At 51.7% G+C, this 281,754-nt stretch overlaps 8 protein-coding genes and 2 pseudogenes across 8 annotated transcripts; 5 read left to right on the forward strand and 5 right to left on the reverse strand.

Annotated features, from left to right (window-relative positions):
- Window positions 1-2,016: 2,016 nt before the first annotated feature.
- LOC137458434 (zinc finger protein 850-like) lies at window positions 2,017-121,597 on the forward strand (the record flags this gene model as incomplete). Its single annotated transcript, XM_068169908.1, has 5 exons — window positions 2,017-2,106; window positions 3,252-3,679; window positions 72,960-72,964; window positions 98,668-99,542; window positions 120,805-121,597. Coding segments are annotated over 5 exons (2,191 nt in total), but the record flags the coding sequence as incomplete, so codon positions are not given.
- LOC137458433 (olfactory receptor 14A16-like) lies at window positions 11,742-12,644 on the forward strand (the record flags this gene model as incomplete). Its single annotated transcript, XM_068169907.1, has 1 exon — window positions 11,742-12,644. A coding segment is annotated over exon 1 (903 nt), but the record flags the coding sequence as incomplete, so codon positions are not given.
- On the reverse strand, window positions 64,339-65,271 carry LOC137458431 (olfactory receptor 14A16-like). Its single transcript, XM_068169905.1, has one exon. It carries the CDS (start codon window positions 65,269-65,271, stop codon window positions 64,339-64,341), a length of 933 nt encoding a protein of 310 aa, XP_068026006.1.
- LOC137458442 (oocyte zinc finger protein XlCOF6-like) lies at window positions 76,336-77,250 on the reverse strand (annotated as a pseudogene).
- Window positions 121,598-140,875: 19,278 nt separating the features above from the next.
- LOC137458435 (zinc finger protein 135-like) lies at window positions 140,876-154,209 on the reverse strand (annotated as a pseudogene).
- Window positions 154,210-178,928: 24,719 nt separating this feature from the next.
- Window positions 178,929-180,970, forward strand: LOC137458437 (zinc finger protein 345-like). Its single transcript, XM_068169909.1, has one exon. It carries the CDS (start codon window positions 178,929-178,931, stop codon window positions 179,898-179,900), a length of 972 nt encoding a protein of 323 aa, XP_068026010.1. The 3' UTR covers window positions 179,901-180,970.
- Window positions 180,971-195,734: 14,764 nt separating this feature from the next.
- LOC137458438 (olfactory receptor 14A16-like) lies at window positions 195,735-229,702 on the forward strand. The gene is made up of 5 exons (XM_068169910.1): window positions 195,735-196,625; window positions 221,634-221,813; window positions 223,184-223,240; window positions 228,342-228,511; window positions 229,585-229,702. Exons 1-5 carry the CDS (start codon window positions 195,735-195,737, stop codon window positions 229,700-229,702), a joined length of 1,416 nt encoding a protein of 471 aa, XP_068026011.1.
- A 9,802-nt stretch (window positions 229,703-239,504) lies between these two features.
- On the reverse strand, window positions 239,505-240,407 carry LOC137458432 (olfactory receptor 14J1-like; the record flags this gene model as incomplete). The annotated part of the gene is made up of 1 exon (XM_068169906.1): window positions 239,505-240,407. A coding segment is annotated over exon 1 (903 nt), but the record flags the coding sequence as incomplete, so codon positions are not given.
- An 11,405-nt stretch (window positions 240,408-251,812) lies between these two features.
- On the reverse strand, window positions 251,813-253,584 carry LOC137458430 (gastrula zinc finger protein XlCGF26.1-like). Its single transcript, XM_068169904.1, has 2 exons — window positions 253,440-253,584; window positions 251,813-253,021 (listed from the first exon to the last, which is right to left on the reverse strand). The coding sequence occupies exons 1-2, from the start codon at window positions 253,459-253,461 to the stop codon at window positions 251,886-251,888; spliced, it is 1,158 nt and encodes a 385-aa protein (XP_068026005.1). The 5' UTR covers window positions 253,462-253,584; the 3' UTR covers window positions 251,813-251,885.
- A 25,452-nt stretch (window positions 253,585-279,036) lies between these two features.
- Window positions 279,037-280,404, forward strand: LOC137458439 (gastrula zinc finger protein XlCGF57.1-like). The gene is made up of 3 exons (XM_068169911.1): window positions 279,037-279,238; window positions 279,335-280,150; window positions 280,316-280,404. Exons 1-3 carry the CDS (start codon window positions 279,037-279,039, stop codon window positions 280,381-280,383), a joined length of 1,086 nt encoding a protein of 361 aa, XP_068026012.1. The 3' UTR covers window positions 280,384-280,404.
- The last annotated feature ends 1,350 nt before the right edge of the window (window positions 280,405-281,754 follow it).

A 281,754-nucleotide genomic window follows, 5' to 3' on the forward strand; every position in this document is an offset into this window, starting at 1 on the left:
TCCACCAAAGCAGGCCAGAACCCCAGGCCCCAAATTCCTTCCCCCTCCCGCATGCCTCTCTGCCCCTCCTCCCCCCATACCCAAGAGCTGCAGTTACAGATTCTGGTAGGCAGCTCCCAGGTGAGCCAGGCTGCTGCAGGCCGCAGTTGGCAGCATTGCCAAGGCCTCAAAGCTCCTCTGCAGAGAGAGATCCCAGAAGATGTTGCTGGGAGCAGAGAGGAAGGGCAAAGGAGGTTGGAGATCCTGTGCTGTTCCTTTATAGAGAGTGAGTGCAGGCCTTGTGGGAATGAACTAAGCTAGATGACACTTTGTGGTGTCCCTCTGGACTCTGCTGTCCCTTCTGAAGGTCTCTACTCTCTGGTGTAAGACATCCGAGTGCCTTCCACCCACCACAGGGATTCTCTTCCATGCTCTCATCCAGGGGCTTCTGTTGGGCCCTGATGGCTGTGTAGATCAGCCCTGGTGATGTTGTAGGACCCTGGGGACTCTGAGAGGGCAGCAAGTGAGTGGAGCTGGAGCAATGGATGGAGAGATGGAGGGTGAAGGCTGCAGGGGGTGGGAGGGCTTAGTTCAGCAGCTGTGAGGCTCTGCCTGGCTCCTACCTCCAATGGTGCTGGCAGCAGCTGACCCCAGAAGCTCAAAGTCCCAAATCCTGCCTGGCTCAGGACAGTCCCCTGTCCCCTCCTGACATCCAGCACAGCCCAAGCAGGCACTCAGGGCTCCTGCCCACACAGGCCTGCCATCCCCCATGGCAGGAGTCACCTGAGGTCTCACTTCCTCTCTGTCCCCCTTCCTCTCCTCACATCCTGCCTGAGGTGTCTGCAGGGTCCCTCCCCAGCCCTCATCTGTAAGCCCCCCTTGGCTTGGTGCTGTTCTTTCAGCCCTCCAGCTGATCCCAGCCTTTAGTCTCAGGCCCCTTCCATTCTTGTGCTGCTGCTTTCAGCCCAGTTCCTTAGATGCTTCCTCAGCCACAGCATTTTCCACTCCACCCTTCCAGCTGCAGTGGCAGTGGAGGTGGGGGACACAGGGCCATGGGACAGCCAAGGTAGTAGGGACATGGATGAGCTGGGAATGAGGGAAAGGCCTGGGGATGGTCAGGCAGGAATTAGGCCTTGTCCCCCCAAAAAGGGGAGAGGATGCAGGGCCCAGGTGGCAAATGTGTGTGCAGGGAATGGCAGAATCTGGCAGCATTTTAGGAGGTGAAAGGAGTGAATTGTGCCGCAGCTCTGCCTGTGTCAGCTGGGAGATGAACAACAGCCCATGGGCACTGTGCCCTCCCATCCAACCTCATTTTCTCTTGGGGATGTGGAGTGGCAGCTCCAGGGAACTGCAAAGAGCAAGCTGAGAGAAATGGTCAGGGAGAGAAGGAAGCCAAACCCTTTCCAGTGAGTCCCTTTGGGCTGCAGGTGTGTGAAGGGTGCTGGAGGTGTGAGGTTTGGGCAGGAGCCAGAGACTCCTCCAGCATCTCAATGAGGGCTGAAGAGGTTTAGCAAGAAGCTGAGCAAGTCCCTTCCCCCTTTGATGCACCTCCAGAAAGCATGAAGCTCCCTTTGTGTGTGTCCTGAGGGATGCTGTGGTCTTCTCTTGGGGAGTAAGCAGCAGAGAGGTGTGTTCAGGGCAAAGGTGAGCACAGAGTGAGTGTGATAGGGCTAGGGCTAGGGAGGAGATCTGTGGCCAGAGCAAGATGTGCTGTCAAATGCAGCTGCAGGCAGCAGAGGCCTGGGCAGGCAGTGGGAGGAAGCTTTAGGGAAGGCCTGGGAGAGGCTGTGTGGAGGCAGCTGTGTTGTGGTGCTGGCCTGCAGCTGTGTGCTGGGGGCTGTGTGCTGGGCAAGGAGCTGAGTGTGCACTTGTTGAGGCCTCCCATCTTGATCAGCCCTGGCTGTGTGCTGTGGCTGTGCTGCTGGGCTTGGGAGCTGCCCCCAGCAAGGCTGAGCTGTGCTGCCTGGTCCTGGGCAGTGCTGAGCCATCCCTTGCAGGTCAGTGCTCTCCTCTGAGCCCTTTGTTTCTTTGTGGCAGGAGTTGTATCCCTCTCTCTCCATCATCCCTGCCCCTGTGTGCTGTGGACAAGCAGAGTTTGCAGATCTGCCCCTTGGAGCAGGCCAGCAGGTAAAAAATCCAGAATGGGGCAACAGCAGGACCCCAGCCCCCAGCATCCCAGATTCCCAGGGTAACTCCCATACTCCTCCATCTCCTCCTACCCACCTCATTTCACCCCTCCAGGGGCTCTGAGGCACATCAGGCATTGGAGTTTGGAAACTCCCTAGGCTTGTGGGGTTAGTTGTGTGTCAGGAGGTGGTGTTTGGGATTGGGATTTGGAGGGTGGTGGGAGATTGATGGTGGTTTGGTCTTCCTTGTTCAGTGCTGCTGCCTCCATTGTCTGAGCCAGGGGAGATCAAAGGACAGGGCCTGGGCCGGGAACCACCCTGCCAATGCCACCAGGCTCGAGGAGAGTGGGACAAGACCACTTGTAAGCCCCAGGGTACCTCAGGGCACTGATCATAGGAACCTGGGGTCTCAGCACAGGTATCGGAGGTCTGTGCCCACACTGTGGCAGAAACTGAAGGTTTGAGGTCCCCTCTGCATTCTCTTCTCCAGCTGGGAGTTGGGAGTCAGGGAGTGTCATGACCCAGGCAGGATCTGAGGGTTTGAGGTCCTGGGCTCAGGTGCACCCATCTTCCCTATTGCACAGCTGTGACCCCTCCCTCCCGCAGTATGGCCTCACAGAAGGACCCAGAGAAAAGCTGGGAGGAGAAGCAGCACCCAGAGATCAAGTTGGAGAAGCACATTTGCATTCCCAAGGTAGAGGAGGATGAGAAGGTAGAGGACAAGATGGAGGATGGTGATACTGAGCAGAATGATGACTATGATGATGATGAGTATGGAGAAGAGGATAGCCATGAGGATGAAGGTGATGAGGAAGAGGAGGAAAAGGAATTTGCAGAGGAGGATGAAGCCAGAGCAGGTCCCTCTGTGCCACCCAAGCAGCTGAATCAGTGCCCTGAGTGTGGGCAGAACTTCCCACCTGGCTCAGAGCAGGTGAAGCACCACTGCCCTGACCCTGGCCCCCGGCCCTTCGTCTGTGGTGACTGTGGCAAGAGGTTCAGCAAGAGCTCTCAGCATCTCCAGCATTGCTGCACCCACACCGGTGAGAGGCCATACAGCTGTGCTGAGTGTGGCAAGACCTTCACTCACAGGTCATCTCTCACCCAGCACTACTATGTGCACAGCACTGAGAAGGCCTTCATCTGCAGGGACTGTGGCAAGAAATTCAAACGTCGCTCCAGGCTCACCATCCATCGCCGCATCCACACTGGAGAGCATCTGTTCCCCTGTGCTGAGTGCGGCAAGAGCTTCACCACGAGCACGGATTTCATCCAGCATCAACTCATCCACAGCGGTGAGAGGCCGTATAGCTGTGCCGACTGCGGCAAGAGCTTCAGCCGGAAGGGAAACCTCACACATCACCGTCGTGTGCACACTGGCGAGAAGTCTTTCAGCTGTGATGAGTGCGGCAAGGCCTTCAGACGCAGGAGCACGCTCACTCAGCACCACCGCACCCACACCGGTGAGAAACCTTTCATTTGTGCTGACTGTGGCAGACGCTTTAGCCGGAGCCAATTTCTCATTTGCCACCGCCGCACCCACACCGGTGAGAAGCCATTCACTTGTGCTGATTGCGGTAGGAGCTTCACCAAGAAGCGATCCCTCAGCAATCACCGCTGCACCCACAACTGAGAGCAGCCTGCACTAGAGGGGAGGCATAAATCCGCCTAGAATCTCTTGGGTAATCGTGACCCCTCTGAGAGGGCCTTTCCAGAACCACAATCATCCCTTTTTCCTTTGCCCTTCTCAGGGACTGGGGACACCAGCAGCAACAAACACCTCCTGCCCTTCTGAACACCAATTATTGCTAATGAGAACAATTACAGTGCTGAGTCGGCACAGCTGGAGCTCCCAGTGGAGCTGGGCAGGGCTTTGCCAGGGTCTGTCTGGTTCTTCCCCAATGCTTTGTGTCTCCCTGGGGTAAGAACCTCTCTGTACATTCACCAATCATGTCAATAAAACCCAAAAGTTACCCAAATCCTGTCTGTTTGCTTTTATTTCTGACATTCCTGCCTCAATGCCCAAATTTTGGGGGCATTTGCTCCCAAGGGATGGGGTGGAGCTGTGTGCCCAGTTCAGGGAGGGGAAAATGAGGTTCTCAGAAGAGTCTTGAGGGTCATCTCAGAGGCATTCTTCAGGGGCTTTCAGGTGATCTTAGGTGTTTGGGATTTGGATGGTCCTAGGACTGACTTTTGGCATCTTTGGAGGGTGTAGGGGGAAGCTGATGGAGATCTTTGGAAGAACTCAGAAAGCTTCTGTTGGCTTTCCGCTTGGGCTGGAACAGGAGGAAGAGCTGAGAAGAGGTTAAGCTGCCTGTTCCACCCCAAAACAGAAGTGAGAGAAAAGTAAAACACAGAGGAACCAAAAAACTCTCTGGGTTGAGATAAGGACTTGAGATAAAATCAAAAGAGTTGAATCCAAAGGAGATCCCATAATGCACACTGACCTGAGGCTGTTTGCAGAAAGAAGCACAGCAGTCAGCAGCAGCAGTCAGGAGTTCAACCCCTGCAGCCCTCCCCCTCAGCAAAGAGCCAGCACCTGAGAGCCAGAACCCAACAGCAGCAACCAGAACAGGAAGCCTCCTCTTCTCCAGGCTAAGCAACCTTAGTTTCCCTCAGCTTCTCCTCATAGGGCTTGTACTCCAAACCCCTCCCCAGCTTTGTTGCCCTTCTCTGGACACCTTCCAGAAAAAAAGAAGTGCAGAGGGAAAAAGGGTTGGTGGCTGAGCAAAAAGAAACAGAAAGAATAAAAACAATGGGTGCCTGAGAAACAAGAAGTGCAGGGAATAAAGAGGTTGGTGTCAGAGAAAAAGGAGGCACAGAGAAAAAAGGGTTGCTGCCTGAGGAAAAAAAAAATAGTAGAGGAAAAAATGTTTGGTGTGTGAGAAAAAAGAAGCACAGAGGAAAACAGAGTTGGTGCCCAAGAGAACAGAAGCACAGGGAATAAAAGGGTTGGTGAACGAGAAAAAGGGAGCACAGAGAATAAAAGGGTTGGTGCTCGAGAGAAAAGAAGAGCAGAGGGAAAAATGGCTGGTGCTCAAGAAAAAAGAAGTACACAGAAAAATGTGTTGGTGCTGAAAGAAAACAAGAGCAGAGAATAAAAGGGTTGGTGCCTGAGGAAAAAGACTTGCAGGGAAAAAAAATGGTTGATGCCTGAGAGAAAAAAATCACAGAAAAAATGTGTTGGTGCCCAAGAAAAAAGAAGTGCAGGGGGAAAAAGGGTTGGTTGTGGGAAGAGGGATGTTTTCAGATAGCTTGAGAAGACTATAGGGAAGATTTGCCTTTGCTCAAATTAGAGAGAGCTGTGTTTTGTCTTTGACTCTGAGAGAAGCTGGGCAGCATTTGGTGGGATGTGTTAAAACATTGTTTTGTTGTTTTGACCTATTGTCAGCCTGTGGTGGGCTATGCCCATCCTGGAAAAAAAGAGGGGAGGAGGGCTCCTGAGAGTTTTTTTGCCCTCCCTGGGGGGGTGTGTTTCCTCCCCTGGGAAACTGACTTGGTCTGTTCCACTTCCCCCTCCTTGTCCAGCAGGGGTATAAGATGGAGGAGAATTGCAGGCATTGCTCTCTTTCCTGCTGCTTCCACACTCTGCAAAGGACTGGTTCTGTATCTCATAATTGTTTTTCCTTTTCCTCTCCTTCTCCCATCCATCCTTGTTCCTTACCCTTCTGAACCCTGCCTGCCATTGTTACATAAATATATATATATATATACTGTTTAAAGAAAAATCCTTTGCCTCTTTACTTCCAAGCTGAACCCAAATTATTTCTTGGTGGATTTGCTCTCTCTGTTGGGGAAGGGGATTCTCAGCCTTGCCCCCATCTGAGCTTTTAAGCCCCAGTTAAGGCTCAAACCACCACAACACCTTAATGACAGGCATGCCAGTAGAGAATGACCAATTGAGATGTGACACCTGTGCCTGCTGATAGACCAGAGAACCTTGCTGTGCAACGTAATAAATGTCTTTGCCTGCTTACATCCTGTCCTGGAAACATTGCTCGAGGTAATTAAAACATCTAAACTATTACAAATGGTGACCCCGAACGTTTGCCTTGACCAACTATTCATTATGACTCTCACTTGCACCACCAAGAAGACATTTTGCTTTTAAGGACTGTGGAGATGCTCCTGTTTGTCAGTGCCACTAATGGTGGCTATTGGATTAGTCTCTGTGAGATTAATCTGTCTGCCTTTATGCCGGTGACGTTCCCTGATTCGCCAGACGTTATGGATGTGCTATACGTCTAAGGCAAGGCGAGGTACACCTGATAACGAGTAGTTAATTATATTGGAGATTATAGATGTGCTATATGTCTAAGATAAGGCGAGGTACATCTGATAGAATAGAATAGACTAGACTAGAATAGACCAGGTTGGAAGAGACCTTCAAGATCATCGCGTCCAACCTATCATCCAACGCCACCTAACAAACTAAACCATGCAACCAAGCACCCTGTCAAGTCGCCTCCTGAACACCTCCAATGATGGTGACTCCACCACCTCCTCGGGCAGCCCATTCCAATGGGCAATCACTCTCTCTGTGTAGAACTTCCTCCTAACCTCCAGCCTAAACCTCCCCTGGTGCAGCCTAAGACTGTGTCCTCTTGTTCTGGTGCTGGCTGCCTGGGAGAAGAGACCAACCTCTGCCTGTCTACAACCTGCCTTAAGGTAGTTGTAGACAGCAATAAGATCACCCCTGAGTCTCCTCTTCTCCAGGCTAAGCAACCCCAGCTCCCTCAGTCTTCTCATAGGGCTGTGCTCCAAACCCCTCACCAACTTTGTTGCTCTTCTCTGGACATGTTCCAGCAAGTCAACATCCTTCCTAAACTGAAGGGCCCAGAACTGGACACAGGACTCAAGGTGTGGCCTAACCAGTACAGTGTACAGGGGCAGAATGACCTCCCTGCTCCTGCTGGCCACACTGTTCCTGATGCAGGCCAGGATGCCATTGGCCTTCTTGGCCACCAGGGCACACTGCTGGCTCATGTTCAGCCCATGCTAAGGGAAGAAAACAAAAGAATTAGTTTCATATCTCATTAGCTGAAGGTCAGCCAAGCACAGAGAGAGAAGCAGTTGTCCAGGCAGATGGAGTCAGCATCCCTGGATGTGTTCAAGAGGGGATTGGATGTGGCACTCGGTGCCATGGTCTAGTCATGAGGTCTTGGGTGATAGGTTGGACTTGATGATCTCTGAGGTCTCTTCCAACCTTGCTGATACTGTGATTCTGTGACTGAAACAGACAGACTGACTGAGAAAAGCAGACTGAGACTCAAACTAAACTAAAACTAAAATTTAAAGTTGCATTCTCACTGACCTACCGATCTGTGTAGCCTAAACCGGTCACATATTGGCTGTTAGGCATTGCCTGACACCCCTCTGTCATCCTGGTTTAAAACATCCTTGCTGGATAGTAGTCTAAGGCTGCTTTGCCTCACTGTGTTAGTGACTGCAGTGACTTCTTCTCCAGTGACCTCTCAGCCACCGTCCCAGTCCAGGCAGACTTGGAGCTCTCTCTGCTTTCCTCCTCTCCCTGAGATCCTCTGGCAGTGTCCTCAGTCCTGCTGTGCTGTGCAGAGGAGCTGCTCCTGGCCAGAGCTGTCTCCTGCAGCGCTGCCTGCTTGCCAGCAGCTCCCTCCAGCCCAGGAGCCTGGCCTGGCTCAGCAACAGAGGACCAGCCCAAGGCATTTAAAGGAGCCCTCTGGTGGCCTTGTTGGCAAGTTCATGAACCTCAGAGACTGAGAAGCAGTACCCGAGTACCCCCTGGTCCCTCTCTGCCTGGCCGCTCTCCAGCCACTCTGACCCCAGCCTGTAGCACTGCATGGGGTTGCTGTGGCCAATGTGCAGATATATATTGGATGTAAGGTATTGCCTGATACCCCTGTGTCATCCTGGTTTCAAACATCCTTGCTGGGTAGTAGTCTAAGGCTGTGACTGGAATCTCAGGAGTAATGTGATCTACTGTATTCTGATTGTCCCTTGGTACTCCGCTCTGGTGAGGCCACAGCTCAAGTGTGGTGTCCAGTTTTGGGCACCTCAATCCAAGAGAGATGTGGAGATGCTGGAGCCAGTGCAGAGGAGGGCAGGGAAGCTGGGGAACGGCCTGGAGAATAAATTCTGATGAAGAGTGACTGATGGAGGCTGAGGGAAGACCTCGTGGCTCTCTACAGGTGCCTGAAAGGACATTGTGGAGAGGCACTGATGTTGGTCTCTTCTCACAGGTAATTAGCAGTAGAACAAGGGGGAACAGCCTCAAGCTGCAACAGGGGAGGCTTGGAGTGGACAGTATGAAATATTTTTTGTCACTGAAAGAGTGATCAGGGAATGGAATGTGCTACCCAGGGAGGTGATGGAGTCCCCAGTCCTGGATGTATTTAAAGGTGGTTTGGATGTGGTGCTTGGAGATTCGATTCATGAGTGACCCTTGCAGAGTAGGGTTCTGGATGGGACTTGGTGATCCTGAGAGTCTTTTGCAACCTGAATGTTTCTGTGAGTCTGTGACACTTCTACCAATTTCTAAGACTGTTAGTGATTCTATTTGCTGTTTTTAGCCAGTAGTTTATTGTCCCTGTGCTGGTAGATGGCATCTTACATATGCCTCACTTGCTGAAACTTCATCTTCTGTTCACTCTGCTAGGGCTGTTCTTGGAGGGGTTTGCACTTCAGAGGCTGTGTAGACTTAATTTGTCTTCTGAAATCTGTTTGTGCATTCATCCCAGCTATTGAAGGAAAGAGTTGAAGGCATGGGACAGTGTAGGAGAGGCTGCAGTAAGGATGGCCAAGGGCTCTGGCAAGGCTGAGAGGCCCAACAGGACCAAGACCTTTGTCCCCTTGGCTCTGGCAGTTGCCTCTGCCACCAAGGCCTGTGAGGAGAAACTTTGCTTTGAGGCTTTGAGGTTTTTCTAGTCCAAGGGCACAGGTCAGGGCTTGGCCTTTCTGCTTCCTAGAACAAAGGCAATTTTTCCTCCCCTGTACTTTGCCTTTGTCTCCCTGCAATCCTGGCCTCTAACAAGCTGCTCTAACGAGTCCCTGGGTAGCCTTTGTCAGTAAAATGCCTCAGTGAGGCCAATCAGTGCTTCAAGGTACTTTGGAGTTTTCTTCTGCCTTGGACTTCTTGAGAGGCTTCTTGGCAGTACCTTGGCAGAGTCTCCTGGCAGTACCTGAGGATGATGTAATCAGCCCCAAATACTCCATGGGGCTCATTAAATACTGCTGAACCTCTAATTATTGCCATGGTTTCTGCAGCTGATTGGAGAGGTTTTTATTGCACAAAGCATCTGATAAAAATTATTTTTAAAGGTGCATTTCATTCCTTTTTCAGCAGGAGTTGTCTCTTTGCAAGCAAACCACTGCAAAACCTGACAAGGTCCTACCCTGGTTGCTGCTCATCCTCACTCCCCACTGCACCCAGCAGAGCCCAGAGCCATAGGTGAGGGACAGGATCTGACTTGCCAGGGGCTGGGGGTCAGGGCTTGGCCCTTTGGATCAATGAAACCCCTCCAGGTTTCCTCAGCAGCAGAGCCACCTTGAGCTGCTTGTCCTGGCCTGTTAACACTGCCTCAGTTCTCTGCTCTCACCACAGCCTGGAGATGCTTCAGTGCCTCCAGTGATGCTTCCCTTGCATCCACTGTCTTCTTCTGCTCTAACCAGACCCTGGGGACCCTTTCCAAGTATGCTTCACTGGGACCCATTAAGAGTAGAAGAAACTTCAGAGTTTGAATCTGACTTTGACTTGTGGAGAGGTTTCATCAGCTTCCTCTCAGTCCCTGAGGTTCATGGACTTGGCACCAAAGCCAGCAGAGGGCTCCTTTAAATGCCTTGGGCTGGTCCTGAGCTGCTGAGCCAGGGCAGGCTCCTGGGCTGGAAGGTGCTGCTGGGAAGCAGGCATCACTGCAGAGAGACAGCTCTGGCCAGGAGCATCTCCTCTGCACAGCACAGCAGGGCTGAGGACACTGCCAGAGGATCTCAGGGAGATGAAGATGGCAGAGAGTGATTCAAGGTGGTCAGGACTGGGAGGATGCTGAGAGCTCACTGGAGGAGAAGTCACTGCAGTCACTGACATGGTGAGGCTGTGGGTGCAGGGCGGTTCAGGTGCAGTTCCAGGCAGCATCTCCTAAATCTGGCACAGCCACAGCTGTTGCTGGCTGTGGGGAGAAGCTGTGTGTGGCAGGAGCCACTCCTGGCAGTGCAGAGCAGGGCAGGGTGGGGCAGGGTCCTTCTGCTCTGGAGAGGCTGCTGTGTGGGTCAGGGCTGCTCACAGCTGCAGCTCAGCACCAGGGAACTTCCAAAGAGATGTTTCAAGGACAAGGTCCAAGTAGAGTGTGCTCTAAAGAGAGAAGAGTTCCTGAGTCTGTGTTTGCAGTTTCCTTTTCTGAGGACAAGGGAAAGTGGGGAAAGAAAGAGAAGTAACAAAGGACCATTCAAGTTGGAAAAAGTCCATGAAAGTGGGGAAGTGCTTCTTGGAGTGGTCAGGAGGTCTGCTGGGAGCCTCTTAAAGAGCCCTCAGCCTCTGCCTGTGGACAACAGCAGCAGCACCCTGGCTGCACTCATCAGGATGCTCCCAGCCAGTGCCCTGTAAACAAGCAGGTTTCTGCAGGTGAGTGCACAGGGGCTGGGATGGGCTCTGTGACCAGGGCAAGTCCATCACCCAGCACACTCCTGCCAGGGTGAGAACCTCCAGGCAGCAGGGATCTGATCAGGGAAGGAAACTGAACCCAGCAATGTTGTGGGAGGGAGCATTCAGACATCTCCATCTGATCCCCTCCAGGCCAGACCCTTCCTCAGAGCACAGACCTTGGCCTCTTCTTCCCCCCAGAAAAGCCTCTGCCCTCAGGGTCGTGGGCTCCAAGGTGTGAAGCACCTCCTCTGCAGCCAGAGCTCCAGCAGAGGCAGAGCTGCAACAGGAGAGGAAATGCCATTGGGTGTTGCAATGAGCCCTGAGTGTGCTGGGCTGGAAGTGTGGTGCTGAGACCTTGAGAGAGGCTGAGACACTGAGTGGTCTGTGGGGGAATTCGTCTTCTCTCAGCAGGGTCTGGTGGCTTTTCAGGGGGACATGGGAGTGTGATCTCCTCCAGCTCAGCAGGGCACAAGCCCAGAGAAGTGGGGAAGTGGCAGCATGGCCAGAGCAGCTCCCCTCACTCTGCTCTGAGCCACAGGCAGCCGCTTGTCTTGCAGGGCTCTGCTCTCTCTGTTCCCCCTGAGGGCAGCAGAAATGCTGTGTGTGAGAACTTGTGACAGCCATGACCACTCTGGGGGTGAGATGTGGACAGCTGGAGTACAAAAGCCTAAAACATTCAGGAACTGCCTTTTTCTACCCTCTCTCCTTAGCACTGGGAGATGCTGAGAAGCCTTTCTGCTTTGGGACTCTTTCCTCTGAAAGTGGACACCAGACCTTGCTGCTGCCTCCACCACTCCCCTGCTGCAGAGCAGGACTGACTCAGCAGCAGGAAGCAGGCAGAGTCTCTGCTCTTCCTTGCATGCTCAGTCAGCACAAATGAGTCCAGCAACAGAGCTGGAGGGAGGTGTCCTCCAAAAGAAAACTTAAGTCTCTGGATCAGGGGCTGAGAAATGGCTTTGGTTGTGCTCCATTGACTTGTGACTGCCTTTGCCTTTTGGCTACTGCACTGAGCACAAAGGGCACAAATGCCCAACAGCAGCTCCATCACCCACTTCCTCCTCCTGCCATTCCCAGGCACAAGGCAGATGCAGCTCCTGCACTTCTGCCTCTTCCTGGCCATCTACCTGGCTGCCCTGCTGGGCAATGGCCTCATCACCACCACCATAGCCTGGCACCACCACCTCCACACCCCCATGTACTTCTTCCTCCTCAACCTCGCCCTCACTGACCTGGGCTGCATCTCCACCACTGTGCCCAAGTCCATGGCCAATTCCCTGAGGGACACCAGGGACATCTCCTATGCAGGATGTGCTGCTCAGCTATTTATGTTTTTCTTTTTCATTTCAGCAGAGTATTTTCTCCTCACCACCATGTCCTATGATCGCTACGTTGCCATCTGCAGACCCCTGCACTATGAGACCCTCCTGGGCAGCAGAGTTTGTGTCTGCCTCACAGCAGCTGCCTGGGCCTGTGGGTCTCTCAATGCTCTGCTTCACACAGCCAATACATTTTCCCTGCCCCTCTGCCAGGGAAATGCTGTGGACCAGTTCTTCTGTGAAATCCCCCAGATCCTCAAGCTCTCCTGTTCCACATCCTACCTCAGGGAACTTTGGCTTCTTCTAGCCAGTGCCTATTTATTCTTTGTCTGTTTTGTGTTGATTGTGGTGTCCTATGTGCAGATCTTCAGGGCAGTGCTGAGGATCCCCTCTCAGCAGGGACGCCACAAAGCCTTTGCCACCTGCCTCCCTCACCTAGCTGTGGTCTCACTTTTTCTTGGCCCTGGCACCTTTGCCTACTTGAAGCCCTCTTCCATCTCTTCCCCATCCTTGGATCTGGTGGTGTCAGTTTTGTACTCAGTGGTGCCTCCAGCAGTCAACCCTCTCATCTACAGCCTGAGGAACCAGGAGCTTAAGGCTGCCCTGAGCAAACTGATCCCTGGATGCTTTCAGAAGCAATAAACTCTTTGTCTTCTCCTGCAGAGCAGTTCTGATGCCACTCAGTGCAGGCCCAGCCTGGCTGCTTGAGCTCTGGCTGCTGCTGGTATTTCCCTTGTAAGAATGTGGTTCCCTTGTGTCATGGTTTGGAGCTGGCACTTTAGCCTAGTTTCTAATTGCAAAGCCAGAGCAGAAACTTTCTGGAGATCTTTGAGTGACAGGTAAATGTAGTTGGGGATTTGCCACAGCAGAATACTAACAGCTGTGTCTCTGTTCATTCCATTGGTTGCTGCACAGACTCTTCACTCTGACGTTCACTTCTTTGCTCTGTGTCTCTGCTGTGCACTGCTGCCTTGTCTCTTTCCTGACCTTCTGCTGGTTCATTTTGTCTGCAAAGATATAGGGAAGGGAAAGGGGTGAAGGAGTTTGTGAGCAGCCCCTCTGGGCCACGCAGGGGGGTTTGGAACAATTCAAGGGGGTACTTGTATTGCTTTGAATTGTAAATCTCTGTCAAAAGATTTTGTACATCTTCATGGCATTTTATACTTCTGGAGTTTTGCTCACCCTTTGTAAATAGAACTTTCATTTTGCTTCCAACTTCTGAGGTTGTTGGGTTTGGGTTGTTGGTTTTTTTCGGTAATTTACCCCAGTTAGCTGAGGGTAATCTCAGCCAACCACACCACAGAAATATCATCATTCAAGACCATATCTGATTCAGTCTTGGCCTGTCTGCTGTGACCCAGAGGCTGCAGACATGAGGAGCTGTGCTCCCTGTGTGTTCAACACAATAAAGGACCCTGCAGGAAGTTGTTTCTCTGAGTTCCCTCCTCTAAGGCTTCTGTGGAGCTTCAGGGCAGTGCCTGTGTGCAGAGGTGGAGGGGCAGAGTCCCAGCACAGCAGCAGCGACAGGGAGCCCCAGAGCTTCGGCTGTCCTCAGCTGCTCTTTCTTCCCTTCCACCCTCTCTCACTGAGCCTCTGTGCTGGGGCAAGACCTGAGTGCTCTGGCAGCTTGGGCACCTTGGGATCCTGACCCCCTTCCTGTAGAGAGTCAGCCCTTTAACCCCTCAAAGTACACACATGTCCTCATCCCAGTAAAAGCTGGACTATATTGACCTCTTCCTCTGCAGTCAAGGTCCCATCCCAGTACAGAATGTGTGCCCTGGCTCCCTTCTGTAAGGAAAAAATTCTCTTGATTTAGAAGTTCCTGTTCACAATGGAGACAGAGTTTAGTAAAGCTTTATTTGAATAAAGGGGGAGTGCACAGGACAATCCCTGGTGGGGTCTCTCAAGTTGCTGGGAGTCGCAGCTCCCCTTTTATCCTGAATCCCTGGATGCAAATTACCTCTCCCTTTCCCCACTGGCTCAGGTGCTCAGGCTTTACAGTCTTTCGTGAACTGCCTACTGCATGCCCCCCCTCACATGCAACCCCCCTGTTACATACATCCTATGTTCATTTAAATTAGGTTCTTCGTGGCTCTGGGTGGAGAAGTAAATTGTTAGCAGTCTGTTAAGTTTGTGCTCTGGTCTGAAAGTTGAAGAGTTTAGGCTGTGTTCAGTGTCCTGTCAGCCTCTGACAGCCTCCTACTGATTCATCATGATGAGTAAGACAAGGGTGTCTTGCAGATGCTCCTTTGTTTTTTGTGCACATAGATAAGGGGAACTGTCTGGTTCCCCCCTTCCTCTTCCTACCTTCTTCAGACAACTATTCCTTTGTAAAGACACGGATTACTTTTAATCCCATCATTTCCCTGTGACAGCTACATCTATTCCAGTACAAACTGCACACCTTCATGTCCTCTCAGTACAGTCTAGGCCCTGTCCCAGTCCAAACAGGGTCACTTCAATCCCTCCAAGTACACATTAGGCCTTGTCCCAATACAAATTGGAAGCCCTTATCCCATCCCAGTGCAGACTGGAGTCCATTCCCTTGCATCCCTTGGGCCCCTTCCCAGTCCCAGCTGCACCCATCCCAGCACAAACTGGATATGCTGATCCCAGTGCAGTGCTGGAGTGCTCCTAGTACAAATGAGATCCCATTGCTGTCTCCCAGTACAGTCTGAGTCCCATCCCAGTACAAAGTCTATCCCCTGGAAGCCCTGATTCCATCCCAGTAAAGACCAGAACACATCTCTGTGTGCACTGATACCCTGATGCCATCCCACTTCAGACTGGGGCCCCCTCCAGGTACAAACTGAATGTCTTTGATGTCTCCCAGTACAGATTTGGCCTCATTCCAGTACAAGCTGAACCCCCTGGTCCCCTCCCAGGACAGACATGGCCTCCTTCCAGCACAAACTGGATCATCTGATTCCATCCCAGTACACACTGGGTCCCATTCCAGTGCAAAGTGAATTCCCTGATCCCCTCCCAGTATCTACTGCATCCCTCCCTGTGTTAACTGTATCCTGACTCCAACCCAGTAGAGACTACTCCCCCTGCCCATTATAAACTGCATCCCTGATCCCACCCCATTATAACTGAAGACCTGTCCCAGGAACTGGATCCAATGTCATCCCCCACTGCAGACTGGAGACCATCCCAGTGCACAGTGGATCTCCAGATTTCCTCCCAGCACAGACATGGGCTCATCCTGGAGCATAGTGGAATCCCTTCCCCCTTCCCAGTACGAAACAGAGAACAACCTCAAACTTCTTTCCTAAGCTCTGACCTCCCTGCTCTGCACTCCCCCACCCCTGACTGATTCTGCTTGGCCCCTGGCACAGGACAGGGATGGGAGCTCCCAGAGCAGCCTGGAAGAGAAGCAGGAGGTGAACTGTGTCCAAGCAGCTCACAGACACCAGGTGGAGATGGTTGGCAATGCTGTGAGCAGCTCAGCTGTGCCTCAGGATCTCCTGCACAGCAGCAGCCACAACGCTGGGCAGGGGCTGGGAGGTCACTGCTGGCTCAGCAGCTGATAGGGCAGCAGCAGGAAGAGGGCAGCAAAGGGTCTGGGAGGTCACTTCTTGCTGCAGCACCTGAGAGGGCAGCCCCTGGCTCCTGCCTGGCCTCTGTGCTTTTGGCCTCCCAGCTGCCAGAGGCTTCAAGGCTGTCTTCCCTTTTCTTGCAGCCTCTGGTACTGCTATCCCGGGCCGGCCGTCTTCTTGCCTCCCGGCTTACTGCGAATCTCCCACGTCCCGAAGAACTTCTTAAACCCTAACGTTTGTCTTCATTAGGGTCCCGTGTTCGAGCGCCACTTACTGCAAGAAGGGGGCCGCTTTAACGACCAATTTGATCAGCGGATTCCACTTTATTGAGCATCAGACACATCTTATATACAGTTTGCTATAATTATGCCCACTTGGCAACATACTATTGGTTGCTCTCTAAAAGGTTACATCATTGTTTTCACAACTCTGTGGAATTCTTCTAGCCGGCCTAATTGCTCTCTTTCCCAGATCTCGCCTCCTCCTTATCTTGCTTGCCTCCCATCTCAGGGGCAGCTGGACTTCAGCATACCAAGCAATCAGCACTTTCTCACATCTCCTACTCTGCCACTATATTATCAACAGAGAATTCTTCAAGGCCTGAAATGCACAGGTGTTCCTGGGACCCATGTCCCCTCTTGCTCAAAACAAACCCCAACAACATATCAAATAAGTTTTTATCCTTCTAAAGCCTATGTGTTGCTGAGTCCTAGATGAGGACCATGGTTAACCTTTTCAGCACAGGTTCATTTTGGAGTCATCATTCCATGTCCATGCAGGTTAGTGAAGGATACTGCTGAATGGCTATGGGGGGCACTGAGTTTGATTTCCTCACTTCAGTTTCAAGACCTCCCAGGACCCTTCAAGGACACCTCCCTGAAGTGGGCACATGGCTTCATCCCTGGCCCTGGGAAGAAATGCCCCCAAAAGTGGCCTTTTGGGAAAGAAATGTCAAAGAAAAAGCATGAAGAGACAATACTTTATTAGGGTTGGGGTTTCCATTCCAATTAGACATTATCCTTGGGATGAGGTTTTTGTTTTACTTCTAGGAAACCCAAAGTGTTGAGGAACAAACAGCCAAATCCCAGCCCAGCTGCAGTGGTGGCATTGGCTGTGCTGACTCAGCACTGTCATTACTCCCCTCAGCACTGGCTGGTGCTGAGAAGGGCAGGGGCACATTTGCTTCTGAGGAAAGAAGGCGTAAAAGAGGAGATTTCAGTTCAAGCTGCTGGAAAAGGCTCCCCCAGGGGGATCACGTTTGGCCTGGCAGTGCCGGGGTCGGTGTATTGCTGTGTCCCCTGGTGCACACTGGTCACCTGCATGGGGGTGAATATGCCAGGTGAGGGAGGAGCTGCGGCTGAAGCCTGTGCAGGTGAAGGGCTGGCACCGGTGTGGGTGCAGCGGTGCTGGCTGAGGGCGGCCATCTGGGTGGAGCTCTTGCCTCAGGCAGCTCAGAGGTCCAGCTGCTTCTGGCTGTGGATGCAGCAGTGCCAGATGAGGTTTGAGCTGAGGGTGAAGCTCTTGCCAGAGTCATCACAGACAGAGGGCTGGGCACTGGGCTGGGGGCAGTGGGGCTTCACCATCTCCATGACGGGTGGGAAGATTTTTCCCCCACTCAGGGCACTGATGTGGCTGCTTGGGTGGCACAGTGGGGCTGATATGGGTTTGCCCTCTTTCTCCTCTTCATTTTCCTCCTCGTTCTCATCATACTTCTCCTGTTCCATATCATCCTCCACTTCTCCCACATCATCCCCTTTGTCCTCCTCACAATTATTTTCGTCCTTCTCCTCTTAATTCTCATATACTTCATCCTTGCTGTCCTTATCACCCTGTGCTCTTGGGCAAATTATTGGGGACCAAGTGACTGAAAAGTAAGGACACTGTGTGCAACATATTGTGCTGAGCAGATGGTTCCAGAGGGCTTGGATTGCTGAGGGAACATTCCCAGGCTTGGCTTTGCTTTGCTTCCAAACAGCAACAATTCTGTGGCTGTGTGCAGGCAGTTCTCTAAGGAGAGCAGGGGGCAGCTGGTGCCATGGAGCTGTGAGCTCCAGCTGTAGAGAGCAGTGGAGAAGTGTGATGCAAGGAGCAGGGATGTAAGGCCCAGGTGGGCAGGGACAGCAATGGGGAGGTTGGGGAGGGTGGGGAGCAAAGTTGCCCACTCAGTGTCAGCCCTCAAAGGACAGCTTCTCCTCCCAGTCCAGACCCCTTGAGCAGACAGCCTGCATCATTCTGACTTGGTGGATGCTGCTGTCACCTCTGCCCTCATCTGAGAAAGAATCAAATAGCTTACCATCAAAATCTGAGCTTTGTGAGGTGCACTTTGAACTCTTGAAGTAAACAATGAAGACACAAAGAGATCCTTAGGGCACTTGGGGATCATTCCATGAACCTCAGGTACTGAGAGAAGAGTGAAGAAACTCGGCAAGAAGCAAGAAGCAAAACACAAAGTACCTTGAAGCACTGATTGGCCCCACTGAGGCTTGTTACTGCCAAAGCCTCCCCAGGGACTCGTTAGAGCAGCTCAGGAGAGGCTGTGATTGCAGCAGACAAAGGCAAAGTGCAGGAGAGCAAACTCTGGCTCTGGTTTCTGCAGCACAAAGGCCAAGGCCTGAGCACAGCCCCTGGGCAGGCAGATCCTGCCCCACAGGCACAGCCTGTCCCACATGTGTGGGTCAAGGCTCTTCAGGTGCAGTGGGGGTGGGGTGTGGGTTTCATAGCAGCATAGCATGGCCTAGGTTGGAAGGGACCTCAGAGCTCATCTGCTCCAACCTCCCTGCCATAGGCAGGGATGCCTCTCCAATAGACTCAGCTGCTCAAGGCCTCATCCAGCCTGGCCTTCAACACACTCAGGAGAGGGCATCCTACCTGGGCAGCCTATCCCAGAGTCCCACAACCCTCATACTGAAGAACTTCTTCCTAAGACCCAGTCTAAACCTCCTTTTCCTCACCTTCAAACCTTTCCCTCCTCTCCTGTCACCAGACACCCTCATGAAAAGTTCCTCTCCAGCCTTCCTTTAGGATCCCTGTAGGGTTAGTGATGCTGAGTGGAGGACAAGGGTCTGATAGTCCCCAGCCTTCCTGGGGCTGTGCAAAGAGGCAGTGAGGCCCTCCCAGTGCCTTAGGACAACATCTCCTCACAGGCCTCGGGGACAGAGAATTGCAGAGTCAAGAGGGCACAGCCTTGGCTTCTCTTCATCACTCCCACCACTGCCATTGCCCTTTGCCAGCTCTCCCACAGCTTTGTCCTGCACTGTCTCACAGCTGCTTCTCCTGCCCTGCAGGCTGCAGACACTCATCTCACTTCCCCACCTTGGCCTTTCCATGCCTTCACTGACACCTGCCCACACTCACACTCTGCTACCTGGGACACAAAGAGAAGGGCTGATCCCATACTCCTTCTGGAGAACTTCTCAGGTCACAGCACTACCCTTTGAGAGAGGTTTCTTGCTCCTCATGGCCAGTCTCCACCTGCCAGGCTGCACTATCTGGCAGTGTTCCTCTCTCCTGCTCTTTCCTGCCTCACCAGGTGCTCCCAAGGCTGCTGGCCTTGCAGTTTCTTGCAGAGACAGCACCAAGCCCTGTGCCTGTTGCTGTCCCATCAGGTACTCAGGCAGCAGAGACACAGCCACCAAACCATCAGCCCCTTCCTGCAGCCACCCCAGGCCCTTTGACAGAGGGCATCTCCCAGATCACTGTGCCCATCTGCCAGCCATGAGCCCAGGGCTGCCCTATCAGCTCCTGCAGACACAGCTGACCTCACAGTCCCTTTCCCAGCTGTGTTCCTGCTGTTGGCAAATCCTCTCAGGAGGCAGAAGTGGCCTCCCCTCCCACTTCACAGTCCTTGGCTTCCTACTGAATGGTGAGTTCCTGAGACACAACTGAGCACAGGATTGCACACTCAGCCATCAGCCTCCTTGTGGCCAGAGCCTGAGCAGATCAAAGTTTCACCAGATCCATCTGGGAGATTTCCTACCAAGGGTTTGAGTGGAGAAGCTGCTGGCTCTGTCCTGTTGCAGTTGGGCAGCAGACTCCTGCACATCCTCTTCTCCAATGATCCTGCTCAGGGCAGGGTTAAGCAGATGAGGTCCCTCAAGGCCTCTGCCCAGATTGGCTTCATCTCCAGAGGAGCTGCAAAGGCCCTGGGTCAGATGGTGCAGGGAGTTCATGAAGACATTCCACAGTGCTGGCCCAAGGGCTTGCCCTGAGGGATGCCACTGGGAAGTGTCTGCCAGGAGGACTCTCCACTGGTGACATTTGGGCTTGATCCACCCCCCAGCCATCACCTCACCCATTTCTGCACTCCAGCTCTCAGCAGTCTGCCTCTAAAGAGACTATGGGGGACCATGGCAAAGTCCTGGCTATGGTCCAGGGAGAAAACATCCCCTCTTTGCCCCTAGCCATATGGCTTTAGCAATACCTCTCTTGTCCTGCAAGGGCCTGCAAATGGCTGCAGAGGGGTTTGAGCCTTCACCTTCCCAGGCACTGTGCTGAGGGTGACCAGCCTGCAATGTTCCCCACCCTCCTTTTTGGTGTTCTTGCACAGGCCTTTTCCAAGGAGCCCAGAACCTCTGGGATGGCTCTGTGCACATCTCAGGGCACAATACGGAAAGGGTGATGTGAGTAGACAGGAGCCTGCCCAAGACATCTGAGATGAATCTCCCTGGGCCAGTAGGGTCTGTTCTGGAGTGACACACAGCAATGTCCCAGCTCTCTCAGGTGTCCACATCTGAGCTGGCCTCCTCGACCCCTAATGGAGTGTGGGATGTTCAGAGACAGAATCTTTCCCCTTTATTCACACAGGCCCTGCCTGGCAGCTGTCTGAGAGTCTCCCTGGCCTCCTGCTGCCCCTGCCAGAGGCTGGGAGGGGCTCCTCACACCTCCAGTGCCCTGGTACCCCCAGCAATAGTTGATGGTGTTTGCTCACTCAGATTCACCTCAGCTCATCTGCTGACATCTCATCTGCACAATGCAAACAGGCACTGCTGACCTCCTGAGGCCATGTCCTCCTGTGGAGGGACAAAGAGTCTATCCAAGCTGAGGTGTGAGGCTGCTGCTGGAAACAGTGATTGTGAAGTCTAGTGTAGGATGACTGCCCTGGGACAGCTTCCCCAGGGTGTCCAGTGAACACAGACACAGTCCAGAGCCTTCTCTGCTCAGTCTTCAAGTCACTTGCAGGAGGCCTGGCTGTGTGAGGACACTGCTGTGTGCCCCAGCCCTGCACACTCACACACTTTAGCTGTTCCCTGCTGTTTGCATCTGTTGGACAATTTCTTGGCCATGCTCTTGAAGGAAACTTTGGAAGAAGACCTAAGCCTTCAGACCCTGCCCTAAGCAGATCACCTGTCTGGGTGGAACTGCTCTTGTGGAGGCCATCTGAGCCAAAGAAGTTCCCATGGCCTGTGTCTGCCTGTGGTCATGGAACTGCCACACAGCAGGATGGTGCCCAAGCTGCCAGAGCACTCAGGCCTTGCCCCAACACAGGGGCTCAGCAGGAGAGTGTGGAGGTGGAAAGAGAACAGCCCTGGACAAACAAGTGCTGATGCTCCCTGGAGCTGCTGCTGCTCTGGGATGCTGTTCTTCTCCAACTCTGCACACAGGAGCTGCCCCTAAAACTCCAGAAAAGTCTTGGAGGAAGGCTCTCAGGAAAAAAGACATTACTGCAAGGCCCTTTATTGTGTTGAAACATACACGGAGCAGAGGTCCACTTACACAAACTTCTGGTCAGAAAAAAGAGAATGAATTAGAAAGTGTAGGATGAAGATATAAATAGTAAAAAACTAGACTCCCCCACCAGGAAGTAGAGAAGCCAGACTGGGCCTGCACTGAGTGACATCAGAACTGCTCTGCAGGAGAAGACAAAGGGTTTATTGCTTCTGAAAGCATCCAGTGGTCAGTTGGCTCAGGGCACCCTTCAGCTCCCGGTTCCTCAGGCTGTAGATGAGAGGGTTCACTGCTGGAGGCACCACTGAGTACAGAACTGACACCACCAGGTCCAAGGGTGGAAGCATGATGGAGAAGGGCTTCAGGTAGGCAAAGCAGGCAGTGCTGAGAAAGAGGGAGACCACAGCCAGGTGAGGGAGGCAAGTGGCAAAGGCTTTGTGGCATCCCTGTTGAGAGGGGATCCTCAGCACTGCCCTGAAGATCTGCACATAGGACACCACAAGGAACACAAAACAGACAAAACTGAGCAGACACGAACTTGCTTAAGGCCCAGGGGAAAGCTCCTAGGAGCAAGCTCCTTTTAGCTGTTGTCTCTGCCATGCTATCTGCCACTGCAGAAGAGCTTGGCTCCACAACCTCTCTAGGCAGGTGCTGTCTGCCTTGAGACTGCCCTGTGCCTTCCCTTCACCAGGCCAGAGTGGCCCAGCTGCCTCCAGCTTGCCACACATCTCCTGTACTGCGGGGCTCTAAGCCCTTCATGAGAGAATTTCTCTGCACTTCTCCACTTTCTCCACCCTCTTTTAGAAATGGGAACCTCACCACCTGATGTGGCTTCCATCATGACTCCCATGCCCCCCTCCCAGGGACACTGCCCAGCTGGTCACATCACAGCCTGTCCAGAGGCATGAGTTTGTTCTGCCCCAGTGCAGACCTTGCCTGCCTTGGCCTTGTCAAATTTCAGGAGGCCTTTGATGGCCAAATCCACTCACGTGTCGAAGTCCCTGTGGACTGGAATCCCAGCATGACAGCATTTAAGGTTGAGGGCCAGTGCCTCAAACAAGTCAACAGTGTGTGGCATTGCAGGACACTACGGGCAGAGAATGAAAACTGTTCCATGGAGTTGCCACCCAAGAGGGTAAATACCACAGGAACCTCAGCAATACCATCAGAAGGTACAACCCCAGAAGTGCAAGGCCAGGAGGGTCTGAGGTTCTTTGTGGAGTGTATTACAAGAGTAAGAGAGAAGATCTTGAGTGAAGCAAAGGATGTGGTCAGTGCTGGCTGGGATACCCTGTGAGAAAGCTCTGCACTTGCTGGGAATGAGTGCTGTGATCAGGGAGTGTCCAAGAGCTTTCCCTAATTGGAAGCTATGAAGTGCAAGGGAGGACAGCAGCAGTCAGGCTGGAAGGGACTTCAGGAGGTGTCTCAACCAACCTGCAGCTCCAACCAGCATCACAGCAGATTCCTCAGGTTTTGAGCCAAACATGTAGTGGTCACTTCCTGGGGCAGAGCTCCTGAACACCCTGATGGCAGTGCTGCTCTGGAGCACAGCTCTGTCCCACAAGCAGCCCTGGCCTATCCCTGCCTGCAGTCCCAGCACTGCCACACAGCAGCACAGTGCCCAAGCTGCCAGAGCACTCAGATCTTGCCCCAGCACAGCAGCTCAGCAGGAGAGGGCGGAAGGGCAGAAAGAGCAACTGAGGACAGCCCAAGCTCTGGGGCTCCCTGGCACTGCTGCTGTGCTGGGACTCTGCCCCTCCACCTCTGCACACAGGCACTGCCCTGCAGCTCCACAGAAGCCTTGGAGGAAGGAACTCAGAGAAACAACTCCCTGCAGGGTCCTTTATTGTGTTGAACACACAGGGAGCAGAGCTCCTCATGTCTGCAGCCTCTGGGTCACACCAGACAGGACAACACTGAACCAGAAATGCTCTGAAGAAAGACATTTGTGTGGGAACAACATTCTCACAAGGGGAACAGCACCAGCAGCAGCCAGAACTTGAGCAGCCAGGCTGGGCCTGCACTCAGAGATATCAGAACTGCTCTACAGGAGAAGACAAAGAGTTTATTGCTTCTGAAAGCATCCAGGCATCAGATTGCTGACGGCAACCTTGAGGTCCTGGTTTCTCAGGCTGTAGATGAGAGGGTTCACTGCTGGAGGCACCACTGAGTACAGAACTGACACTACCAGGTCCAGAGATGGGGAGGAAATAGAGGAGGGTTTCAGGTAGGCAAAGAAGCCAGTGCTGAGAAACAGAGAGACCACAGCCAGGTGAGGGAGGCAGGTGGCAAAGGCTTTGTGGTGTCCCTGCTGAGAGGGGATCCTCAGCACTGCCCTGAAGATCTGCACATAGGACACCACAATGAACACAAAACAGACAAAGACTAAACAGACACTGAACACAAGAAGCCAAAGTTCCCTGAGGTAGGATGTGGAGCAGGAGAGCTTGAGGATCTGGGGGATTTCACAGAAGAACTGGTGTAGAGCATTGCCCTGGCAGAGGGGCAGGGAAAATGTATTGGCTGTGTGCAGCAGAGCATTGAGAGACCCACAGGCCCAGGCAGCTGCTGCCAGGTGGAGAGAAACTCTGGTGCCCAGGAGGGTCTCATAGTGCAGGGGTCTGCAGATGGCAACGTAGCGATCGTAGCACATGGTGGTGAGGAGAAAATACTCTGCTGAAATCAGGAATACTAAAAAGAAGACCTGAGCAACACATCCTGCATAGGATACTGGAAAGCCACAATTAGGTCACCTCAGAGCCTTCTCTTCTGCAGACTAAACAGCCCCAACTCCTTCAGTCTGTCCTCATAGGAGAGGTGTTCCAGCCTTCTGATCATCCTTGTGACCCTTCTCTGGACACGTTCCAGCACCTCCACATCCCTCCTATAATAGGGGCTCCAGAACTGCAGAAGAGAAGGCTCTGAGGTGACCTAATTGTCGCCTTCCAGTATCTGAAGGGGGCCTACAGGAAGGCTGGGGAAGGACTTCTCAGGATCTCAGGTAGTGATAGGACTAGGGGGAATGGAATGAAGCTGGAGGTGGGGAGATTCAGGCTAGATGTGAGGAGGAGGTTCTTCACCATGAGAGTGGTGAAACCCTGGAATGCGTTGTCCAGGGAGGTGGTCGAGGCCCCGTCCCTGGGGGTGTTTAAGAGCAGGCTGGATGAGGCTCTGGCCAGGCTGATCTAGTGTAGGGTGTCCCTGCCCATGGCAGGGGGTTTGGAACTAGATGATCCCTGTGGTCCCTTCCAACCCTGAATGAAACTATGAAACGATGAAACTGGAGGCAGTACTCCAGGTGGGGTCTCACCAGGGCTGAGTAGAGGGGGAGGATCACCTCCCTCGACCTGCTGGCCACACTTCTCCTGATGTAGCCCAGGATCTGATTGGCTTTGTGGGCTGCAAGTGCACATTGAGAGCTCATGTTGAGCTTTTTGTCCACCAGCACCCCGAAGGCTCTCTCCTCAGGGCTACTTTCCAGCCACTCACTGCCCAGCCTGGATTTGTGCCTGGGATTGCCTCGACACAGATACAGGACCCTGCACTTGCTCTTATTGAACTTCATGAGGTTGGCTTGTGCCCACCTCTCCAGCCTGTCAAGGTCCCTCTGGATGGCCTCCCTTCCCTCCAGCGTGTCTGCTGCACCACACAGCTTGGTGTCATCAGCAAACTTGCTGAGGGTGCACTCAATGCCACTGCCCATGGCACCCGCAAAGATGTTGAACAAGACAGGTCCCAGGACTGATCCCTGAGGGACTCCGCTTGTCCCTGGCCTCCACTGGGACATGGAGCCATGGACAGCCACTCTTTGGGTGCGGCCATCAAGCCAGTTCCTTATCCATCTAGTGGTCCACCAATCAAACCCATGTGTCACCGGTTTGGAGACCAGGATGTGGTGCGGGACACTGTCGAAGGCTTTGCTCAGGTCCAGGGAAATGACATCAGTTGCTCGCCCCTCATCTATTAATTTTGTCACCTGCTCGTAGAAGGCAACCAGGTTGGTCAGGCAGGATTTGCCCTTGGCAAAGCCATGCTGACTGTTCCCAATCACCTCTTCAGTATTCTTCTGAGCCAGTAGTGCCTCCAGGAGGATCTGCTCCATGATCTTTCCAGGCACAGAGGTGGGACTGACTGGCCTGGAGTTCCCTGGTTCCTCTATCTTACCCTTTTTGAAGATGGGGGCGATGTTTCCCCTTTTCCAGTCTGTGGGGACTGCCCCAGACTGCCATGACTTTTGAAATAGAATAGAGAGGGGTTTAGCAACCTCCTCTGCCAGTTCTCTCAGTACCCGTGGGTGTATCCCGTCAGGTCCCATGGATTTGAACACTTTCAGGTTCTTCAGGTGATCACCAACCTGATCTGCACTTACCATGGGCAGTTCTTCCTCCCCGTCCCTGGCATTGTCTTCCATAACATCAGGAGTGTGGCTAGAGGCCCTTGCAGTGAAGACTGAGGTAAAGAAGTTATTAAGTACCTCAGCCTTTTCCTCATCACTTGTGACCATGTCACCATTTTCCTTTCTGAGGGGGCCCACACCTTCCCTAGTCTTCTTCTTCCCATCAATATACCTGTAGAAATTCTTAGTATTCCCTTTAATCTCCCTGGCTAGATTCAATTCAAACTCTGCTTTGGCTTTCCTAACCAGGACTCTTGCTGCTCAGGCAGCTTCCTTATATACCCCCTGTTCTACCTGTCCTTCTCTCCACTTCCTGTAGAGTTTCCTTTTAAGTAATAGTGTGTCCAGTAGCTCCTTGCTCATCCAGGCAGGCCTCCTAGCATTCTTACCTGCTTTTCTCTTTGTTGGTACACAGAGCTCCTGGACACAGAGGAGGTGGTTCTTGAATACTGACCAGCTGCCCTGAGTCCCTCTTCCCTCCAGGGCTTTGTCCCACGACACTTTGGCTATCAGATCCCTGAAGCGATCAAAATCTGCACACCTGAAGTGTAGGGTCGTAAGCTTGGAATACTTCCTCCTGATTGCCCTGAGGAGATTAAATTCAACTGCTTCATGGTCACTGCAACAAAGGCTGTCTCTGAGTCTCACATTGCTTACCAGCCCTTCCCTGTTGGTGAGAACAAGGTCCAGCATAGCACCATTTCTTGTTGGTTCCTCTACCATTTGGAGGAGGAAGTTGTCTTCTATGCAGTCCAGGAACATCCTGGATTGCTGGTGCCTTGCTGTGTTGTCCCTCCAGCAGATGTCCGGGTGGTTGAAATCACCCATGAGGACCAGGGCTTGTGACCTGGAAGCTGCTTCTATTTGCCTGTGGAGGGCCTCATCTGCTTGGATCTGCTGGTCAGGTGGCCTGTAGGAGACCCCCACAGTAATATCTCCTTCCCCTGTCCTGCCTTTAATTTTAACCCATACGCTCTCAACCAGCTCATCATCCCTCCCCAGGTGGAGCTCCACTGATTCCAACTGGCTATTGACATAGAGGGCAATATCATATCATATCATATCATATCATATCATATCATATCATATCATATCATATCATATCATATCATATCATATCATATCATATCATTTGGCAGGAGCGCTGTAATGGGGCGACGGAGATTGGGAACCAATACGGCTGACCAATGTGATCGAGTATTGTTCCTTTATTGTCCCAGTGTTGCAGGCCGATGGTGCAGGCCTGAGGTGCAGGCCTATGGAGCAGGCCTGTAGTGCAAGTATAGCACTGTAAAGTGTAGAAGAACAGGAGACAGGAAAGGCAGAAGAAGAAGTGCGTAGCAAGGCAACTGCTACGACTTATATAAGCTCGGAGTGCCTTGTTGGCACAGCTCCATTGGTTCCCTCTGAGTGACCACACATTGCACTATTACAGATTATTGGTCCAACTACTAATGACACAACAAGGTTGTTGATGCAGGTGCATGTCCTGTTGTCCCAAGATAACTGTCCATGTTTATAGCTACCAGTGTCTTGTTTTAGTTACATGCTGCAGGCACAGCACTGTTTTGCTACACTGCTAGCTAACTCTGCATTTATGGCCTACCACCATGTCAGGCTCTAGGCCTGCACTGCCAGATTGCTCACACTGCTCGTTGCTTGCATTGCCACAAATCCCCCTTTTTGTTTTTGTGAGCAATCTGGTCATGGGAGTTCTTCTCATCCCATACAAGATGCTACTGCAAACACAGAAGCAAACAAGGTAAAGCTAAGCTGTGTAGCAAGAGCAAGAGTTCTGTAGTGCAGCATGTCTAACAGACTGATGTAACCCACACAAAGCACAAAGCTTAAGTTGCAGTAGTTACAATGCTCTACAGAGTTGGCATAATACATGGTCAAAGGTAACAAACATTGTAAAGAAGAACTTAGATCTTAACAGTTCCGATCTTTACATTTCACTCCTCTTATTGACAGAGAAGAATTGATTATGCCTGAATGCATTGCACACAGAGATTGAGGCACAAATGCAATCCTTAGCACTGTCTTTTGCCATCTGCTTTAGGATTATGTTGCATCTTTATTTTCTCTAGGATGGTCAAAAATCATGAATTGTTTAATGGGAGCAAGATTTCTTTAATCTGTAAAGGTAGATCTGGCCAGGCTCTAGCTTCACAGACAGAAAACTTGCGGGCAAACAACAAGAGCAAAAAGAGCTTCATTGCTTTGCCCAATATAAAATTACACAGAATAATGTGTTTTTGCTCATCCTAGTAATGCTGATCTCTTAATGTTCACACAACAGTTAAGCAGTCACGACACTCAGTTATAAGTTAGATGCTTTCTGTTGACATCTTGGTTTATCGTGACTATCGTTGAGGTCAGTGCTAAGCAGGTTGCTGATTGTCATTTTCATGACAGTTGTGCCATGTTCGTGCTTGTCTTGTGGTGAGAGGGTTACAGCACTTTGCAAAGTTGATGTTTCTAGGGTTACAGCACTTTCTAGGGTTCATGTTTCTAGGGTTACAGCACTTTCTAGGGTTGATGTTCCTAGGGTTACAGCATTTCTAGGGTTGCCATGAGCTAATTTTTTGCTATGGGGTATTGTCGTAGTTTGGGCTGGGTGCCCTTCTGCTACAGGGGTGTTTCCTGTGTCCAGAAGTCCAGCCCAGTGGGTGGACACAGGAAATTAGGTTATTTCCTACCATGATCCCTTGCACCACTATAAGTCTTACGGCGGGGTCTGGCACTTGCTCTTTCCTTCCTCCTCGCCACCTGGTAACTGGGGAAGAGATCTCCCGGCCATGGGCCTGGTTAGGCCCAAGGCCACGGGGGGATGGGCAGTCTCAGATCTGGCCAGCTGAGACTAGCCTAGCAGTGGGGGGGGGAAGGAGGAGCCCTGGAGGTTTGGGTGCACCCCCAGGTGGGGATGGGATTTCTCTGGGTCTGTTTTTGGGTCTCTCTCTCTCTTGTCACTGTGTTTCTAGTTTTTTTTCTCTGCACGCACTCACTGTTCTATTTAAACTTTTCATCACTTTTGCAATCTGTTTGTCTGAGTCGTTATTTCTGCGCGTGGTGGGGAGGGGGTCTGCCCCAACCCATTACAGGTATTCTCTCTTTTCCCCCTTTTTTATTGTTTTTTGTTGTTTTTGTTTTTTGTTAATAATCTCTACTAATCAAAATGTAAAGACGAAACTGTATCCTCCAGGATGTCTACATTCAGAGGCACACTTAGTTAACAAGAGAGAATACAAAGTTATCAAGCAACCACAATATTCAGTCCTAATTCACATGATGCTGTGGTACATTCTTCTGAGTGATGCTGTTTGATCCCAGATGATCATAGCAGTTGTTGTGATCGATGTTCGACTGCATGGGAAATGCTGTGTCCTCGTGGTCTTGATTCTTCCGCCGTTGTTTGTTGCGATGATTGCAGTTAGCAGAAAAGAAGGCTCGAGGTGACCTGATCGTGGCCATCCAGTATCTGAAGAGAGCCTACAAGAATGCTGGGGAGGGACATCCTAGCATGTCAGGAAATGACAGGACTAGGGAGAATGGAACAAGGCTGGGGATGGGAAGATTCAGGCTGGATGTGAAGAAGAAATTCTTCACTGTGAAAGTGATGAAGCCCTGGAATGGGTTGTCCAAGGAGATGGCCGAGGCCCCATGCCTGGAGGTGTTTAAGACCAGGCTGGACGAGGCTCTAGCCTGCCTGATCCAGTGTGAGATGTCCCTGCCCATGGCAGTGGTTGGAACTAAATGATCCTTGTGGTCCTTTCCAACCAGGAGTGGTGGTCCTTTCATTCCACAAGTCTATGATTCCACAGATTTTCTAACTAATTTTGAGTGGTTTTTGTTTGTTTTTAATGTGAGCTATTTTTAAATTTGTAATTAATTTTTTGCTTCATTTCTTTACTATTTTGAAATCTACTTTCAATAAATCTATTTCATTTTTGTTTGATTTCATTATATGGATTTATGGGTTTTTTTATTATTTTTTACATGTTTGCAATTGTTTTTATTTAATTTTTTAATTTATTTTCATTTCAATTTTGATTTTGTAAATTATTTTTATAGTTTTTTCTTTTTAATTCTAACTTGAGTTGTTTCAAGCTTTATGTTGAATGTATTTCTTTTATTATTTATGTTGGTTTTTTTGTTATTTTATTTAATTTTTACTTATTATTTTCTATTGTGAATTTATTATTTTGATATGTTTAATATTTTGACTTTTAATCTAGTTCTTTTGTCTAATATTTAATTAATTTCAATTTTTGTTTTTAAATTTATTTCTATACTGTTTTAATGTGGTTTTTTCTTCATTGCATTTTATTATATTTTTTTATCTGCACTTTTTAATTATTTTATGTTAACTTTTTTGTTTGTTAATTTTAATCTAATTTTGATATAATTTTATTCAATTAATTTTTGTTATATTTGTATTTTAATTTTTCTTTGTTCTTTAAATTTTTATTATTATTATTTTTAACTTACTTTTTGTCATTTTTAATTTATTTATTTTTTACCTTCTTTATTATAATTTTTATTTTGTTATTGTAATTTTTTAATCTGTATTTTAATTTGTTATTATAATCAATTTTTTCTTTTAATTTCTTTTATTTTTGTAGTGTTTTTAATCTAGTGTTTAATATTTCATTTTTTATCTTATATTCTTTATTGTAATTATGTTTTATTTTGCATGTTTGTTTTATTTAATCTATTTTCTATTTTAATTTTAATTTTTTATTATATTTTTTAACCTTTTCTATTAATTTTTTTTTATTATAATTTTTCATTTTAATTTCTCGATTTTTTCTTTGTATAATTTTTTGTTTGTTTTAATCTAGTAGTCTTGATAATCCTTATTTTCATTTTTTTGCTAACAATTCTTATGTCTTTTTTTGTTAATAGCTATTCTGTGTTAGTAATCCTTATGATTTTTCAATGTGTCATATTTGTTTTTTAATATTTTGGTTTTATTGTTGCTCTTCTTTTTTATTACTATTCTGTTACTTAGTACTCTATGTTTTGTATCCAGAGTTTTTGTGCTTTTGTTATATATTTCTATGTTGGTTTTTTTGTTTACTTTTTTGTTTACTTTTTTTTTTTATTTTTTTCTAGTCTATGTCTAAGAAGGAAATATAAAGACATTACCTTAGCTAAGGAATACTTTTTAAAATGAATACCTATTTACTACAAGTCTTAACTATATTACATGGAGCTCCTTTGAAATGCCATGGCACACAACTAAGAAGGTTCGAACCAAAAGAAATCTTACAATGTGAACTCATTACTAAGTACTTACACCTTACTACAATTACTATGTACTAGGTATCTGTAAAAACCAAATGCTTACCATTCATTATGCTTACCAGGAAAACTTAGCAAATATCTAAATAACAAATCTCTTAAGGACATTGCAATCAGAAATGAAGAAATTATCACTGTAACTTTAAATCAAAGCAGAGCTTTGGTTGGCAAGAGTAGTACTAGAAAATCCTCCCTTTTCTGGGGGTGGGGGTAGGGGTGGGTGGCTAGCAAGGAGTGCTCTGGTTGCTATTGTTTCTGTATTAGGGTCTTCATGACTTAATGCCTAAATGACTATCGTGTCTGAACGACCATTGTTCCACCCATACTGGATTATGTGTTTTCCTTTTTAATTTGAGGGTTGGTTGCTGATTAGTAGCCACTACAAAGAAGGAACGGTAACAAGTTTTGCTCCTAGTTGACTTAAGGCATATCAGCCCAATAGAGCAACTGGAAGGGTTAACATGTACGGTCTCACAGTGATTGATTGGCTGTAGTTAAAAGCTAATTGCACTGGCTCTTTGCTAACCCAGGTTGTTTGGATACCTTTTAAACACGACTTCAACATTTGCCATGAGCAATGGCTAATGACCATTCCATTTATTACTAGGTATAATGATGACATCGTCTCCAGTATCCATAATAATTGAAAATTGTATAATTTGTCCACAAGGGTGTCTGACAGATAAAATCTGTTCCAGTTTTCTCTTTTGGATTTTTAGGGCTAATGAGGTATTAGGCATATCAGTGGAACCTGAGCCTTCTTGCCCTTGGATTCTGCTATAAGTTTTAGGCACTTGGGACTGCAATGGTATTAGCTAAGCAATTTCTGTCCCAACAAGAGTGCTAACAGGAGAGGCAATGGTATAGAGCATAATTTTCATAGCCCAGTCATAATCAGAATGTATTGAACCAGGAATTATAAGGATGCCCTGTCTAAAGATGGACTGTCATCTGCCAATTAACAGAGCACAGGGTCTGTGACCCAAAGGACCATGCCAATTAAACTCGACAATGCTTTGTGGATTCAAAAGGAGATATGCGGCTGCTGTCAGATCCGCTGTGTGCTTCCAGAGGGGGCTGGGGGGGGGGGGGGGGGAAGGGAGGGGGCGTGGTCCAAGGACCCTGGTTTGGTGTCGTCGTGCGGGGTATATTCACGCTTCTGCAGCTTCTGCGACGATCTCGAGTAAAATGATTAGATCCGTGACCCTTTTGAGTCTGTCCGACAATCAGACACTTTAAGGTACCTAGGTTTCTCAGAGGCACGATGATTTCAAGACTGCTTCTATGGCCATAGCTAGATACATTGCTGCTTGTCGATGCCTTCATTCGTTGTGGTCCTGCAGTCATGAGGCAGTGGCACCTGTTGATAAAATGCTGAGAACCTGTTTAGTTTCTTCATTAGCATTGTCAAATGCCAAAATATCCAGCATTTCTACCTTCATATCATGAGTCAGGTCTGAATTAGTATTGAATGCCGTATGTAAGGGATGGTATTGACAAAGGAACCAAGTGTCCCTGTTAGACCCTGCTCAGTAATAAGAAACACAGGATCAGAGTTATTGTCCTGGATGGTGGACCACCTTTTGATCACTAAATCCTGACTTAATTGCAAAGCCTTCTCAGGAAGCTGCATTTGCTGATAAGATCTAACAACGATCTCGCCCCAACGAGATGGCTAATGGTGACACCTCGTAGAGTCTGCTGGCTGCCGGGGCATGGCTTCTCAGGCATTTGCAAGTGAATTGTCAGTTAATTGAGAAGTTGCAAGGTCTAAGGCGGTGTGACTTTCAAGTCTGCTTGCTGCTGAAACTCAGACAGCACTGTCTTAGATGTAACTTTTTTGTTGCAATCAGAATATCATCTATAGACTTACAGATGTCACAAGTCTATGTCACAATGAGTCTGTTTAAGTGGGAAGAGAGTGCCTTCGGGCTACCCGTTGATATCGGTGGGTGGAGTCTGCCTTAATCGATGACTCAGTAGATGCAGACTTTGTTAAGTCCTCCGAGTGTGAGCAAATTGTAAAGAAAACGATCCTTCAAATGAATAATAATCAGGTCCCAATTTGTGGGGACTGGGAGTTGGGAGGCCAGGTTGTAAGGCACCCATCTCCTCCATGATCGCTCTCAGACCTTGTAATAAACACCATTTGCTGACATACCTGTGTCAAAAGGGATTAACAAATGTGTTGGAAAACAACTGATTGATTACAGCAGTTGTGTATCCTGACTGTAGCCCATAGGTAGCTATGGCTTGTCTAGCTTCTGTTAAAGAACATTAGTCAGTTCAGATTACCATAGTCATTGTTAACCTTCTCCATCTGTGACTACATTTCCCACAATACCTTTCCACCAGCTCAGCGGGACAGTTCCGTGTCCCTCCCACCTCCCGATCACCCCATCGGGACTCAATTGAAATCTCCGTCCGAGTGCTGTTAATGTGTGGAATGTAGGAGGCAGGGGGGTGTAGCGTAGCTGAAACCGCTGGGGGGGAGGGGCCGCTGGGGCCGTTCCTGCCGCTACCGTGGGGGTGGCTGTTGCCGGCGCCGCTGTTGTCGGCGGTGCATCGGTCGATGCCGCTTGATTGGAGCCTCTGGTACTCGTGGGGACCATGGGGGGGTCGCGGGAGGCGTCGCCAGGAGAACTGCTGGAGGGTGTGGCGCCATTGGGATGGGCGCCGCTGGGCTGAGGGCTGCCGAGGTGAGCGCTGCTGGGCTGAGTGCTGCCGGGGTGGTGGGGGCCACCATCGGGGCGGCCAGGGCTCGCGGCGGGGCGGGGGGGCAAAAATGCCGTGATCGCAAGCCTGCAAGTGCTCCAGGAGTTCTAGGGCAGAGTTCGCACTGTCCGGCCTCCCAGTGTTGGTCCTCTCGGCTTCCAAGTCCAAGCCGTCGCTGGTGGTATTAGAGGAAGATGTTGATGAAGGGGATCGAAAATGCCGAGCCACAGGTTTCGCTGCTTTTTTATGGGTTTTTCTCTGCTTGGGGTGAACAGCAGTGGTAGTGTCTAATAAACATGGTGTGCTTGCCAATATGGCGGAGGTGGCGTCTTCTTTGTGCAATTCTTAATGCGTAGCGACCTCCATTTTGATTTTGCGCGCCTTATCAGTTCGATCAGGATTCGCTTCTGCCGCTATTGACGTGGCAGGAGCAGATTTTTCCGCGCAAAAGGACGGTAACAGCCGCGATTCGTGTAGAAGGAGTAGCGGGCAATTGAAATTGAGGAGGATGCTGACGGAGCGGCAGACGATATGCAGTGGGGGGGGGGGGGGAGGACGGGGGGTGCCTTCCGAGTCTCTCTTTCTCATCTCGGTTAGAACCAAACGCCGCAGCAGCTGAATCGGGAGTAGCCTGCTCTGCTTTTTTCGACTGCAATGTCCGTGACGATCCGTCACACGGTGCTAGAGCGAAAAGCTGCTTTTTTAAGCATTTAGCACCTCATCCCACAGCTGGGCTGCAATTTCGTCCCGTGCTTCGGAAGTAAAAGCTTAATTGCTGTGGGGATGACTCTGGGCACAGGCTAATAGCCCTTTTACGATCCCAGAATTGCCAGTAATACCTCTCACGGAGATGATAGGTGGGAGGCATTTAGCACAGCCTCTTCTGTGGTGGCATGCTTCCCCTTGCCTCTCCCCGGTCGCTCACCAGGCCAGGGTGAGATTCACTTCCTTTTTGAGCGCGCGCTGCTAATTTTTCCAGCACTGGGGCAGTGCTGTCCGACCGGCTTTCCGTATCGCTCGGACGTACCTCTCTTTGCTGAGTCGATCAGTATGGTACTCCGAGGATCCCTTGTCCATGAGTTCAGGTTTATTCGGGCGCCAGATATCGGACGACGGAGATAGGAATCAATACGGCTGACCAATGTGATCGAGTATTGTTCCTTTATTGTTCCAGTGTTGCAGGCCGATGGTGCAGGCCTGAGGTGCAGGCCTATGGAGCAGGCCTGTAGTGCAAGTATAGCACGGTAAAGTGTAGAAGAAACAGGAGACAGGAAAGGCAGAAGAAGAAGTGCGTAGCAAGGCAACTGCTACAACTTATATAAGCTCGGAGAGCCTCGTTGGCATAGCTCCATTGGTTCCCTCTGAGTGACCACACATTGCACTATTACAGATTATTGGTCCAACTACTAATGACACAACGAGGTTGTTGATGCAGGTGCATGTCCTGTTGTCCCAAGATAACTGTCCATGTTTATAGCTACTAGTGTCTTGTTTTAGTTACATGCTGCAGGCACAGCACTGTTTTGCTACACTGCTAGCTGATTCTGCATTTATGGCCTACCACCATGTCAGGCTCTAGGCCTGCACTGCCAGATTGCTCACACTGCTCGTCCCTGGCATTGCCACACCAGAGCAGCACTGTCATCAGCACAGGAGGTCTCCTCATGCCTTCATACCCCAACCCCCTCCCATCACAGACTGCACCTACTCAGATTCCATGCTGGGTACCCTGACCCCCTTTCAGTATAGACTCAGCCCAAACATTGTTCCTTTAACCCCGCCCAGTACAGATGTGGCCTCATCCCAGTACAAACTGGATCCTACTGTCCTCTATCACTGCACCCTGGGTCCCATCCCAGCACAGAATGTATCCCCTGGGTGTCTTCCCAGTACCATCTTCATCCATCCCAGTGCAAACTGCACACCCTGATGCCCTCCCAGTACAGTCTGGGCCCTGTCCCACTCCAAACAGGATCCCTTTCATCCCTCCTGGTACACATTATGGCTTATCTCAATAAAAAGTGAATCCCCTTATCCCCTTCCAGTGCAGCCTGGACCCTGTTCCAGTACAAGCTGCGTTCCCTGGGCACATTCCAGTACAGTCTGGTCCCCACATAGTACAATTGGGAACCATTTATCCCCTCCCAGTACAGACTTGGTCACATCTCAGTACAAACTGCATTTCCTCAACACCTCCCAGCTCAGATGTGCTCTTATCCCAGGACAAACTGTATCACTTTGCCATCTCCCATACAGTTTCCTGTGCTACTACAAAGTGCATCCCTTGGACCCCTTCCCAGTTCCTAGTACATCCCTCCACATGTCAGCTGTGTACTCTGGATCCAGACTGGGTCCACTCCCAGTACAAACTGCATCTCCTGACTCCTTCCCAGTACAGACTAGGCCCTGCCCAAGACAAACTGGTGCCCTGATCCCATCCCAGTAAAGTGCAGGTCCTGTCTTGGAGGAAATGGATCCAATGGCATCACCCAGTACAAACTGGGAACCTTCCCAGTGCAAACTGCATCTCCTGATCTTCTCCCAGTACAGACAGGGTCTCATCCCACAGCAAAGTTGAAGCTCTGACCCCCTCCAAGTACCAAGTGCTTTGCTCCCACTGCAAACCAGAGAACAGGACTCCTTCCCAGGACAGACTGTGCCTGCTTCCAGGAAAAGCTGCACCACCTGAACCCCTCCCAGGACAAGACTGGAACCACTCCCAGTACAAGCTGCATTCCTTAACCACGCCCCAGGCAGACTGGGACCCATCCCAGTACAACCTGAGCCCCCTGGACATATCCCAATACAGTCTGGGACTCATCCCAGTGCATATTGGGGTCCTTAATACCCTCCCACCACAGGCTGGGCCCTGTCACAGTCACAACTCCATACCCTAATCACACCAGAGTCCAGTCTGGGCCATCTCCCATTTCAAAGTGGGTCCCATTAACATCTCCAAGTACAGCCCAGGCCTTGTCCCAGGAAAAACTGATTCCACTCATCCCATCCTGTGCTGGTTGATATTTTTATCAGTGCTATAGACAGAGGGATGAAGACACCACCAGCAAGTGTGCAGATGGCACCAAGCTGAGTGGTACTGTTGATATGCCAGAGGGCCAGGATGGTATCCAGAGGGCCCTGGACAAGCTGGAGAGGTGGTGCCCAGGTGACCCTCATGAAGTTCACCAAGCGCAAGAGCAGGGTCCTGCAGCTGGGCTGGAACAATCCTCACTTTCAATACAGGCTGGGGGAGGAGGTGATAGAAAACAGCCCTGAGGAGAAGGTCTTGGGGGTGCTGGTGGGGGAGAAGCTGGACAGGAGCAGGCAGTGTGAGCTTGCATCCCAGAAGGCCAATGGGCCTGGGCTGTATTCTAAGCAGCATGGCCTGAGATGGAGAGAGAGGATCCTGCCACTTTGCTCTGGTAAGACCTCCCCTGAAGCCTTCAACACAGGAAAGACATGGAGCTGATGGAGCACATCCACAGGAGGGCCACAGAAATGATCACGGGCTTGCAGCAGCTCTGCTATGATGACAGGCTGAGGGAACTGGGGGTGTTCAGCCTGGAGAAGAGGAGGCTCTGGGGAGACCTAATAGCAGCCTTCTAGTACCTGAATAGGGATACAAGAAGGATGGAGAGGGACTGTTTGCAGAGGCCTGCAGGGACAGGATGAGAGGCAATGGCATCAAGCTAGAAAAAAGTAGATTCAAATTGGATATGAGGAAGAACTCCTTCATTATGAGGGTGGTGGAACACAAACAGGTGGCCCAAGGAGGTGATTGAGGCCTCTTCTTGGAGATATTCAAGGTGAGGCTCCCACTTCAGACTTCCTGTGTTCTGACCCTCACCTGCATCCCCTCCCACCCCTGAATGACCCTGATTGGCACCTGGCACAGGGCAGGAGCTGGGAGCTGCCAGAGGAAGAGGAGCAGGAGGTGGCCTATGGCTTAGAAGCTCATGGACACCAGGAACAGATGGGTGGCAATGCCATGGGCAGCTCAGCTCTGCCTCAGGATCTCCTGCACAGCAGCAGGCACAAGGCTGGGCTGGGGCTGGGAGGTCACCGCTGGCTCAGCAGCTGAGAGGGCAGCAGCAGGGAGAGGGCAGGAAAGGGACTGGGAGGTCACTTCTTGCTGCAGCAGCTGAGAGGGCAGCCCCTGGCTCCTGTCTGGCCTATGTGCTTTTGGCCTCCCAGCTGCCAGAGTCCCCAGCAGGGCATCAGAAGGCATGTGGTGGACAAGGGACTTGTGTGACTCCCTGTCCCTAAGCACCTGGTTGCCCCTGCAGGAAGAGCCTTGGAGCTGGGTTGTCACCTCCTTGACACCTGATGGCCTGAGGCAACAGCAGCAGGGACAGGGCTTGGTTGTGGCTGCTGGAGAAGCTGAGAGGCAGCAGCAGGGACCTGCCCTGGAAGGCCCTGGAGAGGTTTCTTGTGGCTGTTCAGCTGCCAGGCCACAAGCAGGCTGAGGCCCTGGGCCAGCATTGGGACATCAGGGATGGCTGAGAAGCTCCTAGGGCAGGAGGAGCCACATGGCCCTGAGGTGAGTGTGAGGTCACTGCAAACCCCAATCCCTTTATGCCATTGGCCAGCAGCAGGCCGAGGGCTGGGCTGGGGACTGTGCCATCCCTTGTGCATGCCAAACTGAGCGGCAGCATCAGGGAGGTGCTGGTTTAGAGCTGGAGGTTTTGCTCTGTGCCCAGGCAGAAAGGCCTCTGGCAGGGACCATTGCCACTGCCCTAGGATGGAGCAGAGCCTGAGCAGAGTGCAGAAGGCCAAGTGCAGCTGGACTGTGGTAGGAGGAGTGTGGCCACCCAGACAGAGGAGTTGTCCTCCCCATGCACTCAGCACTGCTGTGACCACATCTGCAATATTGGTGTCTGGCTGGGGAGTTCCTTAGTCTGGAGGAATGGAGAGGTAATGGAGAAGCTCTGTCGGAGATCTGCCTGGAAGGAGTTTGGAGTCTCTATCTAGAAACTGAAGCTGCTGAGCTTCGTTAGCCTGGTGAAGTGAAGGCTCAGGGGTGATGTGCACCTGCTTGAAGGGGGGGTGTCAGGTGATGGAGCTTTTCTTGCTTGTGGACACAGAAGGAAGCCTTCAGAAGGTGCAACTTAAAGGCTCAGACTGGAGGCCAGGAGAAAGAAATGTCACTCAAAGTGGAGAGCTGTGGTGCAAGAGGTGATCCAGAAGGAGTCTGGACAGCCCATGTCTGCCTTTGTGTGTCAAGGAACAAGCAGCAAGAGTGGAGAGCCCTGAGTGAAGGTGTGGAAATGTCAGGGGGAGAGATGGCTGGGGAAGCCAGATGGATGTCAACAGCCTGAAGGGAAAGAGCTGCAGGCATGGGACAGGGTAGCGCAGCCTGCAGGAGGGATGGCCAAGGGCTCTGGCAGGGCTGAAAGGCTCAACAGGGACAAGGTCTTGATCCTCTTCCTTCTGGCAGCAGCTTCTGCCACCATGGCTGCTGAGACGAAGTTGTAGTTGGAGGCTCTCAGGATCTGCCTTTCCAAGGCCTGAGGGTCAGAGCTTGGCCTTTCTCTTTCAGAAACCAAGGCCAGGGTTTGTTCAGCTGCACTTTGCCTTTGTCTGCCTTCAATCATGACCTTCATTGAGCTTCTCTAACCACCCCTGGGAGGCTTTGTTGCTAATGGCCCTCAGTGAGGCCAATTAATACTTCAAGGCACTCTTTGTTTTTCTTCTGACTTCTTGAGCAGATTCCTTCAGTCTCCTCTCAGTGTGTGAGGCTCAGGCAATGATCCCCAAGTGCCCTAAGAGCTATTTGTGTCTTTGTGGTTTTCTTCAGGATTTCAAAGTGCTCATCACAAAGCTCCTTTATTATTTACTTCATATCAGAGGTAGAATATTCTGTTAGCTTTCAGTTCAGAGCAGAGATGATAATTCACCAAATGACAATGACCCAGGCTGCCTCACCAGGACATCTGCACTTGCAGGGAAATCTGTCCTTCAGGTCTGACATTGAATGGACAACTTTGCTCCTCACCCTCCCCAGCCTCCCCATTGCTGTCCCTGCCCAATCCCAATCCCATCCAAGGCTTCCCAGGCATAGAAGCCTCTGGGTTTTGCCAATATCATGGGCACAATGCCAAAGGACAGAAGCTTCACTGGTACAGGTTGTGCTAGCGATTTACTCCTCTGTCCATCAGGTCCATGGGCAGTAGCCATGGGACTAAATGATTGAATTTTGGGGCTTCCATATATTCCTCATCAGCTGCTGACAGTAAAAACTGCTTCTGCCAACTGTGTGTCCCAGCTGTGCCTTGAGCTATCAGCATGTCTTGTAATAAGACCATTGGTCTGTTCAGCTACACCATTAGCCTGAGGATAATATGGGGTAGGGAACACTCCTTTAATTCATTCTCCTTGCACTCAGTCTTGCATTGTGCTCACTGTGAAGTGTGATCCATTGGCACTTTGGACACACTCAGACATAGGTAGAATGCTGAACCATTTCTCCAGAGCTTCAATCCTTTGAGCTCCTGTGGCAGTACTGAGAGCTGTGGCCATGGTTCCTCCTGAAACCACTTCTGCTCCTACCAGGATATAAATTTTCCCAGGAGAGGTCTTCAAAGGGCCAACATAATCAATTTGCCAGGGGCTCCACAGAGTTTTCTGGTGTCTGGAGTGTTGAGTAGAGACTTGGTTTGGGTGGTTGGCCTTAAGCCTTACCCAACATTGTGGATAAGATATAAGAATTGTTTCAAACTGACTATCCTTGAGGCTGACACTCAGAATAGAGGTTGGCCTTCCCTGGGTGGCCTCTTCTGATATGCAGCCACTCAGCCAATCTTGCTCAATCTTTCCCTTCATTGTTCACCACAGGAATTTTTGCTGGGTGAGCTGCCTGCTGGTTCCAATTTGCAGCAGCTCTTCCCTTCTGTGCATGGCCATTGACCAATCCTACCTTTGAGGGGCTTGACTGACCTATTTCTCAGAATCATGGCCAGTCTCCAGCTCTCCAGATTGATTAGATTCCCCCTGACACATCCATTCAGTGGCACCCTTGTAGGCTGCACAGGAATCAGTGTGAATAGCAGTGGCACCATTCTCTGCTGCCAACATGAGTGCAGGGCAATTCTTCTACCTGTGCACCACCTTCCTCTGTCACAGTCTTCCCAGTGCCAACCTCCAGCACTGCAGCTTGCTGTTGCCATTTGCATCCCATACAGTAGGTGAATGCAGCTGTGAACCACACTCCTCCTGCATTTGAGTCTGTGGTCAGCTCAGTTGCTGCCTTAGTTGCAGACAGTTCATAGGGCAGACCTAACAGCACTGTGTCTGCAGTCCCAGGCTGTGGTAGGTTGGAAACTTCTGCTGGAGGCTTTTTCATTTTCCAGTGACTGTCCAGTGAGCAGCACTCAAACCAAGAAAGACAAGGCAAAAAGAAGACATCAGGAATCTATTCAAGATCCATTCTTGGCCAGCCCTGCAGCTTGCTTCTCATCAGGGGATCGTTGTCTTCCTTCACCAGGCATGGGTGCGGGGCTCCTTGGCAGGAAAGTGTATCCCTCCCTCCCCACCCAGCCCTCCTCCACTGTGTGGGGGACTCCTCAGGGTCTGAATTGAAGCTGACACACCTCCCATTACAGACTGAATGCTTTTATCCCCTCCCAGTGCATGCTGGATCCTAGGATGCACTCCCAGTACAGCCTGGGCCCCTCCCATCCTCTCTACTCAGTCCTATACTCCAATGCAGTGGAGCAGAGCCAATTCCTCACCTCCCCCCTTACAGTTCAGCACTTCCCAAACCCACTCCTAATAAACAGCACAAGGACCCCCCCAGCCAAGGACCAGGGGAAGCTACTGGCTTCTCCCTCCCTGGCTCCCCCTTATCCCCCTGCACAAAAGGGACAAGAGAAAGGAGCAGATAAGTTAGGCTTAGCCAAGGTCAGCCAGAGCACATTATCTCTCCTGAGTGAAGCAAAACAGCCAAGAGAAGAGGTGGTGGAGTCACCATCATTGGAGGTGTTCAGGAGGAGACTTGATGGGGTGCTTGGTGCCATGGTTTAGTTGTTTAGGTGGGTTGGACTGGTTGATGGGTTGGACACGATGATCTTGATAGTCTCTTCCAATCTGGTTTATTCTATTAAATTCTATTAAGAGAGAAGAGAGAAGAAAGAGAGAAGAGAGAAGGGAGAAGGTAGAAGAGAGAGGAGAGGAGAGGAGAGGAGAGGAGAGGAGAGGAGAGGAGAGGAGAGGAGAGGAGAGGAGAGGAGAGGAGAGGAGAGGAGAGGAGAGGAGAGGAGAGGAGAGGAGAGGAGAGGAGAGGAGAGGGGAGGGGAGGGGAGGGGAGGGGAGGGGAGGGGAGGGGAGGGGAGGGGAGGGGAGGGGAGGGGAGGGGAGGGGAGGGGAGGGGAGGGGAGAGGAGAGGAGAGGAGAGGAGAGGAGAGGAGAGGAGAGGAGAGGAGAGGAGAGGAGAGGAGAGGAGAGGAGAGGAGAGGAGAGGAGAGGAGAGGAGAGGAGAGGAGAGGAGAGGAGAGGAGAGGAGAGGAGAGGAGAGGAGAGGAGAGGAGAGGAGAGGAGAGGAGAGGAGAGGAGGGGAGAGAATTTTTATGATACAATGAATTTGTTTAGAATAATCTTTTGTTCTCCTTTTAACACCCAATAGTGATTTATTTCTATTTTTCTACTTTTCTGCTCAAAATCTGTAACTAAATTTTAAAGGCATAAAACCACCACACATGCGTGCCAAGAACAACATCCTGTTGCAGTTTGAGCTGGGTGCCCTCTGCTGTGTTTACTTCCTGTGTCCAGAAGTCCAGCCCAGAGGGGTGGACACAGGAAATTAGGTATTTCCTACCATGATTCTTTGCACCACTATAAGATCCGGTGCGGGGTCTAGCACTTCCTCTTTCTTCCTCCTCTATTAGCAGGTAACTGGGGGAGATGTCTCCTCGCTTTGGGCCTGGCTAGGCCCAAGGCCACAGGGGGATAGGCAGTCTCAGACCTGGCCAGCTGAGACTAGCTTAGCGGGGGGGGGGGCACGAAGAAGGAGCTCTGGGGGTTTTGGGTGTACCCCCAGGTGGGGATGGGATCTCTCTGGGTCTATTTTTGGGATCTTTCTTTGTCACTGTGCTTTTCTGGTTTTCTGTAAACATTCACTGCTTTTCTATTTAAACTTTCCATCACTTTTGCAATCCGTTTTGTCTGAGTTATTATTTCTGCCCATCGTGGGGGCTGCCTCAACCCAGCACACATCCTTACATCCTTTGATTGGAACAGGCTGCAGAAGACACCTCCTTGACGCACTGGCACCTCTTATTGGGAAATGCTTTTTAGCTTATACATGTGGTTAGGTTTTATTGGTTAAGTTATTGATAAGAAAGAGAACTGAAGCAGCTACTCAGAGCAATACTGGAGATTGGGGGTTAGGGATATACTGCTAGGGAATATTTGGGACTTCTGCTTTGCTTAGCTACTTTGTTAAGGGCTTCTGGGACTTCATCTGATAAAGACATTCTGAAACTCTAATGCTGGGGATTCTACAACACAGTAATAAAGAACTTCTGGGAGGACTTCTAAGATTCTCTGCATTTCTGGAATTCTGCTTGAAGCAGCAGCAGGGTTCATGCCCCTGTATTCATCACCCTAAGAGACCTCGTTATAAGGGGCTACTACTACTACTATGGAAACAGGGGGAGCAATAACCACACCTCCCAATACAGACTGAATATCTTGAGCACCTCCCAGATCCTATGACGCCCTCCAACTGCAACCTGAGCCCTTCCCATCCTCTCTACTCTGCCCCCTGTTCTAACAGTGAAACTGAGCCCATGTCTCAGCTAACCCCTTACAGTTCAGCTCCTCTCAAATCCACCACTGATCCTGACTCTGCCCCCATTGCTCAGCCTGGCTCCAGCCTTTACCCTTGGCATTGACCCTTGGGTGTTAACCCCAGGCCTCAACCCAGCCACAACCCAACCTCTCAGAACTGACCTTCACCTCAGCCCTTCCCAGAACACTCAGCAGGACATCTGAGGGAAGGAAACTTCTTAACTTTCTCACTAACTGGTAGAAACTCTCCCACTGGTTCAGAGCTTAGCTTTCTGACATCAAGAAAGTAAACCTGGAGCTTGGGAGAACAAATGGAGATAGAGCAGCAGATGGCAGCTCTAGACAGAGAGAGAAATAAGGCTGAGTCTGGAAAGCAGGCTGGGTTCTCATACCCCTGGGCCTCACTAACAAGAGAAGGACAGTTCTGTGGGATTGGCAGAGGACCAACAGGAACAATACAAGACAGAAGCCATGGGGACTGCAATGTTGTTAAAAGGACAGGAGGTGGTAGCAAAGACCAAGACATGGAAGGACATTATCAAATAAGATTTTATCCTTCGAATACCTGTGTGTTACTGAGTCCTAGATGAGGACCATGGTTAACCTTTTCAGCACAGGTACATTTTGGAGCCATCATTCCATGTCAATGCAGGTTAGTGAAGGATACTGCTGTATGGCTATGGGAGGCACTGAGTTTGAGTTCCTCACTTCACATTCAAGATCCTCCCAGGACCCCTCAAGGACAGCTCCCTGCAGTGAGCACATGGCTTCATCCCTGGCCCTGGGGAAGAAATATCCCCAAAAGTGGCCTTTTGGGACAGAAATATCAAAGAAAAACCAACCAAAGACAATACTTTATTAGGGTTGGGGTTTCCATTCTAATTAGGCATTATCCTTGGGATGAGTTTTTTCTTTTCCCTCTAGGAAACCCAAAGTGTTGGGGGGAAAGCAGCAAATCCCAGTCCAGCTGCAGAGGTGGCAGTGGCTGTGCTGACTCAGCACTGTTATTACTCTCCTCAGCACTGGCTGGTGCTGAGAAGGGCAGGAGCACATTTGCTTCTGAGGAAAGAAGGTGTAAAAGAGGAGATTTCAGTTCAATCTGCTGGAAAAAGCTCCCCAGGGGGGTCACATTTGGCCTGGCAGAGCCAGAGTCAGTGTATTGCTGTGTCCCCTGGGGCATGCTGGTCACTGGTGTGGGGGTGAATATGCCAGGTGAGGGAGGAGCTGTGGCTGAAGCCCTTGCTGAAGCCTGTGCAGATGAAGGGCTGGCACCCTTGTGGGTGCAGCAGTATTGTCTGAGAGAGGCCATCTGAGTGAAGCTCTTGGCTCAGGCAGCTCAGAGGAGCAGCTGCTTCTGGCTTTGGACGCAGCAGTGCCGGGTGAGGTTGGAGCTGAGGGTGAAGCTCACGGCACAGTCACCACAGACAGAGGGCTGGGCACTGGGCTGGGGGCAGTGGGGCTTCACCAGCTCCAGTAGCTGGGTGGGAAGCTTTGCCCACCCTCAGGACACTAATGTGGCTGCATGTGTGGCACAGAGGGGCTGATATGGGTTTCCCATCTTCCTCCTCTTCATATTCCTCCTCCTTCTCTTCTTTGTCCTATTCCATATCATCCTCCTCTTATTCCACATCATCCCCTTTGTCCTCATAATTATTGTCATCCTCCTCCTAATCCTCATATACTTCATCCTTGCTATCCTCATCCATCTCTTCATCAACCACTTCTCCTCTTCCTCAAGGCCAAGATTTGCCTCCTTCAAATTATTCTCCAGGAAATTCTTCTTCTCCAAGATCTTGTCCAGATCCTTCTGGGAGTCCATGCTGATAAGAGGAATGGTCACCCCTGGGCTCTTGGGCAAATACTTGGGGACCAAGTGACTGAGAAGTAAGGACACTGTGTGTGACTTCTTGCAATGGAGGGATCAGAGCCCTAACTCCTGTGCTGAGTCCCCTGGTTGTAGTGCTGATGGGGCTGACACCCCCAGGATGTAGTCATCCCAATCATCCCCCTCTGGCCATGCAACTTATACCTGACCACCTGGGGTTCAGGGAGATGAAATCCTCAATTCTCATCACAACCAATGACCCTCAAAGCTCTACAAGTGGTGAAGTGTGGTTTGGGAGGAGGGTCTGGAGAGGGTAGGGAGGTGCTTAGCAGTCATCAGGAGCCTGGGACCTTGTTGCTGCTCCAAAGTTGGGTTCTTTACCTTCTGCCCTGTTCCAAGGAGCAGATCTGCAAACTTTCCTCCTGCCCAGCACAAAGGAGCAGGGCTGATGGAGAGAAGAGAAGGATATGACCCCAGGCAGAGAGAAGCAAAGGCTTCAGAGGAGAGGACTGATCTGCAAGGAATGGCTCAGTGCTGACCAGGGCTCTCCCAGCCTTGCTTTTCTCTCCCTGTGGCTTGGGGGTTTGTCACCTCCTGCCAGCTCAGTGCATCTGTGCTTGGATCATAGCCAACAGGGAGCTGATAGAAAACTCTGAAAGTCAAAAACTTCAGGGTCTGTGCAAGTGGCAGAAGATCCCAGGATGATTCAGCAGCCAAGGTTCCCCAGATCAGAGAAACACCTGATGAAAGTCAAGGATCTCCACCTCTAAATACAGTGACCCTAGAGTCAGAGCCTTGGAGCTCTCCTGGATCACAGCAGCTGTGTCCAGCATCTCCCCCAGTCAGACATCTCCCAGGCACAACCTGCACCAAGGGCCAGCACCAAGTCAGACTTCTCCAGGCTCAGTTCTCATCCTCTGAGAATGTTGAAGCTTTGTGAGTGTTTGCCCTGATCTCCAGCAGAAGGAAACTGAACTCCAGGGCAGCCTCTCTGCCAGCCACCTCTCCACCTCTCTGTGTCTTTGGACAGACACCTTTGCTGTCACCATGTTGGGGGGGCTCTGTGTGGTGCACAGCCATAGAAAGAGATTTGAATTCAGGATTGGTTCATGAGGAAGGGCGACTTGGATCCAAACTTTTCATCTGCTCACTCTCAAGAACTCTTGACTGGCTGAGAAATCACAGCTATGTCAGAACTTGTTGGCTTTGCCTCATCCTTGTGGACAGGCAAGCTGCTGAGAGACAGCTTGTGCTGAGCAGATGGTCCCAGAGGGCTTGGATTGCTGAGGGAATTTTCTCAGCCATGGCTTTGCTTAGCATTGAAAGAGCAACAATTCTTCTGTGGCTGTGTGCAGGCAGCTCTCTAAGGAAAGCAGGGGGCAGGTGTGCCATGGAGCTGTGAGCTCCAGCTGCAGAGAGCAGTGGAGAAGTCTGATGCAAAGAGCAGGGATGTAAGGCCCAGGTGGGCAGTGACAACAACAGGGAGGTTGGGGAAAGTGAGGAGCAAAGATGTCCACTCCATGTCAGCCCTCAAAGGACAGCTTCTCCTCCCAGTCCAGACCTCCTGAGCAGACAGCCTGCATCATTCTGGCTTGGTGGATGCTGCTGTCACCTCTGCCCTCATCTGAGAAAGAATCAAATAGCTTACCATCAAAATCTGAGCTTTGTGAGGTGCACTTGGAAAGCTTGAAGTCAACAACAAAGACACAAAGAGCTCCTCAGGGCACTTGGGAATCATTCCGTGAACCTCAGGTACTGAGAGAAGAGTGAAGAAACTCTGCAAGAAGCAAGAAGCAAAACACAAAGTACCTTGAAGCATTGATTGGCCCCACTGAGGCTTGTTACTGCCAAAGCCTCCCCAGGGACTCGTTAGAGCAGCTCAGGAGAGGCTGTGATTGCAGCAGACAAAGGCAAAGTGCAGGAGAGCAAACTCTGGCTCTGGTTTCTGCAGCACAAAGGCCAAGGCCTGAGCACAGCCCCTGGGCAGGCAGATCCTGTCCCACATGTGTGGGTCAAGGCTCTTCAGGTGCAGTGGGGGTGGGGTGTGGGTTTCATAGCAGCATAGCATGGCCTAGGTTGGAAGGGACCTCAGAGCTCCTCTGCTCCAACCTCCCTGCCATAGGCAGGGATGCCTCTCCAATAGACTCAGCTGCTCAAGGCTTCATCCAGCCTGGCCTTCAACATCCTCAGGAGAGGGCATCCTACTTGGGTAGCCTATTCCAGAGTCCCACAACCCTCATACTGAAGAACAGGCAGTGAGTTCCTCCCAGTACCTTAGGACAACATCTCCTCACAGACCTCAGGGGCAGAGTATTGCCATAGTCAAGAGGGCACAGCCTTGGCTTCTCTTCATCACTCCCACCACTGCCATTGCCCTTTGCCAGCTCTCCCACAGCTTTGTCCTGCACTGTCTCACAGCTGCTTCTCCTGCCCTGCAGGCTGCAGACACTCATCTCACTTCCCCACCTTGGCCTTTCCATGCCTTCACTGACACCTGCCCACACTCACACTCTGCTACCTGGGACACAAAGAGAAGGGCTGATCCCAGACTCCTGCTGAAGAACTTCCCAGGCCACAGCACTACCCTTTGAGAGAGGTTTCTTGCTCCTCATGGCCAGGCTGCACCATCTGGCAGTGTTCCTCTCTCCTGCTCTTTCCTACCTCACCAGGAGCTCGCAAGGCTGCTGGCCTTGCAGTTTCTTGCAGAGACAGCACCAAGCCCTGTGCCTGTTGCTGTCCCATCAGGTACTCAGGCAGCAGAGACACAGCAACCAACCCATCAGCCCCTTCCTGCAGTCAGCCCAGACCCTTTGGCAGAGGGCATCTCCCAGATCACTGTGCCCATCTGCCAGCCATGAGCCCAGGGCTGCCCTATCAGCTCCTGCAGACACAGCTGACCTCACAGTCCCTTTCCCAGCTGTGTTCCTGCTGTTGGCCAATCCTCTCAGGAGGCAGAAGTGGCCTCCCCTCCCCCTTCACAGTCCTTGGCTTCCTACTGAATGATGAGTTCCTGAGACACAACTGAGCACAGGATTGCACACTCAGCCCTCAGCCTTCTTGTGGCCAGAGCCTGAGCAGATCAAAGTTTCACCAGATGCATCTGGGAGATTTCCTACCAAGGCTTTGAATGGAGAAGCTGCTGGCTCTGTCCTGCTGCATTTGTGGAGGAGCCTCCTGCACATCCTCTTCTCCAATGATCCTGCTCAGGGCAGGGTTAAGCAGATGAGGTCCCTCAAGGGCTCTGCCCAGTTTGGCTTCATCTCCAGAGGATCTGCAAAGGCCCTGGGTCAGATGGTGCGGGGAGTTCATGAAGACATTCCACAGTGCTGGCCCAAGGGCTTGCCCTGAGGGATGCCACTGGGAAGTGTCTGACAGGAGGACTCCCCACTGATGATATTTGGGCTTCCTCCACCACCCAGCCACCACCTCACCCATTTCTGCTCTCCAGCTCTCAGCAGTCTGGCTCTAAGGAGGCTATGGGGGGCCATGGCAAAGCTCTGGCTAAGGTCCAGGGACAAAACCTTCCCTTTTTGCCCCTACCCATATGGCTTCAGCAATACCTCTCTTGTCCTGCAAGGGCCTGCAAATGGCTGCAGAGGGGTTTGAGCCTTCATCTTCCCAGGCACTGTGATGAGGGTGACCAGCCTGCAATGTTCCCCACCCTCCTTTTTGGTGTTCTTGAAGGAGGCCTTTTCCAAGGAGCCCAGAACCTCTGGGATGGCTCTGTGCACATCTCAGGGCACAGTCCAGAAAGGATGATGTGAGCAGACAGCAGCCTGCCCAAGACATCTGAGATGAATCTCCCTGGGCCAGTAGGATTTGTTCTGGAGTGACACACAGCAATGTCCCAGCTCTGTCAGGTGTCCACAACTGAGCTGGCCTCACAGACCCCTAATGGAGTGTGGGATGTTCAGAGACAGAGTTTTTCCCCATCACTCACACAGACCCTGCCCTGCAGCAGTCAGACAGTCTCCCTGGCCTCCTGCTGCCCCTGCCAGAGGCTGGGAGGCTTCTCACACCTCCAGTGCCCTGGTACCTCCAGCAATAGCTGATGATGTATGCTCACTCAGATTCACCTCACCTAATCTGCTGACATCTCATCTGCACAATGCAAACAGGCACTGCTGACCTCCTGAGGCCATGTCCTCCTGTGGAAGGACACAGAGTCTATCCAAGCTGAGGTGTGAGGCTGCTGCTGGAAACAGTGGTTGTGAAGCCCAGTCTAGGATGACTGCCCTGGGACAGCTTCCCAGGGTGTCCAGTGAACACAGACACAGTCCAGACCCTTCTCTGCTGATCCTTCAGGTCACTTGCAGGAGGCCTGGCTGTGTGAGGACACTGCTGTGTGCCCCAGCCCTGCACACTCACACACTTTAGCTGTTCCCTGCTGTTTGCATCTGGTGGACAATTTCTTGGGCATGTTCTTGAAGGAAACTTTGGAAGAAGGCCTAAGCCTTCAGGCACTGCCCCAAGCAGATCACCTGTCTGTGTGGAACTGCTCTTATGGAGGCCATCTGAGCCAAAGAATTTCCCATGGTTTGTGTCTGCCTGTGGTCATGGGACTGCCACACAGCAGGATGGTGCCCAAGCTGCCAGAGCATTCAGGCCTTGCCCCAACACAGGGGCTCAGCAGGAGAGTGTGGAAGTGGAAGGAGAAGAGCCCTGGCAAAACAAGTGGCCAATGGGCACTGTCGTAAACAACCGGCTGCAGCCTATGGGAGGTGTGAAGCTGGAATTATGCCATGCTTGGCATCAGCACCAGCATCCAATGCCATGGGTGTGTGCAGGGGTCTGTACCACCTGGTTCACACCTTGGCCTTTGCTCTCCTCATGAAAGGAGGGGGAACTTGTCCATGTGCAGGGACAAGTTTCAGTATCTGGGCATAATTCTGGGCATAATGTGCCTTCCCCACATGGGGTCAGGAAGGCCAAGCTATGGCTGGAGCTGAACCTTCCTAGGCATGCAAAGAACAAGAAGCAGATTCTCCAGGCCTGCCAGCCAGAGAAGGAAAGTCAAAGGAAGGATGTCCTTTGTGATGAGCCAGACTGGACAGCTGGTAGCAGCACATGAGGAGAAGGCTGAGCTACACAAACACATTTTGCTTCAGTCTTCCCTGGCAGATTCTCTCCTCACATCTCCTCAGCTGTTGGACCTCAAGTCGGACTGTGGGTCAAAGCCTGTGGAATCCTGATCTAAATCCCTGCATTGATTGTAACCAGCTGTTGGGGTTTGACTTGTGAAGTGCTGCTATGAAATCCCACAGCCTGAGCTCATGATTCACCAGAACTGTTGAAGGGATTTCAAACTGCTGCTGCTGCTACCTTCAAGTTCTACAGGAGCCACAGTGCCTTGGGAAAGCACTGCCCCTGAAATCCCTGCACCCAAACTCTGAGTCATAAACCAGGGACTAGGAATGGATTTAACCTCAGACAGGCTTCTCTCTCAAGTTGTTTAGAGAGTGAGGGAGTCCATTAAAAACCTTGTGAGTCAACAGAAGGGCTTCCTTGAGGCCTTTATTCTCAGGCTCCATGTAAAATCCTTCCAGCCCCAGGAGATTTTCCTTTCACAGTCTTTCTAATCCTCCCCCAAACTGATTTTCCTCTGCAGGATTCTCCCATGGTGAAGGTGAGAGAGTGAAAACTTGACACCAAACTGAACCTGTTGACATCTCTGTTCCCTTTGCTGAATTCCATCCAATTCATTCCAATGTCTCAGATGCTCCTCCTGCCTCAGCAGAACTCATTGCTGCTTTCCTCTTCTAAGGGAGGTGCCTTTGAGATTGGATTGGATTTGCCCAAGCCATTGCCATTCATGGCCAGGAATGGCAACAATTTCCTTTGTATGGGGATGCAGGGGCCTAGGGGAGATGCAAACACCCCCATGGTGTAGGGGGGTAGCTGCAGCCCTGTGGAGAAGGGGTTGGGGATATTGGAATAAAAGAATCCTGGAATGGTTTGGATTGGCAGAGATGGAACAGAGCATTGAGTCCAACACCCTGACCATGGCCAGGGACATCTCCCACTAGGTTGGGCTGCTGAAACTCCTGACTTTGGAGACTTCCAGGGATGGACATCCCCTTCTCTGGGCACCCTGTTCCAGTGTCCTGCCACCCTCCTTGCAAAATGTTTCTTCCTTCTATCCAATCTCAGTCTCCTCTTTCAGTTCAAAACCACTTCCCCTTGTCCACCCACTACAGCACTTGGTCAAAAGTCTCTTTGTTGTCCTATGAGCACCACATCTCCATCTGCAAAGACCTTGGAGAGTGCCCAGAGATCTCCCAAGATGTGCTTGGGAGGCCTCAGGCACATGACCAGTAGATAGAGGCTGAAGGCCATGGGCTCAATGGTGTGAAGAGTGAGGACAGGAGCAGAGTAGCCTGAGAGTGCTTGGGGAGTGGTTTGAGACACGGAGAAACTTTTCCGCACAGTGACAAAGTGCAAGAGAAAGAAACAAAGCCACAAAGTGCAGCTGGGGAGGTCCAGACTGGGCATGAGGAGAAAGAAATGTCACTGCAAGACATCCCCCAGCTGCAGCCTGGAGCACTCCAAGGCTTGGAGTCTCAAGGAACAGCCAGGGAGGATGGAGAGAGAGCAGCAAAGGAAGGTGCCAGCAAGGTGGGGCAGCTGGCTGGGTGACTACAGCCTGCAGGGAAAGAGGCTCAGCTGATGCAGCAGCAGAGGACAGCCTGAGGGGCAGATGACAGAGGGCTGTGGGAGAGCTGAAAGGCTCATGGCAGAACCAAGCTCTTCATGCCTTTGGTTCTGGCTGTGGTCTGTGTCACTGATGCCTCTGAGGAGACAACTCCTCCTTCCAGCCTTGGGGCCTCATTGCCTCCTTTTCCATCCTCAGGAGCCTGGGAGGGGTTGTGCCATAATCCTGCCCTTGATATCGGTCCTCTTCACATCTCACTGCTCCAGGAGTCACCCTGAGGGACAGGATCTGCTAGTGGAGGAGCCAGGGGTCAGGGCTTGACCCTTTGCATTAATGAAACACCTCCAGGTTTGCTCAGCATCAGAGACATCTTCCTCTGCTTCTCCTGACCTCTCAGCACTGCCTCCACTTCTCTGCTCCAACCACAGCCTGGAGACACTTTCCCAGCAGTGTCCTCACTGGGACCCATCAACAAGAGAAGAAACTTTAGAGTTTGAAAGTGACTTCAACTTCTGGAGAGGTTTCATCATCTCCCTCTCAGTCTCTGATGTTTACATGGCACCAAAGCCACCAGAGGGTCACTAAAATGCCCTTGGGTTGGTCCTCCGCTGCTCAGCTGGGCTGAGCTCCCTGGCTGGAGGGAGCTGCTGGAAAGTAGGCAGCAATGAAAAGTGTCAGCTGTGCCCAGGAGCAGCTCCTCTGCACAGCACAGCAGGGCTGAGGGCGCTGCCAGTGGATCTAAGCGAGATGAGGAAGGCAGAGAGAGCTTGGAGGTGTCCAGGAGGGTGACTGAGAGCTGACAGGAGGAGAAGTCACTGCAGGCACTGACACGGTGAGTGTGTGGGGGCAGGGCAGTGCAGGTGCAGCTCCTGGAGGCATCTCCTAAAGCTGGCACAGCCACAGCTGGTGGGGGCTGGAAGGAAATCTTCCTGTGCAGAGGCTCTTTTCAGGCTTTTCTGAAGAGCTGTGGAGCCCTGGGGTGCAGGCAGGGGTGGTCAGGGCTGTCCTTCAGAGCAGGGTCCCTGCAGCCCAGGGGCTGTGTGCTGGGGCAGGGACTCTGCTGCCTGCCAGGCTCAGGTCTCAGCCTGCCCAGAGAGCTCCACACAGTGCTGTGGGGAGAAGCTGTGAGTGGCAGGAGACAGCCCTGGCATAGCAGGGCAGGGCAGGGCAGGGCAGGGCAGGGTCCTTGTGCTGTGGGGAGGGAGCTATGTAGGCCAGAGCTGCTCACAGTTCTAGCTCCCCCCTGGGCATTTCTGAGGAGGCTTTGCAGAAGAGCATCAAGGCAGCATTTTGCTGGAAGGGAAGGAGTCTTGGCTTTGAATGTTGACCTCCTTGGTGTGCTGGGTGGGCTGTGTGAGACTAGAGCTTGTTTCTCCACTCTGGAGAAGACTTTCATTAGCCTTTGAGCTGCTTCTGAGCCCCTGCACACTCAGAGCTGGCCCTGGGCAGTGTCCTGCTGCTGGGAGGGGTCTGAAGGGCAGAGCTGAGCACACAGCAGGTGGGATGAGCTCTGTCAGCAGGGACAGGGAGGAGAGCTGGGCACAGAGATGCAGCTTCTGGCAGGGACAGCTGCAGGCAGCAGGGACTAGGGCAGCGGGAGGAGAGGGATCTTGTGGCAGAGATGCCCTGGCAAGGGGGATCAGGCACCTCTGTGCCATTCTCTGCACTGCAGACACATTTCCCAATGCAACCTTTTGCTCTCCTCTCCTACCCAGCAGAGGCAGTGCCCTCAAAGCTATGGGCTCCAGGTCAGGAGTCACAACCTTGGCAGCTGACATTCGTCTGAAGGCTCCTGGAGTGTGCACCCAAAAGGAGGACAAAAGCTCTGCAGTTCCATCCTGTGTGCAGCAGTGAGCAGAGCTTGGTAAGGAGAAGGCTTCACCCCCAGCCCCTCTGCCTTTCTCTCTTCCCTTCATTGTCTCTGCAGCACTGCAGAGCTGTTCCCTGTTTCTCCACCTCTCCATGGGACTCTCATCCCTGGGATTGGGCTGTTGGTCATTTTCTGTTCAGACACCAGAGGAATCTTCATGGCAATTCTGGGTCCCTGCTGTGTTTGAAGTGGTGATGAACCATCACTGGTTGGGAGTGATGGGGAATAAGCTGATCCATTCCTCATGCAGCTCAGGGAGGGAGGTTACAATGATGCTGAGAGAAGTGTGCCCTAACTTGTCACTGCCTTTCCATCCTTGGACAGGTCTCCATGGCCAGAGGCAGCAGATGGCCAACAGCAGCTCCATCACCCACTTCCTCCTCCTGCCATTCTCAGGCACAAGGCAGCTCCTGCACTTCTGCCTCTTCCTGGCCATCTACCTGGCTGCCCTGCTGGGCAATGGCCTCATCATCACCACCATAGCCTGGCACCACCACCTCCACACCCCCATGTACTTCTTCCTCCTCAGCCTCGCCCTCCTTGACCTGGGTACCATCTCCACCACTGTGCCAAAATCCATGGTAAATTCCCTGATGGACACCAGGGACATCTCTTACACAGGATGTGTTGTCCAGGTGGCCTTTTTCATATTCCTAATTCAGGCAGAGTATTTTCTCCTCACCACCATGTCCTACGATCGCTACATTGCTATCTGCAGACCCCTGCACTATGAGACCCTCCTGAGCAGCAGAGTTTGTGTCCACCTGGCAGCAGCTGCCTGGGGCTGTGGGGTTCTCTATGCTCTGCTGCACACAGCCAATACATTTTCCCTGCCCCTCTGCCAGGGCAATGCTGTGGACCAGTTCTTCTGTGAAATCCCCAGATCCTCAAACTCTCCTGCTCCACATCCTACCTCAGGGAACTTTGGCTTCTTATGTTCAATATCTGTTTAGTCTTTGTCTGTTTTGTGTTCATTGTGGTGTCCTATGTGCAGATCTTCAGGGCAGTGCTGAGGATCCCCTCTCAGCAGGGATGCCACAAAGCCTTTGCCACCTGCCTCCCTCACCTGGCTGTGGTCTCCCTGTTTATCACCACTGCCATCTTTGCCTACCTGAAGCCCTCCTCCATCTCCTCCCCATCCCTGGACCTGGTGGTGTCTGTTCTGTACTCAGTGGTGCCTCCAGCAGTGAATCCTCTCATCTACAGCTTGAGGAACCAGGAGCTGAAGGCTGCCTTGAGCAAACTGATCACTGGATGCTATCAGAAGCAATAAACTCTTTGTCTTCTCCTGCAGAGCAGTTCTGATGTCACTCAGTGCAGGCCCAGCCTGGCTGCTGGAGTTCTGGCTGCTGCTGGGGCTGTTCCCCTTGGGAGAATGTTGTTCCCACACAAATATCTTTCTTCAGGCCAGTTCTGGTTCAGTGTTGTCCTGTCTGGTGTGACCCAGAGGCTGCAGACATCAGGAGCTGTGCCCCCTGTGTGGTCAGTAATAAAGGACCTTGCAGGGAGTTGTTTCTCTGAGTGCCTTCCTCCTAGGCTTCTGTGGAGCTGCAGGGCAGTGCCTGTGTGCAGAAGTGGAGGGGCAGAGTCCCAGCACAGCAGCAGTGCCAGCAAGACCCAGAGCTTGGGCTGTTCTCAGCTGCTCTTTCTTCCCTTCCACTCTCTCCTGCTGAGCCTCTCTGCTGGGGCAAGGCCTGAGTGCTCTGGCAGCTTGGGCACTGTGCTGCTGTGTGGCAGTGCTGGGACTGCAGGTAGGGACAGTCCAGGGCTGCTTCTGGTACAGAGCTGTGCTCCAGAGCAGCACTGCCATCAGAACAGGAGGTCTCCTCATGCCTTCATACCCCAACCCCCTCCCATTACAGACTGCACCTACTCAGTCAATATTGGATGCCCTGACCCCCTTCCAGTATAGACTCAGTCTAAACATGGTTCCTTTAACCCCTCCCAGTACGGATGTGGCCTCATTCTAGTTCAAACTGGATCCTACTGTCCTCTAGCACTGCAGCCTGGTTCCCATCCCAGCACAGAATATATCCCCTGGCTCCCTTCCCAGTACCATCTGGATCCATCCCATTAGAAACTGCACACTCTCATGCCCTCCTGGTACAGTCTGGGCCCTGTCCCACTCCTTTTAATTCTTCCAGGTACACATTAGGCTTTGTCCCAATAAAAACTGAATCCCCTTGTGCCCTCCCAATGCAGATTGGAACTCTTTCCAGTACAAGCTGCATTTCCTGGGCCCATTCCAGTGCACAGTGGACTATTGATGTCTGAATGAGGTGACACCACCACTGAGTGCTGCTGTGCCAGACATGCTGGAGCTCCAGGAGGAGCTGGAGTCAAAGGCAGCCAAGAGGTTCTCTGCAATCAACATTGCCAATGCTGCCTTGTCAATTCCATTGTCAGAAGAGTGCAGGCCACAATTTGCTGTCACCTGGAGGGCTGTGCAATACACCTGGAATTGACTGCCCCAGGGGAGGAAGCAGAGCTCCACCATTTGTCGTGGACTAATCCAGACTGCACTGGGAAGGCTGATGCCCCTGAACATCTCCAGTACATCCATGACATCATTGTGTGGGGCCACAAGGCAGAAGAAGTGTTGGAGAAGGGAGAAAAAATTATTCAGATAGTTCTGAAGGCTGAATTTGCCATAAAGAAAAGCAAGGTCAAAGAACCTGCACAGGAAATTCAGTTCTTGGCAAGAAAATGGCAGGCTGGATGCTGTCATGTACCTATGGACATGGTCAACAGGATAGCAACCATGTCTCCACCATCCAACAAGAAGCAGACACAGTGTGTCCTAGGCCTTGTGGGGCTCTGCAGAATGCATGCCCCAGGCTGTGGTCAGCTTGTGAGCCCTCTCTATCGAGTAACCTTAAAAAAGAATCATTGTGAGTGGGGCAGTGAGCAACAAGGCTTTGAGCAGATCAAAGAGGCGGGAGCTGTGCAGTGGCACTTGGGCCTATCTGAATAGCACCATTGGTGCAGAATATCCTCTACAGTGCAGCTAGGGAGTGTGGAGCACTTGGAATCACTGGCACAAGGCATCAGGTGAAACCTGAGGTCAGCCACTGGGGTTTTGGAGTAGGAATATGTGGTGATGCCAGCAACGAGCAGTGTGAGCAATCTGGCAGTGTAGGCCTAGAGCCTGACATGGTGGTAGGCCATTCTCAACATAAGTGCAGAAGTGGCTAGCAGTGTAGCAGAACAGTGCTGTGCCTGCAGCATTTAACTAAAGCAGGGCTATAAACACAGAGCGTTATCTGGGAATAATAGGATGCACACCTGCATCAACAACCTTGCGTGTCATTAGTAGTTTGACCAATAATCTATAATAGTGCGATGTGTGGTCACTCGTGGGGAACCAATGAAGCTATGCCAATGATGCTCTCTGAGTCTATATAAACTGTAGAAGTTCCATTAATAAAGGACTAATACTAGATCACATTGGTCGTTCATATTGACTCCGTCCTCTGTGGCCGACATCTGACACCTGAACTCATGATGGGATCCTCAGACTACGATGCTGCTCAATTCAGCATAAGAGCTACGCTCCAAGAGATATGGAAAGCCGCTCGAACCAGCACTGCCCCAGTGCTGAGAAAATAAGCAGCACGCGCTCAGAAAAGGAAGCGAATCTCATCAGGATCCGGTGAAGCAGCCAGGGAGGGTACGGGGACGCACTCCGCAAACAAGAAGAGGCTGTGCTAAAAGCCCTCCAAGGTATCCTCTCCATGAGAGGTATTCCTTACGATTCTGGAATTTTAAAGGGGCTGTTAGCCTGGGCCCGGGATCATGATTTTATCCCCACAGCAACTGAAGCTTTCACTTACGAAGCATGGGACAAAATTGCAGCCCAGCTGTGGGATGAGGTGCCTAAAGGCTCAAAAAGAAGCTTTTCACTATAGCACCGTGTGGCACATTGTCACATACACTGCAATCTATAAAAGCAGAGCAGTCTACTCTCGATTCAGCTCCTGTGGTGTAGGTTCTAACCCAGATGAAAAAGGGAGATTCAGAAGGCTCTGCACCCTCCGGCCCCCCTCCCTCCCTGCAGCGTCTGCTGCTTCATCAGCATCCTTGTCACCATTCCTATTTCAATCACCTGCTATCCCTCCTCCTACGTGAATCACAGCTCCCTATTACCATCCTCTTCCAAGAAAAAATCTCTTGCCACTGCATCAGTAGCGACAGAGGCAAATTCTGACCTGCCTGAGGAGATGTCAACAGAAAAAATGGAGGCCACAACGCATGAAAATTCAACGCAAGAAGATGCCAGGCCCGCCATCTTGGCAAACACACTGCGTTCCCCAGACATCACGGCTGCTGTTTGTCCCAAGCAGAAGAAAAGCGATAAAAAGGCAGTGAAACCTGTGGTTCAGTGTCTTCAATCCCCTTCTTCCTCTAATACTGTCGAGGGTTGGGGGGAAGGCCAGGCCTTCTCCCCACCCTGTAAAGTGAAGGGAAGAAAATTGAAAGGAAAAAAAACCCACAGCCGGATTAGCAAAGGGCTTGTGTGCTGTATTTACAAAGCAGTTTAGGGAATGCAGGTTTATATACAGAATTTACAATATTTACAATATATACACAGAAATATACAACAAAGTAACACAGAATGAGATTCCCTTCCCCCATCTGGAGGAAGGGTTTCCCCCTGTACCCCCTTCTCTCCCCTTTTTCCCCAAAGAGGGTTAGAAAGAGAGAAAAAAGAGCAAATGTTAATTAAAAGCAGTTACGTGTCAGAAGAGGCCTTATCTGCTCCAAGGTCAGCCTGGCCGAAAGCCCAGAAGCTGTGAGCTGCAGGAAGGAGGGGGAAAAGTGCAAGACTGAACTGAGGGCAGTGCTTCTGCTTCTCCACCAATGAAATTAGTTTAGACCTGTCTTGTTTATAAAACATTCAGCCATGGTGTCCCCTTGTTAAAGGCACTGCCTCAAACGGTCACAAATACCAACAGTGATGGCTCGGATTCAGAAGACGAAAACAACTACCCTAAGAAATCTAACAGTACCGACTCTGTTTCACACCTCCTCTTAGGAAAAATGGAGCGCTTGGAGGCTCATGATTATGGCATCTTTATGCCCAGACCCCTCTTGCTAGCCCCGGCAGCCCCAGTGGCCCCGACCAGGGCGGCCTGGACGAACACACCACTGACACCGGCAGCACAAACCACGGCAGCGGTCCCCCCAGTGCTGGCCCCCACAGTGGTGGCCCCCACAGCAGTGCCCCCCCCAGCGGCTCCAGCTGCACTACCCTCCTTGCCCCTTAGATCCCAGGCATTATCAGCAGACGATATCACTGTGATGGAGGCTACAGTCGAATTATGAAGGGACAATAGTGTAAGGGATCGAGAGGTGGGAGGGAGAGGAACTGCACCGCTGCAACAGTGGAAAGGCATTGTGAGAAATGCAGTAATGGATGGAGAATCTGTAGATTTCCTGTGGTATTAGAAGGTCAACAAAGAATATGGCAATCTCTGGACTGGAAAATGTTAAAAGAAGCTAAACAAGCCATAACTACCTATGGGTCAAAGTCAGGATACACAACTGCTATAACTGATCATTTGTTTTCAGCACACACTTGCTAACATCTGGAGGATTCAGAAAAGTTTGCATTTACTGGGCCATCAATTAACAAGGGAGAACCTGCCCAATGATATCAATGGGTAACCTTGCCTCAAGGCCTGCAGAATTCTCCCACCCTGTGCCACATGTATGTGGCTTGGGCTTTGTCCCTATTTAGACAGACTCGTAGTGACTTTCTCACCTATCATTATGGAATAGAATGGAATAAACCAGGTTGGAAAAGACCTTTGAGATCATCAAGTCCAACCCATCATCCAACACCATCTAATCAACTAAACCATTGCACCAAGCACCCCATCCAGTCTCTTCCTAAACATCTCCAGTGATGGTAACTCCACCACCTCCCTGGGCAGCACATTCCAATGGCCAATCTCTCTCTCTGGGAAGAACTTGCTCCTCACCTCCAGCCTAAACCTCCCCTGGCACAGCTTGAGACTGTGATGGATGATATGGATGATATTCTAATTGCAAAAAAAGTTAGATCTTAAGACAATTCTCTCTGAGCTTCAACCCATGTTGGAAAGCAGAGGGTTGAAAATAGCACCACAGCAGAGCTTGCAATTTCTAGTCTGCAAATGGTTAAGACCCTAGTGCAGAAACAATTGCAATTAGGGCACAACTAGCCATCCTCCCCCCTCAGCCCCCCGCCCCTCTTCCCTTTTATGGTACGACTCTAGTCTACCAAAGCTCTGTTCTGATTTAAAGCAACAGTGCTAATTTAGTAATTTCTGATTGTAATGTCTTTCAGAGATTTGTTACTTAGAGTTTTGCTAAGTCTTCCTGGTAAGCATAATGAATAGTAAGCATTTGGTATTTACAGGTGCTTAGTATGCAATAATTGCAGTAAGGTGTAAGTACTTAGCAATGAGTTCACACTGTAAGATTTTCTTTTGGTTCCAACCTGCTTAGTTGTGTGCCATGGCATTTCAAAGGAGCTCCATGTCATATAGTTAAGGTTTGTAATAAATAGGTATTCATTTTTAAAACTATTCCTTAGCTAATGAAATGTCTTTCTATTTCCTTCTTAGACATTGACGAGAAAAAATAAAAAATACAAAAAGAAAAAAGTAAAATTAAAAAACAAAAACCAAACAAAAAAAATTACAAATTAGATAAAAAAATACCATAAAAAATAAAAAAATGACCAAAAAAATTAGATACAAAAAATAAAGTACAAAACAACAAAATAATAACAATAATAATAATAAAAAAACAAAATTAAAATAGGAATATAATAAAAACAATAAATAATAAATAATCAAACAGAATAATAATTAAAAAAAGCAAAAAAACCAACAAAATAAGGATTACTAACAAAAAATAACTATAAACAAAACCCGTAAGGATTATTAGCAAAAAAAATTATAAGGATTATTAAGATAGGGATTACTAGATTAAAACAAAACACATAAATATATAAAAAAATTTAAAAATTTAAATGAAAAATAAGGACAAAAAATTAAATGCAAAAAGGGTTTTAAAAAATATTAAAAAGGGGAAAAACTAAAACAAAAAACAATTAAAAATATTTTTAAATTAAATTTAAAAAAATTAAAAAGTTAGATTACAAAACAAAATAACATAAAAATAATTAATAAAAATTCAATCATATTAAATAAAAATCAAGGCATAAATAAACAGATAAATAATAGATTAAAAAAATTAAATTTAAAAAAAAAAATTAAAAATTATAGACCAAAAAATACATATAATGACAAAAGGAAAATATTTAAAAGGCATATTAAAAATTAGTTGAATTAAAAATTAGATTTAAAAATTAAATGAAAAAATAATTAAAATAAATTGTTTTTAAAAATAAAAATAACAATAAAAATAAAAATTATAAAAATGTAAAATTAAAATTAGTTTTAAAAAATAAAATAAAATAACAAAAACAAAACAAAATTTAAAAATAAATTGATTAAATAAAAAGATAAAAAAATTTAGAAATTCGTTAATTTTTTTTGTTAAATTGCAATAAAAATATTACAATTTTTTAAAAAAATAGATTAAACAAACATACAAAAAATTAAAATAATATTTAAAAATATAAGATAAAAATATTTGTTAAAATATTAAAATTAAGAAGAAATACTAAAAGACATTTAAAAAATAAATTAAATTAAAAAATTTAAAATAATAAAATTCAAAAAGAAAAAAATAGTTAAAAATATGTCAAGGAAAAAAAATAACAAAAAAAAGAAGAGGATACATGTTGTATAGCTAAGGGGGTTTAGTGATAGCAGCCAGAGATAACTAACTGCATGTCAGCTGCAATCATCGCAATAAACAAGGGCAGAAGAATCAAGAATACGAAGGAACAGCATTTCCCATGCAGCCGAACATCCATCACAATAACTGTTAGGATAATCTGAGGTCAAAAGCATCAGTCAGAAAAATGTACCAAAAAAAACAGACATCTGAATTAGGACTGAACATTATGGTGGTTTGATTGTTGTGTGATTAGAGGAAATGTTCACATGGATTTATTTGTCACCTCACCGGTTTGCCATAATCTTAGATAGTTATAGGGAAAGTCAAAATTAATTGTAACACAACATACATTTTCATCTTAGGTAAAAAACAACAATGGTGCTGGAGATGCTCTGCTCCATGCCCTGCCCTGCTACCCAGCTCACACTGCCAGTTCTATAGTTTCCTGGATCCTCCTTTCTTCCTTTCTTGGAGCTGGGTGTCACATTTGCTCCTCTCTAATGCCCTGGGACCTCTCCAGTGAGCCAGGACTCCAGGTCAATAATGGATAGTGGATTGGCCACAGAGATGTTCAAGTCCCTTCCTCATCCTCCTACCCTCTGTTGGACTCTCTCCAGCAGATCTCTGTCTCTCTTGACCTGGGGAGCCCCAAACTGCAGGGATCCAGTTTGGACAGGAAGGGCCCAGTCTGTGCTGGGAGAGGATTAGGGTTTCAGAGTGTCCTGGTATAAGGCCCAGTGTTACTGGGAGAGGCCATGGGGTCAGCTTTTACAGGGAAGTGTCCAAGACTTTACTAGGGGCTCCTGTTAGTACTGGGAGGGAGCCCAGTCTGTACTGGGAGTGGGACAGGGGTGCAAGTTAGTAGTGGGAGAGAGCCAAGTCTGAACTGGGAGGGGCAAAAGCAAAGCAGTTTGTGTTGGCACATGGCCCAGTCTAGACTGAGAGGGGACCATGAGATCTGATTTCTACAAGAAGAGGTTGCAGAGTGAACTGGGATGGGTCCAGTTTGTGCTGGGAGAGAGCACAGTGTGTGCTGAGAGGAGGTCTGTGGATGCATTCTGCACTGGGAGGGAGTTCAGTCTGTCCTGCACCCATTTGGCACTGGGAGAGATCCAGGTGGTGCTGAGAGGGGGTGAGGGGATCCAGTTGTACTTCATTGAGGCCCAATCTGTACTGGGATCATAGAATCGTAGAATGGTTTGGGTTGAAAGGGACCTCCAAAAGTCATCCAGTACAACCTCCTGCAGTCAGCAAAGGACATCCTCAACTAGATCAGGTTGCCCATAGTCCTGTCCAGCCTGACTTTGAATATCTGCAGAGAAAGAGCTGCAACCACCTCCTTGGGCAACCTGTTGCAGTGTTCCACCACCCTCATGATAAAAAACTTCTCCACATCCAATCTAAATCTGCTCTGCTTTATTTTGATGCCATTGCCTCTGTCTCTGTCCCTCTCCCTGCAGACATTTGCTGCAGGACTCTGCTCTTGCTCTTGTGGAACCTCATGAGGGTCACCTGGGCACCACCTCTCCAGCTTGTCCAGGGCCCTCTGGATGCCATCCTGTCCCTCTGGTGTCTCAACAGCACCACTCAGCTTGGTGCCATCTGCACACTTGCTGATGGTGTCTCCATCCCTCTGTCTATAGCACTGATAAAAATATGAAACAGCACAGGATGGGATGAGTGGAATCAGTTTGTACTGGGACAGGGCTGGGGCTGATCTTGGAGATGTTAATGGGAGCCAGTTTGAACTGGGAGATGGCCCAGCCTGGACTCTGGTGTGATTAGGGTATGGAGTTGTGATTGTGACAGGGCCCAGTCTGCACTAGGAGTGCATAAAGGGACTTAGGTTTTGCTGAGAAAAAGCCCAATGTACATTTGGAGGGATGAAAGGGATCCTGTTTGGACTGGGACAGGGTGCAGGCTGTAATGGGAGGGCATGAGGGTGTGAAGTTTGTACTAGGATGGATGCAGATGGTACTGGGAAGGGAGCCAGGGGATACATTCTGTGCTGGGATGGGACACAGACTGTAGAGGAAGAAGAAAATATGAGCTAGCTTGTCCTGGCCACATCTGTACTGGGAGGGGATAAAGGAACCATGTTTCAACTGAGTCTATACTGGAAGGGGGTCAGGGTATCCAGTTTTGACTCTGAGTAGGTGCAGTCTGTAATGGGAGGAGGTTGGGGTATGAAGGCGTGAGGAGACCTCCTGTTCTGATGGCAGTGCTGCTCTAGAGCACAGCTCTCTCCCACAAGCAGCCCTGGCCTGTCCCTGACTGCAATCCCAGCACTGCCACACAGCAGCACAGTGCCCAAGCTGCCAGAGCACTCAGGCCTTGCCCCAGCACAGAGGCTCAGCAGGAGAGGGTGGAAGGGAAGAAAGAGCAGCTGAGGACAGACCAAGCTCTGGGGCTCCCTGGCACTGCTGCTGTGCTGGGACTCTGCCCCTCCACCTCTGCACACAGGCACTACCTGGCAGCTCCACAGAAGCCTGGAGGAAGGAGCTTAAAAAAACAACTCCCTGCAGGGTCCTTTATTATGTTGAACACAAAGAGAGCACAGCTCCTCATGTCTGCAATCTCTGGGTCGCACCACACAGGACAACACTGAACCAGAAATGGTCTGAGGAAAGATATTTGTGTGGGAACAACATTCTCACAAGGGGAACAGCACCAGCAGCAGCCAGAACTTGAGCAGCCAGGCTGGGCCTGCACTGAGTACACCAGAACTGCTCTGTGGGAGAAGACAAAGAGTTTATTGCTTCTGAAACCATCCAGGGATCAGTTGGCTCAGGGCAGCCTTGAGCTCCTGGTTCCTCAGGCTGTAGATGAGAGGGTTCACTGCTGGAGGCACCACTGAGTACAAAACTGACATCCCCAGATCCAGGGATGGGGAGGAGATGGAGGAAGGCTTCAAGTAGGCAAAGAAGGCAGTGGTGAGAAAGAGGGAGACCACAGTCAGGTGAGGGAGGCAGGTGGCAAAGGCTTTGTGGCGCCCCTGCTGAGAGGGGATCCTCAGCACTGCCCTGAAGATCTGCACATAGGACACCACAATGAACACAAAACAGACAAATAATGAACAGGCACTGGCTACAAGAAACCAAAGTTCCCTGAGGCAGGATGTGGAGCAGGAGAGCTTGAGGATCTGGGGCACTTCACAGAAGAACTGCTCTACAACATTGCCCTGGCAGAGGGGCAGGGAAAATGTATTGGCTGTGTGCAGCAGAGCATAGAGAAAGCCACAGGCCCAGACAGCTGCTGCCATGTGGAGACAAATTCTGCTGCCCAGGAGGGTCTCATAGTGCAGGGGTCTGCAGATGGCAACATAGCGATCGTAGGACATGGTGGTGAGGACAAAATACTCTGCTGACATGAAACAGAGAAAGACAAAGACCTGAGCAACACATCCTGCATAGGAGATGTCCCTGGTGTCCCTCAGGGAATTGGCCATGGATTTTGGCACAGTGGTGGAGATGGCACCCAGGTCAAGGAGGGCGAGGTTGAGGAGGAAGAAGTACATGGGGGTGTGGAGGTGGTGGTCCCAGGCTATGGTGGTGATGATGAGGCCATTGCCCAGCAGGGCAGCCAGGTAGATGGCCAGGAAGAGGCAGAAGTGCAGGAGCTGCAGCTGCCTTGTGCCTGGGAATGGCAGGAGGAGGAAGTGGGTGATGGAGCTGCTGTTGGCCATTTGTGCCCTTGGTGCACAGTGCAGTAGCCAAAAGGCAAAGGCAGTCACAAGTCAATGGAGCACAACCAAAGCCATTTCTCAGCCTCTGATACAGAGACTTAAGCTTTCTTTTTGAGGAGACCTCCCTCCAGCTCTGTTGCTGGACTCTTTTGTGCTGACTGAGCATGCAAGGAAGAGTAGAGACTCTTCCTGCTTCCTGCAGCTGAGTCAGTCCTGCTCTGCAGCAGGGGAGTGCTGGAGGCAGCAGCAAGCTCTGGTGTCCACTTCCAGAAGAAAGAGTCCCAAAGCAGAAAGGCTTCTCAGCATCTCCCAGTGCTAAGGAGAGAGGGTAGAAAAAGGCAGTTCCTGAATGTTTTAGGCTTTTTCACTGCAGCTGCCCACATCTCACCCCCAGAGTGTTCATGGCTGTCACAAGTTCTCACACACAGCATTTCTGATGCCCTCAGGGGGAACAGAGAGAGCAGAACCCTGCAAGGCAAGAGGCTGCCTGTGGCTCAGAGCAGAGTGAGGGGAGCTGCTCTGGCCCTGCTGCCACTTCCCCACTTCTCTGGGCTTGTGCCCTGCTGAGCTGGAGGTGATCACACTCCCATATCCCCCTGAAAAGCCACCAGACATTGCTGAGAGCAGAGGGATCCCCCACAGACCACTCAGTGTCTCAGCCTCTCTCAAGGTCTCAGCACCACACTTCCAGCCCAGCACACTCAGGGCTCATTGCAACACCCAATGGCATTTCCTCTGCCTCTGCTGGAGCTCTGGCTGCAGAGGAGGTGCTTCACACCTTGGAGCCCACGACCCTGAGGGCAGAGGCTTTTCTGGGGGGAAGAGGAGGCTAAGGGCCTTGCTCAGAGAAAGGGTCTGGCCTGGAGGGGATCAGATGGAGATGTCTGAATGCTCCCTCCCACAACATTGTTGGGTTCAGTTTCCTCCCGTGATCAGATCCCTGCTGCCTGGAGGTTCTCACCCTGGCAGGAGTGTGCTGGGTGATGGATTTGCCCTGCTCACAGAGCACAGCCCAGCCCCTCTGCACTCACCTACAGAAACCTGCCTGTTTGCAGGGCACTGGCTGGAGGCATCCTGATGAGTGCAGCCAGGGTGCTGCTGCTGCTGTCCACAGGCAGAGGCTGAAGGCTCTTTAGGAGCCTCCCAGCAGACCTCCTGACCACTCCAAGATACACCTCCCCAGTTTCAAGGACTTGTTCCAACTTGAATGGTCTTTTGCTACTTCTCTTTCACTCCCCACTTTCTCTTGTCCTCAGAATAGGAAACTGCAAACACAGACTCAGGAACTCTTCTCCCTTTTGAGCAGACCCTGCTTGGACCTTGTCCTTGAAAGATCCCTTTGGAAGTTCCCTGGTGCTGAGCTGCAGCTGTGAGCAGCCCTGACCCACACAGCAGCCTCTCCAGAGCAGAAGGACCCTGCCCCACCCTGCTCTGCACTGCCAGGGGTGGCTCCTTCCACCCACACCTTCTCCCCACAGCAAGCATCAGCTGTGGCTGTGCCAGCTTTAGGAGATGCCTCCCAGAACTGCACCTGCACTGCCCTGCACTCACAGCCTCACAGTGTCAGTGACTGCAGTGACTTCTCCAGTAAGCTCTCAGCATCCTCCCAGTCCTGGCCACCTCTAATCTCTATCTGCCTTCCTCATCTCTCTGAGATCCTCTGGCAGAGTCTTCAGCCCTGCTGTGCTGTGCAGAGGAGCTGATCCTGGCCAGAGCTGTCTCTCTGCCGTGCTGCCTGCTTGCCAGCAGCACCTTCCAGCCCAGGAGCCTGGCCTGGCTCAGCACAACAGAACCAGCCCAAGGCATTTAAAGGAGCCCTCTGGCGGATTTGGTGCTGAGTCCATGAACCTCAGAGACTAAGAAGCTGATGAAACCTCTCCAGAAGTCAAAGTCAGATACAAACTCTGAAGTTTCTTCTACTCTTAATGGGTCCCAGGGAAGCCTATTGGGAGCGGATCCCCAGGGTCTGGTTAGAGCAGGAGAGAGTGGATGCAAGGGAAGCTTCACTGGAGGCACTGAAGCATCTCCTGGTGCTGGTGAGGGCAGAGAACTGAGGCAGAGCTGACAGGTCAGGACAAGCAGCTAAAGGTGGCTCTGCTGCTGAGGAAACCTGGAGGGGTTTCATTGATCCAAAGGGCCAAGCCATGACCCCCAGCCCCTGGCAAGTCAGATCCTGTGCCTCACCTATGGCTCTGGGCTCTGCTGGGTGCAGTGGGGAGTGAGGATGAGCAGTGACCATGGTAGGACCTTGTCAGGTTTTGCTGTGGTTTGTTTCCAAAGAGACAACTCCTCCTGAAAAGGAATGAAATGTACCTTTAAAAATCATTTCTATCAGATACTTTGTGCAATAAAAACCTCGCCAATTAGCTGCAGAAACCTTGGCAATAATGAGAGGTTCAGCAGCATTTAATGAGCCCCATGGAGTATTTGGGGCTGATTACATCATCCTCAGGTACTGCCAGGAGACTCTGCCAAGGTATTGCCAAGAAGCTGCTCAAGAAGTTCAAGTCAGAAGAAAACTCCAAAGTACCTTGAAGCACTGATTGGCCTCACTGAGGCTTGTTACTGACAAAGGCTCCCCAGGGACTCGTTAGAGCAGCTTGTTAGAGGCCAGGATTGCAGGGAGACAAAGGCAAAGTACAGGGCAGAAAAGTATGCCTTTGTTCTATGAAGCATAAAGCCAAGCCCTGACCACTGCCCTTGCAATAGAAGAACCTCAAAGCCTCAAAGCAAAGTTTCTCCTCACAGGCCTTGATGGCAGAAGCAACTGCCAGATCCAAGGGCACAAAGATCTTGGTCCTGTTGGGCCTCTCAGCCTTGCCAGAGCCCTTGGCCATCCCTACTGCAGGCTGTCCTACACTGTCCCCTGCCTGCAGCTCTTTCCCTTCAGGCTGCTGACACCATTCTTGCTTCCCCACCCAGCTCTCTCCCTGCCATTTCCATCCCTTCCCTGAGCTGTCTCAGCTCTCCCTGCCATTTCCTGACACCTCTGGATGGCCTCATGCATAGCAGCTCTGCCCTTTGAGGGGTATTTCTTTGGTCTCATCTCCACAATGAACCTTCCAAGATGCTCTGTGTAGCAGTTTTGTTCTCTCCCCACTCCCCAGAAGAGCTCCATCCTCTCTGAAACCACCCTTCAGCCATGTGCACCCTGCTCTGGCAGTGCCCTGAGCCTCCATTCCACAGGCTGAAGCAGCCCAGGTCCCTCAGCCTCCCCACAGAGATGTCAGCTCCCATCCTGGCAGATCTCCTCTGCAGTCTCTGCAGTTCCCCTCCATTCTTTCAGACTGGACATTCCCACACCCAGAACAGAAAGAAGGGAAAAGAACCTCAGGAAAGTCTTGCTCAGTATTGCTCTATGAACTGCAGACAGGCCTTAGGCCTGGTCCTTGAAATGGGAGTTTAGGAGAAGACAGAGGCTTAGGGCCTGCTCTTGAAGGTGACATTTGCCCCAGCTCTTCCCAGAGAGGTCCTTGCTGTTCCCTGTTCTGCTCCCTCAAGCAGACCAGCACTCACACATGCCCTGCACTCTAACAGCCATGCAAACAAAGGGGAACAAGCTCAGGGTTATTGCTCCAACCAACTTCTTGAGACTGAAGCCCAAGGCAGGAATCCACAACCATAGCCAGGCCCAGAGCTCTGAGAAGCCCCAGGTGGTGTCTTCCTTTTGCACTTCATGCAGAATCTGCTTGGTTCCCATATCTCACTGATCATAGAATGGGCTGGGCTGGAAGAGACCTCCAAAGGTTATCTTGTCCAACCTTCCCAGGGACAGCCTCAACTAGATCAGGTTGCCCAGAGCCCTGTCAAGCTTCACCTTGAATATCTCCAGGGATGGAATCACAATCCCCTCCCTGGGCAACCTGTTCCAGTGTTCCACCACCCTCATGGTGCAGAACTTGTGCTGGCTCCTCCTTCCTGCACAATCCTGCTTTGTTCCCATCTCTCACCCATATCTATAGATGTCCTTCCTCTCTGATCCATGGAAACAAAACAGCTTGTGTTCAGTCCCGTGCCCATTCCTCCTTCTGAGGCAAAGACCATGCCTGGAGCCATTCCCTCCTGAGCAGCTATTTCTGCAACCTGTTTCCCTCCTCCCTGGGAAGCTGATCCTGCACCTGCAGTCCTATTCCAGAGGACTGGAAGAGCAGAGATCTTCACCATGGCCTTTTCTGCTTCACTTTCTCCTGAGCAAGGCAGAAACCATCAGGCCAAGCTGTGCCAAGCAGAGGCCCTTTCCTTTGCAGCATTGTTTCATTTGTGCCATTTCACATCTCCTTGGACCCAACTTGGAGTCTCTCACTGATCAGCCACAGTTGTATTTGGGAGCACTGCCCCAGGGGCACAGATTCCTGACCAGCTGAGGGTTAATCTTTTCCTGCCTTTACTGCCACATCTCCAAGACTTTCCCTTTCCTCCTGGTGCTGCCCACCCTGTGTGTTTGTTCCTTATTATGGGATGGTGACAATCTGGATGGATGCACACCCTGAGTGTTCTTCCCACAGAGGTGCCTTGACTTCAGGCAGTCAATGTTTGCTAATCAGTTAGGTTGCATCTCTGGACACATTTGGAATATCTCTTCTTTGGATCAGGAGCCTCTTCCATCCCCATCCTGTGCTTCTAATTCTGGATTATCCTTAAGGGAAGTGTTCATCCACAAGCTCAACAGGAGCCACCAGTGTGCACTTGCAGCCCAGAGAGCCAATTGCATCCTGGGCTGCATCAAGAGAAATGTGGCCATCAGGGCCAGGGAGGTGATTCTCCCACTCCCCACCTGGAGCTCTGTGTCCAGTTCTGGACATCTATTACAAGAAGGATCTGGAAGTGCTGGAAGGTGTTCAGAGAAGGGCCATGAGGATAAGCATAGGGCTGGAGCTGCTCTGCTATGAGGACAGACTGAGAGAGTTGGGGCTGTTCAGTCTGGAGAAGCGAAGGCTCCAAGGAGTCCTTCTTGTGGCCTTCCAGTATCTGAAGGAGGCTACAAGAAAGCTGGGGAGGGACTTCTTAGGGTGTTGGGTAGGGATAGGACTGGGGGGAAATGGAGCAAAACTAGAAGTGGGGAGATTCAGATTGGATGTTAGGAAGAAATTCTTCCCCATGAGGGTGGAGAGACACTGGCACAGGTTGTCCAGGGAGCTGGTGAAAGTCTCATTCCTGGAGGTTTTAAGGCCAGGCTGGATGTGACTCTGAGCAACCTGCTCTGGTGTGAGGTGTCCCTGGACATGGAAGGGGGCTTGGAACTGGATGATCCTTGAGGTCCCTTCCAACCCTGACAATTCTGTGATTCTCAATATGTCCAAGAGGTATTATCAGGTATTGGAATTCCAGTGAATGCCCTCCCCCCTCCAGCCCTTCCTTAGGGCTCTCAGGGCAGTTGGTGCACCCCCAGCAGTTGCTCTCATCAGCTCTCTGTGTTGTGTTCTGTGTCCATCCAGAATGGACATTTGCTACCAAGGGCTTTCTTTCTAGATTCAGGTGATGAGATTTTCAGTTCCCTTTCTCCTTCTCTTCAGTCTGCTGTTCCTTCTCCTGCACTAGTGCCTGCTGGGACAGGATCTATGTGATTAAGAGGAACCCACTAGCAATTTCTGGGGAGCCTCAGATTCACTAGAGGTGATGTGCACCATGCAATGTCCAGAGCAATGTGAACCCTACCGCGCTCAAGGGAACAAATAGTTAGAGAGCAGCCCCATGGAGGGCCTGGGAGTTCTGGTGGACAGCAAGTTCTGCATGGGACAGCAATGTGCCCTAGTGGCCAAGGCAGCCAATGGGATGCTGGGGTGCATTTGGAAGAGTGTGGCCAGCAGATCCAGAGAGGTTCTCCTCCCCCTCTACTCTGCCCTGGGGAGGCCCCACCTGGAATATTGCATCCAGTTCTGGTCTCCCCAGTTCAAGAGGGACAGGAATCACAGCTGCAGAGGCTGTGAGGATGCTAAAGGGACTGCAGTGCTGCCTGATGAGGAGAGGCTGAGAGGCCTTGGGCTGTTTAGTCTGGAGAGGAGAAGACTGAGAGGGCATCTGATCAATGTCAATAAATATCCATGGGCTGGAGTGTCAGAAAGGAAGGGATAGGGACAGCCTCTGATCACTTGTACCCTGGGATAGGACAAGGGGCAATGGATGGAAACTGCAGCACAGGAAGTTCCACTTCAACAGCAGGAAGAACTTCTTTACTGTAAGGGTCACAGAGCCCTGGAGCAGGCTGCCCAGAGAGGTTGTGGAGTCTCCTTCTCTGGAGACTTGCCAGCCCTGTCTGGATGTGTTCCTGTGAGACCTGCACTGGATTCTATGGTTCTGTTCTAGCAGGGGGACTCACAGATCTCCAGAGGTCCCTCCCAACCCCTAACATCCTGTCACCTGTGACCCTGTGAATTGTCACAGGGCTCTGAATCCAAAGGAGATCCCAGTAGGAAATACCAAGGCTCCAGCTACAAATCATGAAGTCTGTTTGAGCTTCATCTTCAAGGATCCTTCTGAAGTCACCTTCCACTGCCCCCTTGGGCTCTTCTGGGCTATCAGCTAATGCATCCATGTGGCAAGTCCAGCTGCCTTCAAAGCAGTGTAAGTTGTTCACAGAAGCTGAGAAGCTCTTTCCATTTCACTTGGAGGAGTTCCTGATTGTCATGGGTTGAGTTGACTCTGCTGCTGTTATCCAGACCATGCTGCAGCCATGCCAGCCTCAGAAATGAAAGTGCTGGCTGGAGCAAAGGATTGTGGGGCTTGAAGTTCAGATTGCAGCATGGGAGGCTCCCTGTTCCGGTTGCTGCTTCTGGGTTCTGGGATTTTTTGGGTGTTGGCTGCTCTGCTGGGATGGCAGTGGGACAGGGAGGGATAGGGGAGCAGTTCCCTAGTTTGGGCATTTGCCTTGCTTGCTGCAGCTTGCTGCTGCTTTCCACTGTGCCTTTTCTGCACACAGGCTGAGGTCACTGTACTTTTGTATTCTGATGATCTGATTTGCTCAGGAAACTCTTCTCTCATTTGTTTCTGTGTCAACAGAATGAGGTTTTGTGTGTTCTTCTTTTCCCCTCAGTTCTGTGTTGGGGGAGGCAGAGAGGTTAAGATGCTGGTTCAGCTGTACCCAGTACATTCCTTTTCTGGAGCCCAATGTGGGGCAGGAAAGCAGCTGCCTTAATGAGGACAGATTTTGCCAGGAGAGAAAAGGATTGAGCTAACAAAGAGATAAGAGGATTGAATTAAGGTTTGAGGCTTGTCAACAGAGTTTGACAGAAGTTTTCTTTCCTGTGGTGTGTTCACTATGTTGATGGATTTGCTTTCAGGGGGCTGATGAGCTTCAGCCCTGTTTGTGCTGCTGATGGTGCTGAGTGTTAGCTTAGGGCAATGGTTCAGAGCTGTGCTGTCCACTGCTGGGCAGCTTGCTCTGGTTTCATCCAGAGCAATACAGGACACTCCAAAGGAAACCACTGTGAGATCTGCCCTGATGCTGGATACTGAGGAGTGGCAGGGGGTGGGGGAGGGAAGTGGTAAATTCTTAGGCTAGTGGTCACCTCTGGTGCTTTGGAATTTCAGCCCTGAGCAAGTGCAAAATCCTCCCCAGCTGGGGAAAGGATTGGGGAAAGTCTGTTGTCAGCCTGGGAGTTCCTGAGAGACAGAAATCACTAGAATGTGTTCAGGCCTGGCCCATGCCTCTCAAGCCCTTCTCATTTCTGTGCAGAGGGCTCAGGGGCAAGAGAAGGTCTCTGGACCTACAGACAGTGCCACAGGCATGGCAGCTGTGTCAGAGAAGCACCTGTGCCAGGATCAGCTGCCCCTTGTAGTGAATGTTGCTTATGACCAGGATTGTGCCCTAAATATTACCAGAACATGCTTCTGTGTGTGTGACTCAAACCCCCTTTGTCCCCCCTCCCTTCTGGAGTTGGGTGGGGGGACCTTGGCACCACTGGGTCCAGGTCAACAATCTGTCTGGGCATGTTCTCACCCCTGTGGCAAACAAGGTCCAGGCTACATGTTTGTTTACCCTCTTTACGGCGTGTGCTTCTGCTCATTTGGCAAAGTATCAGTTGATTGGTTAATTATTGTGTTAGCAGTGGGTGCTGACTGGAGCAGTATTCTTTGGGGCAAATGGTAAATAGGAGTTGTTTGGTAAACAAGTGCCCCCCACGCTGGTGTCCGTGCCTATGCCTGCGTGCGTCTCTGTGCCGCTACGGTCCGCCTCGCCCGGGACTTGAAGCAGCTCCAGAAGGCCTCGCTGCACATTGCCACTGTTGCCCGGCTGGGGGCAGTGCCGTGGAGCGTGGGGTCAACTGCCGCATGAACCATCGCCACGGGAGGAAACCATGGCAGCCCCTGTGCACCACCGGTCCTGAAGCGCTACAGCCCCCAGAGCGGGGAACCTTTGCCAGGTGCTGCGCTTCGTGGAGCCAGCGGCAAAAGCCTCTGAAGCTTCCCCTGGGAGGCTCCAGGACCTTTGTGCTCTGGGAGAAGCAGCAACCCTGCGGCACAGCCACGCGGTCGGCGCCGTTCTCTAGTTCCTCATGAGGGCACAGCCGTGCCGCGCTGTCAGGACTCTAAACACATCACCAAGGAAAGATTTCATGAGGTTCTCAGCTCGTGAGGAAGCCAAACCTTTGCTTTATAGAATTTGGGTTCAGGTAGTGCTGAAACTGTCCTGGGTTGAGGGTTTGCCGGTCACCGACCAACCCCTCCCCCACTGCTTCTCCAATCAGTTTCAACTCTAAATTCTATAACTCATTTGGTTCCTCTGAAGTGCCCAGGCACAAACGTTCTGCAGAGGTGGTTCCACCAACCCAATAATGCTGCCTGTGAATAGAAACTAAATCCCCTGCTGCATAGTTTGTATATCAATAGACTACCAATATATCTATTCATTGATATCCTTGCTGCTCATTCCCCAGGGCACATCTGCAACACTCCTGTAGGGAAAAAGAAGCTTACAAGGAAAGCAGCTGACCCTGCAAAGGACCAGGAGGGATCAGGGTCCCCATGGGAACAAGAGAAAGAACCAGGGCTGCTGGCTTGGTTCTTATCTCTGGCTTTGGAAGATGACCAAGGACAAACAGTGGATGAAACAAGCAGCAGGCCCCAGCAAGGCAAAGGACATCTCTCCTCCTCTGTCCAGGCCTGTGTTTCAGCTGTGAAGGAACTGTCCCAGGAGTTCCATCAGCTCCAGAAGAAGTTTTTGTTCCCCACCTGTACAGTCCTGTGTTTCAGCCAGGAGGAGCAGCTGCTCCCCTGTCCAAGGGAGAGAATGTGGGAGGCACACAGCACAGCACACCCTCTGCTTTACTTGTGTGACCATGGGGAGGATGTGAGGAAGTGGAAAGGAAAACCCAATCCAGTCCTGGCTGCAGGAGTCTGTGACTTACAAGGGAATTGTCCCCGCAGAGATGCTGCCTCAGTTTCCAGTGGGAAATGGCCTAAGAAGAGCAGGGAAGCTGAAACTGCTTCTGGTCCTCCTGAAGGGACTCCCAAAGCATCTTCACAAGATACAAGGGACCCAAGGCAGAATTAGAGGGGCTCTGCCTCCAAGCAGATGGAAGGGAGAGACAAATTGGTTTGTTGGACTGTACAGAACCAATGGCCTGGCAAGTTGAAGCCATGAGAGGATAAAGCTTTAGTAGATACAGGTGCCCAGAGTGCTCTGACACCACCATACCATGAGGGGTGGAACCCATCTGTGTTTCTGATGTGACAGGAGAATCCCCACACCTGGATGTGTTGGAAGCTGAGTACTGGGATGCAAGCCACAGTTTGCTTTCACTTGGAGGCATGGAAGGAGTCACTGGGCTCGATTGTCCCAGAGCTGGAAACACAGCTCCAACATTTGCAGCATTTGGACTGGGCATGGACTGATCCAGACTGTGCTGGAACAGAGTGGAGCTGCAGAGCACCTGCAGTGAGCAGCCCTCTGGGTACTGCAAAGTGACCTCCTGTGGAGTGAGAATGGACAGTGCCTGAGGTGTGCTGTTTATTGCTGCTGGGCATGGTGCAGGTGGCACAGAATGAGGGCTTGGCAATATCAAAGGTTAAGTTGAAAATTTGCTGCCATTACTCCATCCTGCCTCATGTCACCTTCACAGGGACAGTGCTGGCTGGAGCAAAGGACTACAGGGCTTGAAGTTCAGATGGCAACATGAGAGGCTTCCTGTTCTGGTTGCTGCTGTTGGGTTCTGGCTCTCAGGTGCTGATTCTTTGCTGAGGGGCAGGGCTGCAGGGGTTTAACTCCTGGCTGCTGCTGCTGACTGCTGTGCTTCTTTCTGCAAACAGCCTCAGGTCAGTGTGTATTATGGGATCTCCTTTGGATTCAACTCTTTTGATCTTATCTCAAGTCCTTATCCCAGCCCAGAGGGTTTTTTGATTCATGTGTGTTATTTTTCCCTTCCTTCTGTTTTGGGGGGAACAGGCAGCTTAACCTCTTCTCAGCTCTTCAACCTGTTCCAGCCCGAGTGGAAAGCCAACAGAAGCTTTCTGAGTTCTTCCAAAGATCTCCATGAGCTTCCCCCTACACCCTCCAAAGATCCCTAGAGTCAGTCCTAGGACCATCCAAATCCCAAACACCTAAGATCACCTGAAAGCCCCTGAAGAATGCCTCTGAGATGCCCCTCAAGACTTCTCTGAGAGCTTCATTGTCCCCTCCCTGAACAGGGCACACAGCTCCACCCCATCCCTTGGGAGGAAATGCCCCCAAAATTCAGGCATTGAGGCAGGGATATCTGAAATAAAAGCAAACAGACAGGATTTGGGTAACTTTTGGGTTTTATTGACATGATTGGTGAACATACAGAGAGGATTTCTTACCCCAGGGAGACACAAAGCATTGGGGAAGAACCAGACAGACCCTGGCAAAGCCCTTCCCAGCTTCACTGGGAGCTCCAGCTGAGCCAACTGAGCACTGTAATTGTTCTCATTAGCAATAATTGGTGTTAAGAAGGGCAGGAGGTGTTTGTTGCTGCTGGTGTCCCCAGCCCCTGAGAACTGCAAAGGAAAAAGAGATGATTTTGATGCTGGAAAGGCCCTCAAAGATGGGTCACGATTACCCAACAGATTTTAGGTGGATTTATGCCTCCCCTCCAGTGCAGGCTGCTCTCAGTTGTGGGTGCAGCGGTGATTGCTGAGGGATCGCTTCTGGGTGAAACTCTGACCGCAAGCGCCACACGTGAAGGGCATCTCACCAGTGTGGGTGCGGCGGTGCCGAGTGAGACTTTGGCTCCATCTGAAGCTCTTCCCACAGTCAGCACAGGTGAAAGGTTTATCACCGGTGTGGGTGCGGTGGTGCTCAGTGAGAGTGCTCCTGTGTCTGAAGGCCTGGCCACACTCAGCACAGCTGAAAGACTTATCACCAGTGTGCACGCGACGATGATCGATGAAGCCTGCAGCCTGGGTGAAGCTCTTGCCGCAGTCAGCACAGCTGTATGGCTACTCACCATTATGGATGAGTTGGTGCCGGATGTATCGATTACTCGTGGTGAAGCTCTTGCCACACTCAGCACAGGGGAACAGGTGCTCTCCAGTGTGGATGCGGCGATGGATGGTGAGAGTGGACCTGTGTTTGAAGCTCTTGCCGCAGTCCCTGCAGGTGAAGGCCTTCTCACTGCTGTGGGTGAGGTGGTGTTGCCTAAGATGAGAGAGCTGTCTGAAGCGCTTGCCACAGCTGTCACAAGAGAAGGGCTTCTCTCCAGTGTGAGTGAGGCAGTGCTGGGTGAGCTCGCCGCGCAGGGTAAAGCGCTGACCGCAGTCAGCACAGGTGAAAGGTTTCTCTCCAGTGTGGGTGCGGCGGTGCTGGGTGAGATGACCGCGCTGGGTGAAGCTCTGACCACAGTCCAGACAGAAGAAGGGCTTCTCTCCAGTGTGGGTGCGGCGGTGCCGAGTGAGAGTGCCGCGCCGGGTGAAGCTCTGGCCGCAGTCAGCACATGTGAAAGGTTTCTCTCCAGTGTGGGTGCGGCGGTGCTGGATGAGCTCAGAGTTCCAGCGGAACCTCTTGCCACAGTCACCACAAACGAAGGGCCGGGTGCCAGGCTGCGGGCAGTGGTGCTTCACTAGCTCTGACCTACCTGGGAAGCTCTGCCCACACTCAGGGCACTGATTCAGCTCTTTGGGTGACACTGAGGGACCTGCTCTGGCTTCATCCTCCTCCATACATTCCTCCCCCTCATCCTGGTCACCTTCATCATCATTATCCTCCTCTTCATAGTTGTCATTCTCAGCATCATCCTCCATCTTCTCCTCTTTTTCCTCCTCATCCTCCTCTACCTTGGGACTGCACATTGGCTTCTCCAACTTGATCTCTGGGTGCTGCTTCTCCTCCCAGCTCTTGTCTGGGTCCTTCTGTGAGGCCATGCTGTGGCAGGAAGGGGTCACAGCTCTGCAATAGGGAAGATGGAAGCACCTGAGCCCAGGACCTCAAACCCTCAGATCCTGCCTGGGTCATGACACTCCCTGACTCCCAACACCCAGCTAGAGGAGAGAATGCAGAGGGGACCTCAAACCCTCAGTTTCTGCCACAGTGTGGGTTCAGACCTTTAATACCTGTACTGAGACCCCAGGTTCCTGTGATCAGTGCCCTGAGGTTCCCTGGGGCTTACCAGTGGTCCCATTCTCCTCGAGCCTGGTGGCATTGGCAGGGGGGATCCTGGCCCAATCTCTCCTGGCTCAGGCAATGGAGGCAGCAGCATTGACCAAGGAAGAACAAACCACCTTCAACCTTCTCCCACCACCCACCACATCCGAACCCCAGTCACCTCCTGCCACACAACTGACCCCCACAAGCCTGGGGAGTTCCTAAACTCCAACACCTGATGTGCCTCAGGACCCCTGGAGGGATGTAATGTGGTGGGCAGGAGGAGGTGGAAGAGGCTGGGAGGTGCCCTGGGACTCTGGGATTCTGGGGGCTGGGGTCCTGCTGTTGCCCCACTCTGGGATTCTTATCTGCAGGGCTGCTCCAAGGGACAGATCTGCAAACTCTGCTTTTCCACAGCACACAGGGGCAGGGATGATGGAGAGAGAGGGACACAACTCCTGCCACAGAGAAGCAAAGGTCTCAGAGAGGACTGACCTGCAATGGATGGCTCAGCACTGCCCAGGACCAGGCAGCACAGCTCAGCCTTGCTGGGGGCAGCTCCCAAGCCCAGCAGCACAGCCACAGCACACAGACAGGGCTGCTCAAGATGGGAGGCCTCAACAAGTGCAGACTCAGCTCCTTGCCCAGCACACAGCCCCCAGCACACAGCTGCAGGCCAGCACCACAACACAGCTGCCTCCACACAGCCTCTCCCAGCCCTTGCCTAAAGCTTCCTCCCACTGCCTACCCAGGCACCCACCACACCCACTCTGTGCTCAGCTCTGCACTGCACACACCTCTCTGCTGCCCACTCCCCAAGAGAAGATAACAGCAGCCCTCAGGACACACACAAAGGGAGCTTCATGCTTTCTGAAGGTGCATCAAAGGGGGAAGGGACTTGGGCAGCTTCTTGCTAAACCTCTTCAGCCCTCACTGGAATGCTGGAGGAGTCTCTGGTTCCTGTCCAAACCTCACACCTCCAGCACCCTTCACACACCTGCAGTCCAAAGAGACTCACTGGAAAGAGTTTTGCTTCCTTCTGTCCCTGACCATTTCTCTCAGCTTGCTCTTTGCAGTTCCCTGGAGCTGCCACTCCACATCCCCAAGAGAAAATGAGGTTGGATGGGAGGGCACAGTGCCCATGGGCTGCTGTTCATCTCCCAGCTGACACAGGCAGAGCTGCAGCACAATTCACTCCTTTCACCTCCTCAAATGCTACCAGATTCTGCCATTCCCTGCACACACATTTGCCACCTGGGCCCTGGATCCTCTCCCCTTTTTGGGGGCACAAGGCCTAATTCCTGCCTGACCACTCCCAGGCCCTTCCCTCTGTCCCAGCCTATCCATGTCCCTGCTGCCTTGGCTCTCCCATGGCCCTGTGTCCCTCACCTCCACTGCCACTGCAGCTGGAAGGGTGGAGTGGGAAATGCTGTGGCTGAGGAAGCATCTAAGCAACTGGGCTGGAAGCAGCAGCACAAGAATGGAAGGGGCCTGAGACTAAAGGCTGGGATCAGCTGGAGGGCTGAAAGAACAGCACCAAGCCAAGGGGGGGTTACAGATGAGGGCTGGGGAGGGACCCTGCAGACACCTCAGGCAGCAACTGATGAGAGCAAGGGGGACAGAGAGGGAGTGAGACCTCAGATGACTCCTGCCATGGGGGATGGCTGGGCTGTGTGGGCAGGAGCCCTGAGTGCATGCTTGGGCTGTGCCGGATGTCAGGAGGGGTCAGGGGACTGTCCTGAGCCAGGCAGGGTTTGGGGCTTTGAGCTTCTGGGGTCAGCTGCTGCCAGCACCATTGGAGGTAGGAGCCAGGCAGAGTCACACAGCTGCTGAACTAAGCCCTCCCACCCCCTGAAGCCTTCACCCTCCATCTCTCCATCCAGTGCTCCAGCTCCACTCACTTGCTGCCCTCTCAGAGTCACCAGGGCTACACCAAGTCTCCAATGCTGATCTACACATCCATCAGGGCCCAACAGAAGCCCCTGGAGAAGAACATGGATGAGGATCCTTGTTGTGGGTGTAAGGCACTGGGATGTCTTACACCAGAGATCAGAGACTGCCAGCAGGGACAGCAGAGTCCAGAGGGACACCACAAAGTGTCATCTAGCTTAGTTCATTCCCACAAGGCCTGCACCCACTCTCTACAAAGGAACAGCACAGGATCTCCAACCTCCTTTGCCCTTCCTCTCTGCTCCCAGCAACATCTTCTGAGATCTCTCTCTGCAGAAGAGCTTTGAGGCCTTGGCAATGCTGCCAACTGCAGCCTGGAGCGGCCTGGCTCACCTGGGAGCTGCCTACCAGAATCTGTAACTGCAGCTCTTGGGTATGGGGGGAGGAGGGGCAGAGAGGCATGGAGGAGGGGGAAGGCATTTGGGGCCTGGGGTTCTGGCCTGCTTTGGTGGAGCTCTGGAGGAAGCTTTGGCCTAGGGAGGTTGCTTGGCTCCCGTGGCCCAGGCACACTATGGATTGTTGTGGATTGGATGCTTTGCACTGTAGGATGCAGCTCTGAACAGCACAGCCATGGAAACTGCCCAATTCCATCCAACCCTCTGGCAACTGCTTAGCATCAACTCCTTTCACAAGGCTCAGAGAGCCTCTCTGCCTCCTGAAACCTAAGACAATACCCTGCAGAACAAGGTGGAGGAGCTCAAGGGGACAAGCTGCAGAGGGGGCCCAGGGCAACCTCCTGAGCTTCAACAAGAGCAAGGGCAGGGTCCTGCCCCTGGCCTGGCACAATCCTCACAATCAGGACAGGCTGGGGGAGGAGGGGATAGGAAGCAGCCCTGCAGAAAACCACTGGGGGGTGCTGCTGGACAAGAAGCTGGACAGGAACAGACAGGGGGAGCCTGCAGCCCACAAGGCCAAGGGCAGCCTGGGCTGCACCAAAAGCAGCATGGCCACAGATGGACAGAGGCCATCCTGGCACTTGGCTCTGCTGAGACTTCACCTGCAGCACTGCAGCCAGCTCTGGAGCCCTCAACACAGGAAGGACATGGATCTGATGGAGAGGGCCCAGAGGAGGGACACAAAAATGATCAGGGGCTTGGAGCAGCTCTGCTACCAGGACAGGCTGAGGGAGCTGGGGGTGATCAGCCTGGAGAGGAGAATACTCTATGGAGACCTAAGAGTGACCTTCTGGTACCTCAAGGGGGCTACAAGAAGGCTGCAGAGGGACTCTTTGAAGCCATTGCCTCTGGTCCTGTCTCTGCAGGCTTTGCAAACTAGAGCAGAGCAGATTGAGATTGGAGGTGAGGAACAAGTTCTGCACCAGGAGCCTGATGGAACACTGCAACAGGTTGCCCAGGGAGGGAGTTGAGATCCCAGCCCTGCAGAGGTTCAAGGTCAGGCTGGACAGGGCTCTGGGCAACCTGAGCTAGTGCAGGATGTCCCTGATGACTGCAGAGGGGCTTGGACTGCAGCACCTTTGCAGCTCCCTGCCAAACCAAACCACTCTAGGACTCTAGGAGTCTAAGTGCAGCCTCCAGGGAGAGCAGGAAGAAGATGAGGCAGAGGAGGACAAGGAAGAGGACAAGGAGGAGGAGAACCAAAATCCCTTCCTAACTCCTCCAAACCTCTGCCAAATTCCTGGAAAGCTCTTCCAGCTCTGCAGAGTTCATTCTGAAGAGAGCTGAGGGAGTTGCTAGGCTCAGGGATGTCTTGCACACTCTGCACAAATGCTCCAGAAGCTTTCCAAGTGCCCTCAAAACCAGCAGCACAGCTCTGCTGCCACACAATGCCAGGCTGCAAGGGACCCCAAGGCTCAGCTGCTCCAACCTTGCCAGCTGACACTGGCCTGGAAAGGAGCTGGCCCAGCCCCCTGCCAAGCTGAGCCTTCCAACTCTGCCCTGCAGGGGAATCCACCACTGCCCTGGGGAGATGATTCCAATGGCTGACTGGCAGGGAAAAGCTTTTGCCTCTGCAGGGCACTGTGCCACTTCAGCTCAACTCTTGCAGCAGCTCTTTGAGATCTGCCTTTGGAGCACCACAAACTCTGAAGCACTGCAGTGCAAAGCAGCTCAGCTTCAACTCCCAACTGCCTGAACTCTCTCATTTTAAATTCAAGGCAGGGGCCAAGCTCACACCCAGCCCCCAAGCTCAAGAACCAGCAACTAAGGTCAGAGTCAGCTTCCAAGCCCAAGAATCCAGATCAGAAATGCAGAGCCAGCCCCCAGGCTCAGAGCCAGCTCCTAAGTTTACATCCAGGCCCCAAGCTCAAGAACCAGCAGCTAAGATCAGAACCACTTCCCAAGCTCAGAGCCAGCCCCTGAGCTCAAGAACCAGCAATTAAGGTCAGAACACTTCCCAAGCTGAGAGCCACCTCCAGAGCTCACACCCAGGCCCCAAGCTCACAAGCCAGCAAATAAGGTCAGAACCACATTCCAAGCTCAAGAGTCAGCCACTAAGGTCCAGGACCTAGATCAAAAGTGCAGACTCAGCTCCCAAGCCAGCAACTAAGGTCAGAATCACTTCCCAAGCTCAAGAACCAGCCCCTGACCTCACAGACAGGCCCTGAGATCAAGAACCACACCCCAAGCCCAGAGCCAGCAACTAAGCTCAAAATACCTTTCCAAGCTCACATCCAGCCCCCAAGCTCAAGAGCCAGAAAATAAAATCAGAACCACTTCCCAAGCTCAAGAACCAGCAGCTAAGCTCAGAACCACTTCCAAGCTCAGAGCCAGCCCCCAAGCTCAGAACCACTTCCAAGCTCAGAGCCAGCCCCCAATTTCAAGAGCCAGCCCCTAAGCTCCAGAACCAGCAACTAAGGTCAGAACCACTTCCTAAGCTCAAGAACCAGCACCCAAGCTTCAGAACCTAGATCAAAAGTGCAGACTCAGCTCCCAAGCTCAGAACCAGGAACTAAGATCACAACTACTTCCCAAGCTCACACCCAGACCCCAAGCTCAAGAAACAGCTCCCAAGCTCCCAAGCCAGCAACTAAGGTCAGAACCCTTTCCAAGCTCAGGAATCAGCCCCCAGGCTCCAGTACCAGCAACAAAGGTCAGAACCAAGCTCCAGAGCCAGCCCCCACAAGCTCAAGAGCCACCAAGTAAGGTCAGAACCACTTTCCAAGCTCAGAGCCAGCCCCTAAGCTCACAACCAGCCCCCAAGCTCAAGAACCAGTCCCTGACCTCAGAGACATGCCCTGAGGTCAAGAACCACACCCCAAGCCCAGAGCCAGCAACTAAGCTCAAAACCCCTTTCCAAGCTCAAGAAGCAGCAACTAAGGTCAGAACACTTCCCAAGCTCACACCCAGCCCCCAAGCTCCAGAACCAGCCCCCAAGCAACCTAAACCAAAAGTGCAGACTCAGCTCCCAAGCTCAGAGCCAGCAACTAAGGTCAGAACCACTTCCCAATCTCAGGAACCAGCCTCCAAGCTCCACTGCCAGAACAAAGGTCAGAACCAAGCTCCTGAGCCAGCCCCCACAAGCTCAAGAGCCAGCAGCTAAGATCAGAACCACTTCCCAAGCTCAAGAGCCAGAAAGTAAGGTCAGAACAATTCCCAAGCTCACAGCCAGCCCCCAAGTTCAAGATCCAGCCCCTATGCTCCAGAACCAGCAAAAAAGGCCAGAACCAAGCTCCAGAGCCAGCAACCAAGGTCAGAGCCACTTTACAAGCTCAGGAACCAGGCCCTGACCTCAGAGACAGACCCTGAGGTCAAGAACCACACCCCAAGCCCAGAGCCAGCAACTAAGCTCAGAACCCTTTCCAAGCCCACACCCAGCCCCCAGGCTCAGAGCCAGTTTCACAACTTTCCTTATTTCAAGTTCCCTTCATTGCACTTCTGCTAAGTGTCCAAATTGGAGCACTCAGAGAATGCTTTGGCCTGGACGGGACCCCAAAGAGCAGACAGCTCCAACCCCCTGCCATGGCCACAGACACCTTCCACCACACCAAAGGGAGTCTGCAGCTGCTCCGAGCAGGGGGATTCAGCAGCACAAGGAACCCCACCGAGCCCCCATCTCAACCCCACCCGGGGCCCCACAACCACACACACCCCTCCCAGAACAGCACAGACGACGCTCACCGACCCTGCACACCTCTGCCCTACCCCACAGCCCCCCCCCCACGATTTACCCCCAACACCGCAGACCCCCACAGCCGCACAGAGGTCCCCACAATCACAGCGACACCCCCCCAAACCGCACAGGCCCCAAGCGCCAAGCTTGCAGAGCTCCCCCAGACCCCACAGCCCCCCGCCCCGTGCCCCACCCCCAAACCCCACCGGTTCCCCCTAGATCCCCGCAGAGAATCCCCGCCCCAGCCCCACCGACGCCTACCTCACAAACCCTTCCCCAACTCAAGTGACCCTCCCCACCCCTCGCAGCCCCCCAGAGACCATTCCCTGATCCCCACCCCACGACCCCCAACTCAGCCCCAGAGACGCCTTCATCCCACCTGGACCCCGGGACAAGAGCGAAGCAGTGCAGCAGAAGGAGAAGGAGGAAGAGCTCAGCGCACAGGGAGCCGCCGGCCCCGGCAGGCTGCTGGCGAGCAGAGAGCGCTGCGAGGGAGACCCCGGCCCGGCCCCTCCGGCTGCTGCGGCCACGTGGGACCGGGAGCGGAAGCAGGGAGCAGTCTGGAACAGAAGCTCCGCCCACGGCCGGGCAGCCTTAGCCAATGAGAGGCGGCGGGAGCGCGGCAGCTCCTCCCCCTGGGCGCTGCCGAGGCCCAGCCAGGAGCTGCCCCTGCCGGCCGCGGCCGCCATTGTTGCTGCCCACGGCCGGGCAGCCGCAGCCAATCAGAGCCGCCGCAACAGCCCAGGCCATGTGAGTGGCGTTGGCCATGGGGGTGCAGTTTTTCATTCTTTGTGTATGCCTTTTGCAAACTGACAATGGTTGCCCTAGGCTGAACTGAAGCTCTAAGAGCTACAGGACAGACAGTGCTGCTCCTATTGCAGTGGAGGACACTGCCCTTGAAACCTTGCCAGACACTAAGACAGCTCCTATCAAAGACACCTTGGTAGTCACAGTCAAAGCTGTGGCATCAATGAAGCCATTCAGCAGTGGCCTGATGGAGGCACAAGTAGGTTACAAAGCAAAGCAGCTAAGACCTCTGCTCTCTTGGACCCCTTGTAGCTGCAGGATTAAGGGAGAGAGGTTTGAGTTCAGGCTCAGAACCACACAGAAGATCCTTTCTGGCTGCAAACAGAGCAGTGGCACTTTCAAGGGAAGAGTCAACTTCTTGGGGGACAACTGCCTGTTAGGTTTGTGCTCAGGTCTCTGTAATATGGACAGAAGGAACATGGGGTGATGGCACACACATCAGGAGGCTGTTTAGGTCACCCTCATGCAGCTGCTGGGGATACCCAATCAGTCAACCAGGACAGTCTAAAATGGTTTACAGACCAAAACAAAGAGCTAAGTCACTGAGAGAGACTGCTGGGATGATAAAAAGCAGCTTTAGAGAAGAAGAACACAGGACAGGGAGCAAATCTTCCATAATCAAGAGGTGGAGCTGGATGGAGAGAGAAACCTTAGCTGCTGGCTCCCAAAGACTACAAAAGGCACATTTGATGCTGCACAAGAAGAAACCCAGAGAAGCTGGGGAGGACTTGACAGCTGGTGCTCCACAGTCATGGAAATGCAACTGCAATGCATTGGGGTTTCAAACAACATCACCTCCCTGCCCCACAACATCTGGCCCCCAACTGAAGTGCTGTGGATCACTGCTGTCAAGAGTGAAGGAACAGAAGCAAGCTTGCCCAGACCTGAGCTGCTATTTGAATCAGGTTCATGGACCAATGGCTGGAGTTACCTATTAGCAGAGACTGAGACACTGAAACAGGGGAGCAGTGGAAAACCAAATTGCTGCAAACACAACACATGCTGCATGAAAATCCAGCACACAGGGGCAGAGCTGTTAGCCTGAAACCAAACTTCATACAGGAACAAAACCAAATCCATTGGCACAGGTAACAAGAACTAACAGCCCCAAGGGAAAGACAGTAAGTGGAGATGGGAAGTCAATGTTGCTGCAAGAGGCCAGCTCCAGCAAGACATCAAAATGATTGCTAGGCAGCAACAGACTCAATCAGCACTGGTAACAAGCCCAACCCCGGGGACACTGCAAATGGAGCCAGGAAATAGCTCTGCAGAGGTGGAGTCACAGCAATTGCTAGATCCAGACCCTGGACAAAAGGCACAGGAAATGACCTTGCTGCTGCTGCCAAACACCCAACAACCCAACCCAGACTCCTCACCCTCTGGCGCATCAGAACTGAAACCAGAGACTCCCTTCGGATGCGAGGTGCTGGAGGGCGAGCGGCAGCTGCCGGCTGCTGAGCTGCGGCGGGGCGGGAGGGGCTGCGGGGCCGGGGAGCGCTGGGGGCGGCTATGGCTCAGGGACCTATTTGTGTCTCTGCCCTGCACAAGCGCTCTGGAGTCCTCCAAACCCCTCCTCAAACTTCCTCCTGCGGCCCCAAGTCCTCTCTCTCCAGCCTGCAATCAGAACTTTCTTCCTGAGCTGCGTTCAGCTCACAGCCTAAGGGAAAAAGCTCAAAGCCAACCTCAGACCAAACCAATCTGAGTGCAACCCGAGAGAGGCTGCTGCGAGGGCTGGAGGCAGCCCCAAGATGTTCCGCAGCAGGCAGTGGGAACCTGGGGACTCCAAGACAAAGGCAGGAAGGAAAACCTCAAGGCTGAGCTCCGCACGCCCCGCGCAGCGCCGGGGCCCAGCAGCTCAACGCTCCCCGGCTCTCAGCATGCCCCGGGGCCCGCCCAGAGCCTTCCCCGCTCCGCTGCCGCCGCCCGCAGCGCTCCGGCACCGCTGCCGCTCCCTTGGGCACTGCTGTTGGCTCTCTCGGCTCTGGGGGGAGTTGTACAGCTCAGAGAGAGGTGAAGCTGATCCACAGCCATCGATATCCCCACGGAGCCCTTTGCATCGCCCCAGCACACTCCCACCCCCAGTGCCAGTGCCAGCCCCGCCTGGTGCTGAGTGCGGGCAGCAGGGCTGGGATGAGAGTTGCACTCTGGACCCCGTCCCTCCCGGCCGCTCTCTGACACCTCACCGCCCCCCCCCCATTGCTGTCCCAATGCACATCCTGCACAGCACAGACTGCAAACAGCCAAGAGCTTCAGGAGCCAACCCCGCGGCCCCCAGCCCCGCCGGCACCCCCCTGCCCCTGGCCAAAGCCAAACAGAACAATTCCTCACCCTCCCCAAGCCTGCCCCAGCCCCACGGAGCCCCCTGCCCCCCGCGCCCCTCCCGACCCCCAACTCCGCACACGCCCCCGGCAGCCCCACGCAGCCAGAGCCTTCCCCGCTGCGCTGCCGCCGCCCTCAGCGCTCCCCGGCCCCCTCAGCCCCTCCCGCCCCGCCGCAGCTCACCAGCCGGCAGCTGCCGCTCGCCCGCCAGCACCTCCGGCACTTCTCCCGCGCTCCGGCCCCGCTGCCGCTCCCCACGGGGCAGCACCAATGGCGGCCGCGGCCGGCAGGGGCAGCTCCTGGCTGGGCCTCGGCAGCGCCCAGGGGGAGGAGCTGCCGCGCTCCCGCCGCCTCTCATTGGCTGCGGCTGCCCGGGCGTGGGCGGGGCTTCGTCTGCGGCCCCAGCCCCCGCCTGGGCTGGGCTGCAACGTGGGCGGTTCGGGGCCTCCATTGCATCGCTCTCTGCTCGCCCAGGCTGCCAGGAGGCTGCAGGGGACGGCAGTCGGCAGCTGCCTCTGCTCCGAGCTCTTCGTCCTTCCTCTTCCTGCTGCTGTGCGCCCCTTTGGCCTGGGCTGTGGGGTAGGTGTGGGCAGGCGCGGGGCAGAGTGGGGGCTGCTGGGGTGGGGATCCCTTGGGGCTTGGGGGAGCGGCTGGTGGGGTTGGCATTGGGCTGCGGTGGGGCTGAGGGCTGTGTCCTGGAGCTGGGCTTGAGGAGGGCTCGGTGAGGTGTGGGGCTGGTGTGGGTGGGGCTGTGGGGGGTGGTTGTTGGGGGCTGTGGAGTTGTGGGGGCGTGTGTGAGGTTGGGTGGGGGCTTGGGGTCGGAGAGGGGCGTGTGAGGGGCTGGTGAGGAGCCCGTGGGGCTGTGTGGGTTTGGGGGTAGGAGTTGGTGGTGGTGGGGGAGGCTGTGTGTGGGTGTGGTGTGGGTCGGGGTGGTGAGGCTGGGAGTGGGGAGTGGTGGGGTGGTGCGAGGGGGTGGGTGCGGTTGTGGGGAGCTGTGTGTGGGTCTGGGTCGGGGTGGGTGTGTTTGGGGGTTCGTTGTGGTGCTGTGCTGCTGCCTCCCCCTGGTGGGAGTGTGCCCAGTGTGCCCAGCTTGCCCCTTTGGCTACTTGCAGCTGGCAGTGGTGCCCTGCCCCCAGCCAAGCCCAGTGGGTGCCCAGCAGCACCTTGGCAGCCTGGCTGGGAGCCTGGGGTGGTGCTGAGCTCTCTGCTGGTCATTCTCTGCCCTCTCTTTGCCTTCTCCCCTCTCTCCTCAGCTGCTCTCATCCCTGCACAAGCTGCAGGACACCTCCTTGAGCGCTGCCCTTGCTGGGGGGGTCCAAGGAAGAGTCCAGGGGGGTCCAGCAGTGGCTTGGTGCTGGACTCAGATTGGTTTGGCCATAGAGCACCTCAGAGCCTGGCCTGGCCTGGTCTGTGAGCCCAGGGCTTGGGGCTGGGGTGGCCTCCTGGGCAGGAGCCCCCATTTGGAGATAAAGACTGCTGGTGAGAGGAGGCCAGGAGGTGGGGGGGGTACCCCCAGGGCAATGGGGTCCCCAACTTGGGTGGCACTGGAGGAGTGCCCAGCTGGAGTGGGGAGGGAAGAACAGGAGGGTCCCCAAATGTTGCTGCCCCCCAAGTCTTCTTTGCCCCCAGGTCAGGCAGGGTCCCAAATGGCACTGCCATGGGCCCAGCCCCCCAGAATCCCTCTACAGCCCCCCCCAGTGCTGGGTCCCATGGGGGTGGGGGAGTCCTTTCCTGCTGCCTGGGTGTTGGGGACCATTGTTGGTTCCTTTGGGATAGCTTTGGGGTGCAGGGAGGTAACTGAGGGTCCCAGGGAGGCATTTTGAGCTCTCAGGCTGCTGTTGTGGTTTCCCTGGGGGCATTTTGGGCTCCTCCTGCTTGTGGCAGGGTGCAGCATGGGCTGCCTGGGGTGGCACAGGGAGCTGGGGGAGGCTGTTTGGGGGTTCAGGGCTTTAAACCCCCCCAGACTGCCAATGCCTGCAGCTGGCTGTGCTGGGCCAGCTGCCAGGGGTGCTCCTGCCTCAGCCCTTGGGCTGGCAGCACAGTGCCTGCCCCTGGTGCTGGGCCTTCTGCAGAGCTGGGCAGAGAGGTTAAGGAGGTGTCAGGACCACCCCAAACCCACAGCCCCCCTGCCCAGAACACCCCTCCCAGGCCTCTGTGCTCTGCAATCTCCTGAGGCACAAAGATTCCCTGGGGGGTTGCAGAGTGCTTCTCAGTTTCTCTGCAGGCCTCCTGAGCACAGAAAGGCTCAGGGCAGGAGGAGCTTTTGCTGTGTGGCTGCAGGCTGAGAGCTGTGCAGAGCTTTTGTCAGCTGTGCTGGCAGGAAGCATGGTCAGAAGCAGACTGCTGTGCTGCAGCTGCTCTGCCCCTGGGGAAATGCTTGCTGGCAGGCAGCCAAATGAGGCTGAGCTGTTGAGTGTCTGCTTGTGGCTGAGGAACTGCATTGACTTGGACTGAAAGGTTTGGCTTGGGCTGGGGGCAGCCTGTTGTTGATGGTTTTGGTGGTGAGAAGTCCTGCAGCTTCCTTGGAGGAGCTTCAGCAGAAGCCAAAGCAATTCCCTTGCTGCTCTTTGCTGTGCAATGAGCTGGGAAGGGAAGGAAATGATTGCTGCAAGTGAGCAAAGCAATTGCAGTGCTCTGCAAGTCTCAGCAGTGCTGTGTCCAGCAGGGCCAGGGCAGGGATTGTCCTCCTGTGCTGCACCCTGGGGAGGCCACCCCTGGAATGCTGGGGTGAGTTTTGGGCCCCAGACTCCAAGAAGGACTTTGAGGTTCTGGAGCAGGTCCAGGGAAGGGCAAGAAAGGTGTGGAAGGGTCTGGAGAGCAGGGCTGAGAGGAGCAGGTGAGGGAGCTGTGGGTGTTTAGTGTGGAGAAGAGGAGGCTGAGGGGAGACCTCTTGGCCTCTGGAGCTCCCTCCAGGAGGCTGCAGTGAGGTGGGGGTTGGGCTCTTGTGCCTAGTCTCAGGTGGTAGAAGGAGAGGAAGTGTCCTGAAATTGTGTCAGGGGAGGCTTAGGTTGGAGAGGAGGAGGAATGAGTTTGGTGGCAGAGTGGTCAGGGCCTGGCAGAGGCTGCCCAGGGAGGCAGTGGAGTGGCCATGGCTGGAGGTGTTGCAGCAAGGTGTGGCCATGGGGCCATGGTTTGGTGTCCCTGGTGGTGTTGGGGCTGGCAGTTGGCCTCAGTGCTGAGAGAGGTCTTTTGCAGGCCAGGCAATTGTGTGGCTGTGTGAGGAAGCTGCCCCAGAGCAAATGCATCTTAGGTGCTGGAGGTGCTGGGAAGAATGGGAAATGGGAGAGAGTCCTGTGGGGAGGGGAAAGGTTTGGGTTTTGCCTCTGGGCTCATAGTCTTCCCTTGGAAGTGCCTGGGATTCTTGCAAGCAGTGCTGTCAGCTGGAGCCTTCTGGGGTCAGTTGGTGGTGTGCTGAGAGGGCCCAAGGGAGGTGAGGCTTGGGAAGAGAAGTGGTGAGCAGGAAGCTTGTTGGGTTGTGGGTGGCCAAGGGGTGTGGGTGTGGCTGAGAGGTGTGGAGTGCAGGAGAGCCTTCAAGGCCTTGTGGTGTTGCTGGAGCTGTGGGCTGAGGAAGTGCTGCTGCCAGGCAAGGGCTTGAAGGAGGTTGAAAGTCAAGTGGTGTGGATGGCTTGGTGTGGGGCAGTGTTTGGCTTCTTGTGGGCAAGTGAAGCTTTCCTTGTGCAGGAGGAGAGTGAGAGCCTGGGCTTTGCAATCCCTGGGGCCCTGGAGCCCTTCTGGAGTGGTTTTCTTCTGCAGAGCTTTGCAGCCCAGCTGCAGGTCTGCTGTTGCTGGAAGCTGTTGCTGGTTGTTTTGTGCAGCCTTGGGTGTTGGATCAGTGTCTTGGCTGAGTTTGGTCCTTCCTCTTGTGGCTAAGTTCAGCTCCCCTTGGTTTTGGCAGCTGAGCACAGGTTGAGGCTTTTGCTGCAATGGTTTTTGTGCTGGCAGCATTGTGTGCTGCCAGCTGGAGTGCTGTGTGCAGCTGTGGTGCCCCCAAGAGGGGCAGGAGGTTGAGCTGTTGGAGGGGGTGCAGAGGAGGCCCTGGGGGTGGTGGGAGGGCTGTGGCAGTTCCCCTGTGGGGGTTGGCTGTAAGAGTTGTGCCTGTTGAGGCTGGAGAGGAGAAGGCTGTGGGGAGAGGTTGGAGCAGCCTTGTGGTAGCTGCTGGGGGCTGCAGGAGAGCTGGGGAGGGACTTTTGTGAGGGGCTGGGAGTGATGGGCTGAGGGGGAGTGGATTGAAGGTTGAAGAGGGCAGATTTGGAGTGGAGCTTGGGAGGCAATAGTTTGGAGTGGGGGTGGTGAGAGCCTGGAGCAGGTTGGGCAGGGAGGTGCTGGCTGCCCCCTGCCTGGAGGTGCTGTGGGTGAGGTTGGATGAGGGCTTGAGCAGCCTGGTGTGGTGGAAGGTGTCTGTGGGCATGGCAGGGGGTTGGAGCTGTCTGCTCTTTGGGGTCCCTTCCAGGGCAAAGCATTCTCTGGCTGCTTGAATTTGGACACTTAGCAGAAGTGCAATGAAGGGAACTTGAAATAAGCAAAGTTGTGAAACTGGCTCTGAGCCTGGGGGCTGGGGGTGAGCTTGTTTGCTGGTCCTTAGCTTGGGAGCTGCATCTGAGCTTGGGATCTGGGTCTGCACTTTTGATCTGGGCCTGACCTTGAGGACCTGTTCTGAACTTTGGTGCTGCTGGAGTGCTGTGTGCAGCTCTGGTGCCCCCAAGAGCTTGGGAGCTGGGTCTTGAGCTTGGGTGTGGGTCTGAGCCTGGGGGCTGGGTGTGTTGTTGGCTGATGATTCCTGAGCTTGGGAGCTGATTCTGAGCTTGGGAGCTGAGTCTGCACTTTTTATTTGAGTGTGAGCTCGGGGTCTGGTTGTTAAGCTCGAGAAGTGGTTCTGACCTTAGTTGCTGGTTCTTGGGCTTGGGGGCTGGCTCTGGGCTAGGGAAGTGGTTCTGGGCTCAGCTGCTGCTTTTTGAGCTTGGGGGCAGGCTCTGACCTTGGGAATGACTTCTGACCTTAGTTGCTGGTTCTCAGGCTCAGGGCCTGCGGCTGGGCTCGGGATGTCGTTCTTTAGCTCTGGGCTCGGGGGCTGGCTCTGGGCTTGGGATGTGGTTCTGACCTTAGTTGCTGGCACTGAGCTGGGGGCTGGTGTTTGCACACAGGGACTGGCTGTGACCTTGGGAAGTGGTTCTGGCCTTAGTGGCAGGCGCTCGGGCTCGGGGGCTGGGTCTGAGCTTGGTGGCTTATTCTTGAGCTAGGGGGCAGCTTCTGAGCATGGGAGCTGGTTCTTGAGCTTGGGAAGTGGTTCTGACCTTAGTTCCTGGCTCTAGAGCTCACAGGCTGGTTCTGGACTTGAGGGCTGGCTCTGGGCTTGGGAAGTGGTTCTTGAGCTAAGGAAATTGGTTCTGAACTTGGGGGTTGGTTCTGACCTTAGTTGCTGGCTCTTGAGCTTGGGGGTCAGGCGCTGGGCTTGGGGACTGCATCTGAGCTCAGGAAGTGGTTCTGGGCTTGGGGGTTGGTTCTTGAGCTTGGGAAGTAGTTCTAACTTTGCTTGCTGGTTCTAGAGCTTGGGGTCTGGGTCTGAGCTCAGGAGCTTGTTCCCTGAGCTCAGGGCTGCTTCTTGGGCTTGGGGGCTGGCTCTGGGCTCAGGGGATGGTTTTTAATCTCTGGGGCTGCCATTGAGCTTGGAGATTGGTTCTGGAGCTTGGGAAGTGGTTGTGACCTTAGTTGCTGGCGCTGAGCTTGGGAGCTGGCTTTGAACTTGGGAAGGGTTTCTGACCTTAATTGCTGGTTCTCAAGCTGAGGGGCTGGTGCTGAGCTTGGGGTCTGGTTGTCAAGCTTGGAAAGGGTTCTGACCTTAGCTGCTGGCTCTGGGCTTGGGGTGTGGTTCCTGATCTCAGGGCCTGGTTCCTGAGCTTGTAAATGGCTCTGACCTTGGTTGCTGGCTCTGGAGCTTGGTTGTGGCCTTTGTTGCTGGTTCTGGAGCATAGGGGCTGGCTTTTGAACTTGGGGGCTGGCTGTGAGCTTGGGAATTGTTCTGATCTTAGTTGCTGGTTCTTGAGCTTGTGGGGGCTGGCTCTGGAGCTTGGTTCTGACCTCTGTTCTAGTAGTGGAGCCTAGGGGCTGGTTCCTGAGCTTGGGAAGTGGTTCTGACCATAGTTGCTGGCTGGGAGCTGAGTCTGCACTTTTGTTTTAGGTTGCTTGGGGGCTGGTTCTGGAGCTGGCTCTGAGCTTGGGAAGTGGTTCTGATTTTATTTTCTGGATGTGAGCTTGGGGTCTGGGTGTGAGCTTGGAAAGGGGTTTTGAGCTTGGTTGCTGGCTCTGGGTTTGGGGTGTTGTTCTTGACCTCAGGGCCTGTCTCTGAGGTCAGGGGCTGGTTCTTGAGCTTGGGGGCTGGCTCTGAGCTTAGGGGATGGCTCTGAGCTTGGAAAGTGGTTCTGACCTTACTGGCTGGCTCTTGAGTGTGTGGGGGCTGGCTCTGGAGCTTGGTTCTGACCTTTGTTGCTGGTACTGGAGCCTGGGGGCTGATTCCTGAGCTTGGAAAGGGTTTTGACCTTAGGTGCTGGCTTGGGAGCTTGGGAGCTGTTTCTTGAGCTTGGGGGCTGGGTGTGAGCTTGGGAAGTGGTTGTGATCTTAGTTGCTGGTTCTGAGCTTGGGAGCTGAGTCTGCACTTTTGATCTAGGTTCTGAAGCTTGGGTGCTGGTTCTTGAGCTTGGGGGCTGGCTCTGAGCTTGGGGGCTGGCTCTGAGCTTGGGGGCTGGCTCTGAGCTTGGGGGCTGGCTCTGAGCTTGGGGGCTGGCTCTGAGCTTAGCTGCTGGTTCTTGAGCTTGGGAAGTGGTTCTGATTTTATTTTCTGGCTCTTGAGCTTGGGGTCTGGGTGTGAGCTTGGAAAAGGGTTTTGAGCTTAGTTGCTCACTCTGGGCTTGGGGTCTGGTTCTTGATCTCAGGGCCTGTCTGTGAGGTCAGGGGCTGGTTCTTGAGCTTGGGAAGTGATTCTGAGCTTAGTTGCTGGCATGGGAGCGGAGTCTGCACTTTTGATCTAGGTTCTGGACCTTAGTGGCTGGCTCTTGAGCTTGGGGGCTGGCTCTTGAGCTTGAAATGTGGTTCTGACCTTATTTGCTGGCTTGTCAGCTTGGGGCCTGGGTGTGAGCTCTGGAGGTGGCTCTCAGCTTGGGAAGTGTTCTGACCTTAATTGCTGGTTCTTGAGCTCAGGGGCTGGCTCTGAGCTTGGGAAGTGTTCTGATCTTAGCTGCTGGTTCTTGAGCTTGGGGCCTGGATGTGAACTTAGGAGCTGGCTCTGAGCCTGGGGGCTGGCTCTGCATTTCTGATCTGGATTCTTGTGCTTGGGAGCTGACTCTGACCTTAGTTGCTGGTTCTTAAGCTTGGGGGCTGGGTGTGAGCCTGGCCTCTGTCTTGAATTTAAAATGAGAGTTCAGGCAGTTGGAAGTTGAAGCTGAGCTGCTTTGCACTGCAGTGCTTCAGAGTTTGTGGTGCTCCAAAGGCAGATCTCAAAGAGCTGCTGCAAGAGTTGAGCTGAAGTGGCACAGTGCCCTGCAGAGGCAAAAGCTTTTCCCTGCCAGTCAGCCATTGGAATCCTCTCCCCAGGGCAGTGGTGGATTGCCCTGCAGGGCAGAGTTGGAAGGCTCAGCTTGGCAGGGGGCTGGGCCAGCTCCTTTCCAGTGCAGTGTCAGCTGGCAAGGTTGGAGCAGCTGAGCCTTGGGGTCTCTTGCAGCCTGGCATTGTGTGGCAGCAGAGCTGTGCTGCTGGTTTTGAGGGCACTTGGAAAGCTTCTGGAGCATTTGTGCCGAGTGTGCAAGACATCCCTGAGCCTAGCAACTCCCTCAGCTCTCTTCAGAATGAACTCTGCAGAGCTGGAAGAGCTTTCCAGGAATTTGGCTGAGGTTTGGGGGAGTTTGGAAGGGATTTTGGTTCTCCTCCTCCTTGTCCTCTTCCTTGTCCTTCTCTGCCTCATCTTTTTCCTGCTCTCCCTGGAGGCTGCCCTTAGACTCCTAGAATCCTGGAGTGGTTTGGGTTGGGAGGGAGCTGCAAAGGTGCTGCAGTCCAAGCCCCTCTGCAGTCAGCAGGGACATCCTGCACTAGCTCAGGTTGCCCAGAGCCCTGTCCAGCCTCACCTTGAACCTCTGCAGGGCTGGGACCTCAAGCCCCTCCCTGGGCAACCTGTTGCAGTGTTCCAGCAGCCTCCTGATGCAGAACTTGTTCCTCACCTCCAATCTCAATCTGCTCTGCTCTAGTTTGAAGCCATTGCCTCTGGTTCTGTCCCTGCAGGCTTTGCAAAAAGTCCCTCTGCAGCCTTCTTGTAGCCCCCTTGAGGTACCAGAAGGTCACTCTTAGGTCTCCCCAGGGTCTTCTCTTCTCCTCTCCAGGCTGATCACCCTCAGCTCCCTCAGCCTGTCCTGGTAGCAGAGCTGCTCCAAGCCCCTGATCATTTTTGTGTCCCTCCTCTGGGCCCTCTCCATCAGGTCCCTGTCCTTCCTGTGCTGAGGGCTCCAGAGCTGGCTGCAGTGCTGCAGGTGAAGTCTCAGCAGAGCAGAGCCAAGTGCCAGGATGGCCTCTGTCCATCTCTGGCCCTGCTGCTTTTGGTGCAGCCCAGGCTGCCCTTGGCCTTGTGGCCTGCAAGCTCCCCCTGTCTGTTCCTGTGCAGCTTCTTGTCCAGCAGCACCCCCCAGTGGTTTTCTGCAGGGCTGCTTCCTATCCCCTCCTCCCCCAGCCTGTCCTGATTGTGAGGATTGTGCCAGGCCAGGGGCAGGACCCTGCTCTTGCTCTTGTTGAAGCTCAGGAGGTTGCCCTGGGCCCCCTCTGCAGCTTGTCCCCTTGAGCTCCTCCAACTTGTTCTGCAGGGTATTGCCTTAGGTTTAAGGAGCCAGAGGCTCTCTTTGAACCTTGCCAAAGGAGTTGATGACACTTTGTGGTGTCCCTCTGGACTCTGCTGTCCCTTCTGGAGGTCTCTACTTTCTGGTTTAAGACATCCCAGTGCTTTCCACCCACCACAGGGATTCTCCTCCATGCTCTCATCCAGGGGGTTCTGTTGGGCCCTGCTGGCTCTGTAGATCAGCCCTGGGGACTTGCTGTGGCCCTGTGGACTCTGAGAGGGCAGCAAGTGAGTGGAGATGGAGCAATGGATGGAGAGATGGAGGGTGAAGGCTGCAGGGGGTGGGAGGGCTTAGTTCAGCAGCTGTGTGGCTCTGCCTGGCTCCTACCTCCAATGGTGCTGGCAGCAGCTGACCCCAGAAGCTCAAAGCCCCAAAGCCTGCCTGGCTCAGGACAGTCCCCTGACCCCTCCTGACATCCAGCACAGCCCAAGCAGGCACTCAGGGCTCCTAGCCACACAGCCCAGCCATAGCCCATGGCAGGAGTCACCTGAGGTCTCACTCTTTCTCTGTCCCCCTTGCTCTCATCAGTTGCTGCCTGAGGTGTCTGCAGGGTCCCTCCCCAGCCCTCATCTGTAACCCCCCCTTGGCTTGGTGCTGTTCTTTCAGCCCTCCAGCTGATCCCAGCCTTTAGTCTCAGGCCCCTTCCATTCTTGTGCTGCTGCTTCCAGCCCAGTTCCTTAGATGCTTCCTCAGCCACAGCATTTCCCACTCCACCCTCCCAGCTGCAGTGGCAGTGGAGGTGGGGGACACAGGACCATGGGATAGCCAAGGCAGCAGGGACATGGATGAGCTGGGGATGAGGGAAAGGCCTAAGAATGGTCAGGCAGGAATTAGGCCTTGTCCCCCCAAAAAGGGGAGAGGATGCAGGGCCCAGGTGGCAAATGTGTGTGCAGGGAATGGCAGAATCTGGCAGCATTTGAGGAGGTGAAAGGAGTGAATTGTGCTGCAGCTCTGCCTGTGTCAGCATGGAGATGAACAGCAGCCCATGGGCACTGTGCCCTCCCATCCAACCTCATTTTCTCTTGGGGCTGTGTAGTGGCAGCTCCAGGGAACTGCAAAGAGCAAGCTGAGAGAAATGGTCAGGGAGAGAAGGAAGCCAAACCCTTTTCACTGAGTCTCTTTGGACTGCAGGTGTGTGAAGGGTGCTGGAGATGTGAGGTTTGGGCAGGAGCCAGAGACTCTTCCAGCATCCCAGTGAGGGCTGAAAAGGTTTAGCAAGAAGCTGCCCAAGTCCCTTCCCCCTTTGATGCACCTCCAGAAAGCATGAGGCTCCCTTTGTGTGTGTCCTGAGGGCTGCTGTGATCTTCTCTTGGACAGTGGGCAGCAGAGAGGCGTGTGCAGGGCAGAGCTGGGCATAGAGTGAGTGTGGTGGGGGCAGAGCCAGGGAGGAGAGCTGGGTCCAGAGCAAGATCTGCTGTCAAAGGCAGCTGCAGGCAGCAGAGGTCTGGGCAGGCAGTGGGAGGAAGCTGCAGGGAAGGCCTGGGAGAGGCTGTGTGGAGGCAGCTGTGTTGTGGTGCTGGCCTGCAGCTGTGTGCTGGGCAAGGAGCTGAGTCTGCACTTGTTGAGGCCTCCCATCTTGAGCAGCCCTGGCTGTGTGCTGTGGCTGTGCTGCTGGGCTTGGGAGCTGCCCCCAGCAAGGCTGAGCTGTGCTGCCTGCTCCTGGGCAGTGCTGAGCTATCCATTGCAGGTCAGTCCTCTCTGAGCCCTTTGCTTCTCTGTGGCAGGAGTTGTGTCCCTCTCTCTCCATCATCCCTGCCCCTGTGTGCTGTGGAAAAGCAGAGTTTGCAGATCTGCCCCTTGGAGCAGCCCTGCAGATAAGAAACCCAGAGTGGGGCAACAGCAGGACCCCAGCCCCCAGAATCCTAGAGTCCCAGGGCACCTCCCAGCCTCTTCCACCTCCTCCTGCCCACCACATTTCACCCCTCCAGGGGTTCTGAGGCACATCAGGTGTTGGAGTTTAGGAACTCCCCAGGCTTGTGGGGGCAGTTGTGTGGCAGGAGGTGATTGGGGTTCGGATGTGGTGGGTGGTGGGAGAAGGTTGAAGGTGGTTTGGTCTTCATTGGTCAATTCTGCTGCCTCCATTGCCTGAGCCAGGAGAGATTGGGCCAGGATCCCCCCGCCAATGCCACCAGGCTCGAGGAGAGTGGGACCACTGGTAAGCCCCAGGGAACCTCAGGGCACTGATCACAGGAACCTGGGGTCTCAGTACAGGTATTAAAGGTCTGAACCCACACTGTGGCAGAAACTGAGGGTTTGAGGTCCCCTCTGCATTCTCTTCTCTAGCTGGGTGTTGGGAGTCAGGAAGTGTCATGACCCAGGCAGGATCTGAGGGTTTGAGGTCCTGGGCTCAGGTGCTTCCATCTTCCCTATTGCAGAGCTGTGACCCCTTCCTGCCACAGCATGGCCTCACAGAAGGACCCAGACAAGAGCTGGGAGGAGAAGCAGCACCCAGAGATCAAGTTGGAGAAGCCAATGTGCAGTCCCAAGGTAGAGGAGGATGAGGAGGAAAAAGAGGAGAAGATGGAGGATGATGCTGAGAATGACAACTATGAAGAGGAGGATAATGATGATGATGAAGGTGAGCAGGATGAGGGGGAGGAATGTATGGAGGAGGATGAAGCCAGAGCAGGTCCCTCACTGTCACCCAAAGAGCTGAATGAGTGCCCTGAGTGTGGGCAGAGCTTCCCAGGTAGCTCAGAGCTAGTGAAGCACCACTGCCCGCAGCCTGGCACCCGGCCCTTCATTTGTGGTGACTGTGGCAAGAGGTTCCGCTGGAACTCTGAGCTCATCCGGCACTACCTCACCCACACTGGTGAGAAACCGTTCATCTGTGTAGCCTGCGGTCAGAGCTTCACCCAGCGCGGCAATCTCACCCAGCACCGCCGCACCCACACTGGAGAGAAACCTTTCACCTGTGCTGACTGCGGTCAGCGCTTTACCCTGCGCGGCCAACTCACCCAGCACTGCCTCACTCACACTGGAGAGAAGCCCTTCTCTTGTGACAGCTGTGGCAAGCGCTTCAGACAGCTCTCTCATCTTATGCAACACCACCTCACCCACACCAGTGAGAAGGCCTTCACCTGCAGGGACTGCGGCAGGAGCTTCAAACACAGCTCCACTCTCACCATCCATCGCCGCATCCACACGGGAGAGCATCTGTTCCCCTGTGCTGAGTGCGGCAAGAGTTTCACCACGAGTAATCGATACATCCAGCACCAACTCATCCATAATGGTGAGAAGCCCTACAGCTGTGCCGACTGCGGCAAGAGCTTCACCAACAAGCGAGTTCTCACAGAGCACCGTGGTGTGCACACTGGCGAGAAGTCGTTCAGCTGTGCTGCGTGCGGTCAGGCCTTCAGCCGTAGGACTATCTCATTCGCCACCACCGCACCCACACCGGTGAGAAACCGTTCACCTCTGCAACCTGCGGGAAGAGCTTCGGCCAGAGGAGCACTCTCATTGCTCACCACCGCACCCACACCGGTGAGAAGCCTTTCACTTGTGCTGATTGCTGTAAGAGCTTCAGCGAGAAGCGATCCCTCAACAAGCACCGCTGCACCCACACCAAAGAGCAGCCTGCACTGGAGTGGCACCATAAATCCACCTAGAATCTGTTGGGTAATCGCGGCCCCTCTGAGAGGGCCTGTCCAGCACCAAAATCATTTTTTTTTTCCTTTGCATTTCTCAAGGACTGGAGGTACCAGAAGCAACAAAAACCTCCTGCCCTTCTGAACACCAATTATTGCTAATGAGAACAATTACAGTGCTGAGTCAGCACAGCTGGAGCTCCCAGTGGAGCTGGGCAGGGCTTTGCCAGGGTCTGTCTGGTTCTTCCCCAATGCTTTGTGTCTCCCTGGGGTTGGAAATCCTCTGTCCATTGACCAATTGTCTCAATAAACCCCAAAAGTTACCCAAATCCTGTCTGTTTGCTTTTATTTCAGTTATCTCTGCCTCAATGCCTGAATTTTGGGGGATTTGCTCCCAAGGGATGGGGTAGAACTGTATGCCCAGTTGAGGGAGGGGAAAATGAGTTTCTCAGAGGAGTTTTGAGGGGCATCTCAGAGGCATTCTTCAGGGGCTTTCAGGTGATCTTAGGTGTTTGGGATTTGGATGGTCCTAGGACTGACTTTTGGGATCTTTGGAGGGTGTAGGGGGAAGCTTATGGAGATCTTGGGAAGAACTCAGAAAGCTTCTGTTGGCTTTCCACTCTGGGGCTGGAACAGGTTGAAGAGCTGAGAAGAGGTTAAGCTGCCTGTTCCCCCAAAAAACAGAAGTGAGGGAAAAATAACACACACCTGAATCAAAAACCCCTCTGGGTTGAGATACGGACTAGAGACAACATCAACAGAGCTGAATCCAAAGGAGATCCCATAATGAACACTGACCTGAGGCTGTTTGCAGAAAGAAGCACAGCAGTCAGCAGCAGCAGCCAGGAGTTAAACCCCTTCAGCCCTCCCCCTCAGCAAAGAGCCAGCACCTGAGAGCCAGAACCCAACAGCAGCAACCAGAACAGGAAGCCTCTCATGTTGCCATCTGAACTTCAAGCCCTGTAGTACTTTGCTCCAGCCAGCACTGTCCCTGTGAAGGTGGCATGAGGCAGGATGGTGTGGAGTAATGGCAGCAAATTTTCAACTTAACCTTTGATATTCCCAAGCCCTCATTCTGTGCCATCTGCACCATGCCCAGCAGCAATCAGCAGCACACCTCAGGCACTGTCCATTCTCACTCCACAGGAGGTCACTTTGCAGTACATAGAGGGCTGCTCCCTGCAGGTGCTCTGCAGCTCCACTCTGTTCCAGCACAGTCTGGATCAGTCCATGCCCAGTCCAAATGCTGCAGATGCTGGGGCTGTGTTTCCAGCTCTGGGGCAACTGAGTCCGGTGACTCCTTCCATGCCTCCAAGTGAAAGCAAACTGTGGCTTGCATCCCAGTACTCAGCTTCCAACACATCCATGTGTGGGGATCCTCCTGTCACACCAGAAACACAGATGGGTTCCACAGCTCGTGGCTTGGTGGTGTCAGAGCACTCTGGGCACCTGTATCTACTAAAGCTTTATCCTCTCATGGGTTTAACTTGCCAGGTCATTGGTTCTGTACAGTCCAACAAGCCAATTTGTCTCTCCCCTCCATTTGGTTGGAGGCCAAGGCCCTCTAAGGGCCAAGTGCTGCTCTTTGGCCACAACAACCCCACGCAGTGCTACAGGCTGTGGTCAGAGTGGCTGAGAGCAGACAGACAGAAAGCTACCTTGATGGTACTGGTTGATAGTAGGCTGAACATGAGCCAGCAGTGCACCTAGGTGGCCAAGAAGACAAATGGCATCCTGACCTGTATCAGGAAGAGTGTGGCCAGCAGGAGCAGGGAGGTCATTCTGCCCCTGTACACTGCACTGGTTGGGCCACACCTTGAGTCCTGTGTCCAGTTCTGGGCCCCTCAGTTTAAGAAAGATGTTGACTTGCTGGAAGGTGTCCAGAGAAGGGCAACAAAGCTGGGGAGGGATTTGGAGTACAAGCCCTATGAGGAGAGGCTGAGGGAGCTGGGATTGCTTAGCCTGGAGAAGAGGAGGCTCAGGGGAGACCTCATTGCTGTCTACAACTACCAGAAGGGAGGTGGTAGATAGGTGGGGGCTGGTCTCTTCTCCCAGGCAAGCAGAACCAGAACAAGAGGACACAGTCTCAAGCTGCACCAGGGGAGCTTTAGACTGGATGTTAGGAAGAAGTTCTTCATAGAGAGATGCAGAGTTATCCAAACAGTCCTACGTGACTGCCTCAGTGGTCTGTTTTGGTTTGTTCTGGTTTGGAATGGCCTCCTTGGGGGATGTCTGTTCCTCACAGATGAAACTTGTATCCACCTGGGGGAAGAATTGGAATTATCTCTCTGTGCCAATTGGGATAGGGAATCCTTCAGATCCTTCATGCAACTCTCAGTTTCTCCAGACAGAGTCTCAATGGCTGAAACCAAAGAACCACGTGTCATGCTCTCCTCCAGTTGTCTCATTTGATCACTGAATTGGCCAACCGTAGGAGGAGCTCCACCATAATTCCTTGACACAATTCTGCTTGCCAGAATGTTTGCATAATTAGAAGGAGCAAGCTTGATGAGCTTTTTAGCAAGACCAATACCCACAGGAATGTCATCAGGATTCAGAGGTTCATGTTCACCATAGAGTAGCTCTCTAACAGCAAATTCTCTCAGACACTTAATTCCCTCATCTATGGTAGTCCAGGGTTTAGGATTCCATGGAAGATCATCTCGGGAAGGGTATCTCAGGGCAACTGCCATTAGAAGGCTTATCCACAGATTAACCTTACCAAGAGCCTTGCCCAGATGTCTATCTATGCCATTATCCCTCGAGAGAGTTCCTAGCTGAACTGCTGATTTTTTGGGGGGTAAAAAGAGCCAATTTGGTGCCAAAATGGCCTCAAGTTGGCCTTTATTGTCCAAAAAAGGACAATTTGTGGCTAAAAAGGGACAATAAAGGCCAGCTTGCGGCCAGAAAAGACCAATTTTGGTCAAAAACGGACGAATAAGGGCAAATTTGGGTCCCAAAGGGGCCAATTTAGGGCCAAAAAGAGCCAACAGGGGGCTAAAAAGGGACAATAAAGGCCAATTTGGGACCAAAAAGGGACAATAAAGGCCAACTTGGGGCCACAAAGAGCCAATTTGGGGCTAAAAAGGGACAATAAAGGCCACAATAAAGGGACACTTTTGGGGGCCTAGGGGACACTCTGGGGCCTGTTAGAGGTGGATGAGAGCCACTGGAGGTGTTTGGGATATGGGGAAGGCCAACTCCGGTGGTCGCCCTCTGGTGGGCACTCCTGGTGGTGGCCATGAAGGAGGAGTTGGGGATGGGGAGGCAGAAGTGAGGGGGGGCAGAGGTGGAGGGGAGGCGGGGGGGGGGGGCAGCAGATGTGGGAGGGGCTGAAGTGCGGGGGGCATAGGTGAGGGGGGAGAGAGGTTAGGAGGGGGGGCAAAGGTGGGGGGGCAGAGGTGAGGAGGGGAAAGGTGAAGGGGGAGGGCAGAGGTGACAGGAGAGATGGGGAAGGTAGGGGGTGGGGTGGAAGCTCGGGAGGGCTCAGGGCACACACCTGGAGGGGGTGTTGGGGTTGCTGAGGTCCCAGGCCCCGCTCTGGGCTGGGGTTCTGCTGCCGTTGTGCAGCAGAGTCTGGGAGTCTGGGAGCTGCAGTGCAGAGTATGGCTGCCTGTGGGCACACACCAGGGGCACCTCGGGGGCACCTCAGGGGCAACCAAGGGGCATCCAAGGGCTACCAACCGCCCCCGAGATCCACCAAAGCCCTGAGATGCCTCCAAGCCCCTTTAGAGACCTCCAGCCCCCCCTGAGATGCCTCCAACCCCCCCAAGATGGCTCCAGCCCCCTGACACCCGTCCAAGCCCCAAGAGAAGCCTCCAAAGGACCAAGTTTGGCCTCCAAACCCCCTTCCTATCCCTCCAAACCCCCAAGACCCCTCCAAGCCCCAAGAGAAGCCTCCAAAGGACCAAATCTGGCCTCCCAAACCCCCCCAGCCCCCCAGGGCCGCACCGAGTGGGGGCTGTCGATGACCTTGATGATGCCCTGGACGTGGATGTTGTTCTGCACCGAGTCGAGGGCCGCGGCGAAGCAGTTGTCCTTCTTCCTGCTCACAGCCTGGTGCCTCACTGCCACCACCTTCCCATACATGTTCAGCACCTGCAGGGGGCGCCACAGCCCCTGCTGAGCACGGGGATCACGATCCCGGGGGGCAGGAAGAGGGAAGGGAGAGGGTTGGTGACAGCCAAAAGGGTTGGGGGGAGGAGGAGGAAGAGGTTGGGGGGAGAGGAGGAGGAAGAGTTTGGGGGGAGAGGAGGAGGAAGAAGAGGTTGGGGGGAGAGGAGGAGGAAGAAGAGGTTGGGGGGAGAGGAGGAGGAAGAAGAGGTTGGGGGCAGAGGAGGAGGAAGAAGAGGTTGGGGGGAGAGGAGGAGGAAGAAGAGGTTGGGGGGAGAGGAGGAGGAAGAAGAGGTTGGGGGCAGAGGAGGAGGAAGAAGAGGTTGGGGGGAGAGGAGGAGGAAGAAGAGGTTGGGGGCAGAGGAGGAGGAAGAAGAGGTTGGGGAGAGAAAAAGGGTTGGAGAGAGGAGAAGGAGAAGGCAGGGGATGGAGGACCTGGGGACACTTTTTGGGGACCTTGGGGACACTCTGAGGCCTCCTGGAGGTGGATGAGAGCCACTGGAGGTGTTTGGGACATGGGGAAAGCCAACTCGGGTGGTAGGACCCCATGGAGACGTCGCCTTGAGGGGCTCTGGGGCCACCCCTGACTTGATCTGCAGGGCCTGGGGGGACAGGAGGGGACCTTGGGGACACTTTGGGGACACTTGGGGACCCTTGGGGACCTCCTGACCGTGTCAGTAAACTGGTAGCCGATGGACTTCCGCATCAGGGCGATGGCTGTGGCTCACTCCTCCCCCATCTGGGGACACAGAGGGACAGGGTGGGGACAGGAAGGGGACAGAAAGGGACATTGGGGCACAGAAATAGCAATTTAGGGCCAAAAAGAGGCAATTTGGGGGCAGGAAGGGGCAAGAAAAAGACAGGAAGGGGCATTTGGGGAGAGAAATGGCAATTTAGGGTCCAAAAACGGTGATCTGGGGTCAAAAGGGACAAATCTGCTGCCAAAAAAGGCCAATTTGAGGCCAGAAAAGGACAATAAAAAGCAAACGGGGGCTAAAAAGGGACAATAAAAGCCAATTTGGGGGCAGAAAAGACAAATTTGGGGCAAAAAAGGGACAACAAAGGCATATTTCAGGCCAAAAAGAGCCAATTTGGGGTAAAACAAGAGCCAATAAAGGCCAATGTGGGGCCAAAAAGAGCAAATTGGGGGCTCAAAAGCAACAATAAAGGCCAGCTTGGGGGCAGAAAAGACCAATAAGGGCAAATTTGGGTCCCAAAGGGGCCAATTTAGGGCCAAAAAGAGCCAACAGGAGGCTAAAAAGGGACAATAAAGGCCAATTTGGGGGCAGAAAAGGCCAATTTATGGCCAAAAAGAGGCAATTTGGGGCCAAAAAGGGACAATAAATGCCATCTTGGGGCAAAAAAGAGACAATTTGGGGCTAAAAAGGGACAATAAAAGCCAATTTGGGGCCAAATAGGGACAATTTGTGGCTAAAATGGGCCAATAAAGGCCAACTTGGGGCCAGAAAAGACCAATTTTGGTCAAAAAAGGACCAATAAGGGCAAATTTGGGGCCAAATTGGGGCCCAAAAGGGCCAATTTGGAATGAAGAAGGGACAATAAAGGCCAAACTGGGGCCAAAAAGGGTCAATTTGGGGCTAAAAAGAGCCAATAACGGCCAATTTGGGGCCAGAAAAGACAAATTTGGGGTTAAAAAGAGCCAATTTGGGGCCCAAAAGAGACAATAGAGGCCAACAAGAGCCAATTTGGGGCCCAAAAGGGACAATAAAGGCCAACTAGGGGTCAAATGAAGCCGATTTGAGGCCAAAAAGGGCCAAAAAAGGACAAATTGGGGACAAAAAGGGCCAATTTGGGGCCAAAAGGGCCAATAAAGGCCGATTTGGGACCAGAAAAACCAACCTGGGGACAATAAAGAGCCAATGTGAGGGCACAAAGGGCTAATAAAGCAAATTTGGGGCCAAAACCGGTCCATTTGGGGCTACAAAGGGACGATAAAGGCCAACATGGGGCCAAAAAGGGACAATTAATGGCCAAAAAGGGACAATAAAGGCCAATTTGGGGCCAAAAAGAGGCAGTGTAGTCCAATTTATGGCCAAAAAGAGGAAATTTGGGGCCAAAAAGGGACAATAAGGGCCAATGTGGGGCCAAAAAGTGCTAATTTAGGGCCAAAAAGGGACAATAAAGGCCAATTTGGGGCCAAAAAGAGGCAGTGTAGTTCCATTTATGGCCAAAAAGAGGAAATTTGGGGCCAAAAAGGGACAATAAGGGCCAATGTGGGGCCAAAAAGTGCCAATTTAGGGCCACAAAGGGACAATAAAGGCCAATTTGGGGCCAGAAAAGACCAATTTTGATCAAAAAAGGATCAATAAGGGTGAATTTGGGGGCAAATTGGGGCAAAAAAGGGCCAATTTGGAGCTAAAAAGGGACAATAGAGGCCAAACTGGGGCCAAAAAGAGCCAATTTGGGGCCCAAAAGGGACAATAAAGGCCAACAAGAGCAAATTCGGGGCTAAAAAGGGACAATAAAGGCCAACGTGGGGCCAAAAAGGGCCAACTTGGGGCAATAAAAGGACAATAAAGGCCAACTTGGGGACAAAGAGAGCCAATTTGGGTCTAAAATGGGGCAATAAAAGCCAATTTGGGGCCAAAAAGAGACAATTGGGGGCTAAAAACAGACAATAAAGGTTAAGTTGGGGCCTAAAAGAGCCTCTCTGGGGCCTTAAAGGGCCAATAAAGGCCAACGAGGGGGCCAAAAACAACCAAGTTGTGGCCAGAAAGGGCCAATAAAGGCAAATTGGAGGCCAAAAAGCCAAGCTGGGGCTAAAAAGGCACAATAAAGGCCAACTTGGGGCCAGAAAAGACCAATTTGTGGCAGAAAAAGACCAGCAAGGGCCAATTTGGGGGCAAAATGGGGTAATTTGGGGCTAAAAAGGGGCAATAAAGGTGAATTTGGGGCCAGAAGTAGCCAATTTTGGGGTAAAAAGGGGCAATTCAGGGCCAGAAAGGGCCACTTAGGGTCAGGCTGTGTCACAACCCCTCCCCCCCCAGGACTCCCCCTGCACTTCCCAGTGCAGAGGTTGGGGTCTCTGTGGGGGTGGGGGGTGGCAAGAAGCCCCCATTAAGGGGGGGCCTGGTCCCAGTTTGGCCAGTTGCAGGCTCCCCCCCTCCAGAAAGCAGCCCTGGAGTGAGTGGAGCCCTGGGAGGTCCTCTGAGGCAGCAGAGAGAGGGCAGGAAATGGGGAGAGGAAGGGAGAAATTGGGGGGAAAAAGGGGGGGGGAAGGGAGGGGAAGGAAGGGGAAAGGAGAGGGGAGGGAGGGGGAAGGGAGGGGGAAGGAAGGGAGGGGGAAGGAAGGGAGGGGGAAGGAAGGGAGGGGGAAGGAAGGGAGGGGGAAGGAAGGGAGGGGGAGGGAAGGGAGGGGGAGGGAAGGGAGGGGGAGGGAAGGAAGGGGGAGGGAAGGAAGGGGGAGGGAAGGAAGGGGGAGGGAAGGAAGGGGGAGGGAAGGAAGGGGGAGGGAAGGAAGGAAGGGGGAGGGAAGGAAGGAAGGGGGAGGGAAGGAAGGAAGGGGGAAGGAAGGAAGGAAGGGGGAAGGAAGGAAGGAAGGGGGAAGGAAGGAAGGAAGGGGGAAGGAAGGAAGGGGGAAGGAAGGAAGGAAGGAAGGGGGAAGGAAGGAAGGGGGAAGGAAGGAAGGAAGGGGGAAGGAAGGAAGGAAGGGGGAGGGAAGGAAGGAAGGGGGAGGGAAGGAAGGAAGGGGGAGGGAAGGAAGGAAGGGGGAGGGAAGGAAGGAAGGGGGAAGGAAGGAAGGAAGGGGGAAGGAAGGAAGGAAGGGGGAAGGAAGGAAGGGGGAAGGAAGGAAGGAAGGAAGGAAGGGAAGGAAGGAAGGGGGAAGGAAGGAAGGAAGGGGGAAGGAAGGAAGGAAGGGGGAAGGAAGGAAGGAAGGGGGAAGGAAGGAAGGAAGGGGGAAGGAAGGAAGGAAGGGGGAAGGAAGGAAGGAAGGGGGAAGGAAGGAAGGAAGGAAGGGGAAGGAAGGAAGGAAGGGGGAAGGAAGGAAGGAAGGGGGAAGGAAGGAAGGAAGGAAGGGGGAAGGAAGGAAGGAAGGAAGGGGGAAGGAAGGAAGGAAGGAAGGGGGAAGGAAGGAAGGAAGGAAGGGGGAAGGAAGGAAGGAAGGAAGGGGGAAGGAAGGAAGGAAGGAAGGGGGAAGGAAGGAAGGAAGGAAGGGGGAAGGAAGGAAGGAAGGAAGGGGGAAGGAAGGAAGGAAGGAAGGGGGAAGGAAGGAAGGAAGGAAGGGGGAAGGAAGGAAGGAAGGAAGGGGGAAGGAAGGAAGGAAGGAAGGGGGAAGGAAGGAAGGAAGGGGGAAGGAAGGAAGGAAGGGGGAAGGAAGGAAGGAAGGGGGAAGGAAGGAAGGGAAGGAAGGGGGAAGGAAGGGGGAAGGAAGGGGGAAGGAAGGGGGAAGGGGGAAGGGAGGGGGAAGGGAGGGGGAAGGGAGGGGGAAGGGAGGGGGAAGGGAGGGGGAAGGGAGGGGGAAGGGAGGGGGAAGGGAGGGGGAAGGGAGGGGGAAGGGAGGGGAGGGAGGGGGGAAGGGAGGGGGGAAGGGAGGGGGAAGGGAGGGGGAGGGAGGGGGAAGGGGGGGAAGGGAGGGGGAAGGGGGGGGAGCAGGTCGAGGAAGAGTTCGAAGGCTTAAGCCGGAACCCCCCCCAAACCCCTCCACTGCCCCTCTCCCCTCCCCACCCACAAGGTGGATTTGGGGAGGGGTGGGGGACAAAGGGAGAGGGCTTTGTGCCCCCCAGCCCACCCCAAAAGCTGCTGCTGTGGGGAAGGGGGAGGGAGAATGGAAGCTCCTGGGGAGGGGGGAGCAGGTCTCTAAAGACCTGGGGGGGTGGGGGCAGGGTCTCTAAACTCCTAAGTGAGGTCCTCAAAGCTTTTGGGAGGACCTTAAAACCCTGGGGGGGGGCTAAAACCCTGGGGGGGGGGTCCCCAAAGCCCCCCCAGATCCCTGGGGGGAGGCCTGAAGAAGAGCCCCAAGGCCCTGGGTGGGGGTTCAAACCCTTGGGGGGGTCTCAAGGCTCTGGGGGGGGGTCCCAAGGCCCTGGGTCAGGGCAGACCCAAACCCAACTCACCACAAGCCCCTGGGGGGGGGGCAGGAGCTGCTCCTCAGGACCCCAAAGGACCCTCCCCAGGTGTCTCCAAAGGCCTCTCCTGGGGGGGGGAGGGGAAGGTCCCCCAGGAGGTCTTGGCAAGGTTGAAAAGGGTCTGGGGGGGAGAGGAGGGAGCCCTGGGCTGGTTTGTAGGGGGCTGGGGGGGAGGGGCCTGAAGGGACCTGGAGTCAGCCAGGAGGGGCTGGGGGGGTCCCAGGGGGGGTTGAGGGGGGCTGGGGGGGGCCTGAAGGTGCCAGGGATGAACTTATAGGGGCTGGGGGTGTCTTGGGGGGGGCTGGGGGTGTCCTAAAGGGACCTGGGAGGAGCTTAAAGGACCTGTGGGGGTCCTGGGATGGTTTGTAGAGGAGCTGGGGGGGAGTCCTGGGGTGGTTTGAGGGGGGATGGAGAGATGCTAAAGGTGCCAGGGATGAACTTAAAGGGTCTGGGGGTGTCTTTGGGGGGGCTGGGGGTGTCTTAAAGGGACCTGGGAGGAACTCCAAGGGGCTGGGGGTGTCTTGGGGTAGTTTGTAAGGGGCTAGGGGGGTCCTAAAGGTGCCAGGAATGAACTTAAAGGGGCTGGGGGTACCTTGGGGAGGACCTGGGGGTTCCTAAAGGGACCTGGGAGGAGCTTAAAGGGTCTGGGGGAGTCCTGGGGTGGTTTGTGGGGGGCTGGGGGGGGTCCCAGGGTGGTTTGAGGGGGGATGGAGGGATTCTAAAGGTGCCAGGGATGAGCTTAAAGGGGCTGGGGGTGTCTCGGGGGGGGGGGGCTGGGGGTGTCCTAAAGGGTCCTGGGAGGAGCTAAAAGGGTCTGGGGGGGCCCTGGGATGGTTTGTAGGGGGCTGGGGGGGTCCTAGAGGGTCCTGAGATGAGCTTTAACGATCTGGGGGTGTCCTGGGGGGCTCCTGAAGGGGCTTGGGAGGAACTAAAAGGGTCCTGGGGTGGTTTGTAAAGGGCTGGGGGTGTCCTAGAGGTGCCTGGGATGAACTCCAAGGGACTGGGGGGTGTCTTGGGGGGGACCTGGGGGTGTCCTAAAGGGCCCTGGGATGAGCTTAAAGGGTCTGGGGGGGGGCCTGGGATGGTTTGAGGGAGGATGGAGAGATCCTAAAGGTGCCAGGGATGAGCTTAAAGGGGCTGGGGGTGTCTCGGGGGGGGGGGCTGGGGGTGTCCTAAAGGGTCCTGGGATGAGCTTAAAGGACCTGGGGGGGTCCTGGGATGGTTTGAGGGGGGATGGAGAGATCCTAAAGGTGCCAGGGATGAACTTAAAGGGTCTGGGGGTGTCTTGGGGGGGACCTGGGGGTGTCTTAAAGGGACCTGGGATGAACTTAAAGGGTCTGGGGGAGGGTCCTGGGATGGTTTGTAGGGGGCTGGGGGGGTCCTAGAGGGGCCTGAGATGAGCTTAAAGGATCTGGGGGGGTCCTGGGGGGCTCCTGAAGGGACTTGGGAGGAACTAAAAGGGTCCTGGGATGGTTTGTAAGGGGCTGGGGGAGTCCTAGAGGGTCCTGGGATGAACTTAAAGGGTCTGGGGGTGTCCTGGGGTAGTTTGAGGAGGGATGGAGAGATCCTAAAGGAGCCAGGGAGGATCTAAAAGGGTCTGGGGGAGTCTTTTAAAGGGACCTGGGATGAACTACAAGGGTCTGGGGGGGTCCTAAAGGGACCTGGGAGGAGCTAAAAGGCTCTGGGGGTGTCCCGGGGCAGCCGGGGGCGGTCCCGGGGGCTGGGGGCGGGGCTGGGGCGGTCCCGGGGGCGGGGCTGAGGGCGGGGGCTGGGGGCGGAGCTGGGGGCGGGTCTGGCGTTGGTGCCGTGGGGCTCGGTCCCAGCCCTGCCCCCCCTTGCGTCACGTGAGGGCAGGAGAAGGACGCAGGGGAAGGGCACAGCCGCTGCCACGCGGCTCCGGCGGCAGGATGGCGACGGCGGCTCGGAGGGGGACAAAAAGCATCGCCCCGCGGCCGAGCTCCCGCCCTCAGCGCCGCTCCCCGGCCCCCTCAGCCCCTCCCGCCCCGCCGCAGCTCACCAGCCGGCAGCTGCCGCTCGCCCGCCAGCACCTCCGGCACTTCTCCCGCGCTCCGGCCCCGCTGCCGCTCCCCAACAATGGCGGCCGCGGCCGGCAGGGGCAGCTCCTGGCTGGGCCTCGGCAGCGCCCAGGGGGAGGAGCTGCCGCGCTCCCGCCGCCTCTCATTGGCTGCGGCTGCCCGGCCGTGGGCGGGGCTTCTACTCCGAACTGCGACCTGCTTCCGCTCCGCGTCCCACGTGGCCGCAGCAGCCGGAGGGGCCGGGCCGGGGTCTCCCTCGCAGCGCTCTCTGCTCGCCAGCAGCCTGCCGGGGCCGGCGGCTCCCTGTGCGCTGAGCTCTTCCTCCTCCTCCTTCTCCTTCGCCGCTTCCCCCTTGTCCTGCCGTCCAGGTGGGGTGAGTGAGTCTCTGGGGCTGAGTTGGGGGTGGTGGGGTGGGGATCAGGGAATGCTCTCTGGGGGGCTGGGAGGGGTCGGGAGAGTCGCTTGGGTTGGGGAGGGGTTTGTGGGGCAGGGGTCGGTGGGGCTGGGGCGGGGGGGAGCCTCTGCGGGGATCTAGGGGGAATCGGTGGGGTTTGTCTGGGGGCTTCTGCGGATATGTGTGTGGGGGTCCATGTGATCCGGGGGAGATCCGTGGGGTACGGGGTGGGGGTGGGTCTGTGGGGTCCGGGGGAGCTCTGCAAGCTTGGCGCTTGGGATCCGTGGGGTTGGGGCAGGTGTCGCTATGATTGTGGGGACCTCTGTGCGGCTGTGGGGGTTTGGGGTGGCCGTGGGGGAGCTGTGGGCTAGGGCAGAGTTGTGCAGGGTCGGTGAATGTCGTCTGTGCTGTTCTGGGAGGGGTCTGTGCGGGTGCGGGGCCGCGGGTGGGGTTGGGGTGGGGGCTCGGTGGGGTTCCTTGTGCTGCTGAATCCCCCTGCTCGGCCAGCTGCAGACTCCCTCTGGTTGCTGCTGTGTTGCAGCAGGAGCCATTGGTGCCCTGCAGGGGTCCTGGGTAGCGTGGGGGCTGGGGTGCAGCAGAGGCTCCTCTGGGGGGGGCTCTGGGGGAGCCCTGGGGAGTTGGAGACTTTGTGCCGGCAGCTGCTGTGCTAAAGGGCAGTGCCTGGGCTGTGGGCTAGGCTCAGGGGGGAGCCCAGGCTATGCCCTGGCTGCACCCAGGCTGTGCCCAGGCAGTGCCCAGGTTATGCTTTGGCTGTGCCCAGGCTGTGCCCAGGTTATGCTTTGGCTGTGCCCAGGCTATTCCCTGACTGTGTCCTGGTTCCTGATGTCAGTGATGAGGCAGATGATGCTCTTCAGACCACTTCTTACACCTCACCCCACACCCCAGGGCAGGAGTCACCTGAGCTCTCACTCCCTCTCTGTGCCCCCCTTCATCAGCTGCTGTGTGAGGGGGCTGCAGGGTCCCTCCCCACCCCTCCTCTGTAAGCCTCTCCCTTGGCTTGAGCCCTCCAGCTGATCCCAGCCTTTAGCCTCGGGGCCCTTCCATTCTTGTGCTCCTGCTTCCAGCCCAGGTCCCTCAGAGGCTTCCTCAGCCACCACATTTGTTTTCCCCTCCCAGGGCCACAGGACAGCAAAGACTCCAGGGCCAGGGATGGGCTGGGAATGAGGGAAGGGCCTGGGGGTGGTCAGGCAGGAGTTAGGCCTTGTCCCCCACCAAAGGGGAAGGGCTCCAGTGCCCAGCTGGAAGCTGTGTGTGCAGGAAGTGCCAGAACCTGGCAGCACTGCAGGGGACCAAAGGAGTGAATTGTGCTGCAGCTCTGCATGTGGCAGCTGGGAGATGAGCAGCAGCCCCTGGGCACTGTGCCCTCCCATCCAACCTCATCCTCACTTTGGGGATGTGGGGTGGCAGCTCCAGGAGAACTGCAGAGAGAAAGGGGCAGGGAGAGAAGGCAACAAAAAACCCTTCCAGCTGAGGCTCTTTATGCTGCATGTGTGTGTGGATGGTGCTGGAGCTGCACCTGCTGTGTGTGTCTGTGGGCAGTGTGGTAGCTGGCAGGTGCCGGGCGGCTGCTGTGCTGAAGGGCAGCGGCTGGGCTGAGGGCCAGGCGCGGGGGGGAGCTGTGGGCAGGCTGTGTGCTGGGTGCCGTGGGGGTGTCAGGCGTGGGTGCTGTGCTGAGCCTGAGCTTGGGAGCGCCTGGGGCTGGTGTCAGCTGTGGGGCGGTTTGGCTGTGCTGGGGGTGGTGGCATCCAAGGCCTCTGTGCTCTGCAAGCTCTTGAGGCACAAAGATTCCCTGGGGGCTTGCAGAGTGATTCTCAGTTTCTCTGCAGGCCTCCTGAGCACAGAAAGGCTCAGGGCACGAGGAGCTTCTGCTGTGTGGCTGCAGGCTGAGAGCTGTGCAGAGCTTTTGTCAGCTGTGCTGGCAGGAAGCATGGTCAGAAGCAGACTGCTGTGCTGCAGCTGCTCTGCCCCTGGGGAAATGCTTGCTGGCAGGCAGCCAAATGAGGCTGAGCTGTTGAGTGTCTGCTTGTGGCTGAGGAACTGCATTGACTTGGACTGAAAGGTTTGGCTTGGGCTGGGGGCAGCCTGTTGTTGATGGTTTTGGTGGTGAGAAGTCCTGCAGCTTCCTTGGAGGAGCTTCAGCAGAAGCCAAAGCAATTCCCTTGCTGCTCTTTGCTGTGCAATGAGCTGGGAAGGGAAGGAAATGATTGCTGCAAGTGAGCAAAGCAATTGCAGTGCTCTGCAAGTCTCAGCAGTGCTGTGGGCAGCAGGGCCAGGGCAGGGATTGTCCTCCAGCCCTGGGGATGCCACCCCTGGAATGCTGGGGTGAGTTTTGGGCCCCAGACTCCAAGAAGGACTTTGAGGTTCTGGAGCAGGTGCAGAGAAGGGCAAGAAAGGTGTGGAAGGGTCTGGAGAGCAGGGCTGGTGAGGAGCAGGTGAGGGAGCTGTTCTTGAGCTCTGGGCTCGGGGGCTGGCTCTGGGCTTGGGATGTGGTTTCTGACCTTAGTTGCTGGCTCTGAGCCTGGGAGCTGAGTCTGCACTTTTGATGTGAGTGTGAGCTTGGGGGCTTCTGACCTTAGTTGGTGGTTCTTGAGCTAGGGGTACTGGTGCTGGGCTCTGGAAGTGGTTCTGGGCTTGGGGTCTGGGTCTGATCTTGGGTGCTAGTTCTTGAGCTTAGGAAGTGGTTCTGACCTTAGTGGCTGGCTCTGATCTCAGGGGTGAGGCTCTGGGCTCAGGAGCTGATTCTTGAGTTTGGGGGCTGGCTCTGATCTCAGGGGCTGGTTCCTGAGCTTGGGAAGTGGTTCTGACCTTAGCTGCTGGTTCTAGAGCTTAGGGTCTGGCTCTGGGCCTCAGGGGCTGGCTTTTGAGCTCGGGGGCTGATGCTGAGTTTGGGGGCTGGCTCTGAGCTTGGGAAGAGATTCTGACCTAGCTGCTGGTTCTGGGCTTGGGGACTGGGTCTGAGGTTGGGGGCTGGCTGTTGAGCTTGGGAAGTGGTTCTGGGCTTGGGGCTTGGTTCTTGAGCTTGGGACATGGTTCTGACCTTAGTTGCTGGTTCTAGAGCTCAAGGTTGGCTCTGAGCTCAGGAAGTGGTTCTGGGCTCAGTGTCTGAGTCTGAGCTCAGGAGCTTGTTCTTGAGTTCAGGGGCTGGCTGTGGCTCAGGGGCTCATTCTTGAGTTCAGGGGCTGGCACTGAGCTTGGGGACTGCTTTTTGAGCTTGGGAAGTGGTTCTGACCTTAGTTGCTGGCTCTAGAACTCAGGGGCTAGTTCTGAGCTTGGGAAGTAGTTCTGACCTTAGGTGCTGGTTCTCAAGCTTGGGGGCTGGCACTGAGCTCAGGGGCTGGCTGTCAAGCTTGGGAAGTGGATCTGAGCTTAGTTGCTGGCTCTGAGCCCAGGAGCTGAGTCTGCATGTTAGATTTGAGTGTGAGCTTGGGGGCTGGTGGGCTGGTTCTTGATCTTGAGAAGTTGTTCTGACCTTAGTTGCTGGCTCTTGAGCTTGGGGGCTGGCTCTTGAGCTGGGAAGTGGTTCTGACCTTAGTTGCTGGCTCTTGAGGTTGCAGGCTGGTGCTGGGCTTGAAGGCTGGTTCTGAGCTTGGGAAGTGGTTCTTGAGCTAAGGAAATTGGTTCTGACCTTACTTGCTGGTTTTGGGTTCAGGGGTCAGGCTCTGGGCTTGGGGGTTGGTTCTTGAGCTTGGGAAGTAGTTCTAACTTTGCTTGCTGGTTCTAGACCTTGGGGTCTGGGTCTGAGCTCAGGAGCTTGTTCCCTGAGCTCAGGGCTGCTTCTTGGGCTTGGGGGCTGGCTCTGGGCTCAGGGGATGGTTTTTAATCTCTGGGGCTGCCATTGAGCTTGGAGATTGGTTCTGGAGCTTGGGAAGTGGTTGTGACCTTAGTTGCTGGCGCTGAGCTTGGGAGCTGGCTTTGAACTTGGGAAGGGTTTCTGACCTTAATTGCTGGTTCTCAAGCTGAGGGGCTGGTGCTGAGCTTGGGGTCTGGTTGTCAAGCTTGGAAAGGGTTCTGACCTTAGTTGCTGGCTGTGGGCTTGGGGTGTGGTTCTTGACCTCAGGGCCTGTCTCTGAGGTCAGGGGCTGGTTCTTGAGCTTGGGGGCTGGTTATGAGCTTAGGGGCTGGCTCTGAGCTTGGAAAGTAGTTCTGACCTTACTGGCTGGCTCTTGAGCTTGTGGGGGCTGGCTCTGGAGCTTGGTTCTGACCTTTGTTGCTGGTACTGGAGCCTGGGGGCTGATTCCTGAGCTTGGAAAGGGTTTTGACCTTAGGTGCTGGCTTGGGAGCTTGGGAGCTGTTTCTTGAGCTTGGGGGCTGGGTGTGAGCTTGGGAAGTGGTTGTGATCTTAGTTGCTGGTTCTGAGCTTGGGAGCTGAGTCTGCACTTTTGATCTAGGTTCTGAAGCTTGGGTGCTGGTTCTTGAGCTTAGGAAGTGGCTCTGAGCTTGGGGGCTGGCTCTGAGCTTGGGGGCTGGCTCTGAGCTTAGCTGCTGGTTCTTGAGCTTGGGAAGTGGTTCTGATTTTATTTTCTGGCTCTTGAGCTTGGGGTCTGGGTGTGAGCTTGGAAAAGGGTTTTGAGCTTAGTTGCTCACTCTGGGCTTGGGGTCTGGTTCTTGATCTCAGGGCCTGTCTGTGAGGTCAGGGGCTGGTTCTTGAGCTTGGGAAGTGATTCTGAGCTTAGTTGCTGGCATGGGAGCGGAGTCTGCACTTTTGATCTAGGTTCTGGACCTTAGTGGCTGACTCTTGAGCTTGGGGGCTGGCTCTTGAGCTTGAAATGTGGTTCTGACCTTATTTGCTGGCTTGTGAGCTTGGGGCCTGGGTGTGAGCTCTGGAGGTGGCTCTCAGCTTGGGAAGTGTTCTGACCTTAATTGCTGGTTCTTGAGCTCAGGGGCTGGCTCTGAGCTTGGGAAGTGTTCTGATCTTAGCTGCTGGTTCTTGAGCTTGGGGCCTGGATGTGAACTTAGGAGCTGGCTCTGAGCCTGAGGGCTGGCTCTGCATTTCTGATCTGGATTCTTGTGCTTGGGAGCTGACTCTGACCTTAGTTGCTGGTTCTTAAGCTTGGGGGCTGGGTGTGAGCTTGGCCCCTGCCTTGAATTTAAAATGTGAGAGTTCAGGCAGTTGGAAGTTGAAGCTGAGCTGCTTTGCACTGCAGTGCTTCAGAGTTTGTGGTGCTCCAAAGGCAGATCTCAAAGAGCTGCTGCAAGAGTTGAGCTGAAGTGGCACAGTGCCCTGCAGAGGCAAAAGCTTTTCCCTGCCAGTCAGCCATTGGAATCCTCTCCCCAGGGCAGTGGTGGATTGCCCTGCAGGGCAGAGTTGGAAGGCTCAGCTTGGCAGGGGGCTGGGCCAGCTCCTTTCCAGGCCAGTGTCAGCTGGCAAGGTTGGAGCAGCTGAGCCTTGGGGTCCCTTGCAGCCTGGCATTGTGTGGCAGCAGAGCTGTGCTGCTGGTTTTGAGGGCACTTGGAAAGCTTCTGGAGCATTTGTGCAGAGTGTGCAAGACATCCCTGAGCCTAGCAACTCCCTCAGCTCTCTTCAGAATGAACTCTGCAGAGCTGGAAGAGCTTTCCAGGAATTTGGCAGAGGTTTGGGAGGAGTTAGGAAGGGAGTTTGGTTCTCCTCCTCCTTGTCCTCTTCCTTGTTCTCCTCTGCCTCATCTTTTTCCTGCTCTCCCTGGAGGCTGCCCTTAGACTCCTAGAATCCTAGAGTGGTTTGGGTTGTCAGGGAGCTGCAAAGGTACTGCAGTCCAAGTCCCTCTGCAGTCAGCAGGGACATCCTGCACTAGCTCAGGTTGCCCAGAGCCCTGTCCAGCCTGACCTTAAACATCTGCAGGGTTGGGACCTCAAGCCCCTCCCTGGGCAACCTGTTGCAGTGTTCCAGCAGGCTTCTGGTGCAGAACTTGTTCCTCACCTCCAATCTCAATCTGCTCTGCTCTAGTTTGAAGCCATTGCCTCTGGTGCTGTCCCTGCAGGCTTTGCAAAGAGTCCCTCTGCAGCCCTCTTGTAGTCCCCTTCAGGTACCAGAAGGTCACTCTTAGGACTCCCCAGAGTCTTCTCTTCTCCTCTCCAGTCTGAACACCCCCAGCTCCCTCCGCCTGTCCTGGTAGCAGAGCTGCTGCAAGCCCCTGATCTTTTTTGTGTTCCTCCTCTGGGCCTTCTCCATAAGGTCTATGTCCTTCCTGTGTTGATGGTTCCAGAGCTGGCTGCAGTGCTGCAGGTGAAGTCTCAGCAGAGCCAAGTGCCAGGATGGCCTCTGTCCATCTGTGGCCCTGCTGCTTTTGGTGCAGCCCAGGCTGCCCTTGGCCTTGTGGGCTGCAGGCTCCCCCTGTCTGTTCCTGTCCAGCTTCTTGTCCAGCAGCACCCCCCAGTGCTTTTCTGCAGGGCTGCTTCCTATCCCCTCCTCCCCCAGCCTGTCCTGATTGTGAGGATTGTGCCAGGCCAGGGGCAGGACCCTGCCCTTGCTCTTGTTGAAGCTCAGGAGGTTGCCCTGGGCCCCCTCTGCAGCTTGTCCCCTTGAGCTCCTCCACCTTGTTCTGCAGGGTATTGCCTTAGGTTGCAGGAGACAGAGAGGCTCTCTTTGAGCCTTGTGAAAGGAGTTGATGCCAAGCTGTGGCCAGAGGGTTGGATAGAATTGGGCAGTTTCCATGGCTGTGCTGTTCAGAGCTGCATCCTACAGTGCAAAGCATCCAATCCACAACAATCCATAGTGTGCCTGGGCCACGGGAGCCAAGCAACCTCCCTAGGCCAAAGCTTCCTCCAGAGCTGCACCAAAGCAGGCCAGAACCCCAGGCCCCAAATGCCTTCCCCCTCCCCCATGCCTCTCTGCCCCTCCTCCCCCATACCCAAGAGCTGCAGTTACAGATTCTGGTAGGCAGCTCCCAGCTGAGCCAGGCCGCTGCAGGCTGCAGTTAGCAGCACTGCCAAGGCCTCAAAGCTCCTCTGCAGAGAGAGATCCCAGAAGCTGTTCCTGGGAGCAGAGAGGAAGGGCAAAGGAGGTTGGAGAGTCTGTGCTGTTCCTTTGTAGAGAGTGAGTGCAGGCCTTGTGGGAATGAACTAAGCTAGATGACACTTTGTAGTGTCCCTCTGGACTCTGCTGTCCCTGCTGGCAGTCTCTGATCTCTGGTGTAAGACATCCCAGTGCCTTACTCCGACAACAAGGATCCTCATCCATGCTCTCATCCAGAGGCTTCTATTGGGCCCTGATGGATGTGTAGATCAGCCCTGGAGACTTGGTGGGGCCCTGGGGACTCTTAGAGGGCAGCAAGTGAGTGGAGATGGAGCAATGGATGGAGAGATGGAGGGTGAAGGCTGCAGGGGGTGGGAGGGCTTAGTTCAGCAGCTGTGTGGCTCTGCCTGACTCCTACCTCCAATGGTGCTGGCAGCAGCTGACCCCAGAAGCTCAAAACCCCAAAGCCTGCCTGGCTCAGGACAGTCCCCTGACCCCTCCTGACATGCAGCACGGCCCAAGCAGGCACTCAGGGCTCCTACCCACACAGCCCAGCCATCCCCCATGGCAGGAGTCACCTGAGGTCTCACTCCCTCTCTGTCCCCCTTGCTCTCATCAGTTGCTGCCTGAGGTGTCTGCAGGGTCCCTCCCCAGCCCTCATCTGTAACCCCCCCTTGGCTTGGTGCTGTTCTTTCAGCCCTCCAGCTGATCCCAGCCTTTAGTCTCAGGCCCCTTCCATTCTTGTGCTGCTGCTTCCAGCCCAGTTCCTTAGATGCTTCCTCAGCCACAGCATTTCTCACTCTACCCTTCCAGCTGCAGTGGCAGTGGAGGTGGGGGACACAGGGCCATGGGACACCCAAGGCAGCAGGGCCATGGATGTGCTGGGAATGAGGGAAGGGCCTGGGTGTGCTCAGGCAGGAATTAGGCCTTGTCCCCCCAAGAAGAGGAGAGGATGCAGGGCCCAGGTGGCAAATGTGTGTGCAGGGAATGGCAGAATCTGGCAGCATTTGAGGAGGTGAAAGGAGTGAATTGTGCTGCAGCTCTGCCTGCGTCAACTGGGAGATGAACAGCAGCCCATGGGCACTGTGCCCTCCCATCCAACCTCATTTTCTCTTGGGGATGTGGAGTGGCAGCTCCAGGGAACTGCAAAGAGCAAGCTGAGAGAAATGGTCAGGGAGAGAAGGAAGCCAAACCCTTTCCAGTGAGTCTCTTTGGGCTGCAGGTGTGTGAAGGGTGCTGGAGGTGTGAGATTTGGGCAGGAGCCAGAGGCTCCTCCAGCATCCCAGTGAGGGCTGAAGAGGTTTAGCAAGAAGCTGCCCAAGTCCCTTCCCCCTTTGCTGTATCTCCAGAGGTCATGAAGCTCCCTTTGTGTGTGTCCTGAGGGCTGCTGTGATCTTCTGTTGGGGAGTGGGCAGCAGAGAGGTGTGCAGGGCCGAGCTGAGCACAGAGTAGGTGTGGTGGGGGCAGAGCCAGGGAGAAGAGCTGGATCCAGAGCAAGATCTGCTGGCAAAGGCAGCTGCAGGCAGCAGAGGCCTGGGCAGGCAGTGGGAGGAAGCTTTAGGCAAGGCCTGGGAGAGGCTGTGTGGAGGCAGCTGTGTTGTGGTGCTGGCCTGCAGCTGTGTGCTGGGGGCTGTGTGCTGGGCAAGGAGCTGAGTCTGTACTTGTTGAGGCCTCCCATCTTGATCAGCCCTGGCTGTGTGCTGTGGCTGTGCTGCTGGGCTTGGGAGCTGCCCCCAGCAAGGCTGAGCTGTGCTGCCTGGTCCTGGGCAGTGCTGAGCCATCCCTTGCAGGTCAGTGCTCTCCTCTGAGTCCATTGCTTCTCTGTGGCAGGGGCTGAGTCCTCTCTCCATCATCCCTGCCCCTCTGTGCTGGGGAACAACAGAGTTTGCAGATCTGTCCCTTGGAGCAGCCCAACAGGTAAGAAACCCAGAGTGGGTTAACAGCAGGATCCTATGCCCCCAGGGCAGCTCTTAGCCTCCTCCACCTCCTCCTGTGCAGCATATTTCACCTCTCCAGGAACTCAGAGGCACATCAGGTGTTGTGGGAGTTGAGGAATGCTCCAGGCTGCTGGGGGTGAGTTGTGAGCAGGGGATGATATTTGGGGGTTGGGATCTGGAGGGTGGTGGGAGAAGGTTGGATGTGGCTTGGTCTTCCTTGTTCAGTGCTGCTGCATCCATTGTCTGAGCCAGGGGAGATCAAACGACAGGGCCTGGGCTGAGAACCACCCTGCTAATGCCACCAGGCTCGAGAGTGGGACAAGACCACTTGTAAGCCCCAGGGTACCTCAGGGCACTGATCACAGGAACCTGGAGTCTCAGCACAGGTATTGGAGGTCTGTGCCCACACTGTAGCAGAAACTGAAGGTTTGAGGTCCCCTCTGCATTCTCTTCTCCAGCTGGGTGTTGGGAGGTGTTGGGAGTCAGGGAGTGTCATGACCCAGGCAGGATCTGAGGGTTTGAGGTCCTGGGCTCAGGTGCTTCCATCTTCCCTACTGCACAGCTGTGACCCCTCCCTCCCACAGTATGGCCTCACAGAAGGACCCAGACAAGAGCTGGGAGGAGAAGCAGCACCCAGAGATCAAGTTGGAGAAGCCAATGTGCAGTCCCAAGGTAGAGGAGGATGAGGAGGAAAAAGAGGAGAAGATGGAGGATGATGCTGAGAATGACAACTATGAAGAGGAGGATAATGATGATGATGAAGGTGAGCAGGATGAGGGGGAGGAATGTATGGAGGAGGATGAAGCCAGAGCAGGTCCCTCAGTGTCACCCAAAGAGCTGAATCAGTGCCCTGAGTGTGGGCAGAGCTTCCCAGGTAGCTCAGATCTAGTGAAGCACCACTGCCCGCAGCCTGGCTCCCGGCCCTTCGTTTGTGGTGACTGTGGCAAGAGGTTCCGCTGGAACGCTGATCTCATCAAGCACCGCCGCACCCACACTGGAGAGAAACCGTTCACTTGTGCTGACTGCAAACAGAGCTTCACCCAGCGCTATAATCTCACCCGGCACTGCCTCACCCACACTGGCGAGAAGCCCTTCTCTTGTGACAGCTGTGGCAAGCGGTTCAGGCAGATCTTTACTCTTAGGAAACACCACCTCACCCACAGCAGTGAGAAGGCCTTTTTCTGCAGGGACTGCGGCAAGAGCTTCAAACACAGCTCCACTCTCACCATCCATCGCCGCATCCACACTGGAGAGCATCTGTTCCCCTGTGCTGAGTGCGGCAAGACGTTCACCAGGAGTACTCCATACATCCAGCACCAACTCATCCATAATGGTGAGAAGCCGTACAGCTGTACTGACTGTGGCAATAGCTTCACCCAGGCTGCAAGCCTCATAGATCACCGTCGCGTGCACATTGGCGATAAGTCTTTCAGCTGTGCTGAGTGTGGCCAGGCCTTCAGACACAGGAGCACTCACACTGAGCACCACCGCACCCACACCGGTGTGAAACCTTTCACCTGTGCTGCCTGTGGGAAGAGCTTCAGACGGAGCCAAAGTCTCACTCGGCACCGCCGCACCCACACTGGTGAGATGCCCTTCACTTCTGGCGACTGTGGTAAGAGCTTCAACCAGAAGCGATCCCTCAGCAATCACCGCTGCACCCACAACTGAGAGCAGCCTGCATTGGAGGGGAGGCATAAATCCACCTAAAATCTGTTGGGTAATCGTGACCCATCTTTGAGGGCCTTTCCAGCATCAAAATCATCTCTTTTTCCTTTGCAGTTCTCAGGGACTGGGGACACCAGCAGCAACCAACACCTCCTGCCCTTCTTAACACCAATTATTGCTAATGAGAACAATTACAGTGCTCAGTTGGCACAGCTGGAGCTCCCAGTGGAGCTCAGCAGGGCTTTGCCAGAGTCTATCTGGTTCTTCCCCAGGGTCTGTCTGGCTTTTCCCCAATGCTTTGTGTCTCCCTGGGGTAAGAAATCCTCTCTGTATATTCACCAATCATGTCAATAAAACCCAAAAGTTACCCAAATCCTGTCAGTTTGCTTTTATTTCACATATCCCTGCCTCAGTGCCTGAATTTTGGGGGCATTTGCTCCCAATGGATGGGGTGGAGCTGTGTGCCCAGTTCAGGGAGGGGAAAATGAGGCACTCAGAGAAGTCTTGAGGGACATCTCAGAGGCATTCTACAGGGGCTTTCAGGTGATCTTAGGTGTTTGGGATTTGGATAGTCCTAGGAGTGACTTTTGGAATCTTTGGAAGGTGTAGGGGGAAGCTGATGGAGATCTTTGGAAGAACTCAGAAAGCTTCTGTTGGCTTTCCACTCTGGGGCTGGAACAGGTTGAAGAGCTGAGAAGAGGTTAAGCTGCCTGTGCCCCCCAAAACAGAAGTGAGGGAAAAATAACAGACACAGGAACCAAAAAACCCTCTGGGTTGAGATAAGGACTTGAGATAAGACCAAAAGAGTTGAATCCAAATGAGATCCCATAATGCACACTGACCTGAGGCTGTTTGCAGAAAGAAGCACAGCAGTGAGCAGCAGCAGCCAGGAGTTAAACCCCTGCAGCCTTCCCCCTCAGCAAAGAGCCAGCACCTGAGAGCCAGAACCCAACAGCAGCAACCAGAACAGGAAGCCTCTCATGTTGCCATCTGAACTTCAAGCCCTGTAGTCCTTTGCTCCAGCCAGCACTGTCCCTGTGAAGGTGGCATGAGGCAGGATGGTGTGCAGTAATGGCAGTAAACTTTCAGCTTAACCTTTGATATTCCCAAGCCCTCATTCTGTGCCATCTGCACCATGCCCAGCAGCAATCAGCAGCACACTTCAGGCACTGTCCATTCTCACTCCACAGGAGGTCGCTTTGCAGTACCCAGAGGGCTGCTCACTGCAGGTGCTCTGCAGCTCCACTCTGTTCTAGCACTGTCTGGGTCACTCCATGCCCAGTCCAAATGCTGCAAATGCTGGGGCTGTGTTTCCAGCTCTGGGGCAGTCTGAGACCAGTGACTCCTTCCATGCCTCCAAGTGAAAGCAAACTGTGGCTTGCATCCCAGTACTCAGCTTCCAACACATCCAGGTGTGGGGATCCTTCTGTCACACCAGAAACACAGATGGGTTCCACCCCTTGTGGTTTGATGGTGTCAGAGCACTCTGGGCACCTGTATCTACTAAAGCTTTATCCTCTTATGGCTTCAACTTGCCAGGCCATTGGTTCTGTGTGGTCCAACAAACCAATTGGTCTCTCCCTTCCATCTGGTTGGAGGCAGAGCCCCTCTAATTCTGTCTTGGGTCCCTTGCATCTCGTGAAGATGCTTTGGGAGTCCCTTCAGGAGGACCAGAAGCAGTTTCAGCTTCCCTGCTCTTCTTAGGCCATTTCCCACTGGAAACTGAGGCAGCATCTCTGGGGGGACAATTCCCTTGTAAGTCACAGACTCCTGCAGCCAGGACTGGTTTGGGTTTTCCTTTCCACTTCCTCATGTTCTGCCCATGGTCACACAAGTAAAGCAGAGGGTGTGCTGTGCTGTGTGCCTCCCAGATTCTCTCCTTTGGACAGGGGAGCAGCTGCTCCTCATGACTGAAACACAGGACTGTACAGGTGGGGAATAAAAGTTTCTTCTGGAGCTGATGGAACTCCTGGGGCAGTTCCTTCACAGCTGAAACACAGGCCTGGACAGAGGAGCAGAGATTTCCTTTGCCTTGCTGGGGCCTGCTGCTTGTTTCATCCACTATTTGTCCTTGGCCATCTTCCAAAGCCAGAGATAAGAACCAAGCCAGCAGCCCAGGCTCTCTCTCTTGTTCCCATGGGGATCCTGATCCCTCCTGGTCCTTTGCAGGATCAGCTGCTTTCCTTGTAGGCTTCTTTTTCCCTACAGGAGTGTTGTAGATGTGCCCTCAGGAATGAGCAGCAAGGATATCAATGAATAGATATATTGGTAGTCTATTGATATACAAACTATGCAGCAGGGGATTTAGTTTCCATTCACAGGCAGCAGTATTGGGTTGGTGGAACCACCTCTGCAGAACGTTTGTGCCTGGGCACTTCAGGCAAACCAAATGAGTTATATAATTTAGAGTTGAAACTGATTGGAAAAGCAGTGGGGGAGGGGTTGGTCGGTGACCGGCAAACCCTCAACCCAGGACAGTTTCAGCACTACCTGAACCCAAATTCTATAAAGCAAAGGTTTGGCTTCCTCACGAGCTGAGAACCTCATGAAATCTTTCCTTGGTGATGTGTTTAGAGTCCTGACAGCGCGGCACGGCTGTGCCCTCATGAGGAACTAGAGAACGGCGCCGACCGTGTGGCTGTGCCGCGGGGTTGCTGCTTCTCCCAGAGCACAAAGGTCCTGGAGCCTCCCAGGGGAAGCTTCAGAGGCTTTTGCCGCTGGCTCCACGAAGCGCAGCACCTGGCAAAGGTTCCCCGCTCTGGGGGCTGTAGCGCTTCAGGACCGGTGGTGCACAGGGGCTGCCATGGTTTCCTGCCGTGGCGATGGCTCATGCGGCAGTTGACCCCACGCTCCACGGCACTGCCCCCAGCCGGGCAACAGTGGCAATGTGCAGCGAGGCCTTCTGGAGCTGCTTCAAGTCCCGGGCGAGGCGGAGCGTAGCGGCACAGAGACGCACGCAGGCATAGGCAGGGACACCAGCTTGGGGGGCACTTGTTTACCATTTGCCCCAAAGAATGCTGCTCCAGTCAGCATCCACTGCTAACACAATAATTAACCAATCAACTGATACTTTGCCAAAGTGACCTAGTGAGATCAAAGCAGGATAGAGATGAAGCTAGGAAAGCAGCTGGCAAAGTGGTTCTCAGCTTAAAGAGATCCTTAGGAGAATGACAGCAGGATTTTATGGGCAAAGAATTCAGGGAGATGAAGATGAAGATGAAGATGATATTACGGACTGTTCGTCACCACGGGAGGAATTGAGAAATGTCCGTAAAGATTTCACCAGGGCAGATAAGGAGCCAGTTCTAGCTTGGCTTAGTAGGTGTTATGATACAGGTGCTTCAGCTCTAACAGTTGGAGACAAGTCAGCAGCTCAGTTAGGAACTCTCTCAAGGGACAATGGAATAGATAGACATCTAGGCGAAGCTCTCGGTAAGGTTAATCTGTGGATACGCCTTTTAATAGCGGTTGCCCTGAGATACCCTTCCCGAGATGATCTTCCATGGAATCCTAAACCCTGGACTACCATAGATGAGGGAATTAAGCGCTTGAGAGAATTTGCTGTTAGAGAGCTACTCTATGGTGAACATGAAACTCTGAATCCTGATGACGTTCCTGTGGGTATTGGTCTTGCTAAAAAGATCATCAAACTTGCTCCTTCTAATTATGCAAACATTCTGGCAAGCAGAATTGTGTCAAGAAGTTATGGTGGAGCTTCTCCTACGGTTGGCCAATTCAGTGATCAAATGAGACAATTGGAGGATAGCATGACACGTGGTTCTTTGGTTTCAGCCATTGAAACTCTGTCTGGAAAAATTGAGAACTGCATGAGAGAGTTAAAAGATGAATTTAGAAACTCCATATCCCAATTGGCACAAAGGGATAATTTCAATTCTTCCTCCAGGTGGATACAAGTCTCATCTGTGAGGAATACACGTCCTCCAAGGAGGTCATTCCAAAACAGGACATTCCAAAACAGGTCGTTCCAAAACAGACCACCAAGGCAATCACGTAGAACTATTTGGATAACTCTGCGTGATCAGTTTGGTGAGAACATGAACCGCTGGGATGGCCAACCAACTTCTAATCTTTTCAGGAGACTGAGGGAATTGCAAAGTGGCAGAACCCGAGGTAGCAATACCAGAAGGGTAGCTGTTACTTCCACAGTTCCCCAGAACGACTCTTATGGCTCCAACAGTGGCTCCAGTTATAACACGCAAAGTTATAACACTGCAAACTATGTGCAATGCACATGTGCGCATGTTCCCCATAACTAGGGGTGCCCTGCCTCCCGCCAGGGGGAGGAGAGGGATAACAGAGATAACAGAATCTATTGGGATGTGTACATCCAGTGGCCTGGCACTTCACAATTTCAGAAGTACAGGGCCTTGGTTGACACAGGAGCTCAGTGCACCATAATACCATCAAATTATCAGGGATCAGAGTCTATAACTATTCTGGGAGTCACTGGTGGATCTCAAGAGTTAAGTAAGGTAGAGGTTAATATAAGTTTAACTGGTAAACAATGGAGGGAGCATACAGTTGTGACCGGACCTGACACACCTTGTATTTTGGGAATTGATTTTCTGAGAGAAGGGCGTTTCAAAGACCCTAGAGGTTACAAATGGGCTTTTGGAGTAGCTTCAATAGAAATTGATGGACAAAAATTGAAGCTGTCTGCCAGACCTGAACTTTCTGATGAATCTGCAGTTGTGGGACAACATAAGATACAGGACATTAAATTGCCGGTTGCTTCTCAGACTGTGTATCACAGACAATACAGAACCAACCGTGACTCTTTGTTGCCCATTCAGAATCTGATTCGTCAGTTGGAGAGTCAGAAAGTCGTCAGCAAAACTCATTCACCTTTCAACAGTCCAGTGTGGCCTGTGCGGAAGCAGAATGGAGACTGGCGTCTGACAGTAGACTACCGAGCCCTAAATGAAGTGACACCACCTATGAGTGCAGCAGTACCAGACATGATGGAGCTACAGTATGAGCTGGAATCCAAAGAGGCCAAATGGTATGCTACCATAGACATTGCTAATGCATTTTTCTCTATTCCCATAGCAGAGGAATGCAGGCCTCAGTTTGCTTTCACCTGGAGAGGAATCCAGTACACCTTCAACAGGCTGCCAATGGGCTGGATCCACAGCTCAAGCATCTGTCATGCAGTGATCCACGATGCTCTGGAGAAAGGAGGTGCTCCAGAACACATCCAGTTCATCGATGATATCATCGTCTGGGGTAAAACTGCTGAGGAAGTCTTCGAGAAAGGTAACAAAATCATTGACATTCTTCTGGATGCAGGTTTTGCCATCAAGCGAGATAAGGTGAAAGGACCTACCACAGAGATTCAGTTTCTGGGAGTGCGGTGGCAGGATGGACGCCGACACATTCCAGTGGATGTGGTAAATAGAGTCTCTACCATGGCAAGTCCCACAAACAAGCAAGAGACCCTACGTTTCTTGGGGATAATGGGATTTTGGAGACTGCACATTCCTGGATACAGTCAGATTGTGAAACCTCTGTATGATGTGACTCGAAAGAGAAACCATTTCCACTGGGGACCTGAGCAACAAGCAGCCTTTGACCAGATAAAGCAAGAGGTGATTCAAGCAATGGGTCTGGGACCTGTCCGAGATGGTCCAGACATTAAGAACATTTTGTACACGGCTGCAAGTGACAATGGTCCAACCTGGTGCTTGTGGCAAAAAGCTCCAGGTGAGACACGTGGACGACCTCTTGGTTTCTGGAGTCGAGGTTACAGAGGTTCAGAGGCTAACTATACTCCAATAGAGAAAGAAATCTTAGCTGCCTATGAAGGAGTAAAAGCATCTTCTGAAGTGATTGGAACTGAATCACAACTTCTTCTAGCTCCCAGATTACCAGTTTTGAATTGGATGTTCAAAGGCAAAGGCTCCACACCACATCATGCCACAGACTCAACATGGTCTAAGTGGATGGCTCTGATAACACAGAGAGCTCGAATGGGAAATCTTGAAAGACCTGGTCTAGTGGAGGTGATCTCAAGTTGGCCTGAAGGCATCAACTGTGCTAAACCTCCAGAGGAGAAAGTAACTCGTGCTGAGGAAGCTCCTCCTTACAATGACCTTTCTGATGATGAAAAGAAATACGCTTTGTTCACAGACGGTTCCTGTCGTCTTGTTGGGAACAAGCGAAGGTGGAAGTCTGCTGTGTGGAGTCCAACGTGAGAGATGGCCAAAGCTTTATCTCTACACCGACTCATGGATGGTAGCCAATGCTCTATGGGGTTGGCTAAAGAACTGGAAGAAGAGTGGTTGGCAGAGGAAAGGAAAACCCATTTGGGCAGCCAACCTATGGCAGGACATTGCTGATCGAATCGAGAGAATTCCAGTGAAAGTGAGACACGTCGATGCTCACATTCCTAAGAGCAAAGCTACTGAGGAACAGCAACACAACCATCAGGCAGATCTAGCTGCAAGAGTTTCTCAAGTAGACATGGACTCTAATCTTGATCTCGACTGGAAACACCGAGGTGAGATATTCTTAGCTTGGTGGGCTCACGATTCGTCAGGACATCAAGGCAGAGATGCAACATACCAATGGGCTCGTGACAGATCCATAGACATTTCCATGGATGCTATCACACAAGTCATCCATGACTGTGACATTTGTGCTGCTATTAAGCAGGCAAAACGACTTAAGCCCTTGTGGTATGGTGACAGATGGTCCAAGTACAAGTATGGTGAAGCTTGGCAGATTGACTACATCACTCTACCACGTTCTCGTTCTGGTAAGCAATACGTGCTTACTATGGTAGAGGCAAACACTGGATGGTTGGAAACTTATCCAGTTCCACATGCAACTGCACGCAACACCATTCTCGGTCTGGAGAGACAGATCCTGTGGAGACACGGAACTCCAGAGAGGATTGAGTCAGACAACGGAACTCATTTCAAGAACAACCTTGTAAAGAGCTGGGCAAAAGAGCACGGTATTGAGTGGATATTCCACATTCCCTACTATGCACCAGCTTCAGGGAAGATTGAACGCTACAACGGTTTGTTGAAGACCACTTTCAAAGCCATGGGAGGTGGATCTTTGAAAAACTGGGAAAAACATTTAGCACAAGCAACCTGGCTGGTAAATAGTAGAGGTTCAGTGAACCGAGCTGGACCTGCACATTCAGATTTGTTACGGAAAGTAGAGGGTGATAGAGTTCCTGTTGTTAGAGAAAAGAATCTGTTAGGTAAAACTGTTTGGGTATTTTCACCCTCAGGAGAGGCTAAACCTGTCCGAGGGGTGGTTTCAGCTGAAGGTCCGGGTCACACTTATTGGGTAATGCAAGAGAATGGTGAAATTCAGTGTATTCCACAAAGAAATTTAACTTTAGCTGAAAGAGGTTAATTTCAAACTGTTGTACAGCTACATCGCGTCCAAAGGAAGAACCAACGAGGAATCTACGGTGCACGAACCCTGAGATCCCTGGGAGCCCTGAGTCAACTAAGAGACCCTGAGAATCCCTGTTTCCCTTTTCTTCGCTTCATCAGTGAAGAAATGAACTGTTTTCCATTTTTCTCATTTTCTGATTTTCTTGGACTTTTGAATCATCTACATCTGAGCATAGCCGGAATGGACTATGAACTTTACTCATGAACTGTAAATATCGTTTTGGATTGGATGGACAGTATGAACAGCCAATGAAATTGTTTAGAAGGGGTGGACTGTGGCCGGTTGACGTTGCCCCCTTAAGAAAGGGAACATGGTGGACGGAAGTTGGTAAACGGAAGGAATAGTCTAAACTAATTTCATTGGACGAGTGGGAGGAAGCACTTTATGAGCTGGGACTATACTGAGTTTCTCCAGCACCTTATCTTCAGTCTTGCTTCCGCCTTTCTACGGTGCAGCTGCTCTCTGTCCCTGTGCTGGGCTTTCTGCCAAGGCTCCGGCCTTGAGAGAAAAACTGATAAGGCCTGTATTAACTCCTTTCCAATTAACACAAAACTGCTTTTAACTTCTTTCTTTCGCTCTCTCTCTCTTCTAACCTAATCTGGGGAAAGGGGGGAAAGAGGGGAAAGAGGAGGTGGGGAACCCCCCTCTCTGCCGAGAGGGGTTCACTCTCATTTCTGTGTTACTCTGTTGTATATCTTTGTATATATTGTAGATATTGTAAATTTGTAAATAATCCCCTGCATTCTCTACATTGCTTTGTAAATATAGCTCCACTGCTTTGCTAATTCAGCTTGTGAGGTTTTTTTTTCTTTTCCCTTCAATTTTTTTTCCCTTTTACTTTACAAGGGGGAAGGGAGGAGGCTTCTTGGCCTTGCCCTTCCACCCACCACACCTATGTGCAGATCTTCAGGGCAGTGCTGAGGATCCCCTCTCAGCAGGGACGCCACAAAGCCTTTGCCACCTGCCTCCCTCACCTGGCTGTGGTCTCCCTGTTTGCCAGCACTGGTATCTTTGCTTACCTGAAGCCTCCCTCCATCTCCTCTCCATTCCTGGACCTGGTGGTGTCAGTTCTGTACTCAGTGGTACCTCCAGCAGTGAACCCTCTCATCTACAGCCTGAGGAACCAGGAGATCAAGGATGTCCTGAGAAAACTGATCCCTGGATGCTTTCAGAAGCAATAAACTCTTTGTCTTCTCCTGCAGAGCAGTTCTGATGTCACTCCGTGCAGGCCCAGCCTGGCTTCTATATCTTTTGGTGGTAGGGGTGGATTTTTCCTCTTTGTCATCACCTTTCTAATTCACTGTCTGCTTTGCTTTTCCCTTTGAGAATTCATGTAACAGGACCTCTGCTCCTTCTTTGGTTAAACAAAATAAAGGACCTTTCCCAGAGCTTTAGGGACAATTCCTGCATGCAGAGTTGGCAGAGAAGAGAATCCCAGCACAGCCTCACTGCCAGGGAGCATCAGCACTCCCTGGACCCCTGGTCCCCTCCTGGCACCTTCCTTTGCCAATTTGATCTCCTGAACACCTTCTTGTCAAACTTGCTCCTCACTCCAGTACAAACTGATCCTGATTCTTTCCCATATCAGCTCCACCTGTCCCAGCATAAATTTCATACTCTGACCCTCCCAGTCCAGAATGGCCACATCACAGTACAAACTGGATACCCTGATCCCATCCCTCTAGAAACTGAGCCTCACCTCACCTGGGTCCCTTTAAGCCTTCCACATACAAACTTGTCCTTGTCCCAGTATAAACTAATTTTCCTGATCCCATCCCAGTACAGTCTGAGACTCATCCCAGAATAAACTGGAAGCCCTGCATAGGTTCCAGTATCAAATGAATCTCTCCAACTGCAAAGTCAGTAACATGACCACCTTCCCAGTACAGACTGTGCCCCTTCCCAGTAAAAACTACATACCCTGAACTCTTCCCAGCATAGCTGTGGCCTCCTTCCAGAATAAACTGGATTGTCTTGCCCTCTCCCACTACAGTGTGGGTCCCATCCCAGTACGAAAGGCATTCCCTGGCTTCCCCCAGGACTGATTGCATCCATTCCAGTACAGTTTGGACACCTAATGCCCTCCCAGTACAGTGTGGGCCCTGTCCCAGTCTAAACCAGCTCCCTTTTACCCCTCCAAGTACACCTTAGGCCTTGTCCCACTATAAACTGGATGCCCTTATCTCCTCCCAGTATAAACTGGGCAAGGCTTATTCTAAACTTAATCCCTTGGTTCCCTTCCAGTACAGACGCTGATCTAGCACAGCTGGGATCCCCTGGCCCCATTGCAGTACATTCTGGCCCTTATCCCATTACAAATTTGATCTTTTTAACCCTGTGGTGGTGAGAGAAGGTTCAGTTCTCCCTCCCCCACAAAGACAGAAACCACATCTGACTCAGTCAGAGAAGCAAGATGAATTAAATCTGTATTTACAAGCAGGATGAAATGCAGGTTATATATACACAATATACAGTATTTACAATATATACAGAAATACACATCAAAGAAAGTAATACAGAACAAAACTCCCTCCTCTGGACAGAGAAGGGTTCCCCCCCTGTATCCCCTCTCTCCCCCTACCTCCCTTTTTTCCCAAGAGGGTTAGAGAGAGAGAAAAGGGTAATTATTAAGGAGGAAATTCTTGTTAGGCTCAAAAGCACATGCAAGGATTAGTTTTCTTATCTCAAGGTTAACAGGTCCTGCCACTGTTGCTCAGAAGCAGACAGGCTGAAGAGACAGAACAGACTGGAACTGATGGAGAGACTCAAGCAGAACTGAAACTTAAAGTTGCATTCTACCAATCTACCAATGAAATTAATTTAGAATATCTGAATGTTTTCAAAATATTCAGACAGAGTGTTCCAGCACTGTCCCTTTCTTAAAGGCACAGCCTAAAATGGTTGCACCCACCCAGCTCTCCCCCTGCCATTTCCATCCCTTCCCTGAGCTGTCTCAGCTCTCCCTGCCATTTCCTGACACCTCTGGATGGCCTCATGCATAGCAGCTCTGCCCTCGGAGGGACATTTCTTTGGCCTCATCTCCACTCTGAACCTTCCAAGCTGTCAGTGACTGTAGTGGGTTGAGAGAGAAGGCCTAGCTTTCTCTCCCCCACAAAGAGGAAAAAAAACACAGCTAACTCAGCCAGAGAAGCGGAAGGAATGCTATATTTTACAAGCAATGTGGAAAGGCAGGTTAAATATACACAATATATACAGTATTTACAATATATGTGCAGAAATATACAGCAAGGAAAAAAGAAAAGAATACAGGAACGAAATTCCCTCCTCCGGACAGAGGAGGGTTCCCCCCCTGTGCCCCACTCTCTCCCCCTCCCTCCCTTTTTTCCCAAAAAGAGTTAGAAAGAGAGAAAAAGGCAGTTATTAAGAGAGGAGAATTTTAGTAGGCCTATTAGTAGGATTAGTGCTTATCTTTATCCAAGGTCAGAACTCCAGCTGCTCAGAAGCAGACAGGCTGGAAAAGCAGGACAGAGAGAAACAGAGAGATTCCAACTGAACTCAAAACTTAAAGTTGCATTCTACCAATCTACCAATGAAATTCGTTTAGAATATCTGATTGTTTTCCTTATTATTCCAAAACATTCAGCCAGAGTGTCCCAGCACTGTGCCTCTCTTAAAGGCACAGCCTCAAATGGTCACAGTGACATAGAATGGAGTCAATACAGATGAGCAGTATGATCTAGTATTGTTCATTTATTAAGGGAACTTCTACAGCTTATATAGACTCAGGAAGCATTGTTGGCATCGCTTCATTGGATCCCCACGAGTGACCACACATCATACTGTTATAGATTATTGGTCAAACTACTAATGACACGTGAGGTTGTTGATGCAGCTGTGTGTCCTGTTATTCCCTGTTATTCTCTCTGTGTTTATAGCTACCAGTGTCCTGCTTTAGTATTCAGTATTCAGTATCACTAAGGTTGGAAGAGACCTCAAAGATCATCAAAGTCCAACCTGTCACCACAGACCTCATGACTAGAGTAGGGAGGACACTACTGCCCACTGCAGGCTTGAACTCAAGACCTTCCCATTAATGGTCTTACATGCTACCAACTGAGCCACAGTGTTCATATCTGGTATACATATATCTAGTTACATGCTGCAGGCACAGCACTGGTTTGCTACACTGCTAGCCACTTCTGCACTTGCGCTGAGCATGGCATATCACCATGTCAGGCTCTAGGCCTACACTGCCAGATTGCTCACAGTGCTCATCGCTGGCATTGTCACAGGAGGGTACAGAAATGTCATGGTGAGAGCTACTAGGAAAGCAAGATGGGTGTCAAGAGCATGAAGGGAAAGAGCTGCAGGCATGGGGCAGTGTAGCACCACCTGCAAGGCTGAAAGCTCAACAGGACTGAGGTCTTTCTTCTCCTGTCTATGGCAGTTGCCTTTGCCACCAGGGCCAGGAAGATGAAACTTCAGTTTGAGCCTCTCTGCATCTGACTGCCCAGGCTCTGTGGTCAGGGCTTGGCCTTTCTGCTGCAGAAACCAAACACAGGTGTGGGACATTGTAGGACAACCTGTGGTGGGGATGGCAATGGGCACTAGCAAGGCTGGAAGTCATCAGGAGAACCCAAGGCTTTGCCTTCCTCACTGTGGCAATCATTCTCCACCAAGGGCTGTGAGGAGATTTCCTAAGGCACCAGGGGGTCCTCAGTGCTTCCTTAAACACCCCCAGGAAGTCTGGGGACTGTCATCCCCTTGTCCTTCACTCAGCATCACAAACCTCACACCCCACAGCACCTGAAGAGCCCTGACCCATACATGAGGGACAGGATCTGCCTGCCCAGGTACTGTGGTCAGGGTTTGGCCTTTCTGCTCCATAAACCAAACCCAGAGTTTGCTCTCCTGCACTTTGCCTTTGTCTGCTGCAGTCATGGCCTCCACTGAGCTGCTCTAAGGAGCTCTTGGGAGGCTTTGTTGGTAATGCCCCTCAGTGGGGCCAATCAGTGCTTCAAGGTACTTTGTGTTTTCCTTCTGACTTCTGAAGAAGTTTCTTCAGTCTTCTCTCAGTACCTGAGGTTCCTGCAATGAGTCCCAAGTGCCCTAAGGAGATGTTTGTGTCCCTGCAATCCTCTTCAGGATTTCAAAGTGCACCTCACAAAGCTCAATTTTGTATGTCAAAGATAAAATATTTTACTCCATTTCAGTTCAGAGCAGAGATGATAATTCCCCAAGTGACACTGACCCAGGCTGTCTCAGCAGGACAACTGCACTTGCAGGAGCATCTGTCCTTCAGGGCTGACACTCTATGGACAACTGTGGCACTTTTAGGCTATGCCTTTAAAATTGAGCTGCAGATTTTGAGCAGAAAAGTAGAAAAACATCAATAAATGACTGTTGGGAGTAAAAAGGGAAACAAAAGATTATTCTAAACAAATTCATTGGGCAGATAGAGGCAGCTGTACTGTAACAGTCTTGTACATTTCACTTCCATTCCCATTCCTTTTCTTCTCTGATGGCTTAGCTGTTTCTGCTTCGCTCAGGGAGATAAATAATGCTTCTGGCTGGCCTTGGAGATAAGAACTAACATTCTAGAGCTGGGATTGTTTAGCCTAGAGAAGAGGAGGCTCAGGGGAGACATTATTGCTATCTACAACTACCTGAAGGGTGCTTGTAGCCAGGAGGGGGTTGGTCTCTTCTCTCAGACAACCAGCACCGGAACAAGAGGACACAGTCTCAAGCTGCACCAGGGCAAGTTTAGACTCAAGGTGAGGAGAAAGTTCTTCACAGAGAGAGTTGTTAGCCATTGGAATGTGCTGCCTAGGGAGGTGGTGGAGTCACCATCCCTGGATATGTTCAAGAGGGGCTTGGACGTGGCACTTGGTGCCATGGTCTAGTCATGAGGTCTGTGGTGCCAGGTTGGACTTGGTGATCTTTGAGGTCTCTTCCAACCTTGGTGATACTGTGATACTGTGATCCTTGAGGTCTTTTCCAACCTTATTGATTCTATGATTCTATGATTCCTTTTTTTTCTCTTTGGTTCTTTGGTACAAAGGGAAAGGGGGGAGGAGGTTGGGGGGGGGGGGAGCAGCAAAGCAGCTTCCCTGGTTTCTGGGGCAACCAGAGGGGTGCCAGGGTTTTTGTTTAAAAAGCCTGCACGAACTCCTTGTTGGTGAAGCAGGAATTGTTTATTGGCACAGAACAAGCAGTTTGTGCAGGAAAAATTCAGCAGGCTAAACAACTCCCTGACATTCTTGCACCACAGCTGCTAATTGAATTTTCTCCTTTGATATGCAGCTGTGTAGTAGGGTTGAGGGAAAGGCCAGGCCTGTTATCTTCATCCCATATCAGCTTGAGCTTCTCCAGCGTGGCCCCAAGCATCCTCCTGTCTCACACTCCAGGTTGTTTACCACAGTCAGCTCTTCTTTATCACTAGGCCATCCTTCCAGTATCAGCAGCCTGTTGTTCTTTCTTGTCCTGAAACCTTCCATAGATACTTTCTGCTTTGCTACAACTCCCCATTTTATATGGTTTAAACCAGCAGCCATCACTTGTGTCCTGACCATCCTCCTGTTCCTAAAAGCTATGATTACAAACACCACTAACACTACAATTACAATGCCAATCACCACAAGGATTCCACCTCTAAACCACACTTGTAGATTCAGACCTGAGAACCAATTGTTTGGATTCAGCCAGCTCAGCTCTTTGTTCAGTGCTTGCCATGTTGAATCAATCTTCACCTGTTGTGAATTTGCTAATTGCAGTTCCAGCTGATGCTTCAGTGTTTGGACATTATATTTCAAGGAGCTATTGAAGGCCCCTTGTAAATGTGACCTGAGTGAGTTTCAGTCATGCTGAGAGCCATTCCAAGACAAGGATGTTACACACATGTCCCTCTTATGGTTACACACCCAAGTGCCGGGTTCTGCACATTGGCCACAGCAACCCCATGCAGTGCTACAGGCTGGGGGCAGAGTGGCTGAGAGCAGCCAGGCAGAGAGGGACCTGGGGGTACTGGTCGATGGTAGGCTGAACATGAGCCTGCAGTGTGCCCAGGCAGCCAAGTGGGCCAATGGCATCCTGGCCTGTATCAGGAACAGGATGGCCAGCAGGAGCAGGGAGGTCATTCTGCCCCTGTACACTTCACTGGTTAGGCCACACCTTGAGTCCTGTGTCCAGTTCTGGGCCCTTCAGTTTAGGAAGGAGGTTGACTTGCTGGAACGAGTCCAGAGAAGGGCAATGAAGTTGGTGAGGGGTTTGGAGCACAGCCCTGTGAGGAGAGGCTGAGGGAGCTGGGGTTGCTTAGCCTGGAGACAAGGAGGTTCAGGGGAGACCTTGTTGCTCTCTACAACTGCCTGAAGGGAGCTTGTAGATAGGTGGGGGGTTGGTCTCTTCTCCCAGGCAAGCAGCACCAGAACAAGAGGACACAGTCTCAAGCTGCACCAAAGGAGGTTTAGGCTGGATGTTAGGAGGAAATTCTACACAGAGACAGTGATTGCCCATTGGAATGGGCTGCCTGGAGAGGTGGTGGAGTCACCATCCCTGGAGGTGTTTAGGAGGAGACTTGATGGGGTGCTTGGTTGCAGAGTTTAGTGGATTAGATGGTGTTGGATGATGGGTTGGACGTGATGATCTTGAAGGTCTCTTCCAACCTGGTTTCTTCCCTTCCCTTCCCTTCCCTTCCCTTCCCTTCCCTTCCCTTCCCTTCCCTTCCCTTCCCTTCCCTTCCCTTCCCTTCCCTTCCCTTCCCTTCCCTTCCCTTCCCTTCCCTTCCCTTCCCTTCCCTTCCCTTCCCTTCCCTTCCCTTCCCTTCCCTTCCCTTCCCTTCCCTTCCCTTCCCTTCCCTATTCCCAATCACACTGCAGCATCATATGGGTCTGCAAGGCAGCTTGTTGGTCTCCTAACCAAACAACACTGGCCTCAAGCATGCATAACCTTGCCATTATTTTCTCATCTATAGCTTCCTGCAGCTGCAGATCATTTGTCACATTGGTCAATAAAGTTCTCACTGTGTCCAGAGTTTGCATGCCCTTTGTCAGAGCTGTAACTGAAGCAGCTGGGGATGCTAATATTATCACAGCTGATATTATAGCAAACATTAACCATCCCACAAATCTTTTTGTCCTTCTTCTAGAATCCTTTAGTCCCTGGTCTAATAGCCTGAGAACATGATCCAATCCATTCTCACTCTCCCACCCTCTTGTCATATTCACTGGGATCCGTGCCTTTGCCCTTCTTCGGCAGGGAATGATCATGCTCTGCTGATCAATGTCTTTATTGTAATGGGTTGGGGCAGACCCCTCCCCACCACAGGCAGAAATAACGACTCAGACAAACGGATTGCAAAAGTGATGGAAAGTTTAAATGGGAAAACAATAAAAACAACAATGAAAGTTGTACAGAGAACCACAAGCACAGCGACAAAAGAGAGAGATCCCAGAACATACCCAAGAACATCCCATCCCCACCTGGGGGTACACCCAAACCCCCCAGGGCTCTTTCCTCCCCCCCAACCCAGCCTTGGGCCTGGGCAGGCCCAAGGGAGGCAGCTCATGCCATTTTACCTAGGCAGCAGCAGGGGACAAAAGAGGAAGTGAAGACGCCGTGTGGATGTTTTATAGGGGAGCAGGGCATTATGGGAATGCAATACCTGGTTTCCTGTGACCACCCCCCTGGGCTGGGCCCACCCCTTGGGACCTCCCAGGTGTGGTCTGTGCAGTGGCATCCAGGCCAGCACCCAGCCTAAACCACCACACTTAGCAATAATACAACTCTTAAAAGTAATATTGCTGCAACTAAGATGATAAATGCTTGATTCATTATAGATTATACAATCAACAGCTATTCCTAACACCTATAGGTGGGTAGTACACACAGTAGCAAAGGAACTATGAAGTACAGGTTCTACTAAGATGCCTTTACATATATGAGGTGGTGGAGTCGCCATTACTGGAGGTGTTTAGGGGAAGACTTGATGGAGTGCTTGGTGCCATGGTTTAGTTGATTAGATGGTGTTGGATGATAGGTTGGACTCCATGATCTTGAAGGTCTCTTCCAACCTGGTCTACTCTATTCTATTCTATTCTATTCTATTCTATTCTATTCTATTCTATTCTATTCTATTCTATTCTATTCTACTCTACTCTAAATAGTTCTCTTTACCAATGGTAAAGCTAACCTCCACAACTGTTTCCTTATCACACTTTCAGTACCATTCCATGAGAGCTGTGACACAGGGCCTTCCCATGATACACAAGGTGATTTTATCTTTGTGGATTCACATCAAGAGATACAAGAGTTAGCCTCTTACACCACCCTGTCAATCAAAGATGGAAGCAAGGAAGAAAGAAAGGAAGGAAAGAAGTTTTAAACAATTTTCACAACAGACATGAGTTTTGATTGGCTAATGGCACCAATCTGTTTTACACCATCATTAGACACCAGTAGCATATTGGACACTACATTTTGAATCAGTTATATAAAATTACACAAGGTTAGAGAGTAACAATGCTGAACCCCATAGCAAATAGGACAAAATTAGTTTCATCCCTGTTCCTCCTGGAAGCAGGAGAACAAATCCATAACCTACACCCTGTCCTGAGAGTCCTTCAGTTGGAACTGAAGTGAGAGCTTCCTTCCAGATTCAAATGGATCTGCAGGGACACCAGGAAGGTAGAGTCCTTGAAAGATGTCTTCTGTGATGATGCTGTGAGGAAACTTTTTTCCAAGGGTTGCAGCCTGCAAAACTTGAGAGGTCTTTTATATTGTAGTAAGACAAATCCATCTGTCAATACATCAAGGAATCTTCAGCATTCAAGTTTAAATGAGAAACACAACCTCAAAACATACAAAACTGCTATTGCCAGGTTTCACACAGTGGCACAGAGGTTGTCTGAGCCACCCCCTCAGGTGCTGTCCCTGAAAGAGTTGGCTTAATTGCTTTGAATGGGCCTGTAAGTACCCTTGATTGTTACAACTTCTTTCAAAGCCAAGCTAAACACAAACCCTTTTTCCCAAACCATGTTCCCTGCACACACACATACCCCACCTTATTTTTTTGTTTTGAGTCCTTAATGATTCACCCTGAGAACAGGGTGCCCTCTGACCTGACAAATGGACCAACCCCCTGCTGGTATCACGAAATGCCAGAAGGGCAGAGGGTGGAGAACCTCAGGAGTCCTCTCACAGGTCCTTTATTACAGCATTGCAGAGTCCCCAGCATGACAGATTCTTAGAGTGTCCTTAACATCACAAGGCCCAGAAGTCCTTAACAGAAGAAGTAGCTAAGAGGAGTGGAAGTCCCTAACCCAATCTCTCTTGCCCAAAGTACCTCATTTTGGTAGACTTTCTTCCCTCTCCCATTGATTCATGGCAGCAGTAGAATCCAGCCCTGTGTACAAACTAAAGCATGCTCCAATCAAAGGTGCCAGCACCTCTGGCTCATGCAGGATGTTGTTCTTGGCTCACACAGGAAAACAACTTTGCAGCTTGGAGTTGGTCAGCAGAGAATCAGAGGCTCTACACATGGCCCTTAAGCTGCCCTTGTTTGCAGAACAGCAGCTGCAGGACAGGAAAGGAGGAGAAGCAGGGAATTCTAAAGCAAGGGATCAGCACCACCTGACATCCAGCGCTGGCTCACCAGCCCTAAAGTCTTCCCGCAGTGGGGCAGCTCCACACCCCCAAGTTGCTCTCACAGGTTGAGAATTTCCCAGGCCCACCTGCAGTTGCACTTCCTTAGCTGCTTCCCAGTTCCCTGCCCAAGTGCCCTTCTGGGGTTGTCTGCATGTTGGATAGCTCCAGACTGTGCCTGTTGCAGTTATTTGTGGGGAGAGGTCTCTCCAGCTGAAGACCATGACATTTGCACAGGCACTTTCAGCTCCCAAGGCAGCATCTTGAGCACAGGACTTGTGGATTTGTGCAGCAGCTCAGCCAGCTCCAGCTTGTGTAGCAACAGCTCACGGTTCTGCCAGGCACACTGCTTAGAGCTGCAGAGCTAAGCTCAGATCCAAGTGTAAGACAAACATCATGGGGGAGCATTTCTGGGCACTGTGCTGAGGCACAGCATCCTTTCTTGCAGTGATTTCACTCTTTGCACTTTTAAATATCCTGAAAACTCAACACTCAGAGAAATCTCTTCCCACTTTTGTGTGGATGGAAAGGCTGAGGGAAGCCCCAGGTCAGCAGGAATGCATGAGGAACACTGCTGAGCTAGGGAGAAGGCTTTTGGAAGCCCCAGGCCTGCTGGAAAGCAGCAGAGTTCTGTAGTGGAAAGCTGTCAGAAGCCCTCCAAGGGCTTCCAAACACCTCCCTTACATCCCCTCTGCACCCTCCAAAGATTATGAAAACCAATCCTAGAACCCTCCAGCACCCCCCCCCCCAAACACCTAACATCCCTTGACACAATGAAAAAAAACACTGAGATGTCCCTGAGAACTTCACTTTGACCTCCCTGAAATGAGCACACAGCTCCAGCCCCATTCCTAGGGAGCAAATGTCCTCAGTATTTGGGCATTGTGGGCAGGAATGTCTAAGATACAAACAATCAGGCAGGATTTGGGGAACTTTGGCCTTGTATCAATGAAACTGGGCAATGGACAGATGATTTTTTACCCCAGGGAGACACAGATTGGGGAAGGACCAGACAAACCCTGGTAAAGCTCTGTCCCGTTCCAATGGCAGCTCTGGCTGTGCCAACTCAGCACTGTAATTGTTCTCATCAGCACTAATTGGTGTTCAGAAGGGCAGGAGGTGTTTGTTCCTGCTGGAGACCCCAGCCTCTGAGAAATGCAGAAGAAAAAGAGACAATTTGGGTTCAATTTGCTGCAAAAGGCTACTTAGGCAGGTCAGGATGATCCCAATGGAGCCTGGGTGGATCTAGTTGTTCCTTCCCCGCAGTCTAGCCTGGTCACCGGTATGGGTGCGGCGATGCTGGCTGAGGTGCCCCTTTTTGGTGAAGCTCTTGCTGCACTCAGCACAGGGGAAAGGCTTCTCTCCGGTGTGGATGCGGCGGTGGATGATGAGACTGGAGCTTCGTTTGACGTTCTTGCCTCACTCCCTGCAGCTGGAGGACTTCTCAGTACTGTGCACCCTGCGGTGCTGGCAAAGGGAGGACCTCTGGGTGAAGCTCTTACCACAGTCGGCACAGCTGTACGGTTTCTCACCGCTGTGGATCAGTTGATGCCGGAGGTATGACGTGCTCTTGGTAAAGCTCTTTCCACACGCAGCACAGGGGAACAGATGCTCTCCAGTGTGGATACGGCGGTGGATGGTAAGACTGGAGCTTTGTTTGAAGCTCTTGCCGCAGTCCCTACAGCTGAAGGACTTCTCACTAGTGTGGGTGAGGTGGTGCTGCCTAAGATGAGAGATCCTCCTGAACCGCTTGCCACAGTTGTCACAAGAGACGGGTTTCTCTCCAGTGTGGGTGAGGCAGTGCTGGGTGAGACTATAGCGCTGGGTGAAGCTCTGCCCGCAGTCAGCACAGGTGAAAGGTTTCTCTCCAGTGTGGGTGAGGCAGTGCTGGGTGAGAGTAGAGCGCTGGGTGAACCTCTGGCCGCAGTCAGCACAAGTGAACGGTTTCTCTCCAGTGTGGGTGCGGCGGTGCTGGATGAGTTTTGAGTTCCAGCGGAACCTCTTACCACAGTCACCACAAACGAAGGGCCGGGAGCCAGGCTGTGGGCAGTGGTGCTTCACTAGCTCTGAGCTACCTGGGAAGCTCTGCCCACACTCAAGACACTGATTCAGCTCTTTGGGTGACACTGAGGGACCTGCGCTGGCTTCATCCTCCTCCATACATTCCTCCCCCTCATCCTGGTTGCCTTCATCATCATCATTATCCTCCTCTTCACAGTTGTCATTCTCAGCATCATCCTCCATCTTCTCCTCTTTTTCCTCCTCATCCTCCTCTCCCTTGGGACTGCACATTGGCTTCTCCAACTTGATCTCTGGGTGCTGCTTCTCCACCCAGCTCTTGCCTGGGTCCTTCTGTGAGGCCATACTGTGGGAAGGAGAGGTCACAGATGTGCAATAGGGAAGATGGAAGCACCTGAGCCCAGGACCTCAAACCCTCAGATCCTGACTGGGTCATGACAGTCCCCGACTCCCAACACCCAGCTGGAGAAGAGAATGCAGAGGGGACCTCAAACCTTCAGTTTCTGCCACAGTGTGGGCACAGATCTCCAATACCTGTGCTGAGACCCCAGGTTCCTGTGATCAGTGCCCTGAGGTACCCTGGGGCTTACAAGTGGTCTTGTCCCACTCTCCTCGAGCCTGGTGGCACTGGCAGGGTGGGTCCTGGCCCAGCCCTGTCCTTTGAACTCCCCTGGCTCAGACAATGGAGGCAGCAGCACTGAACAAGGAACACCAAACCACCTCCAACCTTCTCCCAGCACCCTCCAGATCCCAACCCCCAAACATCATCCCCTGATCACAACTCACCCCCAGCAGCCTGTAGCATTCCTCAGCTCCCACAACACCTGATGTGCCTCAAGCTCCTGGAGAGGTGAAATATGCTGGACAGGAGGAGGTGGAGGAGGTTGGGAGCTGCCCTGGGGGCTGGGATCCTGCTGATTCCCCACTCTGGGTTTCTTACCTGTTGGGCTGCTCCAAGGGACAGATCTGCAAACTCTGCTCTTCCACAGCACACAGGGACAGGGATAATGGAGAGAGGACTCAGCCCCTGACAGAGAGAAGCAAAGGGCTCAGAGGAGAGCACAGACCTGCAAGGGATGGCTCAGCACTGCCCAGGATCAGGCAGCATAGCTCAGCCTTGCTGGGGGCAGCTCCCAAGCCCAGCAGCACAGCCACAGCACACAGCCAGGGCTGATCAAGATGGGAGGCCTCAACAAGTACAGACTCAGCTCCTTGCCCAGCACACAGCCCCCAGCACACAGCTGCAGGCCAGCACCACAACACAGCTGCCTCCACACAGCCTCTCCCAGCCCTTGCCTAAAGCTTCCTCTCACTGCCTGCCCAGGGCTCTGCTGCCTGCACCTGCCTTTGACAGTAGATCATGCTCTGGCCACAGCTCTCCTCCCTGGCCCTGCCCCTACCACACCCACTCTGTGCTCAGCTCTGCCCTGCACACACCAATCTGCTGCCTACTCCCCAAGAGAAGATCACAGCAGCCCTCAGGACACACACAAAGGGAGCTTCATGCTTTCTGGAGGTGCATCAAAGGGGGAAGGGACTTGGGCAGCTTCTTGCTAAACCTTTTCAGCCCTCACTGGGATGCTGGAGGAGTCTCTGGCTCCTGTCCAAACCTCAAACCTCCAGCACACTTCACACACCTGCAGCCCAAAGAGACTCAGTGGAAAGAGTTTTGCTTCCTTCTCTCCCTGACCATTTCTCTCAGCTTGCTCTATGCAGTTCTCCTGGAGCTGCCACTCCACAGCCCCAAAAGAAAAATGAGGTTTGGTGGGAGGGCACAGTGCCCATGGGCAGCTGTTCATCTCCCAGCTGACACAGGCAGAGCTGCAGCACAATTCACTCCTTTCACCTCCTCAAATGCTGCCAGATTCTGCCATTCCCTGCACACACATTTCCCACCTGGGCCCTGGATCCTATCCCCTTTTTGGGGGGACAAGGCCTAATTCCTGCCTGACCACACCCAGGCCCCTCTCTCAGTCCCAGCCTATCCATGTCCCTGCTGCCTTGGCTGTCCCATGGCCCTGTGTCCCCAACCTCCACTGCCACTGCAGCTGGAAGGGTGGAGTGGGAAATGCTGTGGCTGAGGAAGCATCTAAGGAACTGGGCTGGAAGCAGCAGCACAAGAATGGAAGGGGCCTGAGACTAAAGGCTGGGATCAGCTGGAGGGCTGAAAGAACAGCACCAAGCCAAGGGGGGGTTACAGATGAGGGCTGGGGAGGGACCCTGCAGACACCTCAGGCAGCAACTGATGAGAGGAAATGGGACAGAAAGGGAGTGAGACCTCAGGTGACTCCTGCCATGGGGGATGGCTGGGCTGTGTGGCTAGGAGCCCTGAGTGACTGCTTGGGCTGTGCTGCATGTCAGGAGGGGTCAGGGGACTGTCCTGAGCCAGGCAGGATTTGGGTTTTCAGCTTCTGGGGTCAGCTGCTGCCAGCACCATTGGAGGTAGGAGCCAGGCAGAGCCACACAGCTGCTGAACTAAGCCCTCCCACCCCCTGCAGCCTTCACCCTCCATCTCTCCATCCATTACTCCTCCTGCACTCACTTGCTGCCCTCTGAGTGCCCAGGGCCCCAGCAAGGCCCTAGGGCTAATCTACACATCCTCAGGGCCCAACAGAAGCCCCTGGATGAGAGCATGGAGGAGAATCCCTGTGGTGGGTGGAAGGCACTGGGATGTCTTACACCAGAGAGTAGAGACCTCCAGAAGGGACAGCAGAGTCCAGAGGGACACCACAAAGTGTCATCTAGCTTAGTTCATTCCCACAAGGCCTGCACCCACTCTCTACAAAGGAACAGCACAGGCTCTCCAACCTCCATTTCCCTTCCTCTCTGCTCCCAGGAACAGCTTCTGGGATCTCTCTCTGCAGAGGAGCTTTGGGGCCTTGGCAGTGCTGCCAACTGCAGCCTGGATCGGCCTGGCCCACCTGGGAGCTGCCTACCAGAATCTGTAACTGCAGCTCTTGGGTATGGGGGGAGGAGGGGCAGAGAGGCATGGGGGAGGGGGAAGGCATTTGGGGCCTGGGGTTCTGGCCTGCTTTGGTGGAGCTCTGGAGGAAGCTTTGGCCTAGGGGACAAGCTGGAGAGGTGACCCAGGGTAACCTCCTGAGCTTCAACAAGAGCAAGGGCAGGGTCCTGCCCCTGGCCTGGCACAATCCTCACAATCAGGACAGGCTGGGGGAGGAGGGGATAGGAAGCAGCCCTGCAGAAAAGCACTGGGGGGTGCTGCTGGACAAGAAGCTGGACAGGAACAGACAGGGGGAGCCTGCAGCCCACAAGGCCAAGGGCAGCCTGGGCTGCACCAAAAGCAGCAGGGCCACAGATGGACAGAGGCCATCCTGGCACTTGGCTCTGCTGAGACTTCACCTGCAGCACTGCAGCCAGCTCTGGAACCATCAACACAGGAAGGACATAGACCTCATGGAGAAGGCCCAGAGGAGGGACACAAAAATGATCAGGGGCTTGCAGCAGCTCTGCTACCAGGGCAGGCTGAGGGAGCTGGGGGTGATCAGCCTGCAAAGGAGAAGAGAAGGCTCTGGGGAGACATAAGAGTGACCTTCTGGTACCTGAAGGGGGCTACAAGAAGGCTGCAGAGGGACTCTTTGCAAAGCCTGCAGGGACAGCACCAGAGGCAATGGCTTCAAACTAGAGCAGAGCAGATTGAGATTGGAGGTGAGGAACAAGTTCTGCACCAGGAGCCTGCTGGAACACTGCAACAGGTTGCCCAGGGAGGAGCTTGAGGTCCCGACCTTGCAGATGTTTAAGGTCAGGCTGGACAGGGCTCTGGGCAACCTGAGCTAGTGCAGGATGTCCCTGCTGACTGCAGAGGGACTTGGACTGCAGCACCTTTGCAGCTCCCTGACAACCCAAACCACTCTAGGACTCTAGGAGTCTAAGGGCAGCCTCCAGGGAGAGCAGGAAAAAGATGAGGCAGAGGAGGACAAGGAAGAGGACAAGGAGGAGGAGAACCAAAATCCCTTCCTAACTCCTCCAAACCTCTGCCAAATTCCTGGAAAGCTCTTCCAGCTCTGCAGAGTTCATTCTGAAGAGAGCTGAGGGAGTTGCTAGGCTCAGGGATGTCTTGCACACTCGGCACAAATGCTCCAGAAGCTTTCCAAGTGCCCTCAAAACCAGCAGCACAGCTCTGCTGCCACACAATGCCAGGCTGCAAGGGACCCCAAGGCTCAGCTGCTCCAACCTTGCCAGCTGACACTGGACTGGAAAGGAGCTGGCCCAGCCCCCTGCCAAGCTGAGCCTTCCAACTCTGCCCTGCAGGGCAATCCACCACTGCCCTGGGGAGATGATTCCAATGGCTGACTGGCAGGGAAAAGCTTTTGCCTCTGCAGGGCACTGTGCCACTTCAGCTCAACTCTTGCAGCAGCTCTTTGAGACCTGCCTTTGGAGCACCACAAACTCTGAAGCACTGCAGTGCAAAGCAGCTCAGCTTCAACTTCCAACTGCCTGAACTCTCTCATTTTAAATTCAAGGCAGGGGCCAGGCTCACACCCAGTTCAGTAGCTCACACCCAGCTCAGTAGCTCACACCCAGCTCCTATGTTCAGAGCAGCTTCCCACGCTCAGAGACAGCAACTAAGGTGAGAACAACATCTGAAGCTCAGGCCCAGCCCCCAAGCTCAGAGACAGAAACTCAGGTGAGAAGCACTTCCCAAGTTTAGATCCAGTCCCCAAGCTCCAGAACCCATATCAGAAGTGCAGAACCAGATCCAAAGCTCAGATGCAGCTCCCAAGCGCAAGCAGCAGTTCAAAAGTGCAGACCCAGCCCTCAGGCGCAGACCCAGATCAAAATCCAGACCCAGAACCCTACCTCTCACATTGTAAATTCAAGGCAGGTGAAGAGCTCACACTCAGCTCCTATGCTCACCACCTGCTCCCATGCTCAGCACAGCTTCCCCAGCTCACAGCCAGCCCCCAAGCTCAAGAACGAGATCAAAAGTGAGACCCAGCTCCCAAGCTCACACTCAGCCAAGCTGAGCCAGCTCCCAAGATCAAAAACCAGCAACAAAGGTCAGAATCACCTCCCAAGCTCAAGGACCACCTCTTGAGCCCAGAGCCTGCCCCTAAGATCAGGAACCAAGATCAGAAGTGCAGACCCAGCTCCAAAGCTCAGAGCCAGCTCCCAAGCCCAAGAAACAGCTGCAAGCTCAGATCCAGTCCCAAGATCAAGAATCAGCAGCTAAGGTCAAAAGCAGATCCCAAGCTCAAAGGATTCAGAGAATCCATGGAAAAAAAACCACCTCCTAGCAGGGGGATTCAGCAGCACAAGGAACCCCACCGAGCCCCCACCCCAACCCCACCCGGGGACCTGCAACCGCACAGACCCCTCCCAGAACAGCACAGACGACGCTCACCGACCCTGCACACCTCTGCCCTACCCCACAGCCCCCCCCACGACAACCCCCAACACCGCAGACCCCCACAGCCGCACAGAGGTCCCCACAATCACAGCGACCCCCCCCCAAACCGCACAGGCCCCAAGCACCAAGCTTGCAGAGCTCCCCCGGACCTCACAGACCCACCCCCACCCTGTACCCCACTGATCTCCCCCGGATCCCATGGACCCCCAACCACATATCCCCAGAAGCCCCCAACCAAACCCCACCAATTCCCCCTAGATCCCCGCAGAGGCTACCCCCCGCCCCAGCCCCACCGACCCCTGCCCCACAAACCCCTCCCCAACCCAAGCGACCCTCCCGACCCCTCGCAGCCCTCCAGAGAGCATTCCCTGATCCCCACCCCACCACCCCCAACTCAGCCCCACAGACTCCCTCACCCCACCTGGACCCCGGGACAAGAGCGAAGCAGAGAAGGAGGAGGAGGAAGAGCTCAGCGCACAGGGAGCCGCCGGCCCCGGCAGGCTGCTAGCGAGCAGAGAGCGCTGCGAGGGAGACCCCGGCCCGGCCCCTCCGGCTGCTGCGGCCACGTGGGACGGGGAGCGGAAGCAGGGAGCAGTCTGGAACGGAAGCCCCGCCCACGGCCGGGCAGCCGCAGCCAATGAGAGGCGGCGGGAGCGCGGCAGCTCCTCCCCCTGGGCGCTGCCGAGGCCCAGCCAGGAGCTGCCCCTGCCGGCCGCGGCCGCCATTGGTGCTGCCCCGTGGGGAGCGGCAGCGGGGCCGGAGCGCGGGAGAAGTGCCGGAGGTGCTGGCGGGCGAGCGGCAGCTGCCGGCTGGTGAGCTGCGGCGGGGCGGGAGGGGCTGAGGGGGCCGGGGAGCGCTGAGGGCGGCGGCAGCGCAGCGGGGAAGGCTCTGGCTGCGTGGGGCTGCCGGGGGCGTGTGTGGAGTTGGGGGTCGGGAGGGGCGCGGGGGGCAGGGGGCTCCGTGGGGCTGGGGCAGGCTCGGGGAGGGTGAGGAATTGTTCTGTTTGGCTTTGGCCAGGGGCAGGGGGGTGCCGGCGGGGCTGGGGGCCGCGGGGTTGGCTCCTGAAGCTCTTGGCTGTTTGCAGTCTGTGCTGTGCAGGATGTGCATTGGGACAGCAATGGGGGGGGGCGGTGAGGTGTCAGAGAGCGGCCGGGAGGGACGGGGTCCAGAGTGCAACTCTCATCCCAGCCCTGCTGCCCGCACTCAGCACCAGGCGGGGCTGGCACTGGCACTGGGGGTGGAGCACAGCCCTGGGAGGAGAGGCTGAGGGAGCTCTGGGGTTGCTGAGCCTGGAGAAGAGGAGGCTCAGGGCAGACCTCATTGCTGTCTGCAGCTCCCTGAAGGGAGGCTGTAGCCAGGTGGGGGTTGGTCTCTTCTCCCAGGCAGCCAGAACAAGAGGGCACAGTCTCAAGCTGTGCCAGGGGAGGTTTAGGCTGGATGTTAGGAAGAACTTCTTCACAGAAAGAGAGAGAGATTGGCCATGGGAATGTGCTGCCCAGGGAGGTGGTGGAGTCTCCATCCCTGGAGGTGCTTAGGAAGAGCCTGGATGAGGCACTTGGTGCCATGGTTTAGTTGATCAGATGGTGTTGGGTGAGAGGTTGGACTTGATGATCTCAAAGGGCTCTCCCAACCTGGTTTATCCCTTCCCTCTCCCTTCCCTCTCCCTTCCCTCTCCCTTCCCTCTCCCTTCCCTCTCCCTTCCCTCTCCCTTCCCTCTCCCTTCCCTCTCCCTTCCCTCTCCCTTCCCTCTCCCTTCCCTCTCCCTTCCCTCTCCCTTCCCTCTCCCTTCCCTCTCCCTTCCCTCTCCCTTCCCTCTCCCTTCCCTCTCCCTTCCCTCTCCCTTCCCTCTCCCTTCCCTCTCCCTTCCCTCTCCCTTCCCTCTCCCTTCCCTCTCCCTTCCCTCTCCCTTCCCTCTCCCTTCCCTCTCCCTTCCCTCTCCCTTCCCTCTCCCTTCCCTCTCCCTTCCCTCTCCCTTCCCTCTCCCTTCCCTCTCCCTTCCCTCTCCCTTCCCTCTCCCTTCCCTCTCCCTTCCCTCTCCCTTCCCTCTCCCTTCCCTCTCCCTTCCCTCTCCCTTCCCTCTCCCTTCCCTCTCCCTTCCCTCTCCCTTCCCTCTCCCTTCCCTCTCCCTTCCCTCTCCCTTCCCTCTCCCTTCCCTCTCCCTTCCCTCTCCCTTCCCTCTCCCTTCCCTCTCCCTTCCCTCTCCCTTCCCTCTCCCTTCCCTCTCCCTTCCCTCTCCCTTCCCTCTCCCTTCCCTCTCCCTTCCCTCTCCCTTCCCTCTCCCTTCCCTCTCCCTTCCCTCTCCCTTCCCTCTCCCTTCCCTCTCCCTTCCCTCTCCCTTCCCTCTCCCTTCCCTCTCCCTTCCCTCTCCCTTCCCTCTCCCTTCCCTCTCCCTTCCCTCTCCCTTCCCTCTCCCTTCCCTCTCCCTTCCCTCTCCCTTCCCTCTCCCTTCCCTCTCCCTTCCCTCTCCCTTCCCTCTCCCTTCCCTCTCCCTTCCCTCTCCCTTCCCTCTCCCTTCCCTCTCCCTTCCCTCTCCCTTCCCTCTCCCTTCCCTCTCCCTTCCCTCTCCCTTCCCTCTCCCTTCCCTCTCCCTTCCCTCTCCCTTCCCTCTCCCTTCCCTCTCCCTTCCCTCTCCCTTCCCTCTCCACCAGCTGCCACCTGCCCCAGGGAGAGATGAGGGAGCAGGGGGGAGGAGCTGGCTCTGCATTCTGCTTCCAGGGTGGCTGCAGGGATTATGGGATGGCAGAACAATTCACCATGTCCTGTGCCCACCCTCTGGCCACTGCCCAGCCCCTTGCTGCTCTCTGGCACTGCTGGAGGAATCTTCTCTATGGTCCTCAGCCCACAGCAAAATACTATTGAGCAAAGGACCTCTTCAGCTCTGGCACAGTGCCAGGGTCAGGGCATGGCTGACCTGCACCTGAAAGGTCTTCTCCAGCCACAGGCACTCTGTGATTCTTACTCCTTTAGGCTGGGAAGGGCCAGGCCTGGAAAAACATCCAGCTGGCTGTCAAGAAGGTGGTGCCAGGCTCTCTGTAATGGTGTCCTGGGACAGGACAAGGGGCAATGGATGCAAGCTGGGACACAGCAAGCTCCACCTCACCATGGGGAGAAACTTCTTGGCTGGAAGGGTGCTGGAGCCCTGCAGCAGGCTGCCCAGAGAGGCCCTGCAGTGCCCCTTGCCGGAGAGCTTCCAGAGCCATCCGGATGCGTTCCTGTGGGACCTGCCCCAGGGGATCCTGTTCTGGCAGGGGGATTGAACCTCCTCTCCAGAGGTCCTTTCCAGCCCCTACCATCCCAGCAGTCTATGATGCAATGATCCCAAGCTGTCTGACACCAAGCTGTGTGGTGCAGCAGACAGCTGGAGGGAAGGGAGGCCATCCAGAGGGACCTGGACAGGCTGGAGAGGTGGGCACAAGCCAACCTCAGGAGTTTCAACAAGACCAAGGGCAGGGTCCTGCAGCTGGGTCGAGGCAATCCCAGGCACAAATGCAGGCTGGGCAGGGACTGGCTGGAAAGCAGCCCTGAGGAGAGAGCCTTGGGGGTGCTGGGGGAGGAGAAGCTCACCAGGAGCTCTCAGTGTGCACTTGCAGCCTGCAAAGCCAATGAGCTCCTGGGCTGCATCAGGAGAAGTGTGGCCAGCAGGGCAAGGGAGGTGATCCTCCCCCTCTGCTCAGCTCTGGGGAGACCCCACCTGGAGTACTGCCTCCAGTTCTGGAGCCCCTATGACAAGAGGGATCTGGAGGTGCTGGAAGGTGTCCAGAGAAGGGCCAGGAGGATGAGCAGAGGGCTGGAGCTGCTCTGCTGTGAGGACAGACTGAAGGAATTGGGGCTGTTCAGTCTGGAGAAGAGAAGGCTCTGAGGTGACCTCATTGTGGCCTTCCAGTATCTGAAGGGGGCTACAGGAAGGCTGGGGAGGGACTGCTCAGGATCTCAGGGAGTGATAGGACTAGGGGGAATGGAATGAAGCTGGAGGTGGGGAGATTGAGGCTGGAGGTGAGGAGGAGGCTCTTCCCCATGAGAGTGGTGAAGCCCTGGAATGGGTTGTGCAGGGAGGTGGTTGGGGCCCTGTCCCTGGAGGTGTTTAAGCCCAGGCTGGATGAGGCTCTGGCCAGCCTGATCTAGTGTGGGGTGTCCCTGCCCATGGCAGGGGGGCTGGAACTAGATGATCCTTGTGGTCCCTTCCAACCCTGACTGATACTATGATACTATGATGCTATGACCACAGCCATGGGCTGGACCTAGTCAGTGCTGAGCAGCAGATATTTGTCTCCCTCACCTCCCTGCCAAGGCAAAGCACAGAGCTCCCAGAACCGATTCTATGATTGCTCATGGAAACATTTGAAACCCAGGGTGGCTATAACTCAACTGGAGTTTTAATGCTCACCTTAGTGTTTGTTAGGTGTGGTCTTGTTGGTTTGGGTTTTTTTTTCCCCCTGGTCTGTATTTACTAAGCCTTTCAATGTTCACCAGACAAACCCTGATGGTGGTGATACTTCAGGTGATTTCTGACTGCATCTTCTGCCACATAAACAGCAAGCAATTAAAGAGTGAGCAAGGTGCAGACAACATGAAGTGGGAGTGTTGATCTGCTGCAGGGTAGGAAGACTCTGCAGAGGTCTGGAGAGGTTGGGCTGCTGGGCTAAGGTCAGTTCCAGAAGGTTTAATAAGGCCAAGCACTGGCTCTTGTGCTAGCATCACAACCACCCCGTGAAGGCTGCAGGCTTGGGGCAGCGTGGCTGGAAACTGCCCAGCAGAAAAGGGCCTGGGGGTGTTGGCAGACAGCCAGCTGAGCATGAGCCAGTGTGCACCCAGGTGGTTAGGAAGACCTCCACCATCCTGGCCTGGATCAGAAGGGCTGTGACCAGCAGGAAGTGATTGTCTCTCTGGAGCCAGCACTGGTGAGACTGCATCTCAAGTGCTGTGTTTGGCTTTGGGCATCACAGTATGAGAAAGTCACTGAGGTGCTGAAGCAGGGAGAGAGAAGGGCAGCAAAGCTGGTGAGGAGATTGGAGAGCAGGTCTGGTGAGGAGAGGCTGAGGGAGCTGGGATTGCTTATTGTGAAGAAGAGAAGGATGAGAGGAGACCTCATTGATCTCTACATGGACCTGACAGGAGATCAGAGTGAGGCCAATATTGGCCTCTTCTCCCAAGTAACCAATGACAGGACAAGAGGAAATGCCCTGAAATTGTACCAGGGGAGATTTAGGTTGGAGAGGAGGGAAAATCTCTTTGCTTCAAGAGTGCTCAGGCGTTGGAGCAGGCTGCCCAGGGGGGTGGGAGAGTCACTGTCCCTGGACGTATTCCAGAAATGAGTAGAGGTGGCACTCTGGGCCATGGTCTGGTGGTCATGGAGATGTGGGTAGAAGGTTGGACTTGATGATCTTGGAGGTCTTTTCCAACCTTAGGGAGTCTGTCTGTGAAACCCTGTGGCAAACCAGCAGCACTCAGGGGCTGAGAACACAACTCCCATTGGGATACATCCCCAGGGCTCAAGTCTCCTCCTAAGGCAGCTCTGAACCCTCAGCTGCAGTTCAAAGGCTCTGCTTCAAGCAGGGCAATGTTCCTCCTGCCCACAGCTGCCATTTGAATTTGGGGATTTCCCAACCCAAACTCTTCTCTGATTGGATCAACTCTACCAGGAGCAGCAGGTTCCACAGTCCTGATGCTTCACCTCTCAAACCCCCCCAAATTCTATAGCTGCAGGTCAAGGGAGCTGACAGCTTTGTGCCTCTGGATTCCTGTTTCAGCACTTTGAGAACATTTTAACACTTTCCAAACTATTAGAACCTCCTAAACCTCCCTAAAGATGCTTTAAAAGCTCTGTTTGAAGACTTGAGGATTTTAAGGAGGTTGAAGCCCCAAAACAGATAGCTTTCGAGAAATAATGGGTTAAAACATAGAATGTGGAGCATTTGAAGAAAGCATAAACCAGATAGAGCAATAAATCGGCTAAGGCATGGAACACTGTGACAGAAAAAGGAGATCGGGAATAGAGACTGATAAGAACTGTTGGGCTAAGCATGATTCAGAGCCAACAAGGTCAAACTGACCCTAAGAGCCTTGTCAAGCCAGGGGAACCAAGCCAGGTACACCGGGAATTGACCAAATTAGGAAAGGAGTTCAAAAGTTTAAGGAGGAAGACTCATCAGGAGACCCCTGCCCATGATGAAGGCCACCGGAATGACCACCAAGAAGATCCTCAAAAGAGATGTCCCCGCCCACGCTCCACCTACACCACGCCCCATATGAATACGCATGCAAAGATATGATTATGTATATGATCTGATATAATACTACATCCAAAACTGTATAAAAGGCATGCTTTTGTTACGGGAAGGGCAGAAATCCATTTAGTGATTTCTCCAACGCGTTGCCAATAAAAATACCTCCTGTCTATCTGACTTAAACTGAGTCTCTTAGGCAGTTATTCTTGCCTTTTGGGGCAAAATTCGGCATCATTTTCTGGCGACCCAGATGGGACCAGACAGGAGATCCAGGGCTTAAGGGGTCCTCCCAAGCCGGGGCCGGGGCCGGGACCCTCTGGGCGCCCCTGACGACTTTTTGTCAGAAGAGACCCCCCCGGACCAGCGCTTGTTGGTGGACGAAGGGTTACCTGCATCTCCTGCTCCAATCAAGAGGTATTTTAATTGTTTATTGATTTTGGGATAAAGCGCTTTGACTGGGAAACGGGGACCAGACGTGGTCACCTGACGGGAAAGCCCGGGGACGCCCTGGCAAAGTCCCGTATATCGGGGTTCGAGTCCCCACTGGAAATCGGGGTTCGAGTCCCCATTGGAAATCGGGGTGTTTGTTAATTGGGTGTATGTTTCTCTTTCATCTTAATGTTGTTGCTTTGCTTGGAACTCTAAACTATGCCTGGGAACGTATCCAGCCAGGCCCGGGACCCTGTCCAATTTTTCCCCTTTCCCTGATAAGGTTTTGAGAAGATACATTTGTGTTATACTTTTGTCTAACATTGTTATGTTGTCTGCAAGAATCTCGTAATTTAGTAAGACGCGAGTTTGAATTTCGGGATAAGGACTCGGTATTTTGTGTTAACTGTAATCTCTTTTGTGTGTAAGAATTTATTGTGATATCATCTGCAAACCGTACCTTGGTTTACAGCTGTTTTACGGGTGTGTGACAGCCCGAAGCTGACCAGTATCGGTACTATACTGTTGGCCAGCGACATCTCGTGGTAAAGCGGTGTACTCTGATAGACCGGAAAGGTAGGACAGTTTGGATGAATGTGTGGGTGTGTGAGTGAATGAGACGCAGCATCGCTGCGAAGCGAGAGGGAGTCCTGCTCCGCATTTCCTGTTCTTCGCGAGAAGCCAGGTCGGAAACGGACAAAGCGATTGGAAATTGTGTGTATGAAGTGTTAAAATATATTGGCATATAGTGCTTGCGGGAAAAAGAAACTGTTCCGGTTAAACAGAGAACGCAGATACAGGGAACAGCCATGGGAGGTCGACAGAGTAAGGACGTAAATATGAAAACCCCCTTAGGATGTATCCTAAAGCACTGGAAGGACTTGGGAGGGATTCCAGGGGGAAGCATAAGTAAAAAGACACTCCTTAAATATTGTACACAGTGGTGGCCATTGTATAAGCTAGATGACAATGAGAAATGGCCACTGGAGGGAACAACTAATTATAACACTATTTTACAACTAATGCTCTTCCTCCGCCGGCTCAATAAATGGGATGAGGTAATGTACGCAGACATGTTCTTCACTCTAAGGAATAAACCTGAGTGGCAAAGAGAGTGCGGAATTAATGTAGCCCCTCAGGATCCCCTAGTACTAGCCCTGGAAAGGGATAAGAAGGGTCCAAAGCCTAAGGAATGTTGCTGTGATGCATGTAGTATTGGACAGCAGTGTCTCAAGCTAACAAGAAGAGATAGTGGAAAGGAGAGCGAAATAAGCCTGAGGGAATACCATCCATTCGCTCCAGGGTGGGAAGGGCCTCTTCCCAGGCCAAAAGAGGAACAAGGGGATCCTAGCCCATTAAAGGAACTGGAGTGATGGTGGAAATCTAAGTTTGGGCACAGCCCTCAGAGGTTAGACAACAGTTGGGAGGAGGGTAGTCCATTAAAATCGGGGATTGACGAGAGGAAAAGCAGCCCTCAGGGACTAGATAGTCCACAGGGGTCGGGGAGCTACATGGATGCTGACAGCCCACCCAGACTAGAAGTCGAAAGGGAGGAAGGCAGTCCGTCAGGAGCAGAGAGCCGAAGGGAGACACATAGCCTGCCCGAGTTCAGTCCATATGGGGATAACAACACATCCAGAAGTGGAGACGTTTGTAGAATGGAAACCAGCACACCAAGGACTGGGGATAAAAGTAACTCACTGGGAAGCGGCGTCTCTAAACTGAGAGGCGACATCTCCGAATTGAGATATAGTGAGAAGAATGATAACGAGACATGCAAAAAGGGGGGCAGAGAACAACTTAATATAGTAATTCAGATAAAGGATAAGAGAAATGGGAGGGGAGCAGAGGATGAGAGGGACAGCAGCCCGGGACAGGATAGGAGCCAGCAGATACAAAAAGGGCGACAGACGCAGGACGAGAACCGGATGGATTGTGTAATAGAGATAGGAGGGGAAAATGAAGAACAGGAAGGGGGGAAGAGGAAAGAGAAGAGAAAGAATAGGGGAGACATTGAGGCACAGGAAGGAGATCCCGGGGAAGAGATCGGTCACTCGTATTATACCAGATCTGTGGCACGGGGGGAAGCAAAGCAAAGAGAGGAAGGAAACCATACGATAGCTCCTCTCCGACAAGTAGTACCAATGTTAGGGGAAAAGACTAGAGTAAAGGTGCCGTTCTCGACAAATGATTTGAACAGTTGGAGGGATGAGGCAAGGAATTTCAGGAGAAATCCTGAGGGAGTAGCGAAGAGGTTTGAATTAATGGCAAAGAATTTAGATATTGATTGGGAGGATATAGAAGTGATGCTGTCAGAGTTGACAGATACAGAAAGGGAACTCGTATTGGAAACAGGAAAACGACATGCTCAAGTATTATCAGGAAGACTAGAAGATAATTTTCCCAGCAGTAAACCAGAATGGGACCCGGGCAATGCCGAGCACTATCAACAGCTAGTGCAGTATAGAAAACTGATAGCGATGGGCTTGCGGAATGCGATCCCTAAGGCTATCAACTGGTCAATGCTATATGACATCAGGCAGGGAAAGGATGAGACCCCATCAGAGTTTTTGGATAGACTTAGGGTAGCGATGAGACAATACACACCCCTGGACCCAGCAACAGAAGAAGGGAAACAGCACTTGTTAGGGTTGATGATGGGACAGAGTAACCCAGACATCAGGAAGAAATTACAAAAACTTGAGCATCCAGCAAATAAAAACCTAGAGACACTGATGAATGAGGCATGGAAAGTATACAATAATAGAGAGATTGAGGAGAAGAAAAAGGAGGACAGGAGGATAGCGCGAGTAGTGGCTGTAGCAGTGGCAGCTCAGAAGACAGGTTACTCAGAACCTGGAACCAGGGGAAGAGGTAGAGGCAACCCAGCAGGAAGGGGAGGGAGGCTCCAACCCCACCCAGCTAGAGTAGGGCCAAATCAATGTGCGTACTGCCTACAGATGGGACACTGGAAGCGAGAATGCCCCCAACGAAGGGAAAGGCTAATGGCCACTACTACTACCACACATCAGGATAGTGAATGAGGAGGACCGGTGGGCCATACCCTAGCAGACCCACTGGTTAAAATGGAGCTAGGGGAAGGTAAAAAGGAATTGAACTTTTTGATTGATACGGGAGCAACTTTTTCGGTTTTAAATCAGGAATTGGTACCTAAAAGTGATGAATTTGTACAAGTTGTGGGAGCAACAGGCCAACCAGAAAAGGCTTACTTTTTGAAACCCATTAAATACAAAATTGGGAAACAAATGGGAATTCATCAGTTCCTGTATTTACCAAATTCGCCAAAGCCCTTATTGGGGAGAGACCTATTGGAGAACTTGGGAGCCATAATAAAGTTCAACAAAGACAAATTGGAATTACAAGTAAATGAGGAACAACTGATTACAGCTCTAAGCCTAACGATCAGTTGTGTGGAACCTAAACCTGAGAATCACAATTTCGAGCGAATCCTGAACAAGACGTACCCATTAGTGTGGGCTACTGATATACCTGGAAAATCAAAACAAGCAGTACCGATTGTTGTTGAACTTGAAGTTGGGGCAAAACCGGTGATAAGAAAACAATACCCTCTGAGGATAGAAGACAGGAAGGGGATCGAGCCCATAATCAAAAGGTTTTTGGAACTGGGGTTATTGGTAGAATGCGAATCAGATTTTAATACACCAATCCTGCCAGTAAAGAAACCTAATGGAGCCTATAGACTAGTTCAGGATCTGAGAGCAGTAAACGAAATAACCAAGACATTACATCCGGTAGTTGCTAATCCATACACACTTTTAACTAGACTGAAGGATAATTTGGCCTGGTTCACCGTATTAGATTTAAAAGACGCATTCTTCTGCCTTCCCTTAGCTCCCGAGAGTCAAAAGATTTTTGCCTTTGAGTGGGAATCTGTAGATAGAGGAAGAAAGACTCAGCTTACCTGGACGGTATTGCCCCAAGGATGGTGCAATTCCCCCACGATTTTTGGGAACCAGTTAGCCAAAGAATTAGAACAGTGGGAAAGGCCACTGGGAGATGGCACCCTTCTGCAGTACGTAGATGACCTCCTAATAGCAACAATGACAGAGGAAGAATGCATTGAATGGACTATTTCCTTGTTAAATTTCCTGGGTTTAAGTGGATATCGAGTTTCTCAACAGAAAGCACAGCTGGTGCAAAAAGAAGTGGTGTACCTGGGATACGAAGTCTCCAGAGGACAGCGATCCCTGGGAGCAGCTAGGAAGGAGGCCATCTGCCAGATACCTAAACCAGAGACGGTGAGAGATCTGCGCGCCTTTCTGGGGATGACAGGTTGGTGTCGGCTATGGATCTACCAGTACGGGATACTCGCTAAACCACTGTATGATTTACTGAAGGAGACTAAGAACGTCCTAGTTTGGACTCCCGAGGCAGAGAGGGCCTTCAAGAAGTTGAAGCTGGAGCTAATGAGAGCACCGGCCTTAGGTCTCCCAGATGTATCAAAACCATTCTGGCTGTTCTCCCATGAGCGGCAAGGGATGGCCCTAGGAGTCCTAGCACAGCAATTGGGACCACACAAGAGAGCTGTGGCCTACTTCTCCAAGAGATTGGATGAAGTAAGTAAAGGATGGCCAGGCTGTCTGAGGGCAGTGGCCGCAGTAATAATTAACATAGAAGAGGCCAGGAAGCTCACGTTGGGTCAAAAGATGACTGTGCTAGTGTCTCACACTGTGTCAGCTGTGCTGGAACAGAAAGGCAACCATTGGCTGTCGCCTTCCAGATTCCTAAAATACCAGGCCATCCTGGCTGAATCAGATGACATAACCATTCAGGTAACTAACATTGTGAACCCAGCTTCATTTCTAGAAGGAAGAGACCCAGCAGAACCCATCGAACACGACTGCCTGGAAACAATTGAAGCAGTCTACTCCAGTCGCCCGGATCTCAAAGAAGAGCCGTTCGAAGATGCGGATAACTGGTTCTCAGATGGCAGCAGCTTCGTGAAGCGAGGAGTAAGAATGGCTGGCTATGCAGTCACTACTACAGAAAGGGTAATTGAGTCGAACCCCTTGCCTGCAGGGACCTCAGCTCAAAAGGCAGAACTGATAGCTCTGACTCGAGCCCTGGAATTGGCGGAGAACATGCAAATTAATATATGGACAGACTCTAAATATGCCTTTTCCATTGTACATGCTCATGGAGCCATTTGGAAAGAAAGAGGACTGTTGACTACACAAGGAAAAACGGTCAAACATGCAGAGGAGGTTCTGCGATTGCTAGAGGTGGTCCAACTCCCAGCACAAGTGGCCATAATGCATTGTAAGGGACATTTGAGAGGTAACACTATTCCAGAAATAGGAAACAGGAAGGCAGATACAGAAGCTAAATTGGCTGCCACGAGGACTAGGGAAGTGAAAATAACGGCCCTAATACCAGGAGAGCTGGATACCAACATCCAGCCAGATTACCAGGAATCAGATCATAGGTGGATACGAAGAAGGAAGGGCAAAATATTAGAAAATGGTTGGGGTCAATTGGAAACAGGACAGTTAGTAATACCAGGAAACGTGATGTGGCAGTTTGTAAAGGCAGAACATGAGAAGGCCCATTGGGGGCTAGATTCGCTTTACCAATATTTGCAAACCAGGATAGCAGGACCAAAATTATTTACTACTATAAAACACGTTACATCCCGGTGCGAGCGGTGTCTGAAAAACAACCCGAATACGGGAACCAAGGTACACCAAGGAGCCATAAATCGAGGTAAATTCCCAGGTGAAGTATGGCAAATTGATTTTTCTGAACTCCCAAGAAAAGGGGGGTTTCGGTATTTGTTGGTATTAACTGATACGTTTTCTGGGTGGCCTGAAGCATTCCCTTGCAGGACAAATAAGGAAAGAGAAGTAACTAAAGTACTGTTGAATGAAATTATTCCACGGTTTGGGGTACCGAAGAGCATTTCTTCGGATAGGGGTACACATTTCTGTGCAAAAGCAGTGAGAGCAATAAGCAAAGCATTACAAATCAAATGGCAATTACACACGCCTTACCGTCCACAGGCCAGTGGGCAAGTGGAAAAGATGAATCATCTTATTAAACAGCAAATTGCCAAAATATGTCAGGAGACTAATTTGCAGTGGTATCAAGCTCTGCCTATTGCTCTACTGAGGCTGAGAGTCAAACCAAGATCAAAAGAAAAGTTAAGCCCATTTGAAATTTTGTATGGTAGACCTTATGCTATGCAAGTCGTGAATGGGGACGCTATAGGCCAAATCGGTGATCAGTACATTTATGATTATGTAATTACGGTGGGAAAACAATTCGACAGAAATTCGGCATCATCATCCCAGTACAAACTGGATCCTACTGTCCTCTAGCACTGCAGCCTGGGTCCCATCCCAGTACAGAATGTATCCCCTGGCAACCTTCCCTGTACCATCTGCATCCATCCCAGTACAAACTGCACACCCTCATGCCCTCCCAGTGCAGTCTGTACCCAGTTTCAGCACAAAGTGGATTCCCACATAGCACATATCCCTGTACAGACCTGGTCACATCTGAATACAAGCTGCATGCCATGACTCCCTCCCATTACAGCCTAGGCCCTGTCCAAGTACAAACTGGTGCCTTGATCCCATGCCAGTATAGTCCAAGACGTGTCCAAGAAACTGTATCCAATGGCATCAGCCTGTTGGTGTCACTAAAAACCTTTAGCTGTAAAATACACACCCTTTTTTTTCCTTTTTTGTTTGTTTGGTTGTTTTTTTATATGTATATATATATATATAATTTTTTAATCTTAATTACTTTTTAATGTAATCTATTTTTTATTTTAGTTTTTAATTTTTCTTATGTTATTTTATTTTTTAATATAATTCATTTAATATATTTTTTCTTATGATTTTTCCTTTTATTAATTTTATTGTTAATGTAATATTCTTTGTCTTTTTTGTATTAATATTATTTTGTCTTTTTATATTAATATAATATAATATAATATATTTTTTTAATTGCATTTTTATTTTAATTTTTTTAAATCTAATTTTTTTGTTAAATTTTTATTTTGGGTCTATAATCACTAATTTTTTACTTTTCTTTTTTAATTTTTATTAATGTTTTGGTTTATTTTTCGTTAATTATTTGTTTTTTATTTTATTTTTAATTTTTTGCCTTTTAAATTTTATTTTTTAACTTTTTAATTTAATTTTTAAATTTGTCACTTTAATTTTTATTTTTTATTATTCTGTTTTTTTTAAATTTTTCTGTTTTATATATTTTAATTATGTTTTTCATGTTATTTTTAATTTTTTAAAGATTTATTTTATATTTATTACTGTTTTTTGCTTTGTTTTAGTTGACTACTCCCTATCTTAATAATACTTATTTTTTTGCTTATAATCCTTATATTTTTTTGTTAATATTCATGTTTTGTTAGTAATCCTTTTTTTTTAAATTATTTTGTTAAATTGTTTTTTATTTTAATTTTTTGTTATTTTGTTATTTTTTATTTTATTTTTTGTATCTAATTTGTAATTGTTTTGTTTTGTTATATGTATTATTATTAGTATTTCTTTTTTCATTTTTGTGTATTTTACAGTTCTTTTGTTTTACTTTTTTGTATTTTTGTATTTTTTACTATTTATTTAATCTAATCAATGTCTAAGAAGAAAATAGATGTTGCATTAGCTAAGGAATACTTTTTAAAAATTAATACCTATTTACTACAAATCTTAACTATATTATATGGAGCTCCTTTGAAATGCCATGGCACACAAGTAAGAAGGTTCGAACCAAAAGAAATCTTACAATGTGAACTCATTACTAAGTACTTACACCTTACTACAATTACTATGTACTAGGTATCTGTAAAAACCAAATGCTTACCATTCATTATGCTTACCAGGAAAACTTAGCCAAACTCTAAATAACAAATCTCTTAAGGACATTGCAGTCAGAAATGAAGAAATTATCACTGTAACTTTAGATCAGAGCAGAGCTTTGGTTGGCAAGAGTCGTACTAGAAAATCCTCCCTTTTCTGGGGTGGGGGTAGGGGTGGGTGGCTAGCAAGGTATGACCTAGTTGCTATTGTTTCTGTACTAGGGTCTTAATGACTTGCAGCCTATCGTGTCTGAACGACCATTGTTCCACCCATACTGGATTATGTGTTTTCCATTTTGATTTGAGGGTTGGTTGCTGACTAGTAGCCACTACAAAGAAGGAATGGTAACAAGTTTTGCTCCTAGCTGACTTAAGGCTTCTCAGCCCAATAGAGCAACTGGAAGGGTTAACACATACGGTCTTACAGTGATTGATTTGCTGTTGTTAAAAGCTAATTGTACTGGCTCTTTGCTAACCCAGGTTGTTTGGATACCTTTTAAACCCATGACTTCAACATTTGCCATGAGCAATGGCTAGTGACCATTCCATTTATGACTAGGTATAATGATGACATCGTCTCCAGTGTCCACAATAATTGAAAGTTGTATAATTTGTCCACAAGGGTGTCTGACAGATACAAGCTGTTCCAGTTTTCCCTTTTGGATTTCTAGGGCTAATAAGGTATTAGGCATATCGGTGGAACCCGAGCCTTCTTGCCCTTGGATCCTGTTAGAAGTTTTAGGCACTTGGGGCTCAAATGGTATTAGCTGAACAATTTCTGTCCCAACAAGAGTGCTAGCAGGAGAGGCAATGGTATAGAGCATAATTTTCATAGCCCAGTCATAATCAGAATGTATTGAACCAGGAATTTGAAGAATGCCCTGTCTAGAGGTAGACAATCTGCCAATTAACAGAGCACAGGGTCTGTGACCCAAAGGACCATGCCAATGGAACTCGACTGTTGTCGGACAAGAGGGGACATGGGTCCCAGGAACACCTGTGCAATTCAGGCCTTGAAGAATTCTCTGTTGATAATATACTGGCGGAGTAGGAGATGTGAGAAAGTGCTGATTGCTTGGTATGCTGAAACCCAGCTGCCCCTGAGATGGGAGGCAAGCAAGATAAGGAGGAGGCGAGATCTGGGAAAGAGAGCAATTAGGCCGGATGGAAGAATTCCACAGAGTTGTGAAAACAATGATGTAACCTTTTAGAGAGCAACCAATAATATGTTGCCAAGTGGGCATAATTATAGCAAACTCTATATAAGATGTGTCTGATGCTCAATAAAGTGGAATCCGCTGATCAAATTGGTTGTTAAAGCGGCCCCCTTCTTGCAGTAAGTGGCGCCCGAACAGGGACCCTAATGAGGACAAACGTTAGGGTTTAAGAAGTTCTTCGGGACGTTGGGAGATTCGCAGTAAGCCGGGAGGCAAGAAGACGGCCGGCCCGGGATAGCAGTACCGGAGGCTGCAAGAAAAGGGAAGACAGCCTTGAAGCCGAAGACGCTGTAGAGCCGGAAACTGCTTAAACGAGGACTGTGCGCACAGGTATTAACGTTTAAATACGGACATGGATAGGCAGGCAGCGTATGATTTATTTATATGCTTGTTAGAAAAGCGACAGTGTAAGTTAAATTTTACAAAGGAGTTGGTGCCGCTGTTAAGCTATGCAGGAGAGTTAGGATATTTTAAGGACCCAAATGAGGTGTTTGAAAGATTGCAGTGGAAAAAGTCTGGACAAGACTTGTGGCTGCATGGCTTAGGTGATGAAAAACGAGCAAAGGAGTGTGGAAAATGGTGGAAGATGGTTATGACAGCATTGGATCAGCATCGTGCTGAGCAAATGGCAGCTTATCAAGCCAGGGTATGATTAGATTGTACGGACCCAAATGGAGCAAGTGTTACACATGCTGGGTTGCCTTTGTCAGAAGAGGTTCAGGATTATTTAAGAAAGGAGAAGGCTGCGTGTGTAAAAGGGTTAGGTGGCAGAGTCGAATTACAATCTGTAACACAGGACTCTGCTGAGGAGCCTCCCCCGTATCTTTTAGCTGAGCAAATTGTACAGGAGAAGAAAGTAGGTGAGGGAGAGGAGACAAACAGGGCGATAGATCCTGGAGGTGGTGTTAAAGATCATGCAAGAAAGCACGCAGAGTATTGGCGAAAGGTTGCAGAACACTTAAATGCCGAAGGAGATCAGGAAGGGCTTAGCCGGCTGGCTGCTTCACATCAAGCTTTTCCAGTAATGTATACACAGGTCCCTGGGGAGCAGAATGTTGTTCAGGCTGATGTAACCCAATTGCCATGGAAATTGTTATCTCAATTAAGACAGACTGCGAGTCAGTTTGGGGTTCAATCTGAACCAGGTAGACAGATGATTGATTTTATTTACATGAACTATATTATGTTGCCTAGAGATTCTTATAATGTTATGAAGCTGATCCTAACAGCATCTCAATTTATGACATTTTTGAATGAGTGGGAACACCTAGCTAGACAATCAGCTGGAGTACAAAGACAGCAAAACAATCCATTATTTGGTGTAACAGTAGATCAGTTGTGTGGAACGGGACAGTATGAGAGACCAGAGTTACAGGCACTTTTACAGCCGCCTGTTTTGCAAGCATCAGCCCAGATAGTATATAGGGCTTTTGAAAAGGAGAAGGATGGAAATGCAAATCCTCACTATATGGGAATTAAGCAAGGTAGACAGGAACCTCTTGGTGAATTTGTGGATAAGTTGCTTGCCGCACTTAGAGCAGCAAGCGTAGGAGAAGGTATCCAAGAGGCAATTTTACACGGAGAGAGTGATTGCCCATTGGAATGGGCTGCCTGGGGAGGTGGTGGAGTCGCCGTCACTGGAGGTGTTCAGGAGGAGACTTGACAGGGTGCTCGGTTACATGGGTTAGTTGATTGGGTGGTGTTGGGTGATAGGTTGGACGCAATGATCTTGAAGGTCTCTTCCAACCTGGTTTATTCTATTCTATTCTATTCTATTCTATTCTATTCTATTCTATTCTATTCTATTCTATTCTATTCTATTTTAAGGCAGTGTTTAATGCAGAATGGGAACCAGCAGACACAGCAGCTTATTACATCAGCAGATCCTAGATGGACGGTAGCCGAATTGTTGCAGAGGGCTCAGGACTTGCCAAGCAATCCGACGGCCATGTTGACGGAGGTGATTGATAAGGGATTACAAAAACAGGCTGAGGTGTTGTCAATGACAATGACAAAACAGCTTGAGTATAGTCAGCAGGTTATGGCAGCCTTAGTACCTTTGCGCACAGACTCGAAAGGGCAAGGCCGACCCTATAAGCAGTCATCAGACGAAATACAGTGTCATCGAAAAGCGTAAGGCGGAGATATCGTCTAAAGTAATGCCTGGACTTTTGGCCCATAGATCCGCTTTAGGGCATTTCCCTAGCGGAGATAGTTATTTTGATGAAGCTTGTTGGAGAGAATACAGGAACAAGTTGTGGGACTTGGTTATAGATGGTGATAAAACTGCTATAAAGCTGCAAGAGTCGTGGCGAGAATGCATGAACTGTGTTAAAACCTACGAACTGAAACAGCGAATGGCTGCTGCAGTTAGAGCAACTTTGTCAGGACGAGACGCAGCGCCAGGTGTATCTGAGTTGCAGCTGAAAGATGTGTCTGAGAACTGTCGACCGATCGACCGGGGCCGCCCCCGATACATCTTGCGGCGACCACACCGCGTTTACCAGCCGTCACCACTGCCGTTTGCACACAGCGGGGAAAAAGCCGGAAAAAGGCAGCTCAGTGTGTTCGACCCCTTTTTATCAACACCTTCCTCTGACATCGCCAGCGACGGCTCGGATTCGGAACACGACAACACCGGCAGCGAGGAATTCAAACAGCGCCGACTTTGCTTTACGGCCCCTCTTAGAAAAAATGGAGCGCTTGGAGGCTCGCGGTTACAGCGTTCCTGCCACCGCACTCCTCCCGCGAGCCCTGCCGGCCCCCGCGGATACCGACGGCTCCGACCAAGGCGGTACCGGCTGACGCACCACCGACACCGACAGCACCGACAGTAGCAGCGGAGCAGCTGCCACGGCAGCAGCCCCCACCCCTTTCCCCCGCAGCGGCTTTAGCCGCACCACTCTGTTTTGATTTAAAGCAACAGTACTCATTTTGTCATTTCTGATTGTCACGTCTTTCAGAGATTTGTTATTTAGAGTTTTGTTAAGTTTTTCTAATAAGCATAATGAATAAGTAAGCATTTGGTATTTATAAGTACTTAGTACATAGTGATTGCAGTAAGGTGTATGCACTTAGTTAAGAGTTCAAATTGTAAGATTTTCTTTTGGTTCGAACCTTCTTAGTTGTCTGCCTAGGCATTTCAAAGGAGCTCCATGTAATATAGTTAAGGAATGTATAAACAGGTTTTAATTTTGGAAAGTGTTTTTTAGTTAATGTAACAATTTTATTTCTTTTTAGACACTGATTTGATGGATTAATTTTAACATAGTCTTTTAAGGTTTTAAGGATTTTTTGGTATTAGCATAAGTTAAGGTTTGTAGTAAATAGGTATTAATTTTAACAACTATTCCTTCACTAATGTGCAGAAGAACCAAGACTGAGAGGAAACAGCATTTCCCATGAAGTCGAACATCGATCACAATAACTGTTATGATAATCTGGGGTCAAAAGCATCAATCAAAAAATATTTTGTCCTGAATGCTGAATTTGAAAATAGGCAGTTTGGGCTGGTAAATACAGAAAACCTATTTTGTGGTGAGGAAAAGGATTTAAATCCCCATGGAAAATTATTGAAAGGGATTGGCATAAGTGGGAAATAAAGACTAGAGAAATTTTAGTTGGGAAATCTCAGGAATAATTAAAAGGATTAGTAAAAGGAAAAGTAAGAGACATAAGATTTTGAAGGCAGAGGAATTGAAATAGCAAAAGCACAATGGGAAATGGTAAACGAACTAACCAAGGAAGTAGAGAAGAGACTCCAAATGGAATTTTGAAGTGGGTTAAGGAGTTAAAAAATCTGTAGGGCTCCTGAAGAATGTAACTGCTGCCGAGAAGAAAATACACCCGGCTGCTGGTTGCACCCCAGCAGGCCGAGGAGGCAGAGTTCACATATACTTGGTGGAGCCTAATTTTGATCCTAACCCTATTTGTACATAAGTAGTCCAATCGAAATCAAAAACCATGTTCCCATGTGTGGAATCTTGATCAGACCGGAGAGAAAAGACTTGAACTTGAAAAAGCAATGGTAAATTTTTCTGCTACAGTTGAAATCATGATGAATGCAAGTATAGATGTAATAAAAGTGCAGCAAATTGAAATCAATAGTCTCTCGAAAATATCTACTCAGAATAGATTAGCTTTGGATTTTTCATATGTAAAGGAAGGGGGTGTATGTGTAGTCATAAATGTAAGTTGTTGTAGTTATGTTAATCTAGATAAATGAGTGGAAACAGATTTACAGGCGATTGTGAACCACAATCAGATATTACATCAGATTTCTTTAGATGATACTTCTTGTGGATTTAAAGAAATATGGGATAAATTAACTTTCTGGTTACCAAACCTAAATTGGCTTAAACATTTGTTTGTAATATTGTTGGAATAATTGTAATATTGCTATGCATAATACTCTGCAATTGTTGTTACAAAATACTAAGACCTTTAAGTAAGATTGCTCATGTCAACGAGTTACAAGTAGAGAATTATGATCAGAATGTGATCAGAACAGATGAACTTAATTATGATCCAATTAAGAAGGTTCTGAAATATCTGGAAATTTTAATACAAATCAATGGTGACAAAAAAAAAAAGGGGGGAATTGTGATGAATATACTGGTGATTCGTGTTAAAATTGTAAGACTTAGAGTGCACTGGGATTAAGGGTCAGGATCTTGTGAGGCCTGTTTAGAGGGTAAAGAGAAAGAAACCTCTCTTGCAGACTTGCAAGGACACTGTCTGGTTAATTGGAGACATCACGGCTGAGAAGGAGCTGTCTTAAAGATAAACATTCAGAACTGGGAATTTGTTTTCTTCAGATAAGAAGCCTGCACAATTGAGCATGTGTGAAAGTGGATGCTCTGACCCTTACCACACTGAATGTAGGGAGAAGGGATTTGACCACCTATTCTAAGACTATCATATGCCTCCCTTCTATTTAGCATAAGTTTGCTTATATAGATGATGAAACTATATAAGATGAAGAAAACTATTGTAAGGTTGCTTTTTGGGTGAAGTTGGTTCCAATAAGAGATTAGTATTACTAGGATGACCAAAACCACATTATTATGGGTAATTTTTATATTGGGCAAGGCAATGAAGCTCTTTTGCTCTTGCTGATTGCCTGCAAGTTTTCTGTCTGTGAAGCTAGAGCCTGGCCAGATCTACCTTTACAGATTAAAGAAATCTTGCTACCATTAAACAAATTATGATTTTTGACCATCCTAGAGAAAATAAAGATGCAACATAACAGGTAATAATGAATTGATTGAACTTTTTCAGACGTGTCTGATAGGGATACCCAGACTTAATGTAAATATGTTTGTTAATTATAGTAGTAAGTTTTAAGGTTCTTAGGTATCATTGTACTCATTTTGATTATTGTTAAACTTGTTTATAATTGTATTATGCAAAGTGTTCAAAGAATAACTTCCAAGGCCTTACTTGCACAAAAGAAAAACGGGGGAATTGTTGTCGGGCAAGAGGGGACATGGGTCCCAGGAACACCTGTGCAATTCAGGCCTTGAAGAATTCTCTGTTGATGATATAGTGGCGGAGTGGGAGATGTAAGAAAGTGCTGATTGCTTGGTATGCTGAAGTCCAGCTGCCCCTGAGATGGGAGGCAAGCAAGATAAGGAGGAGGCGAGATCTGGGAAAGAGAGCAATTAGGCCGGATGGAAGAATTCCACAGAGTTGTGAAAACAATGATGTAACCCCTGGGGGCATTTTGGGCTCCTCCTGCTTGTGGCAGGGTGCAGCATGGGCTGCCTGGGGTGGCACAGGTAGTTGGGGGAGGCTGTTTGGGGGGTTCAGGGCTTTATCCCCCCCCAGACTGCCAATGCCTGAATCTGCCTGTGCTGGGCCAGCAGCCAGGGGTGCTCCTGCCTCAGCCCTTGGGCTGGCAGCAAAATGCCTGCCTCTGGTGCTGGGCCTTCTGCAGAGCTGGGCAGAGAGGTAAAGGAGGTGTCAGAATCACCCCAAACCCACAGCCCCCCTGCCCAGAACACCCCTCCAAGCCCTCTGTGCTCTGCAATCTCTTGAGGCACAAAGATTCCCTGGGGGGTTGCAGAGTGATTCTCAGTTTCTCTGTAGGCCTCCTGAGCACAGAAAGGCTCAGGGCAGGAGGAGCTTTTGCTGTGTGGCTGCAGGCTGAGAGCTGTGCAGAGCTTTTATCAGCTGTGCTGGCAGGAAGCATGGTCAGAAGCAGACTGCTGTGCTGCAGCTGCTCTGCCTCTGGGGAAATGCTTGCTGGCAGGCAGCCAAATGAGGCTGACCTGTTGAGTGTCTGCCTGTGGCTGAGGAAGTGCATTGACTTGGACTGAAAGGTTTGGCTTGGCCTGGGGGCAGCCTGTTGTTGATGGTTTTGGTGGTGAGGAGTCCTGCAGCTTCCTTGGAGGAGCTTCAGCAGCAGCCAAAGCAATTCCCTTGCTGCTCTTTGCTGTGCAATGAGCTGGGAAGGGAAGGAAATGATTGCTGCAAGTGAGCAAAGAAATTGCAGTGCTCTGCAAGTCTCAGCAGTGCTGTGTCCAGCAGGGCCAGGGCAGGGATTGTCCTCCTGTCCTGGGCCCTGGGGAGGCCACACCCCTCAGATGCTGGGGTGAGTTTTGGGCCCCTGACTCGAAGAAGGACTTTGAGGGTCTGGAGCAGGTGCAGAGAAGGGCAAGAAAGGTGTGGAAGGGTCTGGACAGCAGGGCTGGTGAAGAGCAGGTGAGGGAGCTGTGGGTGTTTAGTGTGGAGAAGAGGAGGCTGAGGGGAGCCCTCCTTGGCTTCTGGAGCTCCTTGCAAGGAGGCTGCAGTGAGGTGGGGGTTGGGCTCTTGTGCCTAGTCTCGGGTGGTAGAAGGAGAGGAATTGGCCTGAAATTGTGGCAGGGGAGGCTTAGGTTGGAGAGGAGGAGGAATGAGTTTGGTGGCAGAGTGGTCAGGGCCTGGCAGAGGCTGCCCAGGGAGGCAGTGGAGTGGCCATGGCTGGAGGTGTTGCAGCAAGGTGTGGCCATGGGGCCTGGTTTGGTGTCCCTGGTGGTGTTGGGGCTGGCAGTTGGCCTCAGTGCTCAGAGAGGTCTTTTGCAGGCCAGGCAATTGTGTGGCTGTGTGAGGAAGCTGCCCCAGAGCAAATGCATCGTAGGTGCTGAAGGTGCTGGGAAGAATGGGAAATGGGAGAGAGTCCTGTGGAGAGGGGAAAGGTTTGGGTTTTGCCTCTGGGCTCCTAGTCTGCCCTTGGAAGTGCCTGGGATTCTTGCAAGCAGTGCTGTCAGCTGGAGACTTTTGGGGTCAGTTGGTGGTGTGCTGAGAGGGCCAAAGGGAGGAGAGGCTTGGCAAGAGAAGTGGTGAGCAGGAAGCTTGTTGGGTTGTGGGTGGCCAAGGGGTGTGGGTGTGGCTGAGAGGTGTGGAGTGCAGGAGAGCCTTCAAGGCCTTGTGGTGTTGCTGGAGTTGTGGGCTGAGGAAGTGGTGCTGCCAGGCAAGGGCTTGGAGGAGGTTGAAAGTCAAGTGGTGTGGATGGCTTGGTGTGGGGAAGTGTTTGGTTTCTTGTGGCCAAGTCAAGCTTTCCTTGTGCAGGAGGAGAGTGAGAGCCTGGGCTTTGCAATCCCTGGGGCCCTGGAGCCCTTCTGGAGTGGTTTTCTTCTGCAGAGCTTTGCAGCCCAGCTGCAGGTCTGCTGTTGCTGGAAGCTGTTGCTGGTTGTTTTGTGCAGCCTTGGGTGTTGGATCAGTGTCTTGGCTGAGTTTGGTCCTTTCTCTTGTGGCCAAGTTGAGGTCCCTTTGGTTTTGGCAGCTGAGCACAGGTTGAGGCTTTTGCTGCAATGGTTTTTGTGCTGGCAGCATTGTGTGCTGCCAGCTGGAGTGCTGTGTGCAGCTGTGGTGCCCCCAAGAGGGGCAGGAGGTTGAGCTGTTGGAGGGGGTGTTGTAATGGGTTAGGGCAGACCCCCTCCCCACCACGCGCAGAAATAATGACTCAAACAAACGGATTGCAAAGGTGATGGAAAGTTTAAATAGAACAGTGAGTGCGTGCAGGAAAAAAACTAAAAATACAGTGACGAGAGAGAGAGACCCAAAACAGACCCAGAGAAATCCCATCCCCACCTGGGGGTGCACCCAAACCCCCAGGGCTCCTCCTTCCCCCTCCCCCCACTGCTAGGCTAGTCTCAGCTGGCCAGATCTGAGACTGCCCATCCCCCCGTGGCCTTGGGCCTAACCAGGCCCATGGCCGGGAGATCTCCCCCCCCAATTACCAGGTGGCGAGGAGGAAGGAAAGAGGAAGTGCCAGACCCCGCCGCGAAACTTATAGTGGTGCAAGGGATCATGGTAGGAAATAACCTAATTTCCTGTGTCCACCCACTGGGCTGGACTTCTGGACACAGGAAACACCCCTGTAGCAGAGGGCACCCAGCCCAAACTACGACAGGAGCCACCCCTTTATTTCAAACCATGATGCCTGCACCCAAGCACATCATCAAATCAGAAAACTGATGACATGTCCGGCGAAGTCCGTGTCTTCATCTGGGCGTCCACTCAAACAGTCTCTCAGTCAGGCTCTAGTGTCTGTTCATTCCAGTTCTTCTTCCTTCATCCAATGGAACCTCCCGGCGATACAGAACTCATTCTCCTGCGGTGCAAGTTCTCCATGGATCCGTTGGGCATCCTGGTCACCTGGAACAGCCTCACGACTTCTCAGCCAAGCCTCTACTTTTTCACCTATGGTCACTCGGTGGCATATTCTCCACCCCTGGGGCAGGCCAGTCGAAACCATCCAACCCACGACTGCCTTTTTCAATCCATCCAGGGTGCCGCAACCAACCGCTTCCAACTGCGGTCCAACTACACGGATGCTTGTCTGAGGTACTCCGCCCCCCCACTAGGCGTACCCGTACCAAAGCAAGACAGCATCCGGCTGCACACCCCCCCTTGGAAAGGGAGGGGCTGCACCACAGCTCACTGAGAAGAAGGGAGGTGGAGCCAGGTGCTCGGCGCCATTTTCGGAACTCGTCCGAAAAAGTCGGGGAAGAGGCTAGGGCCGGGCCCGCCGCAGCCCGAGCGTACGGCCGGGTCCGCCGGCGCCGCTCGCCCCGCAGCAGGGCTCCGCCCACCTCTGCCGCCGTGGCACAGAATCAAAATCACCTCCACCCCTCGGACACTCAAACGGCTTCTCCAGCGAAAGCCATGCGCGCGTTCTCAGAGCCCTTGAAAACGGCTTTCCAGCTGGAGTCCCCGTCGGCCCCCCGGGGCTTCGGGAGCTGGCTCGCCCACTCGCAGCGGCTGGCTCTATCCCCGCAGCGAGAACGGACCTGACTCTGATCTGCTCGCCGCTGCCCTCCCCCACTTCACTGCCCGCCGCGGAGGAGGGGCAGGTTCCACGTTCTCAAGCGGTACCCTGATGCCGATGGTCGAGAACCACCCCTGCCTGAAATAGCAGGAGAGGGTCCGCGCCACCGGCAGCGCACCAGTCATCCCCCCACAATCCACAAGAGCTTACACGGCCGCCCCGGCAACATCACTTGAGCCCCCAACTGCCAAACCCAAACCGACGCCCAGAACTGAATTTAAACTCTCCATCCTTTGCAATCGATCTGCAGAGTGGGCAGAACAGCCAGCCCCACGTTGGTGCGCCAAAATGTAATGGGTTGGGGCAGACCCCCTCCCCACCACGCGCAGAAATGATGACTCAAAGAAACGGATTGCAAAGGTGATGGAAAGTTTAAATAGAACAGTGAGTGCGTGCAGGGAAAAAAACTAAAAATACAGTGATGAGAGAGAAAGAGACCCAAAAAACAGACCCAGAGAAATCCCATCCCCACCTGGGGGTGCACCCAAACCCCCAGGGCTCCTCTTTCCCCCCCCCACGCACTGCTAGGCTAGTCTCAGCTGGCCAGATCTGAGACTGCCCATCCCCCCGTGGCCTTGGGCCTAACCAGGCCCATGGCCGGGAGATCTCCCCCCCCAACTACCAGGTGGCGAGGAGGAAGGAAAGAGGAAGAGCCAGACCCCGCCGCGAAACTTATAGTGGTGCAAGGGATCATGGTAGGAAATAACCTAATTTCCTGTGTCCACCCACTGGGCTGGACTTCTGGACACAGGAAACACCCCTGTAGCAGAGGGCACCCAGCCCAAACTACGACAGGTGTGTTGGAGGTAATGGGGGTGGTGGGAGGGCTGTGGCATCTCCCCTGTGGGGGTTAGCTGTGAGAGTTGTGTCTGTGGAGGCTGGAGAGGAGAAGGCTGTGGGGAGAGGTTGGAGCAGCCTTGTGGGGGCTGCAGGAGAGCTGGGGAGGGACTTTTGTGAGGGGCTGGGAGGGATGGGCTGAGGGGGAGTGGATTGAAGGTTGAGGAGGGCAGATTTGGAGTGGAGCTTGGGAGGAAATAGTTTGGAGTGGGGGTGGTGAGAGCCTGGAGCAGGTTGGCCAGGGAGGTGCTGGCTGCCCCTTCCCTGGAGGTGCTGAGGGTGAGGTTGGATGAGGGCTTGAGCAGCCTGGTGTGGTGGAAGGTGAGTGTGGGCATGGCAGGGGGTTGGAGCTGTCTGATCTTTGGGGTCCATTCCAGCCCAAAGCATTCTCTGACTGCTTCAATTTGGACACTTAGCAGAAGTGCAATGAAGGGAACTTGAAATAAGCAAAGCTGTGAAACTGGCTCTGAGCCTGGGGGCTGGGTGTGGGCTTGGGAATTGGTTCTGACCTTAGTTGCTGGCTTGGGAGCTGAGTCTGCACTTTTGATCTAGGTTCTGGACCTTAGTGGCTGTCTCTTGAGCTTGGGTGCTGGCTCTTGAGCTTGGAATGTGGTTCTGATATTATTTGCTTAGTATTGTGGTTATTACTGTGGTTCTGACCTTATTTGGAGACTTGATGGCACTTGGTGCCATGGGTTAGTTGTTTGGGTGGGTTGGATTGGTTGATGGGTTGGACGTGATGATCTTGAAGGTCTCTTCCAACCTGGTTTGGTTTGGTTTGGTTTGCTGGCTTGTGAGCTTGGGGCCTGGGTGTGAGCTCTGGAGGTGGCTCTCAGCTTGGGAAGTGTTCTGACCTTAATTGCTGGTTCTTGAGCTCAGGGGCTGGCTCTGAGCTTGGGAAGTGGTTCTGATCTTAGCTGCTGGTTCTTGAGCTTGGGGCCTGGATGTAAACTTAGGAGCTGGCTCTGAGCCTGGGGTCTGGCTCTGCATTTCTGATCTGGATTCTTGGGCTTGGAAGCTGACTCTGACCTTAGTTGCTGGTTCTTGAGCTTGGGGGCTGGCTCTGAGCTTGACCCCTGCCTTGAATTTAAAATGATAGAGTTCAGCCAGTTGGAAGTTGAAGCTGAGCTGCTTTGCACTGCAGTGCTTCAGAGTTTGTGATGCTCCAAAGGCAGATCTCAAAGAGCTGCTGCAAGAGTTGAGCTGAAGTGGCACAGTGCCCTGCAGAGGCAAAAGCTTTTCCCTGCCAGTCAGCCATTGGAATCATCTCCCCAGGGCAGTGGTGGATTCCCCTGCAGGGCAGAGTTGGAAGGCTCAGCTTGGCAGGGGGCTGGGCCAGCTCCTTTCCAGTCCAGTGTCATCTGGCAAGGTTGGAGCAGCTGAGCCTTGGGGTCCCTTGCAGCCTGGCATTGTGTGGCAGCAGAGCTGTGCTGCTGGTTTTGAGGACACTTGGAAAGCTTCTGGAGCATTTGTGCAGAGTGTGCAAGACATCCCTGAGCCTAGCAACTCCCTCAGCTCTCTTCAGAATGAACTCTGCAGAGCTGGAAGAGCTTTCCAGGAATTTGGCAGAGGTTTGGAGGAGTTTGGAAGGGATTTTGGTTCTCCTCCTCCTTGTCCTCTTCCTTGTCCTCCTCTGCCTCATCTTTTTCCTGCTCTCCCTGGAGGCTGCACTTAGACTCCTAGAATCTTAGAGTGGTTTGGGTTGTCAGGGAGCTGCAAAGGTGCTGCAGTCGAAGCCCCTCTGCAGTCAGCAGGGACATCCTGCACTAGCTCAGGTTGCCCAGAGCCCTGTCCAACCTGACCTTGAACCTCTCCAGGGCTGGGACCTCAAGCCCCTCCCTGGGCAACCTGTTGCAGTGTTCCAGCAGCCTCCTGGTGCAGAACTTGTTCCTCACCTCCAATCTCAATCTGCTCTGCTCTAGTTTGCATAAGCCTGCAGGGATAGGACCAGAGGCAATGGCTTCAAAGAGTCCCTCTGCAGCCTTCTTGTAGTCCCCTTCAGGTACCAGAAGGTCACTCTTAGGTCTCCCTAGAGTCTTCTCTTCTCCTCTCCAGGCTGAATACCCCCAGCTCCCTCAGCCTGTCCTGGTAGCAGAGCTGCTCCAAGCCCCTGATCATTTTTGTGTCCCTCCTCTGGACCCTCTTCATCAGGTCCATGTCCTTCCTGTGTTGAGGGCTCCAGAGCTGGCTGCATTGCTGCAGGTGAAATCTCAGCAGAGCAGAGCCAAGTGCCAGGATGGCCTCTGTCCATCTGTGGCCCTGCTGCTTTTGGTGCAGCCCAGGCTGCCCTTGGCCTTGTGGGCTGCAGGCTCCCCCTGTCTGTTCCTGTCCAGCTTCTTGTCCAGCAGCACCCCCCAGTGCTTTTCTGCAGGGCTGCTTCCTATCCCCTCCTCCCCCAGGCTGGTCTGACTGTGAGGATTGTGCCAGGCCAGGGGCAGGACCCTGCCCTTGCTCTTGTTGAAGCTCAGGAGGTTGCCCTGGGCCCCCTCTGCAGCTTGTCCCCTTGAGCTCCTCCAACTTGTTCTGCAGGGTATTGCCTTAGGTTTCAGGAGGCAGAGAGGCTCTCTTTGAGCCTTGTGAAAGGAGTTGATGCCAAGCTGTGGCCAGAGGGTTGGATAGAATTGGGCAGTTTCCATGGCTGTGCTGTTCAGAGCTGCATCCTACAGTGCAGAGCATCCAATCCCCAACAATCCATAGTGCGCCTGGGCCACGGGAGCCAAGCAACCTCCCTAGGCCAAAGCTTCCTCCAGAGCTCCACCCAAGCTTCCTCCAAAGCTCCACCAAAGCAGGCCAGAACCCCAGGCCCCAAATGCCTTCCCCCTCCCCCATGCCTCTCTGCCCCTCCTGCCCCCATGCCCAAGAGATGCAATTACAGATTCTGGTAGGCAGCTCCCAGGTGAGCCAGGCCGCTGCAGGCTGCAGTTGGCAGAACTGCCAAGGCCTCAAAGCTCCTCTGCAGAGAGAGATCCCAGAAGATGTTCCTGGGAGCAGAGAGGAAGGGCAAAGGAGGTTGGAGAGCCTGTGCTGTTCCTTTGTAGAGAGTGGGTGCAGGCCTTGTGGGAACGAACTAAGCTAGATGACACTTTGTGGTGTCCCTCTGTACTCTGCTGTCTGTTCTGGAGGTCTCTACTCTCTGGTGTAAGACATCCGAGTGCCTTCCACCCATCACAGGGATTCTCTTCCATGCTCTCATCCAGGGGCTTCTGTTGGGCCCTGATGGATGTGTAGATCAGCCCTGGTGATGTTGTAGGACCCTGTGGACTCTGAGACGGCAGCAAGTGAGTGGAGATGGAGCACTAGATGGAGAGACGGAGGGTGAAGGCTGCAGGGGGTGGGAGGGCTTAGTTCAGCAGCTGTGTGGCTCTGCCTGGCTCCTACCTCCAATGGTGCTGGCAGCAGCTGACCCCAGAAGCTCAAAGCCCCAAACCCTGCCTGGCTCAGGACAGTCCCCTGACCCCTCCTGACATCCAGCACGGCCCAAGCAGGCACTCAGGGCTCCTAGCCACACAGCCCAGGCATAGCCCATGGTAGGAGTCACCTGAGGTTTCACTCCCTCTCTATCCCACTTGCTCTCATCAGTTGCTGCCTGAGGTGTCTGCAGGGTCCCTCCCCAGGCCTCATCTGTAACCCCCCCTTGGCTTGGTGCTGTTCTTTCAGCCCTCCAGCTGATCCCAGCCTTTAGTCTCAGGCCCCTTCCATTCTTGTGCTGCTGCTTCCAGCCCAGTTCCTTAGATGCTTCCTCAGCCACAGCATTTCCCACTCCACCCTTCCAGCTGCAGTGGCAGTGGAGGTGGGGGACACAGGGCCATGGGATAGCCAAGGCAGTAGGGACATGGATGAGCTGGGAATTAGGGAAAGGCCTGAGAATGCTCAGGCAGGAATTAGGCCTTGTCCCCCCAAAAAGGGGAGAGGATCCAGGGCCCAGGTGGCAAATGAGTGTGCAGGAAATGGCAGAATCTGGCAGCATTTGAGGAGGTGAAAGGAGTGAATTGTGCTTCAGCTCTGCCTGTGTCAGCTGGGAGATGAACAGCAGCCCATGGGCACTGTGCCCTCCCATCCAACCTCATTTTCTCTTGGGGGTGTGGAGTGGCAGCTCCAGGAGAACTGCAAAGAGCAAGCTGAGAGAAATGGTCAGGGAGAGAAGGAAGCCAAACCCTTTCCTGTGAGTCCCTTTTGGCTGCAGGTGTGTGAAGGGTGCTGGAGGTGTGAGGTTTGGGCAGGAGTCAGAGACTCCTCTAGCATCCCAGTGAGGGCTGAAGAGGTTTAACAAGAAGCTGCCCAAGTCCCTTCCCCCTTTGCTGCATCTGCAGAGATCATTAACCTCCCTTTGTCTGTGTCCTGAGGACTGCTGTGAACTACTCTTGGGGAGTGGGCAGCAGAGAGGTGTGTGCAGGGCAGAGGTGAGCACAGGGTGGGTGTGGTGGGGCCAGGGCCAGGGAGGAGAGCTGGGTCCAGAGCAAAATCTGCTGGCAAATGCAGCTGCAGGCAGCAGAGGCCTGGGCAGGCTGTGGGAGACAGCTTTAGGCAAGGCCTGGGAGAGGCTGTGTGAAGGCAGCTGTGTTGTGGTGCTGGCCTGCAGCTGTGTGCTGGGGGCTGTGTGCTGGGCAAGGAGCTGAGTCTGTACTTGTTGAGGCCTCCTATCTTGAGCAGCCCTGGCTGTGTGCTGTGCCTGTGCTGCTGGGTTTGGTAGCTGCCCCCAGCAAGGCTGAGCTGTGCTGCCTGGTCCTGGGCAGTTCTGAGCCATCCCTTGCAGGTCAGTGCTCTCCTCTGAGCCCTCTGCTTCTCTCTTGCAGGGACTGAGTCCTTCTCCCACCATCATCCCTGCCCCTGTGTGCTGGGGAACAGCGGAGTTTGCAGATCTGTCCCTTGGAGCAGCCCAGCAGGTAAGGAACCCAGAGTGGGGCAACAGGAGGACCCCAGGCCCCAGAGCATCTCTCAGTCTTCTCCAGCTCCTCCTGCCCCCCAGGGTCTCTAAGGGACATCAGCTGTGATGAGAGCCTGGGAACTCTCCAGGCTGCTGGGGGTCAGTTTTGTGCAGGAGGTGATTTTTGGGGTTGGGATGTGGAGGGTGGTGGGAGAAGGTTGGAGGTGGTTTGGTCTTCCCTTGTTCAGTGCTGCTGCCTCCATTGTGTGAGCCAGGGGAGATCAAAGGACAGGGCCTGGGCCAGGAACTACCCTTCCAATGCCACCATGCTTGAGGAGAGCGGGACAAGGCCACTTGTAAGCCCCAGGGTACCTCTGGCCACTGATCACAGGAACCTGGGGTCTCAGCACAGGTATTAGTGTTCTGTGCCCACACCACTGCAAAAAAGTTATGTTTGAGGTTCCCTCTGCATTCTTCCCTCCAGCTGGGAGTTGGGAGGTGTTGGGAGTCTGGGACTGTGATGACCCAGGCAGGATCGCAGTGTTTGAGGTCCTGGGCTCAGGTGTTTCCATCTTCCCTATTGCAGAGCTGTGACCCCTTCCTGGCACAACATGGCCTCACAGGACCCAGACAAGAGCTGGGAGGAGAAGCAGCACCCAGAGATCAAGTTGGAGCTGCCAACATGCAGCCCCAAGGGAGAGGAGGATGAGGAGGTAGGGATCAAGAGGGAGGATGCTGCTGCTGACAAGAATGATGACTATGAGGAGAATGAGTATGAAGAGGAAGATAAGGATGAGGATGAAGGTGACCAGGATGAGAAGGAATGTATGGAGGAGGATGAAGCCAGAGCAGGTCCCTCAGTGCCACACAAGCAGCTGAATCAGTGCCCTGACTGTGGGCAGAGCTTCCCACATGGCTCAGAGCCACTGAAGCACCACTGCCCACACCCTGGCCCCTGGCCCTTTGTCTGTGGGAACTGTGGCAAGAGGTTCAAACGGAGCTGTGATCTCACCCGGCACTGCCTCACCCACACTAGAGGAAAGGCTTTCACCTGTGCTGACTGTGGCTACAGCTTTACACGGCACTGTCATCTCACACGGCACTGCCTCACCCACACTGGGGAAAAGGCCTTCTCCTGACACATCTGTGGCAAGAGCTTCACTCACATGTCCACCCTCAGGCAGCACCAGAGTGTGCACAGCACTGGAAAGTCTTTCACCTGCAGGGACTGCACCAAAACCTTCAAAACCAGCCGCAGTCTCACCATCCACCGCCGCATCCACACTGGAGAAAAGTTGTTCCCCTGTGCTGAGTGCGGCAAGAGCTTCACCACCAGCACCGTGTATATCCAGCACCAACTCATCCACAGTGGGGACAAACCCTACAGCTGTGCCGACTGCGGCAAGAGCTTTGCCTGCAGCTCTAACCTCACTGAGCACCTCCGTACCCACACTGGTGAGAGGCCGTACAGCTGTGCCCACTGCGGCAAGAGTTTTGCCTGGAGGTCTAACCTCACTCAGCACCTTCGCACCCACACCGGTGAGAGGGCGTACAGCTGTGCTGAGTGTGGCAAGACTTTCACTCACAAGTCTTCCCTCACCAAGCACCGCAGTGTGCACAGTACTGAGAAGTCCTTCACCTGCAGAGACTGCGGCAAAAGTTTCAAAAGCTGCTCCACCCTCACCATCCACCGCCGTATCCACACCGGAGAGAATCTGTTTCCCTGTGCTGAGTGTGGCAAGAACTTCACCAACAGCACGAAATTCATCCAGCACCAACTCATCCACAGTGGTGACAGACCGTACAGCTGTGCCGACTGCGGCAAGAGATTTAGATTCCTTTCACATCTCACCCAGCACCATCCTGTACACATTAGTGAGAAGCCTTTCACCTGTGCCGACTGTGGCAAGGGATTCACTCGGAAGGGACAACTCACCCAGCACCATCTTGTGCACACAGGCGAGAAGCCTTTCACCTGTGCCGACTGTGGCAAGAGATTCACTCGGAAGGGACAACTCACCCAGCACCGTCTTCTGCACACAGGCGAGAAGTCTTTCACCTGTGCTGACTGCGGAAAGGGATTCACCCAGAAGAGATACCTGAACTGGCACCTTCGTGTACACACTGGACAGAAGTAGTTCACCTGTGCTGACTGCGAGAAGAGCTTCACGCAAAGGGATACCTCACTAATCGCTGCTGCAGCCACACCAGTGAGCAGGCCACAGTGCAGAGGAGGTGCAAATAGATCTACCCTGGGTCGATTGGCATAATTCTAACCTGCCTGAGAGCCTTTCCAGCAGATTGAACCAGAATCTCTTCCTTTCCCTCTGCATTTTTCAGAGGCTGGGGGATCTGGCAGAAATACATGCCTCCTGCCCTTCTGAACACCAATTAGTGCTGATGAGAACAATTGCAGTGCTGAGTCAGCACAACTGTAGCAGACATTAGAGCTGGGCTGAACTTTGCCAGGGTTTTTCTGGTTCTTCCCCAATTTCTGTCTCCCTGGGATAAAAATCCCTCTGTCCGTTGCCCAGTTGTGTTGATACAAAGCCAAAGTTACCCAAATCCTGTCTGTTTGCTTTTCTTTCAGACATTCCTGCCCACAATGCCCAAATGTTAAGGGCATTTGTTCCCTAGGAATGGGTCTGGAGCTGTGTGCCCAGTTCAGGGAGGTGAAAATGAGATTGTCAAAAGAGTCTTGAGAGTGTCTTGCTGGGAGCGGTCTCAGGGACATCTCAGAGTGATTTTTTCATTGTGTCAAGGGATATTATGTGTTCTGGGAGGCCTGGAGGGTTCTAGGACTGATTTTCAGAATCATTGGAGGGTATAGAGGGGATCTCAGGAAGGTCTTTGGAAGCCCTCAGAAAGCTTCTGTCAGCTTTCCACTACAGGGCTCTGGTTCTTTCCAGCAGGCCTGGGGCTTCCAAAAGCCTTCTCCCTAGCTCAGCAGTGTTCCTGATGCATTCCTGCTGACCTGGGGCTTCCCTCAAGCTTTCCACTCACCCAGAAATGGGAAGAGATTTCTTTGAGTGTTAAAAAGGTTTTAGGAGCTTTAAGACTGTAAAGAGTGAAAACACTGCAAGAAAGGATACTGTGCCTGACCACAGTGCCCAGAAATGATCGCCGAGGATGTTTGTCTTACACTTGTATCTCAGCTTGGCTCTGCAGCTCTAAGCAATGTGCCTGGCAGAACTGAGCTGTTGCTACGCAAGCTGGAGCTGGCTGAGCTGCTGCACAAATCCACAAGTTCTGTGCTCAAGATGCTGCCTTGGGATCTGAAAGTGCCTGTGCAAATGTCATGGTCTTAAGCTGGAGAGACCTCTCCCCACAAATAACTGCCACAGGCACAGTTTGGAGATATCCAATGTGCAGAGAATAGAATAGAATAAACCAGGTTGGAAGAGACCTTCAAGATCATCGTGTCCAACCTATCATCCAACACCACCTAATCAACTAAACTATGCAACCAAGCACCCTATCAAGTCTCCTCCTGAACACCTCCAATAATGGTGACTCCACCACCTCCCCAGGCAGCCCATTCCAATGGGCAATCACTCTCTCTCTGTAGAAATTCCTCCTAACCTCCAGCCTAAACCTCCCCTAGTGAAGCTTGAGACTGTGTCCTCTTATTCTGGTGCTGGTTACCTGGGAGAAGAGAACAAACCCCACCCAGCTGCAACCTCCCTTCAGGGAGTTGGAGAGAGCAATAAGCAACCTCTTCTCCAGGCTAAGCAACACCAGCTCCCTCAGTCTCTCCTCATAGGGCTTGTGTTCCAAACCCCTCACCAACTTTGTTGCTCTTCTCTGGACACCTTCCAGCAAGTCAACCTCCTTCCTAAACTGAGGGGCCCAGAACTGGACACAGCACTCAAGGTGTGGCCTAACCAGTGCAGTGTACAGGGGCAGAATGACTTCCCTGCTCCTGCTGGCCACACTGTTCCTAATTGTGCTGGGTTAACACCCATTCTGAAAACAAAAAAACAAAGCAGGGGGGAGGGCTTGCTGGTACTTTGCCTTCCCTGCAGGGTGTTTTTCCCCCTGGGAAGCTGAATCTGTTCCACTCCCCCCTCCCTGCCCAAATAGGGCATGAAAAGCAGGACATTGCAGCTGTTAGCTCTCCTTTTTGGCTCCTGCCTTCCCTGGATGAGAGCTACTGTGGCTGCTTTCCAGCTCCTCCACCACCTGGTCAGGTCTGATCCTTCTCCCTGCTGCCTCTGTGCCTCTTCAGAGAGAGACTGGTTTTGTATTATTCTTTTTTGTCCCCCTTCCATCCATCCTTGTTCCTTGCCCTTGTAAACCTTACCTCTTATTGTTATATATCTATTGTTTAAAGAAAACTCTTCACCTCTCTACTTCCAAACCAACTCCAAATTATTGTTTGGTGAATGTGCTTCTTCCTTTTTTTTTTCCCTCTCTGTTGGGAGGGAGGAGGGGGGAGTGGGGGAGAGATTCTCAGCCTTTTCCCCATCTGAGCTCTTAACTCCCAGTTAAGGCTTAAATCATCACAATGGGGAAAGCACAACCTAGTGACTTGTCCAGATGCACCTTGTTTCTTGGCATTGACCTTCTGTGGGAGGGATGCTTCAAGGAACCTAAGGGGCACAAGTAGGCATTTGGGGTGGCAGCTGTAGAGACTACAGGCAAAGAACAGCTGTCCACCATGCCCAAGCTGTCGGATGACCCCTCCGTAGTGGGCAGCCATAAGGTGCAGGATTTGAAGTTCCCTCTTGCCTCTGGCATAGTACATCGCAGGCAATCCAGGACCAACAGGGACTCTCTGCACCCCATACACCAACTGATTCAACAACTGGAGAGCCAGAAGGTGATCAGCAAGGCTCACTCACCCTTCAACAGCCCGATATGGCCAGTGTGGAAGGCAAATGGGGAATGGAGACTGACCGTGGACTACTGGGGCCTGAATGAAGTGACTCCTCCAATCAGCGCTGCCATGCCAGACATGCTGGAGCTCCAGTATGAGCTGGAATTGAAGGGGGCCAAGTGGTATGCCACAAGTGACATTGCTAATGCCTTTTTCTCCATCCCCATTGCAGAAGAATGCAGGCCACAGTTTACTTTCACCTGGAGGGGAGGACAGTACCAATGGAATGAGTTGCCTCAGGGCTGGGTCCATAGCTCAACCATCTGCCATGAGGTGATCCAGACTGCCTTAGAGAAAGGTGGAGCCCCTGAGCATCTGCAGTTAATTAATGACATCATTGTATGGGGTGAGACAGCAGAGGAAGTTTACCAGAAGGGTAAGAGGATAATCGACATCCTGCTAGAGGCTGGCTTGGCCATCAAGAGAAGCAAGGTCCAAGGGCCTACTAGGGAGATCCAGTTCCTGGGTGTTCAATGGCAGGATGGCTGTCGCCACATCCCTCAGGAGATGGTGAACAGGGTAGCCACTATGGTGCAACCCAGGAACAAGAAAGAGACACAGTCCTTTTTGGGGCTTGTGGGCTTCTGGAAAATGCACATTCCCAGGTACAGTCAAATTGTGAAACCTCTCTTCCATGTAACAAGGAAGAAAAATGATTTTGTGTAGGGACCTGAGCAGCAGGTGGCATTTGATCAGGTAAAACGAGAGGTGGTCCATGCTGTACACTGCGACCGGTGAGAATGGTCCTATGTGGAGCTTGTGGCAGAAGGTTGCTGCTGAAACAAGGGGCAGGCCCCTAGGTTTCTGGAGGAAGGGCTAAAAAGGCTGTGAGGCCAACTACAGCATGACAGAGAAGGAAATCCTAGCTGCCTATGAGGGTGTCCAGGCTGCCTCTGAGGTCATTGGGACTGAGTCACCTCTATTTCTAGCTCCAAGGTTTCCAGTCCTGACCTGGATGTTCTAAGGGAGAGGATCAGCCCCACATCATGCCACAGATGCCACCTGGAGCAAGTGGATGGCCCTGATAACTCAGCGAGCTCAGATAGGGAGCTTCAAATGCCCTGGCACAGTGGAAGTTATCCCCAACAGGCCAGAGGGTGCTGACTTGGGAATGCCACCAGGCCAGACAGTGAGCTGTGCTGAGGAGGCTCCCCCATACAATGATCTCCCTGACAACGAGAAGGGCTATGCTCTATTTACAGATGGGTCCTGCTGGCTTGTAGGAAGCAAGCGGAGATGGAAGGCAGCTGTCTGGAGCTCAACAAGGCAAGTGGCAGAAGCAAGGGATGGAGAAGGCGAATCCAGTCAGTACACAGAGGTAAAAGCTGTCCAGCTGGCCCTGGATATAGCAGAACGAGAGAACTGGCCAGTGCTGTACCTCTACACTGACTCCTGGATGGTAGCCAATGCCTTGTGGGGGTGGCTGAAGGAATGGAGGAGGAACGAGAGGCAGAGAAAAGGGAAGCCTGTTTGGGCCGCTGACCTGTGGCAAGACATCGCTGCCCACCTGGACAGGCTGCCAACAAAGGCACGGCACATGGCTGCACACATCCCCAAGAGCAGAGCTACAGAGGAGCACAAGCACAACCACCAAGCAGATCTGGCTGCTAAAATCTCCCAAATAGACTTGGACTGGGAACACAAGGGTGAGCTGTTCTTAGCTTGCTGGGCCCATGACACTTCTGGCCACCAAGGGAGAGATGCCACATCCCGGTGGGCTGGGGACAGATCAGTGGACATCTCCATGGAGGCCATCTCACAGGTCATCCATGACTGTGACATCTGTGCTGCCATCAAGCAGGCCAAGTGCATGAAGCCTCTGTGGTATGGGTCGAAATATAAATATGGAGAGGCCTGGCAGATCGACTACATCACCCTTCCTCGGTCTCACAGCAGCAAACATCACCTACTGACCATGGTGGAGGAAAGTACAGGGTGGCTGGAAACCTACCCAGCACCTCATGCCACTGCCTGCAACACCATCCTGGGCCTAGAGAGACTTGTCCTGTGGAGACACAGCATCCCCAGGAGGATTGAATGGGACAATGGAAGCCACTTCAAGAACCATCTCCTAAGGGATTGGGCAAAGGAACATGGGGTTGAGTGGATTTACCACATCCCATACCATGCACCAGCTGCAGGGAAGGTCGAGAGCTATACTGGCTTGCTAAGGACCACCCTAAAAGCCATGGGACCTTTAGGAAATGGGAAAGACACCTAGCTCAAGCCACTTGGTTAGTGAACAGCAGAGGATCTGTGAACCGAGCTGGTCCTGCCCAGTCCGACCTGCTGCAAACAGAGGATGGAGATGGAGTTGCTGTGATTGCTGAGAAGAACCTGCTGGGGAAGTCGGTGTGGGTTTCCCCTGCTGCTGGTGAAGGCAAACCAACCCGAGAGGTGGTCTCTGCTGAGGGGCCTGGTTAAGGCTCTCAGTTAAGGCTCAAACCACCACACTTGCTTTGGAAAAAAGTCAACCAGAAAAGGCCATGGTGAAGATCTCTGCTCTTCCAGTCCTCTGGAATAGGACTGCAGGTACAGGATCAGCTTCCCAGGGAGGAGTGAAACTGGTTGCAGAAATAGCTGCTCAGGAGGGAATGGCTCCAGGCATGGTCTTTTCCTCAGAAGGAGGAGTGGGCACAGCACTGAACACAAGCTGCTGTGTTTCCATGGATCAGAGAGGAAGGACATCCATAGACATGGGTGAGAGATGGGAACAAAGCAGGATTGTGCAGGAAGGAGGAGCCAGCACAAATTCTGCACCATGAGGGTAGTGGAATACCGGAACAGGTTGCCCAGGGAGGTAGTTGTGATCCTATCCCTGGAGATATTGAAGGTGAGGCTTGACAGTGCTCTGGGCAACCTGATCTAGTTGAGGATGTGTGGCCGGTTGACGTTGCCCCCTTAAGAAAGGGAATATGGTGGACGGAAGTTGGTAAACGGAAGGAATAGTCTAAACTAATTTCATTGGACGAGTGGGAGGAAGCACTTCTGAGCTGGGACTATACTGGACATTTCCAGCACTTCTCAGTCAGTCTTGCTTCCGCCTCTTCTTCAGGCAACAGCTTTCTGTCCTGGGCTTTCTGCCAAGGCTCCGGCCTTGAGAGAAAAACAGATAACAGGCCTGTATTAACTCTTTTCCAATTAACACAAACTGCTTCTAACATTTTTTTTTCTTTCCTCTCTTTTCTCTCTCTTCCTATCCCACTCTGGGGAAAGGGGGGAGAGAGGGGAGAGCGGAGGTGGGGAACCCCCTCTGTCCAGAGGGGGGTCACTCTCATTTCTGTGTTACTCTGTTGTATATCTTTGTATATATTGTAGATATTGTAAATTTGTAAATAATCCCCTGCAAACCCTACATCGCTTTGTAAATATAGCTCCACTGCTTTGCTAATTCAGCTTGCGAGTTTTTTTTCCTTTCCCTTCAATTTTTTTTCCCTTTTACTTTACAAGGGGGAAGGGAAGAGGCTTCTCAGCCTTGCCCTTCCACCCACCACATTTTTTTTTTTTATTGGCGTACCCAACGTGCGGCAGATAATTAGTTCAGTTTATTATTTGATTGATTTAGTGTTTTCTAGCTGAATTAGCAAACATGAAGGTATTGTGGTTTGTGGAGCGATTATTCTTTTCAATTTTTGGGGCTCTGGTTTACAGATATTGTTTGGGTTTGATTTTGGATTACCTGGGTAAATATTTGGTGCGGACAATTTATATGTGGGTTATGTATAGAGTTAAATTATGGTATGGAAAATGTATTAATTTATTATGGCCAGTGAGATACAGGAATGTTACCTCCACCACTCTCCCAATTGAGATAAAGAGTTTTAAGATTCCGCCTGAGGAGACAGTAACTTTAGGTGATGCCTGGGATCCAAAGGTGATTTATTTCATGTGTATAATCCTGCTTTCAGTGATAATTAATGTGTATCTGCTGGTTTCTTTACGGCGAGAGAGAAAGGTGTCCAGGGCTTGTTTTGTTATTAAAACTAGATCAAAAAGAAAACGCCGTGGCTCTCGGTCAGTCCCAGAGTCATCTAGTGACGAGGACTGTGGAGAACCAGTGTCAGTTAAAAAGAAGGCTAAAAAGTTAATTGGTAAAGCAGCTCTAAATGACTTTGCTGATTCTAGCAAGCAGCCAAGGGCATCGGCTGGTATCAACATGGCGCCTACTCCTTCTCCTACTCCTTCTTCTTCTTCTTCTCCGTCAGCCAGTAATGGAGCAACGTCACTTCCACCCACTCCCTCAGTGGGACCGGAAGTCACTGCCCCAGCAGCTGATTTATCTCAGGACCTGTCAGCTTCCATTAAGGTGGCTGTAAATTCAAACACAGCTCCAGTTAAGGTGGCTCCTTTAAAGACTAGAAGTGGAAAGGCCCAAGATGGAGAAGAAGAGGTGGAGACTGATCCTGGTGAGGGGCCCTCTACTCTAAAAGATCCTGCTCAGGAGGAAGAGAAGGTTTGTTTTAAAGATCTTGCTAACCTAGTGAGATCAAAGCAGGATAGAGATGAAGCCAGGAAAGCAGCTGGCAAAGGTGGTTCTCAGCTTAAAGAGATCCTTAGGAGAATGACAGCAGGATTTTATGGGCAAAGAATCCAGGGAGATGAAGATGAAGATGATATTACGGACTGTTCGTCACCACGGGAAGAATTGAGAAATGTCCGTAAAGATTTCACCAGGGCAGATAAGGAGCCAGTTCTAGCTTGGCTTAGTAGGTGTTATGATACAGGTGCTTCAGCTCTAACAGTTGGAGACAAGTCAGCAGCTCAGTTAGGAACTCTCTCAAGGGACAATGGAATAGATAGACATCTAGGCGAAGCTCTCGGTAAGGTTAATCTGTGGATACGCCTTTTAATAGCGGTTGCCCTGAGATACCCTTCCCGAGATGACCTTCCATGGAATCCTAAACCCTGGACTACCATAGATGAGGGAATTAAGCGCTTGAGAGAATTTGCTGTTAGAGAGCTACTCTATGGTGAACATGAAACTCTGAATCCTGATGACATTCCTGTGGGTATTGGTCTTGCTAAAAAGATCATCAAACTTGCTCCTTCTAATTATGCAAACATTCTGGCAAGCAGAATTGTGTCAAGAAGTTATGGTGGAGCTTCCCCCACGGTTGGCCAATTCAGTGATCAAATGAGACAATTGGAGGATAGCATGACACGTGGTTCTTTGGTTTCAGCCATTGAAACTCTGTCTGGAAAAATTGAGAATTGCATGAGAGAGTTAAAAGATGAATTTAGAAATTCCATATCCCAATTGGCACAAAGGGATAATTTCAATTCTCCCTCCAGGTGGGTACAAGTTTCATCTGTGAGGAATACACGTCCTCCAAGGAGGTCATTCCAAAACAGGACATTCCAAAATAGGTCATTCCAAAACAGACCACCAAGGCAATCACGTAGAACTATTTGGATAACTCTGCGTGATCAGTTTGGTGAGAACATGAACCGCTGGGATGGCCAACCAACTTCTAATCTTTTCAGGAGACTGAGGGAATTGCAAAGTGGCAGAACCCAAGGTAGCAATACCAGAAGGGTAGCTGTTACTTCCACAGTTCCCCAGAACAACCCTAGTAGCTCCAACAGTGGCTCCAATTATAACATGCAAAGTTATAACCCTGCACAATATGTGCAATGCACATGTGCGCATGTTCCCCATAACTAGGGGTGCCCTGCCTCCCGCCAGGGGGAGGAGAGGGATAACAGAGATAATAGAATCTATTGGGATGTGTACATCCAGTGGCCTGGCACTTCACAATTTCGGAAGTACAGGGCCTTGGTTGACACAGGAGCTCAGTGCACCATAATACCATCAAATTATCAGGGATCAGAGTCTATAACTATTCTGGGAGTCACTGGTGGATCTCAAGAGTTAAGTAAGGTAGAGGTTAATATAAGTTTAACTGGTAAACAATGGAGGAAGCATACAGTTGTGACCGGACCTGACGCACCTTGTATTTTGGGAATTGATTTTTTGAGAGAAGGGCGTTTCAAGGACCCTAGAGGTTACAAATGGGCTTTTGGAGTAGCTTCAATAGAAATTGATGGACAAAAATTGAAGCTATCTGCCAGACCTGAACTTTCTGATGAATCTGCAGTTGTGGGACAACATAAGATACAGGACATTAAATTGCCGGTTGCTTCTCAGACTGTGCATCACAGACAATACAGAACCAACCGTGACTCTTTGTTGCCCATTCAGAATCTGATTCGTCAGTTGGAAAGTCAGAAAGTCATCAGCAAAACTCATTCACCTTTCAACAGTCCAGTGTGGCCTGTGCGGAAGCAGAATGGAGACTGGCGTCTGACGGTAGACTATCGAGCCCTGAATGAAGTAACACCACCTATGAGTGCAGCAGTACCAGACATGATGGAGCTACAGTATGAGCTGGAATCCAAAGAGGCCAAATGGTATGCTACCATAGACATTGCTAATGCATTTTTCTCTATTCCCATAGCAGAGGAATGCAGGCCTCAGTTTGCTTTCACCTGGAGAGGAATCCAGTACACTTTCAACAGGCTGCCAATGGGCTGGATCCACAGCTCAAGCATCTGTCATGCAGTGATCCACGATGCTCTGGAGAAAGGCGGTGCTCCAGAACACATCCAGTTCATCGATGACATCATCGTCTGGGGTAAAACTGCTGAGGAAGTCTTCAAGAAAGGTAACAAAATCATTGACATTCTTCTGAATGCAGGTTTTGCCATCAAACGAGACAAGGTGAAAGGACCTACCACAGAGATTCAATTTCTGGGAGTGAAGTGGCAGGATGGACGCCGACACATTCCAGTGGATGTGGTAAATAGAGTCTCTACCATGGCAAGTCCCACAAACAAGCAAGAGACCCTACGTTTCTTGGGGATAGTGGGATTTTGGAGACTGCACATTCCTGGATACAGTCAGATTGTGAAACCTCTGTATGATGTGACTCGAAAGAGAAACCATTTCCACTGGGGACCTGAACAACAAGCAGCCTTTGACCAGATAAAACAAGAGGTGATTCAAGCAATGGGTCTGGGACCTGTCCGAGATGGTCCAGACATTAAGAACATTTTGTACACGGCTGCAAGTGACAATGGTCCAACCTGGTGCTTGTGGCAAAAAGCTCCAGGTGAGACACGTGGACGACCTCTTGGTTTCTGGAGTCGAGGTTACAGAGGTTCAGAGGCTAACTATACTCCAACAGAGAAAGAAATCTTAGCTGCCTATGAAGGAGTAAAAGCATCTTCTGAAGTGATTGGAACTGAATCACAACTTCTTCTAGCTCCCAGATTACCAGTTTTGAATTGGATGTTCAAAGGCAAAGGATCCACACCACATCATGCCACAGACTCAACCTGGTCTAAGTGGATGGCTCTGATAACACAGAGAGCTCGAATGGGAAATCTTGAAAGACCTGGTCTAGTGGAGGTGATCTCAAGTTGGCCTGAAGGCATCAACTGTGCTAAACCTCCAGAAGAGAAAGTAACTCGTGCTGAGGAAGCTCCTCCTTATAATGACCTTTCTGATGATGAAAAGAAATATGCTTTGTTCACAGACGGTTCCTGTCGTCTTGTTGGAAACAAGCGAAGGTGGAAGTCTGCAGTGTGGAGTCCAACACGCCGAGTTGCAGAGGCGAAAGATGGAGAAGGAGAATCCAGTCAGTTCGCAGAGGTAAAAGCTGTCCAGCTAGCTCTCGACGTAGCTGAACGTGAGAGATGGCCAAAGCTTTATCTCTACACCGACTCATGGATGGTAGCCAATGCTCTATGGGGTTGGCTAAAGAACTGGAAGAAGAGTGGTTGGCAGAGGAAAGGAAAACCCATTTGGGCAGCCAACCTATGGCAGGACATTGCTGATCGAATCGAGAGAATTCCAGTGAAAGTGAGACACATCGATGCTCACATTCCTAAGAGCAAAGCTACTGAGGAACAGCAACACAACCACCAGGCAGATCTAGCTGCAAGAGTTTCTCAAGTAGACGTGGACTCTAATCTTGATCTTGACTGGAAACACCGAGGTGAGATATTCTTAGCTCGGTGGGCTCACGATTCGTCAGGACATCAAGGCAGAGATGCAACATACCAATGGGCTCGTGACAGATCCATAGACATTTCCATGGATGCTATCACACAAGTCATCCATGACTGTGACATTTGTGCTGCTATTAAGCAGGCAAAACGACTTAAGCCCTTGTGGTATGGTGACAGATGGTCCAAGTACAAGTATGGTGAAGCTTGGCAGATTGACTACATCACTCTACCACGTTCTCGTTCTGGTAAGCAATATGTGCTTACTATGGTAGAGGCAAACACTGGATGGTTGGAAACTTATCCAGTTCCACATGCAACTGCACGCAACACCATTCTTGGTCTGGAGAGACAGATCCTGTGGAGACACGGAACTCCGGAGAGGATTGAGTCAGACAACGGAACTCATTTCAAGAACAACCTTGTAAAGAACTGGGCAAAAGAGCACGGTATTGAGTGGATATTCCACATTCCCTACTATGCACCAGCTTCAGGGAAGATTGAACGCTACAATGGTTTGTTGAAGACCACTCTCAAAGCCATGGGAGGTGGATCTTTGAAAAACTGGGAGAAACATTTAGCACAAGCAACCTGGCTGGTAAATAGTAGAGGTTCAGTGAACCGAGCTGGACCTGCACATTCAGATTTGCTACGGAAAGTAGAGGGTGATAGAGTTCCTGTTGTTAGAGAAAAGAATCTGTTAGGTAAAACTGTTTGGGTATTTTCACCCTCAGGAGAGGCTAAACCTGTCCGAGGGGTGGTTTCAGCTGAAGGTCCAGGTCACACTTATTGGGTAATGCAAGAGAATGGTGAAATTCAGTGTATTCCACAAAGAAATTTAACTTTAGCTGAAAGAGGTTAATTTCAAACTGTTGTATAGCTACATCGCGTCCAAAGGAAGAATCAACGAGGAATCTGCGGTGCACGAACCCTGAGATCCCTGAGAGCCCTGAGTCAACTAAGAGACCCTGAGAATCCCTGTTTCCCTTTTCTTCGCTTCATCAGTGAAGAAATGAACTGTTTTCCATTTTTCTCATTTTCTGATTTTCTTGGACTTTTGAATCATCTACATCTGAGCATAGCCGGAATGGACTATGAACTTTACTCACGAACTGTAAATATCATTTTGGATTGGATGGACAGTATGAACAGCCAATGAAATTGTTTAGAAGGGGTGGATTGTGGCCGGTTGACGTTGCCCCCTTAAGAAAGGGAATATGGTGGACGGAAGTTGGTAAACGGAAGGAATAGTCTAAACTAATTTCATTGGACGAGTGGGAGGAAGCACTTCTGAGCTGGGACTATACTGGACATTTCCAGCACTTCTCAGTCAGTCTTGCTTCCGCCTCTTCTTCAGGCAACAGCTTTCTGTCCTGGGCTTTCTGCCAAGGCTCCGGCCTTGAGAGAAAAACAGATAACAGGCCTGTATTAACTCTTTTCCAATTAACACAAACTGCTTCTAACATTTTTTTTTCTTTCCTCTCTTTTCTCTCTCTTCCTATCCCACTCTGGGGAAAGGGGGGAGAGAGGGGAGAGCGGAGGTGGGGAACCCCCTCTGTCCAGAGGGGGGTCACTCTCATTTCTGTGTTACTCTGTTGTATATCTTTGTATATATTGTAGATATTGTAAATTTGTAAATAATCCCCTGCAAACCCTACATCGCTTTGTAAATATAGCTCCACTGCTTTGCTAATTCAGCTTGCGAGTTTTTTTTCCTTTCCCTTCAATTTTTTTTCCCTTTTACTTTACAAGGGGGAAGGGAAGAGGCTTCTCAGCCTTGCCCTTCCACCCACCACAGGATGTCACTGGGAAGGCTGGATAAGATAAACTTTGGAGGTCCCTTCCAGCCCAGCCCATTCTGTGATCAGTGAGATATGGGAACCAAGCAGATGCTGCATGAAGTGCAGAAGGAAGACACCACCTGGGGCTTCTCAGAGCTCTAGGCCTGGCTATGGTTGTGGATTCCTGCCTTGGGCTTCAGTCTCAAGAAGTTGGTTGGAGCAATAACCCTGAGCTTGTTCCCCTTTGTTTGCATGGCTGTTAGAGTGCAGGGCATGTGTGAGTGCTGGTCTGCTTGAGGGAGCAGAACAGGGGACAGCAAGGACCTCTCTGGGAAGAGCTGGGGCAAAGGTCACCTTCAAGAGCAGGCCCTAAGCCTCTGTATTCTCCTAAGCTCCCATTTCAATGACCAGGCCTAAGGCCTGTCTGCATTTCATAGAGCAATACTGAGCAAGAGTTTACTGAGGTTCTTCTCCCTATTCCAAATGTCCTGGGATGGAACAAACCCTGCACACAGGGAAGAAGGCCAACTGCAGATGGATTGTGGCAGGAGAAAAGTGGCCAGACACAGGAATTGTCCTCTCCCAGACTCAACACTGCTGTGGCCACATCTGGATTCCTGGTATCTGGGTGCAGAGTTCAGAAGTCCAAAGGGGAAGCCAGGAACTGGGGAGGCTGCAGAGGAGATTTTCCAGGATGGGGATTGACATCTCTATGGAGAGGCTGAGTGCTTGGCTGCTTCAGCCTGCTGAATGGAGGCTCAGGGCACTGACAGAGCAGTGTGCACATGGCTGAAAGGTGGTTTCAGAGAGGATGGAGATCTTCTGGAGAGTGGAAAGAGATCAAAACCTTCAGAAAGTGCAGCTTGGAAGGTTGAGAGTGGAGATGAGGCCAAAGAAATGTCCCTCAAAGCGCAGAGCTGCTATGCATGAGGCCATCCAGAGGTGTTGGGAAATAGCAGGGAGAGCTGAGACAGCTCAGGGAAGGGATGGAAATGGCAGGGGGAGAGCTGGCTGGGGAAGCAAGATTGGTGTCAGCAGCCTGAAGAGAAAGAGTTAAAGGCATGGGACAGTGTAGGAGAGGCTGCAGTGGGGATGGCCAAGGGCTCTGGCAAGCCTGAGAGGCCAAACAGGACCAAGGTCTTTGTCCACTTGGCTCTGGCAGTTGCCTCTGCCACCAAGGCCTGTGAGGAGAAACTTGGCTTTGAGGCTTTGAGGTTCTTCTAGTCCAAGGGCAGTGGTCAGGGTTTGGCTTTATGCTTCATAGAACAAAGGCATACTTTTCTGCCCTGTACTTTGCCTTTGTCTCCCTGCAATCCTGGCCTCTAACGAGCTGCTCTAACGAGTCCCTGGGGAGCCTTTGTCAGTAACAAGCCTCAGTGAGGCCAATCAATGCTTCAAGGTACTTTGGAGTTTTCTTCTGCCTTGGACTTCTTGAGAGGCTTCTTGGCAGTACCTTGGCAGAGTCTCCTGGCAGTACCTGAGGATGATGTAATCAGCCCCAAATACTCCATGGGGCTCATTAAATACTGCTGAAGCTCTAATTATTGCCAAGGTTTCTGCAGCTAATTGGAGAGGATTTTATTGCACAAAGCATCTGATAAAAATGATTTCACAGGGTGAATCATAGCCCTGACCCACAGGTGAGGGACAGGATCTGCCTTGCCAGGGACTGGGGGTCAGGGCTTGGCCCTTTGGATCAATGAAACCCCTCCAAGTTTCCTCAGGAGCGGAGCCACCTTTAGCTGCTTGTCCTGACCTGTCAGCACTGCCTCAGTTCTCTGCTCTCACCACAGCCTGGAGATGCTTCAGTGCCTCCTGTGATGCTTCCCTTGCATCCACTCTGCCCTGCTCTAACCAGACCCTGGGGACCCTTTCCCAGTATGCTTCACTGGGACCCATTAAGAGTAGAAGAAACTTCAGAGTTTGAATCTGACTTTGACTTCTGGAGAGGTTTCATCAGCTTCCTCTCAGTCCCTGGGGTTTACAGGGCACCAAAAGCCACCAGAAGAGTCATTAAAACACCTTGGGCTCGTCATTTGCTGCCCTATTGGGCTGGACTCCTGGGCTGGAAGGAACTGCTGGCAAGCAGGCAGTACTTCAGGAGACAGTTCTGGCCAGGAGCAGAACTGCACAGCAGGGCTGAGAACACTGCCAGAGGATCTCAGGGACATGAGGAAGGCAGAGAGAGCTTCAAGGTGGCCAGGACTGGGAGGGTGACTGAGAACTCACTGGAGGAGAAGACACTGCAGTCACTGATACAGTGAGGCTGTGGGTGCAGGACACTGCAGCTGTAGCTCCTGGAGGCATCTTCATCTCAGCAGCTGACACTCAGCTGAAGGCTCCTGGAGTGTGCACACAGAAGGAGAATGAAAGCCCTTCAGTTCCAGCCTGTGAGCAGCAGTGAGCAGAGCTGGGTAAGGAGAAGGCTTCACCCCCAGCCCCTCTGCTTTTCTCTCTTCCCTTCAGTGTCTCTGCAGCACTGCAGGCCTGGTCCCTGTTTCTCCACCTCTCCATGGGTGTGGTGGTTTTAGGCAATGCCTTTAAAATTCAGTTACAGATTTGAGCAGAAAAGTAGAAACAAAATAAATAGATCACTCTTGGGTGTGAAAAGAAAAAGAAAAGATTATTCTAAACAAATTCATTGGATAAATATCTGGAACCAGAGGAGCTGTACCATAACAATTCTCTCTCTTCTCTTCTGAACTCAGCTGTTTTGCTTCGCTGGGGAGAGATCACCTGCTTTGGCTGGCCTTGGCTAAGTCTAACCCACTGCTTTTTTTCTCTCTTCACTCCTCTTTTCTCTCTTGGAACAGGGGGATAGGGGATAGGGGCAGTGGAACAGGTGCCCTGGTCTATGACCAGAGGGGTGTCATGTCATTTGCTAATTGTAAATCCCTGTCTAATATTGTCACTCCTGGATGTTTTGTACCTGTTCATTGCATTCCATGGTAGAGTGTAGCTCTTGCTTGTCCATAAAGCTTCATTTGCTTCTGACTGAGCTGCTCTGGCAAAGATAATGCTGGGGGGAAATTTCAACCCACTATAATGGGACTCTTGTTCTCAGGGATTGGGCTGTTGGTCACTTTCTGTTCTGACTCCAAAGGAATCTTCATGGCAATTCTGGGTCCCAGCTGCATGTGAAGCTGTAATGAACTCTGCCATGGGTTGGTAGTGATGGGACTGAGCTGATCCACTCTTCATGCAGCTCAGGAAGGGAGGTTACGATGAGGCTGAGAGAAGTGTGCCCTAACTTGTCACTTCCTTTCCCTCCTTGGACAGGTCTCCATGGCCAGAGGCAGCAGATGGCCAACAGCAGCTCCATCACCCACTTCCTCCTCCTGCCATTCCCAGGCACAAGGCAGCTGCAGCTCCTGCACTTCTGCCTCTTCCTGGCCATCTACCTGGCTGCCCTGCTGGGCAATGGCCTCATCATCACCACCATAGCCTGGGACCACCACCTCCACACCCCCATGTACTTCTTCCTCCTCAACCTCGCCCTCACTGACCTGGGATGCATCTCTACCACTGTGCCAAAATCCATGGCCAATTCCCTGAGGGACACCAGGGACATCTCTTATGCAGGATGTGCTGCCCAGGTCTTTCTCTTTCCCTTTTTCATTTCAGCAGAGATTTATCTCCTCACCACCATGTCCTACGATCGCTATGTTGCCATCTGCAGACCCCTGCACTATGAGACCCTTCTGGGCAGCAGAGTTTGTGTCCACATCGCTGCAGCTGCCTGGGCCTGTGGATTTCTCTATGCTCTGCTGCACACAGCAAATACATTTTCCTTGCCCCTCTGCCAGGGCAATGCTGTGGACCAGTTCTTCTGTGAAATCCCCCAGATTCTCAAGCTCTCCTGCTCAACATCCTACTTCAGGGAACTTTGGCTTCTAGTGCTTGGTTTGTCCTTAGCATTTGGCTGTTTCATGTTCCTTGTGGTGTCCTATGTGCAGATCTTCAGGGCAGTGCTGAGGATCCCCTCTCAGCAGGGACACCACAAAGCCTTTTTCACCTGCCTCCCTCACCTGGCTGTGGTCTCCGTGTGTATCAGCACTGGCTTCATTGCAAACCTGAAGCCTTCCTCCATCTCCTCCCCATACCTGGACCTGGTGGTGTCAGTTCTGTACTCAGTGGTGCCTCCAGCAGTGAACCCTCTCATCTACAGCCTGAGGAACCAGGAGCTCAAGGCTGCCCTCAGCCAACTGATCCCTGGATACTTTCAGAAGCAATAAACTCTTTGTCTTCTCTTGCAGAGCAGTTCTGATGTTATTCAGTGCAGTCCCAGCCTGGCTGCCCGAGTTGTGGCTGCTGCTGGTGGTGTTCCCCTTGTGAGAATGTTGTTCCCACACAAATGTCTTTCTTCAGACCATTTCTAGTTCAGTGTTGTCCTCTGTGCTGTGACACAGAGGCTGCAGACATGAGGAGCTGTGCTCCCTGGGTGTTCAACAATAAAGTACCCTGCTTCTCTGTTTTCCTTCCTCTTGAGTTGCTTGTCTGAGTTGCTTCCTCCAAGGCTTCTGTGGAGCTGCAGGGCAGTGCCTGTGTGCAGAGGTGCAGGGGCAGAGTCCCAGCACAGCAGCAGTGCCAGCGAGCCCCAGAGCTTGGGCTCTTCTCAGCTGCTCTTTCTGCCCTTCCACCCTCTCCTGCTGAGCCTCTGTGCTGGGGCAAGGCCTAAGTGCTCTGGCAGCTTGGGCACTGTGCTGCTGTGTGGCAGTGCTGGGACTGCAGGTAGGGGCAGGCCAGGGCTGCTCCTGGTACAGAGCTGTGCTCCAGAGCAGCACTGCCATCAGAACAGGAGGTCTCCTCATGCCTTCATACCCCAACCCCCTCCCATTACACACTGCACCTACTCAGAGTCCAAACTGGATACCCTGACCCTCTTCCAGTATAGACTCAGCCCAAACATGGTTCCTTTAACCCCTCCCACTATAGATGTGGCCTCGTCCCAATACAAGCTAGCTCATATTTTCTTCTTCCTCTAAAGTCTGGGTCCCATCCCAGCACAGAATCTATACCCTGGCTCCCTTCCCAGTACTGAATGCATCCATCCCAGTACAAACTGCACACCCTCATGACCTCCCAGTACAGTCTGGGCTCTGTCCCAGTCCAAACAGGATCCCTTTAATCCCTCCAAATTTACTTTGGGCCTCATCTCAGTAAAACCTTAATCCTCTCATCACTTCCAGTACAGGCTGGACCCTGTCACAGTCACAACTCCATACCCTAATCACATCGGAGTCCAGTCTGGGACATCTCCCAGTTCAAACTGGGTACCATTAACATCACCAAGTTCCACCCCATGCCTGTCCCAGTACAAACTGATTCCACTCATCCCATCCTTTGCTGTTTCATATTTTTGTCAGTGCTATAGACAGAGGGATGGAGACACCATCAGCAAGTGTGCAGATGGCACCAAGCTGAGTGGTGCTGTTGAGATGCCAGAGGGACAGGATGGCATCCAGAGGCACTTGGACAAGCTGGAGAGGTGGTACCCAGGTGACCCTCATGAGGTTCAACAAGAGCAAGAGCAGGGTCCTGCAGCTGGGCTGGAACAGTCCCCACTATCAATACAGGCTGGGGGAGGAGGAGATAGAAAGCAGCAATGAGGAAAAGTACTTTGGGGTGGTGGTGATGGTGAAGCTGGCCAGGAGCAGGCAGTGTGAGCTTGCAGCACAGAAGGCCAAGGGCAGCCTGGGCTGCATTCAAAGCAGCATGGCCAGAGATAGAGAGAGAGGATCCTGCCACTTTATGATGCTCTGTTGAGACCTCCCCTGGAGTACTGCATCCACCTATGAAGTCTCAACACAGGAAGGACATGGAGCTGATGGAGCAGGTCCAGAGGAGTGACACAGAAATTATCAGGGACTTGGGGCAGCTCTGCTATGAGGACAGGCTGAAGGAGCTGGGGTTGATCAAACTGGAGAAGAGAAGGCTCTGGGGAGACCTAGTAGCTTCTTTCCAATGTCTGAAGTATACTGGATGGAGAGAGACTGTTTGCAAAGGCCTGCAGGGACAGGACCGGGGCAATGGCTTCAAACTAGAGCAGAGCAGATTGAGATTGAATGTGAGGAACAAGTCTGCACAGTGAGGGTAGTGGAACACTGGAACAGGTTGCCCGGGGAGGTGGTTGAGGCCCCATCCCTCCAGATATTCAAGGTGAGGCCAACAGGGCTGTGGGCAACCTGATCTAGTTGAGGATGACCCATTATGTCTGCAGGGGATTGGACTGGATGACTTTTGGAGGTCCCTTCCAACTCAGACCATTCTGTGATTGGCCCCTGATGCCTCCTAGTAAAGTCTTGGACACCTCCCTGTAAGAGCTGACCCCATGGTCTCTCCCAGTAACACTGGGCCTTGTCCCAGTACACTCTGAAAACCTAATCCTCTCCCAGTACAGACTGGGCCCTTCCTGTCCAAACTGGATCCCTGCAGTCTGGGGCTGCCCAGGTCAGGAGAGACAGAGATCTGCTAGAGAGAGTCCAACAGAGGAAGGGACTTGAACATCTCTGTTGCCAAGCCACTATCCATTATTGACCTGGAGTCCTGGCTCACTGGGGAGGTTCCAGGGTAGTGGAGAGCAGCGAATGTGACACCCAGCTCCAAGAAAGGAAGAGAGGAAGATCCAGGAAACTATAGAGCTGGCAGTGTGAGCTGGGTAGCAGGGCAGGGCATGGAGCAGAGCATCTCCAGCACCATTACATGTCCTGGAGAGGACAAGCAGGGGATCAGGCCCAGTCATCATGGGTTAATGAAGGGCAGGTCCTGCCTGACCCACCTATCTCTTTCTCTGACAGGATGAGTGACTGTTGGATGAGGGCAAGGCTGTGGGTATTGTCCACCTAGACTTTCCAAAAGCTTTTGGCACTGCTGCCCACAGAATTCTCCTGGGCAAAGTGGCTGCTCATGGCTTGGATGAGCAATGCTCTGCTGGATACAGCCCTGGCTGGGTGAAAGGGCCCAAAGAGTGGTGCTCAGTGGACATAAATCCAGCTGGTGGCAGGTCACAGGTGGTGTTCCTCAGGGCTCAGTGTTGGGACCACTTCTGTTTAACATCTTTACTGATGACCTTGGTGAAGACGCAGAGTGAGTCAGCAGTGAGTCAGCAGATGACACCAAGTTAGGTGGCAGAGTTGATCTGCATGAGGGTAGGGAGGCTCTGCAGGGGGACTTGGGTAGATTTGATCCATGGCCAACGTTCCCAGGAAGAGCTTCAAGATGGCCAAGTGCCAGGTCCTGCACTTGGTTCACAACAACCCCAAGCAATGCTACAGAGGTAGTGTGGCTGGAGAGCTGTCTGGCAGAAAGGGACCTGGGGGTGCTAATGGACAAGCAGCTGAATAGGAGCCAGCAGTGTGCCCAGGTGGCCAAGAAAGCCAAAGACATCCTGGCTGGGATCAGAAATGCTGTGTGCAGCAGGAGCAGGGAGGTGACTGTCCCCTGGGACTCAGCTCTGGGGAGGCCACACCTTGAGTGTTGTGTCCAGTTTTGGGCACCTCCATCCAAGAGATATGTGGAGGTGCTGGAGCCAGGGCAGAGGAGGGCAAGGAGCTGGGGAAGGGCCTGGAGAATAAATCTGATGAAGAGCAACTGAAGGAGCTGGGGCTGGTTGAAGTCAAAGCTCAGGGCACTACAGATGCAGTGTGCACCTGCTTGAAATCTGGGGATGATGCAGCTTCTGGTGGTTGTGTGAAGGGAAGAAAACTTCCATAGTGTGCAAATTTCAGGGTTCAGAGTGGAAGTGTCCTGGTTTGAGGCCAGGCAGATCCTCTCTTGCTCCTGAGAGCACACAGGAGGTGAGGATAAAGAAAAGTCACTCAAAGGGGATCCTTGTGGTCCAAGAGGCCCTGGCTCTGTGTTTCAAGAAATGGCCATGAAGAATAGAGACAGAGCAGGGAGGGTACAGAAATGTCATGGTGAGAGCTGCTAGGAACACAAGATGGGTGTCAAGAGCATGAACGTAATGAGCTGCAGGCATGGGAAAGTGTAGCACCACCTGCAAGGCTGAAAGCTCAACAGGACTGAGGTCTTTCTCCTCCTGTCTATGCCAGTTGGCTCTGCCTCCAAGGCCAGGGAGAGGAAACTTAAGCTTGAGACTCTCTGGATCTGACTGCTCAGGCTCTGTGGTCAGGGCTTGGCCTTTCTGCTGCAGAAACCAAACACAGTGTGGGGGATAGTGTAGGACAGCCTGTGGTGGGGATGGCAATGGGGACTGGCAAGGCTGGAAGTCATCAGGAGAACCCAAGGCTTTGCCTTCTTGGCTATGGCAGTCATCCACCACCACCAAGGGCTGTGAGGAGACTTTCTAAGGCACCAGGGGGTCCTCAGTGCTTCCTTAAACACCCCCAGGAAGGCTGGGGACTGTCATCCCCTTGTCCTTCTCTCAGCATCACAAACCCCACAGCCCACAGCACCTGAGGAGCCCTGACCCATACATGAGGGACAGGATCTGCCTGCCCAGGCACTGTGGTCAGGGTTTGGCCTTTCTGCTCCATAAAGCAAACCCAGAGTTTGCTCTCCTGCACTTTGCCTTTGTCTGCTGCAATCATGGCCTCCACTGAGCTGCTCTAAGGAGCCCTTGGGAAGCTTTGTTGGTAATGAGCCTCAGTGGGGCCAATCAGTGCTTCAAGGTACTTTGTGTTCTCCTTCTGACTTCTGAAGAAGTTTCTTCAGTCGTCTCTCAGTACCTGAGGTTCCTGCAATGAGTCCCAAGTGCCCTCAGGAGATGTTTGTGTCTCTGCAATCTTCTTCAGGATTTCAAAGTGCACCTCACAAAGCTCAATTTTTTTATGCCAAAGGTAAAATATTTTACTCCATTTCAGTTTAGCTCAGAGATGATAATTCCCCAAGTGACACTGACCCAGGCTGTCCCAGCAGGACATCTGCACTTGCAGGAACATCTGTCCTTCAGTCTGACATTGAATGGACAACTTTGCTCCTCACCCTCCCCAACCTCCCCATTGCTGTCACTGCCCACCTGGGGCTTACAAGGTGATTCAGCAGAATGTGTTCTGATCCAAGAGCCTCTGAATGACAGAGTGGATAAGGACAAGGCTGACCCTGACTGGCTGCAAGGGATCCTGAATTCAAATCTATTTCTGTGGCTGTGCCTGGAGAGAAGCACCAAGCACACAGACACAGGGACAGAGCTGGCTGTGTCCAGTGGAACATAGAAACCTTGCCCCTGGTGACAGCAAAGGTGTCTGTCCAAAGACACAGAGAGGTGTAGAGGAGGCTGGCCGAGAGGCTGCCTGGAGTTTGGTTGCCTTCTGCTGGAGTTCAAAGCAAACCCTCACAAAACTTTGGCATTTTTTGGCACAAGAACTGAGCCTGGAGAAGTCTGACTTGGTGCTGGCCCTTGGTGCAGGTTGTCCCTGAGGAATGTGTGAGTGGGGGAGATGCTGGACGCAGCTGCTGTGATTCAGGAGAGCTCCAAGGCTCTGGCTTTAGTGCCTGGACTGCCCCTGTGAATTGTCTCTGGGAGATGGGAGTGTTCCTCCATGGCCACACTCTGTCCTGCTCTCATCTGTTCTGCAGTGTTTGGCACACTGTGGGTTCGAGGTGCAGTGGTGGTGTTCAGTGGCCCCCAGTCAGCTGTGAGCTGCCACTATCTGTTTGCCTTTGTTCCTGGACAGCCAGGGGAATGAGAGTGGCTTGGGTTTGGCTGAGCTGGAGTTCATTCTGCCCAGAGCATCTTTCTAGTGCTGTGTTTTGCAGGGCTGCAGTTGGCTGTTGATACCACAGCCGTGTTTTGGCTGCTGCTGAACCAGCACCCAGGCTCTGCTTTCCAACATTTCCCTGCCCCAAGAGTGTGTTGAGGCCTGGGCAAGGTCTTGGGAAAGGACACAGCTGGATCAGTTGACCCAAACCAGTTGACGTGTCCAGAGAATGGCCATGAGGATGATCATAGGGCTGGAGCACCTCTCCTGTGAGGACAGACTGAAGGAGTTGGGGCTGTTCAGTCTGGAGAAAAGAAGGCTCCCAGGTGACATCATTGTGGTCTTCCAGTATCTGAAGGGGGCTACAAGAAGGCTGGGGAGGGACTGCTCAGGATCTCAGGTAGTGATAGGACTAGGGGGAATGGAATGAAGCTTGAGGTGGGGAGTTTCAGGCTGGATGTGAGGAGGAGGTTCTTCACCATGAGAGTAGTGAAGCCCTGGAATGTGTTGTCCAGGGAGGTGGTTGAGGCCCCGTCCCTGGAGGTGTTTAAGCCCAGGCTGGATGAGGCTCTAGCCAGGCTGATGTAGTGTGGGGTGTCCCTGCGCATGGCAGGGGGGTTGGAACTAGATGATCCTTGTGGTCCCTTCCAACCCTGACTGATACTATGATACTATGATACTATGACACTATGACACTATGACCCCAACTGGCCAAAGAGGTATTCCATGCCAGATGATATCAGCTGAGACACAGAAGCTGAGAGAAGGAAGTGTGGGGATATTGGTGCCTGGGGTCTGTCCTGCAGAGCAAGTACTCCATGTGTCAGACCCCTGCAGGCAGGGAGTTAGCGACTGCTGTGTGCTGATGGGCAGGAGAGAAGAACTTCTCTATTTGCTGTGGTGTCTGCACATAGCCTCTGCTTGTGCTGAGCATTAGGATTCAATAGATTCTACCTTATCACCAAACTTTGGTTCTATTTTCTCCTTGTCGTAGTTTGGGCTGGGTGCCCTCTGCTACAGGGGTGTTTCCTGTGTCCAGAAGTCCAGCCCAGTGGGTGGACACAGGAAATTAGGTTATTTCCTACCATGATCCCTTGCACCACTATAAGTTTCACGGCGGGGTCTGGCACTTCCTCTTTCCTTCCTCTCCGCCACCCGGTAACTGGGGTAGAGATCTCCTGGCCATGGGCCTGGTTAGGCCCAAGGCCACGGGGGGATGGGCAGTCTCAGATCTGGCCAGCTGAGACTAGCCTAGCGGGGGGGGGGTGGGGGGTGGGAAAGGAGGAGCCCTGGGGGTTTTGGGTGCACCCCCAGGTGGGGATGAGATTTCTCTGGGTCTGTTTTGGGGTCTCTCTCTTGTCACTGTGTTTCTAGTTTTCTGCACGCACTCACTGTTCTATTTAAACTTTCCATCACTTTTGCAATCCATTTGTCTTAGTCGTTATTTCTGCGCGTGGTGGGGAGGGGGTCTGCCCCAACCCATTACACTCCTCTGCTCTGTCCACCTAAACAGGGCAGTGATAGAGCAGCTTTGGTGGGCATTTGGCCCCCAGGTCACTGTGATGGGTTATGCCCATCCTGAAAGCAGGGGGGAAGGGTTGTGAGAGCCCCCTGGAAAACTGAGTTAGACTGTTCCACTCCCCCTCCCTGTCCAGCAAAACTATTAAAAGGAAGACACTGCAGCCATTTCCTCTTTTGCTTCTGCCTCACTGGGACAAAAGGACTAAGAGAGAGTCGCTGCTGGCTTCCTGGTTCTTTGCTATATGGTCAGGCCTGGTCTTTCTTCCTGCTGCACCCATGTCTCTCCAAAGGACAGTTGGTTTTGTATATCTCCCTATCCATCCTTGTTCCTTCCCCTTGTGAACCCTTCCTGTTACAGTGTTATATATACATATAGATATATATATACACACATATACATACATATATGAACCCAGAGCGTGGCTGAAGAGAGAGGAGGCAGCTTGAGAAGCGCAGCTCTGGGAGTTTTGCTTTCGGCTTTGCTTCCCTTGCTTTTCAGGCGGTAAGGGGCTGGTGGCTCGGGACTTCCCGAAGAGAGGAGGAGGGGCAGGGGGCTCGGGTTGCCTACATGCCAGAGGGCAGTGACGTAGCTGGGGGAGGGGTTGCCACGGAGACCGCGTGCAAACCAAACAGAACCCAGTGCGTGGCTGTAGAGAGAGGAGGCAGCTTGAGGAGCTCAGCTCAGCTCAGCTCAGCTCAGCCCAGCTCAGCTCAGCCTTCTCACTGACAGGAAAAAAAAAAAACAAACACACCACGGGTGGAGAGGGTGGTTACTGCAAGATGGTCACTACTAGAGCAAAGGTTAACAGAAGGACAGTGGGCACCCAAACAGAGACCACACACAAGCATGCAGATGTTCAGGTAGGTGGCTGCAGTGAGTGCTGGAGCCTGGCACTCGATATGGAGGCTGGAGGGAGCAGCTCCTGTGTCAGGTGTGAGCAGGTCAGTGATCTGATGAGCATGGTGGTCAAACTAAAAGAAGAGGTGGAAAGGCTAAGAGCTAGAAGAGATGGCGAGCAGAAAATTGACGATTCCCATAATGTAATCTTTTCTAAACCAGAACAGGGGGTAACAGTGGAACAGGGAGTTTGATACCTTCCCAGAAGGAAGATTCTCAACCTCCCTGTAGTAACCCACATGAGCAGAGCCAATGGGAACAGGTCTCTGCCCGACGGAAGAAATGCAAACAAAGGAAGTCTGCTCCTGTGAGCAGCACACTGCCTCCAGTGCAGTTACAGAACAGGTATGAGGCTCTGCAGGAGGAACAGGTCATTGGTAAGGTCGAGGACTCAAGAAGGTCAGAAGCTGCACAATTGACAGGTTGCCTCAGGCCAGCCATCAAAACTTACCCAGAAAAGAAACCTCGCAGGGTCATCGTCATAGGAGACTCCCTACTGAGGGGAGCAGAGGGCCCAATATGCAGACCAGACCCATTTCATAGAGCGGTCAGCTGCCTCCCTGGTGCCCAAGTAAAAGATGTTGTAGATAGAATTCCCAACCTCGTGAGTCCTTCAGACTACTACCCACTGCTGGTCTTTCAGGTGGGCAGTGACGATGTAACAATGAGAGGCTCACAATCTATTAAAAAAGACTTCAGAACCTTAGGGCAAATGCTAAAGGGATCAGGGGCTCAAGTCGTGTTCTCTGCCATCCCTCTAACGTCAGCAATGGATGAGGACACACTGAGGAAGGGCCGACAGATCAATTCATGGCTTAGGGGCTGGTGCCATCGACAGGGCTTTGGGTTCCACAATCATGGATTGGTTTTCAAGGCACCTGAGCTGAAAACAACTCATGGGACACACTTGTCCCAGAGGGGGATAAGAATCCTGGGGCAGGAATTGGCAGGGCTCATTGATAGGGCTTTAAACTAGATTTGAAGGGGGAAGGGGTTAATAGTCTCCTGCTGGCTGGTGACAAACAGAGGGGCAGCTCACCAGCAGTAGAGAGAAGGAGAGCTGGTAAGGGCTCTCAGCTTGCTGCCCTGAGGCAAGCCACGAATGATCCACCAGGACATTCTGTGGAAACCGAGGGGATTTGGCACAAGAGGAGGACAGGGCCAGCCCAGCTGAAGTGCTTCTATGCGAATGCACGCAGCTTGGGCAACAAACAGGATGAGTTAAGGGCCACTGTGCTGCTGGGATGCCACGACATAGTGGCTGTTACTGAAACTTGGTGGGATGAATCCCATGATTGGAATGTAGGCATAGATGGGTATAAGCTCTTTAGGAAGGATAGGCAGGGAAGGAGAGGAGGAGGTGTTGCCCTCTATGTCAATAGCCAGTTGGAATCAGTGGAGCTCCACCTGGGGAGGGATGATAAGCTAGTTGAGAGCGTATGGGTTAAAATTAAAGGCAGGACAGGGGAAGAAGATATTACTGTGGGGGTCTCCTACAGGCCACCTGACCAGCAGATCCAAGCAGATGAGGCCCTCCATAGGCAAATAGAAGCGGCTTCCAGGTCACAAGCCCTGGTCCTCATGGGTGATTTCAACCACCCGGACATCTGCTGGAGGGACAACACAGCAAGGCACCAGCAATCCAGGATGTTCCTGGACTGCAGAGAAGATGACTTCCTCCTCTGAATGGTAGAGGAACCAACAAGAAATGGTGCTATGCTGGACCTTGTTCTCACCAACAGGGAAGGGCTGGTAAGCAATGTGAGGCTCATAGACGGCCTTGGCTGCAGTGACCATGAAGCAGTTGAATTGAATCTCCTCAGGGCAATCAGGAGGAAGTATTCCAAGCTCATGACCCTAGACTTTAGGCATGCAGATTTTGATCGCTTCAGGGATCTGCTAGCCAAAGTGTTGTGGGACAAAGCCCTGGAGGGAAGAGGGACCCAGGACAGCTGGTCAGTATTCAAGGACCACCTCCTCTGTGTCCAGGAGCTCTGTGTACCAACAAAGAGAAAAGCAGGTAAGAATGCTAGGAGGCCTGCCTGGATGAGCAAGGAGCTACTGGACACACTATTACTTAAAAGGAAACTCTACAGGAAGTGGAGAGAAGGACAGCTAGAACAGGGGGAATATAAGGAAGCTGCCCGAGCAGCAAGAGTCCTGGTTAGGAAAGCCAAAGCAGAGTTTGAATTGAATCTAGCCAGGGAGATTAAAGGGAACACTAAGAACTTTTACAGGTATATTAATGGGAAGAAGACGACTAGGGAAGGTGTGGGCCCCCTCAGAAAGGAAAATGGTGACATGGTCACAAGTGATGAGGAAAAGGCTGAGGTACTTAATAACTTCTTTACCTCAGTCTTCACTGCAAGGGCCTCTAGCCACACTCCTGATGTTATGGAATTCAAAGCCAGGGACGGGGAGGAAGAACTGCCCATTGTAAGTGCAGATCAGGTTCGTGATCATCTGAAGAACCTGAAAGTGTTCAAGTCCATGGGACCCAACGGGATACACCCACGGGTACTGAGAGAACTGGCAGATGAGGTTGCTAAACCCCTCTCTATTATATTTCAAAAGTCATGGCAGTCTGGGGCAGTCCCCACAGACTGGAAAAGGGGAAACATTGCCCCCATCTTCAAAAAGGGTAAGAAGGAGGAACCAGGGAACTACAGGCCAGTCAGTCTCACCTCTGTGCCTGGAAAGATCATGGAGCAGATCCTCCTGGAGTCACTACTCGCTCAAAAGAATAGTGAAGAGGTGATTGGGAACAGTCAGCATGGCTTTGCCAAGGGCAAATCCTGCCTGACCAACCTGGTGGCCTTCTATGAGCAGGTGACAAAATTAATAGATGAGGGGCGAGCAACTGATGTCATTTACCTGGACCTGAGCAAAGCCTTCGACACTGTCCCGCACCACATCCTGGTCTCCAAACCGGTGACACATGGGTTTGATTGGTGGACCACTAGATGGATAAGGAACTGGCTTGATGGCCGCACCCAAAGAGTGGCTGTCAATGGCTTCATGTCCCAGTGGAGGCCAGGGACAAGCGGAGTCCCTCAGGGATCAGTCCTGGGACCTGTCTTATTCAACATCTTTGTGGGTGACATGGACAGTGGCATTGAGTGCACCCTCAGCAAGTTTGCTGATGACACCAAGCTGTGTGGTGCAGCAGACAGGCTGGAGGGAAGGGAGGCCATCCAGAGGGACCTTGACAGGCTGGAGAGGTGGGCACAAGCCAACCTCATGAAGTTCAATAAGAGCAAGTGCAGGGTCCTGCATCTGGGTGGAGGCAATGCCAGGCACAAATCCAGGCTGGGCTGTGACTGGCTGGAAAGTAGCCCTGAGGAGAGAGACTTGGGGGTGCTGGTGGACAAAAAGCTCAACAGGAGCTCTCAATGTGCACTTGCAGCCCACAAAGGCAATCAGATCCTGGGCTACATCAGGAGAAGTGTGGCTAGCAGGTTGAGGGAGGTGATCCTCCCCCTCTACTCAGCCCTGGTGAGACCCCACCTGGAGTACTGTGTCCAGTTCTGGAGCCCCTATTATAAGAGGGATGTGGAGGTGCTGGAACATGTCCAGAGAAGGGCCACAAGGATGAGCAGAGGGCTGGAGCACCTCTCCTATGAGGACAGACTGAGGGAGTTGGGGCTGTTCAGTCTGCAGAAGAGAAGGCTCCGAGGTGACCTAATTGTGGCCTTCCAGTATCTGAAGGGGGCCTACAGGAAGGCTGGGGAGGGACTTCTCAAGATCTCAGGTAGTGATAGGACTAGGGGGAATGGAATGAAACTGGAGGTGGGGAGATTCAGGCTAGATGTGAGGAGGAGGTTCTTCACCATGAGAGTGGTGAAACCCTGGAATGTGTTGTCCAGGGAGGTGGTTGAGGCCCCGTCCCTGGGGGTGTTTAAACCCAGGCTGGATGAGGCTCTGTCCAGCCTGATCTAGTGTGGGGTGTCCCTGCCCATGGCTGGGGGGTTGGAACTAGATGATCCTTGTGGTCCCTTCCAACCCTGAATGAAACTATGAAACTATGAAACTATGAATATAAGTTGCTTTAAAAAATTGTTGTAATACCTGTTGGAATAATTGTAATACTGATCTGTGTAATTCATTGTAATTGTTGTTTTAAAATGGTAAGACCTTTAGGTAAAATTGTTTATGCCAATAAGTTACAAGCAGATGGTTATGATCTGATACTGCAAGAAGGGGCCGCTTTAACAACCAATGTGATCAGCGGAATCCAACTCTATTGAGCATCAGACATCTTATATACAGTTTGCTATAATTATGCCCACTTGGCAACATACTATTGGCTGCTCTCTAAAAGGTTACATCATTGTTTTCACAACTCTGTGGAATTCTTCTATCCGGCCTAATTGCTCTCTTCCCCAGATCTCGCCTCCTCCTTATCTTGCTTGCCTCCCATCTCAGGGGCAGCTGGACTTCAGCATACCAAGCAATCAGCACTTTCTCACATCTCTTACGGCGCCACTATATTATCAACAGAGAATTCTTCAAGGCCTGAATTGCACAGGCGTTCCTGGGACCTAAGGCCCCCCTTGCTCAAAACAAACCCCAACAATTCCCCCGTTTTTCTTTTGTGCAAGTAAGGCCTTGGAGGTTATTCTTTGAACACTTTGCATAATACAATTATAACAAGCTTAACAATAATCACAATGAGTACAATAATGCCTAAGAACCTTAAAACTTACTACTATAATTAACAAACATATTTACATTAAGTCTGGGTATCCCTATCAGACACGTCTGGAAAAGTTTATTCAATTCATTATTACCTGTTATGTTGCATCTTTATTTTCTCTAGGATGGTCAAAAATCATAATTTGTTTAATGGTAGCAAGATTTCTTTAATCTGTAAAGGTAGATCTGGCCAGGCTCTAGCTTCACAGAAAGAAAACTTGCAGGCAATCAGCAAGAGCAAAAGAGCTTCATTGCCTTGCCCAATATAAAAATTACCCATAATAATGCGTTTTTGCTCATCCTAGTAATACTGATCTCTTATTGGTACCAACTTCACCCAAAAAGCAACCTTACAATAGTTTTCTTCATCTTATATAGTTTCATCATCTACATAAGCAAACTTATGCTAAATAGAAGGCAGGCATATGATAATTAGTCTTAGAATAGGTGGTCAAATCCCTTCTCCCTACATTCAGTGTGGTAAGGGTCAAAGCATCCGCTTTCACACATGCTCAATTGTGCAGGCTTCTTATCTGAAGAAAACAAATTCCTAGTTCTGAATATTTATCTTTAAGACAGCTCCTTCTCAGCCGTGGTGTCTCCAATTAACCAGACAGTATCCTTGCAAGTCTGCAAGATAGGTTTCTTTCCGTTTACCCTCTAAACAGGCCTCACAAGATCCTGACCCTTAATCCCAGTGCACTCTAAGTCTTATAATTTTGACACAAATCACCAGTATATTCATCACAATTCCCTTTTTTTTTTTTTTGTCCTTTTTTTTTTTTTTTTTGGTCACCATTGATTTGTGTTAAAATTTCCAGATATTTCAGAACCTTCTTAATTGGATCATAATTAAGTTCATCTGTTCTGATCACATTCTGATCATAATTCTCTACTTGTAACTCGTTGACATGAGCAATCTTACTTAAAGGTCTTAGTATTTTGTAACAACAATTGCAGAGTATTATGCATAGCAATATTACAATTATTCCAACAATATTACAAACAAATGTTTAAGCCAATTTAGATTTGGTAACCAGAAAGTTAATTTATCCCATATTTCTTTAAATCCACAAGAAGTATCATCTAAAGAAATCTGATGTAATATCTGATTGTGGTTTACAATCGCCTGTAAATCTGTTTCCACTCGTTTATCTAGATTAACATAACTACAACAACTTACATTTATGACTACGCATACACCCCCTTCCTTAACATATAAAAAATCCAAAGCTAATCTATTCTCAGTAGATATTTTCGAGAGACTATTGATTTCAATTTGCTGCGCTTTTATTGCATCTGTGCTTGCATTCATCATGATTTCAACTGTAGCAGAAAAATTTACCATTGCTTTTTCAAGTTCAAGTCTTTTCTCTCCGGTCTGATCAAGATTCCACATATTTGCTTCTCCATAACTAATAAATTGGGAATACTTTGAATATTGCCCTATAAAAATTACATCTCCACATCCAGGGTCAGTTCTATTTCCCCCTTTACTCTTGTCTATAGTTATTTGCCAACATCGCTGGACACAAGGTACTGGCATATTCGCATGTAAAGGTTCCTCAAATTGTAATTTCCACCTTAACTGAGATTGTGGGATCTCCACATGATCCTCATGCTTATGATTTTGGAATACTTTTGTATTTCTGTTACATTAGGAAAGGCTGTTCCTATTAAAGGAAGCCCATGGGCCGAATTTTTAGGTAGCCGGGAACAGATCCAACAATCAGTCAAATTATAACTATTCACTATCCCTTTCAATAGATGCAGATAAGTGTTTTGTTCCCATGACCTTACTTCAAATGGTGCTATCATCAATATGATTAATGGGGTTATGATCTTAGCTCCTTTTAATCTGTATATCATTACTGATGTTGAAAGAGAATTCATCCACACATGGCAACGTGGTTTTTGATCTCAATTGGACTCCTTATGTGCAAATAGGATTAGGATCAAAATTAGGCTCCACCAGTATATGTTAACTCTGCCTCCTCGGCCTGCTGGGGTGCAACCAGCAGCCGGGTGTATTTTCTTCTCGGCAGCAGTTACATTCTTCAGGAGCCCTACAGATTTTAACTCCTTAACCCACTTCAAAATCCCATTTGGAGTCTCTTCTCTACTTCCTTGGTTAGTTCGTTTACCATTTCCCATTGTGCTTTTGTTATTTCAATTCCTCTTCCTTCAAAATCTTATGTCTCTTACTTTTCCTTTTACTAATCCTTTTAATTATTCCTGATATTTCCCAACTAAAATTTATCTAGTCTTTATTTCCCACTTATGCCAATCCCTTTCAATAATTTTCCATGGGGATTTAAATCCTTTTCCTCACCACAAAATAGGTTTTCTGTATTTACCAGCCCAAACTGCCTATCTTCAGATTCAGCATTCAGGACAAAATATTTTTTTGATTATGAGAAATATAAAACCATTTCTTACAACAATTAAAACATTTACAAGTCACCCATCCCTCATAAGTTCTATGATGTTTTATACACGGAATGGAATGAGGATGTTCTTCAGTGTTTTCGTGCTGTACAGATTCAAGATCACGTGCTACGGCATATACTTTAGAAGATGGGGTTGTCTCGTATGCTCCAGAGCCTCCGACTGTGGTGCTATGTCTATTCGAATGTTTATCTGGTCTGTCGGCACTCACTGCAATCGTGGAGGTACTTCAAACAATTTGTGTAGGTGGCGTGGAAGTCGTACTGATGACAGTTTCACTTTCTCCGCCGAGTCACTTTTATCTCTCCAGGCTCAGGGGTTCCGTTCATTCCTGAACTGGTCCTTTTACTCTCGAAACATGCGTCCACCCTTTTTCGGCAGTCCGGACAGCCGTATCTGTGGTTAATAAAACAAGAAAAGGTCCCTCCCAAAGGGGAAACAATGATTTCTCTTTCCATGATTTTATCAACACTTTATCCCCAGCTTTAATTTCATGTATAGCGAATCCCAAAGGTGGGGTCTGAGATAATATACCCATTTTCCATAACTCATTCAGTCTTTTCCCAATTTGGATGACATATTGCTTTATATTCCAATCTTCAATTAAATTATCTTTAAGGGGCATCCCCTGGATATAGGGCATTCCATATAGCAGTTCATAGGGGGAAAGACCCATATCCCCATGGGGTTTGGTTCGAGTGTTCAACAATGCCAATGGTAAAAATTTCATCCAAGACATTCGTGTCTCCACCATCAATTTCATTAACTGCTGTTTTATGGTCTGATTCATCCTCTCCACCCGTCCGGAACTCTGAGGGTGCCACGGAGTATGGTATTCCCACCTAGTTCCCAAGGCTTGCATTAATAATTTCACAACCTTAGAAGTAAATTGTGTCCCTTGATCTGAGTCAATTACTTGGATTATTCCATATCTTGGAATCACTTCTTCTAATAACACTTTTGCTACAGTCTGTGCTGTAGCCCTTACTGTAGGGAAAGCCTCCACCCACCGGGTGAGGTGATCTATTATTACTAACAAATACTTAATTCTCCCTATTTTAGGTAATTCAGTAAAATCTACTTGTATCTTTTCAAATGGTCTTACAGTCACTTGCCTTCCTCCCATTGCTGCCTGTCTGAATGTTTTTCTGTTTATCTTCTGACATGTCAAGCACCCCTGTGTTACTTGTCTCGCTATCTCGTACACTCCAATGCAGGCATACTGCTTAAGGAAGGCCTCTCCCAAGGCCTTAGAACCCCAATGAGTATGAGCATGCAACCTATTCATAATTACCCTAGCATAAGCTTTGGGTAATACTTCCTTTCCATCTGGAAGATTCCACTTTCCCTCCTTCAGTATGGCCCCCATTTCTTTTATTTTGTTCAATTCTTCCTCTTGATAAACCTTTAATTCAGCTTTTTCTGGGTTTTCTTGTTCTAAGTGTAAAATCTTCAGATCTCTTCCCTGATTCCTTAAGGCAGCACTCCTTGCTTCACTATCTGCAGCATTGTTTCCATGAATGTGATATTCTAATCCCCTTTGATGTTCCTTTATGTGAACCACTGCAATATTTTTAGGACCCCTTAAGGCTTTAAGGACTTTTACCACTAACTCCTGATGCATAAGCCCCTTTCCCTGAGTATTTATTAATCCTCTTTCCTCCCAAAGTTTTCCAAAGGTATGCACTACCCCATATGCATATTTAGAGTCAGTATAGATAGTCCCTGATTTGTTCTTTAACAACTCTATTGCTCGAAGTAGAGCATACAGTTCACAGGCTTGGGCTGACCAGCTGGCACTTAAAGGACCTGATTCAACTATCCTCATTTCTCCATCTACGATGGCATATCCTGATTTTCTTTTTCCCTCCACTATCCTGGAAGACCCATCTATAAATAGTCGCTCTCCGTCATCCAACTCAAAGTCCTTTAAGTCTGGTCTTATTTTAGTTTGTAACTCAATTATCTCTATACAGTCATGCTGGAAGTCTTCTGGTGGTTCTCCGAACAGAAACTGTGAAGGATTCTGAGCTTTGGTAGTCCTAAGCTCAAGTTCCTGTGATTCCATTAAAATGGCCTCATATTTCAAAATTCTGCTATCTGTTAGCCATTTTTCTGCCTTTTGTTGCAGCACCCCCCTTATGTTATGTGGAGTGTATACTCTCAAAGGAGCATGAAAACTTATTTTCTGTGCTTCTTCTACTAATAATGCTGTTGCCACTAAGGCTTGTAAACAAGCTGGCCATCCCCTACTTACAGGATCTAACAACTTGGAACAATACCCTACAGGTTTCTTACTTCCAGCCCAATCCTGGGCTAACACTCCATATGCGGTGTGGTTAGATGTGCTTACAAAAAGGTCAAATGGTTTCTCCACATCAGGCAGATTTAAAACAGGGGCTTCAATCAACATTCTTTTTATGTTATCCAGTCGCTCATCATCCTCTGGACTCCACTTGATATTACTAAGGGTCAGTTTCTCATACAGGAATTTCACCTTTTCGCTGTATCCCTCTATCCATGATCGACAGTACCCCAGAAGTCCAAGCAGCTGCCTGATTTCTTTTTTACACTCAGGAGCCCTTAAAGCTAATATTCCTGACACCCTTTCAGGGTCCAACCTCTTTTTACCCTTACTTAACCAATGTCCCAGATATTTCACCTCCTGCTCTACAAACTGCAGTTTTGATTTTGAAACCTTAAGCCCGTTCTCCCCCAAAAAGTTTAGCAGCTGTATTGTGGCTGACCGAGTTTCTTCCTCATCTCTTCCTGCTATCAACAGATCATCCACATACTGCAGGAGTTTAATATTTGCTGGAATTTCCCAACCTTGTAATAGTTTTTCTAAAGTCTGTCCAAATAAATTTGGTGATTCGGTGAACCCCTGAGGCAACACAGTCCACCTTAACTGCTGTTTTCTTCCTGTTTCAGGATCTTCCCACTGAAAGGCAAATAAATCCCTTGAGTCCTTGTCTAAGGGGCAAGCCCAAAAAGCATCTTTCAAATCTATTACACTATACCAAGTGTATTCTGGGGTCAAATGACTCAACAATGTATATGGATTTGTTACTACAGGAAATTTAGTTAATGTTCTCTGATTTACTGCTCTTAAATCCTGTACTAAACGATAAGTTCCATCTGATTTCTTTATCGGTAAGATTGGGGTATTGTGAGGAGACATACAGGGTTCTAGTGTTCCTTTGTTTATTAATTCATCTATAATAGATTTCAAACCTTTTCTCCCTTCTAATGGTATAGGATATTGCTTTATACGTATAGGATTACTTGAGTCTGTTATTTGAATTTTAATTGGATCCATATGAATTTTTCCTCTACTCCCATATTCATACCAAACTTCTGGACTTATATCCTTTTCATCCTTTGCAGTTAACTTATATAATTGAACACTCAAACCATCTTCTTGACTCTCTAAATTCAATTTCAATTTTATGATTAAATCTCTTCCCAAGAGATTGTATTCAGCCTCTGGAACAACTAACAAATCATTTAGACAAATCCTTTTTTCCGATTCTATTTCTATATTTTCAAGCAGTGACACCTTAAAAGGTTCCCCTTTAGCTCCAATTACTGTTGCTGCTTTTTTTCCTTCCTCAACCCCCTTAGGAATCTTCTGTATAGTCGATTTTTCTGCTCCTGTATCTACCAAAAAGGTCACCTCCTCCTTCTGGGGACCTACTAGTAACTTTATCAAGGGCTCGTTTGATGTTCTTGTCCTCAAAATATACAGCCCCTGACACCCCTAATCTTCCTTAAACATTTTCTCATCTTTCTCCTTTTGTCCACATCTTTTCTGAATATGTCCCTTCTTTTTGCAGTAATGACAAGTAGGGACTTCGTTTTTCTGAACCCTGTTATCCCATTTCCACTCCCGTGTTATTTCCTGTGGTTTCTGACTTTCTCTTACAGCAGTTAGAAACAGCTTAGCTTTTGTTTTTTGTTTAACTTCATCTCTCCTCACATATACCTTCTGAGCTTCCCGTAGTAACTCTTCTAATCCCCTGTCTTGCCAGTCCTCGATTTTTTCCAACTTCTTCCTAATATCTCCCCATGATTTTGCTACAAACTGTGTCCTGATAAGGGTCACTCCAACTGCAGAATTGGGGTCTATTCCAGAATACATCTGCAAACTTCTCTTCAATCTTTCCATCCACTCAGTTTGAGATTCATCTTTCCTCTGTTGTTCACTAAAAGCTTTATCAAAATTCTGTCCTCTAGGAACAGCTTCTCTAATTCCTTGTATTATTATAGTTCTCAGGTCACTCATATTCTGTCTCCCTTGGGGCTGCTGATGGTCCCACCCACGGTCTTGATTAGGCCACTTTTGATCTCCTGGTGGCCCCCCCTGATTCTGCCTTTCCCATATTCTCATACCAGCCTGTCTAATCATGTTTCTTTCCTCTGCAGTGAATAGAATACTCAAAATAGACTGCATCTCTTTCCAAGTATATGTATTGGGACCCAAAAATTGGTCCAGTCTCTCAGCTACACCTAAGGGATCATCCAGCAAGGTACCCATCTCTTTCTTAAAACTGCGGACATCTGAGGTACTGAGAGGTACAGTCACAAACCCTATTCCTCCTTGCTGCCCCCCCATAGGTACTTCCCTGAGTGGATGTAATCCTACCATGTCTCCCTCTTGTTCATTCCTGTCATTCTTAGCCCTACCTCTTGTTTGGGGAGGTGAAGTAGGGGGAGGAGGAGGATTTGGGGGATTCCGACGACCCCTACCCTGGCGATAAGGTGGTGGTAAGTTGTCCAAGGGTTCCCATTTTTCCTCCTCCTTTTCTTTGCTCTTATCCTTATCCTCAGCTTTTAATGCCAGTATTGGAACAGGAGAAGGCCGTGAAGCCCTAATCCAAATGTCAGCATACTCACTCTCTTCTTGATTAAAAGGCTTTTTAGAGTTCACATGTAAGTTTAAGGCTTGACAAATCCAATCCTCAGAAGATCCAAAAATAGGCCAAAACACATGTGGTCTTAATGGTCTTAATACCTCCATACAGTAGTGAATCATTCTTTCCTTTGATTTCCCTTTTCTCTGACCATCATCCTCCCAATATTGAATGAGCAGCCCTAATGGACTCTCCGGAGGAATAGAAGGTAAAGCCTTCTCTCCACCCTGCTTTGATGACTTACTCTTCTTTTGTCCCATTTTCTCCTGACTACCACAAATCTTACAAATAATAAACAAATAAAATAAAACTAAAATAAAATAAAACTAAAATAAAAAACTAAAAAAATGCAAAGAATTCCAAATACTCATGCGAGTGGAACAGTCTAAACAATTCCTACTCACGAATACAATTCCTGGCTACCACAAATACTTAGGCAAGTGGAACAAACCACAAATACTCATTCAAGTGGAACAATACCACAAATAATCATGCAAGCGGAATAACCAAAACAATTCCTACTCACGAATACCCCTCTTCTTTACCAGCCAGAGCCACCGCACCAGATCCACCGTACCTCCCCCCTTGCAGAACCTGAAACAGCGGACTCAAACACTCAAACTATGGTAGCCGAATACAAATGTAGCCGAATCCTTCCCCCCCCAAGCGGTATTCTCACCACCGTGGTTGTCATCGCTTGCATCTCATATACAAAGTTTTACGGGGTCCACGTCCTCAAATTGGACATCAAACAACAACAACAAAAAACACCAAAAAAGAAAAAAAGGAAAATAAAAGAAAAAAGAAAAAAAATTAAAAGAAAAAATTAAAAATTTCTTTGCTTGCCTTTATTGAGTTCTGATCGTGCTGACCTTTCCGTCTTTGGACTACAATGAAGCCACAGAAAATGCTGTGGGGCGCCCCTTCATTTGCAGTTCAAAAGATGTGAAGGTTCAGACGATTCCCGGCCAACTCACCATTTGTTATAGATGACTCCAGGTAAAAGTTTTTGGTAACTGATTTATTGGCACTAAAAGGTTGTAAAAAGGCAATAAAAGCAATATCAGCAAGCAAAGCAGCGCGCTGGGCTTGGGAGGGGTCAAAACTTCACCTCCACAGCAGCCTTACAATAGTTTTTCTTCATCTTATATAGTTACATCATCTACATAGGCAATCTTATGCTAAATAGAAGGCAGGCATATGATAATGAGTCTTAGAATAGGTGGTCAAATCCCTTCTCCCTACATTCAGTGTGGTAAGGGTCAAAGCATCCACTTTCACGCACGACCAATTGTGCAGGCTTCTTATCTGAAGAAAACAAATTCCTAGTTCTGAATATTTATCTTTAAGACAGCTCCTTCTCAGCCGTGGTGTCTCCAATTAACCAGAAAGTGTCCTTGCAAGTCTGCAAGAAAGGTTTCTTTCCCTTTACCCTCTAAACAGGCCTCACAAGATCCTGACCCTTAATCCCAGTGCACTCTAAGTCTTATAATTTTGACACAAATCACCAGTATATTCATCACAGAGACACTGAGGTTGCCGCAAGAATCGTGGCTCCTGTACTGTATGCAGGAAGAGGGGGTAACCCTCAATGGGAGGCTTTGTCCTTCCCAGTAACTAAATAACTCTGTCATACTCAGCTCCCTCAGCCTCTCCTCATAGGGCTTGTGTTCCAAACCCCTCACCAACTTTGTTGCTCTTCTCTGGACTCGTTCCAGCAAGTCAACATCCTTCCTAAACTGAGGGGCCCAGAACTGGACACAGGACTCAAGGTGTGGCCTAACCAGTGCAGTGTACAGGGGCAGAATGACCTCCCTGCTCCTGCTGGCCACACTGTCCTTGATGCAGGCCAGGATGCCATTGGCCCTCTTGGCTGCCTGGGCACACTGCAGGCTCATGTTCAGCCTACCATCAACCAGCAGCCCCAGGTCCCTCTCTGCCTGGCTGCTCTCCAGCCACTCTGACCCCAGCCTGTAGCACTGCATGGGGTTGTTGTGGCCAATGTGCAGAACCCGGCACTTGGATGTGTTAAATCTCCTGCCCTTGGACTCTGCTCATCTGTCCAGCCTGTCAAGGTCCCTCTGCAGAGCCTCTCTACCCTCCAGCAGATCAACTCTTGCCCCCAGCTTGGTGTCGTCAGCAAATTTACTGATGATGGACTCAATGCCCTCATCCAGATCATCAATAAAGATGTTAAAGAGCACAGGGCCCAGCACTGATCCTTGGGGCACACCACTAGTGACTGGCTGCCAGCTGGATGTGGCACCATTCACCACCACTCTCTGGGCTCGGCCCTCCAGCCAGTTCCTAACCCATCGCAGTGTGCTCCCGTCCAAGCCATGGGCTGACAGCTTGGCCAGCAGTTTGCTGTGGGGGACGGTGTCAAAGGCCTTGCTGAGGTCCAGGTAGACTACATCAACAGGCCTCCCCACATCCACCAGGCGGGTCACCTGATCATAGAAGGAGCTCAGGTTGGTCAGGCAGGACCTGCCCTTCCTAAATCCATGCTGGCTAGGCCTGATCCCTTGGCCATCCTGTAAGTGCTGTGTTATTGCACTCAGGATGACCTGTTCCATGTTCTATTCTATTCCTGTTGAAATTGGCTGTGGAAAATGCAAATGCAGATTGTAAGAAGCTGTTAAAATCTTTGCCTAATCAAAACCCCACCTTGCTAGAAATGATTGAGGCATGTAATAAGGTAGGTATGATGGAACATCAGTATGAAGCTATGGCTGCAGCTTTTGCAGCTATGAATGGTCCAATGAATACAGGAGTTTGTTATGGCTGTGGGAAACCAGGTCAACTCAGGAAGAATTGTTTGGTAGCTAATACTGGAGCCAAACCTAAGGCACCCGGGATTTGCCCTAAGTGCCAGAAGGGGAGGCATTATGCCAACCAGTGTCGATCTAAGTATAATTCTCAAGGGCAGCCTGTGCAGGGAAACTGGATGCAGAGTGCGGGACAGTGCTGTGTGCAGACACAAATCATCCAGCTGTCACCGGCCAGCCAGATGCCACAGCACGCATGTCTCTGACCTCCGCCCAGCAACAGCAGGCAGCGCAGGACTGGACCTGGCAACCTCTGACACAGTAACTTTACTTGATATCACGGTACATTTATTGCCAACAGGTGTGTCAGGTCCTCTTTCAGTTAAAACTCAGGCATTAATATTAGGTAGATCATCAACAACAATATCAGGACTTTTTGTGCTTCCTGGGGTTGTTGGTTCTGACAGCACAGATAAAATTCAGATCATGGCAAGGACTCCGTTTCCTCCCTGCACAGTACCAAAGGGAAGTATTGCAGAGCTATTGTTTCTTCCCTTGGGATCCCCCTGTAAAGGGACTTTTAAGAAATAAAAGAGGATTTGGGTCTACTGGGGATCCACAGATTCTGTGGGTGCAGACTATCTCTCAAAAATGTCCTATCTGTCAATGTGTCCTGAGGTATGGTCAGCAGAAAATAGTGCTTAGTGGTATTATTGATACTGGAGCAGACGTCACAGTGATTTCTAAAGCTAAATGCCCCCCCCCGCTGGCCTGTAGCTAGTGCATCTCAGGTGCTGGCAGGCATAGGGGGAGCTGGAGAAAGTCATCAGAGCCTGAATTTCATTCAGATTCAGGGACAAGAGGGACATATAGCTTCTGTGAAACCTTTTGTTTTATCTGTGCCTATGGTGCTATGGGGTTGTGATGTGCTTTCACAATGGGGGGTGACCATGAACACCCATTTTTAGAGGGGGGCATTGTGGTGCACGACACCCTCCAGTTAACGTGGAAAACAAATCCCCCTGTCTGGGTGGATCAATGGCCCCTACCATTGGAAAAGCTTTGCACACTCCAAGAACTAGTCACAGAGCAACTGGGGAAAGGGCATATTGTACCCTCCACGAGTCCATGGAACTCTCCTATTTCTGTCATCCAAAAACAAACAGGCAAGTGGCACTTAATCCATGATCTCAGAAAGATTAATGATGTTATGGAAGATATGGGGAGCCTTCAACCAGGGCTACCCTCACCCACAATGATACCACGATATTGCCATTTAACTGTTATTGATCTGAAATATTGCTTCTTTAGCATTCCTTTACATCCAAATGATGCTCCTAAATTTGCTTTTTCAGTTCCAGACATCAACATGCAACAACCTTTGCAGAGATATCATTGGGTTGTGCTTCCACAAGGAATGAAAAATAGTTCCACAATTTGTCAGTGGTATGTGGCAAAAAATCTCAGTCCTGTTCAAGAGGCATTTCCTAATGTTCTGATTTATCATTATATGGATGACATTCTAGTGGCAGCACAAAGCCCCGAGCTCATGGAGAAAGCCGTAGACCTTACTGTATCTACTGTGACTAAAGTGGGGTTTTGTGTAGCACCTGAGAAAATTCAGAATGTATCACCTTGGAAATATTTAGGGTGGAGGATTTAGACCCAAACAATTGTTCCACAGTCTTTACAGATCAATGTACAGGTGAAAACACTTCATGATGTTCAGAAATTGCTTGGAATCATAATTTTCCTTCATCTTTTAAATTGCTTGCTAATTGGGAAATTTTTCTCTGGCTTTGTAGTTTTCTTAGAAAAATTATGTATGCTTTTACTGCTTTATTCTTTTTGTTATTTTTACTTTGTTTATTGCAATGTTTATAGAGTTTGATTAATAGCTTTGTTAAGGGGATTCTTGTTATATAACAGAAGGGGGAAATGAAGGGTTAAATCTTGGAGAGCCAAGCTCCAAGCACTGCTGGACTGATAAGAAGGAGACAGTGTTGGCCTTGATGGCTTGTGAACTATGGGAACTCAGTGCAGCAGTGCTGCTGGAGGAGGGCAGATATTTGATTACGTGTGGTTGTTATGACCTGAGAGGGTCAATCTTCAGACATACAGAAGAAGGATGTAACAGAGTCCCTGTTCCTGTTGTAAACGGCTTCTGCGCTGTATTAGTTTTATAAAGAAGAATTCTGTATAATAAAGTAGACACCTGGCCTGCATCAGGCTGCGTCCCGTCTATTAATCGCGGCAGTCACACACAGTGTCCTGACTTCTCAGTCACTTTGTCCTCAAGGATTTGCCCAAGAGCACACTGGTGACCATTCCTCTCAGCAGCATGGCCTCCCATAAGGACCTGGACAAGATCTTGGAGGAGAAGAATCACCTGAAGAATAATTTGGAGGAGCCAAAGCTCAGCCTTTTGGGAATAGCAGAAGTGGTTGATGAAGATATGGATGAGGACAGGAAGGATAAAGTATGTGAGGATTAGGAGGAGAAGAAGGAAGAAAAAGGTGATAATGGGGAAGAAGAGTAGGATATGGAATAGGAGAAGAATGAACCAAAGGAGGAGGAAGATGAAGAGCAGGAAGAGAGCAGACTCATATCAGCCCCTCTGTGCCACCCAAGCAGCCACATCAGTGCCCTGAGGGTGGACAAAGCTTCCCACCCAGCTTGGAGTTTCTGAAGCCCCACTGCCCCTAGCCCAGTGCCCAGCCCTCTGTCTGTGGGGACTATGACAAGAGCTTCACCTTCACCTCATCCGGCACTCTGCGTCCACAGCCAGAAGCAGCTGCGCCTCTGAGCTGAGCAAGAGCTCCACCCAGATGGCCATCCTTCGCCGGCACCGCTGCACCCACACCGGTGCCAGCCCTTTACCTGCGCGGGCTGAGGCAAGGGTTTCATCCACATCTCCTCCCTCACCTGGCATATTCACCTCAAGGTGGTGACCAGTGTGCCCCAGGGGACACAGCAATACACCGACCCCAGCACTGCCAGGCCAAACGTGACCCCTCCTTGGGGAGCCTTTTCCAGTAGGTTGAACTGCAATCTCCTCTTTTACACCTTCTTTCCTCAGAAGCAAATGTGCCCCTGCCCTTCTCAGCACCAGCCAGTGCTGAGGAGAGTAATGACAGTGCTGAGTCAGCACAGCCACTGCCACCACTGCAGCTAGGCTGGGATTTGGCCAGTGTTTGTTCCCCAACACTTTGGGGTTCCTGGAGGGAAAAGAAAAACCTCATCCCAAGGATAATGCCTCATTAGAATGGAAACCCCAACCCTAATAAACATTTGGGTTTGGTTGGTTTTTCTTTGACATTTCTTTCCCAAAAGGCCACTTTTGGGGGCATTTCTTCCCCAGGGCCAGGGATGAAGCCATGTGCCCACTTCAGGGAGGTGTCCTTGAGGGGTCTTGGGAGGGTCTTGATACTGAAGTGAGGAAATCAAACTCAGTGCCTCCCATAGCCTTTCAGCAGTTCCTTCAATAACCTGCATAGACATGGAATGATAGCTCCAAAATGTACCTGTGCTGAAAAGGTTAACCATGGTCCTCATCTAGGACTCAGTAACACACAGGCATTAGAAAGATAAAATCTTATTTGATAAAGTCCTTCCATGTCTTGGTCTTTGCTCCCACCTCCTCTCCTTTTAGCAACATTGCAGTCCCCATGTCATCTGTCATGTATTTTTCCTGTTGGTCCTCTGCCAATCCCACAGAACTGTCCTTCTCTTGTTAGTGAGGCCCAGGGGTGTGAGAACCCAGCCTGCTTTCCAGACTCAGCCTCATTTCTCTCTCTGTCTGGAGCTGCCATCTGCTGCTCTATCTCCATTTGCTCTCCCAATTTCCAGGTTTACTTTCTTGATGTCAGAAAGCTAAGCTCTGAACTAGTGGGAGAGTTTCTAACAGTTAGTGAGAAAGTTAAGAAGTTTCCTTCCCTCAGATGTCCTGCTGAGTGTTCTGGGAAGGGCTCAGCTGAGGGCCAGTTCTGAGAGGCAGAGGTTGGGTTGTGGCTGGGTTGAGGCCCAAGGGTCAATGCCAAGGGTAAAAGCTGGAGCCAGAATGAGCAATGGGGGCAGAGTCAGGGTCAGTGGTGGATATGGGAGGGGCTGAGGTGTAAGGGGTGAGGTGACGGATTGGCTCAGCTCCACTGCATTTGAGCAGGGGACTGAGTAGAGAGGATGGGATGTGCCCAGGCTGTACTGGGAGGGCATCCTAGGATCCAGCCTGTACTGAGAGCTGATAAAAGTATTCAATCTGTGATGGGAGGTGTGAAGACTTAATAGGGATGAGTTTAACAGCAAAGACTGTGGCATGTAGGCAACAAGCTTAGCAGCTCAGGCAAGGAGAAAGGGGACAAAGAGAAAGAGGGCAACTTATTTACAAGTTGGGGTAATACTTGCAAGTTCCTTGAGGCCGGATGTGGCCAATGGGCACTCTTGTAAACAACCAGCTTCAGCCTATAGGAAGCCTGAAGCTATCATTATGCCATGCTTGGTATCAGCACCAGCATCCCATGCCATGGGTGTGTGCAGTTGTTTGTGCTGCCTGGCTAACACTTTGGCCTTTATTCCCCCCAGGAAAGGAGGGAAATGTGTCCACACATGCTGGGACAAGTTTCAGTATCTGGGGCATAACTCTGGGCATAATGTGCCTTCACCACATCCACAAGAACCATCAAACAAAGGAGGCAGTAAAGTACTCACTGAGCTGCACCCAAGCAGGGGTGGGAGGCTGCTGTATACTAGCTGGTAAGGCTTGGGTCGCTGGCTGCTCTGGCTGCAGCACAACAGCAGGCAGCTCTGGAAGCTTCTTCCCAGTCTCCAGATTGTCCTGGGGCTTTGCAAAGCGGCATTGGGACTGGTAGCAACTTCTCACTGCCAGGGGACAGTTCCTGGGGTCTTGGCTCATTCAGGATTTGTCCCTCTGCCCAGCAAGACACTGCTCCCTGTTAGCATGGAACCTAAGGAATTTCACTTCCTCCTCTCTGGTCTTCAGGGAGTGTAGTTTCTGGCTATCCCTGGGAGATTTTCCCTTTTCTAAGTGAGCTGGGGCAAGATTTGGTTTATCTTTCCTAACACTGAAATGCTCCAAAGATTTCTGATTTGATGATATGTTTGGATACAGGGATTATGGTATGAAATAAGGGGTGGCATGTAGCAGTTTGTGCTAGGTGCCCTCTGCTGTGCTCATACGAGGTGTATTTCCTGTGTCCAAAACTCCAGCCCAGTGGGTGGACACAGGAAACCAGGAATTTCATACCATTTCCTGTGCCACTATAAATCTCAGCAGGGCTCCTGGTGCTTCCTCTTTCTCTCCTCGCCACCACCTGGTAACTGGGGGGAGATGTCTCCTGGCCTTGGGCCTGGCTAGGCCTGAGGCCAGGGGGATGGGCAGTCTCAGATCTGGCCAGCTGAGACTAGCCTAGCAGTGGAGTGGGGCAGAGGGGGGAAGAAGGAGCTCTAGGGGTCTTGGGTGTACCTCAGGTGGGGATGGGATGTTTCTGGATCTGCTTTGGGATCTCTTTTGTCACTGTGCTCCTGGCTCTCTGCAAACATTCAGCGCTTCTCATTTAAACTTTCCATCACTTTTGTAATCCGTTTGTTTGTTATTTTTGCCCATGGTGGAGAGGGGGTCTACCTCCACCCATCACGCCCTGGGAGATTTTCCCTTTTCTAAGTGAGCTGGGGCAAGTTTTGTTTCATCTTTCCCAACACTGGAATGCTATAAATAATTTGGTAGTCTAAGCAGCTGAATAACAGAACTTCCCCAGCTGACAATCCAATTGGTCATTTGATTCTATTGGCAGGGGAGCAGATTGCATTGTAATAGAGCAGAGGTTTGCTGTTTTATAACTCTCCTGCCTGCTCTCTCTTCTTTGTGACAGGGAGACAGTGTCAAAGGCTTCACTAAAGTCCAGGCAGACAGTGTCCATGGCCCGTCCCTCACCCCCTAGCCAGGTCACCTTACTGTAGAAGGAGATCAAATTAGTCAGGCAGGACCTGCCTTTCATAAACCCCTGCTGACTGGGCCTGGTCACCTGGTTATATTGTAAGTGCAGCGTGACCTGCTCCATAACCTTTCCTAGCAGCAAGGTGTGACAAAGAGGTTATTAATGAATATGAAATATGAATTACATAAATATTAGAATAGAATCTGCCAGGATGGGGGTTGACATCTCTGTGGAGAAGCTGAGGGACCTGGGCTGCTTCAGCCTGCTGAAGGGAGGCTCAGGGCACTGCCAGAGCAGTGTGCACATGGCTGAAGGGTGGTTTAAGAGAGGATGGAGCTCTCCTGGGGAGTGGGGAGAGACCAAAACGTCTACAAAGTGCAGCTTGGAAGGTTCAGACTGAAGAGGAGGGCAAAGACCTGTTCCTCAAAGGGCAGAGCTGCTATGCATGAGGCCACCCAGAGGTGTAAGGAAATGGCAGGCAGAGCTGAGACAGCTCAGGGAAGGGATGGAAAAGCCAAGGGAAGAGCTGGATGGGGAAGCAAGATTGGTGTCAGCAGCCTGAAGGGAAAGAGCTGCAGGCAGGGGACAGTGTAGGAGAGGCTGCAGTAGGAATGGCCAAGGCCTCTGGCAAGGCTGAGAGGCCCAACAGGACCAAGGTCTTTGTGCCCTTGGATCTGGCAGTTACCTCTGCCACCAAGGCCTGTGAGGAGAAACTTGGCTTTGAGGCTTTGAGGTTCTTCTATTCCAAGGGCAGTGGTCAGGGCTTGGCCTTTCTGCTTCCTAGACCAAAGGCAAGTTTTTCTGCCCTGTACTTTGCCTTTGTCTCCCTGCAATCCTGGCCTCTAACAAGCTGCTCTAACGAGTCCCTGGGGAGCCTTTGTCAGTAACAAGCCTCAGTGAGGCCAATCAGTGCTTCAAGGTACTTTGGAGTTTTCTTCTGCCTTGGACTTCTTGAGAGGCTTCTTGGCAGTACCTTGGCAGAGTCTCCTGGCAGTACCTGAGGATGATGTAATCAGCCCCAAATACTCCATGGGGCTCATTAAATACTGCTGAACCTCTCATTATTGCCAAGGTTTCTGCAGCTAATTGGAGAGGTTTTTATTGCACAGAGCATCTGATAAAAATTATTTTTAAAGGTACATTTCATTCCTTTTCAGCAGGAGTTGTCTCTTCACAAGCAAACCACAGCAAAATCTGACAAGGTCCTACCCTGATCACTGCTCATCCTCACTCCCCACTGCCCCCAGCAGAGTCCAGAGCCACAGGTGAGGGACACAATCTGCCTTGCCAGGGGCTGGGGGTCAGGGCTTGGCCCTTTGGATCAATGAAACCCCTCCAGGTTTCCTCAGCAGCAGAGCCACCTTGAGCTGCCTGTCCCAACCTGGCAGCTCTGCCTCAGTTCTCTGCTCTCACCACAGCCTGGAGATGCTTCAGTGCCTCCAGTGATGCTTCCCTTGCATCCACTGTCTCCTTCTGCTCTAACCAGACCCTAGGGACCCTTTCCCAGTATGCTTCACTGGGACCCATTAACAGCAGAAGAAACTTCAGAGTTTGACTCTGACGTTGACTTCTGGAGAGGTTTCATCAGATTCTCAGCCTCTGAGGTTCATGGACTTGGCACCAAAGCCACCAGAGGGCTCCTTTAAATGCCTTGCGCAGGCCCACTGCTGCTGAGCCGGGCCAGGCTCCTGGGCTGGACAAAGCTTCTGGCAAGCAGACAGCGCTGCAGAGAGACAGCTCTGGCCAGGAGCAGCTCCTCTGCACAGCACAGCAGGGCTGAGGACACTGTCAGATGATATCAGTGATATAAAGAAGGCAGAAACAACTTTGAGGTGGCCAGGACTGGGAGGATGCTGAGAGCTCACTAGAAAAGTCGCTGCAGTCACAGACACAGTGAGGCTGTGGGGTGCAGGACACTGCAGCTGTAGCTCCTGGAGGCATCTCCATCTCAGCAGCTGACATTCAGCTGAAGGCTCCTGGAGTGTGCTCACAGATGGTGGACCAAAGCCCTTCAGTTCCAGCCTGTGAGCAGCAGTGAGCAGAGTTGGGTAAGGAGAAGGCTTCACTTGAGCCCCTCTGCCATTATCTCTTCCCTTCTCTGTCTCTGCAGTACTGCAGGCCTGCTCCCTGTTTTTCCACCTCTCCATGGGACTCTTGTTCCCTGGGATTGGGGTGTTGGTCACTTTCTGTTCTGACAGCAGAGGAATCTTCATGGCAATTCGGTGTCCTTGATGCGTTTGAAGCTGTGATAAACTCTGTCATTGGCTGGTAGTGATGGGACTGAGCTTATCCATCCCTCAGGGTGCACAGGAAGGGAGCTTACAATGAGGCTGAGAGAAGTGTGCCCTAACTTGTCACTGCCTTTCCCTCCTTGCACAGGTTTCCATGGTCAGAGGCAGCAGATGGCCAACAGCAGCTCCATCACCCACTTCCTCCTCCTGCCATTCCCAGGCACAAGGCAGCTGCAGCTCCTGCACTTCTGCCTATTCCTGGCCATCTACCTGGCTGCCCTGCTGGGCAATGGCCTCATCATCACCACCATAGCCTGGGACCACCACCTCCACACCCCCATGTACTTCTTCCTCCTCAATCTTGCCCTCCTTGACATGGGTGCCATTTCAATCACAGTCCCCAAATCCATGGCCAATTCCCTGAGGGATACAAGAGACATCTCCTATGCAGGATGTGTTCTCCAGGTCTTCTTTTTCATGTTCCTAATTGATGCAGAGTATTTTCTCCTCACCACCATGTCCTATGATCACTATGTTGCCATCTGCAGACCCCTGCACTATGAGACCCTCCTGGGCAGCAGAGTTTGTCTCCACATGGCAGCAGCTGCCTGGGGCTGTGGGGTTCTCTATGCTTTGCTGCCCACAGCCAATACATTTTCCTTGCCCCTGTGCCAGGGCAATGCTCTGGATCAGTTCTTCTGTGAAATCCCCCAGATCCTCAAGCTCTCCTGCTCCACATCCTACCTCAGGGAACTTTGGCTTATTGTGGTTGGTGTTTGTTTATTCTTTGTCTGTTTTGTGTTGATTGTGGTGTCCTATGTGCAGATCTGCAGGGCAGTGCTGAGGATCCCCTCTCAGCAGGGACGCCACAAAGCCTTCACCACCTGCCTCCCTCACTTGGCTGTGGTCTTCCTGGTTACAAGCACTGGCATGTTTGCCTACCTGAAGCCCCCGTCTATCACCTCCCCATCCCTGGACCTGGTGGTTTCTGTTCTGTACTCAGTGGTGCCTCCAGCAGTGAACCCTCTCATCTACAGCCTGAGGAACCAGGAGCTCAAGGCTGCCCTCAGCCAACTGATCCCTGGATGCTTTCAGAAGCAATAAATTCTTTGTCTTCTCCTGGAGAGCAGTTCTGATGTCACTCAGTGCAGGCCCAGCCTGGCTGCTGGAGATCTGGCTGCTGCTGGTGCTGTTCTCCTTGGGAGAATGTTGTTCCCACACAAATGTCTTTCTTCAGACCATTTCTGGTTCAGTGTTGTCCTGTCTGGTGTGACCCAGAGGCTGCAGACATCAGGAGCTGTGTTCCCTGTGTGTTCAACACAATAAAGGACCCTGCAGGGAGTTGTTTCTTTAAGCTCCTTCCTGCAAGGTTTCTGTGGAGCTGCCAGGTAGTGCCTGTGTGCAGAGGTGCAGGGGCAGAGTCCCAGAACAGCAGCAGTGCCAGGGAGGCCCAGAGCTTGGGCTGTCCTCAGCTGCTCTTTCTTCCCTTCCACCCTCTCCTGCTTAGCCTCTGTGCTGGGGTATGACCTGAGTGCTCTGGTAGCTTGGGCACTGTGCTGTTGCTTTGAGGAAGTGTTGGGACTGAAGTCACTCCATGGCTGCTTGTGGGACAGAGCTGTGCTCCAGAGCAGCACTGTCATCAGAACAGGAGGTCTCCTCATATCTTCATCCCCCAACTCCCTCCCACTACAGACTACACCTACTCAGAGTCCAAACTGGATACCCTGATCCCTGTCCAGTAGAGACTCAGCCAAAACATGGTTCCTGTAACCCCTCCCGGGCAGACTGGGCCCCATCCCAGTACAACCTGAGCCCCCTGGCCACATCCCAGTATGGTCTGGGACTCAGCCCAGTACATACTGGATTCTTTTAAACCCTCCCACCACATGCTGGGCTCTGTCACAGTCACAACTCCATACCCTAATCACACCAGAGTCCAGTCTGGGCCATCTCCCATTTCAAACTGGCTCCCATTAACATCTCCAAGTACAGCCCAGGCCTTGTTCCAGTAAAAAGTGATTCCACTCATCCCATTATGTGCTGTTTAATATTTTTATCTGTGCTATAGACAGAGGGATGGAGACATCATCAGCAAGTGTGCTGATGACACCAAGATGAGTGGTGCTCTTGACATGACACAGGGAAGGGACAGCATTGAGAGGGCCCTGGACAAGTTGGAGGGGTAATGCCCAGTTGATCCTCATGAGGTTCAAGAAGAGGAAGAGCAGGGCCCTGCAGCTGGGCTGGAACAATCCTCACTATCAATACAGGCTGGGGGAGGAGGTGATAGAAAGCAGCACTGAGGTGACTTGGGGGTGCTGGTGGGGGGAGAAGCTGGCCAGGAGCAGGCAGTGTGAGATTGCATCCCAGAAGGCCAAGGGCAGCCTGGGCTGCATCCAAAGCAACATGGCCAGAGATGGAGAGAGGAGATCCTGGCACTACTCTGCTCTGGTGAGACCTCCCCTGGAGCACTGCATCCAGCTCTGGTCTCAACACAGGAAGGACATGGAGCTGATGGAGATGGTCCAGAGGAGGGTCACAAAAATGATCAGGGGCTTGAAGCAGCTCTGCTATGGGGACAGGCTGAGGGAGTTGGGGTTGATCAGACTGAAGAAGAGAAGGCTCTGGGGAGACCTGGAAGCTTCTTTCCAGTGCCTGAAGTGTACTGGATAGAGAGAGACTGTTTGCAAATCCTGCAGGGCCAGCTCCAGAGGCAGTGGCTTCAAACTAGAGCAGAACAGATTGAGATTGGATGAAGAACAAGTTCTGCACCGTGAGGGTGGTGGAACACTGCAACAGGTTTCCCAGGGAGGTGTTTAAGGCCCCATCCCTGCAGATATTCAGGGTGAGGCTCAACAGGGCTCTGGGCAACCTGACCTAGTTGAGGATGTCCCTTTCTGTCTGCAAGGGGTTGGACTGGATGACTTTTGGAGGTCCCTTCCAACCCAGACCACTCTATGATTCTATGATCCCAGTACAGATTTGGCCTCGAGGAAGTAAAACTGGATCCCCTCACCCCCTCCCAGTACTGCCTGGATCTCTCCCAGTGCAAAGTGGATGCTCTGTACCCCTCCCAGGACAGACTGAACTCCCTCTCTGTAGCAATCATAGCAATAAGTGGTGTGAGTAATCTGGCAGTATAGGCTTAGAGCCTGACATGGTGGTAGGCCATGCTCAGCATAAGCACAGTAGTAACTAGCAGTTTAGCAAAAGAGTGCTGTGCCTGCAGCATGTAACTAAAGCAGGACACTGGTAGCTATAAACACAGAGAGTTATCTGGGAATAACAGGATGCACACCTGCATCAACAGCCTTGCGTGTTATTAGTAGTTTGACCAATAATCTATAACAGTACGATGGGTGGTCACTCGTGGGGAACCAATGAAGCTATGCCAATGATGCTCTCCGAGTCTATATAAGCTGTAGAGGTTCCCTTAATAAACGAACAATACTTGATCATATTGGTCATCCGTACTGATTCCGTTCTCCATTGCTGACAGTGCCACTCATTGAGACTTGGACAGGCTGAGAGCTGGGTAGGGAGAAATTTGGTGAAGTTCAACAAGGGCAACTGTAGAGTATTACACCTGGGAAGGAACAGCTCCATGGACCAGGATAAATTGGAGACTGACCTGCTGAATAGCAGTGTTGGTGAGAAGCACATAGGGGTCCTGGCGGATGGAAGGATGACCATGAGCCAGCAATGTGCTCTTGTGGCCAGGAAGGCCAATTCCATTGTGGGGTGGATTAGAAGGAGTGTGATGAGTAGGTCAAGAGAGGTTCTCCTCCCCCTCTACTCCATCCTGGTGAGGCTGCATCTCGAATATTGTGTCTGGTTCTGGGCCCCTCAGTTCAAGGAAGACAGTGAGCTGCTTGAAAGAGTCCAGTGAAGAGGTATGAGTATGATTAAGGGAGTGTGGCAATGCCAGCGACGAGCAGTGTGAGCAATCTGGCAGTGTAGGCTTAGAGCCTGACATGGTGGTAGGCCATGCTCAGCATAAATGCAGAAGTGGCTAGCAGTGTAGCAAAACAGTGCTGTGCCTGCAGCATGTAACTAAAGCAGGACACTGGTAGCTATAAACACAGAGAGTTATCTGGGAATAACAGGATGCACACCTGCATCAACAACCTCACGTGTTATTAGTAGTTTGACCAATAATCTATAACAGTACAATGTGTGGTCACTCGTGGGGAACCAATGAAGCTATGCCAATGATGCTCTCTGAGTCTAGATAAGCTGTAGAAGTTCCATTAATGAAGGACCAACACTAGATCACATTGGTCGTTCATATTGACTCCATCCTCTGTCGCTGACATCTGGCGCCCGAACTCATGATGGGATCCTTGGACTGCGATGCTGCTCAACTCAGCATAAGAGGTACGCTCCGAGTGATACGGAAAGCCGCTCGAACCAGCACTGCCCTGGTGCTGACAACATAAGCAGATCACTCTCAGAAAAGGAAGCGAATCACACTAGGGCCTGGTGAGCGGACAGGGAGAGGCACGGGGAAGCACTCCACAAAACAGAAGAGGCTGTGCTAAAAGCCCTCCAAGGTATCCTCTCCATGAGAGGTATTGCTTACGATTCTGGGATTTTAAAAGGGCTATTAGCCTGGGCCCGGGATCATGATTTTATCCCCACAGCAACTGAAGCTTTCAGTTCTGAAGCATGGGACAAAATTGGAGCCCAGCTGTGGGATGAGGTGCCTAAAGGCTCAGAAAGAAGCTTTTCGCTATAGCACCATGTGGCACATTGTCACATACACTGCAATCTATAAAAACAGAGCAGTCTACTCTCGATTCAGCTGCTGTGACATTGGTTCTAACCCAGACGAAAAAGGGAGATTCGGAAGGCTCTGCACCCTCTGCCCCCCTCCCTCCCAGCATCATCTGCCGCTTCATCAGCATCCTTGCCACCATTCCTATTTCAATCACCCACTATCCCTCCTCCTACGCGAATCACAGCTCCCTATTACCGTCCTGTTCCAAGAAAAAATCTCTTGCCGCTGCCTCAGTAGCGACAGAGGCAAATTCTGACCTGCCTGAGGAGATGTTAACAGAAAAAATGGAGGCCACAACGCATGAAAATTCAACGCAAGAAGACGTCACACCCGCCATAGAATAGAATAGAATAGAATAAACCAGGTTGGAAGAGACCTTCAAGATCATCACATCCAACCTATCACCCAACACCACCTAATCAACTAACCCATGTAACCAAGCACCCTGTCAAGTCTCCTCCTGAACACCTCCAGTGACGGCGACTCCACCACCTCCCCGGGCAGTCCATTCCAATGGGCAATCACTCTCTCTGTGTAAAACTTCCTCCTGACCTCCAGCCTGAACTTCCCCTGGCGCAGCCTGAGACTGTGTCCTCTTGTTCTGGTGCTGGCTGCCTGGGAGAAGAGACCAACCTCTGCCTGTTTACAACCCCCCTTCAGGTAGTTGTAGAGAGCAATAAGGTCACCCCTGAGTCTCCTCCTCTCCAGGCTAAGCAGCCCCAGCTCCCTCAGTCTCTCCTCATAGGGCTTGTGTTCCAAGCCCCTCACTAACTTCGTTGCCCTTCTCTGGACTCGTTCCAGCAAGTCAACATCCTTCCTAAACTGAGGGGCCCAGAACTGGACACAGTACTCGAGGTGTGGCCTAACCAGTGCAGTGTACAGGGGCAGAATGACCTCCCTGCTCCTGCTGGCCACACTGTTCTTAATGCAGGCCAGGATGCCATTGGCCCTCTTGGCTGCCTGGGCACACTGCAGGCTCATGTCAGCCTACCATCAACCAGCACCCCCAGGTCCCTCTCTGTCTGGCTGCTCTCCAGCCACTCTGACCCCAGCCTGTAGCACTGCACGGGGTTGTTGTGGCCAATGTGCAGAACCCGGCACTTGGATGTGTTAAATCTCATGCCGTTGGATTCTGCCCATCTGTCCAGCCTGTCGAGGTCCCTCTGCAGAGCCTCTCTACCCTCCAGCAGATCAACTCTTGCCCCCAGCTTGGTGTCGTCAGCAAATTTACTGATGATGGACTCAATGCCCTCATCCAGATCATCAATAAAGATGTTAAAGAGCACAGGGCCCAGCACTGATCCTTGGGGCACACCACTAGTGACTGGCTGCCAGCTGGATGTGGCACCATTCACCACCACTCTCTGGGCTCGGCCCTCCAGCCAGTTCCTAACCCATCGCAGTGTGCTCCCGTCCAAGCCATGGGCTGACAGCTTGGCCAGCAGTTTGCTGTGGGGGACGGTGTCAAAGGCCTTGCTGAGGTCCAGGTAGACTACATCCACAGGCCTCCCTGTTGAACAAGACAGGTCCCAGGACTGATCCCTGAGGGACTCCGCTTGTCACTGGCCTCCACTGGGACATGGACCCATTGACAGCCACTCTTTGGGTGCGGCCATCAAGCCAGTTCCTTATCCATCTAGTGGTCCACCCATCAAATCCATGTGTCACCAGTTTGGAGACCAGGATGTGGTGCGGGACAGTGTTGAAGGCTTTGCTCAGGTCCAGGTAAATGACATCAGTTGCTCACCCCTCATCTATTAATTTTGTCACCTGCTCATAGAAGGCCACCAGGTTGGTCAGGCAGGATTTGCCCTTGGCAAAGCCATGCTGACTGTTCCCAATCACCTCTTCACTATTCTTTTCACCAGACATCATGGCTGCTGTTTGTCCCAAGCAGAAGAAAAGCAATAAAAAGGTAGTGAAACCTGTGGTTCAGTGTCTTCGATCCCCTCCATCAACATCTTCCTCTAATAACGACAGCGATGGCTTGGATTCAGAAGATGAAAACAACTACTCTAAGAAATCTAACAGCACTGACTCTGTTTTGCACCTCCTCTTAGGAAAAATGGAACACTTGGAGGCTCATGATTATGGCATCTTTATGCCCAGACCCCTGTCGTGAGCCCCAGCGGCCGCAGCGGCCCCGACCAAGGCAGCCTGGACTAACACACCACTGACACTGGCAGCACAGACACCGGCAGCAGTCCCCCCAGTGGTGGCCCCCCCAGCGGTGGCCCCCCCATCAGTGGCCCCCCCAGTGGCTCCAGCTCTGCTACCCTCCTTGCCCCTTAGATCCCAGGCATTATCAGCAGATGATATCACTGCGATGGAGGCTACAATCGAATTATGAAGGGACAATAGTGTAAGGGATTGAGAGGTGGGTGGGACAGGGAGATGCTCCGCTGCACCGATGGAAAGGCATTGTGAGAAATGCAGTAATAGATGGAGAATCTGTAAATTTTCCTGTACATGCATCTCCTGTGGTATTAGAAGGTCAACAAAGAATATGGCAATCTCTGGACTGGAAAATGTGAAAAGAAGCTAAACAAGCTATAATTACCTATGGGTTAAAGTCAGGATACACAACTGTTATAACTGATCATTTGTTTTCAGCACGCTTGTTAACCCCGTATGACACACACATGGTGACAAATACTCTGTTAATACCACATCAGAGCTTGCAATTTCTACGCTACAAGTTGTTAAGACCCTAGTGCAGGAACAATTGCAATTAGAACACATCTTTATGCCAGCCTCCCTCCATCCCCCACCCCTCCCTTTTCAGGTAAGACTCTAGTCTACCAAAGATCTGCTCTGATTTAAAGCAACAGTGGTAATTTCATCATTTCTGATTGCAATGTCTATCAGAGATTTGTTATTTAGAGTTTTGCTAAGTCTTCCTGGTAAGCATAATGAATAGTAAGCATTTGGTATTTACAGGTGCTTAGTACGTAATAATTGTAGTAAGGTGTAAGTACTTAGCAATGAGTTCAAATTGTAAGATTTTCTTCTTGTTCGAACCTTCTTAGTTGTGCATCTGGGCATTTCAAAGGGGCTCCATGTAATATAGTTAAGGTTTGTAATAAATAGGTATTAATTTTTAAAAGTATTCCTTAGATAATGAAACGTCTTTCTATTTCCTTCTTAGACATTGACTAGAAAAAAATAAAAAAATACAAAAAAATACAAAAAGCAAAAAACCAATATAAAAAAATTGTAAAATTAAAAAAAAAACAAGCAAATTTGATTAAAAAAACATAAAAAATAACTAAATGACAAAAAAATTAGATATAAAAAATAAAGTACAAAATAACAAAATAATAATAATAATAATTTTAAAAAATTAAAAAGGAATATATTAAAAATTATAAATAATTAAACAAAATAATAGTTCAAAAACAAAAAAACCATAAGGATTACTAACAAAAAATAACTATAAACAAAACCCGTAAGGATTATTAGCAAAAAAAATTATAAGGATTATTAAGATAGGGATTACTAGATTAAAACTATATATATATAATATATATATAAATATATATAAATTAAAAAATTTAAATGAAAAATAAGGACAAAAAATTAAATGGAAAAAAAAGTTTTAAAAAATATTAAAAAAGGGAAAAACTAAAATAAAAAACAATTTAAAATATTTTTTAAATTAAATTAAAAAAATAATTAAAAAGTTAGATTACAAAATAAAATACCATAAAAAAAATTAATAAAAAATAAATTATATTAAATAAAAATCAAGGCATAAATAAATAAATAAATAATAGATTAAAAAAATAAAATTACAAAAAAAATTATTAAAAATTATAGAACAAAAAATACATATAATGAGAAAAGAAAAATATTTAAATGGCATATTAAAAAAATAGTTAAATTAAAAATTAGATTTAAAAAATAAATTAAAAACTAATTAAAATAAAAATTAAAAAATAATTAAAAATAACATTAAAATAAAAATAAAAACAATAAAAAATTAAAATTAAAATTATATTTTAAACATAAAATAAAAATAACAAAAACAAAACAAAATTTAAAAATAAAAAAATTAATTAAATAAAAAAATAAGAAATTTCAGGAATTGGTTAATTTTTTTTTTAAATTGCAATAAAAACTATTAGATTTTATTAAAAAATAGGGTAAACAAAACAAACATACAAAAAAAATTAAAATACTTTTTTAAAATATAAGATCAAAAAAGAAAAATAAAAAATAATAATTAAATATAAAATTGGATTAAAAAATAAATGTGTTTTTAATTTTTTTTAAAATTAAAATTAATAAAAATGCTAAAATAAATTAAAAATAATTTAAAAATAAATTAAATTAAAAAATTAAAATAATAAAATTCAAAAAGAAAAAAAAATAGTTAAAAATATGTCAAGGAAAAAAAGTAACAAAAAATAGAAGAGGATACATATTGTATAGCTAAGGGGGTTTAGTGATAGCAGCCAGAGATAACTAACTGCACGTCAGCTCCAACCATCGCAATAAAAAACAGCAGAAGAATCAAGAATACGAAGGAAGAGCATTTCCCATGCAGCCGAACATCCATCACAGTAACTGTTAGGATAATCTGGGATCAAAAGCATCAATCAGAAGAAAGTACCAAAACAATCAGACATCTGCATTAGGACTGAACATTATGGTGGTTTGATTGTTGTGTGATTAGAGGAAATGTTCACATGGATTTATTTGTCACCTCACCGGTTTGCCATAATCTTAGATAGTTAAAGGGAAAGTCAAAATTAATTGTAACACAACATACATTTTCATCTTAGGTAAAAAACAACAATGGTGCTGGAGATGCTCTGCTCCATGCCCTGCCCTGCTACCCAGCTCACACTGCCAGCTCTATAGTTTCCTGGATCCTCCTTTCTTCCTTTCTTGGAGCTGGATGTCACATTTGCTCCTCTCTAATGCCCTGGGACCTCTCCAGTGAGCCAGGACTCCAGGTCAATAATGGATAGTGGATTGGCCACAGAGATGTTCAAGTCCCTTCCTTATCCTCCTACCCTCTGTTGGACTCTCTCCAGCAGATCTCTGTCTCTCTTGACCTGGGGAGCCCCAAACTGCAGGGATCCAGTTTGGACAGGAAGGGCCCAGGCTGTACTGGGAGAGGATTAGGGTTTCAGAGTGTCCTGGTATAAGGCCCAGTGTTACTGGGAGAGGCCATGGGGTCAGCTTTTACAGGGAAGTGTCCAAGACTTTACTAGGGGCTCCTGTTAGTACTGGGAGGGAGCCCAGTCTGTACTGGGAGTGGGACAGGGGTGCAAGTTAGTAGTGGGAGAGAGCCAAGTCTGAACTGGGGGGGGGCAAAAGCAAAGCAGTTTGTGTTGGCACATGGCCCAGTCTAGACTGGGAGGGGACCATGAGATCTGATTTCTACAAGAAGAGGTTGCAGAGTGAACTGGGATGGGTCCAGTTTGTGCTGGGAGAGAGCACAGTGTGTGCTGACAGGAGGTCTGTGGATGCATTCTGCACTGGGAGGGAGTTCAGTCTGTCCTGCACCCATTTGGCACTGGGAGAGATCCAGGTGGTGCTGAGAGGGGGTGAGGGGATCCAGTTGTACTTCATTGAGGCCCAATCTGTACTGGAATCATAGAATCATAGAATGGTTTGGGTTGAAAGGGACCTCCAAAAGTCATCCAGTACAACCTCCTGCAGTCAGCAAAGGACATCCTCAACTAGATCAGGTGGCCCATAGTCCTGTCCAGCCTGACTTTGAATATCTGCAGAGAAAGAGCTGCAACCACCTCCTTGGGCAACCTGTTGCAGTGTTCCACCACCCTCATGATAAAAAACTTCTCCACTTCCAATCTAAATCTGCTCTGCTTTATTTTGATGCCATTGCCTCTGTCTCTGTCCCTCTCCCTGCAGACATTTGCTGCAGGACTCTGCTCTTGCTCTTGTGGAACCTCATGAGGGTCACCTGGGCACCACCTCTCCAGCTTGTCCAGGGCCCTCTGGATGCCATCCTGTCCCTCTGGTGTCTCAACAGCACCACTCAGCTTGGTGCCATCTGCACACTTGCTGATGGTGTCTCCATCCCTCTGTCTATAGCACTGATAAAAATATTAAACAGCACAGGATGGGATGAGTGGAATCAGTTTGTACTGGGACAGGGCTGGGACTGATCTTGGAGATGTTAATGGGAGCCAGTTTGAACTGGGAGATGGCCCAGCCTGGACTCTGGTGTGATTAGGGTATGGAGTTGTGACTGTGACAGGGCCCAGTCTGCACTAGGAGTGCATAAAGGGACTTAGGTTTTGCTGAGAAAAAGCCCAATGTACATTTGGAGGGATGAAAGGGATCCTGTTTGGACTGGGACAGGGTGCAGGCTGTAATGGGAGGGCATGAGGGTGTGAAGTTTGTACTAGGATGGATGCAGATGGTACTGGGAAGGGAGCCAGGGGATACATTCTGTGCTGGGATGGGACACAGACTGTAGAGGAAGAAGAAAATATGAGCTAGCTTGTCCTGGCCACATCTGTACTGGGAGGGGAAAAAGGAACCATGTTTCAACTGAGTCTATACTGGAAGGGGGTCAGGGTATCCAGTTTTGACTCTGAGTAGGTGCAGTCTGTAATGGGAGGAGGTTGGGGTATGAAGGCGTGAGGAGACTTCCTGTTCTGATGGCAGTGCTGCTCTAGAGCACAGCTCTGTCCCACAAGCAGACCTGGCCTGTCCCTGACTGCAATCCCAGCACTGCCACACAGCAGCACAGTGCCCAAGCTGCCAGAGCACTTAGGCCTTGCCCCAGCACAGAGGCTCATCAGGAGAGGGTGGAAGGGCAGAAAGAGCAGCTGAGGACAGACCAAGCTCTGGGGCTCCCTGGCACTGCTGCTGTGCTGGGACTCTGCCCCTCCACCTCTGCACACAGGCACTACCTGGCAGCTCCACAGAAGCCTGGAGGAAGGAGCTTAAAGAAACAACTCCCTGCAGGGTCCTTTATTATGTTGAACACAAAGAGAGCACAGCTCCTCATGTCTGCAATCTCTGGGTCGCACCAGACAGGACAACACTGAACCAGAAATGGTCTGAGGAAAGATATTTGTGTGGGAACAACATTCTCACAAGGGGAACAGCACCAGCAGCAGCCAGAACTCCAGCAGCCAGGCTGGGCCTGCACTGAGTACACCAGAACTGCTCTGCAGGAGAAGACAAAGAGTTTATTGCTTCTGAAACCATCCAGGGATCAGTTGGCTCAGGGCAGCCTTCAGTTCCTGGTTCCTCAGGCTGTAGATGAGAGGGTTCACTGCTGGAGGCACCACTGAGTACAAAACTGACATCCCCAGATCCAGGGATGGGGAGGAGATGGAGGAAGGTTTCAAGTAGGCAAAGAAGGCAGTGGTGAGAAAGAGGGAGACCACAGCCAGGTGAGGGAGGCAGGTGGCAAAGGCTTTGTGGCGTCCCTGCTGAGAGGGGATCCTCAGCACTGCCCTGAAGATCTGCACATAGGACACCACAATGAACATGAAACAGAAAAAAAATAAACAGGCACTGGCCACCATAAGCCCAAGTTCCCTGAGGTAGGATGTGGAGCAGGAGAGCTTGAGGATCTGGGGGATTTCACAGAAGAACTGGTCCACAGCATTGCCCTGGCAGAGGGGCAGGGAAAATGTATTGGCTGTGTGCAGCAGAGCATTGAGAGCTCCACAGGCCCAGGCAGCTGCTGCCATGTGGAGACAAACTCTGCTGCCCAGGAGGGTCTCATAGTGCAGGGGTCTGCAGATGGCAACATAGCGATCGTAGGACATGGTGGTGAGGAGAAAATACTCTGCATCAATTAGGAACATGAAAAAGAAGACCTGGAGAACACATCCTGCATAGGAGATGTCCCTGGAGTCCCTCAGAGAATTGATGATGGATTTTGGCACAGTGGTGGAGATAGCACCCATGTCAAGGAGGGCGAGGTTGAGGAGGAAGAAGTACATGGGGGTGTGGAGGTGGTGGTCCCAGGCTATGGTGGTGATGATGAGGCTATTGCCCAGCAGGGCAGCCAGGTAGAGGGCCAGGAAGAGGCAGAAGTGCAGGAGCTGCAGCTGCCTTGTGCCTGGGAATGGCAGGAGGAGGAAGTGGGTGATGGAGCTGCTGTTGGCCATCTGCTGCCTCTGACCATGGAGACCTGTCCAAGGAGGGAAAGGCAGTGACAAGTTAGGGCACACTTCTCTCAGCCTCATTGTAACTGCTGTCCCTGAGTTGCAGAAGGAATGGATCAGCTCATTCCCCACCACACTAAACCTATGGGAAAGTGACCAACAGCCTAATCCCAGGGAATGAGAGTCCCACGGAGAGGTGGAGAAACAGGGACCAGGCCTGCAGTGCTGCAGAGACAGTGAAGGGAAGAGATAAAGGCAGAGGGGATGGGGGTGAAGAGTTCTCCTTACCCAGCTCTGCTCACTGCTGCTCACAGGATGGAACTGAAGGGCTTTGGTCCTCCTTCTGTGTGCACACTCCAGGAGACTTCAGCTGAATGTCAGCTGCTGAGATGGAGATGCCTCCAGGAGCTACAGCTGCAGTGTCCTGCACCCACAGCCTCACTGTGTCAGTGACTGCAGTGACGTCTCCTCCAGTGAGCTCTCAGCATCCTCCCAGTCCTGGCCACGTTGAAGCTGTCTCTGCCTTCCTCATCTCCCTGAGATCCTCTGGCAGTGTCCTCAGCCCTGCTGTGCTGTGCAGAGGAGCTGCTCCTGGCCAGAGCTATATCCTGCAGCACTGCCTGCTTGCCAGAAGCTCCCTCCAGCCCAGGAGTCTGGCCCAGCTCAGCAGCAGAGGACCAGCCCAAGGCATTTAAAGAACTTCTCTGCTGGCTTTGCTGCCAAGTCCATGAACCTCAGAGACTGAGAAGCTGATGAAATCTTTCCAGAAGTCAAAGTCAGATTCAAACTCTGAAGTTTCTTCTACTCTTAATGGGTCCCAGTGAAGCATACTGGGAAAGGGTCCCCAGGGTCTGGTTAGAGCAGAAGGAGACAGTGGATGCAAGGGAAACATCACTGGAGGCACTGAAGCATCTCCAGGTGCTGGGGAGAGCAGTGAACTGAGGCAGTGCTGACAGGTCAGGACAAGCAGCTCAAGGTGGCTCTGCTGCTAAGCAAACCTGGAGGGGTTTCATTGATCCAAAGGGCCAAGCCCTGACCCCTAGCCCCTGGCAAGGCAGATCCTGTCCCTCACCTGTGGCTCTAGGCTCTGCTGGGGGCAGTGGGGAGTGTGGATGAGCAGTGACCAGGGTAGGACCTTGTCAGGTTTTGCTGTGGTTTGCTTGCAAAGAGACAACTCCTGTTGAAAAGGAATTAAATGTAGCCTTAAAAGATGCTTTGTTCAATAAAACCCTCTCCAATTAGCTGCAGAAACCTTGGCAATAATTAGAGGTTCAGCAGTATTTAATGAGCCCCATGGAGTATTTGGGGATGATTACATCATCCTTAGGTACTACAGGAGACTCTGCCAAGCTACTGCCAAGAAGCCTCTCAACAAGTCCAAGTCAGAAGCAAACTCCAAAGTACCTTGAAGCACTGATTGGCCTCACTGAGGCTTGTTACTGACAAAGGCTCCCCAGGGACTCATTAGAGCAGCTTGTTAGAGGCCATGATTGCAGGGAGACAAAGGCAAAGTACAGGGCATAAAAACTTCCCTTTGGTCTAGGAAGCAGAAAGGCCAAGCCCTGGCCACTGCCCTTGGACTAGAAGAACCTCAAAGCCTCAAAGCCAAGTTTCTCCTCACAGGCCTTGGTGGCAGAGGGAACTGCCAGAGCTAAGGGGACAAAGACCAAGGACAAAGACCAAGGCCTCTCAGCCTTGCCAGAGCCCTTGGCCATCCCTACTGCAGCCTGTCCTACACTGTCCCATGCCTGCAGCTCTTTCCCTTCAGTCTGCTGACACCAATCCTGCTTCCCCATCCAGCTCTGCCCCTGCTATTTCCATCCCTTCCTTGAGCTGTCTCAGCTCTCCCTGCCGTTTCCTGACACCTCTGGATGGCCTCATGCATAGCAGCTCTGCCCTTTCAGGGACATTTCTTTGGCCTCATCTCCACTCTGAACCTTCCAAGCTGCACTGTGTGGAGGTTTTGTTCTCTTCCCACTCCCCAGGACAGCTCCATCCTCTCTGAATTCACCTTTCAGCCATGTGCACATTGCTCTGGCAGTGCCCTGATCCTCCATTCAGCAGGCTGATGCAGCCCAGGTCTCTCAGGCTCTCCACAGTGATGTCAACCCCATCATAGTAGATCTCCTCTGCAGCCTCTGCAGTTCCTCTCCATTCCTTCAGTCTGGACATTCCCAAAGCCAGACACCAAGCATCCAGATGTGGCCACAGCAGTGCTGAGTCTGAGGGAGGACAACATCTGAGTCTGTGTGGCCATACTTCCTGCCACAGCCCAGCTGCAGTTGGCCTTCTTCCCTGTGTGCAGGGTTTGCTTGACCCCAGGGCATTTGGAATGGTTCCTCCCAGATGCTGTGGTGCCTTTCTGACTGGGGATAGGACACACCAGAAACTCCATCTCTGAAGAACAGTCAGATAGTTTGTACTGTGATGGGGCCCAGTCTGTCAGGGAGTGGGTAAGGGGATATGGTTTGTACTGGGAGGAGTCCTAGAGGAGTGGTTAGAGGGCTTCAGGTGGGGTAGCCTTCCCTGGTTGTGGGCACAATCTGTACTGGGAAGGAGTCCTGTTACAGTTTTATAGTTGGCTGCACCAGGGGAAGTTTTGGCTGGAGGTGAGGGAAAGTTCTTCCCAGAAAGAGGAATTGGCCACTGGGATGCGCTGCACTGGGAGGGTGGAGTCACTGTCCCTAGAGGTGTTCAAAAAATATTGGATGTGGCACTTGGAGCCATGGTTTAAGTGCCAGGGGGTGTTGGGTAATAGATTGGACTTGATCTCTGAGGTATTTTCCAACCTGGCTGATTCTGTGTTTCTGTGATTAGAAGGTGAAGGAAAAAGCTTGAACACAGCTGGTGACCAAACCAGTGTCTGGTGACAAACCCAAGAGATTCCAAAACATGTAGTGAAAGGTGAGGAGAACATCTCCTACCCAGCTGATGGAATGAGAAACTCAAGAGTCTCCCAAAAGCAACAGAAAGAAGGGAAAAGAACCTCAGGAAAGTCTTGCTCAGTATTGCTCTATGAACTGCAGACAGGCCTTAGGCCTGGTCCTTGAAATGGGAGCTTAGGAGAAGACAGAGGCTTAGGGCCTGCTCTTGAAGGTGACCTTTGCCCCAGCTCTTCCCAGAGAGGTCCTTGCTGTCCCCTGTTCTGCTCCCTCAAGCAGACCAGCACTCACACATGCCCTGCACTCTAACAGCCATGCAAACAAAGGGGAACAAGCTCAGGGTTATTGCTCCAACCAACTTCTTGAGACTGAAGTCCAAGGCAGGAATCCACAACCATAGCCAGGCCCAGAGCTCTGAGAAGCCCCAGGTGGTGTCTTCCTTTTGCACTTCATGCAGAATCTGCTTGGTTCCCATATCTCACTGATCACAGAATGGGCTGGGCTGGAAGGGACCTCCAGAGGTTATCTTGTCCAACCTTCCCAGGGTCATACTCAAGTAGATCAGGTTGCCCAGAGCCCTGTCAAGCCTCACCTTCAATACCTCCAGGGATAGGCACCCCAACCCCCTCCCTGGACAACCTGTTCCAGTGTTCCACTACCCTCATGGTGCAGAACTTGTGCTGGCTCCTCCTTCCTGCACAATCCTGCTTTGTTCCCATCTCTCACCCATGTCTATGGATGTCCTTCCTCTCTGATCCATGGAAACACAACAACTTGTGTTCAGTACTGTGCCCACTCCTCCTTCTGAGGCAAAGACCATGCCTGGAGCCATTCCCTCCTGAGCAGCTCTTTCTGCAACCTGTTTCGCTCCTGCCTGGGAAGCTGATCCTGCACCTGCAGTCCTATTCCAGAGGACTGGAAGAGCAGAGATCTTCACCATGACCTTTTCTGCTTCACTTTCTCCTTAGCAAGGCAGAAACCATCAGGCAAAGCTGTGCCAAGCAGAGGCCCTTTCCTTTGCAGCATTGTTTCATTTGTGCCATTTCACATCTCCTTGGACCCAACTTGGAGTCTCTCACTGATCAGCCACGGTTGTATTTGGGAGCACTGCCCCAGGGACACAGATTCCTGACCAGCTGAGGGGTAATCTTTTCCTGCCTTTACTGCCACATCTCCAATACTTTCCCTTTCCTCCTAGTGCTGTCCACCCTGTGTGTTTGTTCCTTATTACGGGATGGCGACAGCCTGGATGGATGCACACCCTGAGTGTTTTTCCCACAGAGGTGCCTTGACTTCAGGCAGTCAACGTTTGCTAATCAGTTAGGTTGCATCTCTGGACACATTTGGAATATCTCTTCTTTGGATCAGGAGTCTCTTCCATCCCCATCCTGTGTTTCTAATTCTGGATTATCCTTCAGGGAAGTGTTCATCCACAAGCTCAACAGGAGCCACCAGTGTGCACTTGCAGCCCAGAGAGCCAATTGTATCCTGGGCTGTAACAAGAGAAATGTGGCCAGCAGGGCCAGGGAGGTGATTCTCCCACTCCCCACCTGGAGCTCTGTGTCCAGTTCTGGACATCTATTACAAGAAGGATCTGGAAGTGCTGGAAGGTGTTCAGAGAAGGGCCATGAGGATAAGCATAGGGCTGGAGCTGCTCTGCTAATGGACAGACTGAGAGAGTTGGGGTTGTTCAGTCTGGAGAAGAGAAAGCTCCAAGGAATCCTTCTTGTGGCCTTCCAATATCTGAAGGAGGCTACAAGAAAACTGGGGAGGGACTTTTTAGGGTGTTGGGTAGGGATAGGACTGGGGGAGAATGGAGCAAAACTAGAAGTGGGGAGATTCAGATTGGATGTTAGGAAGAAATTCTTCCCCATGAGGGTGGAGAGACTCTGGAACAGGTTGCTCAGGGAGGTGGTGGAAGTCTCATCCCTGGAGGCTTTGAAGGCGAGGCTGGATATTGCTGTGAGCAACCTGCTCTGGTGTGAGGTGTCCCTTCCCATGGCAGGGGGCTTGGAGCTGGATGATCCTTGAGGTCCCTTCCAACCCTGACAATTCTGTGATTCTCAGTATGTCCAAGAGGTATTATCAGGTATTGGAATTCCAGTGAATGCCCTCCCCCCTCCAGCCTTTCCTTAGGGTTCTCAGGGCACCCCCAGCCATTGCTGTCATCAGCTCTCTGTGTTGTGTTCTGTATCAATCCAGAATTGACATTTGCTACCAAGGGCTTTCTTTCTAGATTCAGGTGATGAGATTTTCAGTTCCCTTTCTCCTTCTCTTCAGTCTGCTGTTCCGGCTCCGGCACTAGTGCCTGCTGGAACAGGATCCATGTGATTAAGAGGAACCCACTGGCAATTTCTGGGGAGCCTCAGATTCACTGGAGGTGATCTGCACCATGCAATGTCCAGAGAAATGTGAACCCTACAGCACTCAAGGGAACAAATAGTTAGAGAGCAGCCCCATGGAGGACCTGGGAGTTCTGGTGGACAGCAAGTTCTGCATGGGACAGCAATGTGCCCTGGTGGCCAAGAAGGCCAATGGGATCCTGGGATGCATTTGGAAGAGTGTGGCCAGCAGATCCAAGGAGGTTCTCCTCTCCCTCTACTCTGCCCTGGGGAGGCCCCACCTGGAATATTGCATCCAGCTCTGGGCTCCCCAGTTCAAGAGGGACAGGGATCTGCTACAGAGGCTGTGAGGATGCTGAAGGGACTGCAGCACTGCCTGATGAGGAGAGGCTGAGAGGCCTGGGGCTGTTTGGTCTGGAAAGGAAAAGGCTGAGAGGGGATCTGGTCAATGTCTATCAATATCTGAGGGCTGGGGGTCAGGAAGCAAGAGGCAGGGACAGCCTCTGCTCACTTGTGCCCTGGGATAGGACAAGGGGCAATGAATGGAAACTGCAGCACAGGAAGTTCCACTTCAACAGGAGGAAGAACTTCTTTACTGTAAGGGTGACAGAGCCCAGGAACAGGCTGCCCACAGAGGCTGTGGTGTCTCCTTCTCTGGAGACTTGCCAGCCCTGTCTGGATGTGTTCCTGTGAGACCTGCACTGGATTCTATGGTCCTGCTCTGGCAGAGGGACTCAGAGATCTCCAGAGGTCCCTCCCAACCCCTAACATCCTGTCACCTGTGACTCTGTGAATTGTCACAGGTCTCTGAATCCAAAGGAGATCCCAGCAGGAAATACCAAGGTTCCAGCTACAAATCATGAAGTCTGTTTGAGCTTCATCTTCAAGGATCCTTCTGAAGTCACCTTCCACTGCCCCTTTGGGCTCTTCTGGGCTCTCAGCTAATGCATCCATGTGGCAAGTCCAGCTGCCTTCAAAGCAGTGTAAGTTGTTCACAGAAGCTGAGAGGCTCTTTCAATTTTGCTTGGAGAGGCTCCTGATTGTCATGGGTTGAGTTGACTCTGCTGCTGTTATCCAGACCATGCTGCAGCCATGCCAGCCTCAGAAATGAAAGTGCTGGCTGGAGCAAAGGATGATGGGGCTTCAAGTTCAGATTGCAGCATGGGAGGCTCCCTGTTCCAGTTGCTGCTTCTGGGTTCTGGGATTTTTTGGGTGTTGGCTGCTCTGCTGGGATGGCAGTGGGACAGGGAGGGGTAGGGGAGCAGCTCCCTGGTTTGGGCTTTTGCCTTGCTTGCTGCTGCTTGCTGCTGCTTTCCACTGTGCCTTTTCTGCACACAGGCTGAGGTCACTGTACTTTTGTATTCTGATGATCTGATTTGCTCAGGAAACTCTTCTCTCATTTGTTTCTGTATCCACACAAAGAGGTTTTGTGTGGTGTTCTTTTCCCCTCAGTTCTGTGTTGGGGGAGGCAGAGAGGTTAGGCTGCTGGTTCAGCTGAACCCAGTACATTCCTTTTCTGGAGCCCAATGTGTGGCAGGAAAGCAGCTGCCTTAATGAGGACAGATTTTGGCAGGAGACAAAAGGATTGTGGTAACACAAAGAGATAAGAAGATGATTCAGTTAAGGCTTGAGGCTTGTCAACAGAGTTTGACAGAAGTTTTCTTACCTGTAGTGTGTTCACTATGTTGATGGATTGGCTTTCGGGGTCTGACGAGCTGTAGTCCTGTTTGTGGTGCTGATGGTGCTCAGTGTTAGCTTAGGGTGATGGCTCAGAGATGTGCTCCCCACTGCCGGGCAGCTTACTCTGATTTCATCCAGTGCAATACCGGACACTCCCAAGGAAACCACTGTGAGATCTGCCCAGATGCTGGATACTGAGGAGTGGCAGGGGGTGGGGGGAGAGAAGGGGCAAATTCTTAGGCTGCTGGTCACCTCTGGTGCTTTGGAATTTCAGCCCCGAGGAAGTGCAAAATCCTCCCCAGCTGGGGAAAGGTTTGGGAAAAGTCTGTTGTCAGCCTGGGAGTTCCTGAGAGACAGAAATCACTGCAATGTGCTTGGGCCTGGCCCATGCTTCTCGATGCATTCTCATCTCTGTGCAGAGGGCTCAGGGGCAAGAGAAGGTCTCTGGACCTACAGACAGTGCCACAGGCATGGCAGCTGTGTCAGAATCAGCCTGTGCCAGGATCAGCTGCCCCTCGTAGTGAATGGTGCTTATGACCAGGATTGTGCCCCAAATATTACCAGAACATGCTTCTGTGTGTGTGACTCAGACCCCCTTGGTCCCCCCTCCCTTCTAGAGTTAGTGGGGGTGGACCTTGGCCCCACTGAGTCCAGGTCAACAATCTGCCTGGGCATGTTTCCACCTCTGTGGCAAACAAGGCCCAGGCTACATGTTTGTTTACCCTGTTTACGGCGTGTGCTTATGCTCATTTGGCAAAGTATCGGTTGATTGGTTAATTATTGTGTTAGCAGTGGGTGCTGACTGGAGCAGTATTCTTTGGGGCAAATGGTAAATAGGAGTTGTTTGGTAAACAAGTGCCCCCCACGCTGGTGCCCGTGCCTATGCCTGCGTGCGTCTCTGTGCCGCTACAATCTGCCTCGCCCGGGACTTGAAGCAGCTCCAGAAGGCCTCGCTGCACATGGCCACTGTTGCCCGGCTGGGGGCAGTGCCATGGAGCGTGGGGTCAACTGCCGCATGAACCATCACCACGGGAGGAAACCATGGCAGCCCCTGTGCACCACCGGTCCTGAAGCGCTACAGCCCCCAGAGCGGGGAACCTTTGCCAGGTGCTGCGCTTCGTGGAGCCAGCGGCAAAAGCCTCTGAAGCTTCCCCTGGGAGGCTCCAGGACCTTTGTGCTCTGGGAGAAGCAGCAACCCCGCGGCACAGCCACACGGTCGGCGCCGTTCTCTAGTTCCTCATGAGGGCACAGCCGTGCTGCGCTGTCAGGACTCTAAACACATCACCAAGGAAAGATTTCATGAGGTTCTCAGCTCGTGAGGAAGCCTGTGGAAGACGAGAAGTTTGTCTCTCTTAATGTAAATCAACAAAGATAAACTGATAGCAGAGCCACTGGAAAGAATCCTGTCTACCACATCGGACTAATCCTGTCCACCAATCCTGGATGCAAATCAGCTTGTGATTGCATCATGATAACGTCGGACTACAACAATGGACCTAACGACCCAGCCATCACGCTTTTTGGACAGGGCGGTTCCCGCCCATCAAGTACCTTGGGCAGGGTGATACGATGGTTTCCACCACCTGTGTAAAGGAATGTGGGAAGACTTGTCTGAATGGAGGGGGGGGGACGGAGGCCCCCCTCGCCTCCATCCAAAAATCTTGCCCACATACACAGCAATACACAGAAAGATTTCCGGGGGAACAGATACCTGGATTATTTCCTTGCCTCTGGAATACCTGACATACCAACACCTGCCTGAGGACTAAAAAACTGTATAAAAGACCTGAGTGACACTGTCAAGGAGGAAGAGAGAAGACGGCACCATAACATCACGGGGCAACGCAACGCATCTTGGACTCTCACCACCCCTGACCGTTGGTAATATAATCTCTTTCTGACTTTCTCCTTCTAATTCCTTCCCTCTTCTCCCTCTCTCTCTCCCTCTCTCTCTCTCCATTTTCTCCCTCTCCCTTCTTATGTCCACTTTATCTAATAAATAGTCTAGCTGTTGATACTTTGGCCTCGTTTGTGCCTTTAATTTCACAACACGGGAATATTTAAAAGAACTGTGTCTCCGGACCGAGACATCTAATGTCTCCGGACTGTGACAAAGCCAAACCTTTGCTTTATAGAATTTGGGTTCAGGTAGTGCTGAAACTGTCCTGGGTTGAGGGTTTGCCGGTCACCGACAAACCCCTCCCCCACTGCTTTTCCAATCAGTTTCAACTCTAAATTCTATAACTCATTTGGTTCATCTGAAGTGCCCAGGCACAAACGTTCTGCAGAGGTGGTTCCACCAACCCAATACTGCTGCCTGTGAATAGAAACTAAATCCCCTGCTGCATAGTTTGCATATCAATAGACTACCAATATATCTATTCATTGATATCCTTGCTGCTCATTCCCGAGTGCACATCTACAACACTCCTGTAGGGAAAAAGAAGCCTACAAGGAAAGCAGCTGATCCTGCAAAGGACCAGGAGGGATCAGGGTTCCCATGGGAACAAGAGAAAGAGCCTGGGCTGCTGGCTTGGTTCTTATCTCTGGCTTTGGAAGATGACCAAGGACAAACAGTGGATGAAACAAGCAGCAGGCCCCAGCAAGGCAAAGGAAATCTCTGCTCCTCTGTCCAGGCCTGTGTCTCAGCTGTGAAGGAACTGTCCCAGGAGTTCCATCAGCTCCAGAAGAAGCTTTTATTCCCCACCTGTACAGTCCTGTGTTTCAGCCATGAGAAGCAGCTGCTCCCCTGTCCAAGGGACAGAATCTGGGAGGCACACAGCACAGCACACCCTCTGCTTTACTTGTGTGACCATGGGGAGGACATGAGGAAGTGGAAAGGAAAATCCAATCCAGTCCTGGCTGCAGGAGTCTGTGACTTACAGGGGAATTGTCCCCCCAGAGATGCTGCCTCAGTGTCCACTGGGAAATGTCCGAAGAAGAGCAGGGAAGCTGAAACTGCTTCTGGTCCTCCTGAAGGGACTCCCAAAGCATCTTCACGAGATGCAAGGGACCCAAGACAGAATTAGAGGGGCTCTGCCTGCAACCAGATGGAAGGGAGAGACAAATTGCTTTGTTGGACTGTACAGAACCAATGGCCTGGCAAGTTGAAGCCATGAGAGGATAAAGCTTTAGTAGATACAGGTGCCCAGAGTGCTCTGACACCATCAAACCACAAGGGGTGGAACCCATCTGTGTTTCTGGTGTGGCAGGAGGATCCCCACACCTGGATGTGTTGGAAGCTGAGTACTGGGATGCAAGCCACAGTTTGCTTTCACTTGGAGGCATTGAAGGAGTCATTGGACTCGATTGCCCCAGGGGTGGAAACACAGCCCCAGCATTTGCAGCATTTGGACTGGGCATGGACTGATCCAGACTATGCTGGAACAGAGTGGAGCTGCAGAGCACCTGCAGTGAGCAGCCCTCTGGGTACTGCAAAGCAACCTCCTGTGAGTGAGAATGGACAGTGCCTGAGGTGTGCTGCTGATTGCTGCTGGGCATGGTGCAGGTGGCACAGAATGAGGGCTTGGGAATGTCAAAGGTTAAGTTCAAAGTTTGCTGCCATTACTCCACACCATCCTGCCTCATGCCACCTTCACAGGGACAGTGCTGGCTGGAGCAAAGTACTACAGGGCTTGAAGTTCAGATGGCAACATGGGAGGCTTCCTGTTCTGGTTGCTGCTGTTGGGTTCTGGCTCTCAGGTGCTGGCTCTTTGCTGAGGGGGGGGGGGGCTGCAGGGGTTTAACTCCTGGCTGCTGCTGCTGACTGCTGTGCTTCTTTCTGCAAACAGCCTCAGGTCAGTGTGCATTATGGGATCTCCTTTGGATTCAACTCTTTTGTTCTTATCTCAAGTCCTTATCTCAACCCAGAGGGTTTTTTGGTTCCTCTGTGTGTTATTTTTCCCTCACTTCTGTTTTGGGGAGACAGGCAGCTTAACCTCTTCTCAGCTCTTCAACCTGTTCCAGCCCCAGAGTGAAAAGCCAACAGAAGCTTTCTGAGTTCTTCCAAAGATCTCCATCAGCTTCCCCCTACACCCTCCAAAGATCCCAAAAGTCAGTCCTAGGACCATCCAAATGCCAAACACCTAAGATCACCTGAAAGCCCCTGAAGAATGCCTCTGAGATGCCCCTCAAGACTCCTCTGAGAGCCTCATTTTCCCCTCCTTGAACTGGGCACACAGCTCCACCCCATCCCTTGGGAGCGAATGCCCCCAAAATTCAGGCATTGAGGCAGGGATATCTGAAATAAAAGCAAACAGACAGGATTTGGGTAACTTTTGGGTTTTATTATTTGGGTTTTATTGGTCAATGGACAGAGGATTTCTTACCCCAGGGAGACACAAAGCACTGGGGAAGAACCAGACAGACCCTGGCAAAGCCCTGCCTAGCTCCACTGGGAGCTCCAGCTGTGCCAACTCAGCACTGTAATTGTTCTCATCAGCAATAATTGGTGTTCAGATGGGCAGCAGGTGTTTGTTGCTGCTGGTGTCCCCAGTCCCTGAGAACTGCAAAGTAAAAAGGGATGATTTTGGTGCTGGAAAGGCCCTCTCAGAAGGGTCATGATTACCCCACAGATTCTAGGTGGATTTATGCCTCCCCTCCAGTACAGGCTGCTCTCTGGTGTGGATGTAGCGGTGCTTGTTGAAGTACTCCATCCGGGTGAAGCTCTTACCACAATCAGCACAGGTGAAAGCCTTCTCACCAGTGTGAGTGCGGCGGTGGCGACCGAGATGTTGCCTCTGGCTGAAGCTCTTCCCACAGGCAGCACAAGTGTAGGGCTTCTCACCAGTGTGGGTGCGGCGGTGAGCAATGACAGTCTTCCTGTGGCCGAAGCTCTTGCCACAGTCAGCACAGGTGTAAGGTTCCTCACCGGTGTGGGTGCGGTGGTGTGCAATGAGAGTGCTCCTATGTCTGAAGGCCTGGCCACACTGAGCACAGCTGAAAGACTTCTCGCCAGTGTGCACACCACGGTGCTCTGTGAGGTCTCCCTTCTTAGTGAAGCCCTTACCGCAGTCGGCGCAGCTGTACGGTTGCTCCCCGCTGTGGATGAGTTGGTGCCGGATGTATTTAGTACTCGTGGTAAAGCATTTGCCGCACTCAGCACAGGGGAACTGATGCTCTCCGGTGTGGATGCGGCGATGGATGGTAAGAGTGGAGATGCGTTTGAAGTTCTTGCCACAGTCCCAGCAGGTGAAGGCCTTCTCCCTGGTGTGGATGATGTGGTGTCGCCTAAGAGTAGAGATCTGCCTGAACCGTTTGCCACAGCTGTCACAAGGGAAGGGCCTCTCTCCAGTGTGGGTGCGGCGGTGCTGGGTGAGATGAGAGTTCCAGCGGAACCTCTTGCCACAGTCACCACAAATGAAGGGACAAGTGCCAGGTTGTAGGCAGAGGTGCTTCACAAGCTCTGAGCTATCTGGGAAGCTCTGCCCACACTCAGGGCACTGATTCAGCTCTTTGGGTGACACTGAGGGACCTGCTCTGGCTTCATCCTCCTCCATACATTCCTCCCTCTCATCCTGGTCACCTTCATCATCATCATTATCCTCCTCTTCATAGTTGTCATTCTCAGCATCATCCTCCATCTTCTCCTCTTTTTCCTCCTCATTCTCCTCTCCCTTGGGACTGCACATTGGCTTCTCCAACTTGATCTCTGGGTGTTGCTTCTTGCCTGAGTCCTTCTGTGAGGCCATACTGTGGGAAGGAGGGGTCACAGCTGTGCAATAGGGAAGATGGAAGCACCTGAGCCCAGGATCTCAAACCCTCAGATCCTGCCTGGGTCATGACACTCCCTGACTCCCAACATCCAGCTGGAGAAGACAATGCAGAGGGGACCTCAAACCTTCAGTTTCTGCCACAGTATGGGCACAGACCTCCAATACCTGTGCTGAGACCCCAGGTTCCTGTGATCAGTGCCCTGAGGTACCCTGAGGCTTACAAGTGGTCTTGTCCCACTCTCCTCGACCCTGGTGGCATTGGCAGGGTGGTTCCTGGCCCAGCCCTGTCCTTTGATCTCCCCTAGCTCAGACAATGGAGGCAGCAGCACTGAACAAGGAACACCAAACCACCTCCAACCTTCTCCCACCACCTTCCAAATCCCAACCCCCAAACATCACCTCCTGCTCACAACTCACCCCAGCAGCCTGGAGCATTCATCAACTCCCACAACACCTGATGTGCCTCAGAGCTCCTGGAGAGGTGAAATATGCTGCACAGGAGGAGGTGGTGGAGGCTAGGAGCTGCCCTGGGGGCCTAGGATCCTACTGCTTCCCCACTCTGGGTTTCTTACCTGTTGGGCTGCTCCAAGGGACAGATCTGCAAACTCTGCTCTTCCACAGCACACAGGGGCAGGGATGATGGAGAGAGGACTCAGCCCATGCCAGAGAGAAGCAAAGGGCTCAGAGGAAAGCATTGACCTGCAAGGGATGGCTCAGCACTGCCCAGGACCAGACAGCACAGCTCAGCCTTGCTGGGGGCAGCTCCCAAGACCAGCAGCACAGCCACAGCACACAGCCAGGGCTGCTCAAGATGGGAGGCCTCAGCAAGTACAGACTCAGCTCCTTGCACAGCACATAGTCCCCAGCACATAGCTGCAGGCCAGCACCACAACACAGCTGCCTCCACACAGCCTCTCCCAGGCCTTGCCTAAAGCTTCCTCCCACTGCCTGCCCAGGCCTCTGCTGCCTGCAGCTGCATTTGACAGCAGATCTTGCTCTGGCCACAGCTCTCCTCCCTAGCCCTACCCCCACCACACTCACTCTGTGCTCACCTGTGCCCTGAACACACCTCTCTGCTGCTCACTGCCCAAGAGAAGACCACAGCAGCCCTCAGGACACACACAAAGGGAGCTTCATGCTTTCTGGAGGTGCATCAAAGGGGGAATGGACTTGCTCAGCTTCTTGCTAAACCTCTTCAGCCCTCACTGGGATGCTGGAGGAGTCTCTGACTCCTGCCCAAACCTCACACCTCCAGCACCCTTCACACACCTGCAGCCCAAAGACACTCAGTGGAAAGAGTTTGGCTTCTTCACTCCCTGACCATTTCTCTCAGCTTGCTCTTTGCAGTTCTCCTGGAGCTGCCACTCCACATCCCCAAGAGAAAAATGAGGTTTTGTGGGAGGGCACAGTGCCCATGGGCTGCTGTTCATCTCCCAGCTGACACATGCAGAGCTGCAGCACAATTCACTCCTTTCAGCTCCTCAAATGCTACCAGATTCTGCCATTCCCTGCACACACATTTGCCACCTGGGCCCTGCATCCTCTCCCCTTTTTGGGGGGACAAGGCCTAATTCCTGCCTGAGCACACCCAGGCCCCTCTCTCAGTCCCAGCCTATCCATGTCCCTGCTGCCTTGGCTCTCCAATGGCCCTGTGTCCCCCACCTCCACTGCCACTGCAGCTGGAAGGGTGGAGTGGGAAATGCTGTGGCTGAGGAAGCATCTAAGCAACTGGGCTGGAAGCAGCAGCACAAGGATGGAAGGGGCCTGAGACTAAAGGCTGGGATCAGCTGGAGGGCTGAAAGAACAGCACCAAGCCAAGGGGGGGTTACAGATGAGGGCTGGGGAGGGACCCTGCAGCCACCTCGGGCAGCAACTGATGAGAGCAAGGGGGACAGAGAGGGAGTGAGACCTCAGGCGACTCCTGCCATGGGGAATGGCTGGAATGTGTGGCTAAGAGCCCTGAGTGCCTGCTTGGGCTGTGCTGGATGTCAGGAGGGGTCAGGGGACTGTTCTCAGCCAGGCAGGGTTTGGGACTTTGAGCTTCTGGGGTCAGCTGCTGCCAGCACCATTGGAGGTAGGAGCCAGGCAGAGCCACACAGCTGCTGAACTAAACCCTCCCACCCCCTGCAGCCTTCACCCTCCATCTCTCCATACAGTGCTCCATCTCCAGTCACTTGCTGCCCTCTAAGAGTCCCCAGGGCCCCACTAAGTCTCCAGGGCTGATCTACACATCCATCAGGGCCCAATAGAAGCCCCTGGATGAAAGCATGGATGAGGATCCTTGTTGTCGGAGTAAGGAACTGGGATGTCTTACACCAGAGAGTAGAGACCTCCAGCAGGGACAGCAGAGTCCAGAGGGACACCACAAAGTGTCATCTAGCTTAGTTCATCCCCACAAGGCCTGCACTCACTCTCTACAAAGGAACAGCACAGGATCTCCAACCTCCTTTGCCCTTCCTCTCTGCTCCTAGGAACAGCTTCTGGGATCTCTCTCTGCAGAGGAGCTTTGAGGCCTTGGCAATGCTGCCAACTGCAGCCTGCAGAGGCCTGGCTCACCTGGGAGCTGCCTACCAGAATCTGTAACTGCAGCTCTTGGGTATGGGGGAGGAGGGGCAGAGAGGCATGGGGGAGGGGGAAGGCATTTGGGGCCTGGGCTTCTGGCCTGCTTTGGTGGAGCTCTGGAGGAAGCTTTGGCCTAGGGAGGTTGCTTGGCTCCCGTGGCCCAGGCACACTATGGATTGTTGTGGATTTGATGCTTTGCACTGTAGGATGCAGCTCTGAACAGCACAGCCATGGAAATTGCCCAATTCTATCCAACCCTCTGGCCACAGCTTGGCATCAGCTCCTTTCACAAGGCTCAAAGAGAGCCTCTCTGCCTCCTGAAACCTAAGACAATGCCCTGCAGAACAAGTTGGAGGAGCACAAGGGGACAAGCTGCAGAGGGGGCCCAGGGCAACCTCCTGAGCTTCAACAAGAGCAAGGGCAGGGTCCTGCCCCTGGCCTGGCACAATCCTCACAATCAGCACAGGCTGGGGGAGGAGGGGATAGGAAGCAGCCCTGCAGAAAAGGACTGGGGGGTGCTGCTGGACAAGAAACTGGACAGGAACAGACAGGGGGAGCCTGCAGCCCACAAGGCCAAGGGCAGCCTGGGCTGCACCAAAAGCAGCATGGCCAGAGATGGACAGAGGCCATCCTGGCACTTGGCTCTGCTGAGACTTCACCTGCAGCACTGCAGCCAGCTCTGTAGCCATCAACACAGGAAGGACATGGACCTGATGGAGAGGGTCCAGAGGAGGGACACAAAAATGATCAGGGGCTTGGAGCAGCTCTGCTACCAGTTCAGGCTGAGGGAGGTGGGGGTGTTCAGCCTGGAGAGGAGAAGAGAAGACTCTGGGGAGACCTAAGAGTGACCTTCTGGTACCTGAAGGGGGCTACAAGAAGGCTGCAGAGGGACTCTTTGCAAAGCCTGCAGGGACAGCACCAGAGGCAATGGCTTCAAACTAGAGCAGAGCAGATTGAGATTGGAGGTGAGGAACAAGTTCTGCACCAGGAGGCTGCTGGAACACTGCAACAGGTTGCCCAGGGAGGGGCTTGAGGTCCCAGCCCTGCAGATGTTCAAGGTGAGGCTGGACAGGGCTCTGGGCAACCTGAGCTAGTGCAGGATGTCCCTGCTGACTGCAGAGGGGCTTCGACTGCAGCACCTTTGCAGCTCCCTGACAACCCAAACCACTCCAGGATTCTAGGAGTCTAAGGGCAGCCTCCAGGGAGAGCAGGAAAAAGATGAGGCAGAGGAGGACAAGGAAGAGGACAAGGAGGAGGAGAACCAAAATCCCTTCCTAACTCCTCCAAACCTCTGCCAAATTCCTGGAAAGCTCTTCCAGCTCTTGAAGCCCCAAAACAGATAGCTTTCGAGAATGTGAAGCAATGAGCACAAACCACAGAGTAATAAATCAGCTGAGGCCCGGGACACTGTGACAGAAAAAGGAGATAAGTGATAATGGCTGACGAAGTGAGCATGATTCAGAACCAGAAAGGTCAAACTGACCCTAACAGCCTTGTCCAGTCAGTAAAACTAAGCCAGGCACACCGGGAATTGACCAAATTAGGAAAGGGTTCAAAAGTTCAAGAGAGGAAGACTCATCAAAAGACCCCTGCCCATGATGAAGGCCACCGGATTGACCACCAAGAGGATCCTCAAAAGAGATGTCCCCGCCCACGCTCCGCCTACACCATGCCTCTTATGAATATGTATACAGAGATATGATTATGTATGTGATCTGATGCAATACTACGTCCAAAACTGTATAAAAGACATGCTTTTGTTACGGGAAAGGTAGAAATCCATTTAGTGATTTCTCCAACGCGTTGCTAATAAAATACCTCCTGTCTATCTGACTTAAACTGAGTCTCTTAGGCAGTTATTCTTGCCTTTTGGGGCAAAATTCGGCATCATTTTCTGGCGAGCCAGCCAGGAGATAGACAGGAGATCCAGACCTTAAGGGGTCCTCCCGAGCCGGGTCCGGGGCCGGGACCCTCTGGGCGCCCCTGACGACTTTTTTTTTGTCAGAAGAGACCCCCCCAGACCAGCGCTCGTTGGTGGACAAAGGGTTACCTGCATCTCCTGCTCCAATCAAGAGGTATTTTAACTGTTTATTTGTTTGGGGATAAAAGCGCTTTGACTGGGAAACGGGGACCAGACGTGGTCACCTGATGGGAAGGCCTGGGGACGCCCTGGCAGAATCCCGCAGATAGGGGTTAGAGTCCCCACTGAAAACAGGGGTGGCAGTCCTCACTGGAAATAGGGGTTGGAGTCCCCCACTGGGTGTTTGTTAAACGGGTGTATGTTTCTCTTTCATCTTAATGTTGTTACTGTGCTTCTGAGAGAATACATTTGTGATATACGTTTGTCTAACATTGTTATGTTGTCTGCAAGAATCTCGTAATTTGGTACTCGGTATTTTGTGTTAACTGTAATCTCTTTTGTGTGTAAGAATTTACTGTGATATCATCGGCAGACCGTACCAGCTGACATCCCGAAGCTGACTGGTATCGGTATTATACGGTTGGCCAGCGACATCTCGTGGTAAAGCAGTGTACTCGGGTAAGGTAGGATATATATATATTGGTATATAGTGCTTGTGGGAGAAAGAGACTATTCCGGGAACAGCCATGGGAGGGCGACAGAGTAAGGACGTAAATATAAAAACTCCATTAGGATGTATCTTGAAGCACTGGAAAGACTTGGGAGGAATTCCAGGGGGAAGCATAAGTAAAAAGACACTCCTTAAATATTGTACACAGTGGTGGCCATTGTATAAGCTAGACGACAATGAGAAATGGCCACCGGAGGGAACAACTAATTATAACACTGTTTTACAACTGATGCTCTTCCTCCGCCGGCTTAATAAATGGGATGAGGTAATGTACGCAGATATGTTCTTTACTCTAAGAAATAAACCTGAGTGGCAAAAAGAGTGCGGAATTAATGTAGCCCCTCAGGATCCCCTAGTATTAGCCCTGGAAAGGGATAAGAAGGGTCCAAAGCCTAAAGAACGCTGCTGTGATGCATGTAGTATTGGACAGCAGTGTCTCAAGCTAACAAGAAGAGATAGTGGAAAGGAGAGCGAAATAAGCCTGAGGGAATACCATCCATTCGCTCCAGGGTGGGAAGGGCCTCTTCCCAGGCCAAAAGAGGAACAAGGGGATCCCAGCCCATTAAAGGAACTGGAGCGATGGTGGAAATCTAAGTTTGGGCACAGCCCTCAGAAGTTAGACAACAGTTGGGAGGAAGATAGTCCATTAAAATCGAGGAAAGACGAGAGGAAAAGCAGCCCTCAGGGACTGGATAGTCCACAGGGGTCGGGGAGCTACATGGATGCTGACAGTCCACCCAGACTGGAAGTCGAACGGGAGGAAGGCAGTCCGTCAGGTGCAGAGAGTCGAAGGGAGACACGTAGCCTGCCCGAGCTCAGTCCATATGGGGATAACAACACATCCAGAAGTGGAGACGCTTGTAGAATAGAAACCAGCACACCAAAGACTGGGGACAAAAGCAACTCACTGGGAAGTGGCATCTCTAAACTGAGAGGCGACATCTCCGAATTGGGATATAGTGAGAAGGATGATAATGAGACATGCAAAAAGGGGGGCAGGGAACAACTTAATATAGTAATTCAGATAAAGGATGAGAGAAATGGGAGAGGAGCAGAAGGTGAGAAAGACAGCAGCCCGGGACAGGATAGGAGCCAGCAGATACAAAAAGGGCGACAGACGCAGGACGAGAATCGGATGGATGATGTAATAGAGATAGGAGGGGAAAATGAAGAACAGGAAGGAGGGAAAAGGAAAGAGAAGAGAAAGAATTGGGGAGACATTGAGGCACAGGAAGGAGATCCCGGGGAAGGGATCGGTCACTCGTATTATACCAGATCTGTGGCACGGGGGGAAGCAAAGCAAAGAGAGGAAGGAAACCATACGATAGCTCCTCTCCGACAAGTAGTACCAATGTTAGGGGAAAAGACTAGAGTAAAGGTGCCGTTCTCGACAAATGATTTGAACAGTTGGAGGGATGAGGCAAGGAATTTCAGGAGAAATCCTGAGGGAGTAGCGAAAAGGTTTGAATTAATGGCAAAGAATTTAGATATTGATTGGGAGGATATAGAAGTGATGCTGTCAGAGTTGACAGATACAGAAAGGGAACTCGTATTGGAAACAGGAAAACGACATGCTCAAGTATTATCAGGAAGACTAGAAGATAATTTTCCCAGCAGTAAACCAGAATGGGACCCGGGCAATGCCGAGCACTATCAACAGCTAGTGCAGTATAGAAAACTGATAGCGATGGGCTTGCGGAATGCGATCCCTAAGGCTATCAACTGGTCAATGCTATATGACATCAGGCAGGGAAAGGATGAGACCCCATCAGAGTTTTTGGATAGACTTAGGGTAGCGATGAGACAATACACACCCCTGGACCCAGCAACAGAAGAAGGGAAACAGCACTTGTTAGGGTTGATGATGGGACAGAGTAACCCAGACATCAGGAAGAAATTACAAAAACTTGAGCATCCAGCAAATAAAAACCTAGAGACACTGCTGAATGAGGCATGGAAAGTATACAATAATAGAGAGATTGAGGAGAAGAAAAAAGAGGACAGGAGGATAGCACGAGTAGTGGCTGTAGCAGTGGCAGCTCAGAAGACAGGAACCAGGGGAAGAGGTAGAGGCAACCCAGCAGGAAGGGGAGGGAGGCTCCAACCCCACCCAGCTAGGATAGGGACGAACCAATGTGCACACTGCCTACAGATGGGACACTGGAAGCGAGAATGCCCCCTACAAGGGGAAAGGCTAATGGCCACCACTACTACCACACATCAGGATAGTAAATGAGGGGGACCGGTGGGCCATACCCTAGCAGACCCACTGGTTAAAATGGAGCTAGGGGAAGGTAAAAAGGAGTTGAACTTTTTGATTGATACGGGAGCAACTTTTTCGGTCTTAAATCAGGAATTGGTACCTAAAAGTGATGAATTTGTACAAGTTGTGGGAGCAACAGGCCAACCAGAAAAAGCTTACTTTTTGAAACCCATTAAATACAAAATTGGGAAACAAATGGGAATTCATCAGTTCCTGTATTTACCAAATTCGCCAAAGCCATTATTAGGGAGAGACCTATTGGAGAACTTGGGAGCCATAATAAAGTTCAACAAGGACAAATTAGAATTACAAGTAAATGAGGAACAACTGATTACAGCTCTAAGCTTAACGATCAGTTGTGTGGAACCGAAACCTGAGAATCACAATTTCGAGCGAATCCTGAACAAAACATACCCATTAGTGTGGGCTACTGATATACCTGGAAAATCAAAACAAGCAGTTCCGATTGTTGTTGAACTTAAAGTTGGGGCAAAACCAGTGATAAGAAAACAATACCCTCTGAGGATAGAAGACAGGAAGGGGATCGAGCCCATAATCAAAAGGTTTTTGGAACTGGGGTTATTGGTAGAATGCGAATCAGATTTTAATACATCAATCCTGCCAGTAAAGAAACCTAATGGAGCCTATAGACTAGTTCAGGATCTGAGAGCAGTAAACGAAATAACCAAGACATTACATCCGGTAGTTGCTAATCCATACACACTTTTAACTAGACTGAAGGATAATTTGGCCTGGTTCACCGTATTAGATTTAAAAGACGCATTCTTCTGCCTTCCTTTAGCCCCCGAAAGTCAAAAGATTTTTGCTTTTGAGTGGGAATCTATAGATAGAGGAAGAAAGACTCAACTTACCTGGACGGTATTGCCCCAAGGATGGTGCAATTCCCCCACGATTTTTGGGAACCAGTTAGCCAAAGAATTAGAACAGTGGGAAAGGCCGCTGGGAGATGGCACCCTTCTGCAGTACGTAGACGACCTCCTAATAGCAACAACGACGGAGGAAGAATGCATTGAATGGACTATTTCCTTGTTAAATTTCCTGGGTTTAAGTGGATATCGAGTTTCTCAACAGAAAGCACAGCTGGTGCAAAAAGAAGTGGTGTACCTGGGATACGAAGTCTCCAGAGGACAGCGATCCCTGGGAGCAGCTAGGAAGGAGGCCATCTGCCAGATACCTAAACCAGAGACGGTGAGAGATCTGCGCGCCTTTCTGGGGATGACAGGTTGGTGTCGGCTATGGATCTACCAGTACGGGATACTCGCTAAACCACTGTATGATTTACTGAAGGAGACTAAGAACGTCCTAGTTTGGACTCCCGAGGCAGAGAGGGCCTTCAAGAAGTTGAAGCTGGAGCTAATGAGAGCACCGGCCTTAGGTCTCCCAGATGTATCAAAACCATTCTGGCTGTTCTCCCATGAGCGACAAGGGATGGCACTAGGAGTCCTAGCACAGCAATTGGGACCACACAAGAGAGCTGTGGCCTACTTCTCCAAGCGATTGGATGAAGTAAGTAAAGGATGGCCAGGCTGTCTGAGGGCAGTGGCCGCAGTAATAATTAACATAGAAGAGGCCAGGAAGCTCACGTTGGGTCAAAAGATGACTGTGTTAGTGTCTCACACAGTGTCAGCTGTGCTGGAACAGAAAGGCAACCATTGGCTGTCGCCTTCCAGATTCCTAAAATACCAGGCCATCCTGGCTGAATCAGATGACATAACCATTCAAGTAACTAACATTGTGAACCCAGCTTCATTTCTAGAAGGAAGAGACCCAGCAGAACCCATCGAACACGACTGCCTGGAAACAATTGAAGCAGTCTACTCCAGTCGCCCGGATCTCAAAGAAGAGCCGTTCGAAGAGGCGGATAACTGGTTCTCAGTGGATGGGTCGGCACTGGATTTGGAATACTAAACGCAGTAGATCAAGAGGTATTGGTGAACAAATTAAGTACTGTCACCACCAACTTAGGAAAACTCAAAGTGCCCCTGAGTTCATCTGTGCTTACATTAGCAGAAACGCAATCGCTAGTAGTAAAATTACTGACCACGGTAGCAAACCATACTGCAGAGGATTTTGTGAAGCTCGCTGATTATACAGGGGAACTTAGTAGAGACATTGCACTCGCTATCCAATGCTCTCAGACACAACAATGGGTACAATCAGTAGCGGCAGGAATAATGAGAGAGGGAACGTCAGGTACATTACCTCAAGAAATAAGGGAAACAATATTAAAGGACAATCATACTACACAATTTGAGAAGGACCACCAAGCCTGGTGGCAATTAGTAAATTTCACTTATGAGCCTCAACGAGATCACATAGAAGCCTATGTCCTCACCATCAGTACAGCAGAAGAAAGAGCTATCTTTCCTATCCTCACTCTAGGGACAATACATCAACATGTCATTGTCAGACCAATAGACCACAATGTCTGGGCCAGTTATGATTATACCAAAAATAGATGGCAATCAGTTAGCACAGAGGCATGTATTCCTAGAGGACAATTAGGCTATGTTTGCGAAAACGCTGTAGTAGAAGCAGAAGATTTATGCTTAGATGTCGAAAATAGTGTATGTACCTTTGAAATGCTTTCACACAATAGAACACAATCACAAGTTTACTATATAGGGAATGGGTGTGCTTGCGTGAGGACAGCTTGTGACAACGTCACTATGGATAATTGCCAAGAGGAGACTAACAATACTAACTTCTGTGTGTGCAACTTCACCAAAATAGTGGGTTGTGATTTTCACTATACTGTCCCAATAACTACTCAATAGCTAATTAACGCAGATTTTAACCTATATCAAAAGATGCCGAAATTACAAATACGGATGGACGTCAAAATTCTTAAAGCGATGCTCGCACATCCTAAAGTGAAGAAATTGGTGCAACAGGTGAATCAAACGACTAAACGAATGGTATGGCAGGTAGAACATAATTCAGAAAAAATAACAGATGTCCTGACCAAAGTAGAACAAGTAGGCCAGCATCATTGGTGGGACATCTTTACAGGATACTCCCCAACAGCTACACAGGTCTTCAACTATCTGGTGCACCCAATACTAATAGTAATTGTAGTTCTGTTACTATTAACTCTCACAAATATTTGTATGTGGTGGAGACTAAGAATTATAATGAAAAGGACCCAAATGGTTTGGGCTATGGTACGAGCATATCAGAGCCCTATAGGACTAGAATTTGACGAAAGAATTCGTAAGTTATAAGAAAAAGGGGGGAAATGAAGCCCCAAAACAGATAGCTTTCGAGAATGTGAAGCAATGAGCACAAACCACATAGAGTAATAAATCAGCTGAGGCCCGGGACACTGTGACAGAAAAAGGAGATAAGTGATAATGGCTGACGAAGTGAGCATGATTCAGAACCAGAAAGGTCAAACTGACCCTAACAGCCTTGTCCAGTCAGTAAAACTAAGCCAGGCACACCGGGAATTGACCAAATTAGGAAAGGGTTCAAAAGTTCAAGAGAGGAAGACTCATCAGGAGACCCCTGCCCATGATGAAGGCCACCGGATTGACCACCAAGAGGATCCTCAAAAGAGATGTCCCCGCCCACGCTCCGCCTACACCACGCCTCTTATGAATATGTATACAGAGATATGATTATGTATGTGATCTGATGCAATACTACGTCCAAAACTGTATAAAAGACATGCTTTTGTTACGGGAAAGGCAGAAATCTATTTAGTGATTTCTCCAACGCGTTGCTAATAAAATACCTCCTGTCTATCTGACTTAAACTGAGTCTCTTAGGCAGTTATTCTTGCCTTTTGGGGCAAAATTCGGCATCACTCTGCAGAGTTCATTCTGAAGAGAGCTGAGGGAGTTGCTAGGCTCAGGGATGTCTTGCACACTCGGCACAAATGCTCCAGAAGCTTTCCAAGTGCCCTCAAAACCAGCAGCACAGCTCTGCTGCCACACAATGCCAGGCTGCAAGGGACCCCAAGGCTCAGCTGCTCCAACCTTGCCAGCTGACACTGCACTGGAAAGGAGCTGGCCCAGCCCCCTGCCAAGCTGAGCCTTCCAACTCTGCCCTGCAGGGCAATCCACCACTGCCCTGGGGAGATGATTCCAATGGCTGACTGGCAGGGAAAAGCTTTTGCCTCTGCAGGGCACTGTGCCACTTCAGCTCAACTCTTGCAGCAGCTCTTTGAGATCTGCCTTTGGAACACCACAAACTCAGAAGCACTGCAGTGCAAAGCAGCTCAGCTTCAACTTCCAACTGCCTGAACTCTCACATTTTAAATTCAAGGCAGGGGCCAAGCTCACACCCAGCCCCCAAGCTCAAGAACCAGCAACAAAGGTCAGAACACTTCCCAAGCTGAGAGCCACCTCCAGAGCTCACATCCAGGTCCCAAGCTCACAAGCCAGCAAATAAGGTCAGAATAACTTCCCAAGCTCAAGAAACAGCCCCTGACCTCAGAGACAGGCCCTGAGATCAAGAACCACACCCCAAGCCCAGAGTGAGCAACTAAGCTCAAAACCCCTTTCCAAGCTCACACCCAGACCCCAAGCTCAAGAGCCAGAAAATAAAATCGGAACCACTTCCCAAGCTCAAGAACCAGCAGCTAAGGTCAGAACCACTTCCAAGCTCACACCCAGCCCCCAGGCTCAGAGCCAGTTTCACAACTTTGCTTATTTCAAGTTCCCTTCATTGCACTTCTGCTAAGTGTCCAAATTCAAGCAGCCAGAGAATGCTTTGGACTGGAAGGGACCCCAAAGAGCAGACAGCTCCAACCCCCTGCCATGCCCACAGACACCTTCCACCACACCAGGCTGCTCAAGCCCTCATCCAACCTCACCCTCAGCACCTCCAGGGAGGGGGCAGCCAGCACCTCCCTGCCCAACCTGCTCCAGGCTCTCACCACCCCCACTCCAAACTATTTCCTCCCAAGCTCCACTCCAAATCTGCCCTCCTCAACCTTCAATCCACTCCCCCTCAGCCCATCCCTCCCAGACCCTCACCAAAGTCCCTCCCCAGCTCTCCTGCAGCCCCCAGCAGCTACCACAAGGCTGCTCCAACCTCTCCCCACAGCCTTCTCCTCTCCAGCCTCAACAGGCACAACTCTTACAGCCAACCCCCACAGGGGAACTGCCACAGCCCTCCCACCACCCCCAGGGCCTCCTCTGCACCCCCTCCAACAGCTCAACCTCCTGCCCCTCTTGGGGGCACCACAGCTGCACACAGCACTCCAGCTGGCAGCACACAATGCTGCCAGCACAAAAACCATTGCAGCAAAAGCCTCAACCTGTGCTCAGCTGCCAAAACCAAAGGGACCTCAACTTGGCCACAAGAGGAAGGACCAAACTGAGCCAAGACACTGATCCAACACCCAAGGCTGCACAAAACAACCAGCAACAGCTTCCAGCAACAGCACACCTGCAGCTGGGCTGCAAAGCTCTACAGGAGAAAACCACTCCAGAAGGGCTCCAGGGCCCCAGGGATTGCAAAGCCCAGGCTCTCACTCTCCTCCTGCACAAGGAAAGCTTCACTTGCCCACAAGAAGCCAAACACTTCCCCACACCAAGCCATCCACACCACTTGACTTTCAACCTCCTTCAAGCCCTTGCCTGGCAGCACCACTTCCTCAGCCCACAGCTCCAGCAACACCACAAGGCCTTGAAGGCTCTCCTGCACTCCACACCTCTCAGCCACACCCACACCCCTTGGCCACCCACAACCCAACAAGCTTCCTGCTCACCACTTCTCTTGCCAAGCCTCACCTCCCTTGGGCCCTCTCAGCACACCACCAACTAACCCCAAAAGGCTCCAGCTGACAGCACTGCTTGCAAGAATCCCAGGCACTTCCAAGGGCAGACTATGAGCCCAGAGGCAAAACCCAAACCTTTCCCCTCTCCACAGGACTCTCTCCCATTTCCCATTCTTCCCAGCACCTCCAGCACCTAAGAGGCATTTGCTCTGGGGCAGCTTCCTCACACAGCCACACAATTGCCTGGCCTGCAAAAGACCTCTCTCAGCACTGAGGCCAACTGCCAGCCCCAACACCACCAGGGACACCAAACCATGGCCCCATGGCCACACCTTGCTGCAACACCTCCAGCCATGGCCACTCCACTGCCTCCCTGGGCAGCCTCTGCCAGGCCCTGACCACTCTGGCACCAAACTCATTCCTCCTCCTCTCCAACCTAAGCCTCCCCTGCCACAATTTCAGGACACTTCCTCTCCTACCACCTGAGACTAGGCACAAGAGCCCAACCCCCACCTCACTGCAGCCTCCTTGCAGGGAGCTCTAGAGGCCAAGAGGTCTCCCCTCAGCCTCCTCTTCTCCACACTAAACACTCACAGCTCCCTCACCTGCTCTTCTCAGCCCTGCTCTCCAGACCCTTTCCCACCTTTCTTGCCCTTCTCTGCACCTGCTCCAGACCCTCAAAGTCCTTCTTGGAGTCTGGGGCCCAAAACTGACCCCAGCATTCCAGGGGTGGCCTCCCCAGGGCGCAGGGCTGGAGGACAATCCCTGCCCTGGCCCTGCTGGACACAGCACTGCTGAGACTTGCAGAGCACTGCAATTGCTTTGCTCACTTGCAGCAATCATTTCCTTCCCTTCCCAGCTCATTGCACAGCAAAGAGCAGCAAGGGAATTGCTTTGGCTGCTGCTGAAGCTCCTCCAAGGAAGCTGCAGGACTTCTCACCACCAAAACCATCAAGAACAGGCTGCCCCCAGCCCAAGCCAAACCTTTCAGTCCAAGTCAATGCAGTTCCTCAGCCACAAGCAGACACTCAACAGCTCAGCCTCATTTGGCTGCCTGCCAGCAAGCATTTCCCCAGAGGCAGAGCAGCTCAACACAGCAGTCTGCTTCTGACCATGCTTCCTGCCAGCACAGCTGACAAAAGCTCTGCACAGCTCTCAGCCTGCAGCCACACAGCAAAAGCTCCTCCTGCCCTGAGCCTTTCTGTGCTCAGGAGACCTGCAGAGAAACTGAGAATCACTCTGCAACCCCCCAGGGAATCTTTGTGCCTCAAGAGCTTGCAGAGCACAGAGGCCTTGGAGGGGTGTTCTGGGCACAGGGGCTGTGGGTTTGGGGTGATTCTGACACCTCCTTTACCTCTCTGCCCAGCTCTGCAGAAGGCCCAGCACCAGGGGCAGACACTGTGCTGCCAGCCCAAGGGCTGAGGCAGGAGCACCCCTGGCTGCTGGCCCAGCACAGCCAGATGCAGGCATTGGCAGTCTGGGGGGTGGGATAAAGCCCTGAACCCCCCAAACAGCCTCCCCCAGCTCCCTGTGCGACCCCAGGCAGCCCATGCTGCACCCTGCCACAAGCAGGAGGAGCCCAAAATGCCCCCAGGGAAACCACAACAGCAGCCTGAGAGCTCAAAATGCCTCCCTGGGACCCTCAGTTACTTCCCTGCACCCCAAAGCTATCCCAAGGAACCAACAATGGTCCCCAACACCCAGGCAGCAGGAAAGGACTCCCCCACCCCCATGGGACCCAGCACTGGGGGGGCTGTAGAGGGATTCTGGGGGGCTGGGCCCATGGCAGTACCATTTTAGACCCTGCCTGACCTGGGGGTAAAGAAGACTTGGGGGGCAGCAACATTTGGGGACCCTCCCCACTCCAGCTGGGCACTCCTCCAGTGCCACCCAAGTTGGGGACCCCATTGCCCTGGGGGTACCCCCCCCACCTCCTGGCCTCCCCTCACCAGTAGCTTTTCTTTCCAAATGGGGGCTCCTGCCCAGGAGGCCACCCCAGCCCCAAGCCCTGGGCTCACAGACCAGGCCAGGCCAGGCTCTGAGCTGCTCTGTGGCCAAGCTGAGTCCAGCACCAAGCCACTGCTGGACCCCCCCTGGACTCTTCCTTGGACCCCCCCAGCAAGGGCAGCGCTCAAGGAGGTGTCCTGCAGCTTGTGCAGGGATGAGAGCAGCTGAGGAGAGAGGGGAGAAGGCAAAGAGAGGGCAGAGAATGACCAGCAGAGAGCTCAGCACCACCCCAGGCTCCCATCCAGGCTGCCAAGGTGCTGCTGGGCACCCACCGGGCTTGGCTGGGGGCAGGGCACCACTGCCAGCTGCAAGTAGCCAAAGGGGCAAGCTGGGCACACTGGGCACAGAGGCTTAGCCTCCTGAGGGCAGGGACAAAAGGCAGAGCCCAGCTGGGGGACACAGAGAGGCCTGCAGAGAGATGGACACAGCCCTGTGCCCGAGGGCAGGCAGAGGCACCCCTGGCACAAGGGCACAGCAGAGCCCCACAGGAAGGGGCTGGGGGGCACAGAGGCCTTGGATGCCACCACCCCCAGCACAGCCAAACCGCCCCACAGCTGACACCAGCCCCAGGCGCTCCCAAGCTCAGGCTCAGCACAGCACCCACGCCTGACACCCCCACGGCACCCAGCACACAGCCTGCCCACAGCTCCCCCCCGCGCCTGGCCCTCAGCCCAGCCGCTGCCCTTCAGCACAGCAGCCGCCTGGCACCTGCCAGCTACCACACTGCCCACAGACACACACAGCAGGTGCAGCTCCAGCACCATCCACACACACATGCAGCATAAAGAGCCTCAACTCAAAGGGCTTTTTGTTGCCTTCTCTCCCTGCCCCTTTCTCTCTGCAGTTCTCCTGGAGCTGCCACCCCACATCCCCAAAGTGAAGATGAGGTTGGATGGGAGGGCACAGTGCCCAGGGGCTGCTGCTCATCTCCCAGCTGCCACATGCAGAGCTGCAGCACAATTCACTCCTTTGGTCCCCTGCAGTGCTGCCAGGTTCTGGCACTTCCTGCACACACAGCTTCCAGCTGGGCACTGGAGCCCTTCCCCTTTGGTGGGGGACAAGGCCTAACTCCTGCCTGACCACCCCCAGGCCCTTCCCTCATTCCCAGCCCATCTCTGGCCCTGGAGTCTTTGCTGCCTGTGGCCCTGGGAGGGGAAAAAAATTGTGGTGGCTGAGGAAGCCTCTAAGGGACCTGGGCTGGAAGCAGGAGCACAAGAATGGAAGGGCCCCGAGGCTAAAGGCTGGGATCAGCTGGAGGGCTCAAGCCAAGGGAGAGGCTTACAGAGGAGGGGTGGGGAGGGACCCTGCAGCCCCCTCACACAGCAGCTGATGAAGGGGGGCACAGAGAGGGAGTGAGAGCTCAGGTGACTCCTGCCCTGGGGTGTGGGGTGAGGTGTAAGGAGTGGTCTGAAGAGCATCATCTGCCTCATCACTGACATCAGGAACCAGGACACAGCCAGGGCACAGCCTGGGCACAGCCAAACCATAACCTGGGCACTGCCTGGGCACAGCCAAAGCATAACCTGGGCACAGCCAAAGCATAACCTGGGCACAGCCTGAGCGCAGCCAAAGCATAACCTGGGCACTGCCTGGGCACAGCCTGGGTACAGCCAGGGCATAGCCTGGGCTCCCCCCGAGCCTAGTCCACAGCCCAGGCACAGCCCTTTAGCACAGCAGCTGCCAGCACAAAGTCTCCAACTCCCCAGGGCTCCCCCAGAGCCCCCCCCAGAGGAGCCTCTGCTGCAGCCCAGCCCCCACGCTGCCCACGAACACTGCAGGGCACTAATGGCTCCTGCTGCAACCAGAGGGAGTCTGCAGCTGCCCCGAGCAGGGGGATTCAGCAGCACAAGGAACCCCACCGAGCCCCCACCCCAACCCCACCCGCGACCCCGCAACCGCACAGACCCCTCCCAGAACAGCACAGACGATGCCCAGCGACCCTGCACACCTCTGCCCTACCCCACAGCCCCCCCCACGACCACTCCCAACACCGCAGACCCCCACAGCCACACAGAGGTCCCCACAATTACAGCGACACCCCCCCCCACCCCCAAACCGCACAGACCCCAAGCGCCAAGCTTGCAGAGCTCCTCCGGACCTCACAGACCCACCCCCACCCCGTACCCCACTGATCTCCCCCATATCCCACGGACCCCCAAGCACATATCCCCAGAAGCCCCCAACCAAACCCCACCGATTCACCCTAGATCACCTCAGAGGCTCCCCCCCCAGCCCCAAGGACCCCTGCCCCACAAACCCTTCCACAACACAAGCGACCCTCCCGACCCCTCGCAGCCCCACAGAGAGCATTCCCTGATCCCCACCCCACGAACCCCAACTCAGCCCCACAAACTCACTCACCCCACCTGGACCCCGGGACAAGAGCGACGCAGAAAAGGAGAAGGAGGAAGAGCTCAGCGCACAGGGAGCCGCCGGCCCCGGCAGGCTGCTGGCGAGCAGAGAGCGCTGCGAGGGAGACCCCGGCCCGGCCCCTCCGGCTGCTGCGGCCACGTGGGACGGGGAGCGGAAGCAGGGAGCAGGCTGGAACGGAAGCCCCGCCCACGGCCGGGCAGCCGCAGCCAATGAGAAGCGGCGGGAGGCGGCAGCTCCTCCCCCTGGGCGCTGCCGAGGCCCAGCCAGGAGCTGCCCCTGCCGGCCGCGGGAGTGTGCTGGGGCGATGCAAAGGGCTCCGTGGGGATATCGATGGCTGTGGATCAGCTTCACCTCTCTCTGAGCTGTACAACTCCCCCCAGAGCCGAGAGAGCCAACAGCAGTGCCCAAGGGAGCGGCAGCGGTGCCGGAGCGCTGCGGGCGGCGGCAGCGGAGCGGGGAAGGCTCTGGGCGGGCCCCGGGGCATGCTGAGAGCCGGGGAGCGTTGAGCTGCTGGGCCCCGGCGCTGCGCGGGGCGTGCGGAGCTCAGCCTTGAGGTTTTCCTTCCTTCCTTCGTGTTGGAGTCCCCAGGTTCCCACTGCCTGCTGCGGAACATCTTGGGGCTGCCTCCAGCCCTCGCAGCAGCCTCTCTCGGGTTGCACTCAGATTGGTTTGGTCTCAGGTTGGCTTTGAGCTTTTTCCCTTAGGCTGTGAGCTGAAGGCAGCTCAGGAAGAAAGTTCTGACCGCAGGCTGGAGAGAGAGGACTTGGGGCCGCAGGAGGAACTCTGAGGAGGGGTTTGGAGGAGCCCAGAGCGCTGGTGCAGGGCAGAGACACAAATAGGTCCCTGAGCCATAGCCGCCCCCAGCGCTCCCCGGCCCCGCAGCCCCTCCCGCCCCGCCGCAGCTCAGCAGCCGGCAGCTGCCGCTCGCCCTCCAGCCCCTCGCATCCGAAGGGAGTCTCTGGTTTCAGTTCTGATGCGCCAGAGGGTGAGGAGTCTGGGTTGGGTTGTTGGGTGTTTGGCAGCAGCAGCAAGGTCATTTCCTGTGCCTTTTGTCCAGGGTCTGGATCTAGCAATTGCTGTGACCCCACCTCTGCAGAGCTATTTCCTGGCTGCGTTTGCAGTGTCCCCGGGGTTGGGCTTGTTACCAGTGCTGATTGAGTCTGTTGCTGCCTAACAATCATTTTGATGTCTTGCTGGAGCTGGCCTCTTGCAGCAACATTGGCTTCCCATCTCCATTTTCTGTCTTTCCCTTGGGGCTGTTAGTTCTTGTTACCTGTGCCAGTGGATTTGGTTTTGTTCCTGTATGAAGTTTGGTTTCAGGCTAACAGCTCTGCCCCTGTGTGCTGGATTTTCATGCAGCATGTGTTGTGTTGGCAGCAATTTGGTTTTCCACTGCTCCCCTGTTTCAGTGTCTCAGTCCCTGCTAATAGGTAACTCCAGCCATTGGTCCATGAACCTGATTCAAATAGCAGCTCAGGTCTGGGCAAGCTTGCTTCTGTTCCTTCACTCTTGACAGCAGTGATCCACAGCACTTCAGTTGGGGGCCAGATGTTGTGGGGCAGGGAGGTGATGTTGTTTGAAACCCCAATGCATTGCAGTTACATTCTCATGACTGTGGAGCACCAGCTGTCAAGTCCTCCCCAGCTTCTCTGGGTTTCTTCTTGTGCAGCATCAAATGTGCCTTTTGTAGTCTTTGGGAGCCAGCAGCTAAGGTTTCTCTCTCCATCCAGCTCCACCTCTTGATTATGGAAGATTTGCTCCCTGTCCTGTGTTCTTCTTCTCTAAAGCTGCTTTTTACCATCCCAGCAGTCTCTCTCAGTGGCTTAGCTCTTTGTTTTGGTCTGTAAACCATTTCAGACTGTCCTGGTTTACTGATTGGGTATCCCCAGCAGCTGCATGAGGGTGACCTAAACGACCTCCTGATGTGTGTGCCATCACCCCATGTTCCTTCTGTCCACATTACAGAGACCTGAGCACAAACCTAACAGGCAGTTGTCCCCCAAGAAGTTGACTCTTCCCTTGAAAGTGCCACTGGTCTGTTTGCAGCCAGAAAGGATCTTCTGTGTGGTTCTGAGCCTGAACTCAAACCTCTCTCCCTTAATCCTGCAGTTACAAGGGGTCCAAGAGAGCAGAGGTCTTAGCTGCTTTGCTTTGTAACCTACCTGTGCCTCCCTCAGGCCACTGCTGAATGGCTTCATTGATGCCACAGCTTTGACTGTGACTACCAAGGTGTCTTTGATGGGAGCTGTCTTAGTGTCTGGCAAGGTTTCAAGGGCAGTGTCCTCCACTGCAATAGGAGCAGCACTGTCTGTCCTGTGGCTCTTAGAGCTTCAGTTCAGCCTAGGGCAACCATTGTCAGTTTGCAAAAGGCATACCCAAAGGATGAAAAACTGCACCCCCATGGCCAGCGCCACTCACATGGCCTGGGCTGTTGCGGCGGCTCTGATTGGCTGCGGCTGCCCGGCCGTGGGCAGCAACAATGGCGGCCGCGGCCGGCAGGGGCAGCTCCTGGCTGGGCCTCGGCAGCGCCCAGGGGGAGGAGCTGCCGCGCTCCCGCCGCCCCTGATTGGCTGCGGCTGCCGGCCGTGGGCGGGGCTTCCGTTCCAGCCTGCTCCCTGCTTCCGCTCCCCGTCCCACGTGGCCGCAGCAGCCGGAGGGGCCGGGCCGGGGTCTCCCTCGCAGCGCTCTCTGCTCGCCAGCAGCCTGCCGGGGCCGGCGGCTCCCTGTGCGCTGAGCTCTTCCTCCTTCTCCTTCTGCTGCTCTGCTTTGCTCTTGTCCCGGTGTCCAGGTGGGGTTAGAGAGACTCTGGGGATGAGTTGTGGGTCATGGGATGGCGATCAGGGAATGCTCTCTGAGGGGCTGGGAGGGGTTGGGAGGGTGGCTTGGGTTGGGGAAGGGTTTGTGGGGCAGGGGTCGGTGGGGCTGGGGCGGGGATTCTCTGCAGGGATCTAGGGGGAATCGGTGGGGTTTGGGGGTGGGGCACGGGGCGGGGGGCTGTGGGGTCTGGGGGAGCTCTGCAAGCTTGGCCCTTGGGGCCTGTGCCGTTTGGGGGGGTGTCGCTGTGATTGTGGGGACCTCTGTGTGGCTGTGGGGGTCTGCGGTGTTGGGGGTAAATCGTGGGGGGGGCTGTGGGGTAGGGCAGAGGTGTGCAGGGTCGGTGAGCGTCGTCTGTGGTGTTCTGGGAGGGGTCTGTGTGGTTGCGGGGCCCCGGGTGGGGTTGAGTTGGGGGGTCGGTGGGGTTCCTTGTGCTGCTGAATCCCCCTGCTCGGGGCAGCTGCAGACTCCCTTTGGTGTGGTGGAAGGTGTCTGTGGCCATGGCAGGGGTTTGGAGCTGTCTGATCTTTGGGGTCCCTTCCAGCCCAAAGCATTCTCTGAGTGTTTCAATTTGGACACTTAACAGAAGTGCAATGAAGAGAACTTGAAATAAGCAAAGTTGTGGAACTGGCTCTGAGCCTGGGGGCTGGGTCTGAGCCTATTTGCTGGTTCTTAGCTGGTTCTTGCTGGTAGCTGCATCTGAGCTTGGGATCTGTTTCTGCACTTTAGATCTGCTTGTGAGCTGGGGGGCTGGCTGTGAGCTTTGGAAGTGGGTCTGAGTTTATTTTGTCTTCTTGAGGTTGGTAGCTGTGTCTGAGCTTGAGATCTGGGTCTGCATTTTGATCTGAGTGAGACTGGGGGCTGGGCCTGATCTTGATGGCCTGGTCTGAGCTTTGGAGCTGCTTCTGAACATGGGAGCTGGGTCTGAGCTTGAGCAATGGTTCTGAGCTTATTTGCTGGCTCTAGAGCTTGGGGGCTGGCTCTGAGTTTGGGGGCTGGTCCTGTACTCTTGTTCTGGGTCTGAGCTTGGGAGCTGAGTCTTAGATGAGGAGGTGGCTCTGGCCTTGGGAGATGCTTCTGATCCTGGGAAGTGGTTCTGAGCTTATTTGCTACTGGTTCTTGAGCATGGTGACTGCATCTGAGCTTTGGAGCTGGTTCTGCCCTTTTGATCTGGCTCTGAGATTTGGATGTTCTCAACTTAGTTGCTGGCTCTGAGCATGGGGGCTGGGTGTGAACTTGTGGGCTGGGTGTGAGCTTGACCCCTGCCTTGAATTTAAAATGAGAGAGTTCAGGCAGTTGGAAGTTGAAGCTGAGCTGCTTTGCACTGCAGTGCTTCAGAGTTTGTGGTGCTCCAAAGGCAGATCTCAAAGAGCTGCTGCAAGAGTTGAGCTGAAGTGGCACAGTGCCCTGCAGAGGCAAAAGCTTTTCCCTGCCAGTCAGCCATTGGAATCATCTCCCCAGGGCAGTGGTGGATTGCCCTGCAGGGCAGAGTTGGAAGGCTCAGCTTGGCAGGGGGCTGGGCCAGCTCCTTTCCAGTGCAGTGTCAGCTGGCAAGGTTGGAGCAGCTGAGCCTTGGGGTCCCTTGCAGCCTGGCATTGTGTGGCAGCAGAGCTGTGCTGCTGGTTTTGAGGGCACTTGGAAAGCTTCTGGAGCATTTGTGCAGAGTGTGCAAGACATCCCTGAGCCTAGCAACTCCCTCAGCTCTCTTCAGAATGAACTCTGCAGAGCTGGAAGAGCTTTCCAGGAATTTGGCAGAGGTTTGGAGGAGTTTGGAAGGGATTTTGGTTCTCCTCCTCCTCCTTGTCCTCTTCCTTGTCCTCCTCTGCCTCATCTTTTTCCTGATCTCCCTGGAGGCTGCACTTAGACTCCTAGAGTGGTTTGGGTTGTCAGGGAGCTGCAAAGGTGCTGCAGTCCAAGTCCCTCTGCAGTCAGCAGGGACATCCTGCACTAGCTCAGGTTGCCCAGAGCCCTGTCCAGCCAAATCTTGAACCTCTCCAGGGCTGGGACCTCAAGCCCCTTCCTGGGCAACCTGTTGCAGTGTTCCAGCAGGCTCCTGGTGCAGAACTTGTTCCTCACCTCCAATCTCAATCTGCTCTGCTCTAGTTTGCAAAGCCTGCAGGGACAGGACCAGAGGCAATGGCTTCAAAGAGTCCCTCTGCAGCCTTCTTGTAGTCCCCTTCAGGTACCAGAAGGTCACTCTTAGGTCTCCCCAGAGCCTTCTCTTCTCCTCTCCAGGCTGAACACCCCCAGCTCCCTCAGCCTGTCCTGGTAGCAGAGCTGCTCCAAGCCCCTGATCATTTTTGTGTCCCTCCTCTGGGCCCTCTCCATCAGGTCCATGTCCTTCCTGTGCTGAGGGCTCCAGAGCTGGCTGCAGTGCTGCAGGTGAAGTCTCAGCAGAGCAGAGCCAAGTGCCAGGATGGCCTCTGTCCATCTGTGGCCCTGCTGCTTTTGGTGCAGCCCAGGCTGCCCTTGGCCTTGTGGGCTGCAGGCTCCCCCTGTCTGTTCCTGTCCAGCTTCTTGTCCAGCAGCACCCCCCAGTGCTTTTCTGCAGGGCTGCTTCCTATCCCCTCCTCCCCCAGCCTGTGCTGATTGTGAGGATTGTGCCAGGCCAGGGGCAGGACCCTGCCCTTGCTCTTGTTGAAGCTCAGGAGGTTGCCCTGGGCCCCCTCTGCAGCTTGTCCCCTTGAGCTCCTCCACCTTGTTCTGCAGGGTATTGCCTTAGGTTTCAGGAGGCAGAGAGGCTCTCTTTGAGCCTTGTGAAAGGAGTTGATGCCAAGCTGTGGCCAGAGGGTTGGATAGAATTGGGCAGTTTCCATGGCTGTGCTGTTCAGAGCTGCATCCTACAGTGCAAAGCATCCAATCCACAACAATCCATAGTGTGCCTGGGCCACGGGAGCCAAGCAACCTCCCTAGGCCAAAGCTTCCTCCAGAGCTCCACCAAAGCAGGCCAGAACCCCAGGCCCCAAATGCCTTCCCCCTCCCCCATGCCTCTCTGCCCCTCCTCCCCCATACCCAAGAGATGCAGTTACAGATTCTGGTGGGCAGCTCCCAGGTGAGCCAGGCCGCTCCAGGCCACAGTTGGCAGCACTGCCAAGGCCTCAAAGCTCCTCTGCAGAGAGAGATCCCAGAAGATGTTGCTGGGAGCAGAGAGGAAAGGCAAAGGAGGTTGGAGATCCTGTGCTGTTCCTTTGTAAAGAGTGAGTGCAGGCCTTGTGGGGATGAACTAAGCTAGATGACACTTTGTGGTGTCCCTCTGGACTCTGCTGTCCCTGCTGGCAGTCTCTGATCTCTGCTGTAAGACATCCCAGTGCCTTACTCCGACAACAAGGATCCTCATCCATGCTCTCATCCAGGGGCTTCTGTTGGGCCCTGATGGATGTGTAGATCAGCCCTGGAGACTTGGTGGGGCCCTGGGGACTCTGAGAGGGCAGCAAGTGAGTGGAGATGGAGCACTGGATGGAGAGATGGAGGGTGAAGGCTGCAGGGGTTGGGAGGGCTTAGTTCAGCTGTGTGGCTCTGCCTGGCTCCTACCTCCAATGGTGCTGGCAGCAGCTGACCCCAGAAGCTCAAAGCCCCAAACCCTGCCTGGCTCAGGACAGTCCCCTGACCCCTCCTGACATGCAGCACAGCCCAAGCAGGCACTCAGGGCTCCTAGCCACACAGCCCAGCCATCCCCCATGGCAGGAGTCACCTGAGGTCTCACTCTCTCTCTGTCTCCCTTCCTCTCATCAACTGCTGCCTGAGGTGTCTGCAGGGTCCCTCCCCAGCCCTCATCTGTAACTCCCCCTTGGCTTGGTGCTGTTCTTTCAGCCCTCCAGCTGATCCCAGCCTTTAGTCTCAGGCCCCTTCCATTCTTGTGCTGCTGCTTCCAGCCCAGTTCCTTAGATGCTTCCTCAGCCACAGCATTTCCCACTCCACCCTTCCAGCTGCAGTGGCAGTGGAGGTGGGGGACACAGGGCCATGGGACAGCCAAGGCAGCAGGGCCATGGGACAGCCAAGGCAGCAGGGCCATGGATGGGCTGGGAATGAGGGAAGGGCCTGGGAGTGGTCAGGCAGGAATTAGGCCTTGTCCCCCCAAGAAGGGGAGAGGATGCAGGGCCCAGGTGCCAAATGAGTGTGCAGGGAATGGCAGAATCTGGCAGCATTTGAGGAGCTGAAAGGAGTGAATTGTGCTGCAGCTCTGCCTGTGTCAGCTGGGAGATGAACAGCAGCCCATGGGCACTGTGCCCTCCCATCCAACCTCATTTTTCTCTTGGGGCTGTGGAGTGGCACCTCCAGGAGAACTGCAAAGAGCAAGCTGAGAGAAATGGTCAGGGAGAGAAGGAAGCCAAACTCTTTCCACTGAGTCTCTTTGGACTGCAGGTGTGTGAAGGGTGCTGGAGGTGTGAGGTTTGGGCAGGAGCCAGAGACTCCTCCAGCATCCCAGTGAGGGCTGAAAAGGTTTAGCAAAAAGCTGCCCAAGTCCCTTCCCCCTTTGATGCACCTCCAGAAAGCATGAAGCTCCCTTTGTGTGTGTCCTGAGGGCTGCTGTGATCTTCTCTTGGGGAGTGGGCAGCAGAGAGGTGTGTGCAGGGCAGAGCTGAGCACAGAGTGGGTGTGGTTTGGACAGGGCCAGGGAGGAGAGCTGTGGCCAGAGCAAGATCTGCTGTCAAATGCAGCTGCAGGCAGCAGAGGCCTGGGCAGGCAGTGTGAGGAAGCTTTAGGCAAGGCCTGGGAGAGGCTGTGTGGAGGCAGCTGTGTTGTGGTGCTGGCCTGCAGGTGTGTGCTGGGGACTGTGTGCTGGGCAAGGAGCTGAGTCTGTACTTGCTGAGGCCTCCCATCTTGAGCAGCCCTGGCTGTGTGCTGTGGCTGTGCTGCTGGGCTTGGGAGCTGCCCCCAGCAAGGCTGAGCTGTGCTGCCTGGTCCTGGGCAGTGCTGAGTCATCTCTTGCAGATCAGTGCTCTTCTCTGAGCCCTTTACTTCTCTCTGTCAGGGGCTGAGTCCTCTCTCCATCATCCCTGCCCCTGTGTGCTGTGGAAGAGCAGAGTTTGCAGATCTGTCCCTTGGAGCAGCCCAACAGGTAAGAAACCCAGAGTGGGGCAACAGCAGGACCCCAACCCCCAGGGCAGCTCCCAACCTCCTCCACCTCCTCCTGTCCAGCATATTTCACCTTTCCAGGAGCTTGAGGCACATCAGGTGTTGTGGGAGTTGATGAATGCTCCAGGCTGCTGGGGGTGAGTTGTGAGCAGGAGGTGATGTTTGGGGGTTGGGATCTGGAGGGTGGTGGGAGAAGGTTGGATGTGGTTTGGTGTTCCTTGTTCAGTGCTGCTGCCGCCATTGTCTGAGCCAGGGGAGATCAAAGGACAGGGCCTGGACCAGGAACCACCCTGCCAATGCCACCAGGCTTGAGGAGAGTGGGACAAGACCACTTGTAAGCCCCAGGGTACCTCAGGGCACTGATCACAGGAACCTGGGGTCTCAGCACTGGTATTAGAGGTCTGAGCCCACACTGTGGCAGAAACTGAAGGTTTGAGGTCCCCTCTGCATTCTCTTCTGCAGCTGGGTGTTGGGCGTCAGGGAGTGTCATGACCCAGGCAGGATCTGAGGGTTTGAGGTCCTGGGCTCAGGTGCTTCCATCTTCCCTATTGCAGAGCTGTGACCCCTTCCTGCCACAGTATGGCCTCACAGAAGGACCCAGGCAAGAGCTGGGTGGAGAAGCAGCACCCAGAGATCAAGTTGGAGAAGCCAATATGCAGTCCCAAGGTGGAGGAGGATGGGGAGGAAAAAGAGGAGAAGATGGAGGATGATGCTGAGAATGACAACTATGAAGAGGAGGATAATGATGATGGTGAAGGTGAGCAGGATGAGCGGGAGGACGGTATGGAGGAGGATGAAGCCAGAGCAGGTCCCTCAGTGTCACCCAAAGAGCTGAATCAGTGCCCTGAGTGTGGGCAGAGCTTCCCAGTTGGCTCAGAGCTAGTGAAGCACCACATCCCACAGCCTGGCTCCCGGCCCTTCGTTTGTGGTGACTGTGGCAAGAGGTTCTGCCGGAACTCTCTTCTCATCCAGCACCGCCGCACCCACACTGGAGAGAAACCTTTCACCTGTGCTGACTGCGGAGAGAGCTTCACCCAGCGCTATCATCTCACCCAGCACTTCCTCACCCACACTGGAGAGAAGCCCTTCTCTTGTCACAGCTGTGGCAAGCGCTTCAGGCAGATCTCTACTCTTAGGCAACACCACCTCAGCCACACCAGTGAGAAGGCCTTCAGCTGCAGAGACTGCGGCAAGAGCTTCAAACGCAACTCCACTCTCACCATCCATCGCCGCATCCACACTGGAGAGCATCTGTTCCCCTGTGCTGAGTGCGGCAAGAGTTTCACCACGAGTAATCGATACATCCAGCACCAACTCATCCATAATGGTGAGAAGCCCTATAGCTGTACTGACTGCGGCAAGAGCTTCACCAACAAGCGAGCTCTCACGGAGCACCGTGGTGTGCACACTGGCGAGAAGTTGTTCAGCTGTGATGCGTGCGGTCAGGCCTTCAGCCGTAGGGACACTCTCATTTGCCACCACCGCACCCACACCGGTGAGAAACCTTTCACCTGTGCTGACTGCGGAAAGAACTTCAGCCAGAGGAGCACTCTCATTGCTCACTGCCGCGCCCACACTGGTGAGAAACCTTTCACCTGTGCTAACTGTGGGAAGAGCTTCAGCCAAAGGCGCTATCTCATTGCTCACCGTCGCACCCACACTGGTGAGAAGCCGTTCACTTGTGCTGATTGCGGTAAGAGCTTCACCCAGAAGGGACACCTCAACAAACACCGCTGCACCCACAACTGAGAGCAACCTGCACTGGAGGGGCGGCATAAATCCACCTAAAATCTGTTGGGTAATCATGACCCCTGATAGGGCCTTCCCAGCACCAAAATCACCCCTTTTTCTTTTGCAGTTCTCAGGGACTGGGGACACCAGAAGCAACAAACCCTTCCTGCCCTTCTGAACACCAATTATTGCTAATGAGAACAATTACAGGGCCGAGTCGGCACAGTTGGAGCTTCCAGTGGAGATGGGCAGGGCTTTGCCAGGGTCTGTCTGGTTCTTCCCCAGGGTCTGTCTGGTTCTTCCCCAATGCTTTGTGTCTCCCTGGGGTAAGAAATCCTCTGTCCATTGACCAATTGTCTCAATAAACCCCCAAAGTTACCCAAATCCTGTCTGTTTGCTTTTATTTCAGGTATCTCTGCCTCAATGCCTGAATTTTGGGGGCATTTCCTCCCAAGGGATGGGGTGGAGCTGTGTGCCCTGTTCAGGGAGGGGAAAATGAAGCTCTCAGAGAAGTCTTGAGGGGCATCTCAGAGGCATTCTGCAGGGGCTTTCAGGTGATCTTAGGTGTTTGGGATTTGGATGGTCCTGGGACTGACTTTTGGGATCTTTGGAGGGTGTAGGGGGAAGCTCATGGAGATCTTTGGAAGAACTCAGAAAGCTTCTGTTGGCTTTCCACTGTGGGGCTGGAACAAGTTGAAGAGCTGAGAAGAGGTTAATCTGCTTCTTCCCCCCAAAACAGAAGTGAGGGAAAAATAACACACACCCCCAAATCAAAAAACCCTCTGGGTTGAGATAAGGACTTGAGACAACATCAACAGAGCTGAATCCAGATGAGATCACATAGTGCACACTGACCTGAGGCTGTTTGCAGAAAGAAGCACAGCAGTCAGCAGCAGCAGCCAGGAGTTAAACCCCTACAGCCTTCCCTCTCAGCAAAGAGCCAGCACCTGAGAGCCAGAACCCAACAGCAGCAACCAGAACAGGAAGCCTCTCATATTGCAATCTGAACTTCAAGCCCTGTAGTCCTTTGCTCCAGCCAGCACTGTCCCTGTGAAGGTGGCATGAGGCAGGATGGAGTAATGGCAGCAAATTTCCAGCTTAACCTTTGATATTCCCAAGCCCTCATTCTGTGCCATCTGCACCATGCCCAGCAGCAATCAGCAGCACACCTCAGGCACTGTCCATTCTCACTCCACAGGAGGTCGCTTTGCAGTATACAGAGGGCTGCTCACTGCAGGTGCTCTGCAGCTCCACTCTGTTCCAGCACAGTCTGCGTCAGTCCATGCCCAGTCCAAATGCTGCAAATGCTGGGGCTGTGTTTCCAGCTCTTTGGCAATTGAGTCCAGTGACTCTTTCCATGCCTCCAAGTGAAAGCAAACTGTGGCTTGCATCCCAGTAGTCATCTTCCAACATGTCCAGGTGTGGGGATCCTCCTGTTCACACCAGAAACACAAATGTGTTCAACCACTTGTGCTTTGATGGTGTCAGAGCACTCTGGGCACCTGTATCTACTAAAGCTTTATCCTCTCATGGCTTCAACTTGCCAGGACATTGGTTCTGTGTGGT

This window comes from Melanerpes formicivorus, unplaced genomic scaffold (genome assembly GCF_026170545.1).
Source record: "Melanerpes formicivorus ecotype bairdi unplaced genomic scaffold, bMelFor1.0.p_v2 SCAF_243, whole genome shotgun sequence".
Classification (NCBI taxonomy): domain Eukaryota; kingdom Metazoa; phylum Chordata; class Aves; order Piciformes; family Picidae; genus Melanerpes; species Melanerpes formicivorus.

What these genes read in the sequence shown, in the direction of transcription:
- LOC137458431 (XM_068169905.1), bottom strand. Translation starts at nt 65,271, where the DNA reads ATGGCCAACAGCAGCTCCATCACCCACTTCCTCCTCCTGCCATTCCCA.
- LOC137458437 (XM_068169909.1), top strand. Translation starts at nt 178,929, where the DNA reads ATGTCCACCCTCAGGCAGCACCAGAGTGTGCACAGCACTGGAAAGTCT.
- LOC137458438 (XM_068169910.1), top strand. Translation starts at nt 195,735, where the DNA reads ATGGCCAACAGCAGCTCCATCACCCACTTCCTCCTCCTGCCATTCCCA. An exon ending in ATGAGGACAGGAAGGATAAA is followed by an intron (nt 221,814 to 223,183) that starts GTATGTGAGGAT and finishes CCCAATTTCCAG; the next exon opens with GTTTACTTTCTTGATGTCAG. An exon ending in TAGTGGGAGAGTTTCTAACA is followed by an intron (nt 223,241 to 228,341) that starts GTTAGTGAGAAA and finishes TCCTATGTGCAG; the next exon opens with ATCTGCAGGGCAGTGCTGAG.
- LOC137458430 (XM_068169904.1), bottom strand. Translation starts at nt 253,461, where the DNA reads ATGAATGCTCCAGGCTGCTGGG. An exon ending in GAATGCTCCAGGCTGCTGGG is followed by an intron (nt 253,022 to 253,439) that starts GTGAGTTGTGAG and finishes CCTATTGCACAG; the next exon opens with CTGTGACCCCTCCTTCCCAC.
- LOC137458439 (XM_068169911.1), top strand. Translation starts at nt 279,037, where the DNA reads ATGGCCTCACAGAAGGACCCAGGCAAGAGCTGGGTGGAGAAGCAGCAC. An exon ending in GCAGGATGAGCGGGAGGACG is followed by an intron (nt 279,239 to 279,334) that starts GTATGGAGGAGG and finishes CAGTTGGCTCAG; the next exon opens with AGCTAGTGAAGCACCACATC. An exon ending in GTTCACTTGTGCTGATTGCG is followed by an intron (nt 280,151 to 280,315) that starts GTAAGAGCTTCA and finishes TTTCTTTTGCAG; the next exon opens with TTCTCAGGGACTGGGGACAC.